Raw genomic sequence first — 275,396 nt, 5'->3', positions numbered from 1 at the left:
TTTGTATTTTGATATTACATTTTTAACAAAATGTAATCAGTTTTTTTAAATTTCTCATTAAGTATTTACTCTTGAAATTATCACTTATTGCTCATAGAAATTAAATTTCCTATCTCAGTCAGTGTTAAAATGGCCAACTTTGATGTACTTTTTCTTGTATACTGCATTTTTATAATTTTAAAGGGAAAAAAATGTAAACAAATTTTATTTGCTAGTTTTAAAAGATTTTATTTTAATCAAAATCTCTGATATCACACAACTTGCCACCCCCCTGCCCTTGTCACAATATCATAAGCCCCTCCCTAAACTCCTGGCATGACATCGTTTGTGAACAGCTACGGTTACCGATTTCTCGACAGTTTTTTTAAACATATTTTTCTCTTAATTCCTATTAATATTTTTTTATAATTTCCAGGTAATACCTTGTGGCCTATCTTATTTTTAAAAGTTACTGTGTGGCTTATACTGTAATTTCATTTTTTCGCGAGCATTCACCATAGATTTATTTCAAAGATATATTCTGAGAAAATATTCTAAAACAGCAAACAATATCAGATTGTTTGCTTTGAAAATGATATTTTTCTTATTTTTAACTATTATTTTTTTTAAAAAATAAGGCAAATTTTTTATTAACAATGCCATCTACGAATGTAAATAAATTCTGATCTGTAATTTGAGAATAATTATATCTGAACAGTATATTTGTTTCGCTATTTGCTTTATCTATATTTTCTTTGTACAGTAGAGCGCGGATTATCCGAACGTCCAATTATCCGAACTATGTCCAAATTCACTTTTTTTTAAAGTTTAGAATACTTTTTAACTTATCGACAATTTTTATAAATTTAGAAGAATAAATAATATCCACTACGTCATACATCTGAAAACCATATTTAATTTACAACCTTTTTTTAGCAGTTCACTTATAGTAGCTTACATGTATTACACAGTTAAACCAGCATACCCTTTAGCCCTCTTCAACTAAAAATTATCTTCCAAGAATACGAATTTCATTTTGACAGTCTACAATGGTTTTAATGCGGAAGAAGTTTGTGAATAGATAAGTGCTGAAGTTCTACAATTGGGGAATGGGTAATTGTCACTTATGGTTAATGATTAGTGATTACAGTGCTTGGAATCTTAAATCTTGGAATAAAATTTTTAACAGAAAAACAAATGAAACTGAAGTTTCTGAACCAGTAGATCTTCCGGATGAAAAGATGCCAGGTTATACAGCAGAAGAAATAGAAGACTGGTGTCGAGACACTGAAAACGATCCAGTATTTTAAATTATGATGAAATTTTGAATGAAAATCGGAACTCCTCAGACGAAGAAGTAGGTGATCAAGATAGTGGATTTTCTCATAAAGAAGCATGCAATTCATTAGATATTGCATTGAATTGGCTAGAACAGGGGTGGCGAACCTTTATGCACCGTGCCATTTTTTTCAAAAAATTGTTTAATGAGGTCATAGACGTGCCGTCAAATCATTTTGACTTTGTGATTATTGGGGAAATAATAATAGTACTAAATACTATCAACTCAAAACTCTTTATATACTATGAGAGAAAAAAAATTTCAATGTCTCAGTTGTTCGCGTAATTCAACTTGAAGTAACATCAGTGTGACCTCTGTTGTTGCAGATTAGATGTCAAATAATTTATATTAGGTTGTAAGATGTTAGTTTAAGCAGGACTGTTAAATTTTTTTTTCTAGTTATTTATTGTTAGCTTGTTTTGCTAATCCTTGTTTTTTATGGTTATTAATTGTTTTTTGGAATTAATTGTAAATTTTTTTGTTAATAATTGTTTTTGTTTTTTGTGAATTTCAATTTAATTGTTAATACGCTTTATAGTAAACTTTGTGATCGGCCCCGTGGCAGAAACACGGCGACACAGCGACATTGTCGCAGAAAGCGACTGAGTTCTTGCAGAAAGATTTTTTTTATTTGGGAAATAAAAATTTTTGGTTTGCCACAAACAAAAGTTCTCAAAATAATTTCTGCAGAAACAGAAGCTGTTTTACCAACAAAAAAAATCATTTTCTTCAGAAACAAAAAATTTCTGCAGAAGCAATAATGGTTCTGCAAAATTTTTTTCTTACAGAATTGTTTTTTTTTCTAGCGTACCGCGGAAGGAGAAAGCGCTCGTAATTCTCCGTTAATCTCCAACACAAACAGTTACTGGATAAAAAGGGGAGAATTTTTTTCCCCTTTATTAAGCTATATTTGGAAATTTGCCAACTTCGGCTTCTATCGCTGGCGCAGTAATTTGCTTTGTGTTTTATATGAGAACAGAGCATTTTATATTTTTTGCACTTATGTGGAAAATTTCATGCGTAAAAAGATTCTTTTTTTTAAAAAAATCATGTCTAGCGAAAAGGTTATTTGTCGCAATTGTGAAGCCACAATAGTTAAAACAAATTTGAAAACTGATTTATCAAAGGCGGCATTCTGAAAAAGAAATATGATGGAAGTCGACAACATCTAAAAATGCCTATATGCTTTGAATTAAATCGTCGATAAAAAAAATAAGGAAAAAAAAACGCAATCTAACGATATCTCACTATCTACGATTTTTTAGCATGCGAATGAAAACCAGATTGGTGAAAAATATTTACTGGTCACTTTCAAACAGGTTTCCATACGCATGCGAAAAAAATCGCATCCAATGAGTATGGCTCTAATACCGATGTTTCAGTACTGATAAAGACTATTTCGTTTCGAGATGTTGAATAGACTTGAGCATATTGAGTCGGAAACTGCTTCTGCATACTTCGTGTGGAATCAGTGCTATATATTTACACAATACAGTGCGAAATCACAAGCGCTGTGTATTTTTTTCGTTCTGAACTTAATCTGATCACGAAAAAAGTTTTATTTACCTTCTTTTTTTAAAAAAAAAAAATCTTTCAATAATCAGTACAATATTAATCGAATCTAATTAATTAGATAAAATTAATTAGATGTAGAAAAAATTGAAACAAACATTGCTTTAATTTTTTTGCTTTTAGAATTCGGTTATAGTCAATACTATTTTATTATTTTGATTACTCATTTTCAATATTAATTTTTTCACCTGATTTGTTTCTGTACCTGATATAACTACTATAGTGAAACATTAAATCATACTGTTTTAAACTGATACTTCAAATTCAGTTATCTTGTTTTATAAATTTAATCTTATTGTCCATTCTTAGCTATTTCTATAAGTTCTATCTTATTACAGGTTCTGGCTAATCTTTATTTATGCTCTAGTAAGCATTTTTGTCTGCAGATCTATACATTTATAACTTTTCGTTATTATCGAAGATTATACAAATTTATACTTAAACAATTTAAACTTATTAAGAAATGTAAACTTATATTATGAAATTACAGTTTTATTCTATGCATGTAGACTTATTTTATAAACACGAATTTCATCTATTATTATAAATTCATTACACATACATTTATAACGATAAAAATATCTTGCAGAAAGATATTGGTTCTAATTAGGTTTGTCGCAGAAAGTCAGAAAAAATTCTGCCACAGGGGTGATCGGTGGTGTGCCCAGAATATTGTGTCACAAAACATTGGTTCGCCATCCCTGGGCTAGAACGTCAAAATTATGCCAGTTCAGTTGATTTATTTAAAAAGAATAAGGGATATAGCTGCTCAAAAAAGAGCATCTTCTATGAAACTTAAGTCTTTCAGGATTTCTTTTGCAGTGGAAAATAAAGAAAAATGGGGTAAAATCAGTTAATGACAAAAAATTATAAAAAGCTGAAACATGATAAAAATAATTCAAAATGGAGAAAAAGTAAAAAAAATAAATAAAAAATATTTAAAAGTTAAAAAAAAAACTTTTAAATACGCCAGAGCTATTTTAGATAGCTCTGCCAGTCCTAAGCTTAGAAAAAGTGTTAAAGGAAGTTAATGTATAAAAAATAATCATTTAAACTAGATTTTAAACAACTGTCCAATTATCCGAACTACGTTCGGTCCCGAGCAGTTTGGATAATCAGTGCTCTGCTGTATATAATTTATTTTCAAATTGTCCTTAAAACAGAAAAAGGCCCGTTCTATTCTATACTGCGATCCAATATCTGCAGTCACTCTTATTTAAATTTATTTATCAATGTTGATAACATTGTCTTTATTTCAAAATAATTTCTTAGTTCTGACAAATATTTATTTTATTTTGTTCTTGAGGACAAACTCTGCATTACTTTTTACTAATCAAGGTGTGTTGTTGTTGAATAATTCACAGTGTCTGTGTTGATAAGTTTTTTTTTACTTTGTCAACTTTCTAATGCTCTCTTGCTTTTAAGCTAGCCTTATTTAATGGTCATTAAAGTTATAAAAATTATGTTTAATTCAGCTTAGAATATGGTTACTAGAGATTCATCCCTAACAATAAAGATTTTGTCCAATAGTAGCATTCTGATTCTGCTCTCAGGTTAAGACCGGGTATCCCCTTGATGTGTGTTTATGCTGGACCGATGAAAGCTGTAGTGCAGCAAATGAAGAAGACATCTACCTCTAAGGCTGAACAAAGGTTTTACGTGCCCTTTTCTCAAAGCACAAAAAGCCTTGTTTTTCATATATTGTAGAATTTTTTGACACTCTTCAAAATTTTAGTTTTTATTTAGATATAAAAAAAATCTGCAATTTTCCTTCTAAAAAATCAATTAATAAGCATTATATTTTTTGTAAGAAATTTTGTCCTGTGACAATTGGCTCTCTCCCTTCGAGTATGGCCTTGACCACATCACATGTAAATTACATGCATAATTTTTTAAAATTGTCTATAAAATAGAAATATTTGCTTGCTACTTTTTCAGTTCTAGTATTTCTAGGGTTAGCATGTGTACCCGGTTACATGGGGGTAAAACCGGGTTCAATATATAACAGGGGTAAAACCGGGTATATATATAACAGGTTCAATAACTAATATACATTTTTAAAACTTTTTCAGTAATTAAGTCAGATAGGTAAGGCATAAAATATAAATGAATAACTTAAAAACATTAGCGCTGAATGTGGTTTTTGAATTTGTGAAAAAGAAATTGTTTTCCAACTTTTTCTTTTCTCAAACTAATTTTTTCACATCATTTTTAAATTTATTGTTTTTTTGCATTTAAGAATAAAGGAATTTTAGAGTCTTGTGTAAACATTGCGCTTCCTCTTTTAGGTTCTTGTGCAATATTTGAATGGAACATAATTGATATTTAAAATAATGAGGAAAAAAAAACTATCTTCAGTATATAAATTTTATTATAAAAAAATCACAAATATAGTCAGGAACTTTTAAAATACATTCAAACAAAAACTAATATAAAACCATATGGTAAACCATACCATATAACAAAACTATGTAACGATTTCCTGAAACTTTATTTTGATTTTTCCCATTAACACATAAATTAAAATAACTAAATAAGCAAAGGAACAAATGGATCAATTCTTTAGTAAAACATTCAGTCATGCCTTAGCAGTAACAATGAAAATCATGCATTACAAAAAAATATCAAAATCATTTCATCGGTACACATTAATATTTTCTGGCAATAAAATATATAATTAATAAGTTTCTTAGTTTGCAATCAATTTAAAAATGATTAAACTAACTTCAATTTATTAACAGGGCTCAGATGTTGATAATAAATGCATTTTTTGTTCATTTTTTCCTTTATAAGTGTTTTTTTTTTTTGGCTTATTTCTTATTTATTTTGAATATTTTTTTATTTTATGAGCATTAACATTTTTTCTTTAAACTTAATGTAAATTTTGAATTGAATCTTATTTTAAATATCCTCTAATAACAAATTTTAATGCTGAAAATATAATGGATGCTTTCAGGTTCATTGCTTCAATTAAAATCAATGAAGACTATCTGAAAACATTTGATTATATCCAGAAATTACAGCAAAAAAGGATATTTCTTCAGAAAAAATTAATACCAAAGATTATTATATATATAAAGCTTTGTTTTGTTATGAAAGATACCTGAATAATATCCTCTGTATGTGCCTCTCTTTTTTGTGGGAAATAAGGGTGATTTGTGGGGGAGAATTGAATTTCTTCTAGCATGGATGCCACTCTTGTCTTTGGAAAAATTCAGTGGACTGAATTCCGTCCCTCAATATCTCTCAGCCTAATTTTTTGGTTAAATTTTTCAAAAAACCAATATTTCTAAAAAAAATATAACAAATATTTTTTTTCCTACTCCTTGCAAAATGATCAAGTAAGTAATAACCTCAAACTGCATTACAAAAAGCAGATTGACTGAACCACAACATCTCTGCTTGTATAAACAAAATTTGTAATTTCTGAATCTGCTTGGGACAGCAGTTTTTTCCTTGGTATTTTGAAATGCTGGTATAAGTTACATTAAGATTATTTATTAAAAAAGAAATTTATAGAGCTAGAACATCAAACATTAATGATGGAGTGAAAATAGAGATATGAATGGTTCCAAGAAAAAGTTATGGTATATTATTCAGTGATTGGTTTTAAAAATAGTACGATGATAGCTGCTTTTGTTTTGTTTGCTATAAAAAATAAACTAAGAAAATGAGGAATAATAATTTTTTTCTAGAAGACTTCAATATAAGTTATTTTGATAGAGAGATACATTTTGAAATCAGACAGTGTAAATTCTAGTAAACAACATTATAATGTTAATTGGTCAAAAAAGAAGTTCAGTCTTAAAAAAATTTTAAAATGACATGCTGAATTGAATGAAACCAATTCTGAGACAATCGGACTAATAGTTTAGAAGTTAAAAGAGATTTTTGTACAAATTTGTGTCAACTAAGTTAAGAAAAAATTTCAAAAAAATCTGATTTAAATTTTAAAAAATCTGATTTTTTTTAATACCTAGACAAAGTTAAGAGTGAAGAATTTTTATTAGTTCACGTGCATTAATTAATGCTTTCCCTAAGATAATATAAAATTTATATAAAAGTTTTTCACCCTACCTGCTCTTTTGGTTCTTGCCCTTATTGTAAAACTATTTAACTTTCAGACTAACTAGTCCTTTGAAAAAAATAATGCCTTTCTCACTCATATTGTGTTTTAAGAAAAGAGATTGTCCTTTTATAAATATGTATTATTTTAATCTGACCAAGGAATTAAAGTTTTGAACTCTGCAATGCAATTACTTTTTCTGTGAAGAACAATAAAATAGAAGCTTGTTAACGGAAATATGAATATATGAGGGTTGTCCATAAAATAAGGTTCCCAAGGAGCTGTGGACGCTGTTCGGCGGAATTTGGCAAGACTGGCGTGTAGCTTGGCTCCCTTTCTCCCAGTTCCCGCCACGGCGAGCTGTCTACAATGTTCATTCTTGTCTTGGTAGCAGTGAAAGATAGAGCTTCCATTTGTTTTTCATGCCAGGTGCGAATTACGTTCTGTGATTTTTGCACAAAAAACTTTCCTCCAGTGGACATTCATTCCCAACTATGAGAGGTGTACGCAGAAAGGTGTATGAGTATGCGCAAATGGTGCAGAGAATTCAAAGATGGACATTCCATGACGAACAACGTTCTGGCCATCCATCGTTTTAGGACGAAGCAATTGCGAAAGTGGAAGAAGCAATGCTGAAAGATCGAAGGGTGACGGTTGGGGACCTCAGTGAGATGATCCCTGATGTCAGCAAGTCCTGCATTCACAACATTTTGAGTCCGCTTAGGATATGCCAAGGTGTATCCCGAAAATGCTGACGGATGTCAACAAACAGCAAAATGTGGAAGCGGCCCGCAAATTTCTTCATGCCTACAAAACTAATGGCAAGGAATTTTTGGACTCTGCTGTTACTGGGGACGAGACTTCGGTCCACTACATGTCACCGGAAACAAAAGAACAATCCTGACAGTGGAAACATCCAGGCTCGCCGAAGAAGTTTAAGCAAATTCTGTCTGGCGGCAAAGTGGTGGGCGAGTGTCTTTTGGGACAGGAAAGGGTTGTTGTTGTGCGAATTCCTGCCTACCGGCACAACAATTAAATGTGGATTGCCACTGTCAGACATTGAAGAACCTTCGGCATGCGATTCATAACAAGAGGAGAGGCATGCTCACAAATGGAGTGCATCTCCATCAGAACAACACCCGTGTCACAACTGATCTCATCAACAGATTTAGATGGAATACTGTTACACACCCTCCTTACAGCCCAGACTTGCCCTCTTAGTGATTATCATCTCTTCCCTGAATTAAAGAAACACTTGGGAGGAACGCATTTCACAACAGATGAAGAGCTGAAAGAAGGCTATCTTCGCAGCGGTACACCGCATGCAAAAATGCATTGATTTAAACTGCGATTATGTCGAAAAATAGAGGGAAGTCTAAACTTTCCAAACATGTATTATTCAATGCCAATAAACATGTTTTTCATTGTGAAATTTGTTGGGAACTTTATTTTATGGACCAGCCTCGTAGATTGGATTTGATAAAATAAAGACTGAAAATTACCATTCCGTTTTAGCATCTTTATATATCAGTCATAAGGCAATCATTAAAAATACTTGTTCAAAATAACATATTTTTAAAAGTATTATAATATTTTAATATTATTTAAAATTAACACTATATTTGTCATAATATTCATTTAAGAAATTTATAATTTTTTGTTCAATTAATATTTGCTAAATAATTTTCAAAAGATTAAAGGTTTCTTTTAATTTATATATTGGTTAATTTTTCTTTCTAAATGTTTCAATTTATTACTATTTTAAAACAAAAAAATATATACTTTTATTAATATTTAGTAGAATTAAAGAGTAATTAAAGCTTTTTATAAACTTTTGTATGCAACTCAAAAGCTAAGCAAATGCTTTCCAAAAACAGAAAATGCCCATTTAGGTACAAGTACCCAACCCAGTCCATTTTGTTTTCCAGGAGATATCTTTATTAAAACCTTATTCTCAATGCCTTGGCTAAAGAGGCAGAATAGGCTTAATACAAAATAGTTACATTTTTAACGTTTATATTAGGGTTATTGAGAAGTTTTCCTTTACTCATGGTTGAAATGGAAAATTCAAGGTATACCCTCTCCAAAAGGATATATCCAAAGTATACCGGAAAGTTACAAAGGGTAAAGATATTGAACTCTTATTTCTTAAATAAAATATATAAAAAATGTATTTTAAAAGCTCATTTCTTTATAATAATAAAAGCTAATTAAAGTACAAATAATTATTTCATTAAATCATCACCTTGACAGTAGTTAAAGGAATCATATAATTTAAAACAAATAATTTGGGAACTTTTCAATAGTTAGGCACTCTTCTAGCATTCTGAGATAGCACAGTATTCTTAGGTTAGCATTGAATTTTTTGATAAATATTCTTCAATTCTTTTAATTCAAACAAATGAATCTAAGTAGTATTAGTTGAATCTGAGTTGAATTACATGTTTTATTTTGATCTTTTTGAAATTTCAATCAGTAACAAACTTTGTGTATCATTGGTTTAGTTTTAAATGTCAAGTTTCTAGAATATTTATATTAATAATTATTGAAATTACTACAATGCTACTAAAGGCTGACTGTGTGCAGTGCTGATCACACTGCGATAATCATGCAGTTGGTCACAAAAATGTGGAGCCTTGCCCTCCTGGCTCACTACAGGATGTTGTGGAATGCTTAACTTTACTTAATATTATCTTGTTATCAACAAAGCAGATAGACTTACAAAACTGAAATGCTGTGTGCATCTCTGATATGTAAATAGTTGAAATATGAAAATATGTTTCGCTATAAATATCTTAAAAACATCTTAAATGTGCAACTCTATGTACAGTTAGCCCAAGCTTCTTTAAGCCTCTGATGTACCACTCACGTAACGTTAAAACAAGCAAAGTGTGAACAGTTTAATAATAATTCTTTTATCAATATTTTAAATATTTCTTTCAGACTGAAAATTAAGCAAAAATAAAAAATCTTCTTCGATCTTAGAAGTTCTCCTTATTAAAATTATGATTTCAGTTTACACTCAATATTATCATTCATAAGATTTTTCCAAGCTTTGAATTTGAATTGACTTAAAAACAATCACTACATAAATAATGAGTCATTACTGTTTGAGAATTGTTACCGACTTATTTGCTTGAACATAGAAATAATTCTTTTTGAAATTATATTATTTTTTATTCGAATTCAATTTAATTATTGAGAAAGTCAGAAACCTTAAAGATCAATAAACAAAATAAAATTAACAAATGTATTCTTATTAAAACAGAAAAACAATAATCAGGGATATTTCCGTATCGTGACCAGTTGCGCCAACTACAATAGCCAAGGTGCCAAATAGATTTTAAACTTGCAAATTTAAAAAAAAACAAAACATGTAGATGTTTGCTAGGGGGTGGTTACGTTACGAGTTATACCTTTCGTGTTGGTCCTTTCTATGAAGTTTTTTTTAGTTTCTCACGGGCACTGCCCGGAAGTTGCCAAGACTTAACAATCATTCTGTCACATATCACAATACGGAACTCTCCCCCAATAATCAATAAAAGGAGACCCACACAAAAATTTAATACAACTCTTATAAATAAGTGTCATGGTGTAAAATTTAGGCTCACATTATTCCTTACTTTACTGCCACTGATAATATAGATATTTAGCATTATACTGTTAATAATTTATATTCATGGTTAATAAGAAAACTTTGTAGTGCTTCTTCAACTCTATAAGTTGAAGTTGAATTAAATACTTAAGGTTCCAAACATTCTCATTTAATTTATACAAAATTATGTACAATTTATAAAATTTATACCAATCAACGTATACCTTTATTGATTAACTTTCATTAAGTTTATTGAAAAAATCTGTAATTTTTCTCTGCTTTAATCTTTCAGATAAATCGCCTACAATAAATTTATTTATATTCTGCAAGGAATCCCAAATATTTTTAGGAATATCAGTTTGTTGCTTGAAAAAACAAGTCAAGTTTTGAGCAAGAGAAACTGCTTCAGAAAGTTTTATGGGTGACAATGAGGTTTCACAAAACTTGTGTGATAAACTAACTTCATCTGTACTATCACAATAACTCATGAATTCATGACCATTGCTGGCTGATTCACAATTCACAAGTTCATTATTATTATTATTAGATGATTCACCAGATTGTCCTTCTCCACATATCTGATCGTACAGAGGTGTTTCAATATCTTCATTTTTTAATTGTGGTAAATCTACATCAGCAACTATGTATTCCGATTCCTGTTTACTACAATTAGAACTTTTGTTATGCGCAATACACGAAACTATTTCTTCGTCTGTCATTCCAATATGTGACATATCGTATGCACTATTTTCAGGACCCCTCATAGCTTCCACAGACATATCATGTCGATCCCTAAAACGTGAAAGCCAACCGCTGCTTCCTTCGAAATTTTTGTGACCTAATAACTGCCCGAATTCACGAGCTTTCTGTTGAATTAAAGGTCCATTTACCGGCGTATTTTTTGCTCTCATTTGCTTAAACCACATGTACACAGCTTCATCGATATCTGTATACAAACTAAGACGCAATCTTTTACGATTACCGTTTAACTTATAATGTTCGTGAGACATCCTTATTTTAGATCGTTCTTTTACGATTCCGCTGGCTGTAGAGTTTGAAATACCAAACTCACGAGCTACGGCTGTTAGCCTCTTTCCAGTATCAATTCGTTCTAAAAACGTTAATTTTTCACTAAGTGTCAGTTGTTTTCGTTTTCTGATTACCTCACCCATTAGAGCACTCGCTAAAAATTATATTTTAACTTGATGTTTAAAGTTCAATAGAATATTCTTTGGAGCAGATGTTTTTCAAACAGCTAAGACAATTGTTATATTCAGAATTTATTGCATTGATTGAAAAAATTAGATAAAATACAATTTTTTTTCACCAATTAATAGAGCTTTATGATCACTACAGCAGTTTCTTGTTTGTTTGTTGATGAATAAACAGAACCAGTTACAGTGATGCTAAAATTCACTGGCTTTTTCGATTAATTTTTCAATTAATTACCTCATATAATCTACAAAACATAACAGTAGTGTTGTAGAAACGTTTTTAATTAAAATTGAATGATCAAAATATCTTTTTTCCTTCCTCTTCGATAACATTAAGTTTCTGGAGAGCGTTTTTACTGCCTTTAATTTACGCATTGAAATTCGCGCATATGTGACTAGCGCATGCGCAAGCAGTTCTTTTTATGTGTAGTTTTTAAACATCAGCTCACGCTGAAATGGAAGTTTAAGCAGTGAGAACGACCTTTTTTAAATAAAACTTATATGAGAAATATGAAATCTGGCAACTGCTTTCAGATGCGATCGATTTTCATTCGCTGATTTAACTCATTTATGTTAAGAGTACTTGTGGTAAGAAGAAGCAGTTGTTGCTGTGCAGAGTGACTTTTCTTGAGGTGTAATCTTTCGTTGGGTCACATACGTTTTTTAGCATTGTTTTTGCATATTTTACTATAAGTATAAAATAATTGCATCATCTATTATATTCTATAGTAAAATTGGAATTTGAAAATATTTTATTGAGGGTCTTTTAGTGATATTTTATGATTTACATCAAGCGTCATATCAAAATGAATGGTGACATATTTCAAAGTAAGTAATTTGTTTTTACTATTCCTTTGAAACTTAATTTTTAGAAACTATTGGTAATAGAATAAAGCTGGTTAATTGATTTTAGGATATTAATTTAAGGTTTGTAAAATATTCCGATTCATTTTAGTTTTATTCTAATTTGACAATCAGTTTTGTGAAATCAATGTTTTAATTAATTTCTTTAAAAATGATATATCGAAAACAGTTGTTCTATCTCCCCCTTAAAAGTTATAATAGCCTATTTTTACCAACGATCTTTCTATGTCAATAAATGCCTCGGAGGATAGTTGGATTGTTTTCTTTCCTCCATATTACGTGATGAAAAGCTGCCATTTTGGCCAAGCTTCTTTTTCGCTTGTATTTACGCGTATTTTGTTTTAAAACTGCTAAAGCTTTTTATTTTTCCATGTTCTTTCAGTTATATAGTACGACGCTTCTTTTAAATGTAATTTAATGAAAAATTCTTATTCGTTATAGGTTAGCGTTGTAGCTTTCATTCGTTTTCGTATCATTTGAAAGTTGTTTATGAAGATGCTAAACGGGAGTTTATTATTTCTTGTTACCTGTGCATCTTCTATTTCACATTGCAGTTTTGTGAAAAAAGCTCTGTCATCTAATATTATAAAAATAACATACCTAAGAAAAGTAGAACATCTGACACTCTGATTATCTAGCATATAAAATGAAGAACAGAACAAACATCAACAGATCATGTTGGTTGATAAGATACAATTGAACATCTTCGCTTTAGCATAATATATTTATCCTCTTAACTTTTGTAAAGCTTTAATTTCTTGAGCTTTTGTAGATTTAAATTAAACTTAATAAATTGCGTGATAGGAGTTTAATCCTTAAATTATTTTATCACTTATCAAAATTTTAAAATAACTATTGTATATGTTGGTAATTTAGCTGTATTATTGCATCTCATTTTTAACTCTTGCTGTATTCTTACATAGGTATATAACTTACTTGATCTTTCATATTTTGTTATCTTTCAAAACTAATATCGATGCTTAGAAATTATAAAGAATAAATATTTTTCTTTTCTACACTAACATTTTAATATTGTTTTTGTTGATTTATTATAAAGCATGTTTCTTTTTTCTGCTACTTCTTGTTTAAGCTATAAGAGTCCTCCCTTAATTAGTTTACTTCTTTATATTTTCTTCCTAAATATTTAGGTGTCTTCCTAATTAAGCTTCTAAGTGCAAAACTATAAAAGTTACATCTGTTTTTAGCTATCTCATATTTATCTTTTAAACACACCCTCCTTGTAATAGTTTTAGAAATTTTCTTGCATTTAAAAATACTTGTGAAAACTTCTTTATTACATATTTTGGAAATGGTTAGGTCAGGTAAATAATTATGAAAAACAATTTTTTTTGCAGCTTAATATTATCTGAATATTTATTATAAGCTGTCATCTCCATGTATGTTCTAATATGATTTAATAAATGATAGCTTCCTTTTTGAAGCTTAAATTAGTATTAAACTAAACAAACTTTTTGTTGCATATATGAATTTTAATATGATCTGTCTTGATTAACTGTAAGAGATTTATCTGTTTTTTTGCTGCCTCTTATTTTTGAATAAAAAAATACATCTAATTGTTACTTAATAGTAGTGTAAAACGTAGAATATTTTAGAACTGCTTCTTACAAGTATATCTTTTACGTGTACATGGAATTTATACATTTGTCATGAAGGCCGATTTAAATAGTATGTAATGTTGTAAAGTATATTTAAGCTTAGAATCATGAACCATGTGTTGCTACGAAGATCATATGGACAACTATTTATTTTTTTCGTTCCAGATTTATTTTAGTTTCATGGGTGTAAAATATGTCATGCATGTCTTTTCTTAGAATGAAGTTTCAAATTCTTGCTCTAATTTTACCTAATGTGTCGATTAGAAAAGGGCAATAGAAAAAAATAGTGTGCCGCAATGAATAGTTTGAAAATAACCTTTTATTTCTTTTTATTAAAATAAGTCTTCCTTCAAAATGTTTATTTCAGACTTTATTTTATCTTATTTCATTTGATAAAAAGATAAAAATATATATTTTTCACCCAGTTCACTTCATTATTTTATGCATTCATTATTTTAAGATGTTATTATCCAGCACAGTATTAGCAAGACATTCTGTGGTACTACAGTTGTTTGTAACTGTCTTGAACTATAATGAACTGTGCTTTTTTTTAAAAGTAATGGCTAACAGAAAATTGCCGCATAGGTTAATGTCACGTCTTTTACTCATTTTCCACGCAGCCTCTTTTTGTATCGGTTTACAAATTATTGGTTAATATGATTCTGAATAGGGATCAATGTAAATTTGTATTATTTTGTATTAATTCTTTAAATATTGAAATCTGTATTGATATTGTATTTTTATCCATTGAATATGTATTTTAGAAGGGGTTTTTTTTCCACCTTTTCCTTACTTTTAATATTTTTCAATTTTATCTGAAATATTGGTATTTCAATGTGCTATTTATTTAAGAGAAATAACTTAAGATTCCCTTTATGCTTATAGCTTGTTTAAATAATTGCTACATACAATATAGTGAAATAAATTTTAATAATTCATTAAGGCTATGAATATTTGATTTCATAATCATAAGAAAGAAAAAGTTGTTTTGTCTTAACTAAACTTGGTGTAAGAATTTAGTGTTTAGATGTTGATTTAATGATAAATGTAAACTAACTCTTTGGAAAACTAAAAGTTCGATTAGTTAAATAGATACGTTATAATTTGCATCACATTATCTTGTGATTATATGGGAGATTTTGAAAAGTTACCTCTTTTCAATTTCCCAAATGGAAACCTGAATATATTACTTAGTCAGTTTTTAACAGTAATATTTTATTTAAATCTTGATTTTGTGCAATTAATCCATTTTTTAATTTAAAAATATTCTGCTTTAAAATATTTCACTTAGGTAATTATGTTCTTGAATATTAAGTTTATAATTTATTTTCTTTGAAATATTTTCTTTAATTTGCTTTTTATTTACTTGTATAATTTTATCTTTTCAGATCATGATTCAACTAAGTGGATTAACAGTGCTGTAAGTAAAAAAATGAGATTAATATATATATAATATTTAATTTCTACTTTTTCATTTAATATATCCTAGTGGACTAATTTTTTTTTTAGTATGGTAATAATGTTAAATAAACATGTACTGCTATTTATCTTGCCAGAATTGAGAATTTACCTTATAATGAAAAAGTTAAAATTTAGAAGGTTATACTTATTCAAAATTAAAAATCACTTATTGATTTCAGATTGTTTAATGTTATGTGATATTTACGAAAACTTTTTTTGTGTTAAAATTTTTTATACAAATATTATTTGTATATAACCTCAATGATGCAGTTCTCAGGGGTCTGTCTAGGTTTTTCAGAGAGGTACCTATATTGTGAAAATTTAGACATAATTTGTGAAAAATTAAAAGTTATATTTTAAAATCACCACAAAAATATGCTAAAAATGTGGATTTATCGTTACTTAAGGGATACAAAAATAAAATTTTAAGAAAAAGTATTATGTGAAACTACCGTTTTTCTTAAAATTGAATTTGTGAAACTACCGTTTTTCCTGAAGTTGAATTTGTGAAGGTACCGCTAAACGGTAGTAAATTCGGCCTGGACAGACCCCTGGTTCTAGATATAATTTTGCAATTCTTGATATCATGTTAGTTAAATTTTCGATTGGCAAGAGGGGTTCTCTCAGAAAAAAAGATGTTTTTATCACACTTTTAGTTGAACTCAGTTTTTTTCTTCTTAAAATTATAAAAGTTCCGTCATGGGGAAAATGGATATTTTATTTTTGGTTAGTTTGAGCTATTGCTAAAAAGTTGTGTTTTAAATTTAATTATTACATTTCTAGTGATTCAGTCTAACTTCAAATTAAACATATAGTGCTAAATAAGCTTAAATGAAAGTTTTGATTGTCCATCAAATAAGGGCTATTGGTGATATTTATTTGAAAAACTGAATATTTAATTTTATCATCTCTAATTTGTTGCATTCAGAAAGTTTAGTTGCAGTAGGCTTGTATCAAATAATTTTTTTAATCTTTCGTGTGTTTTATTTGTAGGAGGATACTTGCAAAAATCAACAGACCAACCAATTTCTGATGTTCTGTGATGTGATTTTAAAATATGAAAAGTATAAATTACCAGCTGATGTAAGTTTTTGCTCTCTTTAAAATAATAAGAAAAGCTATTAACTTTTTTTTTAAAAAAAATCAGACTATAAAAGAAAAGAAAGAAAAAAAGGCCATTTAATTTTATCATTCTTGACTTTCCAAGATAACAGTTGATTTGTCCCTTATCCTAGCAAAAGTTTTCTTTTTAAAAATATACTCTTAAAAAAATTATTACTAGAGTTAAGAATTAGTGAAACCTTGGTTAATGTATCTTGGGTCTGAAAAATTGCCCATTTACACAAGTTGTCCTTTTATGAGAAAAGTACATGAATAAGAAAGGCTAAAGACATGAATTGCTTTTAGAATAAATATGATAAAGAAATAATTAAATAATCAATGATAACTTTTTACTTTGATTACTATTTGCCTACCATGATAACTATTACACTGATAACTTAAACTTAGCAGACCTATAATATTTACATTATAAACAGTAAAGCTGAAGAAATCGAACATAATAGTGCTGTTTTATGTTTGTCGAATTGAATGATAGAAATTTCAAGTGTCTGCGAATTTTCATACTTTTCATGGCTATTTATGCCGACTTATACTGAAGTTAATTATGCAGCACCAATATTTATATAAAATTGGTTATTTGATACTGAATAGATGCTCTAAGTGCTTCTAAAAATCTATCTCCGGTTTTATCACTCTTAATCTATGAGAGCTACAAGCACATCTAAGCATAGAGCTCTGGAACGGACCATCAGATTACTATTAGATTTACATCCCTTAACTGCCCCCTTTGTTTAATTGGGAACATTTTAATATCTCCTTAGGTAAATGTCATGTGATACATATAAAAAAGTAAGCATGGCAGTACCTACTTGTAGGTGCTAGGCCCTATATTATTAGATTTATGTTTCCATTATTTATTTATTTTACACCCATCAGGGATCAATTTCATTCCAAGAAATATTTCCAATTCCAAATAGAAATCCAATTCCATTCCTCCTTAAGCTCATGAAAAAAAGTTAAGTTCTTAAAAAAAATCTTGTAGTTATTGTAATGAGCCTTTGCAGTGTATTCATTACAGATAAAAAAAAAAAAATGGGAGAGAATTTCTCACCTTTTCTCAAATACAGGGTGAGATTTCTAAAGATTAAAACAACACTAATAGACTTGGAAAAAAATTATTTCTTTAATTATAATACATTTTTCACATCTTCTAATTGAATATTTTTGCTGCATCATGTGGAAAATGTTCTATTTCTACTTTTTCATCAGCTATTATATTTATTTGGCTGAAAAATATCCGTATTTGTTTTGTTTTGACGATTTCTACCGACATTTGTTTCATTTTTCATTTATCTGTTACGGGGTAGAAGATGTCGCCTTAGCAAGGTATTTGCCTATCTTACATTCATGCACAAAAAATGTAAATGGCTTGCATGAAGAAACCTTACCTACGATGAACACGTGGTTGCAGAGAAAGGTATTCCGTGGTTCGGGGGGTGTTCTGCTGTTCGCACCTGTTCTGAACAATACTGATAAATAGGGAAGCTAGATAACAAGAACCAATGTTCAAAATAATGAAAGATCAAAGAAGTAAAGTGAAACGGATTTTATTCAAAATGGCAAAAGACTAAATTTTTTCCAAAATTCATGCATTTTGAAATTGATTAATAGAGTGCACGAACTTCTCACATTAATAATTTTTTATTGCGAGAAAAAAAATGTGAGGTTCTCGCGCTGTAGTGAAAACCATGCTTTGTTAATAAAATAATAACCTTGTTTTTTTTTTTTTTTTTTTCTTTCTTTCTTTCATGTCTGATAAAAATAGAAATGTTGTTGTTTGTGATTATTAAACTGTTTAAATTTGATATTCATATATGCATCCAAACTTATGCATTTTATTTTTTCCTACAATTTACTCATCTGTTTTGATTTGCAAATCTTATATAATTATGTGCACCAATTATTGATACGTTACATGAGATAGGCATTGACTGTTGCTCCTGTTTTTGCATTCTGTTAATTGTTTCTTTACATTAAACAGCATTTCCATGGAGCCCTGACTGCCTCAGAGCTTTTCATGGTTGGCCCTCAAAGGATATGGTGTGTACACGTTCTGTAATTTGGTGATTCAAATACTTAATTCAAACAGTGTAAAAATACTCTAATGTGTGTTCTTACTGTCAAATGTTAAAATAGTAGTGCTTTAAAATGTTGTTGGTGAAAAGTAAGTAGTTTTGATTCTTTGGTGCATTTTTAGCAAATAGTTGGTTACATCTTTACAATGAATGACGCAGCTCTTTATCTATTTTTAATTTTAAGAAACAATATATTAGTGATATCTAAATGAATATTAATAAGTAGATGAAGGTTTTTAATGGTTTGAAAAGAAACCACTAATGAAAAATATATTAGCAGTGTCTAATGAATATTGAAATATTTCGATAGGTCAATTGTGCTATGTGGATGAAAGTTCTGAAGGAAATCACTAATGAAAAATATATTGGCGGCCTAAATTAATATCAAAATGTTTCAATAACGAGAGTGAAGAAAGATTCTTATCCTTAGCTGCATTTTTTTTTTCTTGGGGGGGGGGTCAGTTTTCAGGAAAAATTTCGATTTAGTGCTATTTAACTATGCTATGTTGATTTATTTGGCAAGTCATTAAATTTTGGATATTTCAGTGGATGAAGGTTAGAAATACATTTCTGTTTATAAACTTTGGAAAACCTCTCTTTTAACAGCATGCTAAAATGCCAAGAGTGCTGTAATAATACCAGTTTAAATTTGATTTATTGATTTCAACTATTGGAAGCTTTGAGATCAAGAAATATGGGTGAAATATAACTTCATACACAAAAAGAACTATGTATGAACTTATAACCTTCATCCACTTAAAACTTTTATAGACTTTTCAGCTCTTCGATTACAAAATTATAATATAAAGTAATGCTGATTTGCAGAAGGTATTTGATTAAGATATAAAATGTAATTACTCTGAAATAAAAATGAATTTCAAGGCATTGATATGTTTTTTTATTTCTGATATTTTTATTATTAGGAAACTACTGATGTAAAAAATTTATTCAGATTTTTTTTATATTATTAAATTGGCTTACAGGTGTTACATTTTATGTTTCATTTGCTATAAAAGAAATTATTAAAAAAGTGGTCATTGCTGATTAAACATTTTTTTTAATTAACCTGTAAAACAAAATTGATAAGGAAGCATAAAATTTATTTATTAAACAAATTAAACGAAGTACATAAATGTTATATTAATTCACTCATTATTGGTTGAAAAATTATAAAGAATTATAATTAAACTGTAAGGAATTATTCTTCATTCTTACCAATCTAAGGTGCTCACTATTGTATCTAAGGCAGTGATCGTCTTATAATTTTATAGTTCGATTTTTTTTTTATGTATTTTGATATTTATGGTTCTTCTCTTAGTTTATCATCTAAATATTGTTCGATTTTATTGTTCATATTTTTTCCCTTCCCAATTTTATTAAATTTAGATGGTAGTGCTTTATGGGTACATTGAACTATTTTTTTCGATCCTTTATAAAGAGCTGTTTATTGTATATATTTCTGTTTTTGAAGTTAATTTTCAGACTAACTTTGGAATCAGCATTTAGACGATTGCTGCTTCCATCCTACCATCACGTAATACTTGCACAAGTTAGTACAATTAAATATTTGGTGTCATAATCTATTTTAATAATAATTTTCAACTTGTACTTACATCATGTAATTGTCTTAAGTTAAGACAAAGATGTTTATATACAGTGTGTAGATAACTGATTCGTCTTCTTTTTTGTTTTTTCATTTTTACTAGAAGTATTTAATTTTTACTGATTATTTGTTTCTATTATATTTCTATATTTTACGATAATTATTCTATTGGTTAGATATTTTTTTTATATAGATTGCAATGGTAAAGCCAAAATCCTAACCTATGTATCTACATTTTTTTTTAAAAAACTAAAAAGGTCAAGTTATTTAGCTAAATAGGGTTATTCTATATATAATCTAATTGAAAAGGTTTTTATTATATATTATTATTATTTTAAGGTAAATTTTAAAGTGATCATCCACGCCCTAGTTTTTCATACTATCGAGTCTATAAATATTTTCAAATTTGATCTTTTTTTCCAAGTATTGTTAAATAAAATTTAGCTTAGAAGTCCCTCTTTTTTGTCTTCGTTTCATTATTTAATTTAATAAAATTACTATTATTTATATATACAGAAGTTTTTATTCTAATTTTGTTCAAAAATTCTGGAAATTTGTCCCTAAGGATTTGTAAATCTTAGATCTGTTTTCTTAATTTTAAAAATTGGTTGATCGCATTTTAGGAATGATCTAGAAAACCTTTTTGGGGATGCTTGGGTATTTTGAAGATTACTTTTCTCCTATTTCTTGTTTATTGCTTAATTTCTATTTCCTTTTATATTTGAGCTTTGATTTTGTTACTTTAAAAACGTCTATCGAGTTTAGCGCTGCATAGCTTAATCCGGCTTTTGTGCCTTTACACTATTTTTCATTCTCCAAATGTTTAATTAGAATTGGTTATTAACAGTTTGACATATATAAGCGACATAAACATTTTCTTGTGGGCTATATTCTTTTATATATGATTAAAACTTATAATTCTTTTGAGAAAATGAAAAGATTTGAATTGTGAGAGATCAAAGTACATGCTGCATTTAAAAAAGAAAATTGATTTTCAAAAGCAATATTTCCTGTGTATTTTTTTACATTTATAATTTGAATGCTTTTATTTTGTGACTTGTTTAGTTTTAAAAAGAAAAAAGGTTTGATTTAGTAAACATTTTATTCCAAAATTGTTGAAGAACATGCTTCTAGTATTTAAAATGGGTTAATAATGTATCTTGCTACTGTTTCAGGAGATGAATGACAGTGCCTATTCTCCTAGTGGTTCAGATGGGACTAATGATAGTTTCTCAAATGAAAGCAACAGCAGTTTTAATAGTGGCAATCTATCTAGTGATGACATGAAAAGTGAAACAGTTGGACATGGTGAGTATATTTCATAATCTTTTTAGTATAGATGTTCCGGATACCCGGATTTCATTTCTCTGTTTCTACACCGACCTGCCAAAAAAAAATTTTTACTTCTTGCCCGAACTAGGTTTTTATTCTTGTGGCATGATTTCAAGTATTTGCTCGATTTATGTGCGACTTAACTGCATTAAGAATCATTGTAAACTATTGATTCTTTTTTTCCAAGTAGTTTTGGAAATTCGGGCATTCCGTCCATTTGGGAATAATCGAGGCTGAAAGAATTCTATAGATGAGACTTCTTACTTGATCTAGGAGTTACTTTATATTTTGAGGTTTCAGATATAATCATAACATTAAGAACTCTAAAACTGTTATATGAATTTTCTGTTCAACATAATCAAAGTAGTAAGAATCGCAAAACTGAAGAGATAGTACAAATATAGATAAATCTCACTGCACACAAATCGTGTTTATTGTTATCGGGTGATTAAAAATTGAACCCTTATAGCTAGTAGTTAAATATTTTTAACATATCCTATGTTTAATCAAAGTTACTCTAATAAATGCTGGCAAAAATGTTAGTAAGTTAATTATAAAAACAGGTGTTTTTATAAAGGTGCACAATAAATTTCCTAAAAATAAACCTTCTAAGATATTTGTTTGTTAGAAAATCATACAATTTTTTTATTATAATGCATAAATGTTATAGTTTCTGCAGTCTCCAATTTACAGTCCCCATATCAGTTAGATTTTCCTGTTAATTGTAATGAGGCTTAATTATAATACAATCTTCTGTTTCTTCTAACTTGTAAATTTACTCACTATTAAATCGAAAAATGTATTGTCAATAAGGTGGTTTTGAATTTAAAACTTACTAAACTATGCAAAACTTAGTGTCAAGAGAGATAAAAGTTACATTAAAACACATATCAGACTGGTTAAATTACTGTTATTGTGTTAATTTGCTATATTCAGGGTTGCCACAGGTGACTAAAATTCAACTATTTTTGCCAACTAATTCAACTATTATTACGCAACTATTTTCAGGAAAAGGAGACTATTGTGACACTTTTCTGAGCTCCTAGGGGAAAAAATTTTTTTTTAAGTATAAATTGGGTGGAAAATCTGCACCCCACTAGATAATTTCTGAACACACTAAACTTTTTTTACTTAAAAAAATAGAAAATGTTGAAATTTTTGAATTGCAAATTTGAGTCTCCACTTTTTAATTTGTTCAATCTGTACAGACTCCATTGTAAGTTTATTTCATTTCTCGATTGCCCTTTCAATGATTATTGCTACAAAATTCTGCATGATTTAAAAATTTAAAAAAAATTTATAAGATGCTTGAATTTCGAAATTGATTAATCACTTTTCATATATATATATATAAATTAAGCTCAGTGGCGCGACAGCTCATAGAGGGTCAAGGCCTACTGTGCCCATCTCAGTTTTCTTGGGCTCTGGGGTGCCGGAGCAGATGGTCAGCCGAATGCGGAACCCCCAGTGTTTTGTTCCCAAGTATGCTTGGTACTCATTTATCAACCCACTAAAGGGATGAAGGGCTGAGTCAACCTTGTCTATATATATTTGCCGCCAACTTGACTTAATGGATCATGGTATATGTCAATTAAGTCATTAAGAAACTTTTAGTCATATTTAGGCAACTATTTCCCTAGTTTTTGGCTACTATTTTCATGTTTTAGGCTACTAAAAGCAACTATTTTGCAACCCTGTATATTGCATGAAATTTTATTCTGCGATTTTGACACATTTTCTCAATTTTGTTTTCTCTTTTCAGAGGATGATTCGTGGGACCTTATCACTTGCCCTTGTATGAAGCCTTTTGCTGGTCGTCCAATGATTGAATGTTCCATTTGTCAAAATTGGCTTCACATGTCTTGTGCCAAAGTTAGAAAAAACAACATACCTGACGACTTCATCTGTTCACTATGCAGAGAAACCAAAAGCAACAAACGGCGATCTGAAAGAATAAAGAGTGACGACAGGGGTTTTGCAATCTTGCGCTGAAGATTTGTGTTTTCTGTAAATAAACATTTTAGTCAGTTTATTTCACTTTATTTTCAAAGCTGCCATTAAAATTTTATACAAAGTTTATTTGTATAAAAACATTTGTACTTATAATTTGGAGAGTGACATGTACATTCACTTGTACTAAAATATAAAAGTGTAGATATGCATATAAATGTATAGAAGTGTATGTCACCTTCATTGTTTTAAAATGTATGTTTATTATGTGATTGGTTAAGTTACTTGAAATATGTTATGTTTTTAAAGTCTTTCTTAACTGATTATTTGGTAGCAAATAAATTTTAATAGATTTGTTTCTCGAGATTTGAGGCTGTCATATTTCTTTTATTTTAAGGTTGTGAAAAAAAATAAATCTGGTTTAATCTTGCTGGTCATGACCTTGTATTGATAATTAACTGGATTTGTTTATGATGAAACTTTCACCAGTGAAGTATGAGTAAATGTTTACTCAAAGGTTGCTTAAGTTTTTAATAGTGGTTATTTAGTATGATTTTACTTGTTTCAATTCTAATTATTAGTTTGTCAAAGAGAATTTATCTACAATACACAATATTGTGTGTTCAGTCATAACAAAGTTTTGAAATGTTTAACCTTTAGCTTATGTATGGTACAATGAGTGAACCAGAATAAGATTTCGACATGCAGAAGGTTAATTCTGAAAATTTAAATTTTTCTCAATATGAACTCAGTAATAATAATATTTGTAAGATAGCTAATTTAATTTTAAAATTTATTTGTTTTTAAAATTGTAAAATTTTTAAACTACTTAAAGTATTGGGTAGTTTTAATTCACATTTTCTAATTGAGTCTGCGTGACAGCCTCTGTTAGTTTATGTTGATTTTCATAAACTTTAAAAACAATAAATTCTTTTTTATATAACTCTCCCGGTTCATATAAATATGTATAAAATAAGTGATTTTCAAAAATTTTATTTCACCTGTTTAGTTTTGCAAATATATTTGTTTATATTGTACATATGTATATTGGATATCTGGAAAGTTTAACTATCAAAGTTACTTGCTGCCATTTTAAATGTGGATATATCAGCTACTTTTCAAATTTTAGGGTGCTAATTATGTCAAAAGTGTAACAATAAAAAAAGAAATTACATTGCTTTGATAACATTTCTTATATGCGTTGTTGATGCTATTTCCTAAAACTAAATTTTCAAGCCTTCATTTTGTACCTATTGATAAAATTTTGTTCAAAGATGTTTTTAGCTTTATCTTTGGTTGAGTTAAAAATCTACAGCAATAACTATAATTTTGTTCTTTGAAAGACTTGTTCAATTTTGTTTTAAATTTTGAAGAGAACTTTTCATTTCATGATATTGTGAATATTTTTGAAAGCGAAATAAATCAATTTGGAAATAAAATGTCATTATTTATCTTAATACTCATTGTTGCATTTTTAGATTTCATCAAATTAGTGTTAAAAACATCACCCAAATTTATCTTTCCAATATTGTTTAAATTAATTCAAACAATGATCCTTAAGACCCTCTTATCACTTTCCATATGGACTTATTCCACTTTCAGAAATAATGCACTGTTGCCCATTTTAATAATGGTTAATTAAGGTACATGATCTTTAATTATAACAATCTGGCCTAACTGTGATTTATTGATTTTAACTCGAACTTAACATGTGAGGACAGATCTTGCAAAGAAGCTGCAGTCAAATGTATGTTTTTTCAATGCAACATTATTTTATGTATGTCTTTCACGAAGTGTTGATTACTGCCCATATTTTCTGCAAGCATTATGTAACTTTTTATTCACAAAGGCTTATCACTGGGTGCATATGTATTTAGATTTTGCATAACAAAATTTAGCTTTGAGATGTTAAATACGATTTCCATAGAATTCCAATCCTATTGTTATCAAAATTGAATACAAAAATTATAAAGTATGTGATTGTTATATCTATATGATCTATTGTACTTGGAAAATGTTAACAATGTTGATGATGAAAATGTTAATTTTAACAGAAAAAATTAATTGGAATACTATGTGCATTTGATGTTGATCCTTACTTGTTTATGTGTGTGAAGACATAAAAACCACCATAAATGTTTATTCTGGCTGAGTGTTAATCCAAAGATCCAGTTTGACTGATAATATTCAGTATGCCTTTAACCAATTTAGCAAGGAGTTTTATTTTAGAAGACTAGTGCAGGGAATTAAAATTGAGCAATGACTTGCGTGCATTTCGAACTCGGGACTAGAAGCCCTCTTATAAATATTAAGAAAAATCTGGTAAAGATTGCATTATTTATTTTAAAAAATTTTTTGGTTCATCTCTAAAGAGATTTCCATAAAAATATTCTCAAAAATATATTTGTGAAAATATTTCCAAAAAATAGGATGCAATACTGGTCGAAAGCGGGGACTTTTTGGAACGAAGAGCCAGTATTGGACCAGCTTGTTTATGCAGTTTCTCTGCAAATAAACACACATTATCCAGCTAACATATGTGACTGGTTTCGGACTGTGAGGTCTCCCACCCCCTGCAATGTAGCTGTTCTGTCAATAAAAGGAAGCATACATCCAAATAATATTCTTTTTGTAATTAGGTGCAATAGCGATTTTGTTCAACATGTATACACCTGATCTCAGACTCATTAAATTGGTTAAGGGTCCTCTTCAGGAAAAGGAGATTCTGTTTCCTTGTTAATTTATAAAAAGTTGTACAAGTGCACTATCCTTATTTATCAAGTAACTAATGTTTCTTTTTATGCTTTATTTATCGATTTCCTTAATTATTTCTGATCAGATTTTAAAGTTGAGAATCTTTTTTTTTTTTCCTTCTCTGTTATTAATAGCTTTAAATGTTTGGATTTTGGACATAGACTCTTCATAAAGAAATTTTATGAAAAGTTTTTTAACCTTAAAATTTGAAAACCAGATTCAATCTACCACATTTTTGGGTAAAAATAAATTAATTTTAATTAGTTACTTAATAAATAGTGATTATTTGTTAACATCTATTAACCTGGAAGTAGAAGCCCCTTCCTGCTTAAAAGGATTGAACTAAAAGGAAAATATGGATTTGCATACATAATATCAATATTCTATTTCTAATTTTAACTTTTTGTTCAAAATGGTATTGTTTTTACAAAGAGAATGTATTTGATTTTTAAGGATTGACATTGTTATTGCTTTGCTGTAAATATATTTTGTCATTTTCATGTACGTTATGTTGTGAGTGAATCATTGAATGATGCTGTATTTCTTGCAATATTAAATGTTACTGTAAAATATTTTTGCTTCTGTTGTGCTATTTGTCTCCTAAGCAATACAGCATTATGGGTGGTATATATCCTGTTACCTAAACTAATAGTTCAAAAGTGCATTGGCCACGGCACGCTATGTGTGAAATACAGTCGCTTTTAACTGAAGTTCTAAGCTACAGTGAATGAATATAGAATGCTTCATTATGTGATACTAGTTTCCTGTCCCCCCTCCCCAACGCACGCCAAGATGTCGAAATACATAGTTTGCAAGTTTAGTCATACATTTGGGCACAAAAATCGTTCCCCACGTTCGTTGGATCTCCTAAACGAAAGTGATTTATGTTTAGGATGCATTTTTCAGATTTAAAAAAGTGGGAAAGCAGCGCATGTGACATTCAGTTTAATTTAGATTAGAGCAGGGGTGGCCAACTTGTGGCTCTCGATAAATATACCAGAGTTCCCTTTTCATTTTTGTGTTATCGTTTCTTGACGAATCGACAGATATCACAAATCTTCCGCAATTGGCAGTTCTCATACGTTTTGTTTCACCTGACTTCGTTGTTCACGAAGAATTATTAGATTTAGTAGCGCTTCAGGAGTCATCCCACGGTGTCGATCATAAAATAGCATTAGATTCCGTAAGGAAAACTTTTAATGTGGTTCTTAATAAACTTGTAATCTTTGCAACTGACGGAGCTCCGGTAGTGCTGGATAAAAGAATCGGTCTTTAAGAGATTATTCTCAAATTCCACAATTCATACCGATTCACCGAGAACATCTCGTTACAAAATATTTAAAATATAATATCAAAACAGTGTTACACATTGTAAATTACATTCGCACCAATGCAAAAAATCATCGACAATTCAAAAATCACCTTAAAGAACGAAGATCTTCCAAATTACATTAATTTCTTTTGTATTCTAAGATGGTTATGTAGCTGCAATGTATTAAATTGTTTGATCCAATAACTGCATTTCTAAAAGAAAAGGAAATAATCTATTCAGAATTAGAGGATGACTAGTTGTTACAAGACTTATAGTTTTTAACTGATGTCATGGAACATTTGCAATTGCAGGGGAAGCTTAAAATAATAACTGACCTTTCACAGTGTATATTTAGTTTCAAACTAAATTACAAGTTTTTCAAAAGCACATTGAAAATAAAACATTTTGTCATTTTCCTCGAATTAAAAAAATTCCAATATTAAACAAGAAAAACTCAACGAGTATATAGAAAAGCTAGATGGAATATTGACGGAATTCCAAAATAGATTTCAAGACTTAAAATATTTTAAATCGTCTCTTGATTTTTTTCTGAATCCATTTGAAATCAACATAAATTCATTCAAGGTGTTTTTATTTCCAATATAATTATGACCCAAAAAGCATCTGGAGAATTAGAATTAATAGAGATGCAAGAAGATCAACCTCTACAATTGAAATATAAGTCGACGTCGATTACTGAATTTTAGAAATTTGTACCGGAATCGAAGTATCCTGAATTTAAAAAGCCTGCTTGTCAAATTATTTCAATATTCGGAAAAACGTACCAGTGTGAATCATTTTATTCCATTTTAAAATTCGTGAAATCCAAACACAGATCAGTATTAACTACCCAGCATCTTGAAAGAATTACTGAGAAGTGCTGTCACCAAATTTTAAACAATTATTAAGAGAAGTAAAATAAATGCGTTTAATATTTAAATTCACTACACATATTTTGTACTTTTATTTATATGCTTTCAATAAATATAATTTCAGTAAAAAATTTAAAAAAATTCATACCCTTTTTGCCTACCTTTTAAATACGTATTTAATTGCGGCTCGCGACAAATTTTGAAAAATGGCTCGACTATCAAGGAGCTTGGCCACTCCTGGATTAAAGTAACCAATGTTTATATTGTAGAGTGCATAAAAAGAGTAAACACCTTGAATATCTTTTGATCTGACGTCTAATAATCCAAATCCACGCATTAGGATTCTAGGACAAAACCATATTTTCTACTAATAAATTTTAGTTTTTTTAATGGATTTGGATTTCTAACCCTTAATGAGAGGTAGGAACCCAATAGTTTTAACAGAAGTTACAAGTTAGTATCCTTCAGTCAGTCGTAGTAGTTTGTCTTGGGTGCCTGAGACCATCGCATCTCTTTACCCATTCACCATTCAATCTTCACCATCAATCTCATCTACCCATTCACCATTCATTAGTACTTGTGGTCTAGAAGAAAAAAATAGGAAGTTACTAAGTGGGCATATGAGCAATTCTACAAATAAACGCCAATTACGCGGCCAAAAAAAAAAAAAAAAATTTCGGGGGGCACACTATTTCTACATGACTTTTTTTTATTTTTTACATTCTAAAAAGGCAAGAAGAAATCGTGAACATGAAATTTTTTCTTTGAGACATACTCAGATATATCTGAGCCATTTATTCAGATAAAACGATTTTTACATAAATATAATATTATTATACTGTCTCTCTAAAACGTATTTATAGAGATTGTATACTATAAGATTATATTTTAGTATAAAAAACAAAAATAAAAAAATTTAATCAAAGTTCGTAAATTGAAAAAATCAGGAAAAATTTAAAATTGGTATTTTGTCATTTAACCCTTTCACTACCAATTTTTTTTCTGAGAAAAAAATGAACAAAGTAATTAAATATATCAGTTACAATGCAAATATCGATAAAATTCTAAAGAAGGGAAAAAATTACTGAATTGTCAGTGATATCAAGGAATACCAGTGGAACATGCATACATAATAATACAAAGAATATTTAGTCCATAGGGTTATTTAAAACTGCCTGCGGGACATCTATGTCCCGGTGGTAGCGAAAGGGTTAAAGTATGTCACAAAGAAAAAATTTCATGTTCAGTATTTTTTCTTGCTTTCTTAGGGTAAGTGGTAGGGTGTAAAAAAGAAAAAATTTCATGTAGAAATAGCTTGCCCCCCCCCCAAATTTTTTGTTTTGTTTGGCCGCCTAATTTGCGTTTATTTGTAGAATTGCTCATATGAGCAATTCTACAAATAAACGCCAATTTTTACACTAAAATATAATCTTATAGTATGAAATCTCTATAAATACATTTTAGGGAGACTAATAATATTATATTTATATAAAAATCGTTTTATCAGAATAAATGGCTCAGATTTATCTGAGTATGTCTCAAAGAAAAAATTTCATGTTCACGATTTTTTCTTGCCTTTTTAGGGTGTAAAAAAGAAGAAAATTCACGTGGAAATAGTGTGCCCTCCCGAAAAAAAATTTTTTTTTTCTTGGCCGCCTAATTGGCGTTTATTTGTAGAATTGCTCATATCACCGTTTTCCAGGATTTTACCATATTGCAGGGACGTCCGCTGCTCCGGATTCAACAAAATATTTTAAAAGAATGAAGAGAACTACAAACTAAAGTTGCAGGTTTTCGGTTTATTTTGACAACATTAAAAAAGTCTTAACAGTCACAAAGCTTTTAAATTCTTTAAAAGTAGTGACGAGTAAAAGCCCTATAAATCGAATTTTTCTAAACCAAGAACAAATCCTAAAAGACCCACTTGATAATGTTCGGAGTGAGTAAATACAGGGTTAGTAGCGTTAAAAGTTATTAAGGTGATTTTTTCATTGGATCTTTTTAAAAAGTTCAATTTCCAAAATGAAATATTTTTTCTTTACCCTGTCAATTTTCGCCACAAATTATACAAAAAGCGTGGTTTTTGCATTGTAATGAAAACGTTTGAGTTTCTCAACCACAATCCATTTCGGCATACCGTCGGTCCGTAGCATATGAAAGCGCCAATCATTTTACGTGTTTGATGAAGGCTTGGGCATCATTCGCTAATTACATATTTTCACCTGGATCCTCAAAGCAGTCGAGAGAATCTCTCTTTTATTAATTTAATTTAATAAAGATAAAAAATTTTAATTTTAAGATTTTTTACCTAAAGGACTGTCCACTAATTGCATAAAAATTTTTAAACTTATTTTACTTTTTATTATTCTACTATTATGCTACTTATAAAGTTTTCGGTGCTCATAGTTCATATTTGTCATTCCAAAAAACTTTAATTCATCTTTTAATGATTTTATTTTAAGAGATTCAATTATCTCAGATCTGTTAAATATGAGTGTAGGAACCATGTAATAATTTACTTCTGACAAAAAAGTTTAGCTTCAACATTAATTGTATTTACAGTTCAAATTTATTTAAAAAAAATTTAAATCATTTCATTAAAGAAATAATGAATCAAGTAACAAATTTTGATGAAAATCTATTAGGGGCATTCACTAACTTATTTTTGTAATATGAATGTATTTAATTTTTCTTTGTTTAATTTTTTTTCGAATCTTTATAAATACGGTACGATTAATGATATTAATCTTGTTAATTTTTAATTGAATATACTATTATAAATAACTTATTTAAATCTAAAAATTACACCTGATAACCTTTTTAAATAATAGTTAAAATAATTGTAATTTTGAATTAAATTTTTTTTCACGTAAATAATTAATGTTTTTAATAATTTTTAAAAAATGAGCGACTCAATATTGAAAATTATAAATTATTTTTATGGTGGTTAATATAATAAAGAACAGAAAGTTATTTTATCATGATCATGTAAAGTATTTGAAAATTTTTTTGCACTTTGTTAATATATATATGAAGAGTTTGCAACCATAAGAAGAAGAAAAATTTTATTAGTGTGTATATATCTTAATTATGTTTTTTTTTTTTTTTCGTTTTTTTTTATTAGTGCTTATTTTATGTTGAAAAATTTGGGTACGCACCCTGAAATATATGGGCTGTCCGGAGCTAGTTGCCATCTCCGATATTTTGCTTGTTTTTAAAGGCGTTATTTTACATATTAGCTTCGTTAAAAAAAAAAATAGAAGTGATTAATAATTCAAAGCATGTTGTAAAAATCTTGTTTTTTTTTTTTTTAGATGATGATACATACAGATATATCAAATTACCATTCAAAAAATAAATACATATATGAAGATCTAATTCCCTGAATTCGCCAGCACTCGATTTAATATTTCCACGTAATTTTATTTAAATAATCTATTCCTTTGATAGAAACACAGCTCAAATCTGACATTTGGCGATAAAGAATTAGTTATTACATGTTTTTTCAGCAATCATTAACATACATAAAATATGATTTACTGACAGTTTGCAATGATCATATAAATTTTCAATTTTTAAGCAAAAACTGAAGAAAACTATTTCTATATTAATTAAGGTAAGTGCTACTTACCCCGTTCTCCAGGACTGCCACATTTTGGAGGGTAATAAATATCAATTTGCTCAGTCATAAAAGACTAACATGTTTTAGAGACAATCACTTTAATAACGAAATATAACAAACAAAAAAGGATTAACAATTAAACATCTAATTATCGTACGGAGCTAAACATGCTTGTCTTTTATGACTGAGCAAATTGATATTTATTACCCTCCAAAATGTGGCAGTCCTGGAGAACGGGGTAAGTAGCACTTACCTTAATTAATATAGAAATAGTTTTCTTCAGTTTTTGCTTAAAAATTGAAATTTGGCGCCCGAACAGGGACTGCCATTAAACGGTAATAAACTATTATTGACATTTATTGACTTTTACCTGATAACGAAATGTTGCATGTTTGAAATAAGACATTAAACACCAATGTAAAGAAATTAAGATTAGCAATTAAGAATAACTATAAATTGACTCACACTTACAGAATGTCTGAAGAAGAATTGAATAAATTGAAACGGAAACGCGGCTTTGTAAGAGCTTCGGTGACAAAGATGATTACTAAAATCGAAACTGACATTCTAAAACCGGACATAAGTGTGGAAGATCTCGAAGAATCACTCGAACTTTTTGGTGAAAAAAGCGAGGAATTAAAAACTATTGATTCTCAGATTGAGGGCTTAATCAAAATCGAGGATATGGAAGAGGAATTTAACTGTATAGAAGAGTACAAAGAAAAAATAACTAAAACAAAATTTAGAACATTAAGATTTATTAAGAATTTAAACAAAGAACTTGATTTAAATAATTCCTTTCAAGAAGCTAATATTTCTCTAAATAGTCCCAATCAGAGTGACATTCAAACCATTGAAAGGGAACGCATAAAGTTACCTAAATTAACTATTCCTAAGTACTACGGAGAAATTTCTGAATGGTTAAATTTTTGGAATTGTTTCAATTCGTCAATTAATGAGAATAAGAACCTCAGTAAACTTGATAAATTCATTTATTTGAGATCATTTTTAGGAGGTCCTGCGTTTAATGTGATTGATGGTTTAGAATTAACCGCGGAACATTATGATCACGCTATTGATTTATTAAAGCAACAATTTGGCGATACAAATATTTTGATTAATGTACACATTGAAAACCTACTCCATACATGCCCATTAAAAAACTCTAATGACGTAAAAAACTTCAGGAACATTTTTAATCACATACAAAAGAACATTAGAAGTTTAGAAAGTTTATCTGTTAAAAAAGATAGCTATTCGAACATTCTAGTTCCCATTTTAACCAAATTGTTGCCCCGTGATCTACTACTAGAATTCAACAAAAGAACAAAAAATCCTCTTGTTTCTGAAATTGATGAGCTAATCGATTTTTTATCATCTCAATTAAAAGCCAGAGAAATGACTTTCTTAAATTTGAGTACTTCTGTTTCGGAAAGCAAAACACATGTTAGAATGAATCCTCACATTACTGAGAAGGAGTGTAGGCGCCAGCCATCGGCTTCTGCATTAATTAATGAGTGTTTTGAAGATCGGAAGAATGAGAAAGAGACTTGTCTATTTTGTAAATCTCATAAACATTACTCGGCTTCTTGCACGAATAATAATTTGAGTTTGGAAGAAAAAATAGACATTTGTAAGCGGTCTGGCTCTTGTTTCCGATGCTTAAATGATAAAATAAAAAAAAGACACCTTTCCTCTTCTTGTAAGGCTATCGTTAAATGTGAGATATGTTCAGGCAGACACGTTAGTATAATGTGTATGGGGAAAAGAAAAATAAATTCGATGGAAACAGGGGGGAAGGGGAATAATTCGGATCTTTCCCAAATGAAACCTGATACGGACTGTGCTTTAAGTAACTCTTCTAGTAGAGAAAAAATAATGTTGCAAACTCTCATTGTAAGTGTTTCGGGAGGTAAACAAAAACATTTGATTAGGGTGATTATTGATACTGGATCTTCTTGTAGTTATATATCGGAATTTGCAGCGCGTAAGTTAAAATTAAAGAGTCTTGGGCAGGAAACAGTTGTGCATGGATTGTTCGGGGGGTTAAAGAAAAAAGAATCACATAAAAATTACACGATTAATTTAAGTAATGTGGACAATAGTTTTACTTATACATTAAATGTACTGGAACAAAAGACAATTTGTACCCCGATTCCAAAATTGGACAATAGGGAAATTATGAAGGAATTAAAAGGGCACGGAATTTATCCTAGTGACGTAACCGTGAATGAAACTTTATGTTTATTTGATAGGAATGCTAATGAAATTCACGGATTAATAGGTGCGGATTATGCTGGAGATTTATTTACTGGAGAAATTAAAAATATAACGAATGGCCTTGTCGCGATGAATACGCATTTCGGTTGGACCTTAATGGGAAGAACTGGAGAAAGTCCTATAACGAATGAAGTGCTTTTATCACTTCATGTTACTGACTTAAATATTTGTGACTTATGGTCACTTGATTCTCTGGGAATTACGGAACCGAATATTTCTCAAACGAGATCAGAAATTGAGGAAGCCGCGAAAGATCATTTTGTTCGGTCGTTAAGAAGGGATGAAGAAGGTAGATATGAAGTGTCTCTCCCCTGGTTAGAGGTTCATCCTGAATTACCGGACAATCGAAACCTTGCCGAAAAACGGTTAAAGTCTTGCGTAAAGGCGTTACAAAAACGAAACTGTTTACATGAATATGAAAACGTCTTCAGAGATTGGGTAGCCGAAAAAATTATTGAACCCGTTGATTCAGAGGAACTGACAAAAGATAAAGGTCATTATTTACCGCATAGACCAGTATTTAAAGAGAACTCCACAACTAAAATCCGACCGGTTTTTGATGCGTCTGCTAAGGAAAGAAATTCTGTGTCACTGAACGATTGCGTTGAGAAAGGGCCGAATAATTTAGAACTGATCCCCAAACTCATTAACAGATTTCGTCAGGGGAAATTTGGGGTAATAGCGGACATTCGTCGAGCTTTCCAACAAATAAACGTTGCTCCCTCAGACAAGAAATTTCTGCGGTTCCTATGGTGGGAGGGAGGTGATCCAGGGAAACTAATTGTTTATTCACATTGTCGTGTAGTTTTCGGCGTAAATGCAAGCCCATTTTTACTCGCCGCGACTATAAATTATCATTTAGAGAATGTAGATGAAACCAAGAGAGACATAGCTTTAAAACTTAAAGATTCCATGTATGTGGACAATTGTGTTGCAAGTGTGAACACTATTGACGAGTTAAATTCTTTCATTACGGTGTCTAAAGAATTAATGGCTTCAGCACAATTTGACCTAAGGGATTGGAAACATAATCGGCCAGATGGTGATGAGATAACCTCAATTTTGAACTTGTCTGGAGATAACTATAAAGAAATCGTTTCAGTATTGGGCCTTAAATGGAATTTATACAGGGATACTTTATCTTGTGAGATAAATGAGGAAAATGAACCCATTCCGAGTAAACGAAATGTATTATCTATGTTAAGCCGAATTTTTGACCCTATTGGGTTTACAAGTCCTGTCACACTAGTTCCTAAATTAATCTTGCAGGAATGTTGGAAGGAGAAAATTAATTGGGATACAGGACTTCCGGATAATCTGAGGAATAAATTTCTAAAGTGGGCTAATGAATTAAAATATCTGAAAGTAATAGAAATCGCTAGAAAAACACCTGATCTAGATGAAAATTCTACTCTGCATGTCTTCGTAGACGCGAGCAAATCGGCTTACGCGGCTTCAATTTTTATTAGAAATGTTAAAGGAGGAATAGTTAACTGTCAACTCTTACAGGCTAAATCCAAGGTAGCACCCCTAAAATCGATAACAATTCCTAGATTAGAAATTCTCGCGTGTACCATTGGAGCCAGGCTCGCTTACACTGTAAGAGATGATTTGAATATGAAGAATGTGCAAACCTTTTTCTACACTGACTCAATGAACGCTTTATACTGGATTAAAAAGCAAGATAACTGGGCCACTTTTGTTGCTAACAGAGTCAATGAAATTCGAAAACTTACGGATCCGGAGGCTTGGCGACATATTCAAGGAAAGTATAATCCCGCAGATTTGCCCTCGCGGGGATGTAATTCTAAAGATTTATTGAAATCCCATTGGTGGGAGGGCCCCCAATGGTTAAAACTGCCATTCGAGAATTGGCCAGCTAGTGAACTTTCTCCGGATATTGAAGTAGTTCTTTCAGAAAGAAAACGAACTATATCCTCAGCCACAAATTTAACAACTAATACCTTTGAAATCTTCCAAAATGTGTCTTCCTTCAATAAAATTGTGAGAATCATGGCTTACGTCATCCGATTTTATAAAAATACTCTAAGAAATCATAGTGACAGAAAGAAGGGAAAATTGGAGGTAGAAGAGATCGAAGCATCTGAGAAGTTCGTTTTGAAAGAAATTCAAAGAGAATCTTTTAATGGAAAGATAAATTTTCGAACTGTGAAAGACAGCGATGGTCTCTTACGAGTTGAGACAAGAATAACATCGAGAAAAGACTTAGAAACTTTTAGATTCCCTATATTATTGCCTAGCAAGCATGATTTGGTGGAAAAATTAATAATGGACAAACATATTGAACTGAAACATGCCGGTGTTCAAACTTTGATGTCTCACCTCAGAGAGTCGTTTTGGATCATTAAAACCAGAAAGACAATTCGAAGCGTCGTAAGAAATTGCTTCAAGTGCAAAAGATTCTCGGTTAAGCCATTGGAAGCCGTAAGCATTCCACTCCCAGAAGATCGAGTTACAGACGCAGCTATTTTTGAAATTATAGGTGTCGACCTGTGCGGACCTCTGCTTTTAAAAGGAGATAGAAAATGCTGGGTGGTACTCTTCACTTGTGCCATCTACCGAGCGGTGCACCTCGAAGTAGTATCGTCCCTGTCAACAGATTGTTTCATCTTGGCCCTTCGCCGATTTATTGCTCGCAGAGGACACCCGTCCACTGTATACTCTGACAATGGGACAAATCTTGTGGGAACGGCAAATCTTTTGAAGAACATTAATTGGAACGAAATTGAAGACTTTGCTTCAAGGAAACGAATTTCATGGAAATTTAATCCTCCCTCTGCCCCTTGGTGGGGAGGCTTCTTCGAAAGATTAATAGGAGTTTTGAAAGGCATCCTGAGAAAGGTTCTAGGACGAGCTTGTTTGAATGAAGAAGAGTTAGCTACAGTATTATGCGACGCGGAAAGTTTAATTAATTCCCGTCCTATAACGTATCTTTCAGAAGATCCCGAAGATCTGTCAGCGCTCACGCCATCCATGTTTCTACAGGAAATTAAAGAAATTGGTGTTCCTGAACTTGACCTAATTGATTCAAAAAAATTGAACAAAAGATATTCTTATCGGTTAAAATTGCGACAAGACCTGCGAAACCGATTCAGAATTGAATATCTAGGTTTGCTTAAAGATAATTCTAAAATTAAAAGGGAGTCGTCTATCAAAGAAGGAGATCTTGTGCTAATCGGAGATTCCAACCATAAAAGAATACTCTGGCCATTGGCCAAAGTTGAAAGGACTTATCCAGGAAAGGATGGGAGAATCCGTTTAGTGGAACTTAAGACCCAATCTGGGAAACTATTAAGACCTATACAAAGACTTTTTCCGCTGGAAGTGTAACCATTTTGCTAATAATTTTATTTGTTTAGTTTTTTCAGATGGACCATATAGACTAAGAATTCTGTTTGGATTCGAAAATATTTCTTCGAATCCAAAGGTGGGAGATTGTCGAGAATTCCCACTTCTGCGCATGTTGTTTTGGTGCGCCCACAGCGCCACCAGTTGATGTTGATATCTCGATCTGAGAACAAGCATGTTAAGCTCCGTAAATAATTGAACTTTAATTGTTAATCCTTTTTTTGTTTGTGTTTTTTAATTCCGTTATTATTAAAGTGATTGTCTATAAACATCTTAGAGTCTTTTATGACTGAGAAAATTGATATTTATTACCCTCCAAAATGTGGCAGTCCTGGAGAACGGGGTAAGTAGCACTTACCTTAATTAATATAGAAATAGTTTTCTTCAGTTTTTGCTTAAAAATTGATATAAATAATTGTGTGTGTGTTTTCTTTTCTTTTTTTCTTTTCACGTTGTTTACGCATTTTCTTTTTTTTTCCCCTTTTAGTTTGACTTATAATTGTCTCATTTATAAATTTTAATATTAATGGTCTGATTGTCTCATCGAAAAAATTCTTAAGTTTTGCCTAAGTATGATTTTTTCTTTTTCTAATTGTTTTCCGTAAAAGTGCTTTTTAACGATAAGTGTTCAAGATTAATTTAAAACTTTTAAGTATTTTGTTATTTAGTAATTGGGTATACTATAGCCTACGTCACAGGTTGTGTTATTCCTACTAAATTTAACCCATGAACGGCATTTTCTACGAGCCTAACTTCAAGCCACAAATAAACAAACGAAGTGTTTGATCGTTTAAATAGCTGCTCGCCAGATTTTATTGCATTATAAAGAAAAGTAATTGATATTCGATTTTTGATTAATAATTGATTTATGTGGATAGTGGCATTTATGTGGATAGTGGCATAGAATTTAGCATTGCGTCATGGTAAATGTTATTCCTACTAAGTGGAAGTAGTTGTGTTTTTTTTTATATTATACCCAATTATCGTGATTATTCTCCAGTTGTGTAATGTAAAGAAAAAAAAAGTCTCTTAAACATCGAATTATTTATTTTATTCATTAAGCACATTTTTTTAATTAATATGTAAGTACAAATTAAACTTGTTAAATATGTTGATAAAATTTACATTAACAAAATTAAAATAAAGCAGTGCTTTTCTATAAAATATTTTTAAAATTAACAGTTTAATGACATTTGTAAGGCGAATATCAGTACCATAGAGACACACCAAGGCAGTGTTTAGGGGTCCCGAGGTACTCAGAGGAACTGGAGAATCCTACTTTCGAAAGCCACGATGACTCAGGGTATCGAACGTTGTTCGCCTTCCAAAGAAATGAACCGGGTTCGAATCCCAGGGATGGCTGGTCGAAACGAATTCTCATCCGGCTTACGCCGCCCACAGTGCTGACGTAAAATATCCTGGTAGATGGATCATGGGTCCCCTTGCTGCCAGGTTAACCGTGGGAGATGTTCGTGCTTTTCCTTTCCATGTAACGCAAATGCGGGTTAGTTCCATCAAAAAGGAAAAAAGATTTTTTTTTAAAAATTTAAAATGATGCAACGATGGGAACATAATTTGTCACTCGGTTCATGGGATAGAAAAATTATGTTTCCATACTTGCATCATTTAAAAAAAAAAAAAATTAAATCTTTTTTCATTTTGGACACCTTCAGAGGCAGAAGTGCCCATGGCCGGATTAACCATTAAGCACACTAAGCACGTGCTTAGGGCACCAGAGGATAGGGGGGCACCACAAAGCCTAACTAAATGTTCGCAGTAAATAATTTTTTTTTTTTTTTTTTGAAACATTGATAATAAATTTATTATTTTGAGCTTCCATTTTAAGAGTAGATAACAACCATTTCTAAGTACGAAATTTCACATAATAAAAGAAAAAAAAAACAAATGATGTTTTGTATCAAAAATTTTTGGTCTTATAATGAAATTAGGTAGTGAATTTCTATGCGATAAAAGCTCTATTTATTTATCCATTACAATGATTCCATAACATACTGCTACGATTCATGTTTACAGAATATTTTTCGCAGTTGTAGAAGTTAATACTCCAGAAATTTGATATTTTTATGAAAAAAAATTTGATTTACAAAATTTTGATGCAATGGTTTGATGATGTAAAAAACGTGATTTTTGATGTGAAAAAACAATCTATGTTGTGCATGTTTGCAGTTTCTGCGCATGTTTTTGTTTATACTACATAAAATATTTGCTTATACTATATTTTTAATTATATTCTCATTGCAACTGGAGAAGAAGTCATCAAATTACGTAAAGGTTGTGTTGCAAAAATTTATTTCAAAATTTACGTCAAATAATTTTTTTTATTCACTAAATTAAGAAAAAGGAGCTGTGTTTAAGTATCATTTTTCGAAATTTCTTTGTGGAGGAGAGGTTAAATTTAGGAAAAATATGACCACACACTTCGCATCACTTATAATTTTTTTTATCTATATATATCGAATAACGAAATTAGATTTTAAGATTTAAAATATATAGATACTACGTAATATGAATGCAAGCAGCTAGTTTTTGAATAAGGAAAGAATTATAGGTTCCTTAGTCCTTAGAGTCTTGTATAAATACAAATGTTATGAAAGTTGAGCACAAAAAATGTGTAAATTCTCTATGTGAACCGGATGTTCGTTGACATTGAAAAATACGTTAAGAAGAGTACCCATTAAAACTAATTTAATTTTGAAAGCAAATGTAAGAAATAAGTAGCAATAAAATAAAATTTTTAATCATTGAATTTTGTTTAGTGCAAGTAAACTATATTTTGTGCATCTTATAACGAAATTTGTAAAAATTATAATTAAGAAATAAGAAAAGTACTGAAAATTTCAAATTAAAAATAAATAGCAAATTTAAGAAAGATATTTTTATTAATTGAATTTTAAAATATGTTTAATAACTAATAAGGAAAATCCTTAATGATAATGATTATATATATATACAATATATGTGTGTAATTTCATCAACTTTTATTATGATGATAATTTGAACATGTAAATATTTTGAATATAATAATATTATTTCCGTCACTAAAAAAATTTTTAATAGTTGTGCTTAATTTTTACTTGTATCTCTTGTATCAGATTGAAATAAATAAATAATTAGTTAAGGTATTTCCATTATCCATTAATTTTTTCTTAAAATAAAAATTGGTCATTCTGCATAAACGAGTGGGAAAAATATTGTTGTTCCCTGTTATTTTATTATAAGTAATAGACTTCTGGGAAATGTGGTTCAATTTAACCTGATCTTGCTTTCTGCCTATAACAAACAATCCAGTAAAACAACAAAATCTGTATGTTGCCAGGATTCGATTCCATGAATTAAGGATAAGACAAGCGTAACCAATTGATTTACTACAGACAGAGAACATCCTTTCATCTCAGATATCTTTATAGGGGACTCATTCCCCCTTTTTTTTTTCAAAAGAAAAAAGGGTGCATATCTCAGAAAATTCAAATTGTCTTCCTTTCGAGGGGGGGGGGGGTAGATATACAAATAAATGGTGACTTATAAGATTGAAGAAAGTGGGAGGTCTAGGAAAAGAAAAGTTTCTTGATTGACATAATTTTTAACCAATAACATTATTTATGCTACAATCAGTAACTAATTTCTCGTATTTACACACCCCCGTGTATACGTGAATGCACAGAACGTGAGTGCACTGAATCCTACATGAATGCACAGAAAAAGTTTATTCTACTAAAACATTATTCTAAACTATTGCTTTTGAAAGCATGCTGTAATAGTGTAAAACTGATGTTGCTTCAGGTAGTAGCTAAATCCTTCAAATAATTTTATCAATAATTATTATTTATCGATCAATATTGATTTTGTCTAAATCAATATAAGCGAAGAGTTTAATTTTCCTATAGTATTATATTTTAATAATAAAAAATTAAACTTAAATGTAAAAATAAAATTACAATTATTAAAAATTATATAATTTTTTTTACATTTAAGCATTCTATTGCACAATAATACTCAAAAGCAATAAAAACAAATTTCAAGCTTTTGTTAAAAATACAATGTGACATGTTTTTTAAGAGGGGCTGCCGTATTATAAGTTTTAAGAAGTAATTAAATTTTTTAAATGAATGATCTTATCGAAATAAATTTCATTCTATGACGTTATAATTAAAATAGTTATTCGATTTAAAATAAAAATTTTAGGTAACAATACACAAATTTTATTTTGATTTATTTTACGAATTTGTCTTTAAATGTTGTAAAGAATATGTAAAATATTTAGTACATAAAATTTTAGTAGGCAAAGTGGATTTTACTTGGTTTAAGATAAATATTGGTTTAATAAAATTACATACATATGATTATTTACATTTATGATTATATTTTTCCAAACCTGAAATTATTTTCTATAAAACTTATGTGGTATTACGTACGCGTATGCATACAGGAATAAAAAATATCGTAACACAAAAAAAGTGAATAAATTAAAAATGATGGTCTGTTATTTTCTACTGGATATTATTTAAGTTCAGTTTTTATATTATATTCATTGTTGCTATATTTATGTTTTTGTTTTGTATTATAAAAACACGAATGTTCTGAATTTGTAAATGAAAATCTGATCATTGAATTTATAGTTATTTAAAGTATTTTGTTTATGCATTTATTTACTTATTGAGGACAGAGTGTTTATTTACTGTAACAGCTTTCTCAGACCTAAGTTTCTGCTATCACTTATGAGAATTTCAAGTACAGGTTTAATGCAGTAGTTTTAAGTGATTTCTATCATTTTTTCTAAAAGGTCATTTTTTTAATAGTCAAATTAAGATTTTATTGATAGTAATTTATTACTCTTAAGCTCCTCTGTACCTTTGACTTTGACAGGTCAACTAACTACGAGATGTCCAAAATATAGAACAAAATAGTAATAATTTTATTAGATAATTAGTTCTGTTTTCCACAGATGAAATCTAGAGTGAGTTGTTATTATGGAATAAGTTCATTTCAGATTTTTAATTCAGATTTTATAGGATCATTAAAGATAATTGTTGTATTTATAAAATTACTCATCACTATTTTCCCCCTCTTCCTATCATTATTAATATATTAGGTTTAATAAGGAAAAAGGAATAATGAAAAGCATTATTATTTGTAAAAGTTATGCTGTATTATATACAGTGCGTAAAATAAAATAAAAGTAAAAAACTTGAATAACTCTTGATTTAATGATCGGATTTTAACTTACTAGATCTCAAAGGGTTTGAGGGCCAAACTTAAAATATGTTAATTAGTTGGAGCAGAAGTTTTTTTTTTAAGTTATGAAATCCGGCAAACGTGCTTCCTCTACCTACATATATAAATGTTATTGTTGTTGAATTTGGATATTTGCTTCTCAAAATATTGATGGTATTCACAATATGGAAATTAAGATCCCAAAAGTTTTTTTAGGTTGAAAGTTTGGACTCTTTTATTCAATTGCAGGTTTCATGCATTTCGATCATTCAGAACTTTTGAAACGAATTGAAAAAATTTTGCAACTATTAATAAAATTCATTAACCTAAGAATAATTCCCTGTCAAAAATAGTTTTTTTTTTAAATTATTTATTATTAATGGTCAGAACAATTTTTAATTTAAAAATATGCAAATTTTTATATAATTTTAAAGAATATTTATTTAAATGTTAAAATATAAAATTTGAACGAAATCTGTCGAAAAGTTCTTGAGAAATTAAATGTTAAATATATAACTTTTTTAAAATTGAATAATTAAGATTTATTTGATTGATTTAGTACACATTAAATTTTGTATTTTGTCATTCAAAATGACATTTGTTTAAATTTTCAATTTAAAGTTCTTTCGACTATTCTGTTAATAAATAAAATAATATAAAATGATTAATACTTCTTAAAAATTATTTTTAGAATGAACTATTTTTAGGTAAATGAATTTTATTATTGTGAACTAAAATGTTTTAGTTGGGTTGAAAAATTCTCGACATATGGCTATTTATTTCGAGAGTCAAGAATTCGAATCAATCGAAAAAAAGGCATGCTTTTTTTAGAAAAAGTACTTGTCTGTTTTTTTAATTTAAAGTATTTTGAGTCTTAGTATATAAAAGTTCAAACTTTCGATCATAAGTTATTCGAAGTGTTTGCTTTTTTACACATTGTACATACACACAAACATAAGTTATTTTTTTAATATTAATTGAAAAGTTTTCAATTGATTCTATTTTAATTTTTTTATTTAATTTGAATAAATGCTTTTTTTTTTCAAAAAATTTTGATTTTATATTTTGAATTAACTCGAGATTTAGTACTAGATATATTTGATTTGTTGAGGAGGGGGCACCAAAATATTTTCAGTGCTTAGGGCCTCAAGAGGTCTTAATCCGGCCATGGAAGTGCCCTGCTTGCTGCGGGTCACCTTTCCGCGATAACGTGTCATGGAGTCGAGCCTCTTACCGTCCACCATTATGATTCCATCCTCCTTCGTGTGTCCACGATGCAAGTGTTGCATCGTATTGCAGCCTGCATTAGTAGAAGTCCTGCATTAGTCTACGATGCAAGTATTGCATCGTAGACTAATGCAGGACTTCTGTGCGAGTCGTAACTAATCAACGTTTTTACGACAGATATTCAAGATGTGGTTTTCAGGCACGGACAACGTAAATAAAGCAAGAGGGCAGTGATGAATTGTTGTGTTGGAGCAGACTGACTAGCGGTATTCGGTAATAGCAGGTAGGCTGGCTGTCAATCTGATTGCGGTCATTTGAACCCGATTGTCCATAACAGCCATCTCAAGTAGAGGTCATCATCAGGGGTTTCCCAACTTTTTCTTTCCCTAAATGTTCCCTAATTGTTACTTAAATACGAAAAGGAAACTTTCTAAACTTAACAATTTTCCAATTTTTTTGTAATACTTTTTTTTTAAATATTTATTTTATTTTCTCTTATGCAAAAATTGCGCATACCTCTCCAACCCCTTTTAAGTAACAATAAGCAAATCGCAAAACAATCCCCCATTGAAATATATTTGAACAGTTAGCTTTTGTAGACAGTACATGAGTTTTCTATTCTTAAATGGATGTTTTATTGCCAAACCGCAAGAAATTGTCCTCATGACGAATTGCCTTTCCGACGAGTTGCGCAATAAATTGACGCTAAATCCTTTTTATACCAAAAAGCTCTTGCAACTTTTGAACTATTTGTTTTATTGGCTTGTCTATAGTCTTATCATATTCAGTAGGATATAATACACGTGATAACATGTGACATTTTTTAGATAGCAAAATTAAATGCTTAAATAGACACAAGTACAAATTTGTACGTTTTCTACATAAAAACCTTATAATTTCTAAACTATTGGTCTGATCGTCATGGCAATGGCATCAGTCAATTAAGCGTTGTTGTTGTTTCTATTGCCATACCAGCAAGCCTGCTTGGGAGACCTAACGAATTTAAGTCAGAGGATGCGTTTCTTATTTTTCAATGGCGTCATCTATGGCCAAGAATACAATTTCAGTCACACAAACCAGTCACATCTCGTTCTGCTGGGCGGACCCGTTCATTCACAGATCGTAAGACCTGAACCAGGGAACGATCAAGCTCCAATTCAGTACCTTCAGAAGTAGCCTTCAGTACCCCCGAAAGATTTAACATGCAACAGTCACCGTTTAATACACGGGGTTTCTTCGGTCTCCAGGATTCGTGATTCGAACTCCCGTTATCACTTGATTGACCGTGAAAAAAACCATCTTAAACAATGTCTCACTTGCCGGTGTAGAAAGAATTCAATTCTACCTCTTAAATAACCCCCATTTCTCTCATAAAAGGGAAGTCGTACACTGCTGTGCAATTGAAAAAACAACGCAAATGCTTCACGATTGATTCCGAAAAAAGTGGCTTGACAACTTTTCTCCTTATAATGCTAGTCTTTATCAACGTTAAAATAGAATTTCAAACAGATAAATAAAGAAAAGATAAAATAAAGTTTTTGACGTTGAGTTTTCAGTGCAAGGAGTTTAGAAGTAATGTTGAGAATTATCGTCTGCTTAATTTTTTAACTTTGATCTACTTTATAAAATTAAGTTTCTATGGTAACGTTTTTTTTCTTCTTTTTTTCTTTCTTTAGTTTGTTCGTTCTCTTTTTGTGGAGAAGAAACAAAATGGCTTTGATTTTATATTTATTTAGTTTTGAGCATTAATACATAGTTACGCTATTTTATATCTTTGAATGTTTCGAGTTTGATTGATGAAGCTAGTATTTCATATTTTTGTAAATAGAATTGTAAAATAAATAATTTTGTATGTTGTAAGTTGTTGGAATAATCAAGATCACTGACATCATTAAGTAATTCTTATTCGAAGTGCAAAACGGAAAATGTATAATTTTTAACAACATAGCTAAGAGAAAAAAAATATTGCGTATTAATTTTTTCCAAGAAGTCTAATTTTACTGGACTATTTTAAAACGCGAGTAATTCATCTTAATTATGTATATGAAAGTAAATACTGTTAAAATATTGGGATGGCATAAGTATTTATTTTGCGCACCTATTTTTAGAAATTTGCAACTGGAATCGGTTTAAAAAATTATCTTTTACATCAATATAATTACAAGCGACTAGGGACAGGACGATTCCATAATACAAACGGACTTAGAAAATTTAGAACGAGGGAAATGAGCTCGATATCGGGAAAACGTTGCTGGTGAGCAAAATATCGCCTTATTTTAGCGCCAACATTGGAAGTCAAATTTTGGCGGGATTTTCTGGAGGAAAAAAAAATTAACTAGGGTCATCAAAAAAGAAAGAATTGATTATTAGGCTTTACAGAGAAGAGAATCAGATTTGATTTTTTTTTTTATCTTCAAGGAATGTTTTTGATGCAGAGAGGTACGTACCTCAGTACTGTTGACAATTATCGGTTGCTGTTCCAGCAATTCTGTACTTGTTGGAGGAGCGTGAGGGGGGGAGGAGATCGTGAAAAGAATTCCGTGTATAAACCGGGCTGTGGCACTTGACCTTAATAAAACATCAGTGTAGGGTATACTGGGCAAATGTATAACGGGCAGTGGCACTTAACTAGACCTTGTATATATTTCAGACATTTACCAAAAGTCTAGTCAACTAGACCTAGTATAAGTGCCACTACCCGGTATACCCTGCACTGATGTTTTTTTAAGGTCAAGTGCCATTGCCCGGTATATATTTGCCCGGCATACCCTACACTGATGCTTTTTTAAGGTCAAGTGCCATTGCCCGGTATACGCTACACTGATGTTTTTAAGGTCAAGTGCTACTGCCCGGTATATGCTACACTGATGTTTTTTTAAGGTCAAGTGCCATTGCCCGGTATACGCTACACTGATGTTTTTTTAAGGTCAAGTGCCACTGCCCGGTATATATTTGCCCAGCATACCCTACACTGATGTTTTTTTAAGGGCAAGTGCCATTGCCCGGTGTATATTTGCCCGGTATACGCTACACTGATGTTTTTTTAAGGTCAAGTGCCATTGCCCGGTATACATTTGCCCGGTATACGCTACACTGATGTTTTTTTAAGGTCAAGTGCCATTGCTCGGTATATATTTGCCCGGTATACCCTACACTGATGTTTTTTTAAGGTCAAGTGCCACTGCCCGGTATAATTCTCACATTTCATACTTTGCCTAAAAACATCCAGCATTCTATACAATGCCAGCGTTTCATACTTTGCCGGTCACATACATATATTAAGATCTAACTGACTTTAATGTAAAAAAAAAAATTTAAAAACAAAAGCAAAACGGATAACAATAATGAAAACAAAGATCAACAAATAACAGACACAAACAATAGACATTCAACAAATAACATATTTTATGCGAGTTCGAAAATGACAGCAAACGTTGCAAAAAATAAACATAAAAACAAATGCGAACGGTGACGATAAACCTTTGAAATTTAGCCAATATGCCAAGGAAGCGAACAAAAAATTCCCCAATATTCTCAGTGTAATTACCCTCTTTCCCTATTTTTACTCTTCCGACGAAACTCTAAGTTTTTAACATTATGGAATCGTCCTTCCCCTAGTCGCTTGTAATATAATTTTATATTTCTAAAATGCATCAGGATGTTTTTTAAACGATAGGGTTACAAAAAGTACGGAGTTGTTTAATCGTCATTCTAATCATTTTATCTCATACTATTAATTTGTTTTATCGTGAATAGACTTAAGAGTGTGGTAAGTACTTCGATATAAATAAATTGTATGTATATTGCATTAGTGAATGAATAAATTTTCAAATATTTTAGCGAATGTCTTAATGTTCAGAAAAACATTATGAAACAGTTCATAGTAAGGAAGCGCCTGTAATAGAATACATTCGACAACATTGTTCTGAATACTCAGTTATAACAGTCTCGCTACATCGCATTTTTTTCTATGTCAATTTTTGTAACCACGCATTTCCAGATGTGAGTCCAGGTTTAAAAACTCACTGACGAGTCAGAGCTTCCCCCCCCCTTTTATCCATATTATGAGTTTTAAACAATGTCGAGTGTCAAAGAAGCGAGTCTGTGAAAATTGATAATGTTGAGTTGTGAAACCGTGAATTCGCGAAAGCTGACTAACTGTTACCCGAAAGTGATTATAGTTGTTGCTGTTGTTTCTAGTGCTACTTGGGAAACTAAGTAAATTTAAAGCAGAGGGTGCGTTTTTTGTTTTTTAGTGACTCCATTTATAGCCAAAAATACGCTTTCAGCCACACACACGTCACAGTCCGTTTTACAGGGTGGACATATTCATACATCCATTCATCCACAGATCGTATTTTTGACCTGATCTAGAGAATGCTCAATCTCCAATTCAGTACCCCAGAGGTATTTTTATTTTATTTTCATAACCGTCGTTGAACAGCCAACACAATTCTGAGTTTACGAGTATCAATGTTCAGCTATGTAGCCTTGTAATTTTGAACCCAATCCAGAAGATAAGGGAACTCCTGGATCAAGTATTGGGAAAAATTTGCCTTTGTGGATTACTTTTTGATGGAACTACATTGCATGGAGAGAAAAACCTCCCACGGTTAACCTGACGTCAAGGAGACTCTAACCCATGATCCGTCTATCACCGAGGATATTTTACGTCAGCACTGTGGTAAGCCGGATGCAGAATTCGTATTGACCAGCCTTCGTTCTGATTCGAATTCGTTCACCTCATCGGAAGGCGAACGCTCTATCCCCTGAGCCATCACGGCTCCCCCTAGGTATTAATTTGTATGGAAATTTGGGAGACTTTGTGACCCCGACAGATTTAATGAGCACCAGTCACCATTTACCACAAGGGATCTCTCCGGCTGGCGGGATTTGAACTCCCGTTCTCACGAATACTAGCCCAATGTCCAACCAACTAGGCTATTCAGGCACTGATGATTATAGTAAATAAAAATAATAATAATAGTGTTCACTTAACTACCTAGATAATAATGTAAAAAAACTACAGAGACATTATTTGGTTTATACGTTTTGCTAAACAATTGTCTGTCATTTTTTTTCACACAAAAAATTATTTTGTTTTTAATTATAGGCTATTGAACATGAGTAGAAGAATTGAATTTTTATCTTTACCTCGCAAATCAGTAGGAGAACAGAATCCTGTGCCACCTTTAGAACATCTACAAATCAAAGACTTACCAATGTGGTCAATACTTCCCTATGACACCAAATATCCTGTGTCACAACGTCCCAAAGCATGCATGCAATTAAACACCAAGGAAATTGGGAAAACTGTACGTAACAGTTTTCTTATTCTTACTATATATGTGTAGAGTGTTCTGTATTGGTCACCCTTATTGCAAATGTTTAAAATTTTTGTGCAAATTGGAAATATATAAAAAGGCATGGTGTGCCCCTACCTCTTAGCTAATATTATAATATTGCAAGATTTGCATTTATATAAAATAATGCTTAATCAACTTTTTTTTCCAGCTTCAAACTTATTGGGATAAGATTCGAGAAAATAACTGGCTTACTTATTTAAGGAGTAAAACTCTTACAGAGCGACAACAAGCAACAAAGAAAAATAGATGCGAAAAAAGTCAGTCTAGATTTAAAAATATATGGACTAAAATTGAGCAGGATTTGATAAGTAGAGAGGAGGTAACCATGTTTTTTTAATATAAAAATCTAAATATAGCTTATGCTTTATCATTATAATAACGGATTATAAAACAGACTTAAAAAAAATAAAGAAATTGCAATAAATATACTCCCGCAAAAGTTTCGTTCTTGGTCATCAATGATTTAGTTCTCAATTTATTAGGTATACCCAGTTTGACCATGGTGGATATTAATTCATAACAATGGGATACCTACAAGTGACGTAGTGTGGGTATCTCGATCCTGATTAGTTATTGAAACGTGATATTTGCTTACGTTAGTAGCTGTTCTTTTCATTAGATTTTGAGTAAGCCAAGCCCGTTACGTATCTTCTCTTAAATGACACATTCTATATTCTTTCAGGAAAGATTTTTTAAAAATATTTCAATTATTTCATTATATATTCTTACTTAACACAAAGACAGGTATGAAGCCATGTAGAACATAAACAAACTAATTATGCATCGAAGTTACCAGGTACACAAAACAAAAATATATCACGGTTACAATAAAATACATAAACAAATATTAAATCTAAGTTAAGTAAAAGACGTAGATGAGAAAGAATTGTATTTCAACAAATATGATTAGTGATACAGCGCAGTGTTTAACTTCACGTTAATTAACATTCTAACTTATATGGAGAAGCTTAGCTCAACTTTAACACCCCATTTTGTTTAAAAATGATCTGCTGGTGCTGACGTCATGGGTCACATGTGCCATTTTTTTCTTCTTTAAAATTTGCTATTATGTGGAGAAACTTAGCTTAACTTTAAAACGCCTTTTTGCTTATAAGCACTCATCTGGCACTGACGTTATGGGTCACATGTATGGGTATCTGTGATGCTCTTGAAGTGCAAGCATCCAGTTAGTACTATCACGTGCAGATTTGATATCTATAATTAGGTGGAATGTTGCAATTGGGTATGTGCAACTCCAGAAGAAGTGAAGTGCCTATCCCCAACCACGTGATTTAAATCAGATTTAATTGGACAACGTTGTGCAGATTAATTGAACAGCGACGTCTCGCGTGCGTGTCGAACCTGGTTGGCTTCTGAATCGACAAATGCCACAATTTACCTAGGATGACGTCACATGTAGCTATTCAATTCTACTTTTCCCTTCGAAAGCCTTATTTTGTAATCTCCAACGATTCTTTCAGCAAAAGGTGATAATTTTTTAAATGAAGCACTAGAAAAGACTTTGCATTTAATATTGATGAGGTTAATTCCTCTATAATTTGAGCATAACGGCTAGCTGTTATACTATTATGATGGGCTGATTACACCCTAAGTTTTCAACTTGAAAGTATAGTTACTAACGCCATTCCATATTGTATCAAAAATATTAAATGCAGCTTCGTTAAGTTGTTGTAGTTCATTTACGTCGCACATGGGCTGCACAATGGGCTGTTGGCGACTGTCTGGGAAACATCCCTGAGGATGATCCGAAGACATGCCATCACAATTTTGATCTTCTGCAGAGGGGATGGCACCCCCGTGCCGGTAGCCCGACAACTTGCACGCGAAGTCGAGCACTTTACGGTAGAACAGTTTAACGAGGACCCACACCGCGCACCCCCGGTGCTTACGCAGACTGATCCAAGTGGTCATCCACCCGCACACTGACCGCAGCCAGATAATTTTTAAACGCAAAATTTCATTTTAAATCAAAGGCCCCAATAATGAATATGTCTGATCCATTCTAAGACTAATGAGTGTTCTCAGCCTCATAATGAATTTCATATCACCATATTTTGTGAGCAAAATTGCCCTTCTGGTATTCTTTATAAGGTCACAATTTTGCAGTTATACCTTCCCAAAAAATGTAATATAGACATATATGTAATATGTGCTTAATAAAAAAAAATTTGGCCTGGTACAGCGATACGTAGAATATTTTCTTTATTTTTAAAACATCAGCATTTCGTTTTAAGTAATTGTTTAAATTCATTATATTATCTATGCATAAATGGCGTAATTAAAAATACATGTCACTAATCTTTGGAGTATTTATTTAAAATGCTTTCGTTTTTAGGTTCCTTTTTACTCACAAGACGTCTCATCTAATGTTCCATATATACTGTCCCAAGAAATGGGTATAGAATGTAAATCGGAAGAAATAGAACCGCAGTCAAAAACGAATTCGCGGGAGATTTTATCTTCCTCTAGAAATATATTATCAACAACAACTTTGAAAAAATCAATTTCTGCCCTAGGAAAAAAATTTGATTTTAAAATCGAATTAGATGAATTTAGTAGTAATGGTGGCGAAGGGGCCATTTCTAAAGAATCAAACTCACAAAAAGCAAATGGAATCAATGCCTCTTTTTCTAATAATGATTTAGATAATAATGGTAAACGAAAAAAGAAATTTGTAAAAAGAGCTTCTTGTAGAAAGTTGAGTTGTTCCAGCATAGATACAACATTAAGGTCGATTAGAAAACATGTACAATTTACTGCAAGTCATACTGATATTCAAGATGGGGCAAAATCAAAAGGGCAGGACACAGCAAATGCAAGGAAGCAAAATGTTAAAAAGTTCACTTCTACAAAAAAACTACTCTAAAAGGAAAACATGAAAATGATAAATTATTTATTTCATCTTTACCACCACTTCAAGAGGAAAATCAAAAAAGCTTATATTCAAATTTTGGAGAATGTATAAATGATACTCAAAAATATTCTGCCTTTGCACTTAACAAGAAAGTGAGTCGAATCCTTGTAAAAGTAATGAAATTAAAACATGTAAGGAAAAAAAGACTGAGTCATTGCCAGTGCTCGAAGTTAATTTACAGTTTTCATCTTCGAGAAAACAAAATGATAAATCCTCGAAAACCTTTTTAAATAAAAATAAGAAAGATACACCGGAACTACCTACTCTCTCTAAAAACCCATTTAATTTGTCAGACGAAAATGGAGAACACGAAGTTTTAGAACAGCATGGAAATATGGTACGAGAAAAGGAGAAGTCTGAGTTTCCTCTTTTCTTTTCCCATTATTTCCAAATTCAGAGTGAAAATGATTTTCCGAAACAAAATGGCGCAAAGATAATTCAGAATCGCCATTTTCATTCATGAGCCCATATAATCCATTGAATGTAAAAGATGAATTCGGAGTTTTAGAACAAAATAAGGACATAATAGAAGAGATGAAGTTAGCAATACCATTCATTGTTAATGACTTGGGTATTTTAGAAATGAAAAGGAAGAAATGTTCGGAACAAATTGAGAAAAACGTAAATGGAGGAAAGTGAGAAATGCAATTTTTGTCTGGAGGTCTAGAACAAAATGGAGGCATTATAGAAGATAAGAAGTCCGATTTGTCATTTCTTCTTGATGACTCGTGTTTTTCAGAAATAAAAGAAAATCAATTATCAGAACAAAACCGTAAAAAGATAGATGAAGAAAAACCAAAATTGCCATTTTTACTTGAGAGTTTCAATTCTTTAAATGAAAATGAAAACTATGGAGTCATAACGAAAGATGAGAAGTCAGCAACGCCAATCTTTCTTATTAACTCCTGCATCACAGAAAGTGAAGAAAATAAATTTTTATATCAAAATGGGATAAAAATTGAAGAAAATACTGATCGGTTTTTTCCACTTTGGAGTTGCAGAATTCATTCAGAAATAATGGAGCACAAAAACTTTTAAAACAAAATTGGGATTCGGTAGAAGAGGAGAAAAATAATTCTGGCTGCCTTTTCTTTGCAACGGCTCTCATGAATCAAATTATGAAACTGAAAGATATGAAGTGTTAGAACAAAATGAGAACAAATTAGATGATTTGCGCTTTTTCTCTACTGACTTTAGGGGTTTTTCAAACAATTCTAAAATAATATCAAATGAGACTAAGCTTTTAGAAAATAATGTGATATTTAAATGGGGGAAGAAAATTCCAGATAAATCTTTGCACACTAGATCTTTGCCAAAAGAAAAATTTCTTACAGATTCATGTAAAATATCAAGCATATCAGAGAAAGCAAATAAAATTGGTGACCCATTTTTTACAAAAATTTTACTTGAAAAAAGAAATAAAATCGATTTAGAAATAAAACAATACCTTCAACCAAATTCAGTTTTCTCCACTAGAAAGACTTTAGAAATACAATGCAATAGACAGAAAAATACAAAGGGGCGATGTATTGTAAAAGAGAATGATATATTGTTTGAATTGTTAAAAATGCAAAAGTATAAGTTAGATAGAGAGCTAAATGATTACCTCTTTTCAAGGGAATGAAACTCATGGTGTTTAGAAGAAAGGAAATTAAATGATTTCACATCAATTATCAAAGCTTATGGGAAAATTCAGAAAGATATGTATTCTGCAAGAAATGAAAGTTCCAAATACTGTAACCAAGAAGTTAAGCAAGGTATACAAAGTGGCTATTTCTCTGGCTTTACATCAGAAAGTTTATTAAAAAAAGCGAAGTATAAAAATAAAAGAACAGCAGAAATATACCCTTCATTGCTAAAAAATTTTATCGCAAATACAGTTAAGAACTTTTCATTCTTCACTTGTGTTCCACAACCTAAAGTGACGGTAGATTTTACAACTTTGAACTTTAATGATACATACTCCAAATTCAAATTAGCTAATTATCTACAAATTAAACCAAACATGCATGAGTCTCATTTACTTCAACTTAAATTGAAACAGAATCATAATAGATGTAGAGATTTAATAACATTGGATTGCACAAGTTTCTACTTAATTAACACGTTCTTACTTTATTGCTCCAAGTTAAAACTTAATCCTCACTATCTACTATATAAATCAAGTATGAGTGCGAATTGTCCGACAGACGCTACGAAAATGCATGCAATAACTTATCATCGAATTGAGAAACCCAATAACAAGGAAGATGAAATTGAGCAAATTAAAATTAGTTATAAAGATAGCTTTATATTGACTCAAAGTAATTTTTCAGATGAGTCAGAAATTGTAGATTTCTCCAATGAAATTTACTGCATAAATAATATTGAGATGGCACAAAATGTCCACAAACCGAATATTGAAAGAGCACTTACTGAAATAAATAAAACTGGCATAAATCCTATTTCATCGCTTTGTATGGAATGTTCACCTTCTTTTAATATTAACAACTTCCAGGCAGTAATTTGGGTAGAGAAAATTCAGGAAATTAATCATTGCGGTTCAAACTTTTTGACACAGGAAGAGAGCAAAAGTAAGAGAACGACTGAGTATAGCATGTATACTCCATATACGATTTTTAAAATGAATGAGAATTTCCAAAAAAGTCCAGAAACTTATGTTAGAAATGTAATAACAGATTGTGAAAAATACCTGCGTGGGGATGGTCATAAAAAAATGCATGAGAATATTGCAGGAAATAATAACCGAAATAGTTATTCCTTTAATCCCAAAAAATCCATTGAATCTTCAAGCTTAGTTCCGATTAGAATCAAATCAAACAATATTTCTTGGCCACTTGTAAGGCAAACTGAGGAGTTAGAAATGGGCAAATTACTAAAGAGTAATAAAAGATTATGTACACAAAGTAAGTTTCTTTTCTTCCCAAAAAGGAAAGATGATTCACAGCAATACAACATATTCACAAATAAGTCACTGCGATATAATATGAGTCCAGATAATTCGCTGCAATGCAAGTTTTCAGACAATTTTGTGCAAATGTTTCATATAGAGAAGAACCACGTGAGCTTCTTCCCAAATTTATTGAAACCGAATCCCTTTTTTGAATCGCGCATTGATCGGCCACCGGTTAGACACATTGATTGCTTAAAAGTTTGCAAAATTCTAAACACCAGTCGCAAATATTCTAAAGATAACGTTTTTCGCTTTTCAAAAGGCAAAAATGATTCAGTGCATGATAATGCAATAAAATTTTTGTCACTGCTAACTTTTAATGGAAATAAAGCAAAAATAAGGTCTAAAATTTTGAAAATTCTAAAGAATGGTGATTTTTCTTATCCAAAACCAATGACACTCTTCATACGAAAAATAGAACTTCTGAATAAAAATAATCAAAACAAGCAAGGGACATTAGTTTTATTTCCCGATATTAACGAATTACTCAAAAAAATTAAAGCTCTTAGGTCCTATAATGAAATATTTATGAATGGCATTAATGTTTGGAGGAACTATACTGATCTATTAACAATTCAAACAAAAACAGATAAAATAGTACTTTCAAATGATGCTGAAAACGAATTGAATAGTCAAGAAAATGATACAAAAGAACAAATAATGGTATATAAGAAAATTAATAAAAATTCTAATTCATATCTCAAATTAGATTTTAATTGTATTGGAAAAGAAATGTTCAAATCAACAGGTTATAATATACATTCTGTTGAGCAATACAAACAGAACAATCACTTGAATTCAACAAAAGAACACGATATCGATACGAAAGTGGATGGAAATTATTCATATATAGATAATGATATCATAAACATTTCCTCTATTTTTGTTCACCACAAAAAGAAAATTAATTTGAATTCAACACAAGAGTACGATATAAATGAGAGAAATAGAAATGAGTTAAATATAAGTAATGATATCATAAAGTCTTCTTCTAGTTTTATTGGTGTAATTGAGAAAGAAAAAAATGAATCCAACTTAAATAATGATATCCAAGACTCCTCTCCTATTATTATTGTACACGAAGAGAAAGTTGATTCAAAATCAACACAAGAGAGCAATATATATGAGAAAAGTGAAATCACTGAGGAACCAATTGATTTACTCTGTAATTTTTTCGGTGGACTTAGTTTAACAGACACAGTAATAAAAAATAATCATGATAAAACGAAAAATAATTTCATGAAAGTAAAAGAAATTCATTCCATGACTGAATCTCAGACTCGCACGAATAAATTTAAAAACAACGTAGCTAAAAATAAGAATTCTAAAGCTTCATCTAGAAAAGCGAGGAAACGCCTTAAAGTTAAATCAAGGCTTCACACAGGAATAAAGTCTGGATCTCGTTTGAAAGTTAGATAATCAGCTTCACCACCTAAATCAGGTTTACGAAATGCTACTCAACAGAACTGTAGAACAGTATTAGGATTAAGCACAACTAATTATCACGAAAAAGCAATCCAGGAGTCTAATTTTTCAGAAAAGAAAGAACAAATGTCTTTTTCAAAAGAACCTGAAAAACATGGTTTGCCTACTGAAAAGGAAATAATAGAACAACATTCACCTCAAAGGGATGATTTTGAAATGAATCACATCATCAAGCAAAATTCTGTCTCTGAAGAACCAACTATCAACAGAGAAAGTTTACAGATCAATGATACTGAGCGAGACGAACAGCAATACTTATCCAACAATAAAGGATTTATAAAAGCTAACAAAACTCCCAAATATTTTCTTGAAGAAATCACAGCACGAAATTTGTCTGATAAAAATGATTCAGAAATAATCAAAATGCAGATGTCAGCCTTTAAAAAATCAAATGTGTATAGTGGAAGGCAGAATTTAGAGAAGTCCAATATTATGCAAGATATTATTTTAAAAGATAAAGGGCAAAATTTATCCATGAGAGTAGATTTTATAAAGACTGGCAATAAGCACGAATTTATTCCACAAGAAATTCCAAAGCAAGATTCATTGGAAGTAAAAATTATTTTCATAAATGGCACTGGGCAGCAATTTAATTTGGAAAAATCCAATTGGCAAAAATTGTTAGATGGTGAAGAAGTTAACATTGAGCAAGTTTTTTCAGAAGTCAAACAGCAAGATTTATTCAAAAACAAAAGCTTAATAAAAACTGATAAAAAGCAGGAATTTATTTTAGAAGAAATGACAGATTAAAATTTTCAGGCCAAAAGCAATGACCTTACAAAGATTGAAGGGATTGGTAAGCAAAAGATGTTCCGGTAAATGGCATTGAGCGGCAATCAATTTTTGAAAGAACTAAAAGGCAAAGATTGTTAGACAGAGAAGAATATAAAACCACTCATAATGAATGGCAGTCTGAGTCTACATGTGAAAAGTTCAACTTAAACTTTAATCAGGGTGCAGATGCTGATAAAATGGCGTCCTGCACAGTGCCGTAGCGAGCTTAACTCGCGCCCGGGGCACAATACCTTTTTAGCGCCCCCCCCCCATTCGAAATCCATCTAATATTATAAGTAAAATATACTCGCAAAGTAATAAATAAATAAAGTAGAATTAATAAAGTCATAGGCTCAAGTTAGGCATTAAATTTGAGACAAAAAATGTAGTTGAGAAAACAAGACTAGACTTTGAAATGTATATGATCATCTAGAATTAGTTCATAAGATACCTATTATTTATTTTACATATTTATAAAGAAATATTTTAAAAACACGCAGTTTTAAAACAATAAAAAAGTAAATATTTATTATCTCTAAGGAGATACATATATTTAATAATATGATTATAATACAATTATAAAACTAATTACTATGTGTAAATTTTCTGCTTTTGATGAAGCAAATTTATCAATAATATCATCAAAGTTGATCATTTCAAATTTTTCTCTTTCCACACTTAAAAATGCCAGGTCACTTAGGTGATCTTGTCCCACCGTTGATCGTAGATATATCAAAATTAATTTTAATTTGCTGAATGACCATTCGCAGCTAGCAATTGATACTGAGATAGTCAGGAGTATTTGAAGTGCCACTCTCAGGTTTGGAAAAACATCTTTTCCATACGGGATTATAAAAGTAAGAAATTCTAATGGAGTTTTAAGTTCAATTTCTTTTCTACAAAGGAGTAACATTTTACAGTCACATTCTTCGATAAAGAGTTCTATTCCATTGAAATCTGTATTATACACTGTACAAACATACAAACGATTTTTGTACAGTGCAAATATTTGGAGATAATATATGTAACCACACAGCGTAGATGCCATAAGGAAGTGCTGACAGATACAGGTCGAGTCAGCCAGCCATTAGAAAAGACGTGTCATTTCTATTATGAATATATTATTACAGTTTGATTAGTGTTCCTTTTTATTTACGAATTAACATTTATTATATTTCACTGGCACTAAATTTAAAATATTTTTTGCAGAAATAAATTATAATAAAAATAAAAATTATCCAACAATTTTTTTTGTTTTGCTGACCATTTGGCGCCCCTTTGTGAGTAGCGCCCGGGGCATGATGCCCCCCCTTGCTACGCCACTGGTCCTGCAATTCACTTTCGAAACAGACGAAGAGCTTCGTCGAAACGAGAATTAGAGATTTGGAACTGATTCTGAATAGAAATTTATGCATTTTAACTTTCAAATGATAAGTAATGAAAACGGAAAATGGTAAATTAAAAATGTAACAAAATAGTTTCAGTAGAGATAAATGAGCTGATTTTTTTCTCATTATACCCTGTTGTGAAAAAATCTGCAACATAAATTCAAATACCCTTTCAAAAAAAAATAATAATAATTTTTGTTTTTAAATAATACAATTAAAACTTGTTTGAAATTGAATTTATTATTAAGATAAGCAGTGATTCTTTTTTTAATAAATAAAAATGTTTTTACTGAATATTAGTGATCAGTTGAATTTTATTTGTTCGTGTTACTTTTTGTGAAAAATATTAAAAAAAAATTTTTTTTTTAATTAGAAATTTTATTAAACTGATATCAAAGAACGTTATTAAAGACAAGATTTGAAAGGTGCAAGTGGCTGTTATTTTACTAAGGAAAAAAAAAAGATTTTCATATTGAAACTGCGTTAAAATGCAATTGATACAAATTTAAAAAAAAACTTTCTAAAATGAAAATATGAGCTTAATTAATCAAATATTCCTTTAATTCGTTATTACAGTAAAGAATAATTTATATTTAAGTTTTTTAAGAATGCAACAATCTTTATTAATCTTTCAAAATACTCATTATCCCTCAAAAAAAAAATAAAAAACAAGTTAACTCTAAAACACTTAACAACTGTTTTTTTTTTTTATTTATTTAAAGAAGAAGTGTTTTAATTGATGTATGTTGCTTTGCTAGAATTTTATCAAATAACCAAGTGCTGATTATCCGAATTGTATGCTCAAGAATTATGCGTTTTTATACCTACTTCACAGAAAAAAAAAAAAATCTTTTTTTTTTACTTTTAGAATATCTGAGAATGGTAAAAAAAAAGGCCTCGTTTTCCCTTGGTCACCTTGAAAAAAAGGCCTCACGTTTTTCCTTACCCAGTTTCAATGCGGGAGGCAAGTATAGTTTCTAATAAGGGTACAAGTGTCTAAAATTTAAAAAAATTATTACTTTTAAACATGCCATTTGTAATATGCACCAATCCTAAGCTTGAAAAAAGCGTCATGGTAAGTTACTTATTTTCATAGTCATTTTTTAAAGTTGTCCAATTATCCGGATTTTTCGTTATCCGCTTCGGCTTTGCTCCCGATTGGTGTGAATAATCGGCGCTCTACTTCATTCTTGATCTCAAAATTAATATTCACTATTCAAAGTACCGATGATATGCAAAATTAAGGTTTAATAAACATACTTTTTGCGAATTAACTAGCTATTAAAAATTATAATATCGATAGATTTAACATTTGCGTTTCCTAAAAAAAAAAAAAAGTTGAGAAAAAATATCAGTTAGGGAAACCTTTGTGAATTTAAATAAATTGTTCCCTGAACAATGTAATTTTGTAAAAAAAGTTCTTTAACGAATATTATTCTATTTTATCAATAAAAAAAATTCTTTTGTAGGGAAAAAAAAACTTAAAATTTCGTCAACAATGTATACTGAGCACACCAAGCAATAAGTTAATCGGTGAAAACATTTATCAAACTCAATTAAGATTTTTTGACTATCTTATCTAAAAAAATTGATTATTATTTTTAACACTAGGTTTGTTTAATAATGTACCTTTGGTTTAATGTTACAATTTCATGAAGAAAAAAAATAGAAATATTTTGGAAAACTATAATTGAAAATCATATACTGTACTTAGAATACCCCCTCAAAAAAAAAAAAAAGTTATAGGAGAGACAATTTTTTAAACGTTGAAGGTACTTCTGACGATTTTTACTAATGTAAAAAAAAGTCCTAATAATTGGATCATTAAAGCGATGAATGAATTAAAAGATCTAATATGTCAATAACTTTTAATCTTCTATCGTAAAAAATAGACTGCTTTTTACGTGTTTTTCCCTTGTATGGATGGTTGACTGAATGTAAACAATAACGAGTTTCCTAAAATCTGAGGAAACTTCAGGTCAGGGCAGTGATGGGCATCATTCACGAAAATTTTATTCATGACTAAATTTATTCAGAATAAATTTATTCTGAATGATTATTCATCATTCATTATGCAAATGTATAAAAATTTTTGAATAATGATTGATGAATAAACTCATTAGTCATGACTAATTTTTCTGAATAAAATTTGAATAATCAGCAAAAAATGCAATCGATATGTCTTTGTCTATAACGAGATGCAAAACATCGTTTGCTCTTAAACGTCTTATTTTAGAAATTAAACTATAAAACTAAGACAAGTATGACTATTTATTTTTATGTTATTTTAACTTGCTCCAGCGTTGTGCTAAAAAGTAGGTTTATAACAGTTTAGTTACTTAAGTTCATTTTGAAATTTTGTTCTAAAATCTATAAAACGCAATTTTTTATAGTTTTTGAAAGCAAACGATAATATTATTTTAAATTTTTAAATAAAATTTTAATTTAAAAAATTAAACCCTTTTTTGCCATGTAACCATTTCTCAAAAGTATGCATTATGTTAGACAAAAGTAAATTTTCTCAAACATTATATAAATATACTTGAAAAGGATTAACGCTTTATTTGTAGTTGTCATAATCGTAGTCAATTAGAGTATTCCGTGCCAATTTTTGTTGACCAGTGAAATTATTCAGTTATTCTTGACTAATGAATAAAGGATACTGAATAAGGAATGATTTATTCTTTATTCAAAATATATCTGACTAATGAATAAATCTTTATTCATCATTCATTATTCAGATTTTGAATAATTATTCATCATTCTTTATTCGGAATGACAAATGCCCATCTCTGAGTCAGGGGTATCCCTCCACTTATGGTATGCTTACAAGGCAATGTGTGAACAGGCTTAATATTCTAGGAAGTTTTATAACTGTAATTTGTGTTTTAATTTACACGTGATTTTACCCTTCATAAGAGTTTCACTGCAATTTACAAATTTTCACCGCTCGTGAGCCTAAAACAAATTTAAGAAAATTAATATCATAACACGAATAAAGTGTAAGGTTTGCTATGTTTTGAGGTTGACTTATTGAACTATTTGCGACCACAACGGCGGTTCTATGGCTTGACCTTTCTCTCTCCTCAGTAGTATAGGAACGTACTACTAATATTTTGACCTTTCTTAATATTTATCGTATTTAATTATTTTTAAATTCACAAATTATTTTTAAAATTTCCACGACGTTTTCTTTTGGAACTATGTTCAATGTACTTTTCAGTTAAATATAGTTTCCAAAGTTAAAAGATTTTAAATCTATTTGAAAATTAAGACAGAAACTAAAGTATAGTTTGTTTATAAAAAAAACTCCCCTCGCCACTAAGTGTAAGGCTGTCTGTTCCTATGGAAACAAGAAATAGCGCATTTCAGCAAGGGGAGCTTCTTTTACCCCTGATCCCTTTTCTCCCACAGACCGGAGACAAACCTCTCTTAAATAATGACCCAATTACTTGAAATAGTTAAAGCTCGTAACCATAGCCACCACCACTATTCCAGACAAATGGCTAGGGGTGTACTTTACATCGACAAACTATACTTCTCCTACGACTCTCTACACTCTAATAGTAAAAGCATGATTGCAAAGTGGTGCATAGGTAGAGAGTTCTGCCCTACGCCACCCGTAGCCCATTTCGATCAACTATAGTTGTGTAAAATATCACCGTTCGATACAAACAGTGATAACGGTATAAAGTGAATCGGAAGCCTTTTTTTTTACCATACAAGAACAAGTTTTTTTCTGTTCAGTGAATCTATAGCTACAGAAAATGAGAAATATATGCATTTTTAGAATGCAGACAATTGATTTAGTTTCGTAAAATTTAAACTGTATATATATATATATACCAGAGCTTAAATCTCAAATTTTTTACATGCCCTGCTAGGCTTATAAAAAAAATTCCAATTTGTACAAAAAAATAAGCCTAAATATCTTTTTGAAAGCATATTAATAAATATAATGTATTACATTTATATAATGTATAACATTTAAAGAAACCTTTTAGCTGCCTTAACAGAAAGAAAAACAATTCAAAGATATATAAATAAAATTAAATGAACTTCAAACTTTATGCATAAAAATATCACCTGCTTTGATATTGTAGAATAGCTGTTAAGTTTAAGAGTTGGTAAAATTACATCGGACAACAATCTTGCTTTTTTATTCAATTTCTTATTATCTTTTTATGAACAGAACTTGGAGTCTACTTTTTTTAAATTAAAATAACCATGACGGAATGGATAAAAAAGAAGCAAATCTTTTTTTCATATATATATCTAGATAATTTCTTAACTGTAATCAAAATTGATGAAGTTGCTGATTAAATATTTAAGTGCTCCACCAGGTATGTAAGCATAAAACATAGCCCCCCCCCCTTGGTTCGCAATATAATTTTCGAGTCTTAATAAACACTATACAATATCAAATTAGTTTCTTTAATTTCAATTTTATACTTTTATTGACATAAAGTGATTTAAAGCAAAACACTGTTTGGGTTATACATTGATATCTTTTAACTGTTCAGAATTTGAGAACTAATTTTAACTTCTTTTTCATATAAAAAATTTAAAAAAAAAAAAATGAGAACGTAAGTTGCCTTGCATTTATATCATAGAGAATAGTTTTAAAACTTTTTGCAAAAATAAAGTCAGTTTCTTAAATAAAGACCATTATTTATTTGAAGATGAGAACACTTTAAGATACAATAAAGAAATAAAATAAATAAGAAATGAGGAATTTTAATAAAATCAATTCATTTTAAAACTTTCACAAACAAAACAATTTTGCAAATACATATGAGTACCATGAAATAAATAAAGCTTTGCTAAATATTTCCACGTTTTTTTCTAAAAAAAAGTATATATAATTCAATAAGAAAGTGTCAGAAAATAATTTTCTAACTTCATTCTCTATGCCAAACTTTTCTTTGGAATGATTATAAGGACAAAAGAAACCATATTTATATTTTTAACTTTACATTATTTCATGTTCCAGGCGATCATGAAAATACTTTCTGCACATATAAGTCTCTAACAGTCTAGCCGCTTGACCAATCAAAACAAAAATTTTATTCAGTGTTGTTTAAAAACTGAGATTAAGATGATTTAAAACAATTGTGCTCTCATTGTTATGGTAACAGAGTTCTAATTTCAAAGTTGCAACAATTCATTTTTTTCTCAGAAACAATAAGAAACTTAAAATGGAGTTCAAGGGGCATAGTCGTATTATAGGAAAGGGATAATTTGGTCTGATGGTTATATTTTATACCTTTAATTACCTTTTTATAATCATATACAGAGATTCTAATAAATAGAGATTCTATCTATTTGGATTAATGAAGCAATTAGCATCATTTCGGGGGTGTTTTGTCCCCCAACTCCTCATACAACTACACCACTGAGGATATCAGCAAGAATAGTAGCGATGCTAGACACAAAGGAAATGATCAAAATGCAATATACGATCTATTGTACTTTCGTTTTTTCTCATTGTTGGAAGAATATGTTCAGTAGATCTGAATGGCTGACAAGTTGAAAACATATAAAATACCCTTTTCTTCTTTTCTGCCTAGCACTGCCATTTTTCATACTAAAAATATACTTTTAAATTCACTTTGTTTTTTTATGTTAGGATCACATTTCAGCAAAAAAAAAGCAGGTGTTGCCAATAAAAATTGGTTCACTGTAACTGTGAGAGATTAACTGATTTAAATCATCATGATTTTGAGCGCATAACGCAGAATAAATGAAATTTGAATTTGATTGATGAAGCAGATGGGCCACTAAAAGTTCAAATACAGGGAGCATTTTTTTAAAGGCTGTATTAAATCAAATGTATTTAAATTCACAGCAAAATGGAAGTCAGACACATAAAATTTGATTACATGTAATGGAAAAACCGATAAGACCAAATAAGAAATGCCTTCCATATACAAATGGACTTATTTCCACCATTTATAAATAATGAATCTCATTTTTTTCCAGTCGTACATGACCTCTGAACACCGATACTCCACAAATTAAATGCACAAAATGGCAAAGGAGAAATGAAAAAAAAAATGAAACATATGAGTCATTGCACATGTACATAAAAACCCTCAAAAGAGCAGATAAACAATTACAACTTATCACAATATTTAATGAAAACAGTTCTTTATGTACAAAAAATTGGTGAAAAGCCTATACTGGAACAAATGTGTTGCGGAACGGCAGACGGATTCAGCTCGAGTGGACTGAAGTTCATTATTATTATTAAAAAAACTTGCTTCGGTTTAATTTCAATAAACTGTAAATTAATGAATTGGCCATGTTTCATCCATCCACCTCTTATTTATTAATCTTGATGAAACAGAGCCATAGAAATTGTAAGGAGTATAGAACTGGTACCAATTATTAATGAATAAATTCACATGGTGAATAAGGGTTTTTTAAATTAAGTTCACTGTCCTCAGGACTTGTGATTGGACGTTAGCCATGTCAGTCCTTCATATAGTCCTTCGCCAGTAGTAGCACAAGATGGTTGGACATACCAATTACGATCCCGAATACGGGTCAGGCCAAGCTTCTCTTGTATTTCATGTGGCTTCATGGCTGAAAAAAATAATAATAATAATAATTAAAGATACAATTTTCCAGCATTTAAAAACATATTTTGAATAAGTATGAACAATTAAAAATGAGACAAATTATAAGCTGCAGAGTTTTTCTTTTTTAGCTATAATACTTTAAATACCGGGTTGCCACTCAAATCGGGGGAAAAAAGATTTTCCATGTTTTCCTTGTATGTATTATACATAATATATTAAGAGAAAATACACATTCATTATGCTTTTGTGTAAGTTATATTAGGATAACACTAGTTTGGATTGCTAGAGAAACGTATAGAAATAATGTAGAGCTCAACATATAACTAATAATGCTCAATATATAGCAAATCAAATAATAACATATAACAAAAAATATAGGTTGGCATATTTAAAAGACAAAAATAAGAAATAAAATTCTCGGCATTTTCCCAGTTTGCAAGAAAAAATTCAAAATTCCCTGTATTTTCCATGCTGTTTTAGATTATTTTTAAATCCCCTGTATTTCTCAGGATTTCAGTGCTCTCCCTGCTAAGTGCAACCCTAGAAATTGACTGAAAATCATAAAGGAGACATAAAAAAAACAATGACAAATTCTTTAGGATGCATAATTTTCATTCAAAATCGCTTGAAATATATTTTTAAAACTTAAGAGCAGTATCTTTCACTACAAATAAATGATTTAAGTAAAACTAATAAAAATGACTAAAACTTATTGCAAATAATCCATTATTCAACCACGTCGTGTTTTCACAATCTGTTATCAAATATCGGATTTCACATTCATGCAATTTAAAAGCCACTAATATGATTTGTGTCCAAATGGCTTAAAAATTAAACATCAGAATTCGTATTCACTCTATTTAATATTGAAACATCAAGATTCATGTCCATGCGATTTTAAAATGGAACATCGTGATTTGTATTCACACGATTTAGAAATCAAGCATTGAGATTTATAAATCACGCATTGAGATTCATATTCACACAAATTAATAAAATCTCACATTGATATTTTTATTAAAACGTTGATAACATTCTGTGGAAAAATGCTTCCTACTAGGTCTAAAAATAACCACTAGGCAAATGGCAATTTAAAAAAAAGGAAAGAAAAGTGGTGTAGTATCAGAGGTTCGTGAGTATGGACTTATTGAATAAATACCAAGATTAAACTTAATAACATTTATTGAAAAATTAGGAAAACAAAACATAAACAAATGAGCTTAAGCCGGACAACCTTGCTCGTAGCCGGTTAGAATATTAATTACTCCTTTTAGGAAGGAGAAAACTACCAAAAGCAATGCGATGGCAGCGCCATCTCTGAATTAAAACAAATAATAGTCAAAATGATAAATTCTGGTATCACAAGTGGCAACTTAAACTAAATAAACGATCAATCACATTCTTTCTTTGCAGAAAGACTCTGGGAAGCAGAATTCTCATTCGAATGTCAAACGTCTCCATTCGAAATTTTGTTTCTTCTGAATTCATCAACATTTGATGGAAAGGTTTATGTAGACAAAGAGTTCCTTAATAATTCACATATTTCAAAGTTGTTATGATTACACTAAGTTATTTTGCTTTCCCAAATATTTTAAATAAAGTTCTTTAAAGTCAGTATGTTTAACTAAATTCAGTAATATACTTATATTATTTTTATTGTTGAATTACCTTCTTATAGTCATATTATTTTTAATATGAATACTTTTTAAGAAATATAATTTAATCCAACAAATAAAGCAAAAAAATTGCATAAAGTGGCTATTTAAAGTATTAGTCACCGACTCATTAGGTTTGACTAAAAAGCGGCTACTAAGTTATAAGAGTCTGTCGGACACTGCCCACTAACTGAAAATTTAAATTTTCAGGTCTACTACATGCACCTTTTCCTTGCTCATTAGCTATTTTTTCAATTATTTAAAATGTGTTTTTGCACATAACATTTTTGGATTTTTAATTTCAGCTTTCTTTAATCAAACTCCTCCCTTTGGTATAAATCAATACAGAATTCTAAAAAAATCCTTGATTTTTAAATTTTTTTTTGCCAAAATAAGGTGGCAATGAAAGGATTGAAACTAGTAACAAAAGTTAATCAATGTGTGCAGAAAGTGTTTTAATGGAGATTCTGTGTTTGCAGTAAGTTTTTCATTAGTCAAGTTATCTAAAGCATCAGATCAAAATTTTCTTCCCGGCTGTGGAACCAACCATAAATGATGGACCTTCATTAGAAGGAATCCCAAGAATAAATTTCATAAGCAACTGTGAACATATAAATTAATGAAAGACTCTTTTGACTTTGAAAATATGTAATGATTTCAATTTTATTGACACCCGGTGGCTGAATGGTAGTGCTTCGCGTCCGTGTGCCACGGTTCGATCCTCGGGTCGGGCAAGGTTGACTCAGCCTTTCATCCCTTCAGTGGGTTGATAAATGAGTTCCAAGCATGCTTGAGAATTAAACACTGGGGGATTCGCATTCAGCTGAACCCCTAACCGAAACATCTGCTCCTGTACCCCAGAGCTCAAGAAAACTGAGATGGGCACAGTAGGTCATGGCCCTCTATGGGCTGTTGAGCCACTGAATTTAGTTTTATATTTTATTACTTATTTTGAAAATATTTAGTAAGAAATCATGGATTAAAAAAAGTTAACTTGCTCAAAGTAGAAAAAAAAATCAAAATTCACCTAGATCAGTTTTTGCCTCAGCGAAGAAATAATTTTTTATGAGCATGAAATTGTGCTATTGTCAGTAAGATGGCAAAAAGATTGGACCAAAATGAACAATATATAATTCAATAAAATATTTATTTAAAAAAAAAATCATCTTTCATTTTCTTAAAAAAAAGAAGAAGAAAAAATTACTTTCCGAACAACCCAATAATAAGAGATTAAAAACTTATATATTCTCACAATAGATTTTACACACATTGCATAAAAATTAAATACTAAACAATTATCCCTAGCTTAACTATATAATAATTTGTTCCCTTTTTAATGGTTTTTAAAACAAATTTTATGCTGACAACAGTACAAAAAATAAAAAGTAAATCTTCCTGATATTTCAATACAGTCTAAAGCTGATGTATTATAAATTCACTAAAAGATCAAGATTAAACAATATTTCCAATCTACAATATTTCTCCTGAACAGTTATCAAATAATATGAAATTTAATAATGCACACATTATAGTTTTATACATTCTTTCCATAAGCATATGAACAATTAGTTCAACAAAATAATACAGCCCATTTATCAACTAGCAGTTTTAAATAATATCAAAAGCTTCATTATAATATAGAAAAAAACTTACCATCTGGCAGATCTTGTTTGTTCGCAAATACTAAAATAATAGCATCTCTCATTTCTCTATCATTAATTATTCTATGTAATTCTTGTTTGGCTTCATCTATCCTATCTCTGTCTGCACAGTCCACAACAAATATTAAGCCATGTGTACCAGTATAATAATGCCTCCAGAGTGGGCGGATTTTGTCTTGCCCCCCTACATCCTGCAAATTACAATACAAATACTTAAAATTAAAATAAAATGTACCATACTTTACTTTTAAGGTTAAATGTAGGGTTTAATGGTCCAACAACTAGAAGTATATTAATGCAGTAGTTCCTAATTTTTTTTCAGCTGTGGAACACTAAATCAGAGGTTCCCAATGTTTTTGACAATGAAGCCCTAAATAATTAAGCGCCTAAGGAGGAACCCCGACTTTATAATTGTATATGTATTAACCATTAAAAGACTAATTTATTAGGACCTTTTTATATTTGATAAGATGGATGAATTTTTTTCATTGTCTTATCATTAATAATCTTAAATTAGGTGAAGTCAGTCTTGGAGATATTTTGATTTGAAAAGCGAAATATGAAATACTATTGCAACTTTTTATAAATGCAATAAATTTTTTTATAAGTCTTTTTTCATAATTGTTGTTAGAAAAATTATTATTTTTTTTTGTAAAAATTTTCATTTCTCACCCTCTGACACATAACTCTCAATAAAATTTCACAAAGGCAATTGAAATGATAAGTAAATAATGGATTATTGATTGGATCTAAAAATAATTACAGATTTTAAAAATTTTCATAAAAAGAACCTTAACTCTTGGAACCTCTTTTATTCTCATTTCTTAACTCTTTCACTTAAATAAATAATGGATTATTAAGGCTCCATGGAAGACCATTTGAGGAACCGCTGGAGTAATGATATTACAGCTGAAGCAGAAAAATTTTAAAACAATCTAAGTTTGGTTCAGAACTAAGAATCATTTATGGCAATGAAAATTTTAAATGCTGTTAAGAATTTTTCTTACACTTAGTAGGCATTTATACATTATATATTAAAATAAAATAATAAAAATACTTTTATCTTTTTAAAAATTTAATTTGCAAAACAAAATTATTGTTCATTAAAAATAGTTATAGATAACTCATGAGAGTTGTATAATTTTGATGCCTATTAAACATTGCTAATTTATTAATACTTTTAAATCAATAAAGAGAGCAGGTACTTTCTTTAAGCTTTACTATATAACTTCACTTCATACTATATATACATATCAGGGGTCTGTCTAAGTTTTTTTGAGAGGTACCTATTTTGTGAAAATTAAAAGTTACACTAAACAGGGTGCGTAGCCAAATCTCTGAATCAAAAATAAGCACTTTTTAAAAACTTTTCAAGCACTTTACAAAAGTTTTCAAGTACTCAAAAATTCATATTCAATCAATGATATTATTGAAAAACAAAAACTTTTTATAAACAGTTCTAACGTTAAAAAAGAAAAATCGTAATCGAAACAATCAGTACTTTCCCACATCACCGAGTGAATTCAACTTGACCCTGAACTCAGAACAAAAGTACCCTTCCCTCTACGTCAAAAAAAGTGTTAGAAGTAAAATAAAATAAACAAGTACAAAATTAAAATAAATTAAAAAGAAAAACATTTCATAAGGATCTGATATTCTCTACCCGAATTGAAGCACTCGGGTTTCGGTTCGGTGTGCGCGCATGCGCAAGTCATAACGTGGGTACGACATGAAGTCCGCATGAATGATTATGTAGCAACACACCCCATTTTTTCGTGAAATGCATGGGATCCACCAGATATCACTGAAGGGAAAGAAAAATTATTCGGAAAAATAGCACTTTTTAAAAACGCCAGCTAAAAAAAGCACCTTTAAAAGCTTTTAAAAACGAAATCCCCCCAAAAGCACCTTTAAGTACTTTTTACAAACGCTACGCACCCTGATTAAAATATCAACACCAAAATATGTTAAAATAAGAAATTGGTTTCAAAAATTGTCGCTACAAATAAAAATCATTTATGATTGGAAATTTTCTACATTTTCCCCCCCATATATTAAAAAGTAAATTTGATATTGTGAAATTTTGAGCTTAAAATTGTATCCAAATTTAAAATTCCATTGTCCATAGTTTTAAATTTTAACTTACTGCATATAACAGTACTAGAACTAAAAGTTATTTTCATTATGAGAACATTTTCAACTAGGTCATACAGAAAAAAGTTTTACAGGGAAAAAAAATTTCATAAAAAAATAAAGGCCTGTTAGATTAAATTTATAATAATGTTTTGAATGATGTTCGAATTTTGAATTCCTATATAGTTTATAGAGAGAGAACCTCGTTGTTTCAATTAAAAAAAACTCTGGCATTTATAGTTTTTTTTATAGGGACACAAAAACAAAATTTTAAGAGGCAGAGAATCTTTGAACTTGCTTTTTTTAAAGTATTTTGTGAAACTATAATTTTTTCTAAAGTTGAATTTGTGATGGTAAAGTTAAATGGTAGTAAATTTGCCCTGCACAGACCCCTGCATATATATAAACAATAATAATGTATAACTTACAAACATTAAAACAAATATCATAAAGAGAAGTTGGAACAGATAGTACACAATAGAAAAAAAAAATTACTGACATCATCTGTTAGACTTACTGCAGTGAAAATTGTGTGCACAGTTCTAAGTTCAAGGCAGTTTGCAAATGACCAGATTTTCCAATTAGCTTATGAAATATACAAGAGTTTGCAAAAGTTCACATATTTTAGGAGCCAAGCTCAATTTTAATGAGTTAGCCTCACATGAAATGTAAAGATCAGTAACAGCCATTTGCTTTCAGGAAATAACTAACTACATAAAGAAAGAACTTTTTAGTTTAATTTTACTTAAAAAATAAATAAAGAGGTCAGAAATAGGGTACAGTGACCACTAGTAATAAAATCACTGGCTTTGAAAATTGCCACTTTTTAAAATCAAATCTGAGAGAACATGTTAAATAAAATTATCATCTGATACCAAAACATGTTAAAACTATCTTTTTTAAAAATATAATTATCATCCCTTTATACAATCAAACTTTCAGAAAGCATATGCTTAAAAAAAAGAGAAAGGTCAAATCTTTTTTTTGAATGATTATTTAGAATTTTCCCTCTTTTAAAGTTTTTAAAGACGTGTAGATCCACAAACAAAAAGAGAAATTCTACATGTATGGATTACACTTCTTGGTGAAAATTAAGAGATAATGAGGCAGTTATTTTATCAAATAAAGTTCGGGATCATACTGTATTATGATTCCAACTATGAATATAGATCAAAATTAAATTTTTACATTCATTTTAAATTCGTTAACTAACAAAATGCTTAAATAGTAAGACTTTAGTTTCATGAATAAATGTGAAATGTATTCTAATTGATCTTTGGTACTCAATTAAATGTTGAAAATAACAAATTTTTTTACAAACTCAGAAATGATTTTAAATTTAAACTTGAGTAGCTGTTTAATCAAAGTGTCAAATGTAAATCAATTTTTTAGGATAAAAATGTTTTAATTTTCAACAGATTCTAATGAGTTGATTGTTTATTTTTTTAAACTCATATCAAAATTTAAGTACCGAAAACATTAAATTCATCAAGAAAAAAAAATGTATTAATGTCTGTAACATATTAATAAATATAAATATCTAGAAACTGGAAAACACTAGCAGGAAAAAGGCTAGCCTGGAAAAAATTTCTTGAGAAGGGCAAGGCCCACCCTGGGCTGTTGAGCCATTGATGATGATGATAAATATCTAAAATAAGTTTATTTCAACATTTCATATTATTTAATCTAAGAAAATGCAAATAAAATTAAAACTTACCCAAACGTTAAACTTCACATTTTTGTAAGTGACTGTTTCTACGTTAAAGCCGACTGTTGGGATAGTAGTAACTGATTGTCCTAGCTTTAATTTGTACAGAATAGCTAGTATGAATTAAGAAAAACTATTGATCAAACAACCTTGATGTTTAATGTGTAATCAATTCAACGATTACTTAATTATTCCAATATTAACACTCCGTCGGGCGCGTCTCGAAACTTACGGCATCGGGCGCGATGTTTCTGTCAGATACATCTCTGTTTTGTGTGTTTTCTGTTAATATGTATTACCTTAAATCTCCTATTTTTACTCTTTTTAGGTCCAGGCTTTTACACCCGGACCTTTTATTAGTTTTTTATGTATATTTTTAATTTTTATTTAATTTTTATATATTTTTTAATATTTTCAATAATAATTTTTATTTACTAATCACAAACGCTATTACAAAAGTTAAATGCTGTAAAAAACATTTAATTAAACATGTTAAACTGTTGAAAAAGTATAAAAAGGACAGTTATGCACAAATAATACATAATATAAAAGTGACAAATCAATTATTATAATTGAATCCGATTCTAAATTTAAGTCAAATTTTTTCTTCCTATCTGTTTTGCCCATTTAAGTATTATTGTCCTTTCCTACATAAAAATCATCATTATTAACATCATCATCGAGTTCTGAGTCATTATAAACACTTTTACTGAAATGACAATCAACTTCACGTGTTTCTAAAATATCTTCTTCGTCAGCATCACTTTCATCAAATTCTTCAGCATTTAATTCCTTATTTCCATCACTAAATAGAATACTATGAACTAGCTCTAGGTTTTTCTGATTTTTCAAATCTAAAAAGCGTTTAGCACTCATCGTAGGAAAAAGATAAATCAAAAACGCTCAGGGAATCTCGATACTTCCATGTAGCTTCACGAGACAAACGTTATCGGGCGCGTGTATCTAACAGATACAAAATTTCAAGCAAGCTTAGAAACAGGAAATACTCCTACACCGAACTGGTCACTACTGCATTCCAAAGTAGCAGGGGGCCAGATGGACAGATACTGATAAGGTCAAGGTCGTAAGAAAATGTTTTAGGGGACAAAAGCAGAGATATTGACACGCCTGTATCTGTCAGATCAACGCGCCCGATGGAGTGATAAATAAACAAAACAAAATATAGGATGTGCTAAAACTCACATAGAATGGGAATTTTGCACTATTTGTGCGTTAAGATGTTGCAAACACAAAGAAAACGGGACAAGCAATAGTTGGAGGTTATTAAAAATTTTATGCTATACCTGCAACCCTCATTTTTTAAACTGTGTAAGATTGAGTTTATAGCAGAAGAAATATTTACAATGCTAAAGATTTTATGTGTTTTCAATTTTTATTTTTCATTCAAAAAATCAACAACACTTTTAACTGGACTAGGTATCAGCAGTATTTTAACACATTCAGCTCAAATAAATTTGAAATAAAAGAAAAACTTCATCTTTCTTTTTTCATTATCAGATGTAAATCTCATATTTTTCACTAATTAATGACAGATCAGGCTTAAGCACAGTGAAAATCCCAGATGTCTGAGCCAATAACCAATTCTTATTGATGTACGTGTATTCGTTATCTAAGCCATAAGAACCAATCTTCATTCACAGATGTGTAATTCTATGAAAGTGCAAAACTTGTCTGAACATTTTCAAAAATGTAGAAGATTTGAGTGCAGAGAGTCTATGTAAATGGAGAGATCTTCTACAAAATGCAGAAGAGTTGGCAGGCATGTAACACTATGCAGGCAAAAGAAGAAGAGAAATGCTTTAATTGTTGAATTATCCCAAGTATACTCACATTGTATATACTAATTCACGTATGCAATACACATGTAATTCAAAGAAAGTGCAAAATTTAAATGAACACTTTCAAAATATAGAAGATTTAAGACTCACTGCAGAAAGTGGGATGTAAATGGGGAGAGTTTCTGCAAAGTTTACCGGCATGTAATAGTCTATTAAAATAAATAATAATAAATAAACACTTTAATTGTCAAATTATTCCATGGTGATGTAAATATCCAGTTTTGGGGATTAGAATTGGTTACTCAATAATTGATTTACGCAATATGATGCCCCTGTTTTTGTTTTTCAGAAGTCTTATGTTTATGACAACAAGCCCAAAGCTATCTATTTCTTAAAGGAGAGCCGGGATGGCTCAGGGGATAGAGCGTTTGCCTTCCAATGAGAACCCGGTTCAAATCCCAGTTGATACTAATTCCGCATCTGGCTTGCACCGACCACATTGCTAGAAGGATCCTTGCCGTCAGGCTAACTGTGGGAAGTTCTCGTTGTCTCCCACTCCATGTAACGCAAATGAGGGTTAGTTCCATTAAAAAGTTCTCCACAAAGGCAAATTTCTCCCAACACTTGATTCAGGACTTCCCTAGTCTTTTGGATTGGGTTCAAAATTACAAGGCTACATAGTTGATCATTAGTAGTCGTAAACCCAAAAACTGGATCGGCTGTCCAGCGATGGTTATAAAATTATAAAAAATATTTCTTAAAGGGAGAAATTGAGCGCTCTTAACAACGAATCTTACAGGATGCTGAATGCTCCTAAAATAAAATTTAAATAGAAAAGACCTAATTACTTAATCTTATTTTTTCTTTTTTTAAAAAAAATCAAGACAAAAAATATGAATAAATATAACATTCTCTAAGTGGGAAACTAAACTACAGAGAAAAGTTCACATATTACAAAGTAATCAGTTTGAAAAACAAATGAAAATATTCAATTGTACAAAAGGATACTTGTTTTTCCAGCTGCATCTAAACCTAACATCAATATCCTCATCTCCTTGTTACCGAATATTTTAGATAATATTTTCCCCATCTCATTAGGCTTGTACTTTCTTCACCTAGAAAATTATTTTATATTTTGTTAACAATTTCAAAAATGAAACAAAGTGTCATTTAAACTTTTTAAGAGTCACTCTGATTTAACAAATGTATTTTTCATATAAAATCAGGCTACATGTGGTGAGGACTCTTTATGGCTTCACATACTTTCACTTAACAGTTATATGAGAAGGAAGCACATTAGTATCTATCTTGATATTCAAATTGACTTTAAGATAAGAAACTATATGGAACTGCATTAAACATAATTCTTAAAAAAAGCATGAAAATTTCAGAAAATATTTTTAACAATATGGAAAATATTATGAAAGGTAGTACATTCCCATACAACTGAGAAGAGGAGTCCAACCTAAGTCTTTTCTTTAGGTGGCATATTTGAGCATCGCAATAAGGAATCCTAGCCTAGCAGTCAAGTGTTTCTACATAATGGATCACACAGAATAAAAAAATATACATATATATATACTGTAAGAGACAATTCAAAGGTCATATATTTCAAGAAGTTCAGAGGAAGATTAATGTATCAGTATTTGCAACAAATAGGCAACCTAGTTTTGCTGACAACTAGTCAGTGGCGCATAAGAAAATTTACTAGATTTTTGAGATTTAAGTTAATGAACATTTACTTCTAAAGAACTTATTCAGGCAGAGGCAAGGTAGATTGGACATAGAGGCATGTTGAACCAGACTAAATTTTTTTAATGTTAAGTATTATACCTATAATTTTTTTTCCATTACCTTATTGCACCCCGAATATTATTTTTATACAGCAAGTTGAACTTTAACCCACAGTAAGCTTATAAACTTGAATACCTTATCTTCTAAAATTTGTTTCTTTGAGAATATATCAATATAATGAAATTATTTTACATAATAAAATCTTTAATTTAATAATTATTTCACGGTCTTTTGTGAAACCCAGAAAATGGGATACATAGGCCAACTAAAAATCAGAGTAGGTTGGACTATCAAAATAATTCAAAAAATCTTTATTTAAAGTAATATTTTATTTATTTTTTAGAGTTTTATTAAGGACATATAATTATATGTCCTTAATAAAATTATCTATATTTTTTTAAAAACTCGCTTTTCACAAGTCTACAATGAAGAATAACAAACGTTCAAGAAATAAAAACTACAAAATATTTTATTACCAGAAACTATAAAAAAGAATAAAATCATAGAAGGGGACAAATTCGAAAGATATAACTCGCAACTCACAGTTATCCGTAGGCAAACCTCTACATGCTTTTCTATAAAAGTTTAAAATCCTTTTGGCACCTTGGCAACTGTAATTGGCATAACAGTTTTCAAAGTATGAAAATAATCCCAATTTTCGACATGTGTGTTGAAGAAGGACAAGAAATTTCTGCATTTTTGATCTCAGAAATGAAATCTGAATTTTAATAGTTCTAAATTATTTATTTGTGAAAAAATGAGGACTAGAAATTATTGGATTCTTTACTAACTGCTGATATGAAAGTTAGTAAACTCTAGTTAAAATTACATTGTAGTAAATTAAAAAGTACTGATTTCTTCTAACTATAAAATGCAAAAATTTATTTTTTTGATTTTTAATATTTGAATTATAATATACTTAGTCAGTCATAATTTATAAGCAAATTATGCACTATTGTAATCATTATTTACAACAACATCATTAACATATGCTAAAAAATAAAGTTTTAAAGAGTTAAGATGTTATGAACTACCACTTATTAATGCACTGTGTATAATGCATTATTGCTGTGCTATTTAATATAATGGGATTCGACTGCATTTTAGGAAAATTTCATAGTGTGAGCATGTTATAAAGGAATTTTAACAATAAACAAAATGATTGTCATTAATAAGAAAAATTAGTAATCGCGAGTTTGCAGACGTTACTAACAACATACTGTCAATAGCATAGGTCATTTTTTAAATTTTTAGAAGCATTGAAATTGAAAATGGACATCCTTTACAACGAATAATATATTCAAACGACTTGATTGTAACTAGCCGCTAATAAATAGGCCAGTAATAAAAAATGTAGCCCTCACTACAATGCAAGCCGAATTGGTATGTAACCTTTAATAAATCAACATAATAAAACAAAAATAGGAGACATAAAAACTCAAGTTATAGATTTAGTCAAAGGGAATAAACAGTCTATAAAGAATAACTAGTGACATTTAAGCAAAACGCTACGATTTAATAATAGTTACAAAAGGAAAAAAATTAATCAATAATTTTTAAATAATATATATGCCATAGGCTTAGTGCGGCAGTTATCGAACAATAATACTGTCGATGTAATAGGAACATACAATTTGTAACGAATCGAAATAGCTGCAAAGAGATGATTTTATTTTTTTCCCATATAAGATGATGCTGCATTCCACGATACTTACTAATGGTTAAATATCAAAACCGGTGATATCAAGGCGTTGGTCAAAGGAAATTGGAAAAAGTTATAATACGATAAAAGAATAATAATCCAATGAACATGCGGTAAAATTATTTACAATTGTTGTGCACAACATTGTCGAAAAACTATGTAAGTTTTTTCATAACTTGATTTGATAAACACATTCCAACGTTGCTCTCATTGACCTCAAAAAAGTCGAATGAAAATTAAACGGAAGTAACTATACCAACAACTCGATCGAATTTCCGGCTGCACGGTATTGCCATTCTATCAACTTATAAAAATGCTAATTAAACATCTGTCTTATTTCTCTCATTTCAAGGTTAGAAAAACAAACTGGTGACTTTAAAAAAACATGAGATATCGTTAAATTGAAGCAAATAAATTTTTCTTCCAAAAAAAGTAAAAATTTAACTTTAAATTAATATAATTTGGATTAAAATCTGGCACTCATAAATTAGCTCCAAGTTCGAAATAGTATCTTTTCTGTAAAGACCCTGCCCATTTATTCAGTTTTTTGAGTTATACTTCATATAAAAACATTTTTTATAAGAAAAATCGAAACGTAACGGTTGAAAAAGTTTATACAGATTTGAACGATCCCAGCGTTCACATTTACATGTCTTCAAATTCAAATTTTGGTTTTAAAAACAAACAGTTTTTTTCCTAATTAAGTGCAAGTAAATTAAGACGGAATATTGTTCCACTTATTAGCAGTTTTGGGAGTGATATCATGTTTCATAATAGTTTTATCAATATTTAGAAGTTCTTCATCTGTTAATTAAATGTTTTTTCGTACTCAATTTTAAAAATGAAGGAGTTTTTAATTTCAATTAGTAGTTCCCTTGTCTTTCATTCATTAAAACATATATAAAATTAATTAATATACGTTAGTTCTTTTCACTTTTAAATTCATTCATTTGAATATGAATGACAAAGAGCCATACAGAGCCACCAAACTGGTAAATATTGAAAATGTATTGCTGATAATCTACATTTAATTGTAGTTTATTGGGGTATTGAATTTTTATTATAATTTATTAATCAAGTTATGAGCATTGTATTAGATATATATATATTTTGTAGCGAGTGGGGGGAGGGACTATTGAATAATAAGGAATGCGATATATTAGATGTATTTAAATTTATTTTCTGTCTGCAAATTCTCGTTTTTTTTTTGTTTTTTTTATTAACATGATTTAGGAAACATATTTTGATAAGCAACTTAATCTGATGTAATATTGCACACATACTGCTTGTCTTTTTATATATTTGATTGCTTTAGTTTTTTAAGTTTTCTTTTTTATAACAGTATTAACAATTATTATAATTTTATAACAGTATTAACAATTACATCACCTTAATCTGATGTACCTGTATACTGGAGAAATTCAACTTATCACTTTATAATCTTTTTAGTTTCTTAAGTCTGGTTTTATTAATTTCTTTATTATTAACATGATTTAAAAAAAAAAAAAAATATTGGTACTTTTCGATTAGCGCAAGGTAATTCCGCAATTTTTTAAAAACTTTTTATTTTATATAAATTTTTTAAACTTTCATTTTGTCCAGTGTTTAAAAGAATAAAAAGCAGTCAAAGAAATTAAAATTAAGAGTTTGTGGTGTATATTTTTTGCTGAGTTTTTGCTTGTGCCCGACTAAGCAATAAGTTCTCTAATATTTTGATAAGATTTATGCTTTTCTGTACCTATATCCTAGTCAAATGCAGTTTGTTACTTTTTAAATTTTATTCTTTATAGTATGGTGTCAGTTACTTAAAATGATTAGAATCTGTAATTTCCCTTACAATTTATTCGTATAATTTTTAAGAAAATCATTGATTTAAATCATTTAAAATTAAAATTAACATTTATTTGCCCTGCTTTTAAACAGATTGCGAGTAGTTACAACAAAAATTTTAAGTGGAATCTGGGTATATTTCTGTATAAGTACCTATTTATGCAAACTAGAATCATCAAGGTGCCAATGGGATTTCAGAACTTGTAAAAGTTAAAGAAAGAAATAGTATGTAGAGGTTTACTGAGGGTGGCTACAAGTTATACCCTTTGTTTTGGCTCCTTTCTGTGATGTTTTTTTTTATAGTTTCTTGCATGAAATTGCCCAGAAGTTTTATAAACTAAAAAATCATAAAATAGTTTATACATCGTTACATCATAATAATTACTTTTATGTTTTTTTTTTTTTTTTTAATTTTAAATCGTGTACTCAAATGATAAAAATATGTAAATGACAAATATTGTCTTTTTTTTCTTTTTCTTTCTTTTGTTTCTTGAATTTATACTTACTGTCAAAATGCCATTCTATAGAAGATTTTTTTTTTTTTTTTGTATTCTATGAATTTAGTGAAGTACTTTTTTCTTGTGTTGCAAATTAATATTTTTATGTGCATCTTATATTATATATTGACTATGTTTATTACATAAATTACGTTGTTTAATGTAGATAATTGTGTTGTTAATGTTGTTTAATGTAAGAGGATAGATAGTATGAAAACGATATGTTTCAGAACTTTTAAGTTATTGTTTCTGCTAATTAGTCAATTCTTTTTGGTTTTATCTTAGTTACTAATTTGTATCCTAGCATTTTTTGTCTGCAATTTATGTAATCTTTGACTCAATTCATACAGAAAAGGCATATAAGCAGTAAATCAACTGTCTTTTCTAGTAATATGTGATTCAATTAGTAATTACTTAATTATATAAATTAAGTTTCTTAAAATAATACAATAAAAATGTATAGCATTACATTTTGTTAATAATTTTCCTGTTTTTTTAATGATATTTTTTTTGCAAACTATGCAACTGTAATTTATTATTATAATTTTTTAATTATATTATTTTTAGTGGAATGAAGTTATTGCAGCTTTTAAAGCTGGGATGCCATTAAAGAGACATCGTAGACGCATGCAAAGCTATGTGGATTGTTTCACAGCTTCTGAGGCAGTAACATGGCTTCATTGTTTTCTACTGAATAATCCTAATTTCGGACCAAATGTTACAAGGTCTGTACCTCTCTTCCTAATTCGTAAACCTAGTCTATAAAACCTAGATATCATGCTCCTATGGTACCTAAAAAATTATAGTTAAAATTTACATGGACATAATTTATGTATTTTGTAATGTATGCTACAAAATTGTGTAATATATATACATCTCTATTTCAGGTAATATTAAAATAATACAATGCCTTATTTAAATTCATTTTCTATTTAAAATGCAAATTTACTGAGAAGAAAAAACTTAGATATCGATATTCAGTCTGTTTCAAGTAATATAAAAATTTTACTATTCATTATTTAAATTCATTTGCTATGTAAAATGCAAATTTACCAATGAAAAAAAAAGCTTGGTTACCAATTTTAAGCTAAGCTTAGATTACTGATTTCTTAGTTTAAACTAAAGTAGAAAGAAATTATAATTAGTTTTATTTTATCTATTCTAGATTGTTTTATTAGACTTCAGAATTTGTGTAATGGGTTTTGTTTTTTCTTTAATAGAACACAAACTATCAATTTGTTGCAAAAGTTTTTAAAGTGCCATGTAATTGAAAGTGCCATAATGAAGTCAAAGAAAAAAGAATTCCTTGACGATTCTCACATCTACAAGTAATTCAAGTTATTTTATAACTTTTTAAACAGTTTATGTGAAACATAATGTTTAAATTTACCCTCCTTTAAAGTGTGAAGTGCTGATTTAGTATTTTTTTTCTTTAGGTTCAACCCTGTTTCATTAAATCAATCCAGACCCTCAGCATTGTGCCTAATCCAATCTCCAACTGGTTGCAAAGTGAAATCTAAAAAAAATGAACTTGCCGAAATTCAGAATCTTCCAAAGTCTGTTCAGATTCAGAAAAAAAATATCCCGGAATGTCATTTAGTCGAGAGAAAAATATCTCCAAATGAGATTAAAGCAATATGGGAAAAAGTAACTCTATCGAGGTAACTTATTTAAATAGTTTTTTCTCTAACGCAAAATGAATGATTTGAATAAAATAATACAGGGTACAAAATTTAAAGAGTTGGTCTGGGAGCACTAAAGTTTGACCCAGACGACCCTTAAAATAGATTATCAGTGAACCAGCAATCAATATGAAGGGGTGGTATGCTGTTTTGATTTTAGGTTTATGTTTTGGTCTGTGTTGTTGTCGCAATTAATATATTTCATCATAATTGTGACATTTTTCACACAAGATGTAAATGGTTCTGGGAAACTGTGCTTGGGCCAGTAATACTTTTAGTAAACATAGTATTTATAAAAGATATTACTAGGCAGTGCGCATGTAATTGGTCCTTTGGAAAACTAACTGAAGACCACTTTGACTAAAAGACTCTGGACCAATCACTGGTTAATTTAACCCTTTGCTTACGGTGTACTATCTTCTACCATCACATGTGGTCCACATGTCCTACCAGCCACAAGAAAAAGGTTAAGCCAGTAACTAAACTTTCTGCAGTCCTTTCGACCAATGGCTAAATTTTCTTTACTTTTACTACTGTCTAGTCAACATCTAGAAGCGATAAGGCCACTGCACGGATTACCATAAATGAGAAATCTGATTCTTTAGTAGTCTGAAGGTAGTGAATTTTTTTTAAATTTTACTTATCTTATTTATGACACTTATCTTATTTTCTCCCAGCTGCACAGTTTATGTTTGTTACGTCGGACTACTAAATTGATCCATGCTGAGGCTTTCTTTCTTCTAAGAGGTTTTGGTCTTATACCGTAAATTTTGAAAAATTAGCCTTGCAAAGAAATTTTTTTTTTTTTAAGTGGATCTGCCGTTTTTTTAGGGCTGGGCCTATTTTAGTGACCCTGGTTGGCAGCTTTGTAATTTTTATATATTTTTGTTTATTATGTTACTAAAATTTTAACAAAAAAATTAGTGGTACTGTAGATTGGTACAAACATATTTCATTTTTTTCTTTTTTCGTTAGATTGGAAAGTCTTTTGCCTCATGTTTCTTGTAGTGAACTTCTACAAAACAAACTCATTGACGGTCATTTGCTCAAGCATAATGCATCACGTCTTAGCAAGACTGGTGTTGTCGTCCTAGTCGATAAAACAGGTTTACTTTTGTTTTCCTTTTTGCTTATCCTATATATCATTGTAAATTATTCATTTCTCTGCCTGTAATTATAAAAATGAGAGAGAGTAACTTGAAATAGTGCCAGAGGAAACATGAATACAATACAGAACTTCTTCAGAGGACGCCCTGTATGTATTCCTATGGAAGGGTTTCTGTGAATAACTTAAAGTGTGATCCCTGAAAAAGTCCTGTATTGCATTCATGTTTCTTTTGTTTTACTTAAACTTTTCTCTCCAATGCTTACAATTATATATATGTTAAATTTTGGGCTTATGTTGCTTCAGCACTTTCAAAGATTTGACTTAGATTTTGTCTTTATGTTCCATCAAATTGTCTTTTGACATGTTTTTATTTAAGAGGCCTCTCAACTGTCGACGAGGGAAAATCTAATTATTATTTTATTCCTTTTTGCTGAATTTTTACAACTAAACTAATGGTTGATGTTTCCTCTGCTCGGTGTTATTTTTTGAAGCATATTAAGTACGAGATCGTCACCCTATCAAAATTTGAGATACCAGGCTTGCAGTATTTAGATAGTATTTCGATCTTTTCTGACAAAATTGTAAAAATACAATTCTGCAATTAGCAGTTTTTGAAAGGAACTTAACTTGTAAATAGTTGTATGTTTTTAGATTTTTGATGAATATTGTTTTTGTGTAATTAATATTAAAAGAACTTTTATGTATTAGTCAAATCTGTTTTCATCAGTTTAAACTGTAATAAAATATTTTAAAAAAATCTAAAAACTGGCAATTGTGTAGTTTTAAATTACTTCTTAAAACCTCAAATTATATTATTTTACTGCTTTCAAGTTTGAAGGAAAAATTTGCAGAAGTTCTAAAAATCAAGCACTATGTCTCCTAATCTAGTAAAACAACCCCTTTATTTGCCATCTTTTATCGAGACATATTGTGCTGTCCAATAACACTAGATCATCTAAAGTTTGTTAAATACGAAAAAAAAAATATCGATAAAACGCAAATTAAAAATTTAACCTTAAATCCAAGACGGCAGGGGTAGAGGCCTTTTAAAAATAGGGTTTAATTTTTCTATCTTAAATAATAATTCTATTTTTGTAGATGACATCCCACACTGGGTAATTTCTGCCATGAAGTGTTTAGCAAATTGTAAGTTACATATATTTATTAATATATTTAAAATTATGTCTTTCCTATTTTAGTCCAAATTACAATAGACAAAATCTTTTGTAGGGCCAAATGCTAGTGGTAGTGGGAGCTGCCTGCCCAATTATCCAGGATTTGAAAAAGACGTTTTTAAAGTCGTGAGGGATTTCTTTATAAATCCTAGAATGCCTTTGCTGCCAGACTTTCTTTCATCTCTTCTAATTCAAGTGTTCTGTATGTACAATATTTCTTTTTTAAAATAAAAATCACTTCAATGTCAATCATGTTAATACATGATTTTGCATGTAGTAGATTGGAATATAATACAATAATTTACAATGCAGTGCTATCAAAAATTATAAATTTAGTATCAATCAATGATTAACCTATACTTGTGCTGTTATTATTATCACATGACAGCAAATTTGGCCTAGTGACCTTTGGTATTTTTGTGAAAAATGTTCTAGTGAGAATAAAACATGATTAATTAGCTATCACAACTTATAAACTTGAGATTCTTCCAACATATGGGGGAATTTTCACCTTTCTAAATATTTTGTCTAATTTTTTCAAAAGTTGTTCCATCTCTACAAAAAATTTTGCCAAATTGGTGATTTGTAAATGGTTGATCAAAAGATTTCTAGATAAATATTTAAAATTGCAATGAAATTTTTCAGAGATAAAAGTATAATAGAAAGTGCCACATTAAATATTTATATTTTTCTTAATATTTCTACATTATTTTATAATTTTGCTTTATTATTATTTTGTTCTCTTTAATAATAATTTTTTCTAATTTATACATAAAGCTTAACAATTTGTTGATTGTCAATGTACTCATGTCAAAAAAATTTTTTTAATAAGCATGGAAACAATTTGATTTTTTTTTTTTTTTTTGTACAAAATTATAGTTTTGCAAAATTCTTCCATGACTTGAGTTGATTGGCCTTTTCAGACTTTTTATTTTATTCCATCTTTTATGACTGGGATTATGAATGTAAAATAAATTTTAAAAAAATTTTTAATTGTAGTTTTTTATGTACTTAGCCAAAATCTTATACTAGAGATTGTAAAATTATAAATAGTGTCATCGAAAAATTATAAAATTATGTTTGAATTCTAATTGTTTACTGGCCAAATTAATGTTATTTTTATTATAAAATTTGTATATTATGAAATTTTTCTTGGCTATTTTTGCAGGTTTGGCTGAATTTTTGCTAGAAATATTTTAATGAGAATAAAGTACAGTTTCCAACTACTTGTATCTGTCATAGCTTATGAATGTAAAACAATCGTTAAAAAAAAATAAATGTAATTTTAATTTTTCTTCCATCAAAAGAGTTAAGCAAGACATATAAAGTAATTTCATAAGTGAATAAGGTACTTATCCATTTCAGGTGGTCATAAGAAATGACTCAACTCTTATTGTCAGGGTTGTGTTTTGATGTCGAAAAGCCTGTTGAAAAGTGTCAAAAACTGACTTAAACTGTTGAAATTTGACAAAAATTGCCAAAAACCTGAAGAAAAATGGGGACATTTTATTAGAAGTCAAGCTACATAACTGTTTATATCATGTACAATACTTGAATATAATCAGCACTATAATTATGATTAATAAGTAGATATTTCTATGTCTTGATTCATTGTGTCAACTACAATTGCCAACCCTGCTAATTTTGGGGATAAGGAAGAAGACGACAATTGCCAAGGGTCTAAATGGAATTTAAACTAGGAAAAAAAAAAGTTTTTTTTTTTTTTTTTGGAGGTTTGCCCTGAGCTGGCTATAAGCTTTGAGTTAGTCCTCTTATGTGATGCTTCTTGTGGGCCACTGCTTAAAAGTTGTTAAGATTTGACAATTATTTTCACTTAGATCACAATATGGAAATATTCCCATTAATACTTTATCTTAGAAAAATATAGCTGAAATTATTATAAACTGTCAACTGCTTTAAAAAAAAAACATGGTAATATTTATAATTTAAAATCATCATTATTTCATCATGTGGGGAGAGGAATTATAGACAATGTCAACCGTCATCTATGAAAAGGTACCCCGACATAGAGTCGAGTTAACATGTCTTATATACTAGTGAATTGTAGTTGTAATTTTGTAGTGGTAGATACGCTACAGATAACTAATTTATTATAACTAATTTTATCTTGCAGATGAGGTGTAACTGTTATAAATATAGTTAGTGATATTATGTTTATAACAGATTTTTTAGCTTTAGCAAATCTAAAGTGGTCGCCAATATTTACCTGATTTAAATTTGTGATTGTGTATGTGAATATTTGTTGTTAATGGTAATGTGCTTACAATAAGTAAAAAATTGAATGTCAATATTGATGGGATTTAGTTTTCATCTTATTTTCATTTCACCTTCATTAATTTCACAATACTTTTTCATGATCTGTAATTTGACAATTTTTCTTTTCCTCTTACTAGGTCATTTTGTTCCGAGAGAGTTTTACGATTATGGTGACAGCATCAAGAGCTCGTCTCAAGTTTTTGATTTGAGTCATAATTTAAAAACTTCTCACACATCATCTTCTTCCCAAGTTAAAACATCAACACCATTAAGTAACGATTCTATGTACAAGAGTCATTATTTAGATGAAATAAAAGCAGCAAGATTACTCGGTGACCCGAATGCCACAAGTCACTCGAAAAACCCGGAGAGTCCGAGTGACGGAAAACTACTTCTTGATGATCCAACTGTCATGTGGGAGTATCCAAGTGAAGTTTATTTTGAGACTGATTTTGCCACAACTCAACCAATCACGCGGGTTATTTCCAATCAATGCACCCCTCGTAGCAGAAGCAGCTCCTTTGAAAATCCTATGGGTAGTATTGAATCTGTTAGCACCATTAGTGTGTGCAGTCAGAAACCATATGTGCCAAGTGACAGTAAATTAAGTTCCAGATCACCTTTGAAAGCATGGAGCTCAAATATGTATCTTCAAGATGAGGTTAAAGACACGCCACAATGGATGAGAACTGCATCCGCATTTTCAAGGCTTAGCGTTGCTGAGTGCACTCCATTGCAACGGGAGAAAATTGCTGAATCTCTAAACTGTTCTGTATCCCAGTATCCTTCTGAGCCTGTTTATATGTGTGAAATAAATGATCTGAACACTTCAGACTTAAGTTCTAAAACTATAACTGAAAGTTCTGAAAATATTGAGTATCAAGAGGCAACATCTTCTCAGTCTTCCACTGCCATTTCATCAAGAGATTTTTCTAGTCCCACAAATCAAATCAGAATTGAGTGCAATAGTTTTGTTGAAAAATATGGAAAAACATTCATTGAAGGTGAAATTTTAAATTTCTTTTATTGTTCAGACATCTTACACAGGGTGTGTAGCGTTTTTAAAAAATGTATATTCGGTGTATTTTAAAAAATGTATATTTGGTGTATGTATTTAAAAAATGTATATTCGGTATGTTATTCAGTGTTTGTAAAAAGTGCTTAATTTTCTATCTTTTAAAATGAGATTTTCTCTTTGCAGTGTCGATTGTCGTTCTAAATTGAAGAAGATGCATGATTTTTCACGATTTTATCTGCAATATTTAACAGAAACTAATCATTTTATCTACAAATTACGTAAAGTTTTTGAAAATGTTTTTGAATTTTTGTGATTTCATGTTTATAAATTAAGAACTTTAAACGATAGATAAAAATATTTATGAGATCTTAAAAAGTACTTAAAAGGTGCTTATTTTTTGTTAAAATGTAGCTATGCATCCTGTTAAAATGTAGGTGAAATCCTAGTCTATGGTACGAGGCTTGGTGTGCAATTTTGAAAATTTTTGCCAACACCAAAATACAACAACCTCAAACTAAAGTGTTTTTATCAATTTTATTTTCAAATAAAATGAGTTTTTTTTTCGATATTTAAAATGTGATGACATGTAATACGCTCATGAATATAATAATTATTAAACCACTATGACAACTTAATTATTATCAACAATTGTCTGTATTACTTAATACATAACAATAGATTTATTCCACTTTTTCACTACCATTGTATAAAATCCAACTTGAATTTAAGTAACAAAAGCTTCTAATTTATGTATAATTTTTAAGGACCTTATATTGATAGCGATGCAAATTCACAACATAATGTTTCAGTATATCCGAAGAGAAGGAAAGATAGGTGCAAGTTTGTTATACGAAATTCAATTTTTATTAAAATCGAATCAATAATTGACGTTTAATTTTTTTAGAAGTCTTCAAAAAATATTTTTAACTTTTATCTCATTTGTATTCAGTTATATGAATTAGTTCAAAGCTAAATATAGTTGATAACTTTTTTGAATTAAAGTGAGAAATATTGATAAAATCCAAATTTAAAAAAAGAATTTCTATAAAAACAGATAAACTTGATCTAAATGAAAGCAAAAGGATTGAGTCAAATAGCTGTTTTAACATGATTATTTAACTAGCTAACATTGTCAAAAGTGAAAGCTTCAATGTCCAAAAGGGACCAAAGAATTAAAAAATGTCGATAACCAGCTTATTTTTTATAAATTTTTTTTACTCCAATTTTAATAATGTTTGAATTTTTAAAAATTAACCTCAACAATTGTTACACATACTATATGCATAGTATGAAATGCATTTTAACTTACACCTATTGATTTCATTAAAGTTTGCCATTTTTCCACAAATTCTGTCTTCTGATGTGGCCAAATAGTTTCTTCCCCATCATTATCTAATTTTGCATTTTACAAATAAATTTAATTAAGAGGATGCCATACGATGAAAGAAACATCTCAGATTTTTATTTCTTTTCATGAGGTTTCAAACTCTGATAAGAAATTTTTAAAATATCAAAATGAAAAGAAATTATGAGAAGATAACTTAAGATTACGCAATGAAAAAGTTTCTTTCCAATAATTTGTTCGCATTTAAATATTTCGAATTTTTTTTTTCAGCAATTCAAACTTCATGGCTTACTCTAAGCTTTCCTGAACTCACTTTTTCTTTCTTTTAAATTTCAAATTAGTCATAAGTGTGAGTTTGCAATGAAGAGTTTCTCCCTTGGTATGACGTCCTCTTAAAGGAATGTTTTAAAACTCTTACTCTTCATTCATTTAATCAAACTGTAGATGTTTCAAATTTTTATTTTAGTGTTTTCGTTTGTAAAAAATAAAATATACTAAAACTAAATCAAAATAATGAGTTATAATACTTAAAAAAAAATTACATTGTTTTTTATAATTACTGGACATTTTTTTAAAGTTTACTTACATTTTATTTATTACAAATCAAATTTTTATTAATTTTAATATTTTAGTTATGTTCTATGCTTTACTGTAAAACAATGTGAGCACTTCTAAGCAACATGCATGGCTTGACGGGGATTTCCTTAAAGACACATGTGGCGTGCTGTTAATAATTTATGACTATGCCACTTATACAATTAATAAATTTCACTGTTAGCTATTCATTACTTAAGTTATTAGAATTAAATGTATAGTAATTTTTTTAATTCTAATTATGTAAAGCCTTGTTTTTTTTTCTTTCAGATAATATTTATTCTGATGATTTGAAATCTTCCTTTCAACTGATTCTCCTATTTTTACCAAGTGCTAACAGAAGGCAACTTCATCTACTTTTGAGACTCATCAATAAAATTTTAAAAAATGGCCAGTTTGTTGTGGGAAGTAATGTAAATATGCGAGAATATGTAAGTATTTTCTTTCTGTTTTAAGAGATTTTGTAATAAAACCATTGGTGTAGGTATTGTACATGCAATGGTTTTTTAATAAAATTTAATTTTTTACTCAATTTTTACTGTAAATTTTTTGTTAACTATAAAATTTATTTATTTCACTCTTGTAATTTTTTTTTATGTATTGTAAATATTTTTTTTTTTGCTCCTTTAAAGTTGTTTAAAGAGTAAAAGCTTTGTGTGCATTAAAATTTTTCACTCGTGTTTTTGTTCCTTCTTTCATTTCGCCTTGACTGTAACACATATAGAGGGGAGACCTTACTTTAAAGTTCTTATTTATTGCTATAGTTCTTTCTTATATACAAGCCATTTAGCTCTGCAGAGGATCAAAATTGTGATGGGATGTCTTCGGGTCATCCTCAGGGATGCTTCTCAGACCATTGCGCAGCTCTAGCGCAGCATAAATAAAATACCTTTTATTCTGCCTTTATGTAGTTAAGTTTTTTTTTTTCTTTTGTTCCTTAACAAAAATAGTTTTTAAATTTAATGTTTGCTTCTAAATGAATCATTCTAAAAATGTTAAAAATCTTTTTCTTTTCTTTTTTTTAAACACTTTTTATCTGTTTACAATAATATTTTAAGAATAAGAAAAGCAAATTTAAAAAAAATAATCACTTAAAAATTTAGAAACCTTTATCATAATCAATGATTTAATTGCTGTTCTTTCTACTTCAGTACTTTCAAAGCAGTCATTTTTATATAAAATGTTTCTAAAAACTTTTTTCCGAAACTTTTCTAAAATAGTTCAAAAGCAGATATTTTTGCATAAGACTGCATTAGATTTGTACTCCAAGAAAAATAATAGTTTTGTTTCAAAATTAAGGAAGTAAGTTTATGATATTGATTAATTACTTATGTTGAATTAAGGAAACTCAATTTTAAACTGCAATCAATAAAAAAAAATTAAATTGCTAGTGTAATGGTTTAAAAAACCTTACACGTATGTTTAAAACTATAAAATACAAAATTGTCGCTGTACTTATAAAATCATTGAAAATTACAACTGTTTGCTGCTTTTAAACTCTGAAATGCTGCTTTAAGTTTGAAAAATACTTTAACTTCATATATATAGAAAATAAATAAAATGTGTTTTACATTTACATGAATTTCAGTATATTATACTTTGAGTAAAACCCGTAGTTCACAGCTATCCTGTCAGCTGTTTTTGAGTAATTTATTATGTAATTTGAATATTTGTTTTTATTTTATTACAGCTAATTGAAACATTTTTACCTGCCATTGTGCAATCTGATGACGTACCCGTTCTTTGTCTTTATCAAATGGTTGCATTTCTTTTAGACTATTGTGAAATTGTATTTCAACCTCCTCCTGGCTTAAAGGAAGAAGCCATTGAAATTTGCAAGCAATCTTCGGTAAGAGTATGGATTTTTTTTTAAACGATACATATAGCATGCAATATAAAATTTTGAGATATGGCATGCAATATTTTTAAAGAGAGATATAGCATGCAATATAAATTTGAGAGATATAGCATCAGGCAAGACAAGGAATGCAAGCCTATGAAGCAGGGTACACTGATTAAAATCAAATTATTTTTTTCAAGGAAGCCAACGATTTAAAAATTTCTTACCCATCTTAATATGAATAATGATTGCATTTTAATATGAATAGGGTAAATCACAATTAAAATCAAATAATTTTTTTAAGGAAACAAACAATTTGAAAATTAATATAAAACTGTTTAAAAATTTTTATTGATTTACATACATTAAAATTTAGTGTAAGTATATTTCTTTGTTAATAAGTTTCAATCAACAAAATTGTATTTTGTGTATAATAGATTACAGCACTTTTTTCGAAAAAAAATTTAAAAGAAAAAGTGAAAAAAAAATTTTTTTAATGTTTTTTTTTTATTTGTGTGTGAAGGTATTATTTGTATTCATTTTTATTGAACTGAATATGAATTTTCTTCTTCTCAAAACTATAATGGTAATGAACATCTCACCAATTCTTATATTTCAAGCACATTCTTGAAAACCACCTTCTATATTGCAATATATAATGAATCGTAATTTAGATACAAAACAAAAATGCAATTATCCAAGTACACAATAAAAAAAATTATTTAAATTCCAATTTTTATTCCAGTTGTAATTATATTTATAATATTTAACTAATTATAATTTGAAACCGGACAGTTGCACTTAACCTTAATAAAAAATCAGTGTAGGGTAAACCAGTTAATAAAAAATCAGTGAAGGGTAAACCAGGCAATGGCACTCATATCCCTTGTATAATGAGATTATTAAAAAATAATATTAATTTATTATAATGTTTGGTGGTTTATTTGGCGGAAAGAAATTTAAGCATCGTCAACGACTCTCTTTAACGGAAGATTACTAAAATAAATGTTACTATAACAAAGACATTACCACTTGCTGGGGAACTAAAAGCAGGGATAGGGACAATATACTCTACTTATCCAAAGAATGAATGGCTTCCCCAAAAATACTACTGAATCGAACATTTCAAAATGTATTCCTCCTTTTTGCATTTTATACATCTCTTGGCCCATTTTCGACCAGTTTTGATTAAAAAAAACTTGTGGCAATTAGAGTTGCTGCTGAATAAATGATAGTTGCAACAATTCAATGCAAAAAAGAAATTACGGATTCCCTTTCAGTCGCCTTAAGAATTTCAGTGTGTTGCAAAAAAAAAATTATGGAATTTTTCAGAAGTCTTTGTTTTCCAGCTTCTAAACGGGTGACAATTTTCTTCCTTCTAATGTTGGAATAACTGGAAATCAGTGTTGTAACAAACTAGTTAAAAAGTAAACTGTGTGAAATTTTGCAGTAAAATAATACTGAGGCTCCGTTTACCCCAGTGAAAAGAATAGTAAAAATTGTTATGGGGAAAAGTCATGATGCTAAATTACTTTGCAAAATTTAGAATAAAAAGTGGTGAGATTCGATTTGTAATATCTGGGCAATTCATACTAGAACTTATTGCTCTGATCCCTACATTTTAAAATTTTTTTTTTTTAAATTGACAATATTATTTTTTCATTAGTATATTTGTAACTGATTCTTTAAACTTAAATCATTTGAAATTTTTAATTTAATTAAAAAATAATTTTTTATGTGTCTTAGATTAAGATTTTGTTTTATTCTGATTAAAATGTTGTTTTGCTATGTAACAAATAAAAAATTACTAACTCTCAAAATTTTGCAATATCTTTAAGAAAATAGCAAATATTTAGAATAACTGAAATCATCAAAGAAATTGCAAAAAAATTTATCTGAATTAGTTTATAAGAGATTTTTAGCTTTCCTTTTTTTCTTTTTTTCAATTGGAAGTTGCATTAAAATATAATTATTTATTATGTGTTAAAAATAATATTCTTATTTTAAGCAGAGGAGATAAAATGAGAATTAATTATTTTCGGAAGAGGAAATAAAATCTTGTATGATGGAATTAACTTATTATTGTAACTGTTATTAGTTACAAGTTATTCAAAATAATTTTACTCTAATTTAAATTTTGAAAATGTTTCAAAATTATTAAAATTAATGAAGTACTTGAATTGAAAATATGAAGTTCTGATTAATAAAGAAGCCAAACTACAATTTCAAACAACAGTATTAAATCATAATTTGGTTATTGAATTGTTTTCAATAAAGAAATTAATTTCAATTTAAGAAATTAATAATGAAATCAAATTAAAAGTTCAATGTGTTGTGACATTTCAAAACGACATATTGAAGAGACATAGAACTTAAAAAAATAAAAATTCTGAATATGTTCATAAAAAAAATATTTTTATCAATGTATATTACAGTTTAGTTTCAAATTAATGTTTTATTTATATTGTATAAAGAATGTTTCTGCAGTTTTATGTTATTGTACAAAGTTCAGTTTTTTTTTTATTTTTATTTTTTTATAAATATTGTGACATGTTTCTTCACTAATCTGTCAATTTGGGTATCAATAATTAGTTATGATCAAGCTCAAGCTTTGATGATTAAAGCTGTATCACTCTCAAATGTTGTTAAATTTTGTGAAATATCATGTTTTATAACCAAGAAGCTTCTTTTGATGTGCAGCACATCGTTTAAAAAATTATCAAAACTTGTGAAAATCACATGATCTGGCTACTCAATCGCATCTAGTTGTGATGCATCTGAAAAACTTCGACTAATTTCTAATTTCTTCGTCTAATTTTTTTTATAATGTTATGCAGCATATTTAAACTTTTAAAGCATGTGACGCATTCACTTTTTTGCTCTCCCTGACCTTTTATCTTTAATACTTTAGTTGCACTTTACATTTAACTAATTTTCTATTAACATAATCCCTAACTAATATTCCTTTTTAAATCTTTGTTTATTTATTACTCATAGTTTATAGTAATTAAGGCTGTTCTTCAATATTATTATATGAAATAATGCTTTTTTGAGAATATTCTGCTATTTTTAAAGCTGTTATTATAAGTTTATATTAGTTATTCATGACTCATGTCGAGTGTTAGGTTAAGTCTTGTCTATTTTAAGCCAGCATCCTCTGTGCTAGATATAATTAAGAGAAAATCCATGTTTTTGTTTAAACAAAAAGCTTTTCGGGTGTTATTTTTCAATTAGTGAAAAAGTTCTCCAAAAACATTGTTCTCCTTAATAATAAAGTTTATTTTGTTTTCCGTCATAAAAATATGCAAAAAAAAAAAGAATTATTTATTGATTGTAATGATTTTCATCTGTCTAAACAAATCTTACCAGATTAGAAATATTTTTATACATTTAATCTATTTGTTTGCAGCAGCAGTTAACTGATAATTTTTTCCTCCTGCTGTATAAGTTTAAAATTATTATTTTGCTTCAAATTAAAAGCTTTTCAAGCTGTGGCTTTTTTATTTTCCTTTGCAATAGAGCTTCTAAGATCCCCATAGTGTTTTTTAAAGCTCTTTCGCCCAGAAGAAAAAAAGCCACAGTTTAAATGCCTTAAATTTTAGGCAAAGCTGTAAAATGGAACTACATGTACTGTCTTGCCATAAAAAATTATCTGGGCTTCAAATTGAACAAATGAATCAAATTTTAAATTTTTTTAGAAATTGCCAATTTGGAAAGATTTTTTAACCTAGATAAAAAAAATTCCATTTGTTGATAATTTCTATTATTTCAGATAATGTAGTGTTGAAGTAACTTTTTAAATTTAAAAAAATTAGATCCGAAATGGTTTTCCTCTTCACAAAACTGTGGCCTTTTTTCACAATGATATTTTGAACCATTTTTAGAATTAGTATTAAGTGCGCTGGCTAATGGTAGGCTAAACGCGGGGTTGCCACGCTACCTGTAAAGCAGGGAAAAGTAAAAAAAAATTTTAAATTGTCTAAGAAATTTGGGAAATTTACATTTTGGAGCTAAAAATTTGGAAATGCCACGAAGTTTAGTTTGACTTGGTGAATGCTAAGATATCCCATTTTTGTGCTAACATTTTCCACTGAGCACATTACTTGTGCAGAAGTTTTGTTTTCCCTATTTGGTATGAAAAAAAAGTTTGTTTTTGATTAAAATAAATTATCTAGTGAGATAATGTTGGGTTTTTATGTTTCCCTCTATTTTTGTTTGTGGTACTACCAGTATATACTGCTATATTACACTGAATTATTATTATTTTTTTAAATATTAAGAACAGTTTTGAAGTCTGGGAATTTTATTATTCAACTTGAGTAGCAATCTCGTAAACATGACCTAACAGTTATGAATGACCCTCAGCAACAATTTTACCTTGGCCACGGTTGGGCTCAAAATTAGCTCAATATGAGTCCTATGTGAATATGCACCGCGGAACCAATATAGGGATGTCTAGATTTTTTAATATTGGTCCTATTGTAGGTGCAATGCCTATATTGGCCAATTAAGGAATACGAAATATTGGGGGAATCTGATAATTTTATATATGGCCGATATTGGTTGTAAAGTGGCGGTAAAATATCGGGTAAATCAGACAATTCTATCTAGGGGTAATATCGGGAAAATAACGGATCTTACAACCCTTATTGAGTCAAGTTTCGTGAAAATTGGTCCAATGTGGGTTCAAGTTATTTTGCTGCTAGGAATTGTTTCAAACTCATAACAGTTATGAAAATAGTATATCATTCACAAAAAGTATTATTTCACAGGATGTCCTAGAAAAACAGCCTTAATATGCATGCAGATAAATAATGCATGATTTTGTAGAATAAACTGCTGCTCACCTCAAAAATGTCGAATGCTCGCTTTTTCAATGGTTTTCTTGGGTTCCTAACGGTTGCACTCTTCCTGCTTATGCTCTATATGCCTTCATTCCAGATAAGGTTTTCAATGGATGATACCTGTTTTCTTACTTATTGTGAAATGGTTTCCAAACAGCAGTATGAAGAACAAAAAAAGACTACATCAATGGCTGCTCTCAGGGATCTCTTGAATAATATCATGAGTGATGGAAAATTATCAGAGAGAGAGAGAAAAAGAAAACTTAAGCAAGTATGTGTTGTTGTTTTTTTCCTGATGGCTTGTAATCTATATATTTTATTTGCAAAATTGTAAAATAGAGGAAGAAAATTTTTTAGCTCATGTAATAATTGCTAATTAAAATTTTTTTAATACTTAAACATTTTTTAAATAGAACTCCTAGTTTTGTGTATATTTACTTCTTTTTCCCTCACCAGTAGAGATTATATAAAAACTAATGTAATAATAAAAATAATATTAATATAATTAACATAGAAGTTTTTATTATAGTAATAATGATAAAATTATTCACCAAAATACGAAATTTAAAATTTGCTTACTCCAGAACTAATTCAATTTGAAAAAAAAAAATATTTCTATAGATATCAGGACATGGTAAAAGACTTCAAAAAATTACCAAAAATAGCAATTTTTAAAATTATGAATTTCAAAACAAATTTATAATTTTAAAAGAAAAATGGAGATATGTGACACATTTTGGTATAAGAACAAAAAGCTGCAGAAAAATAAAAAAAATCATACTAAAGTAAATATATTTTGCTAAACTGAATAATGCAGTGTGAAAAAAAATCTAACATAAAATAGCTCATGAAATAGTGTTTTTACTATAATAATTTCATAGATTGTTCTCCAAACCTTTTTCTAGAACATGCAATATTGTTTCATAACTATTTTTGGGATATTATAGAAATGCTGAAACAGCAGCATTGGTAATAGCGCAGGAATATCAGTTACTTTTTTTATGCAGAGGGTTGATTTTTTAATTTAATTCAAAAGTCTAACTTTTTTTTTTTTTTTTTTCAGTTTAAAAACAGCCATCCTGATATCTACATGCTTCAGTTTCCAGAACGAGTTGAACACACTGCTAAACAAAAAAGTTCTTTTTTCAACAAGCTTGTCAATTTAAGAATGTAGGAAAAATGAACTTTTCCATGCAAAGATTTTACTTAGAAATTTGGAAAATATTTTTGTGTTTTATTTTTTCTCCTTAATGTGAGATCCAATATATTTGGCATGATATGATGATTGCTAAAATTTTGTCAGAAATTTTATCAAGAAAAAAGAAGAGCTATATTTTCTTATTGTAAAGTGTTTATAATATAATATTTTTATAAACTTTAGTAATTAGTGTAACGAAAGTGTTCTACTGATATTGCTTCAATATGTTTGCTTTGTGAATGTTTTTTTTTTAAATAAATTTGTATTTTACTATCAGTAAAGTTAAATTAAATTTATTTACTGATCTGTAATTTATTATATATTTACTATCTTTAATTAATTTATGTATCTCATCTTTATTTTTTCTTGTCAAGTTCTTAGAATAATATATTTACATAAACTTTTGCAATAAATATAATTAAATTATCCATATTCAATAGATGCATTTTAATATGCTAATTGTTTTGTGAACGTATTTATATTGGGAATATCTTTTTAATTCAAATTTGTATTATATTTTATGTAAAGTAAAATTTATTTGCAAACAAGTAATTTATATTAATATGTTTAAAAGTAAAAAAAAAAAAAAAAAAATCACATAAGAAGTGAATCGAATTTATGTATCACAATGTGCTCTAAATTAGTCAAAGTTTTACTAAAATCATTTTTTTAAGCTGAATTAAATGTATTACGTAAAAGTTAAATGTTTTTTTTGTTGTTGTTGTTGTTGAGAAGATAGCAAGATATTGGATATTAAAAATGATTAAATATTAAAGTCGATTATTTATTAAAGACTGTTTTTCATTCTTCCTTTTATCTCTATCAATGAAGTGCTTTTTTGTCTTGTAATGATAAATCAATTATTTGCCTTATACATTTCGCTATTAACTGGTGGTGTTCATTTATTTATTTTTATTAAGAGAACAAATGTAATGTATGATATTTTTTTACCCCTGAAATAAATTTGGAGTATTTTTGTGAAGTTACCAGAGTTTTTTATTATTATTTACAATTTGTGTTTATAATCAAACTTTTCTTTTTGTTTTGAGAATTATTGCCATATTATAAAATTTATTAATTTACAACAAAAAATGTAACTTTTTGTAAATTTGTGTTTTTTTATAAATTGTAAATAGTTAATAAAACTTGAAAGAAATTTGTATTACATTACTGGGGTCCACAGTCGTTTATTTTTGGAGGAATATATTTTTTACTTTACCTTATTTTCACAAAAGACTATTTATATGATACTGTATGACATCATTTTTTTCCATGCAATTTTTAGAGTTTAATTAAAGAATATTTATTACCTGACTTGTATATTTGTTTTTTATTTTCAGAGATTTATTTTTTTTAATAAAATAATCCCCTTTTATTATTATTTTGTTACATAGTGTTAATAAATAGTGCTCTTTAATAAGTTTCTTTAATAAGACCCCTCATTACAGCAGCATTTCATTAAAATAACCAATGCATGAAGACTCTTGCTATTTAAAAGATGTATTGTTATTTTTATGTCAATTAGAATGTCCGATGTTCATTCTAATAGGAGACCAATATTTACATAGTTGCTCTTTTCTTTCTGAAACAATCACTTCAAGAGCAATTGTTAAGAATTTTTTTTTTTCTTCGAGCTTTTGTTACAAAATGCTTAGTTTGAAAATTAGTAATTTAATGGCAAAAAAATCATTTTAGTCACTATTCCTTTTACTTTTACGCACATATAACATCAAATACATTGAATAAAGGAAGAGTTAAAAGGCACATAGATTCATATTCTAGGCGGTTGTTATCTATGGTCCAAAAATTAAAGTAAGGAAAAAATTTATTACTTTAAATTATTGACAATTAAAAATAAAAAAACACTTGAATGAAAAGAAAGGCTCATAATGTCCTGCATGAATTAATTAGGCGATTAATTAAACGATGCCTTTCTAAGCTTTGCTAATTTCTAAATGAAAGGTACTATGTCATTCATATCTTCTTGATTAAATTCTTTATTTTATATTTTTGGAAAATAATTTTCTTTTTTTTTTTAGAAGTTAAAACATGTGGTAATTACAATTCTACTTGATATTGTTCAGACTTAGCAGTTCTACAAATGCAGATATGATTGTGTTCCGGAAAAAATCCGGATTTCCGGAATTATTACTTACCGCGATCCGGAAATCCGAGGTCTAGAAGTTTCAAGAAATCATCAATCACAATTATGTCTAAAAATTCTTGTATATTTTATTTAGAAATATTCGAACTAGAATTTATACTTGGCATCTCTTTCATTTATAAATATTTTTTCTTTTAAAATAGTAAATGTGATTAGACATAAAATTAAACTTAAACATAATTATTCATTTAAATTATGCTGCATATAATTTATTTAGAATTTCATGTTTTTAAAATATCAATGACTTAAATTTATGAAGACATAAATTTTTAGAAATGTGTCATTAATGATTTTACTCTAGAAATTTTCAGGGCTTTAGAGTTGGGCTCGCAATCACCCCTGAAAATATGTGTTAACATTTAAAGACTTGACACTGAAAGAAAATTGTTGCTTTCAACGTGTTGGTTTAATATGTAATGTTACCATAAATTAATTTGTCAGTTTCTTATTTTTTTTATTGGTTAGCAAGGTTATGTCAAAATTAGTCCTGTATTTATTAGTCAATATTCAAATTTTTTTCATGTGTATAATGACCATATATTGTAACATCTATTTCTACTTGAACAACAAGGGTTGTTATTTTGAGCATTGACTGTATTATTTTTAGTATTATATTTAGCATATCATTGGATGTAGTTAATTAACTATATAGTCTATATGGGCTGCATCTAAGGTTGGGGTATACATTCCATTTGAGTAAAGGGCTATTTGCACAGCATTTTAACTAATGACTGATCCCATGTCTAACCATTTAGACATGTAGACAGCGATTACAGTAGTTTTTATATAAATATTAGAATTGAAGGCTCTAAAATCTTTTTTCCAGTCAAATCAGTAATATATTTACATGGAATTAAATATATTACTGATTTGACTTTTAAACATTATAATTAATTTATAACTGATGAATGCACAACTAATACTTTTTTTTTACTTAAGAAAATTTTGATCGAAATAAATATAAAAATTAGAAAAGGTAATTTTTTTTTCCCCATCACACAGTACAAAAAACACTGTTTTTAAATAAGTTATATCAATAAAAAAAAACTTTTTATGTTCATACAATTAAATTTTAAAAAAAATTAAATATTCTATTGAGGAAAATAAATGGAAGTTAAATACAGTACAGAACCCGTTATCCGGAAATCAAAAAACCGGAACGAAATTTGATAAATTTTCCCGTTATTTTTTTAAAAAAAAAATTTTTTCCTCATAAGATTTTAGGATTTTTCTTTCTTTTTTGAAAGATGTTTACCTTACCATTATTTCAGAAATAATAATTAGTGTATTACTTCATCTTTTTTTCTTATTTTTAAGATTATTTCCAAATATTATTTTTTTTTAGTTGGGTTTAACACTAAAAAAACGGCTTTTTGTGGCTATTCAGAAAACCGGAAAAATCAGTGATCCGGAATCGCGATAGTCCCGATCGTTCCGGATAATCGGTTCTCTACTGTACTTTAATTGGAGAAAGTGTATAGCATTCAAAATTATTTAAATTAAAACAAAAGCATTATAGCACAAATTAAAATTCAACATTTAGTAGGGAATATATTTAAACTTTGTTGGTGTTGCAGGCCATTAAGGCAAAAATGCGATTATTCTTGTTTTCTAGTGGCGCTATCTATGGACAAAAATTTGACTTCTGCCACACAAATGCGTCACATCTGCTCATAGGGCGGACCCATTCATTCATCCACAGATCGAAATTTTGACCTGAACCAGAAAATGATCAATCTTCAATATAGAACCCCCAGAAGTATAATTTGTGATTTCACCTTTTAAACATCTATATTAAATGAATTAGAATGGGTTCTATAATTCTGAAATATATATTTAAAAAAAAGAAGAAAAACTTTTGAGCCCTTTAACAATTAACGAAATAGTTAAAAATGCATGTCTTCTACTTGTCGAAATCAGTGAATTGCAACCCAGATAGCAAAGTAAGGTTTATTTTAACTCAGCAAAAATCTTTTAATGTAAACCTATATAAGTTTGTTATGCAGTTTATGTGTAAACTTTCTAACCTTAAAATTAGATCTGTGACAATCTGCTCTATTCCACGCACATTACGCTAATCCAAAACCTTGGAAAACAACCTTCTATGTAAAAACCTTAAATCAAGGTTGACTTTGGGTTTTCAAGCTGGAAAAAAATCCTTTAATAAAGCTAGTCTCAAAGTAAAAATAATCTTAAGTTTAGGTTCTTATAAGGTTTCTTTTGGCAAAGTCTTGTATGCTCAGCTAAAGTCCTAATTGTTTTGAAATTTTAATGGACAATGCAGTTTGATTCTATCGCTAGTGTAACGTCACTATGGACCTAAATGACAATAGCTTTAGAAAATAATTTTTTATCCTTTTACGATGAATGGTTTGAAACTGCGATGTTTTTGCTTTATTGAAAAAAGATTTTTAGTACAAACATTTTTGTGACAATAAAAATAAAATTCTGACACGAAATTGTCGTAAGGTTACATGCTTTCTGGGAATATCGTATTAAAATATCTGTAACTGCCATTAAAACGAGGGTAAGATCATTAGTTACTGTGAAATCGGCACAAATAAAGCGCGTCAACAAAATGGTTATAAAAATACACTATTTGATGTCAGTAAAAATGACAGTCAGTAACAATGAAATCAGTAAAAATAGATCATGTCAAATAGTGGTTATTTAAATACGCGATTCGAAACTCTCGAGTCGTAATAATGTCGTTCAAAAAAATATTAGGATTTTTAAAAACCAAGAGGATATCCACAGCAATTCTTCGATTTTCCGAAGTTTTCTTTGATTTACAATGAAATCCGCAACAAGTAAAGAGTTGTCAAAAGTAATTACTCAAATTCGTGTATCATAGTGCGGCGGCACCGCCAAATGGGCAGTAACGCTTAAGATAAGACCGCCATTTGGCGGAGGACTTGACTGTGGCAACCCTGGTATGCAGGGAGAAAAACATTTCTTCCCTCGCAGTCTGCTTTACATATGGCTTAGTGAATGTCGCTGGCAATGTGCCGTACTCTACCATTTTTGTATTTATTATTAATTAACTAATTATTATGTAACCTTCTTTAAATATTAAATTAAGCTTAAATATTATGGCTAGCTGGTGATTATACATTATTTTATTTAAAACGTATTTTCTTCTTTTTAGGCACGTTGTACCCCACGTGCCTCATTGGTGACCCTTAATTCTGTTCTCGCTTCTTCTGATTTTTTTATTCGATCTGTTATAATCTTTCTTTAAACGCAACAGCTATGCCTAATTTTTATAAAAATACATTATATAATGAAATTTAATCGCTATCCTCTGTTTATTTTCTTTCTATTTACTAATTATGTGCACATGGATACACACGAGGATTATCGTTTCATTGCGGAAATTTACAGGTATGTGATCGATTATTTTTTCCTATCTGCGATTGGTCTGTAATTGCGTTATGCTATTTCTATTTTACTATTAATATTTATTGCTTTAATTTTTGGTTATCTATGCATTATTAAAATTTCGCCTAACCTGTTTGGTTTCAATCCGACAACGGATTATTAAGCTACTTTTAAATTTCTATTATGATTCAATGATATTATTTAAAGCATTATAAATTTCACTCGACAGTAAGGCATAATTTAAGTGTTTTCGATTATCAATTTATGTTTATATTTATTAAAAAATGCCCGGATCGGAAGACCAGACAAATACCGACTCTAACGTACCGACTACAGAGTCTCAAGTGTCGCATGTTGCGGTTAAAATTCCGCCGTTGTGGAAAAATAATGTTAAACTTTGGTTTATTCAAGTAGAAAGTAATTTCGCCCTCGCTAAAATTACCAGTGATATCACTAAGTACAATCATCTCATCTCTTCGATTGATCCTGAAACGTTATCGGCTGTTTCCGACATTTTATTTAACCCTCCCGCATTAGATAAGTACGCGGCCTTAAAAGCCAGAATAATAACAGAATTTTCAGATTCAGAGCATGAACAAATCCGCAGACTAATTTCCGAACTTCATTTAGGAGATGACAAACCGTCTCACCTGCTACGAAAAATGAGAGAATTGGGAGGGAACCGTATTACAGATGAATTTCTGAAAACATTATGGCTGCAAAGATTGCCATCCGAAATGCAAGCGATATTATCTATCAGCTCCGAATCACTCGATAATTTGGCGAAAATGGCCGACAAAATTTCGGAAGTGCGCACAACCCCAAATGATCACGTGTTTGCTGTGGAGCGATCTTCTCCTGCATACCCCCCCAATCCCAACAATATTTCCTCTCCATTAGGAGAGCTTGGGGCATTACGTAGCGAAATCGCTGCTTTGAGTAAACAGGTTGAGCGACTATCTCGCGAAAAAACAAGATATCCATTTTCCAGGAATCCTATCCCTAGGGAGCGCAGTTTTTCCCGTAGCACATCTCGCAATCGAACCACTGGTTATTGTTTTTACCATGCGCGATTTAAAAACAATGCTCGAAAGTGTCGAGAACCTTGCTCTTTTCCTCGAGAATCAACGAATCAGGAAAACTTACAATAGCGACTGTCGATCAAGACTTGTTGACAGTCGCTCGCTCATGCCGTTTACATGTTTTCGATAATAAATCAAATTTAAAATTCTTAATAGATTCGGGTTCAGATGTTTCATGCATACCACCAACGTCTAAAGCTAAAAATATGAAACCTGACTCCTTACAATTATTTGCAGCGAATAACTCTAAAATTTTTACTTATGGCACAAAATTATTGCATGTAAATTTAGGACTTAGGCGACATTTTTCTTGGAAATTTCTAATCGCTGATGTACCGGTGCCCATTATAGGAGCAGACTTTTTAAGAAATTTCGATCTTTTAATCGATTTGAAACGCGGCAGACTTATTGATAATGTTACAAAATTATCCAGCACTGGTTCAATTTCTAATCGTGTCAATTACTATTCGGTAAAGCTTATTGCTGAGGATTCACCATATCTCAATATCCTTAAAGAATTTCCGGACCTATTAAAAGTGAAAGCTAATTTAAGTAATATTAAGCATAGCACGGTCCACTATATTGAGACGAATGGACCTCCCGTACACAGCAAACCACGACGATTAAGCCCTAAATTATACGAAGAGGTAAAAAAGGAATTTCAATTCATGATTGAGCAGGGTATTTGCCGACCATCAAAATCGGCGTGGTCATCACCTCTTCATGTCGTTTCAAAAAGCTCTGGTGACATACGCCCAGTAGGCGATTATCGTCAATTAAATGCTCGTACAGAGCCGGATCGTTATCCTATCCCTCATTTGCAAGATTTTAATAATACGCTGAGCGGAAGGAAAATTTATTCAAAAATCGATATCGTTCGTGCTTATCATCACATTCCGGTACACCCAGACCATATTCCGAAAACTGCGGTCTGCACACCATTCGGTCTTTTCGAATTTCCGTTTTTAAATTTTGGCCTTTGTGGTGCTGCACAAACCTTCCAAAGGTTTATGAATGAGGTTTTAGGCGACTTAAAATTTTGTTACGTGTACCTGGACGATATTTTGATATTTAGTGTAACAGATGACGAGCATAAAGCTCACTTACGTATTGTTTTTGAAAGATTAAATTCGTATGGTCTAACAATAAATGTTGCTAAATGTGTTTTTGGCGTTACCGAAATCTCTTTTTTAGGACACTTAATTAATGAAAATGGAACTAAACCCCTACCGAACAAAGTAGAGCCGATCCTTAATTTTCCACTTCCGAAAACAATTAAAGATCTTCAGAGGTTTCTAGGTTTTTTAAATTTTTACCGCAGATTTTTACCTAATGTAGCCCAAAATCAGGTACATTTAACATCTTACTTAAAGGGAGCAAAGAAAAACGATAAAACGAAGCTTGTTTTGTCAACAGCGGCGCAAGACGAATTTAAAAATTGCAAAATATTAGTTGCGAACGCAGTTCTTTTAGCTCACCCAACGAAAGACGCGCCATTAATTTTACAAGTTGACGCGTCAGATTTTGCAATAGGCGGGGCACTGTCGCAACTAGTTAACGAAAATTTACAACCCCTCGCATTTTTTTCTAGAAAACTTTCGCAAACAGAAAGAAATTACAGCGCCTATGACCGAGAGCTATTGGCCGCATACGCGGCGATTAAGCACTTTAGACATATGTTAGAAGCACGGAATTTTTCATTGCTAACCGATCATAAACCATTGACATTCGCACTCCGTCAGCGCCAGGATAAATATTCACCACGACAATCTAGACAATTAGATTTCATATCTCAGTTCACATCTGATATACGCCACATAAAAGGATCCGAGAATATTGCCGCTGATGTGCTTTCGCGAATCGAGAGTATAAGCATGCCCAGCTCTGTAGATTACGAAGGTCTCGCTAAAGCGCAGCAAACCGATTCGGAATTGAAAAATTTACTGGAAAATTCCGAAGTTTTGCAATTGAAAAAAATTACCTTACCACATTGTGATTTACCTATTTACTGCGACTTATCAACAGGTACAGCGCGTCCTTTTATATCACAACCTTTTCGCGAGAAAATATTTGTTTCTCTGCATAATTTGTCTCATCCCGGAATTCGTGCGACTTCTAATCTAATATGTTCTCGGTTTGTTTGGCCTTCCATCCGAAAAGATTGCGTGAACTGGGCTCGGCAATGTATTCCTTGCCAAAAGTCCAAGACAACGCGACACACTAAAACACCGTTAGGGAAATTTTCAGACCAGTCGCAGAGGTTCGATCACGTCCATCTCGACCTCGTTGGCCCTCTTCCTCCTTCTCAGGGTAATTACTATTGTTTAACAATGATAGATCGATATACAAGATGGCCTGAGGCGGTACCCATACCAGATATAACAGCTAATACCATAGCGCAGACTTTTTATAACCAATGGATAACGAGATTTGGATGTCCAACTGTTATTACAACAGACCAAGGACGGCAATTCGAAAGCGGACTGTTTCGTGAACTTTCACAGCTGTTGGGAATAAAGAAAATTCGAACTTCTCCCTACCACCCACAATCCAATGGACTTATTGAAGGATTTCATCGTCCGTTAAAAGCAAGCTTAAAAGCCTACGACACTGACCAATGGGCATCCGCCCTTCCAACAATATTACTGGGTTTTCGCTCGGTGTTCAAGGAGGACATTGAAGCGACAACTGCTGATCTCGTCTATGGAAAGAGCATACGCCTTCCAGGTGAATTCTTTGATCCCACTCCTGCAGAGTCTTCGCCCAAGCAACTCCTGGAGGATCTCAGACGACACTTTGCCAGCGTACGCCCGGTACCAACTTCCAGTCATGGTCAGCGAACAACGTTTATTCACCCAGGACTCAGAGTAACGTCTCATGTGTTTGTGCGTCATGACGGGGTCAGGAAACCCCTCCAAGCGCCATATGACGGACCGTTCGAAGTTCTTAAACGACATGAAAAAACTTTTGAGCTTCAGGTTAAAGGGAAAAGACAGACAATCTCGATTGACAGGCTCAAACCAGCATTTTTGGCTGAAACACCTAAAGTTTTAACAAGTTCCAGTGCTAAAATGGACAAACAAACAACCCGTTGTGGTCGGGTGGTGCAAACCCCCCGACGTTACGTCACCTTTCGCTGACACTGCAGGGGGAGTGTGCGGCGGCACCGCCAAATGGGCAGTAACGCTTAAGATAAGACCGCCATTTGGCGGAGGACTTGACTGTGGCAACCCTGGTATGCAGGGAGAAAAACATTTCTTCCCTCGCAGTCTGCTTTACATATGGCTTAGTGAATGTCGCTGGCAATGTGCCGTACTCTACCATTTTTGTATTTATTATTAATTAACTAATTATTATGTAACCTTCTTTAAATATTAAATTAAGCTTAAATATTATGGCTAGCTGGTGATTATACATTATTTTATTTAAAACGTATTTTCTTCTTTTTAGGCACGTTGTACCCCACGTGCCTCAATAGCAACTATAAGGAAATCCTTGTGATAATCGTCAAAAAAAGGGATAGAAAGATCACACTGATTTAAGATGAAATCTACGCAAATTGAGTGTGTCAAAAACTTAAACGCAAAAGTTAAAATTTCCGATTTTTTTAAAGTAATTATTTTATTTAATTATGCAAAAAAATGTAATTAAAATTTGCAATTGGTTAAATCTTTTAATGCCGGATCGGAAAAAATTAATTGGTTTTTAAGACTAACAAATAGTTAACAACATTACTTTCCGGTCCCCTAATAATTAAATCGAACTTCTTTCATTAGTTGCCAAATATGATTCACTACAGAATGAAGATTTTTTTTTCCACATTTTTCCCAAACATGCGCAGTATAAAATAACTTTAATTATTGATATCTTGCTTAGTCTTAAGCAAATTTCTCTCGAAAATTTTTGTTCAATTTCATTAAATATTTTTAAGTTAATATTGAATTAAATATTTTTTACCGACCACCCTGAATAACTTTTGACTTAATGATCGGATTTTCGCGTTTTAGGTTCAATGGTTCGAGGGAGTGACTTGAAATATGCTAATTTAGTGCAGACAATATTTTAAATTGCGACACAAAATCGTACTTTCTCTGAATAAACATGCCTTTTTTTCGATGAATTCGGATTTTTGACCAGCAAGTTATAAGGGGTAGCCGCAATCTGGAAAATTTGGTCCACATAGTTTTTCTCCATAACACAAATTTTTTTTTAAGCAAATGAAAAACTTTCGCACACAATTATAAAATTCGTTAATCCAAAGATAATTATAAAAAATAATTTTTTGTAAGTCTAAAAAATTTTGAATTAAAAGGTGTACAATTTCTTACGTCATTTTAAAATATTTAATTTTACATGACGAAATCGGAATAGAATTTGAAAAATCGAATTTTAAAGAAATCGTGTATTTAAAATTTGATTTCTCGGGAACTATTCAGCAGATTTTGTGTTTTGCCATGCGAAACTATATACTCTAAAATGACGTACAAAATTCTAGAATTCAAAATTTTTTTGACTACTATTAAATAAAACAATAAATATTTACTAAAATTTATAATTTGCATGAAATTATCTTTGAATAAAAAATTTTTTAATCGCTCAATCAGTTCTCCATATCGTGAAATATGCAAAAAGTGAACTTAGTATTAAAGGTTTCAAATTTTAGATCGCTCTCCTATGACCAAACTATTTAATTTTATATCCGTCGTTGAACAGCCGACACAATTTTGGGTTTATGACCACTAATGTTCAACTCCTTAGTCTTGTAATTTTGAACCAATCTAGAAGACAAGGAAAGTCCTGGATCAGTATCCCGCAGAGGTATTGATTTGTTATAGGAACATGAAGGACATTGCGACTCGACAGATTTAACGTACACCAGTCACCATTTACTACACAGGGAGTCTTCGGCCGGCCTGGGATCAAACTCACGAACTCTTGAACATGGGGCCAGTGCCCTACCAACCAGGCTATCCCGGCCCTGACCAAACTATTGCGGCCACCCCCTATATTTCGTGAGTCAGGAATCTGAGTCCGTTGAAGAAAGGAAAGTATTGCTTGCATATTTGAGTTCATTTCTTCGAACCGAAGATTGAGCCCTAAAACAAGAAGATCCAATCAGTAGATCTTAAGTCCGTTTCTTTTTTTGGTGCACCGTACATGGTTAGCTTTGTCTCAAAGTTCTTTATAAAATGAATTTTTTTTTTTCACATTGTATAAAGAATAGATTTTTAACTAGTACATAATAAAGCAATTGTAATTGAGCAATTTAAGTGAACAATTCAAGTCATCCTCAAGAAAACACAAATTTTTTTGTCACTCCCTCAGAGTTCTTATCTAGGCCACCACATACCTTGATATTTTTATTGGCTATGGTTAACTATAACGCAATACTCTTTAAAAAAAATGAATTTTTTTTATTCGCGATCGCAACACTCGAATACGCCATCTGGGGAGAGACCGGTTTCATGCCTTTAGCCCTTCTCCCCATCTTTTCAGTTGCATAGGAATGTACTACGATAATTTCCCTTTTCTTAATATTTTTCCTTTTCATTTAATAAAAATATTTTTTAAAATTTCTATGATACTTTTCTTTAGAACTATGTTTAATGTAGTTTTCAGTTCCATATAGTTTTTCAAGTTAAAAGATTTCAATCTATATGAAAATCAAGAGAGAAACTAACGTACTTCCTTCCTCTATGACTTTCCTCACGCTAATGGGGAAAGCATGTGAACGGTTGCCATAGGAAAAGAGTTCTGCTCTACGCCACCTGCAGCCCATTTCGATCGCCAATGCAGTACAAAAGAGTTCTTTTTAACTAGTATGAAACAAAGTAGTTCTAATTCGCGATCGCAACACTCGAATACGCCATCTGGGGAGAGACCGGTTTCATGCCTTTAGCCCTTCTCCCTTCCCTCTTTTCAGTTATATAGGAATGTACTACGATATTTTCCCTTTTTACTTAATAAAAATATTTTTAAAAATTTCCGTGATACTTTTCTTTAGAACTATGTTTAATGTAGTTTTCAGTACCATATAGTTTTTCAAGTTAAAAGATTTTAATCTATATGAAAATCAAGAGAGAAACTAACGTACTTCCTTCCTCTATGACTTTCCACACGCTAATGGGGAAAGCATGTGAAGTGTTGCCATAGGAAAAGTTTTCTGCTCTACGCCACCTGCAGCCCATTTCGATCGCCAATTTAGCAAACCACCAAAAAACCGCTCCGACAGAATTTGTTGCGTTAAATTGATTTCTCTTTTAAAAAAAAGTCATTGACTATTAATTTCTTTTAAAGAAATTATCAATTCAAAATATTTTAATATATTAATTTTTTAAGGCTTTTAAAGTCTAACTATTAGTGTTGTGTTTATAAATTTAAAACCCATTAATTAATACTTATCTAGTTATTTGGCAATAAAAAAAAATTAATACTTAGTGTGATTAATTGGAGTACATATGAAGTGACTTTTAAGCACTGAAAATTTTCAGAGAAACAGGGTTAATTTAATAAAGAAACCAACTGCCACAAAAAAAAAAGCTAAACAATTGTTGCTTTTGTAATTTGCATCTTGAAAAAAAAAAGCTTGGAACTGAATTTCTATGATTGAAATAGTTTGTGAAAAATGTTTAAAAAAATGATTTTATATTACAATCCTTTGTCAAATCAATTAGCTTACGCTTGTTAACCGTGAATAATATACATACCTGCCAACATGGGAGAAATAAAATAACGGAGATTTTACAAACTGTCCTAATTTTGGGTTTTCTTGGATCAAGTATTGGGAGAAATTTGCTTTGTGGAGGACTTTTTTTTATGGAACTAACCCACATTTGCGTCACATGGACAGGGAGACCACGAGAACTTCCCACGATTAGCTTGACAAGGTGACTCTAACCCACGGTTCGTATACGGCTGAAGATATGTCACGTCACATTGTAGTCGGGGCAAGCCGGATGTGGAATTCGTATCGACCAATCATGGCTGGGATTCAAACCTGGGTTTACCTCATTGGAAGACGAAACACTCATCTCCTGAGCCATCAAGGCTAGACTTAAACTATTAACACTCAACATACTGCAGTACTGGCAATAGCACCATCTGTTGAGGAATAAGAGAAGTATTCTGTCATCAATGGACATTTTATCCCTAATCTTTTTTTTTTTTTAAATTTCTTCAACAAATACGGAGAAATTTGAGAATATACAGGTAAACAGGAGTCTAGGCAGGTATTAACATAGTACAAATCTGGATTTAACGGTTACAATAAGTGGACAATATTCATTCATCCCTAATTATGAAAAAATTATTTCAACCTTTTTTACATACATTGTGGAATAAATAATTCACCGAAGACATTTTTATTAATTCCCTTTCCTTTAAATTATTTATTCATTTCAGTCGTCAACTCTGTTTCATTACACTACAAATATATTTATTAAATTTACTTGAGCTGTATAGAAGTAAGATAATTATAAAAGTTTACGAAAAGTATAAACAAAGAAGTATTTCATTGCAAGGAGAATGATGAAAGAATTACACTGCTAAGTCTCACAAACTGAATTTTATTACAAACATTGATCTTGTACAACACTTTTTCTTTTAAATATAACAGAAAATTAAGAAATAACAAAATAATTTAAAATACTTAATTTAATAAAGAGGTAATTAAAAACATACAGAACTGCTAGGAATATTCTGATCAGAATCAATTATTTAATTACATACTTAAGTTTTCAATTTAAATAATATTGAAATTAAAAAAAGCTTGAAAAAAATGTAAGATGGGTTAATATAAATTTAAGATAGGTACATACGAAGAAAAGTTTCACTGTATTAATACTTAAGCATAACAGACAGCTTAACTGTATACCTATTATAATGAGATAATTTACAATGAATACAAATGAATGCCTGGTAACTACAAAGTCTAGTACACAATTATATAATGAATGAAATGAGTTAAAAACATGTAGCACAAAACTAAACATAAGTTATAAAATCAAGCTTAAAATTATATTCTAAAATTGAAATATGCATATGTTGAAGATAGAATGAAAGATGCATTTTATTTTTTGCACCAGACCTTATTGGAAATGAAGGTAGAAAATATGTACAAACCATAGGAAGTGCTGGAAATTATCAATGAAAGAATTCAGGAGGTTAAATTATAAATATTAATGCGAGATAATATAACCACAAACCAAAATATAAAAAATCATAGTAACATTAATCGTTGTAATATAACAATAAAAAAGACGGACAATTTTACAATGTCGTTATTGCTGAGGAGTTAAAAAAAATCAATTTTTAATTGTTTAAATAAATGCAGAGACAGACATGGTGTAAATAGATCTAAACACACATTTAAACACTCATCCAATTTAGAAACAATGTACAGTTCCACTATTTTTAGGTAACACTCCTGATAATGATGTCAAAGATATTAACTTTTACAGCCTTGTATAAGCAACGTAAGCTTTAAAAAATGCACCAGTTTGTATCGTTACGTCAAAATGAAAATATTGTGCTTCTTAATCACATGTTCATTAAAAGTTTTTATGAATCACTATAAAGTAAATTAGGATGATTAATTTATAAGCAGTTTAAAAATCAGAATCAGATCCAAAGTCATATGCAATCGCCGCCTTTGCTCGCCCGCTTCTAGGCTGTGTGGCCTTAGGAGGTGGTGAATCATTATCATTCGCTGAAAAATCACTTCCCCCAAAATCCTCAGATTCGGAATCCATCTTCTTCTTCTTTGCTTTAGATTTAGTTGGCTTTTTTGCTCCACCTTCAGCAGCTTTTTTCTTTGGAGCAGCTTTCTTCACAGTCTCTTTCTTTTTAGCTTTAGGCTTAAAATCATCCTCAGAGCTGCTATCCTTTTTACGAGGTCGTTTCTTGGGAGCTGGTTTGGAAGATGGTTTCTCAGTCACAATCTTGAAACTGTCATTTGAATCTGATTCACTATCAGAATTTTTGTTTGCAACTATTGTAGCCTTATTAGATGGTTTATCATTGTTCACATCCCCTCCAAGGAGAGAATTAAAAAGATCATCATTGGATTTTGCATTCTGTTCAGCAGGTTTTTCTGGATAGCTATCAGAATCGCTATCCGATGGAATCGGAGAAGAAGCACCATTCAATTTCTCTTTTGGCTCTTCTTTTTTAGGAGCTGGTTTTGGCTTAGGCTGAGTCTTTTTAGGTGGAGGAGCATCAGACTCTTGATCACTATCATCTATTGGATTAAAGTTATCTTCTTCATCATCTTTCTCTTCATCACTATCAAAAGTGTATTTAGACTTAGCAGCAGCTCTACGAGGAATATCTCTCTTTTCAGGTGGAATGTAATCTTCTGCTGAAACATCAACTTCAGAAAGATCAGAGTCAACATTTGATTCTGAATCAGACCAGGGATTTTTCTTTTTACCTTTACCCTTTGAGGGGGATTTTTTCTTTTCACCAATCGATGTGAATGTCAAAGCAGTTTGCTTTAATTTCTTAGGTCCTTTCTCCTTCTTAGCTGGACTTGCATTTATTCTTTCAGATAAGGATAGCTCTTTTTCATCTTCCCCATCTTCAAGTTTTACATCAGCCAGTTTCTTTTTACGTCCTTTTTTAGCTTCACCTGGTACAGTTGGTTTCTTCTCAAATTTCTTTTTGTACTCGTCACCAAGCTCTGGAACAATTCTTTCTCCAAATGGGGATGGTTTAACTTCATCTTCTTTAGCTCTTTTCTTTCCTTGGCCTTTACCTTTAGGTTTTACAACTCCAGCTTCCTCCTCTTGTTCTTGTTTTTCAATCCTGTCAAGTTCTGCCAGAAATTCTTTGAGATCTGCTTTCCATAAATCATAGGGTGTTTTACGTTTCAAGTCTTCCAATTCCTTGACCTTTTCATCTCGCTTTTTCAAGAGTTCATCTTTCTTTTCTCTAGTTAAACTCCATAAAGTCATTCCAAGTAAATAGTCATAATCTGGTCCTGAAGTATCAACTTCTTCCTTTTCATTATCAGAATCATCAGCTTTGCTTTCATCAGTATCAACTTTTTGAGCTTCCTTCCAGGCTTTAACTGGATCCGAGTCGTAACCTCTCTCAATTAAACATTTAATCATTTCAAGCTTCTTGCGATTTTCAATAGTTAGTTTTCCTTCAATTTTTTCAAGAATGAATCTTGCCTGATTCTTAAGTTTTAATGCCTCTGCTTCCAAGACACCAACCATGTAACTTTTACGTTTCTCGTAAAGTTTAGAACGCACCTCGAAAAATTCTTTCAGAATTTCAATTGCACTCTCATATTTTTTCAAACACCCTAAATGATCAAATAAAACCATAGAACTTAAGGAAAATGTTGTGGTTAGCTTAAAAAATTTATGAAAACCTTGATTTCGAGCTTGATTAAATTTTTCTGGCGTCATACTAACAACAAATCTCACAGTTGTGTCGGTATGATATTCTTTGTAATCTGTGATTAAAGGGATAAACTTCTCCTCTTTTTTCCCTTTATCATCTTTCTTATCCTTACCATCATCTTTACCATGTAACATAGTTTCTAAAACCGATTCTTTATAAGCTTGAGTCCAAACTCTAACAGGAAGTTCAGTAATCTCTATCTTGTTATCTTCTAAAATTGCTATTTCACCACTTACAGCATAATGTTGATTGTCTATCTTTTCTATGGTGCCTCTGAAATTTTTAAACCATGGGGCGATCTCCAAGGGCTCTCCACCATCTATCATTCTCAAAATGTTTTTCACAAGATCTCTTGGATTGTAGTTATAAATCTTAGTACTCCATCCAGTACCAATACCTTCAGCTCCATTGACAAGAACCATAGGGATAATAGGTACATAATACTCAGGTTCAATTTTCAAATTATCATCATAGAGATTATTTAGGAGAGGAGTATCTAAAGCCGAAAACAAATGTTTGGTAATGGGACTCAAATTTGTGAAAATATACCTCGCGCTGGCAGCATCTTTACCGCCTTGTAGACGAGTACCAAACTGTCCAATTGGTAACAAGATATTTATGTTGTTGCTGCCAACAAAATTTTGGGCCAAACCTATGATTGTTCCTGTAAGAGCTGCTTCACCATGATGGTACGCTGAATGCTCAGCAACTGAACCAGCTAGCTGAGCCACTTTCACTTCTCGTTTATCATTTCTCTTAACACAAGTGTAAAGAACTTTACGCTGTCCTGGTTTTAAACCATCAACCATAGATGGAATAGATCGTTCATTGTCTGTGTTACTAAACAGAATCAACTCTTTGTTGACAAAGTCATTATAGGTGATCGCCTCAGTATTTTTACCATACAAATACAATTCTGGAAGGCCCAATTCACGCCTACGTTTCCTTTCTTCCATGCCATTAGTTAACCATTCCTTACGCATATCTACCATTTTCTTACTAAAAGCCAACTGGATAGCATTATCATCATCAGTGCCATTATAATGGAATCTTATACGATGACGTTTCATGTCGGAAAAATATTCCTTAGCTTCTTTAGCCGTGCTGGTACCCAAACCTTTGTAGTACTTTACTTTATACTTAGGCCAGTTTGGGGTAGCTGCTTTCCATTCTTCAAATTCTGGGATACTGTAGAAACACAGCTCTTCTTTACCTTTAGAAGCTTTAACAATAGGAGTGATGAATTCTTCAAGAAATGGCAATCTTAACAAACTAGGCCAATTATGATGAATAAAATTAATGAGCAAACCTTTTATGTGAGATCCATCTTGATCCTGATCTGTCATTACCATAAGACGACCGTAGCGCAATGTTTTTAAATCGTCAACAGTCTCATACTTTTTCTTATACTGCAACCCCATAATTTTAATGATGTTATTTATTTCAGCATTTGCCATGATTTGTTGATGAGTTGCTTCACGTACATTCAAAACTTTACCTTTCAAGGGAAAAACACCATATTTATCTCTGCCAACAACACCCAATCCGGAAACAGCTAAAGATTTAGCTGAATCTCCTTCCGTTAAAATTAAAGTACAATCAATTGAATTTCTTGTTCCTGCATCATTTGCATCTTCTAATTTAGGAATGCCTCTTAACTTAGTTTGCTTTTTTCCGCTGCATTTTTTATTGAGCTCATTTTGAGCTTTAAATCTTATCCATGACATAATGTTCTCTATGACACCACATTTCATAGCTTGGTTAATAAATTTTTCACTTAGAGCACACTTGGAGCCAAAATTCTTTTGTACTAATGTCATATTTTCTTTAGTTTGAGAATCAAATGTAGGATTTTCAATTAAACAATTAACAAAAACCCATAAGTGGGTCTTTATTTGGAAAGGTTTAGCATCTTTACCTCCTTTATTCTTTTTCTTGATAACTTCAGCAATTTTAGTTGTCAGCTGATCTGTTACATGGTCTACATGACGGCCACCTTTTGTTGTGGCTATACTATTTACAAAGCTGACTTGTTGAAAACCATGATCACTATTGGTAACAGCTACTTCCCATCGATCATTCACTACCTCATGAACAACTTTAAGAGGTTCGCCATTGTCATCCATTTTGTCTTTTAAATAAAGTTCTATATAGTCCTTGAAACCTTTCACTGGTAATCTCTTTCCATTCAAGTGTACTTTTACACCACGGGTACTGCCTACTATATCAAATGCACGTCTAGTCAGTAGGGCAATTGTGTCTTTGTCCAAAACATCCATCTTAAATTTTGGTAGATCCGGATAAAAAGATATACAGGTGAAATCAGTTCCAGAGAAGGATGTAATTTTAGGATCCTCAGTTTTAGTCATATTGTTTGTCCAGGTCTGCTTAAACTGCTTACCGTATTGCTTTGATGCCGTTTCGACAACAAACTTGGTGCTGAAGATATTACATAATTTAGCACCATAACCATTCCTACCACCGGTTACCTTTCGTTCTTCATCATTATAATTTGAAGAAGTCAACAAATGTCCAAATATCATGGTAGGTACAAACATTTTTTCATCTTTGTGTTCAACAACAGGAATACCCTGACCATTATTCCAGATGCTTATTTTATTTTTTTCAGCATCAATTTCAATTTTAATGCAATCCATATTTTTATCTCGCTGCTTATTATCGGCAGCGTTAACCAATATTTCGTCAAATATCTTATATAAACCGGGAACAAATGATATTTCTCTATTAACCATACCAACACCATCATCGTAAACCCACATAGGCTGTTTAACATGTTCTACAGATCCGATGTAAGTGTCAGGACGGAGCAAAATGTGCTCTAATTGAGTTTTCTTTTGATAAATTCGTTCAACAGAGAGTTTTTTATTACCTTTTTTAGGTTTAGGCTGCTCATCCATTTCCCAATCATCACTTAAATCGCTATTATCCGACATTATTTCCCCTTATTCTTTTGCCGGCTAAAATGATCAACAATATAATCGAACAAAAGAATGGCGTTAAGGCTTATTTTCATTTCGAACAAGCAACGATCTTTTGCATCATGTTGCCAATATAAAATATGTAATGATTCGTTTGAAATCTAAAATAATTGACTATGTTTGAAAACAATATTTGATGCATCTATAAATAAATTTTACTTTAGATTAAATTTTTGTCATCAGATTTGTGATTTTCGATTTCTGTTTATAAACTTAATTTCTATCAGGAAATTGTTTTCTCATTTTGACTGTAACCGAATTATATAAAATTATTATTTGTTGACGACCATTTTGCTGTAGTTGGTCTTTCATTTTTGATCCATCCAAGAAATTTGACTATTTTAAAGCTTAAAAATGAAAATAGATTCCAATAACGAAGAAAATATTCAGAATGAAGAAGCGGGGTTTGTATATCAAATACTTTCATAATCGTTATCTTTTATTGTTTCGGTAGTTATGATTTCTGGTTCAAAGATACGGCGTAAAAATAATAGAAATATTAAATAAGAGCGGATTTGTTGTATTTAAATCCAATACTCTCATTAACAGTACTAGAAAAAGTACATTTATTAATATGTTCTTTCTTGAAAAGTTTTTCTGTTATTTGCTTTAGGATATTTGCATTGAATTAAGTAAGCAATTTTAAGTTTAAAATTTTCAAAAATGTCCTTTTTTTTTCCGGCGATTTTTTTTTTTTTTGTGTGAAGAAAACAGAGATAATGCGATAAAATCGCATTATAAATAACAGGATAAGGGAGAAGTTTGTATATACAGTATAATCTCCTAGTTACAGTACCCAATCTAAGGGACACACCATTCTTGGGGAGTTTTCAGTATTGTGATCTGTGGCAGAATGATCGCCAAGTCTAGGTAGCTTCCGGGTAGCGGTCGGTGAGAAACTTAAAAGAACATCAAGAAAGAAACTAACTTTAGTGGTATAACTTGTAGCCACCACTGGGCAAACATCTACATGTTTTTTTTTTTTAAAAATGCAATCATATTAATTTTCATGTGGTTTTAAAATCAAACATCAAGATTCCTATTATGATGATTTTTAAATTTAATAGTGAGATTTGAATATCACACATTGAGATTTATTCTCACAAGTTAAAAAAATAAAATCTCGCATCAATGTTTTTATTGAAACGTTAATAACATTTTGGGGATAAATGCATTCTGCATACACTTTTTATCTTGTACAAATTTCAAGCGTTTATATAAATATTTAAAAAGTGTATTTGCGTATAACACTCTTAGATTTCTATCTGCCTTTTTGGTTTTTTATTACTCATCCCTGTGGTATGATTCGATGTAGAGTTTTGCAATAATTAAAATTTGCTTAAAAAAATGTGTGCAGTAAATGAAAAAACCCAATCTCCCCCGTTTTGAAAATCAAACATCCTCATTTATTGAAGAAAAAAACATGTCATGTTTGTTGATAGAATGTACATTTTTTTCTTTAACTCTGAAAAACATTAAATATCATTTGTACTTATTAAATGGCAATCTTAAAGTTAGGTCTTCATATTACTAAGAACCCTAATATGTGATAATCTAATATTTAGATCAAAATTAAGGTGTTTTTTTTCCCCCTGCATACAGTATATTTATAATATATTTTTTATTAATTACATTTTAGTTTACATGTTTTTTAAAAAAAATTTTAAATGAAATAAAATTATTTTTCTTAAGATTTCGATCGATAGAATTGCAACTTTTTGATTTTATAAATTTCTTTTATAGAAAGCTGTTTGTTGGTGGTTTGAGTTGGGAAACCTCACAAGGTAAAAAACAAGTATAATAGTTTTTATTATTTTCAGTGATGTGTTGGGTAATAAACTCGCACATTGTACCTCGAAAAAAGATCTAAATCACTTGTTGCATTCTTTTATCAGCTGCTGAAAGATAAGATTGATAAGTTTAATCTGATGGAATATAAATGAATTTTCCATTCTGTAATTTATAAATTTCCTATTTGCAGGGAATATAAATGTGTAACTCAGTTACAAAAAAAAAAGTCAATCAGTTCTAATGATCTTTGTTAAAATAACTCTTTGTGTCATTTACGCATACACCAATTTTTAGTAACTTTCATTTTTTATTTTTTTTTAACATTAACAATTAAATTGTGTTTTAATGGTTAAAATTTGGGTGTTGCAGAATAACGCAATATGTTAAGTTCATAAAATTTTTATATCCATATGTTTTTTTGCTTTTTTTAAATAATATATTTCTAAGAGTAACTTAGATTTATTCATTTAAAGTCTGCCCAAGAGAGAGGAGTGTGATTGCCCAAATACAGTAAAATCTCTTTTTAATGAACACCAGATTTTCCGACATTTCTATTTTTTGATAACCCGGTTAACTCTGGCTCAAGGTGCCTTGGCACATGTTTCATCACGACTGTTGCATTTTAAGGGTTCAACCAGTTCAACAGATTCCGTCATTAGTGGGGTTTTTTTTCTTGAAGGACTTGTGCTATTAACCTTTATATCAATGAAATTACTATTGTGATGACAAGTCTAGAAAATAAAATAAAAAACTAAAAAGAAAAATGCATTACCTTTTTCTCTTGACATTGTGTTCTTTATGGTAGAAAAATAAAACATGTGCAAAACTTCTAACCCTTAGGCTTTGGGCCTACATCTCGGGCGTTTGTGTCCAGTCTTAGGATCTCAAGTCTCCAAAGCAAATTCTTAGCCTTTTTTTAAAAATAAGTATATGAAATGGTGGTCATATACATAATTTGCATACCGCTCTTATAATTTTCCAAATCAGTGATTTTGTAGTTTAGTGTATTGAGGTCCTGCAGTGGACTGATCTTTAAGACACTGTTCCCAGCAGATCACCGAAGTCAAGCATCACTGGCAGGGGTCAGTGTGTGGGTGGTTGACCACTTGGATCAGTCCGTGTAGGAGCCGAGGGTGTGCGGTATCGGTCCTTGTTAAATTGTTCTACCCTAAAATGCAGGTCGTGTTTCCGAAGCAGGGGTGCCATCCCCTCTGCAGAGGATCAAAATAGTGATGGCATGTTTCGGATTATCTTATGGGATGTTTCCCAGACTGTCGCCAATGGCCCATTGTGCAGCTCTAGTGTGCCATAAATGAACTACAGCTACAACAAGTGCATTGAGTTTATCATATTTCCGTTTTAAAATTTTGTAATATCTGATGAACAAAAAAATAAATAATAATAATCGTTAATAGTGTGTTTGCCAAGTTAAAGTTGCTGATATAAACCATTCTTCACCCATGACCTGTGGGATAATATTCAGCCTCATAACAAAAATCCAGACTGAATTCTGTTATTTTTTTAAGCAAGCTTCAGAAACTTCTTGGCAGAAAAGGCTTCAGAAAAAATTAATAAATGACATTTGTTAAAAATGTTAAATTAGTCATTCGGTCAGTTTTAAATAAAATAGATTAATATGTTATTTTGAAATATTTGGGGAATGAAAAAGTTATTTATATAAATTTAATTTAATGGATGCGCAAATTTAAATAGTTTTTTTTTTAATATTATTGTTTTGCTATTATATATTGTTACGCTATGCTGAGTCTTAAGGCTTTTTGAATTTCTGAAGTTGGCATGTAGGCAAGCATTTTTTTAAACTTTTTATTATACAATAATTATGTTGAGTAATCATACTAATTGTTAGTTGTTTACTTAATGTACTTCAAAAGGTCTCTCGATAACCGGCAATGTAAACTTTTTGACCTGTCCCTTGTTTCATGGGTGTCGGAAGAATCAGGGTTCTACTTTACCATAAATAAAGATTGGATTGGCGTAAGAAATACTAAAAAAAAGCTAACTGTTATTCAAATGAGCAAATCTGATTACATATTGGTCCTTAGACAATAATGATTGCCTTTAACATAACTCCATAACACGAGACCTGACATCAGACACTGATGTTATAAATGTAACAGAAACCTGATTTTTCACCTCCGATTCTCCTAGCCTACTTTTAGGCAAGCTTTGTCAGGAGAAGATGATTCTTAGTCGAACTGGGAATCAGGCGCGTGATGATTAGCTCTTAGTGTTACATTGTAATTTCATCACCTATCCTTACAAGATGGAGTTCTAAGCTTCAGGAATATTGTTAATTTGACAAGCCTTTTTTCAAATTTGTGGCGTCAGAGAATGGCTTTGGGATACCTTTTTTCAGTCCTCATGCAAATAGAGTGTAAGGACCATGTACTATATGAAAAAATCATTATTGTTTCTAGGTTAAGTTATTAGTTTGCAACTCTATCAGTTTTTGTTTCCCCTTCTCTATCCTCTTTACACCAGATGGCTTCAAGTCTTTTTTTCCAGACGCCCCTGTCCTCCATTTGGTTTTGCTTTGCACAGGTCTTGGTGCATGTATCTTTGTCAAGTAAATCTCAGACTTCCTCTTTTGCATTTTACATCAGGTGCCCAAGTAAGTGCAATGTTAGCTTGGCTGTCACGTTTTTGACGAAGGATATGTCTAGCCCATCTCCATCTTCTCAAAATTTCCTCATGTGTGATAATTTTGACTTTATTGGTAGATCTTTGTTTGTAGTTTATAAAATTATTCTTATACATTTGTTCCAGTTTTTCTCTCTTGGTTTTGCAGAGGCTCCAATATTCAGCACCATACGAAGGTATGGAGCAAACAACAACTTTAAAAACATTTATTTTGTGGAAATTTTTATATTTAAAGCTCTCCAACATTTTTGAAAGCTTCTGAAACATGTTCTAGCTTTTATGATTCTTTGGTTTATACGTTATGTTTATGTTTACTGTGCAGCTTTGAGGAGAACTCCTCTAGATTAAAAGTCTGGGGCTGTCTTCTACCATGGTAATAAGTGAGAGCATGTGTTAAATAGGGGTGAAATGGAGGAAAGAAGGTGTCGTTTGGTTTAATCATGTTGACCTATGCCAAGATTAAGACAAAACTATTCACCACACACCCCTATCCGAAGTGACTTTTCCTCATAACCATAATAACCGGCACGATGCTAGGCGTGTGTCTGAAGGATTTCCCCCGAAAACTGGACGTTATGTTAGTTTTTGCTTACTCATTATGAAAAATTTGCTGAATGCTCTATTTTTAAATTAACAAAGTGATTTGAATGTAGAGTGTAACATTACTGTTTGCAAATTTTAGTAAATAAATTAATTAAAATAAGGTATCAATGAACAAAAAAAAACAGAGTTTATTCAGTAGATATTTTAAGCTAGTTTAAGACTGATTAATTTTGGTAAAATGTTTCATTTTAATTTCCTTGCTTTAAAATAATTTCACCCATAATAACTTCTGATTTGTTCCCAGATAGTTTGTTGATTAGCTAACGTAACAGCTTTTTTCCCCTTTAATTTTGTTGTTGCTCTTTTTCTTAACTGAATGTAAAGGTTAATATTTTTTTTATAGAAAAGCTTCAAGAATATTTTTCTCGCTTTGGAGAAGTAGTTGATTGTGTGGTTATGAAAAATAATGAGACTGGCAGATCTCGTGGATTTGGTTTTGTTACTTTCAAAGATGTAAGCTGCGTTGCTAAAGTGTTATCCAATGGACCACATGAAGTGGATGGCAGAACAGTGTGTTAAGCTTTATAAAAAATTTCATTTTTTGCATTTATTAAACATTCTTTATTTATTTCAACTGTCTTTTTCTTTTTTTTAAAGATTGATCCAAAAGTTTGTAGCTCAAGAGATTCTCAGCAGGTACATATTTTTCTGATTATTTTTTATTTGTATCTTATTCTATATATGAGGTTCCCAAATGTTTCTCACAACTTTAGTATACAGTGCCCGCCACCTATTATAACTCTTATCCTATCTGAGAACATTTAGATTTATTAGTAGACTGGCTTTATAAATCGTTTTGTCTACACTCGAGAACATTTCCAATGTTAAACTTCACAAATACACTAAAAGCTGAATCAATATTTTATCTAAATTTTCTTCTATTTTATTTTTACTGAATCTGCATTTGGCATCTCAATTAAGCATGAGCTGTATTTTTCAAATATGAAAGGTTTCGAAATATACTATACTTAAACTTGTCATAATGAACTATCAGTGGAGCCAAAATCTTTCAAATAATATGTTTGTGCTTAAAGTAGTTTTCAAAATGAAATATAGATGGCAGCATAAAGTCACGTGAATAGTAACTGTTAATTTTTGTTTTATGTATATGTAGTTTAGTTCTCTATGTGTTTTGTCTCAATAAAGTTGTGTAATTAAAACCGGCATGGTAAGTGATTATTTTCCCCGAAACGAAGAAACCTTTTTCAATATATTTTATCATATTGCAGCAGTATTGTTGGTAATAGCGATTGCTATAGTAGTTGATTTGCTTTATGAATTATTGACTAACCAAACATTGTCTCTCTGCAACATAATTTCTTTACAGTGAGTTTCTTCCTATAACAAAATTTTTAATTAAAACATTCAAAGTGCTCGCACTTACCATTACTAAAAATATGGGAACCCATGCTCTGTAATATTTATTCTGAACTTTAACCTTCTATCTTTTTTCTGAATTAGGGCAAGAAGGCAGGCCAATTCCCAAAAGTATTTCTGGGTGGACTACCTCCAAATTGTACGGAGACTGACCTCCGTAGTTTTTTCTCAAGATATGGAACTGTAAGTTAATTAAAATGTGTTTTTTTATACTACTTTTTTCTAATCTGTGGCATCTTTCAAGCTTAAGCTTAGCAATTAAATATAACTTTTATCCTTCCATTATTATTATAATTTTGCATTTTTATGTAATTTTTATTCCACTGCTTTCTTTTTACTCTTGTTTTATTCTCATGTAAAATGTAGGTGATCAGTGAAACAACCGTTTTGTCTTCTTTTTTTTTAACATTAAAAAAAAATTTTATCTATGATTTAAGCCAGGGGTGTCAAACTCAAAAGCTAATTTGGGCCAAATAAACAATGCTTAACTTTAGGTGGGCCGCAAAAAAATTTAATGTTCATAGAAACAAATATTTTTATTTTGAATTGTAATAAACATGTATAAAGTTAAATTATTGTTTACGTCCCGATACGTGACATTTCTTCTCTGCTGTTATCTTTTCGATTTCGGGAGAAATTTTATTGGCCGAGACTACTTTCAAAATTGACCCAATGTGAGCGTTATTAATAAGGTTTCGGACAGAGACTTATTTTCATTCATGACAGAAAATAATTGCTCTCACTGATAAGTACTTCCAAACTTTGAAGTGATTTCATACACGAATTTTCGAGTATTTTCAAACCTTGCTGGTAAATATTCGTGAAATTTAGGCACACCCACTTCACTGAATTTTGCCTTCAAATTTGAGTCACACTGAATCTCAATCACTTCCATTTGCATATAACTGGGTACTGAGTCTATATTTATTGAGAAAATCGAAGAAAACAAACAAAATTTGTCTTCCAAAGAATTAAAATCTTTAAACCTTGTTTGAAAAATTCGGTTCTAAGATACGAAATTTTTTTCTACGTATTTTTGATACGATGCAGTATCATCTAAACTAGATTTGTTCTTGTTGCACGTTGGGAAGCGCGTTAAATCTTCATTTTTCAGTTGCCTTTCCGAAAGAAATAGTTTACATTTGAATGCTTTTTTAATTATGTCAAGCATGTTAGTAATGATCTGATCCTTGCCTTGTAACAGTAAATTTAAATTGGATAAGTGTTTGGTTACATCAACCATAAAAGATAAATCTTGCAACCATATTTGATCGGAGAACAAGCTTGTATCTTAATTTATAGTTTGTAAAAACTTACATATTTTTTCTTTCAAATCCCAGAATTGATTGAGAACCATGGAGCAAGATAACCAACTTACCTCGCTATAATAGGATAAACCTGATTATGTACTATCTAATTGATAGCTTAGTGTGAAACGGACTCTATTTCAGTCAATTAGAATTTTACATTTTCGAGCGGACAATTTAAAATGATCCGTATAGCTTATAAATAAAGTATATTATAATTTTATATGCTAGTTTCGTTTCTAATTCACATTTCTATTTTATTTTTACTTTGCTTCGGATATATTGACTGGGCCACTATAATGTTCATCTCGGGCCGTATTTTGTGTTAACACTCATTAACATCAATGAGTTATGGCAATATAGCAATAAGCCACTCTTTTTTCCAAGGGTGGCATCCAACTGTTTCTTTTCCTGAGAGGTACTTTAAATTATTCAGGAATTTTCATTAGGTACAATACCATAAAACATCTTATTGTTCACTTGGAAATAATTTGAAGATGTTGCTTATCATTATATTGCCCCAAGAATGATTATATGATTAGTATAGTATATTTTTTCTTCACTGAGTAATTTCACATTTTCTGCTTGAAATGCTGAGATGTTATTGATTTTTTAGTTTCAAATAAGCTTGGATATTAATAGTGTAAAATACTATGTGCCTTTCCTTATTGTCTTTTTAAACTCTTACAGTCATTTGAATTGAGTGTTTAGCATAATTTTTTAATGTCGTGCTAAAATTATATTTTAATCGAAATTAATTTTTTTCTCTTAAATATAAATACTTCAATTATTCTCATAAATAGATATCAAGTTAGAACCATGATTTTGACCATGATTGCTTTAAAACTTAGTCTTTCTTCCACATTCTTCACTAAAAAGCTTCAAAATTTGAAACAGAAATAGTTAATATTATATTTATTTTAATCTATCTTTTTGATATTATCCTGTCTGAAAGTATATTTTAAGTTGTATTAAATTATTTTTTTAATACTTAAAAAATGATAAATTGTAATTGTATCAATTTCATAGTGTCAAGCTTTTTACAATTATTAATCAATTTTATTTATTCAATGCAGGTTATTGAAGTTGTTTTAATGTATGATCAAGAAAAAAAGAAGTCTAGAGGTATGCAGAAATTAATTTGAAAACTTTTTCTTTTTTTAATTATTAGGTTACATTTTTATTCTATGTTTCTAACAGAGCACTTTTTAAAATTAAAAATAATAATTCATTAGTTCATCAGTGCTTTAATTCATTAGTTCAAATAAATTTTGAGCTAAATTTCCCTTTTAGAATTCATATTTTACCTGATTAATGTCGTTTTAAACTGTTCTGCTAATTACATTCTGTTTAAATCTGGCTCCAGCTATTTATTTAAAAAAAAAAAAACTTTTTAAGCATTAGAGAATTGGTTAAAGTCACTTGTATATGAGCATAAATTTCCAGAAGAAATATCTTCTGCCTATATGTTAATCCATTTATTCAATGTCTTCTCTGTTAAGACTTCACTCTAAAAAATATTTGATTTGACCCAATATGCAATCAGAATTAGACATTGTTACGCAATTGATTTTTTCCATCTTTTGTTTTTATAGAAAAAAATTTTCTGACAATTAAGGCTGTATCATGGTAAAATCAAATGATTTATCCAGCAAAAGTAAAGACTACTTCTTTTACTTGGCAGAGATTTGAAAATTTTTTGGTGAAAATATTAAACTATATTTATTGATAAGCAACTTTGGGACTGCCTGTATCAATAATGATTAGGCATGGGCATTTCGAAAATGACTAACTAGGCTGTATCTTCGTAAAATCAAAAGCTATGACTACTTCTCTTCTTAACAAAGATTTTAACATTTTTCATTCAAGTTTCACCGTATTAATGATGAACTCTTGTGAATTTATGAGTTAACAACAATGGGGCTGCCTTAGGTTTAGTTCTGAAATTGACTTACATTTTTAAAATCAATTGGGGGAAAAAATAACTGAATGAGGGAATTGTATGATATGCTGCATTTTTGTAAACTGCAGAATTTAATTTTACTCAGTTGTAAAATTAGTTTCAAGGTTCATCAACAGCTGGCAGGAATTGAGAATAATTATGAAATGCTTCTGAAAAATCACCATTTTTATGTGCATTCACCATATGAATCACCATTTTCATGCTCAAATACTTCAATTGGAATAATCAGTGATAAATTTTTAAAATAACAATGTTTTTTAGTTTAATTACATCTATAATTTTAAAGTATAGTTTTTAATTTCATTTGCCGTCATCTAATTTTTAAACAGGGTTCCCACAGTCCTTAAAAGTCCTTAAAAACTGCTTAATTTTTATTTTGGAAAATAAGAGCCCTTAAAAGTACTTAATTTTGGTATAAGGTTTTTAAAAGTCTTTAATTTTTTAGCATCACTAAGGATAAGCAGAATGTTACATAAAAATTTAAATCTACTCAACTAAGAGATCCTTAGCTTTTAATAATCATTTTATTCAGTTAACATTGCAACTTAATATACTGTTTTTTAATTTTTGTTCAATTTTTGGTTTGTTTAAAATTAGTTCATGTTTTTCACCAGAATGTTTAGTAACATTATGTAAAGTTAATTCATAATAACATGTTTGGCTGGAAATATTTTTGTTAAAGTTCATCATGAAAGTTGTTATAACACGTTTCCTGTCTAGTAGCGAAATATTAAAACTTCCTGTAATAATTTTTCAATATTTTTGCCAATTTTCTTTATTTACTTTTTTTTTAGTATACATGAAAAAAATTGCAAATCTTAATTTCTGCACTTAATTTTACAATTCAATTTCAATGAAATCATTAAAAATGGAATACTAATTAGTTTCATATGTTAACTTTTATATTATAAATGATGTTAACTTTTAACAATCTGAAATTTTTTTCTTCAAAAAACCCAACCCGGGTTTGCAAAAATAGCCTGGTACTTCTTTGCCGAGCCCTGTTAATTAATACAATTATATCAGTGCGTACATTATATAATAAAATTATTTATTATTATTGTTTTTTTATTGATGTTTTTAGAAAGGTAAATGATTGGCACTGTCACTGGTGGCATAAGTCCTTAATTTTTCAAAAAGAGTGGGAACCCTGTTAAACTTGGTAAAAATAAATGATTTTGTCCAATAAGCAAGACACAACATTCTATCATCTTTTGATTCCAATGATTTTTCAAACTATCCTACCATTTTTGGGAAGATTTAATGTATATGAAATGCAAAAAAAAAAAGAAAAATTGAGAATTTAGAAAGTATATTTATGATGAGCTCAACTCTTTTGTCAGATGCAACCTTAGCTTTTCGAAACTTTTCAATCAATGAATTGCATTCAGCCACAGATATAACGATGTGTTAATCTCATAAGTTCCTTACCTCCTTAAGAGGAGGCTATGCCATGTAAGTAACTATTCGTGGCAAATTCTATTTTGAATTTTGAGAAAAGTGAGTTTAGCTTAATCTGGAGTTCAAGTGTTGTAAAAATTATTTTAAAATAATAAAATACTTTCAAATTGTTGTAGAATTATTTCCTTTCTGCTTAATGCTGAGTAATCTTGCGGTAATTTGTTTAGATTTTGATATTTCAAATTTTTTTCTTTCAGTATTTGAAACATCATGATTAACTTTAGGCTTACCTGAACTCTTTATTTTAAATTACTTATGTAGGTGGGTGAGAATTTTCCATGAAGGGTTTCTTTTGAAAAATATTTTTCAAAATATACAAAAAGTTAGGACGGAATTGGGCTGTGGTGAAGCATTTTTGCTATAATTTGAAATTATTACTTTTGCAGCATTTGAAATTTCATGGTTTACTCTTGGTTATCTTAAATTCACCTTTTTTTTTGTTTTTAAAATTTTAAATTATGGAGTTTGAAGGAAATTTTACCATGAAAAGTTTTTTTCCGCAATTAATGTGTCCTCTTAAAGTTTTTTTTCTTTCTAGTAATAATAGTTCTAATAACAAAAATTACAAAAAAAAGGTTTTCAATTCTTGATTTAGTTTACATTATTGTTTATGACTCCTGTAGATAAAGTAAACATTTATTGAAGATGCCATTTAAATTTTTTAAAAAAGAAAGAAAGAAAAAAACGTCTAGTTTATTATAGCTAAAATTGCTCATTCTTTTTTCTATGTGCTGTTTAATATTTTTATTTCTGTGTAGCTCATTTTGAATGTGTAGGTAACCACAGACCTGGAAATTTTATCTAACAATTTTAAAAGTATTTCATTTATAGCTGTACACAGTAAATAGATTGATAGGTCTTTGACTGCATCTCATTAAAATTCAGGTTACTAGTGTTCAAAAAATAAAGCAATTTGTTTGTTTTAAATTTTAGGGTGACATGCACTATCTTTTTGGCTGAATATTCTAATGATTTTATCATAGATTGGTTGTATAACTTTTACATAAAAATATATTAATATTTATGATGTAAAAAAAAGTTTTGTAGTACTCTAATAAATTAACCTTTTGATTTATACCTTATTATTAAAAATAAGATTCTAAGAAGATTTTGAAGTTAAGATTCTCAAAAGATTAGTTCATTTTGAGAATTTTATCTTAATGGAGTTGCATTAAAATGCAAAGAAAATTTCCATTAGTTTTAAAATAATTCTTATTTTCAGTTGAATATTTTGATAATGTTATTATAATAGTGTAATTAACTGTTTAATATATTTATTTTAATTAAATATTTAATTAATAATTATGATTTTCACAATTTTCTTGTATTTAAAGCATGTATTTTATGTTATTCTGTTACTTGTTTTTATGTATTCTTTTTTTAAAACTAAGCTTATTTGCATTCAAACATTTCTCACTAAAATTATTTAAGTTAATTATTGAAATGTTTAGATTTAAAATTGTAGTTCTAGTCTAATAGGTACTTCAGAATCATAGATATATTTATATTATTTTATATGTCTATTTAAATAACAAAATATGTATTATCTCGTCAAATTTGTTGAAGGGGAGAAAAAAAATGTTCTTAATAAAGTTATTTATTATTCAATCTCTGTATAGTTATTAATTTTGTTTTGGATGATTCATTTTATTTAATTTTAAACTTGTGGTTCTCTTTAAATGAATATAGAATATAATATGTCTAATTAGAATATATTTTACATTCTATAACTATATCTTTTATTGGAAGTTTTAACGGTTGTGGGGGTGACTAAAATTGACCATTTTTCTATTATTAAACAACAAATTGAGCGGTTTGTGAGTTTGAAACTTTCATATTAGTGTGTTACATTTAATCTTACTAACCATTGGAGTTCTGTGCATTAATTTAAAGAAGTTTGAGATATTTATCTGTTCTAAAAAATATAGATGTTAACTTCGTAAATAACCGATGTCAGATTAGTTTTGCCAAAATGATTAGGTAATGAAACAAATATTATAGTTGTAATTTATCTACTCTTTTAGAATTACTTTTGCAAATAAGCTTGGATTTATTGTAGTTGTACATATTTTTATCTTTGACTAGTTTCTTTATATTAGTAATTAAGTAGATACGACTTTTATCATATGGATAGGATTTGGATTTTTATCGTTCGAGACAGAAGACAGCGTGAAACAAGTATGCGCTGAGCATTTTGTGAAAATCAATGGGAAGAAGGTGGAGTTATTACCCTTTAATATTATATTTATTTATATTTTATATTTATTTGCTTTTTTATTGCAGTGAACATCTGGAAATCATTTACTTATGTTCAAGAAGACATAGTGCTTCAGTAATGGTGATATTTTAGCATTAAGTTTATTTTATACTCTATGGTTATAGCCGAAATCTAGTTTTATTTGCTGTATTTTTATTAATGGCTAGCATCTTTGCATATAAATGATTCACAAACAATATCTATAAAATATTGCATCTATTTCACAATATTTCTTTGTTTTCTGCTAATTTTTATCTAAAAAGTATAGCTATCACAAAGCTTTTTTAAAAAAAATGGTAATATTTGTGTACATTACAAATTTTAGTATATTTTTTCAACGAATAATTGAAAATTTCTCATTTTAATGTTTTTAAAATTGTAATTATGTAGCATGTTAAGTGATAAGATAGGAGTACCACATTTTCTTTCCTGAATTTTTAGAAATGTTTTACAGTTGAAAGTTTGTTTATTGAAACAAAATAATATTTTTTTTTCTAAAAAATTTTCTGCTTTTGATCTAACCTTCAAGATAAATGTAATTAGTAAAATATTAAGTACCTAATTTAATGTTTTACTAATTATGGTTCCTTTTTTGCCATTTTAGTCTGTAAAATGAGAATATTTGTCACTAAAAAATGGTATTGACTTTATAGGCTGGAGTTGTATATTTTTGATGATACCAACAGAACATTTGGTATCATTCTGCTCCTAGACATATTTTTTTGTTTTTTTTTTTTTTGTTTGGCAGTTTGGTTGCTGGATACAATATTTTTGATGTACACAAATAGTAAATTTTTTTTAAAGCTCTGGTGATTAATTTATCTTTGGTATTGTAGCTAAAAAAGTTTTTTTAGTGTTTTTATTAGCAATATAGTTATTTAGCATACAAAATGAAGAGCTTTGAATTAAAAAACTATCAAAGACTATAAATTTGTACAGTACACCGTAAAATGATCGTTATAAAATTATATCTTGTATTTAAAGATTTCATTAATTTGAAAGACTAAATTTAAATTCTTAAAATATTTTGAAAGATTTTATTTTTTGAACTCACTTATGAACTTTGATTTTTTCTCTTTAAATTAAATAACCTTGATTTAACTAAAGCAGTTATTGAATTTTTTACACGATTTAAACTATAATTTAATTTATAATGTATTTTTTTTCAATTAAATTTCTAAAATGATTAAATATTTTTTATTTACTTTTTCCATTAAGGATTTCTATTTTCTGGATTCAAACACTTTGGAATCTGAACTAATATTATTACTCTGAATGATTCTAAGTGTTAACTAAAGTAATTTTACTTTGGTTTTCAATAATGACAATATTTTCGGATTAAAAAGTGAATATTGATAATTGTGTTCAATTTGTTTGGTATCTGGTTCTTACTGGTTAGTGTTAAATTTAGAATAGCATTTAAATGCCATTATTTTAATGAAAAATACAAGTATTTTGTTACGTACTATTTGAATTAGTTTCTTAATTTTACATTCTGTTAAAACAGACTAAGATGAATATGTATTTTTATGAAGTTGTTTTTATTAAATTATGTAGTTATTAATTTGTTTTAAAAGTACAAAGTGTGATAAAAACATTTTGGAACTGAATAAAATTAAATTAGCTTGAAAGTAATAAATTTATAAGCATAATTTCAATATTTTTTATTTAATTAATAAGGACATTAGTTGTTTTCTTACACAATTTTGTGTTTAAAATTAGAAGAAAAAATACTTAAATTTTTTTTTAGTTATTTCTATTTTGTTCCAAAATTTTTATGGCATCTTGTAGAAAAGTGTCACTTTTTCCCTTATTACATATTCTGTAACTTTAGAATAAGTGTAAGAAAGAAAGTAGAGTAAGTTGTGATTGATTTTTGTAGTGTATATATTATGTTTATTTATGCACTTAGGTTACTTGTAAAGTTAGAATTATTGAAGTCTCAAGAAACCTTAAAAACCATAATAGGGAACATTAGTTTTATTTCCATTAAAGTAATTTGATAGCAATATTTTCTGAAATTATTTCGAGCTATATGCTCCAATTTTATTCAGAATAAAAAAAACATACTCCTTTGCATTTGTTAGTTGCCATACTGTAGATTAGAGATGTAAGGTTAAGGCCTTGTATAAATATAACAAAAAATTAAAAATTTTAATTTTTTTTTTCAATTAATAATAAAAATTACTGAATTGCTCTTTAAATTATATACTGTAATCAAATTCTCTTTCAAAAAAATCAGCATTCGATTATAAAAACTAAAATCTTATTTAAATGTTTGAATTTTCGATAGTTTTTCTAATTTAAATGATATTTTAAGGAATAAAAAAAAAAGCATTAGACTGTTTAAAAGAATTAACAATTTATTTTCCAAACAATTTTTTTTATTAAGAGTATACTTTTAAAAGAGTACAAAAACGTTAGTAAAGAGAATTTTTTATAATTAAAAACTGTGTTTATTAAATTAATGTTCTACACCTAAAGTCGACTATGACATTTTCTTCAACTCGAAAAGTAGAGTTATCAGTTAAAGTGATCTTTTACTGAATTCTTAAAATATAAGGGCATATCAATAAGTAATGCACATGTCAATTTTTTAAGTAAAATACTGAAATCTGGATAAAAATGATTTTTTAACTTCAACTGGCAAAAAGCAGTGATTTAAAAAGAAAGAAAAAAAGCTGTATTGGTTGCATTGATATGGATGAAAACCTGTAACATTCTGGGGATCAACAATAACAAATGTGCATTTACACCAAATTATGCATTATTTCCTGTGAGGATTATCTCCTCAGGAAGCCATGTGACTTGTCACTAAATTATTACTAGATAGGATAGATATTGTTGAAATTATCACTAGATAGCAGAAAATCTCCTGCATGGTTAGAAAATCATTGAGTAAGTCAGCTGCTGTTTATTTTAAGGTAATTTTTGTAGCCTTTATATTATGTAGATAACTCTTAGAATAGATAATTCTACTATACTAAGTATTTCTACTGTAGATAATGTATTTTCTGTAGATAATGTAGTTTTATGTTGATGATTCTACTAATATACCACTTCTTTTGCTCTTGTTCCTCTCGTGGGCATGTTTTTACAACATGTTTGTATTAGATTCTAGTCTATGTAATTATTCTGCTGAGAAATCTAGCAGAGGGATGAAGCTGTTTATATCTGTCAAACTTTTTGCTGCTCGAAATGCCGAACAATAGTAACTGGATTAGATATGGTATTAAAATTATCTTAGCCATGGTCGTGCTGTGAAATTTACGAAATTGTGGTTTGTCAGTGCTGTTTGCCATGCCCCTGTAATAAAAATAGTACTTGCCGTTTTTTCCCACCAGTCTTTTATTTTTGGTGTTGTAAAATATGTAAAAGAGACAAATGTGTTTAGTTACTGAAGTTTAATCTGAGAGACGACAACCTGTTAAAATTGATTAGGCCATGTAAGAAAACCATTAAATGTCATTGAATTTCATAAGGTGACGTCACAAAATGTCTTTGGATCTGCCTATGACACAGTTCGTGAGAAGCTAGGGTACAGGAAAAGTACATTCTCCCTAATCGCCAAAACACTTGTCTACATGCAGTGTTCTAAGAAACCAGTTTGTTACAACCTTTAACATGCATTTTAAAGTTATGCTAAGAAGAAATGAGTTTTTTTACCGCTGTTTCTTTTTGCCATTAATTTCTTTTTTCTTAAATTTGCATTATGTGCATTACTTAATGCTGTGCTCTTGTTAATTGTTGTATTAGATAAATTGAAAACATGGTAATTTTTTTCAGTGCAAAATATTTAATTTCTTATAACACTGTTTTAGGAAACGAAATTCCTTGTTATTATTTAATACTTTATTTGTGTTAATACTGTGTTTTTCAGATTGAATGTAAGCATGCTGAACCACAGGATAAAAAGAGGCCCTCACAAGGTCAAAATGCTGGCCCTTCAAATCAGTGGTGTGGTCCATCTATGGGCCCAGGATGGGGACCTGGTGCTCCAGCTCCAGGTGCACCTGGACCATGTGGACCAGCTATGGGTCCTGGTGGTCCTCCTGGACCTATGCCTGGTCCAATGGGTCCTCCAATGAATAATGGAATGTGCCCACCTGGTGGTTATCAAGGGGGGTGGGGTGCACCTCCTTATGGACCTCAAGGTCTGTAATATTTTTGCTGAAATTTAGTTTTATTTGTTACAGAGTAGACTTTCTGTTGACTACTTTATATTTTGTTTGTGTGAAAAGCTTAAGAATCTTAATGGACGATAATACTTGCAAAAGTTATAGTTAAAAAAGGTTTTTTATTTAAATCCATTTTTTTTCATGTACTAATCATGGCTATGATTGAATATATTTATAATACTGAATGCATTTTGAAAACAATGTATACTAAAGCTTTTAGCAGTTCTAAGAAAATGGTTAAAGTGATTATATAATTATTGAACCTACTCACTGGGAAATGTAAATCACAGCTTAGATTCAATTAAAGCATGAATTTAGATCAGGAACATAAAAAAATCAATTATTCTCAATTACTCTTGGCAAAGCAAGTCTTTCTTCATTAACTCAAACTACTTAAGTTTTGAAAGCATTTGTATTTTATTAAGCACAAAATAAAGTTGTATTTAAATGTGCTTAATGAATAGTAAATTATTTTTTGCACACCTAAAGTTATAATTTAAAAGTTTCACATCACTTTAATCCATATATAGTCTTTTTATGTTTTAATTTTTTTGGTAGATTAAACAATAATTTCCATACATTACCCTCTCACAGACCTGAGAATAACGATCTTAAGAACATATTTTTGAGATATCCTGATAAAACATATTTTAAACTTAAATCGATTATTTTTTTAATCAAGTCATTAAAATCATGCCAATTCTGATGCATTGTTCACAAGAACTGCCTGTGCTAATTGTAATTTTTGCCATTCTGTAAAGTTTGCTTTAAAAAAAAATAGATGTTCTACATTTAAATAAATGAAAGGAAAAAAATTAACAAGCTCCAATAGGTAATTTCTTGGGTACATTTACTTATAAATATTTAAGTAGAAAACTTCAAGTAGGAGATTTTTTAACATATTTTTTTTTGTGATGTTTCGTTTGACAAGTTTCTGTGAAACAATATTTTATCAAAAAAGCATATATGAGTAAAATAAAAACTAAACCTCATTTGCAGAACCATTCTTTGAATTTAAATGGTAAAAAGTGATTGATATTTTGCAAAGGTTAGGATTAAATAGTTTGTGAGGGACCATTTTTGCCATAAAATATTTTGTGAAGGCTCTGTTTTTACAGTAAAATATCCGTGAAAGGTCCTTTTTTACTATAAAATATTTTGTCAAGCGTTCCCAAACCTTTTTGTAAGGATGAGCCATTATAGTTATAATAGTTTGTATGATTAAATGTAATTTCAATATGTAAGAGTTTGGAGGTGAAAGTTAATGTTATTGTTAGCTCATAGTAAAACTATTTAATTTCAAATTTAACTTGTGGTCATCATTCATATGTGAATTGCCTCTCTTATTCACTTTATGAGAAATTAAATGTATGATGTATAAATAAATGTATGAAGAGCTGAAAAAGAAAAAAAGAAAGAGGGAAGGTTTTTAAAACAATCTTTGGGTTATACAGTAAATTTGAGAAAACATTTTATCTTTGATGAATAAAAATAAATTAAACTAGGTAAAAATATAATGATTAATGGAAAAAGATTTAAGTCATAAAAGTGATGTAAAAAAGAAGTAAAATATTTTTTCTACCCCCCCCCCCCAATTTTAACAATATTTTGAAATTCAAACAACTATGAATTTTTCCTTTTTTGAAAAAATATAATAGTCTTAGCCATGGACCATTTGACCCAACCCAGGACCATGCCCGTGCTCAGAGATAAACTTGTTTGGTGTAGGAATTGCAAGCTTAGGATTAAAATTATCTATAATTAACCTTACAGGGTAAAAATTTAGTAGGATAAAGGTATACTCACATGATAAAAATTATGAAAGATGCAACTCAAACTTATTGGGCATTTACTCCTGTCCACTAAGTTTTGTATATACAGTAGAGAACCAATTATCCGGGATGCTCGGGACCATCGCTATCCCGGATATCTGAATTTCCCGGTTTTCTGGATCGACCAAAAAGTGTCGTTAATCGATGTTTTATCGAACCCGAAGTACAAGGAAAAAGTGTAATGCATAAAGTAAGAGAAAAAAGAAAGGTACTCCTAACTTTAAAAAGAAAAAAAAATGGTAGAAATATAACATTTAAAAGAACAAAAAAATTTGCAAGTTTAGACAAGAAAATCAAGTTTAAAAAATACAAATTCTCATATTTATTTTTTAAAAATAATTACAATTCCTAAATTAAATAATATAAACAAAACCAATGATTAAATAACGCAATATATTTCATACCTAATAATACGGGGGAAACGATAAAATAAATGGAAAACTTATTAATCTAAATAAAAACACTTGAAAACTATCGAACCGAAACGATAATTAAAAAAGGCACTCGCATAAATAGTAAAACCCGAAACAAGGCAAAATCAACGGAATTCAAAAAAAAAAAAAAAAAAAAAAACCTAATGATAAAATTTATGAATAAAAAGAATTAATTTATTGAGTGCGAAATTTATCGCGAAAAGAAAAAAAATCAAACGTAGTGGAATCAGAAAAACAAAACTGCAATCTGCTTCATAAAATAATCCTATGTTTAAAATAATAAACAATTCTTTTATTTTATTTTTTTGTTGATAAAAACAAGATTTTTAATTACAGCAGATGTGATTCCACACCAAGAAAAACTTGTAATTGACACCGCACTTCCAAAGAATAAGAATTTATTCAAAAGAAAAAGATTTTATTTTTATTAGTCGATGTCAAATAAATATATTTTTCTGTTTTCTTTTTCTGTTCACTGATATGCATGCAATGCATTTTCCCCACCCCCCTCGTAAATCAAGCAGAAAACGAAATCAGCATGCCACACCCTTGAGTTTGATTGACGGCCTAAAGGAAAAAATAAAACATTCCTCCCTTGCCTGCCTTCAAGGTCACGGAGGAAATGACGTTTCTCTGGGTAAACGGGGAAAAAAATCTTCCCCTTCCTTACATTTTCCTCTACTCAACTTCAAGGATGATCCCATTTCCGCTTTTTTCGTTCTAGTTTAAAATGGCGGGAAATTCGAGCAAAATTTTTCCCGGTTTTCTGGTTTCCCGGTTATCTGGATACCGGATAAATGGTTCTCTACTGTAATAGGTTTTGTGTCCAAAATCATGTTTTACTGTCTTTTTTTCTTCTTTTTTTTATTGTTATGAAATTTTGTATTTCTTAATCCCCATTTGTTTATGAGATTAAAGTAAATTAAATTTAAAAACTTTTTTGAGTTACTATCCACGTTGAAATGTAATACTTTCATTTATAAATTTGGAAAACTTGTTTTGAAATTTTATTTTTAAGTAAGAGTTCATTTAAATAATATAAATCTAATATAGATTTCATTTCACTTACAATTTCTTCTTAGTTAATGAAGTGCTATCTTTGTATTCATCTTAAAAGAAATTATTAATTTTGATATTTTTAATAACTTTAGTTGACATTTTCCATATAGAGGAATTTAGATTAATATAAACTCACTTGCATGCTAATTGTTTTGCTTAAACTCACAAATATTTATCTAATTTTTTTTATTCTCTGGTATGTTAATTGTAATTTTTTTAAATTTATTTTTTTGTAGGTGGCTGGGGACCCCAACCTGGTAAATATTATTTGTGCATGTATTTATAAAATACTTTTTCAGTAGTTACAGTTTCTTTTTTTTAGCAGATCTAAAAATTTAAAATGACTACAAAGAAACCTGTGTAAGTTGACTAGACTTAGACTTGTCAACTTAGACTAGAGGTCAACTTTTAAAGGCCAATTTAATTGTCTTTCCCTATTTGGTACCTGATCATCAAGATCTGCTGAGACAGGCCAGGGGTTTGAGTCCTTTAACGTGCCTTCCACAAATTTTTCATTTCTAAAACAGTTTCTTCGTGAAATAGTTCTATAAAAACAAATTCTTCACAAAGGCCGCGGTTGAGATGGGCTGACCCGGTGAAAAGAATTGGATATCAAAGATAAATCGGAAGTCGTTATGGAGAAATCTTCAGAGGAAGGCATTGGCCCACATTGGGCTGTCTGGTTGACTATGATGATAATGATAAAACTTCTTTAAAAGCCAAAATTTGAATATTGAGGTGTTTTCCTAACAATAAGACACTTGTTTTCCTAATGCCACTGCAAATTTTTTACACGTTTGGGATAATTCACTGCACGCGGGATGTTTATGCCATATTCTTTGTTCAACCCACATTGGTCATTATTCCTCTAGCCCATTTTACATAACCATTTTTAGAACATATTGTAATGGTCATATGGATTTCATATTGCTATTTGATAGAACATTTAATATAGCTGTTTTATAGGCTTAAGAAGCAGTTCTTTCCTCTGCAAAATGTTTTAAAATAATTACAGACATGTGTAATTTTCATTTCTTACTTTTTTTATAACAAATTTTAGGTGGCTATGGTCCTGGATATAACAACTGGGGATGTGGACCTGGATATGGTCCTGGCTACAATGGTCCTTCTGGTCCTCAAGGTTATGGTCAACCAGGCTATGGTGGTTATGGTATGTTTTCAAAATTTGTAATGTCAAATCTTTAAAATTAAATGCTCCGAAAAGAGCAAAATTTTAGGAATATTAGACGGGTAGGCTTGTAATCTCTTGTTTCGAGGTATTTAAAATATATATTTTTCAATAAGTTTTCATTGTTATTCACGCCATAAAAAAATATTCTATAATTGTGTGTTTTTTTTCTGACAATTGTAATACAGTGTTGTCCTTAGGCGTTTTAGAAGGGCGGTCTCCCCCTTGCCCTTTGATTCCTATAAATGCGTACTCCTTGTTTTTTTTTAAAAAAATAAGCCGCCACCTCAGGAAAGTACTTGCCTTTTATTTTTTCAAGAAATTATTGTTTTCTTAATCATCTGTTTTAATAAAAAAGTCCACTTCTGATTTATTTAGTTATTGATAATTATTAACTTTAATTTTTAGTTTGATTGCTTAGTTTAAATAAAATTTGTCTTATGTTTTCTAGTTATACAGTTGAAATTCGCATTATATTCCGCCTCAGAGATAATCATGTCTTTTCAATAAATTTATTAGTAATTTTAAATGTTAAATTTTTTTTATTTTTAAGAAATGCCTTTTATTTAAAACTGAGCCTCTAAATGTTTATTTTCTTATAATTTTCAATTTAAGATATAAAGAAATCATTAAATTTGGTAATTAATCCTTTTTTTTTTCTTTTTTTTTTTAAGAAAAAGAAGAAAATTTGTACAGAGATTGTCATTTAGCATTCCTTTAATTATTTTTCTAAAGCTTAAAATGTTTCTGTTATTTTCATATTACATATTTTGATAAATTTTAACGGTAGTAAGTGCCCTTTCAAAATTCAAAGAGCCCTTTTCTGTGAGGAGGCACTCTGCCCTTTTTCATTCCTAGGGAGAACTCTGTGTAATATCTATAATAATTGTATGCATCAACTGTAATAATTATATGTAGCTGTTACAACCAATTGTACAGTAGTACTTTATTTATGTCGCATCAAAGCTGCACAATGGGGTATTGGCTACAGTCAGAGAAACATCCTTGAGGATGAATCAGAGGCATTGGTAGCCCAACAACTTCACTGTAGAATAGTTTAAAGAAAACCAATACTGCACACCCTAGATCCATTCACAGTCTGGTCAAAGTGGTCACACTGACCATTACCATTGATGATTGACTTTTGTGATCTACTGGGAACAGTGTCTTATGATTAGTCCACTGTGGCATTGAATCAAGCCTATTAGGGAATTCAATAAGTGTGATACACTTTTTATTTAGGTCTATTGTTGTCTATATGGCATTAACACTAAATTATCTCCAACAAATTGAAAACTTTTATTATTACAAAATGACTATAATTTAGGATAAAATTATTTGGGATTTAATTTATAAACCTGATAATTGGCAAGGAATTTGATTTTGCAACAGTTTTGCCAAGTTGACTAATTATGTTTTTAAAAGACTAAAATAATTTGGTCACTTTCTATGGAATGATTGCCTTTTTATGTTCACCATTAAAACGTTGCACTGTTAATTGTCATCTTACACAGTTTTCACCTTATTTGTTGGCAAATTTTAACAGTTTCTTTTTTCATATTGTTTCTTAGATGTAACCATATTTGCTGTTCAGCTGTAGTTTCAATAAATAAAATTTAATTTTGCTATATTTAACTAGTTTTGTTTCTTCATCGCAAGTAAAATACAGAGCGCTCTGAAATTCATCCGAAAAATTCTGAAGGTGACAGATTATTAAAAAAAAACTTTTCTATAATGCTGGAACACATTTTGAGGATACAGCAATTCTTTGAATGAAGATTCTGATTTATTGCTTAAGCTAAAAGATTTTTCAAGATATGTAGAAAATGTTGGGAATTGTTAAAACCCATGAGTTTGGTTTGTTAGGTTTATTAATATGTGGGAATATCATATTATTGCATGATGCATTTATATGGTACAGTAGAGAACCAATTATACAGGATGGTCGGGACCATCGCTATCCCGGATGTCTGAATTTCCCGATTTTCTGAATTACCCAAAAAGTATCATTTATTGATGTTTTATAGAACCCGAATTACAAGGAAAAAGTGTAACACATTTTATAGTGGGGGGGGGAAGGCACTCCTAAATCCAAAAAAAAAAAAAAATTTACCAGAAAAATAACATTTAAAAGAATAAAAAATTCTGCAAGTTTAGACAAGAAAAACAAGATTAAAAAACACGATTTTTAATTAAAGCAGATGTGATTCCACATCAAGAAAAACTTGCAAATGATACCGCACTTCCAAAAAATCAGACTTGATTCAAAAGAAAAAGATTTTATTTTTATTAAGTGATGTCAAATAGATAAATGTATTTTTCTCTTTCATCGTCTGTTCACTGATAAGCATGTGCAATGCATTTTACCCTCCCTCTCGTAAATCAAAGAGAAAACGAAATCAGCATGCCACTCCTTTCAGTTTGATTGACGGCCTAAAAGAGAAAATAAAACTTTCCTCCCCTGCCTCCTCTCGATCTAAAGATCTTCAAGGTCACAGAAGAAATTACGTTTCTCTGGGTAAGCGGGAGGGAAAAAATCTCCCCTTTCTCACATTTTCCTCTACTCAACTTCAACGATGAGTCCAATTTCAGCTTATTTTCATAATCATTCTAGTTTAAAATGGCGGGCAAACCGAGCTAAATTTCTCCCGGTTACCTGGTTACCGGATAAATGGTTCTCTACTGTATAAAGGAATGATAGTTATTTCATATTGTAATAGTGATGTATACACTTTTAAAGCTTTTGAATGTTATTTTTTTTTGTCCACTAATATTATTTTTATGAATTTGCTATTTTTATAACTGATGTATTGTGGCTGGGGATATTTTTTTAAACCTGTTCCTTTATATAATCAGGGAATATTTTTAATACTAAATAATGAAAATTAATACTAGAGAATGTTACAAATACTTAGGCAGTAAATTATATAACAGGCTTTTTTTGTCTGGTGTTATTATTACATGTTTAATTACATGAGTATTTTTCTTCTTTTTGTGAAATGTTAGGCTATGGCAATTATGGGTATGGTGGACCCATGCCCGGCCCTGGTGGTCCACCACCTCCCAATCCTCCTGCACCTGGAACTGAAAACTTTTCTGGCCCTGGAATGGGTGGTCCTCCTTCTGGGGGCCCCTCTGGGTCTGGTACATCATCAAGCTCTCAATCTGGGTCTAATCCTTCGGGTATGTTGAAAAAATGTTATTTTATTTATATTTTGTTTCAACAATTGTTCTCTGACTTAGGATTTTTGAAGCTTGCTCCAAGATTTTCTGACTTTGCCATTGAAACAAGCAGAAAAGGTTTAATTGGTTTAAATGTTAAAAGAAGAGTAGAAATATTCCATCCTTCTCTTTTTTTTGTTACAAACAAACGGATTTTTATTGAATTAATATGTTTTCGAAACAAACGTTTCATTTTTTTTAATTAAAATTGAAATTTCATATAAAATATACTTTAAGAAATTGAAAATGTGATTGGTAGCTTTTCAGCTGAACGATCAAACCAAATCCAGTAAAAATGTTCCTTAAGTTTCTAAAACTTGTGATTTTGTTATTCTTTATAATTTTTACTTAAGAAAAGGATAAAGACATCACTATAAATTGGATCTTATATGAAAAATCAGCTGTCAAAAGATTGTTTTTTAAAAGTTTCAGAAATCTTCGTAGCAGGCTCCAAATGCTTTGTGTCGCGAAACGTACCCATATTTTTCCCTTGGCTTTTTTTTATTTTATACTTCCCGCCTTTGTTCAAACTTTCAACAAAGTTGCCCCAAACTATCAAAAGAAAACGTTTTTTTTTTAATAAACAAGAAAAAAAATTATAAATAAATAAAACAAAATTTAATTTTTCAATTTTTATCTATACTTTTAAAATTCACTATTTAGGAAATGTGTTACTTAAAAAAGAAAGATAAAAATTAGGCTTGATGCTGTTTTTTGAAAGCCCTGTCGTCAAAATAATGCTTTCTCGCGAACAATGTGTTATTTTTGTAACTGCTGTGAATATTCAACAGTTGGCCCTCTATGCTATATCTGAAAATGATGCATAATGAAGTGTTAGTGATTTAATTTTTTTAATGTCTCAAAAGTCACTCCTACGCTGCATTATTTGGGCAGAATAAACGTTTGTGAAAATTAATTAGTGCCTTAGTTAGCATTTTAAATATTTTAGTTATCTATTCTGATGCCCAAATAATTTTAACTGCATGATGATATATATATATATTCATTTGGTTGTGATTAAAATATTAACAAACTGTTCCTACATAAAAAATAATTATTTATTTTATAAACAAAGAGATCTTTTTTTTTTCTGTTTGAAGAATATTGACATTTAAGGAAGTGAATGAGAGGCAACTACAAGACTTCATGATTTGGGCAAGCAGGAGGCAGAAATGAATTGTTTTAAAAAAAAATGTTTTGATTGAAATTCTATATTTTATCCCTTATATTTATTTTGATGAATTGACAGCTGTGATTTAGTGAAATCTTAACAGCTTAATTTTAGGATTTTAATTTTCTTTTTTAAGGTTAAATTAGTATTCATTGTTAAGTTTACCATTTCTTATTACTAGTTTTTTTTATCAATTACCATTGTATCTTCAACGATGAGTATATTTAGTAAATTTCCATTTATGTTATGTTTTATTGATATTTTGATATATTTTCTCATAGGAATGGGAAATTATTCTCAAGAACCATCTAACTTTGGTCCATCTAGACCAGGATATGGTCCAGGTATTTATTGTCTTTTATTTAAGCAATAAAATAATATTTCTTATGTTTTCAAAGTTTCAGTTCCTGAAGTTACATAAAAGTTTTGATTTATTTATTTCGTTTTATTTTGATTGCAGTCTTGAAAGAGCATTAGAATTTGCCTATTTTTTAAGGCTAGGAAGAAATATTTATTTCTGAACATTTTGGCTTTGAATAGATCACTAACTATTATTTGTATGTTGTAAATCTCCAAAATGCATTATACATTTTTTTTTTTTTGTTGTTGAAAATATTGGTTTTGTGATAGTTGTGTCCAAAAAATTAGTTTATATTAAGTTTTAACAGCACGTATGAGTGTTTCGTAATATATTTTATGTATAAAAATATGGCATAATTGAAAAATTTATAAAATCTATGCCATTGGTTACAGAAATCAGGGAAATTTTTGAATGGTCGCAATCAGGGCAACAGGTAGACTTAATATTAAAAAAATTCTGCCATGGATCAATTTTTTCGTTAAAAATATGAGTGCATTTTATTTATTTTTAAAAGTAGCTATGGAATTGTAACTATAGAATATGTATTTGAGGCATATTCTATAATCTGAAAATTACTTTGTTCATGCTTGATTCTTAACATTAACATTTTAGAAATTAATCTTGTAATATGCTCATCATATTTTGAGAACCACTTAAAGAAAATACTTTATCTTATTAATATCAACAGTTTTTTTTAATTGCTTCAAATTTTGAATTTTTGAAGAAGAAAAAAAAGCCATGTGGTTTTACAAATTAGACACTGTTAAAAATGCTACAGCTAGCCACTGACAAGTAGAAAAATTTCATGATTTTGCCCTATTATCTATCACATACATACACTCATACTTTTTCTCATACATTAAAAATATTGTATGAAAACTTATTGGACACTTTGTACAAATTGATACAGTATACTCTCGATATCTGGAAAAACCTTGTTATGTCAAAAAAATATTTTCCCCCTTGGCATTATCTGTCCACCCAATGTTAATTTAAATTATTATGTCAAAAAGTTTATGTCAAAAGTTTTTCAAATTTTTTTTTTTCTTTTCGAAATGGAGATTTTTTCTAGAAAAATCACAAGTTCATTATAAACCAATTCTTTTCTATTTAAGGCAAAATTTTTCTTGTCTTACTTTTAAAAATAAAATTGTCATTGTTGTGTTGTATTTAGACTTATAGTAAACTGTCATTACAGAACAAAACCCGTTATCCGGAAATCGGAAAACCAAAAAACCGGAACGAAATTTGATAAATTTTCCCGCCATTTTTTTAAAAAAAAAAAAAAAAAAAAAAAAAACAATTTCCTCATAAGATTTTAGGATTTTTTTTTCTTTTTTGAAAGATGTTTACCTTACCATCATTTTATAAATAATCATTAGTGTATTACTTCATCGTTTTTTCTTCTTTTTAAGATTATTTCCAAATACTTTTTTTTTTTTAGTTGGGTTTAACAATAAAAAAAACGGCTTTTTGTAGCGATTCAGAAAACCGGAAAAATCAGTTATCCGGAATAGCGATGGTCCCGATCGTTCCGGATAATCGGTTCCCTACTGTATTAATATTTTAAAATATATTTTTTTATTCTTTAGGACACATTAAGTTCTGAACTTGTTTTCTCAAAAACTCGCTTTCTCAAATTTTTTTTTAGCATCCCTTCAACTTTGAGATATTTAAAGTATACTGTGTTTTAAAACTATAAACTTACTTAAGACTGATTTTTCTTAATTTGTTATTTTTTTCTACCTTTTGCGCATAGGTTATGGTTCTGGTCCAAACAATTATAATTCTGGAAATTATCCCCCACAAGGGAACTACAATACTCCAGTGGGAGGTCCTGATTCCTCTCGTGGTTCTGGTCAAGGTCAAGGTTACCATCCCTATCGACGTTAAACAAAACCCATGTAGGAGCAAACCGTTTTGTATATTGACATTGTTGTGAAGTTTTTGTTTTAATACGGTTTTGGAAATCATTGTTTCATTTTTTTTCAACGCACCGTTGTTTTTTATGCAGTGTGACCTTATATATCCTCTGAGCAGGTATATGGTAATAAATTTGTAAACAATCATGAAAACCCATGCATCATTATTGAATGTAAAGAGTAATGTTTTGTTAGATCAAATCATTGTTTCCCTTCTTTTATTTTGAATCCAGATATTGTCATATTTTCATCATTGCTAATCTACAAAATTGTTAATTATATTGGCTGTCTCATGTATGGATTTTAGTTTAAATAAATAAAAAAAAACTTTGTAAAATTTTGTGTTTTGCATTTATTTAGTAAGCTTTTGCATGTCTGCCACTGACGGCTAATTTTAAGAAAAAGTGACTATTTTTTTCCCAAAATCTAGCCAAAAATACTTTTTTATCTTAGCTACTAAAATGATGAAATAAAAGCTTATAAATAAATTTAAAATAAATTTTTTATGAGTAAATATTTTAAAAAAAAATTTTTTTAGTCACCACACATGACAAGGATGATCATCATGCTTTATTTTTTTCCTACTGCAAATAAAGAAATTATTTCGCCTGTTTCAAAAAGCTACTGTTCAATATATCTTAGACTTAGAGGTTGAGCAGGTCTGACTAGCAAGGCACATCGACCAGAGGTCTATTGTACTCAAACCCTTAAATCATGATTAGCATGAAAGCCCTATAGCTGAAATAAAATTCAGCAAGTACCTTACAGGAACATCTTGTAGTTCCCAGGCATTGACGCTATGCTGCCCTCAATGCTCAATTCTTTGAGCAGAATAGACCTCACAATCACAGAGTTTGTGTCGTGATGTCTCTTCTTCAAGATGACAACCCCTACAAAGAGAATTGGATTCTTTTCCCATTATGTATAGGTGTCTTCTGAGGATGCAGTGTCCAGTCAGAAGACCAGTGATCTTCCTTAAACTGTTTCTATTAAGCTTTAAAAGCTCTTTTGTGGTATACACTAGGACAGTCACGATTTAGCTCCTTACCTTGTCTCTGACCGTCAGCAGCGCGACATTGCTCGTGGGCAATTTTGCCATAGAGCTTGAATATGGATGCCAGAAATGAGGTGGAAGAGATTCCCAGTGCAGGTTCAGGTCCCCAGAAAATTGCATTAGAGCCAGCCCGTGCCACTTCATCAGCTAGCTCATTACCACTGGTACCCAATGCAGGGATACCCTGCTATGGGTGGATAGGTCACAGAGGACCGAGAAGCATTCCCACACTAACAAAGAGGTGAATTTACACCTTGACAGTGATAGGAGAGCAGCCTGACTGTCGGAACAGATGCGGATAGTCATATTTTGATATCCCTTGTCTAAGCATATCTTGCAGGACAAGATAATGGCGTGTGAAGGCTACATAGCTTATCTTAGATGGATTGATAGATAAACCTGATTCAGAGCACCATCTAGATACTTCTAGAAGTGCATTATTCATGATATCAGAGATTGTTTTACCATGTTTACCTCTGACAACAATGACACCGTCATCAGCGTACCCGATACAGGGTATGCCAAGATCAGTTAACTGAACTAACAAGGAGTCCATTACCATACACCATAGGATAGGGGACAAAACCCCTCCCTGGGGGCACCTTGCGATTGCATGCACTTTCCTGCTTGCACCCAATAAAGAGGAACAAACATACCTAGAGGATAGCAAATTAGCTATCCACCTGGTAATTATTGAGTTTATGCCTCTGTTCCTCTCAAGAGGGACTTTATCAAACGCACCTTCAATATCAATGAATACCGTAAGAGCCACCTTATTTGTGATTGATTTCTCAAGCAGGTAGGAGACCTCGTATAGAGCAGTGTCTGTTGACTTGCCTGGTTGATAGGCAGGACAGTGGCCTATCTATGAGCACAGTGTCTCTGAAGTATCTGTCAATTAGCTTTTCTATAGCTTTCAACAGACAGGCAGTGAGGCTGATAGGTCTGAATGATTTAGCCTCAAAGTAATTTTCCTTACCTGGTTTTGGTATGAAAATCACCCTGGTATTCCTCCAAGAGTGAGATATATGCCCATACCCAAATGCTTTACAGGATCGAAAAATCCTACATAGAATAGGGGCTAGTATATTTACCCCCTGATAAGCATCATTGGTATGATGTCATCCATGCCTGGTGACTTGTAGGGCTTAAACGACTTTATGGCCCATACAACCTTCTCATAGGAGACCACCATCTTGGCGGCCTTCCTGTCATTCTTACTACAAGTAGTTGTGGGAATAATATGCAGATGTTCATTCTCCACAGGATGAGATCCAGGAAAGTGTGCTTCAATTAGTTCTCCAAGAGCCTCTTCCCCTGATTCACTGTATTTTCCGTTTGTAAGACGGATGGCATTTAAATTGCAGTTAAAGTCTTTAGTAAGAATTTTTGCTATCTTCGCGGTGGCAGAAGTATTGTTAATACCGTCGCAGAAAGTCCACCAAGAGCAACGTTTAGATGCTCTGATAGCCTTATTATAGGCAGTTAGAGTGTTTCTGTAGAACTGCCACTCTCCAGATTTCTTTGCTCTGTTAAATAACTTCCTACCTTTCTAACGTAATTTACTAAGCTCAGAGGACCACCAAGGAACTCGCCTTGGGGAGCTAGTACACGTAATATTACATGATATGAATCGAGTATGATATGTTGCACTTGGTCAACAGTCCACTCCACATCATTAACATTATTGTACTTACCTATCTTAGGTGTTGATAGAACCAGATGTTAAGAGCAGCAAATGTTCTACACCCCCCCCCCCATTTTTTTTTTAAAGTTAATAATTAATATATGAAGGGGAAAAAAATTCTTAAAAGCAGTCTTTTTTTTTTTTTTTTTTTAATGCATTTCGGTTAAAATAAATGAAATTTTTTCCTTTTCAAAAATCCTCAATCTAAATTGCCCTCTTTAGAGGTCTATTTGAATATAATTATAAAATGGAGTACAATTCTAAATTTTCATCTTATAAAAAATTTGATAATTCATCGTATTTATTAGATAAATTATTTAGATTAGATTCATCATATAAATATAAGAATAGTTTTAAAAATAAAGAATGAAAAAAGTTGTTTGTTTAAATTGTAATTATAGCAACATAATTATATAAAAATTGAACATGTTTTTATTTCTTATAGTTATATTTTCTTTTTAAAATGGCCATTTTTACTGCCATATTTGCACAACTTTTCCTACAGTAAATCATAAGTTAATAGATATAGATGTTATGAATTCTGAAGCTGAATTAAAGAAGTTTATTGGTTGCAAAGGGTGTTTGTGTTTTCTAAGCTAAATGTGTTATAATTTTTTTTAAAAAAAAAGATTTTTTGTAATATTTTACTTTGTCTTAAAAGTGTTATGAAGTTTCTATGTAATGAGCAATTTATGTACTTGACGTAAAATATTTTATTTTTCCATTTTTATTCCAACAGTATTTTTTCATTGTCAAGCAAAAGAATCTAAAAAAAAAAAATTATAATGAATTTTAGGAATAAATTATAATAAAATCATAATATTATAAAATCGTAACAAAACTCTACTGACAAAAATTAGCAGATAGTTTGAAAAAAAAGAAAAACTTTTTCATTTTTTCTTCCTTTCTTTTTTTTTTTAGAATTGTGAAAGCGCTTATCTCTATTGTAGCACACCCTCATATAAATGTCTAAGTACGCCTAATTTCGCAATTAAGTTTGACAAGATAGTTATTTTGTGCTAATTCAAATATTTAACTCGTGAGTAATTCTTTATTCTGTTAGTAGTTAGTTAAACAGAATATCATTCCTATTTTTTTTTCTTTTTTGTAGCAATAAATAACCGTTCATCTATCTTACCTTTCCTCAAAAAGTTTTACTCCATTCTCATGTACTTTTTCCAATGTAAACAATGTTTGAAATCAGTTAATTTGTTAAATTTTTTTCAATGACAATAGTTTATAAAGTAGGATTTTGACGCTGCTGTCAGCTGTCTGCAACATCCGCGATGTTTTTTTTTTAAAAAAAAACACGTTGAATTTTAAAGATAGCAATTTTTATTAACTTGTTATATTAAATTAAATGATATATTATTCCATTCATACGAGCCCTATATTCATTTCGTGTATGAAAATGAGCTTGACTATTCTGTTACATTATCCCCAGTGAAACATAACTTTATAAGAATGAACTAAACTGAACAGGGCGATACATCGCAAAATATCGATTAATTTATATCGATACTCTGACTAACCGGCCAACATAAGAAGATAACAATGTAAGGATTTAATTTTCGAAGATCCTACCTAGCCTATCACTGTTACGAGTTCGTTCTGAAGACGATGTTCATCTCCCCTAGTTACGATGAATGTTTCGTTATGCGTTGAATATTTTTTATTTATTATACTACGAAATCGCGAATTCTACAATTGGATGGATTGGTGCCAGGATGTAGAACGCCATGTATCCTGTGTAGTTTTTCACCTTTTGATTTTTACTTCAACTTAACATTTCGTTTCTTGTAGATAATTATTAGTGGGACTAGTGTAGCGTCGCGATCGTTGTGATTGCAATCTATTTATATAAAGAATGACATATCAAGAAAAGTTTCTTTGATGATTTGGTTAGTTTTTTTTTTAAATATTTTTTTATTTCAAAATTCTATATATATATAAAAAAAAACATCAAAAGTTTTAAGATTTAATTGCTCAGAAACTAATTCGAAATTTTAAAAAGGGACAGCGTTTTTTCCTTTATCTTCATAAGAATGCAAAAGTAAACATTATTATTTTATTGCGATTAATTTTTCTTAAAATGCGAAAAACCATCAATGTAAACTATTTAATTACTTCAAAAGTAATTCATAAATGACAAAAGTAAAACAAAATTACATGTCTGCAACAAAAAAAAAAGACGTAAAATAACTAATAATATTTTGAAATTAGATTTATTTCTTAAGAAATGTGTAAAATCACAACATCGAATAGTTTTTGAGTTACGACAGTGGGAGGAATGTTCGGCGAATATTTTCTAAAATAGCGACGGCGGCAGTAACTTTCTTTTTAAAATATGAGAGATAGTCAATAGATTCTTCAGTGAATTTAACTTACAATTTTATGTCGTTTACGCAGACTTTTAATCGTAGAAGTTTTTATGTATTTGAAAATTAGAATAAGTTTCTGCAGTATTTAATTAAATTTATATATATACACCGAAGAGCCATCACATTATGACCACCCTGCTAATAACATGTAGGACCACCTTTAGCCCTCAAAACTGCTAGCACCCGAAGTGGCATTAATTCCACAAGGTGCTGATAGGTAGTCTGAGGTACTGGTACTGCAATTCCCTTACATTGGGAGAGGGTAGCGTGGCAGCACGAATTTGGTTTCCCAAGTAGGATCACAAATGCTCTATTGGATTATGGTCAGGTGAATTTGGGGGCCAAGACATGACTTGAAAGTCACTGGAATGTTCCTCGAACCAATCCATGATGATTCGACCTTTATGACATGGTGCATTAACACCATCCGCCATGGTGGTAAACACCATCCCCCGCAGGAAAAACTGTGTTCAAGTAGCTTACAGACGTCAGGGATTGTTCTATGAAGATTATGGATCCTAATGTGCCCCAATAAAACATTGTTCCTGGGTGAGCCCAATGTTATAGATGGAGGGTGGTCATAATGTAATGGTTCTTCGGTGTATATATATATATATAAACTTAACTTAGTGAAACATTTACCTACATTTTACTAACCAAACTATACCTAAAGTATTCACTTTTACAATTTTTTCTTTTCCATAAAAGTAGGACAGGGTAGCTTTTGAAAATAAACTACTTGATGCCTCGCTCTTTCGTATTCGAAAACAGGAGTTCCATGACGATTGTTTGAAGGGGCTACCCAATGGGGAAAAGGGGATTAGATTTGTTAAAGAAGATATGCGAGTTATGAAATGGGTATTTTTTTCCACTGCTATTTAAAAAATTCCCTTAGTGGACTGATCTTAAAGATACAGTTCCCAATAGAACACCGAACTCGAGCATCACTTTCTGCGGTCAGTGAGTGGGTGGGTGACCACTTGGATCAGCCTGTGTAGGGACGGATGGTGCGCGGTTTCGGTCTTCGTTAAACTGTTCTACCGTTAAGTGTTCGACTTCTCTCGCAGGTCATCGGGCTACCAAGGCGGAGGAGCCATCCTCTCTGCAGAGGATCAAAATTGCGATGGCATGTCTTCGGATCTTCCTCAGGGATGTTTCCCACACCGTCGCCAATAGCCCATTGTGCATCTCTAGTGCAAGGTAAAAAAAATTACCTACCTAACTGTTTTTTAAAAATTTTAAATAAAGATATAATCAGGGTGCACAGCCAGATTTTTCAACAAAAAATAAGCACCTTTTAAGTACTTTTTAAGCACTCAAAATATATTTTTATCACTTTCCGAATAAATAAAAAAATCATAATTAGGATCTGTGCAGCAATGAAAATTCTTTTTTTCTGTCGTTGAAAGTTCTTAACTTACAAATATAAAATCAATAAAATTCTACAACATTTTCATAAGCTTTACATAATCATGATTAAATAACTAGTTTCCGATAAATATTGCAGAGAAAATTGTGAAAGTCATGCATTTTTTTGTAATTCAGAACGGCAATCGGTAAGGCAAAGAGAACAATCTTTTTTTAAAAGATAGAAAATTAAGCTCTTTTTTTAATTAAAAAAGCACCTTTAAAGGCTTTTTAAAAACGTTAATCAAAAATAAGCACCTTTAAAAACATTACGCACCCTGTATAATAGTAATTAATTTTATTTGTGTTTTTTTATATAAAAGAAAGAGAGAGAGAAAAGGAAGTTTTGAAATTATGCTGAATGGCCAAATTTAATTTGCCGAATATGTACAAGCTTTGGGAGGTCACAGTGACCTCCCACCCTGACTCTCCTGACCATTTGGGTCATAACTCAGCAAATGGAAGGGGAGAAAATGAGATGACATAAAAAAACGAGCTATATTGCTTTATTCACATTAAATTACATAAATATTGAAATATCACATTTGCATGAACATAGATTTCTTTGAAATCTTGCAATAAATAATATGGCATTAAAGAAAATCAATGGTTTCATTAGTTCTAAAAATCAGGTTTGTTATTTTTCAACATTGAAAATTAGACATAAATAAATCTTTTAATTTCTGTTTGACTACAATTCACACAATACAAATAAATAAAATATGTCACATATTTTGACAGACATTACAGAAGCGATAGTGAATATGAAGATTGTAAGTTTGTACAAAATCACACACATGTTTAGAAATGAAATTATTATACAAAACTATACATGTTGTATAAAAATTAAATTTGTTCAGATTCGGTTATTGTTTTTTTTAAAGATACAAAATTAATCTGTTTTAATTTAGAAAGAAAGTAAAATATATATATATATATTATCAGGAAAGAAAGCATAAAATCATTCATGTCTGGAAAAAAAAGGGATTGGCAATTACAATTCAGACAACGTCTCTAAATTCATTTATTATAAATATGAGAATTTAATTGTAAAAAAAATTATTGAGAATTACAAGATATCATAAGTTGTTAAACCTTTTTTGGATACCATGAATTTACCAAAATTAGTGAAATTTTTTGTTCTATAGTTAAAGTGTTTTTTTATTTTGTGTAAATTTCATTAACATTAAATCGGAAGAAAATATTAGTTTTATAAAATGTACACTTACATTCGAATGTGAATTTTAATTATTAAAGAAAATTTATTCTGTTCTCAATAAAATTTTAATTTTATAATTAAACAAAGAGTAAACTTTTTATACTTTTTCCTGTTCAGTTATTTTTTAAATACTTAAGTTTTGAATTTTTTTTTATTATTAACCTAATTTTGAACAAAATTTGTCATTTCAATTATTTTTTTCTTTTTCTTATCAATCTAATTAATCTGAGAGCTAAAAATAACTTCACATAAATGATGGAAAACTACAAATTTAGTAGATTATTTCTGCCAAATGTGTTTTTGCTAAAATATTTTACGTTATTTTCTTTCATACATTTTAATTTTTATGAATGAGCAAAAAAATGTTTTGACTCTTAAAATAAAATGTAACGTTTTAATTTATTTTAGCGAAAAATATTTGAATAATGAATTATCTTTTAAAAAAATATATAAATATCTACGAGGTAAAAATATGAAGTCGAAGATAAGGTAAAACTAACAATAATAAGAAACAATTTCTGCCGAAACCTGTATCAAATTACTTTTTATTTAAATAGTATTATAGTTGAAACTTAATGGCTACAAAATTATTATATCTAAGTAAATGGTAATGCAGAAATAAAAAAGACGAAATTATTGTTGTCACTTCTATGTTTAAGCTATTCCAAAGAATTTATTCCTTGGTTATTTGGCACGTGTATTTAATTAACGAAACAATTTTAAATCATTAACAAAAATAAAAATATGTATTCCCATCGTATTTGATTTGGATTACTTTTTCAAAGATGGAAGCTGATAGGAAAGTCTTTGAAACAAAAATTATAAATCAATAGATAGACCGAAAGATATTAGGTCACCAGACATTGAATTTGTGAGTTGGATATATCGATTATAACAGCTTATTGTTTGACAGTGGAATAATTTTGATAGAAAACATAGGTTTTTGGTTAAAAATTGTGAGAAGTTCTCTTAAGTGACGCCACTGGACTTCGCAGGTTCGTGGGCAAAACATTATGCATGGCCCTTTTAATTCTTTCTTTATGCTTACCAAATTATTTTTGACTAAATTATCGAAAAATTTTACAGGATTTATATATTTATTAATAATTAGATTTTTATTCTTAAAAAAGAGTATTTTATTATTTCATTTTATTTTTAAATTTATATTATGGATCAAGTTTTATTAATTATTTATCAGGCTTGAAACACATAAAATAGAAATGATAATTTTTCTTTGTTTAAAAGGTCGAACTTAAATATTCATCTAAAAATGATCCATTTCTAACTCTATTGCTTTTGATTTTTATGAATAGGTTTCTGAATGTGGGGCCTTTGGAAACATGAAAACCACGGGAATTAAGAGTTATGTCTAGGTGGTTACCTATGTGCATCAAACAGAAAACCAATTTTTAAATTTTAAAAATAATTTTTAAAAAAAAATCTTAAATTTTTTCAGTGTTAAAACATTTTTTAATATAACTGATGCGGGGTTCTCCTTAATATGCTCCGTGCTCAGCCTTTAAGAATACATTACAGTAGCATTATATTACTATCATTTACCCACTCTTGCAGAAAATTTCAAACACCATTTTGCTTAAATGTGGCTGAATTTAGTTGATGCAGGTATCAATTTTATTCTCTGAAACTTGGATGATTTTGAGTTTATTAGCATAAACATCAGACTTAAAGTAAATAAATTAAAAAAAACAGTGCAACAGCGTGAAATCGCATGATCTGGATGGCCAACTTTGATTGCTAAAATGGCAAATTACGCGACCAGCAAATTGAACTGTGATAAAAATATTACGAAACACGAAAAACGAAGTGTTTTGCGTAGTACTACATTCTTAATTATCCTGTACTATCACTTGTTTCTCAGCCACTTTTAACAATATGTACTATCACCTGTCATTAAGCCATTATTAATAATCCTGTACCCATGATTCTGCTCAGCGACCAACCACAAAATTTTATGAGCGTTTTATTGTGGGCCTTAGCGGAGTCAGGGATCGAACCCCGCCCCTCGGGAACGGAATACAATTGTCTAAAAATACTAATAATGTGACTCAGGCATTTTTAACAATACTGTACTATCACCTGTTACTCAGACATTTTTAATAATCCTGTATTTTCCCCTGTCATTCAGCCATTTTAACCAATTCTGTACTATCAATCAGACATTTTTAATAATCCTGTACCATCATCTATCGACAGTCAGCCATTTTTAATAATCCTGTACCGTCGGTCACTAAGCCATTATTAAAAATCCTGTACTATCACATGTCACTCAGAGATTTTTAACAATTCTGTAAAATCATTTGTTACTCAGCTATTTTTAACTATTCTGTGCTATCACCTGCCACTCAGCCATTTTTAATAATTCTGTACTATCGTCTGTCACTCAATTATTTTCAATAATCCTTTACTGTCTGTCACTCAGCCACATTTTAGTAGCATTTCATAGCACAAAAAGAGCAAAATTCAAATTTCGCGTGATTTTTTGGACATCCTTTATATTGAATTCTTTTTTTTCTTCTTTTTTTTGAAATTTGAAGGTTTTTTGCACAAAAACAGTAATTTTTTTTTAAATTTTATTTTGGAAATAGCAGGTAAAACTTTAAATGGTGCATATTATCATACAAAATTGATAAAACTCTGCAGTATTTCCTAATTAGTACTATAGAAAAATGGATTTTTAAAAATAGGAAAATAATAGATTTCCTCACGTTTTCGAATAATTTATAGTTTGAAAACCAAAGACAAATCTACATAAGTTTTATTTTACATAAAATTGGTACGCAAATTCACACTTTTTTTTCCTCTATAAGTTGAAAATATTTATTATAAAAAGTTAACTTTTGAAAAGGTGGGAAAAAATTTAAACTTATTCATAATTTCATGAAAAATTGAGTAAAATGCAGAGAATTTTCCACAGGAAATATCATTTTGAATAAAAATCCTTAATAAGTACACCAATGAAGATATAATCAAAATTGAATTATTTTTTTCATCCTAAATACCAAGAATTCGAGAGAAATTTTATTTTGTTAAGTTCTCACTACGAAGGTGCTTGTGCATCAATCGTGGTTTCGTCAACATTATAGTTTCTTGCTGCAAAATTGGACTGTCTGGTAAAACTAGATATTTGATCAATTGATTGGCGAACCTGTAAAATAAAGAAGTAGTGAAGTAACAGTATAATTTATTGATTGTTATGTTACAGAATGCATTTAAATTCGGTTTATGATAATTCTGATCATTAATATTAAGTAACAGTATAATTTCTTGAGTATCACAGATTGCAATTTAATTCGATATAAAATAATTTTGTTCATCAATGATAAGTAAAAGTATAACTTCGTAGAATGCAATTGAATTCAAGTTAGAATTTTGTTCATTGATGTTGATTTTGCACCTACTTTTGCTATAACCAAAGTTGCTAGCACTTGTTGAAGCAAGAAAAATTGTAAATTGGCACTGATGTACCATTTATAATGCACCTTTTCCCCCTTCATCACTTAGTTTTCACCTCTTAATCACTTAATCTAGCTGTATCAATTAGTGTTTATAAAAAAAATTAATTCGCTCTTGATTATTCAACTTTCATAGTCTTTTGTACCGAGCACAGGGGTTCGTTTCGATTGGAGATGAATGAAACAATCCTTAAGACTTCAAAAATCTATTAGCAGAATTTTCCCGAGAATACACCGATTTATAGCACTCTATTACAACTCAAATAACAGTGAGGTCTCAAAACACAGGCTTTGAGACCTCAGACGGTTCAAACTCACTAGAGACTCGCAAATCAGTAAATTGCTTTGGAAACCTGCGACTTTCTTGCAAATTTTCAAATAAAACTGCTTGTTTAGGGTCCGCCTGAGATAATTAGCCTCATAACACAAGAATTTTTACTAAACTACGCAAATATTTTCAAATTTGTAACTCTACGCTGATTTAACCTAGATGCGTGTGCAAACGTTTAGAAACTGCATGTAGGACGAACTGCTCGCGCATGGACGAATCACATGCATTGAGGATGCTTCATGGCAAGTTTTAAGTTCATTCAAATTTCTGCAAAATAAAAGATAAAGAGAGTGATTGCTCAATTATTTCATTCTTTGTGTTTAGCTTGTAAAAACAATACTATCGTGTCAACTACAATGCATCAATAGTATGAGTAAACATGTGCATAAGATTATAACTGTGTTCATTAGGCGGTGTACTGTCTGCTCCCTGCCAGTAGACTACAGTACTGTCGGTGACTATGTTTACGAGGTTAAACTATTTCAAGTAGGGGTATAAGATAATCATTTTTGGATAGGAAGTATCAAGTGTGCCCCTCCTTGAAATGGGTTTTGTCTTGTTATCAGAGCAATATACGGGCCAGACTCTGTGTCAGGAGTTTCTTGCTTAGAACGACGGTAGTTCTTCTTTTTTGGCCTGTACACTATAAAACATTTAGGCTTAGAGTAAGTTCCTTGAGATGTAGTCAGAGCCGGATTATACCTTTCGTAGGCCCTAGGCATAGCCGTTTTTAGACCCTCCCCTCCTTCCCCCACTCCTCCCCTCTTTTCAAAATACAGTGAATTCGCGATAACTCGAATCTGATAGGACTGACGAAAAACTTCGACATATCAGAAGTTCGACTTACCGTTAGTTTCGGTTTTGGAAATTCAAAATATTGTCGGATTATTTAATTAATGCTTATTAATCATTTTTCTGACAAGCCATTTACGATAAGACTGTTTGAAGCACTTTATGATACCCTGGTCCATCGGCTGCAACTTTGCTGTTGTGTTTGGCGGGAGAAACTGCAAGTTTACTGCTTTCAAATTAGGTTGATCACTATGTGCTGTGCATTTATCTATAAAGAGTATCACTTTTCTTTTTTTAGCGAATAATTTCCGATCCAATTTTCTTACATAGTTTTCAAATAAAACTGATGTCATCTAAAACTTTTTGTTAGACTTGTAATCCAAAGGATACGTTTTTACATTCTTGAAACATCGGGGATTTCGCTTTTTTTCCGATAACAAGTAAGGGCAATTTCTCTGTCCCAGACTCATTTCCTCCAACTAGGACAGTCAAACGTTCCTTGCTTATTTTACCCCCTGAGCAGTTTTCATCCTTAAACATCATAGTCTTATTTGGAAGACATTTATAAAATAAACCCATTTCATCAATATTGAAAACATCATTTTAACTGTATCCTTGAAGTAAATTTGGTAACGTTTTACTTAACCACTGTTCACATACTTCAAGAGGGACAGCTTTATCTTCTCCATGAAGAGTGCGAAAGACATTGTGTGTGTGTTGCAAAGGAAGGGGCAAGATATCAGCTCCTAGGTTTTTTTTCTTGCTTTAAAATATCCAAAAAAAAATCGAGTTAAAGGGAGTAAAATTCGAGTAATCGAGAATAATTAACATGAAATTGAAGATAAAAGGGTCGGGACCTCATAAAAAAATCGAGTTATAGTAATATTCGAGTTATCGTACTTCGAGTTATAGCGAATTGACTGTATATGCTAAAATTTTCTTGCATATTTTTTTTTACATTTTTATTAATATGGATTTTAATTTACAAATTTGTTTATCGATCTTTATCTGCAATACCGACATACTGCCGATATTGCAGTTGATATCGATAATACCATTATAATTAGTTCGATCGATAACTATGTAAACATTTCACGTCAACAATACAACAACAAACCAGCAAAGAAAACAGTGAAATTGATAGTGAGATTAATTACAAGAAATATTTATACTACAAATAGCTTCATAGTTTTCATGATACTACTATGATAACCAAGTGAAGGAAATTAACATTGTCAAAAGTAAATCTTTTGAAATTATTTATAAATAAATTTGCAAGGTATAAATATGTAAATAAATTTGCAATGTTTACTAATAGAAAAAAAAATGATTTAATGCTATTTTAATAAAATGTTAGTCACGTTTTTTCAAATGAGTCATTTAGCAATTGACCAATGTTTTTTATATATATTTTTCAGGATCATAAATTATAGTTTAATAATTTTTAAAGCTAAATTATTTTCGTCAACAAATTTTTTTCTCCCAGGTTTTTCGTAGGTCCTAGGCACGAGCCTAGTGTGCCTATAGGTTAATCCGGCCCTGGATGTAGTATGTTGTGTTGAAGAAAAAGTCTGGATAAAATCTTTAGTCAATTCAGGTGCGTGTAATTGTGTTAATTTTAAAGTTATATGCAATTACGAGCTTGTAAGATTAAAGTTGTAGTTAAGAATAGAAAAGGTAAAGGGTTTAGAGAGTAAAAGTTTTTACCTGCCCTAAGTCATTCAGCCTATTTTTTAGAGTTGTTGTTATCCTTAATATTTCCTTTTCTACAGCCTCTTGCTGCAATTTCAGCAACTCCAAGTAGTTGGACATCCTAGGTTTATGAAAGTATTTTCTATTAATCCTGAGGCAACATTTACAAATATGCTTTGCACAGAGCGTCACAATAGTAACTTTTAAAAAAGCAAGTTTCGTTAACGCTGCTTATCGAAGCTCTGTCATTAAGGAAAATAAAAAAAGTTTACCCATAGTTTAAGCGCCTTACACTCGAAGCAATGAGACGATTTTAAATTATATATATAATCTTACCTTGAAAAATTATCTGGGCTTTAGAACAGACAAATAATTAAAATATTTTAAAAGTTATTAAACTTTTTTAAAAATTGCCAATTTTGCGACATTTTTTCACCTAGATGAAAATTATCAAAATCACTGCCTTATTCCCAGTTTTTGAAAATTTTTATGAGCCCAAGTAATGCAGCATTGGAGTAAGTTTTTAAATATTAAAAAATTAGACCACAACCCTATTTCATTTCCGCAAAACTGTGGCTTTTCTCCATATTGGCGTTTTGCGCCATTTTCAAAATAAATATCGACAGCGCTGGCTTTAGATTGGCTAAACTGTATTAAAAGTCATGAGTAACATTCGCAAACTCAAAACAGTTTTAAAAATGGCATATTATTCGCAAAAAAGCCTCATTTCACATGGCGACGGAGCTTTCGAAAAACAGCCTTAAGTATTTAAAATTAAATAAATAAAATAAAGGTCGTTCCGTTATTACCACACTTAGGGTAACGCCATTTTGCATTTTCAGAGTTGTCAAAAGTAAAATCAAACAAACAGGACAATATGAACTTGTAAATTAATAATGAAGTGAGGGGAAAAAAGAACGTTACCGCACTCTGACGAATCAATGTTGAAGAATGCGTGATTCAAACCATAATAACCTGTTTGATTTGTAGAGTGAGACGAGCTCTTTGCTTTCGCTTACAGCTCTGTACGGTTTATTTTTGATGAAACTTGAAGATGCTTTGAACGGTCACTTTTCACTTTCCTTCAGTTTACTCCGGCAATTAAACAGATTTAAGTGCTTTTAACCTCATTAATGATTCGTCAGGGCATTTTTTCTCTCTCTTTTTTCGTCTGTTGAGTACAGTTTTTTGAAAAGTTTTGGAAAACATACAACTTAACGCATGGTAATTGCGGAACAGCCATCAAAACATTTATCATATCAAAGCAATGTAGATCATAAAATGTGGTCGAACCTTTGAGATTTTGATGTCCAGTTATCTTCTGAAAGAACTCTGTTATGATACATAGAAACTCTGTAGACTAGAATTGTTGCCAATAGGAAAAGAATCACTAATCTACGTAACAAAAAGAAACATTGACATTCAAACTAAATAATAATATCATCGTCAGGGTTTCTACGAGTTCCACAAATATTTAGTGGTGGTAGTAATTTTTTGTTAATCCAAATACGAACCTTCTTTTTAAAATATCATTTTAATGTTTAGAGAACTGACATTTCTAATACCGACGTACACTATCGATCTGGCTAAAAGCATTCAGACACCAAACTAAAGTTCGTTGTATGGTTTTTTTAATGATTTTGCTTCGGTCATGCTTTTGTGGTTTTGAATTTTTTTCTTTTTTTAGTAACCGGTGCTGAACAGCCGACCCAATTCTGAGTTAACGACTATCAATGTTCAGCTTCGAAGCTTTATAAATTTGAACTTAACCCAGAGGACAAGGGAACTTCTTTATCAAACATTGGGACAAACCAGGTATCGTGGAGGACTTTTTGATGGGAATAACTCGCATTTGCGTTACATGGAAGAGAAAATCAGGAAAACGTTCCACGGTAAATTCGACGGCAAGGAGGCTCTAGTTCATGATTCGTCTACCATTGAGGATGTTTTACGTCAGCACTGTGGTCGGTGAGAACCGGGAGCAGAATTCGTATCAACCAGTCACCACTGGGATTCGACCCTATGTTTCGAATTAACCTCTACCTGCATTGCGTTGCTAAACTCGGCTGCAAAAGTCCCACAAACAACTCTTTCTTCAATTCTGACGTCGAACTTTTTTTTTCTACGCTATACGTGTTCCTCCACTTACCACATTGCATAACTGAACTCGACTCTAAAAGTTCCAAAAACAACTTTCTCTTCAATTCTAACGCCTTTTTTTTTTCCTTTCATTTTCCACGATATTCTTAAATCTTGTTCTTCTACCTGCCACATTGTACTACTGAACTCAGCTGCAAAAGTTAAAGAAACAACTTTCTCTCTTCAATTCTGACGTCGGAGTTTACTTATTTTTTACGGTATCCTTGTTCCTCCATTTTAAAGCATTGCATTGCTGAGCTCGGCTGTAAAAGTTCCAGGAACAACTTTCTCTGCAATTCTGACGTCGGAGTTTTTATTTTTTATTGTCCACAATATTTTTAAATCTTGTTTTTTTCCCCTGCCACATTGTACTACTGACCTCGGCTGTAAAAATTTCACAAACAACTTTTAAAGTCTTTTCCGGAATGCATTACGATTCTGTTGTCGAGGGTTTTCTTACTGTTTTTGATGTTTTTACACATTATTCTTTTATCAAATGTTTTGATTTTTGAGATCGAAAACATGAATCTGTTACGGTACTCTTCGAACAAACCTCTTGCGAGCTTTTTCTTAGTTTCGAAATTTAAAAATATGATTAAAAAAAAAAGATTTAAGGATATCGTAGACATAAAATAACCCCGACTCCGGAATTGAAGAGCTTTATGAAGGAGGACTTAAAATTTCGTTTCTGAAACTTTTACAGCCGAGTAAAATAGTGAATTTCAGCAGGTGGAGGTTATTTCAAAACATATGAAATTAGCTATTAATTCCCATACTATTTTCAGAGTACTTGAAGTGATATATTTTCATGAGTTATTAGCAGGTGTGAAGTAGATGGGGTATGTGGAAGAATAGTTTCACTCCAAAATTTTTTTTGTTTATTTTTTCGAATTTTTTTTTTTTCGTTAATTGCGTAAAATTTGTTTATTTCCTTAATGTTTTGTGTGCTGCAATTTTTTGTTATTTACAAGTTGATCCAATAGCTTAAAGTTCTATGCGCAGTATCATTTATTGTTACTGTTACACTGCTGCAGGCATATTAGAAACGAAATACGAAAGCCACTCTTCAAGAATTCACATCCTCAATCACTCTTTACTATCTCAGATAACGACGTAAATTCAAAAGAATTATAATAAATATATCTCTAAGGTTTAAATGGATTAAATATGCTTATAATATTTAATTTAATAATTTGTTTGTTTTTAATAATTACAATTTTATTTTACTTCATAAACGTCGTTGAACAGCAGACCTAATTTTGAGTGTTCGACTACCGATGTTCAACTCCGTAGTCTTGTAATTTTGAACCCAAACCAGAAGGCAAGGGAGCTTCTGGATATTGGGAGAAATTGGCTTTTGGGCTGAGCTTTTTGATGAAACTAACCAGCCCTTGCGTTTCATGGGGAGAAAAAACACGAAATCCTCACTCGGTTAGCTTGAAGGCAAGGAGAATCTAACCAATGATCCGTCTAACACTGAGGATATTTTATGTCACTGTGGTCGGTACAAGCAAAGTGCGGTAATCCCATCGACAAGCCATCGCTGGGATTGGAACCCAGGGTATCTCGATGGGAGGCGAATACTCCATCACTTTACCATTTAATATTTAGCATGGATATACTCAAGGACTCAAATTTGTTTGCTTTTTTCTGGGGGGGGGGAACAAATAAAATAAACACACAATAGTTCTCAAAATATAACTCCAGAAAAAAATTCTCATTAGCTAAATATTTACAAAATGATTAAATTTTAGCTTGTTTTTAAATTGGCTAAATTTATATCGGTGAATATTAATGAAACTTTTTTTATTTCTCTCAAATATTTGAGGGGGGATTGCTTAAGATTTTTAATAATTGAGGGGTGGGGGCGAATATATCGCCTCCGTACGCCCGTGAAATTTTGTAAGAATTGTCACTTTATTTGGTATTAATATTTAGTAAATTAAATGGGTAAAACTTTACTTAAATGTAATTATAATTTACAAAACTTTATATTAAATGTAATTCGAAACAAAATTTTCGATACAACTTTCGCATTTTTTTTCTTTCAAAAATGGAGGGGAAAAAAAAGGCACATAAAACATTAGAATTTTCCACTTTTCCCTTGTAAAGCTTGCAATTATATTCTTTGTTGAAAATTAATAACAGCACTTAGTATTTCTTTTAAAAAATTATACGTAGGGATGATTACAAATGTATCATATCCGCGTTTTTTTCTCTCCACCACTTCTTGAAAATGTGTAACATTTGTAAAAACCCTCTTTCGTCTTTTTTTTTAAAAAATAATAAAAATAATTTGTTTTAAAAAATTTAAGTACACCAAAAAAATTTTTTTACTTACAAAAGTGTTGCTGCCAATAACACAAAGATTGTTTTTGTAAACCTAAAAAATGAATAAAATATAATTAGCTGAAAACGAATTATAAATTTTTTTTCGAACACTTTTTTTAAAGTTTTTCTTTATCGGAAAAGGAATTAGACTGACTCTACCTCCCAAAATATGTGTATATAGAAAACAAAAAACATTTAAATTAGAAAATATTTGGCTAATAATTGCAACAAGTACACATCTTTCGGATTCAGATATATTTATATAAAGTAAATATGAAGTTCTAGTGATTTAAAATTCTAGTATATAAAGTTCTAGTGATAGCTCAGTTTATGTTAATTTGTGTTAAAATAATGCATGTTGTTTTGTAAATTTAATTTTAAGTTATTTTCCACACCACTTCATGCTAATGATTCATACGTTCTTATGAAACGCCACTTACAAGAGAAACTAGGGAAGTGTGACTCGCCAATTTTAAAATAAACTAGTGGGATGTATGCCTTATAAGGAATAATTTTAGGGGGAAACATTCGTTTCGGCCCATAGAAGGTCCTGTGAGAGATAAAAAATAATTCAATACATAGAAAAATCGGTATTTTATTACTTCAATGCAGGCTATTAGTTATTGTAATTGTCTCATACTCCAATTAAATTTGTGGTACTTTCACGCACTATATAATGCATATTTACTGTTAAAATTGATTTCGAAAATTTTATATATCTGTAGTTCATCAGAAAAACCTGTTAGGTTAATTTAAAAAAAAAAATTGACATCTAATTGTTTTAAATTTTTCAAATTAATTGGAGTATGTGATTGCAAATCAATTAATTAATTAATAATTAATTAGCAATTTATTAATAATTAATTAATAATTAATTAGCAATTTATTAATAATTAATTAACAATTAATTAATAATTAATTAGTTTTCTGAATAATTTATTAATTATCAAATTAATTACAAATTAATCGGATTATGAGACAATTACAATAACTAATAGTATGCATTGAAGTAATAAAAAACGGATTTTTCTATATATTGAATTATTTTTTATCTCTCACAGGACCTTCTATGGGCCGAAACGAATGTTAATTAAATTATTAATCAGCAAATTAATTAATTATCCAATTAATTACAAATTAATTGGAGTATGAGACAATTACAATAACTAATAGCCTGCATTGAAGTAATGAAATACCGATTTTTCTATATATTGAATTATTTTTTATATCTCACAGGACCTTCTATGGGCCGAAACGAATATTGCCCCCTAAAATTATTCCTCATAAGGCATACATCCCACTAGTTTATCTCAAAATTGGCGAGTCACACTTCCCTAGTTTCCCTTGTTAGTTCCAACGCTCCCGAGGTGAGGCTTTTAAATTGCTGGCAAAATTACTAAAATTTGTGGAATCTTTAGATTTTAATTGCCCTCATTAATCTCTTTATAAAACATTTTGCAAAAAGCGCAGCATTTAGAGAGCATACCAATACTCCATTTTTAGAACATGTCTTTTAATCAGAAACAAAAAAAACTGGTAAATCATTTATTTCGTTTTCAACATTTATGTTGAATAAATAAGACCTGAGGTATCAACTATCTTTTTTTAATAATACCAAATTGTAGGTAATTTGGTTTTGAACTATTTGAATTTTTTTTAAAACCCGACTGGTAACTAATTGAATAAAATATTCGCATAACTTTATCCCAAATATATTCTATCACTGTTTCTTCACAAAGACGTATTATTACAAAATATTAATTATATGAGTAAATGGTTAAAAATTTAAAATAAACGCCAGCTATCTCCTCATAAACATTTCAAATAATAGCAAAAATTACCAAATACAGTTAAACCTCCTGTTATGGACACTCCTGCAAAACGGGCGCCTCTCAATACGGACATATTTTTAATTCCCCGGGAATCTTCTATGAATAAACCATTATGTACATTCTCCCCAAAGCGGACATTCCCGTAACCGGACGCGGACAGTCATTTTGATCCTGAAACCTTGTTTTTTATCTCTACAGACGGGACACTACTTTTTCTAAATAAATTGCAAGCTAAAAAAATGCAACTTTTCACCATTTTTAAAGCATGTAAATAAATATTTTTGCCTTATCCGTAACTAAAAATATTGTTAAGCTATTTCAGCACCGAAAAATCAATCTTTCTCCTGTCACGCTGCCTTATCTTTGTAAAGAAAGGAAAGAAAATGGTACTGCACTACTGAAATAATTCTGACATCGGCATCTTTTGATCTTTTCATCTGGACCACACAGGTTATGAGACCCCTCAAGTTGAAATGACTTCTCTCAATACTTCTTCCGCATTGAAAATTTCTTTAATTTTCTTATCAATTTGAAGACTGTATTTAACACAACTGGGGTAAAAAAAAGAGAACAGAAGTATAATCTTTGAGGTGTTTATATAAATGAAACATTTATTCAGACACTTGATAGCTGATCAATTGTGAATAATCATCTCCATAGGTCCTCACGACTTACAGGTATGCATTACTTTTTTTTCTGTGAATCATGGGTGGTTTATTTTCCAAGAAGGTATTAACCATGTTCCCTATCAAATGATAAGTAGGTGTAAGGGGATGTGAACCTAATAATTGAAACGGACTGAGGACAGTACGCTCCTATTTGGTATCATATGTCTAACTTGAGTATCTATGCTAATAGGAAAATTATATTTATTTTTCTGTAGCTACATCCAGAATTATGTATTTATATCAAACTTCCTTATATATTCTTTTTTATCATTCTTATTGTTTAAATAAATATTCTTGTAGATATTTACAGTATCCTTGGAGATATTATTTAATTATTTCTACATCTTTGAGAATATTCTAAAAACAATTTACGGTGTTAAATTTCGTTATTAGGGTACCCTTCCCGTAAACGGACAACTCTCATAAACGGACAAAGTTTTTGGTCCCATGATTGTCCGCTTAACGGAGGTTTCACTGTATTTGCAAGTTTTCGCATCGAATTTCGGCAAGTTTATTGTTGTTGTAGTTAATTTACGTCGCACTAGAGCTGCACAATGGGCTATTGGCGACGTTCTGGGAAGCATCCCTGAGGATAATCCGAAGACAAGCCATCACAATTTTTATCCTCTGCAGAGGGGATGGCACCCCCGCTTCGGTAGCCCAACGACCTGCACGCGAATCGGCAAGTTTAATTCTCTACATCTGTATGAAAATCTTGCGCAGAAAGCGAAGCAGTTGGTATCCCTAGAATATTATTTACGCTTTTTAAATTTTTGCAAGACCTCGTAAAGTGTTAGCCAGCTGATCATCAAAGCAAGTAGAAATTTACCTAGTTTAGCAATCACTTGTTTAATGCAAAATGTATCTATTGTATGAAAGATTTTCTAAGGTATCGAATCATTGTGGTGAATGTTTTATTATAGCTTATTTTAACGCTTTCTGGAGCAACAAATTTTAGCTGAACATTTTAGTGTGCGACTACCAATGTAGCTACTCCACAGCCTTGCAATCCAGAAGACAAGGGAACTCCTGGATCAAGTATCGGTAGAAATTCGCCATCATGAAGAAATTTTTGATGGAACTAATCCGCATTTGTGTTATATAGAGAGGAAAACCTCATACAGTTAGCCTGACTACAAGGAAACTCTAACCTAAGATCCGTCTACCACTGAGAATTTTTACGACTGCACTGTGGTCGGTGCGAGCCGGATGCAGAATTCGTATCGAGCAGCTATCGCTGTGATTCGAACCCGGTTCACCTCATTGAAAGACGAATGCTCTCAGGGGTCTGTTTAGAAGAAATTTGGGTCCGATAACGGACCCTTCACAAAATATCTTTTCATAAAAACGGACCCTTCACAAAATATTTTAACTTAAAAACGGACCCTTCACAAAATGATTTTTCTTTTAATCGGACCCTTCACAAATTTGTTTATCTTGATTATTATTTTGTTAATTGAATAAACCCTTTCCAGGGCAAAAAACAAGAAAGATGGATGTAAACGAATTAAGTTTTGTCTTCGGCAGAAGATTCTTCCATTATTCGTCCGAAATGAATAGTCTGCGTTCAGCAGTATAGGCTAAATACCAAATATTTGTATGTTGCATCTCTAATTTAGAAGCAGCAATTGTTGTTTATTTTTTAAAATTTAATTTTTTTAATTATAATTTTACAGTGTTGAGCATAATCTTGTATGTCTTTACAATTTAAAAACTTCTTGAAAAAGTTCTTTTTTGCAATAACGGACCCTAATTGCACAAATTCATAAAAGCGGACCCTGGTTGAAAGAATGTGAGTAATTTTTTCACAATTTCACGAAAAACGGACCTTTCACAAAATGTCTGGACAGACCCCTGGCTCTATTTCCTGAGCCACCACGGCTCCACGAAATAACTGTTGTCCCTTCTTAGAGGAAATGAAATTTCGTCAAAATTAAGGAAATAATTTGTCATTCTATTTTTTTTCTTCAAAAATAGATAGTCATAGAACCTAGCGTATATAACTTTTCTTGTAATCATTTTATCGTGGACACCATGTAGGTGGATCAATGCTGCCCAAACAACACAAGAAAGATAGATAGAGCAAAGAGATAAATTACACATATGTCTGAAACGGAATTCGAACCCGCGATCTTTCTGGTACGAGGCCAATGCCTTGGCCACTCTATGGCCCAGTTGGCTTGTTTCATAATTTTATTTTCAATCATGTATTCTGCTCTCTAATTTCGGTATTCTAGTTAACAGTCTCCCACAATGCACTGCGACGAGGTTCCGAGTTGAAGAAAAATTTCTGTCATTTATTTGAGAGTTCGCGTTTCGTCACAAATCAATTATTCCGTGACAAAATGATTCTCAAAATTAACGAAATTAGGAACAAGGACAGTGATTCAAGTTATGACGATTCAAGGATTGCTAAATCGTCAAAAGTAAGAGTTTTATTTCTGAGAGTGTAGTGGTAGCCTAAAAACTGTGGAACTGTAGAAGCAAATAGTTTTGCCTTTTTAACATTTCATTATACATTTGAGAATTCACGTTTTATTACAAATCACGTGATTTAGTGACGAAATAATTCTAAAAGTTAACAAAATACAGCTCAAGGATTGCTGAATCGTCAAAAGTGAGTTTTATTTCTGCGAGTGTAGTGGTTGCTAAAACACGGTGGAACTACAGAAGCAAATAGTTGTGAATTTTTAACATTTCATTACATATTTGAGAGTTCGCGTTTTGTCATAAATCAAGGAATTTCGTGACGAAGTGATTCTTAGAATTAACGAAACACAGCTCAAGGATTGCTGAATCGTTACATTTATTTTGGCAAATAAGTGTCCAGTTAAATCTTAATAAGAAATATGTAACTTAGATTTGAAAATATTTGAAATCGAAGTGAAGTTTAAAGAATTTCATGGGAATAAAAAAAATTTCTCTTACATGCATTCTGAGGTTGTTTGGACGTTCCCTTCGATCCTGGTGAAACATTCTGAGAAAGAAGATGCTGAAAATAATATTCTTTAGTTAGTGTTAAAAATCATTTTATGATCAATATGTAATTGCACTTAATTTGGAATAATTTGATAAGTCCTTGGAACATAAAATTATAATTTTAACACAGAAAATTTGACACTTAACGTAAAGTAACCTTGAACTAGAATACTTTGACCTATAAATTCCATAATTTATAGAAAGGCTCGATGTTTGCAGTATGAATATAAGTTTGAATGTTTTGCATTGTACTTAACACTTGATGCAATGTAAATTTTAACAAGAAAACTTTGCCCTATAAATTCCATATGATGCTAGTAGATTACAATTTAAATTCAAATTCTTTGCATTGCAAATTTGACGTATAACACTTCACCACAATGTGAACTATAAATAGAAAACTTAGCCCTATAACTTCGTTACTTTATATTAAGACGTGATGTTTGCAATGTAATCTTTAGCTCGAATACATTACAATGTAAATTTGATGTTTCAACAAATAATGAAATGTAAACTTAAGCAAGAATACTTTGCCCTATAAATTCCATACTCTACAATGGCGCGATGTTCACAGTGTAATCTTTAGCTTGAATACGTTGCATTGTAAATTTGATACTCAACAATTGATGCAATGTAAACTTTAACAAGAATATTTTGCCCTATAAATTCCATACTTTACACTAAGGAGCGATATTTACAGTGCAATCCTAATACGAATTCTTTGCATTGCAAATTTGATGTTTAACACTTGAAGCAATGTGAACTTTAATTAGAACTCTTTGCTCCATTAATTCCATACTTTACACAAAGGCGTGATGTTTGCAGCGTAATCTTAATTCGAATTATTTGCATTGTGAATTTGATACTTTAACACATGACGCGATGTAAACTTTAACTCGAAAGTTTTGGTTTATAAATTCCATGCTTAACACTAAGGCGTGATGTTTGCAAGGTAACCCCTAACACGAATTCATGTTACTTCAGCTAGGAAACTTTGCTTTATCAACTCTATAGTTTGCTCTAAGGCGTGATGTTCGCATTGTAAACTTTCATACGAATACTTTGCATTGTAAATTTCATGCATGTACTCGTCATAATGTCTGCAAATTTCAATTCAAATTCTTCATTCTGCTCCCAGCTCGCGCCGACCATTGGGTTAATGTAAAATATTCTCAGTGGTAAACGGACTATGGGTTAGAATTCCCTTGCCATCGGGCTAACCATGGGAGATTTTCCTCTACGTGAAACGCAAATGCGGTGTAGTTTCGCCAAAAAGGTATCTAGTGTCAACCAACGCACAAACATGGATGCCATGATTGCTCTGGTTTGTTTTAGTACTACGTAGTAGAAGAGACACATCACGACGGTTCGGGTATAAGATTGCAACTATAGGGCAGAATTAAAAAAATTGCCACTGGTCCGTAGTAACATTTTTATTAGCGGTTACTTTTTAAAATTTTTAGTTACTTTTTAAAACATTTAGCCTTTACAAAAAACTATATTTATTAAAGGAAACATAATAATAAAATGCACGCGAGATGCATTTTTAACGAGAAAAATAAAAGTGGCTATTCATTGGCAGACTATTTTTTAATCACCCTTTGTTATATTCAGTCGCCTGTGGCTGGTGGTGTCCATTAGTCTTACCCTATATTGTGCTGTCATATAAACTTGATTGTTTAAAAATACATCGGAATGAATGGATTAATCTTGCAAAGGGTAGATCAATATTTCATCCTCTCGCTGCACAAATCAATTCACTCCATGATGAATGAAAATGAAATGTCTTGATGAAATTGTCTTTATGAAATGTCTCAAATTTAAGAGGATAATTACGAGAGAAAAACATTTAGCTTAGACATAGCTATTTATAATAAATTTCTCAAATAATAAAAATTAACAGCACTAAACGGCTCATTATTTACTTTAGAATTTAAATTATAATGGTAGTTTTATAAATAAGGTAAACTATTAAATCGCCTTTTCCACACTTTGTTTAGTGGAGTTAATTTGCTCTGTGAACCATCGCCTCCTACATCAGAAAGCCTTCACACGGTATTTTATAAGTAGTCTGCGCAGACTATTTAAAAAGTGAACCAGTTGTGCGCATGGAACCAAATTTTATTTTAAAAGCAATTGATAGAAATTTATCATATATATATTTGAGAACCGAATCTGTAGTGGTTGACAAGTAAATAAGACAAACTAATAATATTCATAAATTAAAAAAAATTTTTTAGACATAAATTCGTTGCCACTTTCTTATTTTTACAAGATTTGTTTATAAAATGGCTCTTTCGTAAACTGCTTTACCTTTCCGCCTGCTGTCCCCCTGATCCCTGCTGGTTCGAGCCCAACTGTGAACTCACTTTTTCCAAATACCATCCAGTGCATAATCTCAGAGAATCCTTCGTGAATCATCGATCAGTGTATCATCGTTCTTAGTGAATCATCGATCAGTGTATCAACCATAGTTTGAAGCAGATGGAAACAGCATCAACAAAACTATAAAATCTAAACTTTCAATATAAACTCTTAATATTTATTTTATTAATTATATAAAAATTTTGCAATAAATTTGCTAATTGATTTAAAATACTCTTATTGATTTGTAATTTCAACCTATAATTTTTAATTTCTTAGGCAAAGTGTTTGAATTTTTGTATAGATACCACAATGATCCTAAACTCAATATGTTTGTAACTCAATGTATTTTATATTTCACGATGTATGGGATAGGAACCGCTGCACGGCCCAGGTACCTAGTTTTATTAAATAAAGAAAGGAAGGAAACTTGCTTTATCTTCATAGTGGTCTGATCGGACTATTTTTAAAAAACCGTGTGGAGGCGTATTATAGGAGGACTTGGGTGAACGGTACTGTTTCCAAAAAACATGAAATTCTAATATAAAAGAATAATTTGTTCAAAAATGTGTGTTTATAGAACATACTTCGTCCTTTGTTGCATTCCCAGGAGCATTTGCTAAGGGTTATCTGGTCAACGACCGATGAGGCGGCTATTTGGGGTGGTGGGCAGTGACGACGGGCCGCTTTGGCTGAGATTCGAGGGAAGATTTCAGATTTTCGGCGGGACAATCGCCGAAGAGGAAGTTCTTCCGGGCGAACAACGACTTGGGGGAGTGAGGGGGATACAGGAGGCACCACCTCGTCCGACGTTCCCGGTTCTTCCTCGCTTGGTGTTGGTTCCTCTTCCGTAGAGTCCTGGGAAAAAAAATTTATATCTATCTTGTTTATTTCGCAAATCAAATTTTTAAGATTAAGAATGGACATATTAAAAATGATTAAAATAAAGATCAATAATGAAAAGAAAGATGAATAATTAAAATATTAAATATTATTAATGAAAACAATAAATTTAACAATGGGAATCTTAAAAATTAATAACGAAAGTGCTTAAGATTAATATTGAAAATATTAAAAAATAATAATGAAAATTTTAGCAATTATGAAAGCGTTAAAAATTAATAATGAAATTATTAAAAAATAATAATTAAAATATTAAAAATTAATGATGAAAATTTTCAAGATTTATAAGGAAAATATGGAAAGAATATAAAATACTAATAAAAAAATGCCTAAAAGTAATATTAAAAATTAGTAATGGAAACATGAAAAATTAATAATGGAATTACAAAAATTAATAATGAAAATATTGTTATGAAAACTAATAATGAAAACAGTTAAAATTAATAATGGAAATGAAATAATTAATAATAAAAATTTTTAAAGTTAATAACGAAAATTTTTAAGTTCAATAATGAAAATATTAAAAATTAACAATGTGAATATATATAGTAATAAAGAATACATTGAATACTAATAAAGAAAAGCTAAAAAAATTGCTAATAACAAAATTAGTAATGGATATATTAAAAATTAATCATAAATTACATCATAAATTAAAAATATGTAATTACTTACTGGGTCAGCCGATTTAAGCCAGACATGGTGCATTAACCTATAGGTAGTGTTCCTTTGCAGCAAAGAACCAAAAACGTACTAAAATAAATAATAAAATATTAACACTGTATTATAAGATAAACACACGTACAGAATTTAAGTAAAATAGTTTTTCCATAAGTCTTACAAATTTGTAATAGTACTCCCTTTGAGGAATTTTTTTTATTTTCAAGATACCGATACAATGTTTAGAGATTTGGCAGCTTAAATTTTTCATACAGAAACATTTCCTTCAAATAATAATAATTATTGGAAGTCCCACGAGTTAAAAAAAAATATTCTGCAATTCAAATATTTAGAGAAGTTACGAGGAAAAATTCGGAGTTGTGTCAAAGAATTTAAAATTTTTATTGCGCTTTCTAAGAAATCAACTTGGCCCTATCGGAACCTCGGAAAATATTCATTCGATTTTTAATTTGTTTTCTAAAAGATTGTAGAATATTAACTGATGATTTTTAAAAGAATGAGTTGTATGTGAAGAAGTTTAAAACATTTTATTAATTCACACTAACAAGTATTTAACTTTATTCTAACAAGTTATTTGTTTTAATCTCTTGTGGAGATTGCTCATTATATTTGAGACACAGAGTTTTATGGTTAAAAATAGCTTTGTTTTTAGTATGTTTGTATCCATATTGTCCAAAAAGATTTTCGATGCTGTTTATAAACAGAGTTGCCCCTCAAATCTAGAAGAAAAAAAAATCGCTGTGCATATTATACACAATATATTAAGAGAAAATACAGAATCACTGTAATCTTGAGTGAGCTATATTAGGAAAGCTATAGTAGACTTAATTGTTGGAAAAACTTAGATAAAGAACAGCTCAACATATTTAAAACAAATAATAAAAAAGTATAGTAGAATGAAATACTATAATGAATAAAATATTATAGTTAGAGCCTTATTATCATATTTAAATCTCTCATATTAGGGGGACCGGAAAGTGTTGTCGTTTCGTTTCATCTGATATTTGTTATCAAGAATTTATTTTTAATCAATTATGTATTCAACCTCGTTAGCAACAACCTTTCAATGCCGAATCAAAAATGAATCGAAATTGATGGAAAAAAAAATGACTAGGTTTTTAAGACTAACGAATATTTAATGCGCTGAAATGACATTACTTTCCGGTCCCCCTAATAGATTGCGCTTTAAGAAGTCATAGATGAAATTCAAAAGATGTGATTTTTTTAAAAAGTGAAAATACGAAAAAAAAAATTATTTTGTATTTTCACAATTTGTAAGGAGAAACTCAAATTTCTCTATTATTTTAGATGATTTTTAAATTCCCTGTATTTTCTAGGTTTTTCCTATTCTTCCTGCGGAATAGCAATTCTATTGAACGATGACAAAATTCGTGGAAACAAGTTCGATTCATCTTAATTGTTATCCACTACCACTACTGGGAATACTTTCCTGAAAATTCTACCTTAACTGTTATTTACCTTAATTATTATCCACTACAACAATGAAGAATAATCTGAAAATTATAATCATCTTAATTGTTGTATCTAAGTAAAAATTATATAAAACTGAAGTGTAAATGTTAAAACAAATTCTCATAAGTGTATTGGATTGCTTCAATTTAATTTGAACAAATAAAAGTTTTGAAAATTTCATACCCAATTTCAAATATTTATTTCATGATATGACTACAAAAAGCATTTTTATTGATAATGAACTTTATGAAATAAAAGAAAGGCTGAGAGTATATTAATTCTTAGGTTATTATGATATCTAATTCATTATTATAATAACTATATATTACATTTATATACTACAATTTCTGTTTTTTTTTTTTCTCTAGAATTTTTATTTATTATTTTTTGCTTAATTTGTTCTATTTTCGTTTAAATTTTTTTGCTGCTCCTCACACTATTGCAGTGATATATTTTGGTTTGGCTCTATTAATACAATACTAGAAAGCACTTTAGGTGTCGTATATATATATATATATATATATATATATATATATATACGACATATATATATATATATATATATATATATATATATATATATATATATATATATATATATATATATATATATATATATATATATATATATATGTATATATATATATATATATATATATATATATATATATATATATATATATATATATATATATATATATATATATATATATATATATATATATATATATATATATATACATACTATAAATAAATACAAGAAAACACGAAGAAAGTTAAGAAAAACAATAAGTTTCATTTATTGCGCTTAAGTTGCAAGTAAACAGAACTCATTAGATAAGTTCAAAATAAAAATATAACAAAGAAAAATATAGACATAAGTAAAAAAAAAAAGGGGGGGGGGAATAATAAGTAAAAAAATAACAAACAACAGTTTAAAAAAAAAAATGGATGAACATTTATTTAAGAAACCGGGGGAAAAAGATATCTTTTCATCAGCCCACACGATTATATCCGCAAAACAGAGTGCTTTCTGATATTGTGTCAATAAAGCCAAAGCAAAATATATTAATACAATAGTGTGAGGAGCACTCAAGAAAATTTTTTTTATAAAAATTGCAACAAATAAAATAGAACACAAAAAGTAAAAATGACATGTAAAAACAGAAAATAAAATAAAAGAAAAAGAAAAAACAGTATAAAAATGGACTATAAAGCGAGTAGCGAAATCAGGTCAACTTACATGGGCCGGAAATTTTTCAAGATTGATTTAAAAATGTTTTCGCAGAAAGATGGCATATTCTATATAACATATTACATTATATTATTGTAATAATCTGCAACTCGTATTGTGATTCTTTAGCTAAGTACTGTGTTTACCCATGCATACTATAGGTTTCTTGAAAAATTAGGACTCACAATTTTCTTTAAATTCCTTTAAAATAAATCTTAATTTGTTCGTCAAATAACTAAAGGGGGACTTTCATTTTTGGTTAAGGTCAATAATAATGGTAATAATTTTAAAAGAAGAAAACCATTGATAACTACCGTCATTTAATAAACAATTTTGATATATATGCATCTTTGTTAGCTTCCACAAGAAAATAAAATAGTGGTAATCATGAATAATTTTCACTTCTCTTGAAAAAAAAGGAAAAAATATTTCTACTACTATTACTTTATATTTTCCAAGTGGTAATCATTATTATATATTTATAAAATTATTATAAATTAGTGGTAGTCATAAATTACTATGCATTTAGAGTAAATTACTATACATTTTCATTCTTTATTCTAATAATTATTATGAAGTAGTGGTAGTAATCAACTTCTTTTGAAATAAAGATAAAAAATTTGTTGCTTCGACTACTATTACTTTATTTAAGATTTTCAAAATGGTTTATAGCATAGATTCTCAACCTTTTTTACGTTGCCGCCCCCCTAAGGATCAGAAAAAATCTCAACGCCCCCCTTTGTGAAAATCCAGTTATTTAGAGCATGGGGAGGGAGGGATGTGTGTTGAATTAAAAGAGGCAACATTTTTAAGGCAAGTAATTGCAATCTATTTGTTTTAATCAAAATAATTACGGTAATGAAAAAATGAAGAGTCATTTATTCTTAATAAAATAGTTAAAAAACTTATTCTAAAAAGTAGTATCAACGAAACAATCAAGATACTATGTCAGTGGGACGATTGTGCTTGGTTCAGGGCCAGTTACTTTACATTCAGTTCAATATTTTCAATGAGGTGAAGACGCAAGTCCCCTCTTTATACAATTTTGAGTAAATTGTTTGTGACTAGATACGTCACATCACTGAATCTTCGTTCCACAAGGTAGAAGGAAAGGCTATTAAATGCTACCTTGAAGTCAAAATTCTGTAAGACGATTACTATTTCAAAGTTGAAAGTTCAAAGTTATTTCAAAGTCAAAGTTGATTCTTTAGTTGAAAGTTCACCAATTCCTTCTGAATCTGAACCTCTGCTGTTTCAATATTTACAAAAGTGTTCGTAACCCAATAAGGGACTTCCAGGGACAAAACATCATTAGAAAGTCAGAAAATTCAATGTGCAAAGACTCAAGATGATTACAATATTCTTGTGTATCATCAGAGAGAATTTCACCATTCTTTATTCCAATAAGATTGGAAATCGGCTAAACTTATTCCTATCAAAATTCTGCTTCCACAAAATGAATTCTTATAGAAAGGCAGAAATAGCTGATTTTGTAGTGATCAAATTGAGCTCGTCACCTTGAAATTGTAAATTAACACCGTTAAATTTTACAAATAAATCAGTCATGTATTCAAGAAACTCAAGCACAGAGTCGAAAATATTCCAAAGCCTATTGAGACAGGCGTTTTCGGAAAGCTAGCGAATCTCAGTGTGTCGTAGCAAGCGATAGAATTTTTCATCGTTTTTCTTGCAAAGCTCTCTGAATAATCAATCGTTGAGAGTATTACTGCGAATTTTCATCACAGCAGAGATCAACATATTGTAATGACTGATGCAAACGGTCTTTGAGATTTTTTCCTACTAAATGCTGTCTGTGAATCATGCAGTGGACAGCTAAAATATCTGGTACTTGGCCATCAATTATGGGAGAAGTTTTCTAGGTATCTTCGTCTTGGGAAGGGTACCTCCCTCTTCAAAATGGGGTTAAACCTACGATGTCAACCAACCATTGCAGTAGCTCCATCAGTGGCAACAGAAACAATATTCGAAAGAGGAATGTTTTTCTCTTTAAAATAATCTTTGACAGTATTAAAAATAGATTTACTTTCGGTATCTTCAATCAGGTTTTTTGTAAAAAGCATCTCTTGAATAATTTTTCATTCCTTCATAAATCGGAAGTACGCCAACAGTAAAGCCTCATTACTTGGCAAGGTTGGCTCATCAACTTGAAGGGAATACGTTGGACATCAAAAGTTTGCATAAGGAAACTTCAATGTCTTCAGCCATCTCATCAATCCGTTGCAACACTGTATCGTTCCGAATCCGAACTTCAAGTACGGTACGTGGCACTGTATTGACGGCACTTTTTTTATTAACCGACATTGTAGGCAGCAGTAAAATACAAACGAGGAAGGAAAATAAACTATATCTTAAAATTAATAGATAATTTACGTTGAAGAACAAATTCGCGCAAGTACTTGGTCAAATAATCAATGAAATTGAATCAAAACTGGGGAAAAAACTGAAAGGGAGCGAACGAAAACCATCATAAGAAACACGGAACAAATCAAACATTCATACTGAAAGCGCATGCACTTCAACTTTCGCCAAATGGCTTGAATAAGTCAGAAGCAAAAACAACTCACTCATGCCCTGCGATAATTCTGATTGGAGAATAGTTGTCACATAAGCTCGTTTTACTGCTGGTACAAATGGTGTATCGGGTAATTTTAATTTATTATATTAATTTAATTATTTTTCATTAATATTAATTTTTGATTTACTTTATTAAATTAATTTTAATTTAATAATTTTATTTAGAAGTTTTAAAAATGAATTTGTAAGCTCATCGCCCACCTACTGCCCAAAACATGCCTACCGCCCCCCTACTGCCCAAAACAAGTTCACCGCCCCTCAGTATATGCTCACCGCCCCTCAGTATATGTCCACCGCCCCCGTTGAGAATCAGTGGTTTATAGGAACTGGAACTAAATTGATTTTACGCGGCGCCTACACGATAAAGTGCTTATCCCCAAATGGTTAATATTTTCAAAGGGGTTAATATTATAATTATATATTTTTATAATTATTATGAAGTAGTGATAGTCACGAATTGTTTAGTTCTCCATAAATAAAAGTAAAAATGTGTTGTTTCTATAACCATTAATTCATATTTTTCAAAAATTGATAGCCCTAAATCTCATTACTCTCTATATATATTTCTCTTACACGGCGACAAAAAAAAGCCTCATTACAACTCTCCGAATGGCAACGCTAGAAAATCGACCAATGATTGCCGCTAAAAATGTCACATGCCAAATCTAGCTGAGTTGGCTCAACATATAGCGCTTTTAAAAACGGAAACTGAAATAACCTTAAGCTAGGCAGAAGTGAGTAGTCTTTTTCGATAAATCTCTATTTTAGTATTTTGTCCAAAGCGCTTTTTTTCACGAATTTATTTGACGATTTTCGATTTATATCACGAATTTATTTGTTTCATTATTGTTATTAGTTATTCATTGAAAAATGAGTCTCAGTTGTGCTGTTAAGCTTTAAAATTTTATACTATAGCACATTTCCAATAGGTTTAATGAATTACATGTCATTTATTTGAATTCAAATTTATTTTAATGACTTAGTACTTACTAAAAAGATGTACATTTTTTTTAAAAGTTGTTATATGGATTTTGCATGATTGTTTTCAATTCTTAGAATTTTGTGTATTTGCAATGTACCCAAGTTAGTAGCGAGCGAAGCGAGCTTGGTTTGCGAAGCAAACCATATAAGATTGCGTAGCAATTTTCGGGGGTTGGCGAGCGTTAGCGAGCAGGGGGCGCAGCCCACTAGTATATTCATATTTCAGTATCGTAATTTATTACTATTCGTTTTCATTATTTATTATTATTATATATTTTTATAATTATTGTAAATAATTTTTATGAATAATAATAATAAATCATACCTTAGAAATAAATCCATAAATCATGCTAACAACAAAAGAAGTAACTGTGCTCTGTGAATTTTGTTTGTTTCTATCAACCTCTTATTACATATTCTCCAACCGAATTACGTATTATTAAAAATTTATCTAGATGTGACCTTGTAGTACTTTTAATATGTGGACGTATCACAAAGAATATGAACTAAATCATATATTTAATATATTTCGTGATTGGTAGATTAGAAATAAGTCGTGTATTATGTATAATCATAAAAATTTCTCCGCTATTGATTAGTATCCCTTACCTTTCCTTCTACAGTGTAGAGTCCAACAGCGTTTGGAATGATTTTTGCCGTCCTCTCTTTTGTAACTTTTATCACATCTGTTACGGGCAGGAGAATCTATAAATTACAAAAACAAATGGAAATAGTGTGCCGCTTTATCTGGATTTAGCAGCAAAATATGAAAATATTGTGCTTTTAAATCAACGTGAGAAATTGAGCGATATGGAGTTGCTAATGATTAACAGTAGTGTAAAAAAATCTAAAACTGTACCTGGGTTTTTCGTCCAAATATGTTTGAATAAAATGCAAAGTAATTTTCTGTGATGTACAAATGGCCTTGTAATAAAATATCAGCAACTAAAGCGCACGAATAATCTAAAAAAAAAATTTAAACAATTTAATAAAATGCATTGTTTAAAATATACATGTAAGTTTCCTCCTTTAACCCTTTCATGGGCCTTTTATTTCTAGCTAAGGTAAATTAAAGTACTTTTGGAATTGAAATTGTTAAAAGAATAGTAACTGACATAAGAAAAAAAAAAAAACTCATTCAGTTTATAAAAATGCCATTTCTTTGGTGGTAAGTATATTTAACACGACCTATTAGGAACTTACTGACTTTTATTTTTTGTTATTTATAAAATAAATTTCATAAATACTTCAAACTTCAAAAGGAATTATGTATTTTATAACTTTTATACGTTTTCTGGTTATGTTACCAATTGCCGTTACCGTTAAATGGTTACCAAATTTATTCAAACCCACTTCAAGAAAGCTGAAGTTATTAATAAATGGAAACCTAAATTAAAAGTGGTAAAAAGTTTGCCATCAACTTTAAAAAGTGGTGGTAAGTATACTTACCACGGCCTTCTAAAGGGTTAAATAGGGTTCTTGTGTGCTCCAGAAGATTTTAAAAAGTGATAGTAATTCCAGGGCAACCATTTTTCTACGCTTTTTGGGAAAATTTCTTCTAGTGGTAAGCTAAATTTTGGTTTTAATAATGTAGGATTCTTTGTTTTGTAAATTTGATTTAAAGTTATTTTCACATAACTATAGGTAAATGATGCAAAAGTTCATATGAAACGCAACTTTTCGTAGGTCTTGTGGTGCGGTTTCTGAAATGTTGGCAAGATATATGTATATATAATAAATATTCTGAATATTCCAAATATTCTGAAAGCTTCACATTTTAAATGTCTACCCCTATATAAATTATTTAGGTAAAAGTCAATAGTTGTCAGCCCTCTAAATCTAGCATTGAAAAGGATATTTTGTTGTACTTGTAACTACCAGGATATTTTGTTAATTCTAAGTCTATATATCTAGATTCGAAGATGAATTGATAAATTTACTTCTGAAGTGAAAGCTTGTGCTAAATACTTTTCTACTTCCTTATAACAAAATTATTACCACTTCTTATTTTTTCCAGGTGCCGACGAATCCTTCTAAAATAGTAAATTACTTTTATTTTAATTGAAAAAAATTATGATATAAAGAACTTGTATGATTTCTTTATAGATTCAAAGCATTATCAATTTCATTTGAAGAAATAATTATTTAGAGGTGCATTAGACTTGTGATTATTTCCGGGATATTCTCAGTTTTCCTTTCTTCATTAACAAAATTAAGCAAAATATTATTAATTAAATGCCCCTTTTACTACACATTTACACTGTATGAAATGGGATAAAATTTGGACCAAAGGAGGAGGGAAAAAGCACAACAATACAGGAATTTAATATATTCACTTGAATACCTAAGCTATTTACAGAATAAATAATTTTCACGTAGAGCAATGATGACCATAGCAATGAATTCGATTTAAGAAAAATTTCGTTTATCCGAAATAGGTTCACTTCGGATAATCGAGGTTTGATCGTACTCACAATTGAGGAGATGTTCTTCGGAATTGACTCCAGGGAATCGAACATGAAATCTTCGATTGTGTGAACGAGCTAATCGTGAATGGGGTAGAGGGGATGGGGGTGTCGTCGGTGTAGTGATTGGAGCACTATTTGGCATGCTCCCCTCTCATCACTGCCCATTCAGCATCCTGAAATAAAAATTTACTTTATTAGCTTATTACAATTTCAATAATTAAATTCTGTTATAAGTGGAGCTCTATAAATTATACGAAAATATTTTTAACATTAAGCAAAAAGGATGCTACAAGAAAAAACGTTTTCTTCCTTATCTTAATTTCAGTTTTATAGCTGGAGTTGAACAGCAGACTCAATTGCACACCTTTGTAATTTTAAACCTGACTCAGAAGATAAGGGAACTCCTGAATCAAGCATTGGGGCAAACAGTAGCTTTGAGAGGCGATGGCTCAGGGGATAGAGCGTTCGCCTTCCAATGAGGCGAACCGGGTTCGAATCCCAGTCGATATGAATTCCGCATCCGGCTTACACCGACCTAACGTGAAATATCCTCAGTGGTAGACGGATCATGGGTTAGAGTCCCCTTTACGTCAGGCTAACCATGGGAGGTTTTCCACGAAGGCAAAATTCTCCCACAACTCGATCCAGGAGTTCCCTTGCCTTCTGGATTGGGTTCAAAATTACAAGGTTACGGAGTTGAACATTAGTAGTCATAAGCCCATAAAATTGGGTCGGCTGTTCAACGACGGTTATAAAAAAAAATAATAGTCTTCGTGGAGGACTTTTTGAGGGAAGTAATCCGCATTCACGTTACATGGAGAGGAAAACCACTGAGGCTATTTTACGTCGACACTGTGGTAAGTGCGAGCCGGGAGTAGAATTCGTTCCAACCGGCCACAGCTGGGATTCGAACCTGGTGACTTCATTGGGAGACAATTTTCTATCCCCTGAGTCACCATGACTCCAGAATAACAGTTTATTAAATATTACAATAAGATCCTGCTCAATTAATCTAGAATTGTCAACGATTCTTAGAATTGAAAAAAGTAGCTGAAGTTGGGCGATAAAAAACCAGTAAAGACAAGTTTACATAATAAATGGAAAGATAAAAAGAACACGAGTAAAGAACACTAAAAATACAAAAAAGTAAAAGGAAAATATAAATTAACTCCTAAAATTTTTCTATGATCAGGTTTTTTTTTTTTTTTTTTTTGAAACGATACTTTAAAGTATGTTTAGAAAAAAATTGAAGATTAGGAAAAGTTCAAATTGACTCGTCGTCGTGGTTAAAACGCAAATCATATTTATTATAAACCATATTCCTTATCAAATCATATTCATTATAAATTAATGATAGAATGAAATTTTAAATAAATGCTGCGTTGTTTTAAAGAACCAATCTAAAAACTTGTAAGGAAATTGGTTGAATAACTTATGGGGAATTGGAATTTAATTAAAGATTTACATAAACTATTATTAATTGTTATTTTTTGTTATCGTTTACTGCTCACTATCGTTTAATAAAAGATTAACTTTTATTAAATTCTAAGAATTTTAAGTAAAATAATTATTATTTCGATGAATTATTTCTTTTCATTGCACTTGATGTGTACGTCATCCGCTGAAGTGTAAAAAAAAAAAAAAAAAAAAAAACACTCCGCTCAGACCCATAAGGAATAACAACAAAACAAAACAAAAAAAATTAAAAGCATCAAAACATTCGAAATACAAAAACAATTAGAACAAAGAAACATTAAATAGAACAGTAATTCCACGAATTATAGTTTTCAATCGAATAGGGTTTCCATAATTTTTAAATGCATTGTCGGAAGAATGAATTGAAGGTTAAACAAACTTGACAGGCAAGTGAGTAGTCGGGCTAACTTATCTATCTGGTTAACCGGGCGTCGATCAATCGAGTATCGGGGGGCAGGTGTACCATACCCCTTTAGATATTCCCATTTATTGAATAGCGGCACACTTTCAAATTAATGATCATTCACCAAACTATATGAACAAAGAGAAAATAATACTTTCCAAGCTTTTTCTAGAACTACAAAAGGAAAGTGTATCTTGAATTAAACCTTTTCCAACTTTACTTGAGCAGAGAGAAAAGCTATGAATAATTCCTGAGGCTATTTTTGACATTTAAAGATTCGACACACTTCCTTCCCTAATCAAAGTGGCCAGAATCATCTCTAAATGCCAAACACTAAACAGGATCCACCCAAAAGTAGAACTTTTCGTTTCCTTTCTCCCATCCCATTAACTTGAACCACTGCCGATCAATATAATCCCCTCTTGTTGTATCTTCCGTCACACGAAAACAATTTTTACCACTTGTAGTTGATTCTCTTTTTTTTTGGAACAGAATAAACTTATAGATCACAGTAATAATCCATTAAATAATACTTTTGGAACAAAGCGTAAATAAAACCAGATGGTACCACCCCTGCTTGCTGTGCTCGACAGCCCCAGGAATTTTTTATTTTTTTTGCAGTTCCTTTGTCTTTGTTTCCCAATTCGAAATCGCTTCATTGGATACTTAGATTTTTAAAACGCACTTCAAAAAATACACAAGCTATACATTCAGAGAAACCTTTGATTCAATCATTCATATTCAGTGCGGAAATTTTTTTTTTAATGAAACGAAATACCCAGAATAACCTTTGATCTAATGATCGTATTTTCACGTACAGCCCCCCGGAATTTTTTTTTTGCAGTTCCTTTGTCACTGTTTCTCAATTCGTAATCGCTTCATTGGATACTTATTTAAGTCTAGTTAAATATTCATGATTTTTAAAACGAACTTCGAAAAATACGCGAGATATACATTCAGTGAAACCTTTGATTCAATTCTATACATACAGTGCGAAAAAAAAGAAGAAAAAAAACGAAATACCCAGAATAACTTTAGATCTAATGATCGTATTTTCACGTACAGCCCCCCGGAATTTTTTTTTTGCAGTTCCTTTGTCACTGTTTCTCAATTCGTAATCGCTTCATTGGATACTTATTTAAGTCTAGTTAAGTATTCATGATTTTTAAAACGAACTTCGAAAAATACGCAAGATATACATTCAGTGAAACCTTTGATTCAATTCTATACATACAGTGCGAAAAAAAAGAAGAAGAAGAAAACGAAATACCCTGAATAACTTTTGATCTAATGATCGTATTTTCGCGCACTAGGGTTCAATCTTAATGGTTCATAGGGGTGATCTAACATATTCTAATTAATTAGTACGGACAATAATATAAGTTTCGAAATCAGACACAAAAACCGATACTTTCTATTACGTAACGTATAAAAATGATATTTCTAATAACAATGTATTGAACATATTATGAAAACAAAAAACATTTATAAAATATTTCATGAGTTTCTTTAACCACACTTTTCAAATCAAATATAGATTAATTTAAATATAATTTTTAATAGAGAAATATGTTTCACCAATAACCATTTTCAACGTTTATAACATTTCTTTTAAGTTTTTATTTCGAATTAAATATAATTCAGCCTATTTTTATCACTTTCAGCTTATGTATACATATCAAAAACAAATTTATAGCAAGACTAGATGTAGCACAAGGACTGCAAATTTAACAGTTGGATCATAAAATCTAATTTAAGAATAATGATAAAATGATGAAAAATCTTCTCTAATTAAAATATTTGGAAAATAGTTTTTAGAGGTTATAACGTTCACATTTACTTATATAAACTTTATTTATAAAGTAAGCGTTCCGCCGAAAATATTTGATTATTTAGGGTTCCGTAGCCGAAAAAAATGGAAACTGCTGTAATACATAATCATTGAATTGCAATTCGATTTATTTCTTAATAAAGTTAATTGCACAGTCATTGCATTGCGATTGAATTTATTTTTTTGTGAAGTTAGATGCATAGTCAGAGCATTGCTATTGGATTTATTTTTCTGCAAAGTTAGCTGTATAGTCATTGCATTGCCTTTGGATTTATTTCTTAGTAAAGTTAATTGCATAGTCATTGCGATACGATTAGATTTATTTCTTAATAAAGCTAATCGCATAGTCATTGCTGTTAATATCAGTAAGGTTATTTGTATTGCTGTTAAACTTTAAGGTTCACTTCATAACCATAGAAGCAAGTAAATTTATCCAAAAATTGGTTTCTAAAATCAGGTAGAATATTAATAAGAATTTAGAAGAGCATTAACACCATATAATGTTAGAGATGTTTGAAGAATATTAATATCTAGTCGCCTTTAGCGACCAGATTGGTCACCTTTTAAAACTATCTTCTGTAGCATGGATGCCCAACTTGAAGAAGTGTTACATGCATGAAAAATATCAGTGGGAAAAAAGTAGTAATACAAACTTGCTTCTAACCGATTCGATCGAAGAAAAAAGTATAGAATTTTCAAAATAAGACTTTTTTAAAATTCAATTTCTCGCATCAACCTTTCGACCGATTTCGCTCACATTTTGATTTTTGCCATGCGAAATTGCTTTCTCTAATATGACGTAAAAAATTTTATGTCTTATAATTCAAAACTTTTTTGACCAATATTGAGACCATATATCCCAGATTGCGGCTACTCCCTCTACTTTGAGGGTCGAAAATCCGAATCCGTTGAAGATAAAAAGGTGTGTTTATTAAGAGAAAGTGCGATTTGTGTTAGAATTCGTAACGTTAATTATCGCCTGTACTATTTAATTATCATATTTGAGATCACCCCCGAGAACCATTAAGATTGAGTCCTAGAACGTGAAGATCCGATCATTAGATTAAAAGTAATTCAGGATGGTCCGTAAATTTTATTCAAATCCAAATATTCATATTATTTATATTTTATGGTAGGCATACAATAACGCTTCTGAGAAATAAATCCATATCTTGAAACACTTGTTCTACCACTTTTTTTTCTCTTTTAAAGAAAAAATTCGTTTTTTGAATAGGACGTCAGATAATAATAACAAAGGATATTAATTTTAAGAAAAAAATGTGAAAGAGAAGAAGTACCATCTAATTGAGACTTACTACCTTTAATGTATTGACTAAACGAAAACATCTCTTGGTTTCCTGTTTCGTTAATTGAACAGCTCGCCAGACACCATCAGTCAAATGAATTCAACCTTCTTGTTTAATGAGCTTCTATGTCTGATTTATCCAATTTAATTCAGAATACTAAGTTCATCTGCACTTAATGCCTTTCGAAATACACTTAAGATGTAATTTATGTATTCACTATGGGGGCTATTTACCCTGGTTGCTTCATTCACCAACTTCCATGGCGACTTTACAATCATTTTTGTGTTTTGGTTATTGAAAAGCATCCAATTAAACTATCCCAAAATGTCTCGATATAGGTCTGGTTTCAAATATTTATTTTCCGAAAAATTTATTTTTTTAAATATTTATATTTAATTAGGAAAAATGTAAACATAATAAATTTTGATCTGTGAACACTGTGTGCAACTACATCAGCAATTTTTTTAAAAAAAATAATATTATTTTTCTTTTAAATTGCTGATATATATATATATATATATATATATATATATATATATATATATATATATATATATATATATATATATATATATATATATATATATATATAAATCTTAAATGGCAACAAAAAAAAATTTTTTTCGTTGGTAATAAAGATTTGCGGCATCAAGTGTGTGAGCTGTCATAAGCATGGAAGCGTAAACATACATTTTTACAGATGGAGAGGAACTATGTCAGTGGAATAAATCAATCGATTGTCATTTGCACCATTCCTATTTGACGATTCATATTCCCATCCAAATAGAAAATATTTCTACTGGTTGCTATTTGTAACTTATTGATCATTGATGGATTACTAGAGGACAGAGAAGTGAAGTAACGTCAGCTTAGACATCTCTATTTCTGATGAAAAATTTTTTCAAGCGTGAACAACTAAAACCTGAAACAAACTGAGCTCTAAGTTGGGAAAAATTGAAAAATTCAATGCGAATAGTTTACATCGACAAAGTGTTCTATATTATGTTTTAATTATACTTTGCAACTTTACTGATTTTTAAGACAACGTAACTCGATAACTTCATGACTTTGCATTTAATTCGGTTTAAGATTTAACAGTGTACGTTACAAATGTAGTTTCAATTAAATTTAGTGATTGCTCTTATTTTTTTCTAATGAATGATAATCGTTTTTTCTGAAGACATTTTTCACTCAACATAAAAATTTGTTAAAAATAATACTAATAAAAAAATCTGCGCGCAAAATAAACTACAATACTAATAGACAGCTTGTTCATTTTTCTTATAAAAATTGAAAATTCAAAGAAATTATGGAACCCACAATTAGCAAACAAAATTTTATTTTATTTTAAAACTGGCATTGAGCTGCCGACCCATTTCTGAGTTTCCGACTATAAATGTCCAACTCTGAAGCCTTGTAACTTTGCACCCAACCCAGAAGGCAAGGGAACTCCTAGATCAAGCATTGGAGCAAGCTACCTTTCGTGGAGGACTTTTTGATGGAGCTAACCCGCATTTGGATTACATGAAAACCACGAAAACCTCCTATGGTTAGCCCAACAGCAAGGGGATTTTAAGTCATGATTCGTCTATTACTGAAGATATTTTACGTCAGCACTTTGGTTGATGCGAGCTTGGAGCAGAATTCGTATCAACCTTCTAACGATGGGATTCGAACCTGGCACACCTCATTGGGAGGCTAACACTCTATTCTCTGAGCCAACGTGGTTTAGCAAACAAAAGGGGGGATATTTAAAGGAGATGAGTATTTTATCCTGGAATTCATTTCAATTATTTGTAATGAATTTGGCGCCGCTCTAAAATTAGAGAATTCTAATTCAAATTCGAGACGTTCTTCTCTAATTTTAGCTACACCCCTGTGCAAATTAATTGAAAGAAACTTTTTTTTTTTCGTGTTTTTTAAAGAAGATGTTTTGGGGTTGTTTCTGTTACAATGGGGTTGGACCTTTGCAGCCTATTGACGGTATGATGCGTTCTGAGCAGTACATTGCTATTCTGGGTAAAAAAGTTGTTCCAGAGTTGAAGAAACGATACCCTGATGGAACAGGGATTTTTCAACAGGATTTAGCTCCTTGCCATACGTCCAAAATTGTCAAGAAATTCATGTCTGAGAATCAAATTTAGACATTGGAATGGTCAGGGAACTCAACCCTCAGGGAATATCAACCCAATTGAGAATCTCTGGGCCATATGCAAGAATCGCCTATTAAATATGAACTGTACAACTATGGAGAAGCTAATCACGGCGTTAATTCATGTGTGGTACAAGGACACAAATATTATAAATGACTGTAGGGAATCCACAATTAGTGGAATCCATGCCGAATCGTGTCCAAATGTTAATAAAGTGTCGTGGAGATCATATGTACTAAAAAATTTTGAGTTTGTATAAATTTAAATAAAATAGCATTTTCTCTTAGTTTTCCGAATTTATTGAGTTTGTTTTAATTAATTTGCACAAGGGTGTATATGTTCTTCATATAAACCGACTTTGCAATGAGCACCCAAGACTGCAAACGTATGTGTAACAGTAAATAAATTCTGTATGTGTGTATCGTAATGTATTAAATGCTTAGATTACTTAAAATAAGCATTTTAAAATTCTGCAATTGAAAAAAGATCACAAATATCTGCCTGGAGCTGATCTATCCAACTTTTCAGACGAACTTTTTGTAACTTTAAACAGGGTACATAACCAAATATTAAGAAAAAAATAAGCACCTTTTAAATACTTTTTAAGCACTCAAAAATATTTTTAACACCTATATACATTAACAAAATGCAAAATAATTTTCAGACTTTACGCGATCATGATAAAATAACTAGTTTCTGACAAAGAACTTTTTTCCTGATTAGACTAGCCACCATAAAGAGATCAAGAGATTTTTTGCTTCGATTTCATAGAGTGGAAAATGAAGCCTGAAATTGAAAATCTCTTGCAAAATGCAACTGAGTTGCACGTGAGAGTGCTAGGATCTCAGCTCAGTAGACACACATGCGAACTCGCAAATATTTCATCAAACGTGTAAAATGATTGGCGCTTTCATACGCTATGGACCGAGAGTACGCCGAAATGGATTCTGGTTGAATGAATGGTGAAAACGTTATATAGAAAAGTGTGAAAAGCACGATTTTGCAAAATAAGTGGCGAAAATCGACATGGTAAAGGAAGAAAAAAAAATATCATTTTTGAAAGGAAAAATTAAGCACTTTTTTAGAAACACCCAATGAAAAAAAGCACCTTTAAGAGCTCTTAAAAAACAAAAATCGAAAATAAGCACATTTAAGCACTTTTTAAAAACGCTACGCACCGTGTTTTAAAGGTTAAAAATGTGCATCTGAACATATATTCAGCAAGAAAAGCAAACACTGACTTTTTTTAGAAGTAATAAATCCTAGTTTGAGTCTTATACATTCCTGACTTACTGTTCAAAGAAATATTCCAAAGGATGCACCCCACTCAAGTACCGATAATGGGATGATATCACGCAAGAACATTGTTAAAACTGTATCCCTGCTTAAACACAGGAGAAAAAATGGAAATTGCTCTGAGATATCATCACTCACGTTTTTATGAGACTGATAAAATGATCCCAACATTGAATGGAAAAATAATACAAAAGCTTTTACTTTTATTTTGTATAAAACTAGCTTAATATTCGTTCTTTGCGCCAGGTGAAAAGAATCATAAATAATAAATAAATAGGTAATAATTAATGCTACGCAATTATGCACAAAATTAAAAATCATAAACCCTGACAATTTAAAAAAAAATTAAATATGTTGAAAAATTTTATTTTTTGTTGCTTTTTCTAACGGCTTTAGATTGAAAAATATTAAGTTATCAAAAAGAAGAAAAACTAAACTTAATATCAATAGGAACTGAAAATAAAGATAATATTGCGGCAGACACGTGATAATCAAGATACACCACAATCAAGTAATTTTCCCGATGATTTGCACTAAAGTAGTACATAAATTAATTTTTTTAAATCAGTTACTATTTATTTTACGTTTCTAAAATATGAACAAAACATTATGGAACGTTACTTAACTATAAACAAAACGTTAGGCGTCATTTTACCATAAACATGTCCTGCAGTGGTCTGATTGTTAAGACCGAAGTCAAGTATCACTGGCTGCGGTCAGTGTGCTGGTGGGTGACTACTTGGAATAGTCTGCGTAGAGACCGAGGGTGTGAGGTATTGGTCCTCGTTAAATTGTTCTACCGTAAAGTGCTCGACTTCGCGTGCAGGTCGTCGGGCTACGGTACCATCCCCTCTGCAGAGGATCGAAATTGCGATGGCATGTCTTCGGATCATCCTCAGGGATGTTTCCTATACCGTCGCCAATAGCCCACTGCGCAGGTCTAGTGCTACGTAAGCGAACTACAACAACAACATAACCGTAAATAAAGTAAAAACATAGTTTCAGATAGTTTTCTAACTACTTATTTATTGATATCACCTATTCTTGCCAATGCTTATCAGACTTAATTGATTAAAGATAAATAACTACTAAAAAAAAAAGAGTGCAAAAATTCGTTTTTGATTAAGCAGAGCTATAAGCAAAACATCACTGATGCTAGAATTAAAATAATTGACAAAACAGAATCGTCCGTAGTTTAATTTATAACAATGCTTTATAGCAATCGTAAGAAGAAAAAAAATTCAATTTTTCTAACACTCCTCCTCAGAGATGGGACAAGCGACTGAAAATGGTGTTTAATAAAAAGCAAAATTCTATGAAAAGAGATTAAAGTTAGCAACTTTCTCCACTATATTTCCTTCAGTTTACTATTGAAGGTAATTGCGAAGAGTTTTTTTGCTTTAAATATGAATAATTTGCTACATATGTCATGGTGTTAGTTGTGATTGAACAATTGACATTGAATGCCATGAGGGTCACCGGTGACGCCACGATTATTAGAAACACATAATTCGAGTACATTTTTAATTTTTTAATATTATTATCGTTACTAAAATGGTTTGAAAAAATTAATTCAATATAGAACACACAAAAATAGTTTTATTTATATACACAGAGATGCCAACTTGCTCCGGACAGCTAATAAATATTTTCAAGTGGTAGTTTATTAGTTGTGATTCTTGGTTTAGTAAATTCAATTTAGTAGATTTTTACCCACCACTATTTCTAAACAATTCGTAGGCTTATATAATTCACCACTTTATACAGATATGTCATGCTAAACCTTTTAAAAAACTAGCAGAATCTGTCTAATTTTTGCAAATTTAGTTTGTAGTTACTTACCGTTTGGCCAGACGCCATGTAAAATTAGCGTGGCATTCAACGTGTTAAATAAATAGAAAATGAATTGAGTTTTTAGAACTGTTTACATTTTTAGTCGCATGTGGTAACCGTGTTCCTGAACGAACTACAGGAAACTGTTGAACGATTTTTCGGATAGGGGGCTAAAACTACCTCTTACACCCCCTTTCCAAATTTCTGAACCATACCACGAAATTTTTTTCGTTTAATCATAATAGATAATTTTTCTAAATCTCTTTAAGTAATTTTTTATTTTATTTCTAGGAAATGAAGTCGACAAAAAATAGTCTCGCGATTAAAAACGATTCATAATGCCCCCTAGTTTTTGGTATCTTCAATATTTTACTCAAAAATAAGTTTTTTGAGGTGCTTATGTAGAAAAGGTATGATTGTTTAATTTATTTGTTAAACTACCATAGTAAAATAGTTGGCATAACGCGTTTATTTTTTTTCAAAATTTATTTTATGAAAAGTTTGAAAGCAAGTATTAAAGCCTTTTATATAGTTTTCCTACACTATTTTTACATTAGAAAAAATGCCTAAGCTTCGTCTTGTTTTATTCAACAACAACAATTAGGTATTTGCAGCTCGAGAAGAAGTGCAGTGATTATGCATAATCAAGTGATTTAAATCAGATTTAATTGGATTATGCTAAGCGACGTCACATGTGTGCATGTGAAACCAAAGAAAAAAGAAAAAAAAGATCTTTGATAGCGATTATAAAAAACCTCGTATCATTTAATTTTTAACTATACTGTTCTATTTTGCGCTATAAATTTTTTTATTTGGAATGAATTAAGACACATCGATGTACATTTTTTGTTGCAAGTTTATTTTACAGAAATAAATTTGTTAGAAATCCAAAATTTAGAATTCGATTTTAAGTTAATGATTTCATGTTTTTCGGCTTAATCTAATTTTTACTTGTCAATAAAGTTCAGATTCTAAACTATTGTAATTTTTATTCTCGCTGCATTAGAAACATTTTTATGTCTGAAAAACCTCAAGTGAAATTCATTAGCATTGTTACCTGACTATTTAATCTATATGGTTATTAAAAAAAACTTGTTCAATGTCATTTTAAAATAGTTTTAATTTTTTTCCAAAAGTGTGAGTAGTGGTAGTTATTTAATTTCACAAATGACATTTTCTTTAAGCAAAACATTTGTACTTAATAATAATAAATTTACCATAAAAATTTAATAAGGATATAAATTACTGGAAAAAAAATATTTCTTTAGTTTTAAATTAAAAATATGTTTATTTTAGAAATAAAAAAATTGGCTCTTTAAAAATTAGAATTTGCGCTTTAAAGGTTTAAAATTTTCATAGAAAATGCTGTTATTGTGGTTATACTGATCTTACTACTGTTCTGATAAAATTTTTATCAACTTTATTTTCTTATAAATGTATTACAGGGTAGATGAATTTCTGAAAATTTTATGAAAAGGTAAAGTATCGGTAGTATAAAGTAATTATTCGTATGTACCACTACATAATAGTTAAATTACGAATATATATATATATATATATATATATATATATATATATATATATATATATATATATATATATATATATATATATATATATATATATATATATATATATATATATATATATATATATATATATATATATATATACAGAGATGCCAACTGCTCCGGACACGCCAAAATAATTTTTTAAAAAACGGTAAATAACTACAAAGCAAATTTAGCAAATATTAGACTATTTTTGCTTGCTTTTTAAAGGGTTATTACCACAAAGTGGTGAATCATATATAAGCCTACGAATTATTTAGATAAAAATCTTTTAGCAGAATCTACTAGCTGGATAAATATCTACTAAAGTGAATTTATAAAACCAAGAATCACGATTGATAAACTACCACTTTGAAATATATATTTGCTGTCCTCTGGAGCAATCTGTGTGGAGATCTCTGTGTATATATATATATATATATATATATATATATATATATATATATATATATATATGCTACCTGTGTCTATTGAAATCAAAACTTTTTTTTTTCTAACACGATTAACAATAAGAAAATAGTTATTATGATTTATTAATGAAAAAATTCTCTTTCTTACTTTATTGGCCATAGTAAAGTGATTTATAATGAATGTTTAATTCAACAGAACTGAGCCAGTTCTATTGAATCCTTTTTTTTTACACCCACTACTTAATAGAAGCTTCTGTAATCATAAATCATTTAGTATAACTGCGTTCATCTGTGAGCTTAAGCTAAAGCCTTGTAAAATGAAAAAGAAAGGAAAGGATTAATTTTTTCCTATGTCAGGTGGTTACCATGACAACGGTGCTGTTATGCGACTGTAGGCAAAACGCTGCTCTGTCTAAAATTAAAGAGTGGCTAATTTTATTTTTCGATAAAAATGGAAAATATATGGGTGGGCCCATTTTTCTTTTTTTTTTTTATAAAATATTTATCTAAAAGCACTTGCTGCATTTTATTTTTTTGAATTTTATGCTTTATAAAAGTTAGATACAAAGGGCTTGTGGGAATATACAGATATACTACTTTTAGATTGTAAATAAATTGGGTTATTACTTAATAGATTTACGAAAGTGTTCTCTTAACCGATTTCCAGTAAATCATTTTTTAAAAAAATAAATAAAGCTATCACTTTATAACTGACTAAGAGTAAGCAACTAACCTTTACCAATGTATTGTACTCCAATAAGAGCCATTTGTTTCAAAAATATTACAAACATAGAAATGTTAAATTATTTTTTTTAATTATTATTTTTTTTTTATTTGAAGCAATACTATTCTTGAAGGAACATAGAGGTGTAGAATATTTCTTTGTTTTTACTGTTACAATCTATTGATGCTGATATCTTTTTTGAATACATTTAATATTATTTTGTAATTAAATTTTTACAATAGTGTTAGAATTAGTTTTATCTACAAAATTAGTTTTATCTACTGGTGTTCTTCCATAATGCAACCTACAGAAGAATCCCTTCCATTACAAATTTAAATTCCACTCTTCCAAAACCTGAACAATCATCAGCACAGCGAAGTCTTCCTGGCCAATCGAAACCGTGAATCTCGGATCCGGAACCGGAAACCTCGAATCCCGGCCAAACCCTGGATTTACCTTTATTGATGACCTTTTCTATTCTGTATTATTTGTTTTTCAACTTGAGCTCGTAAGCCGTGTTTGTTAATGAGAAGTCCCGCAATGGAATGGTCGTTAAGACACGGTTCCCAGCAGATCACCCAAGTCAAGCATCGCTGGCTGAGGTCAGTGTGCGGGTGGGTGACCACTTGGATCAGTCTGCGTAGGGACCGACGGTGTGTGCTGGTGTATTGGTCCTCGTTAGACTGTTCTACCGTAAAGTGCTCGACTTCGCGTGCAGTTCGATAGTAAGATTCGAAAACTGCCACGAAAAAGTGATATTATTTGATTTATATAAATTTGCTTGCTATTTGGATAACGGTTTTTTTCCATCCAAATTTAGCTGCAGTTAGAATTCAGACCAGCAAATGGTCTCTGGAAGGCAGCAAGTAAATAATGATGAAAATAAAAATAATGAGAAAAAAATGATATGTGTGGTGTACAAATATTCTTTTAATTGTAAAAGAAGACCAGCAAATGGTCCCTGAAAGGCAGCAAGTAAATAATAATAAAATAATAATAAAAAAAACTGGATATTCACAGTACAAAATGCTCAATTAAATTAAGAAAGCTAAATATTATTACTCGCATTTCAGATGAGGAAGAGAAAATTTAACGCAATTCACTGCACTTCACGTGGGCTGCATTTCTGAAAAGGTACCGATTAGAATCAACACCTCCTAGAATAATGAAGGCCTCAGCACGTATCAAATTAGTAGTCCGATGTGACGAAGTTAACTGCGCAGTTGATGAAAAATAAGAAAGATGTCATTACGTTCGGGGTACTAAGCTGCGCAGTGGTTGAAAATACGAAATATGTCATTACGTTTGGACTACTAAAGGATATTTATGGTAACCCGTGCAGAGGCCTACTCTTTTCTAGGAGGTGTTGTTAGAATGCTATTGAACCACTAAGAATAATGCTCTACTTAACAGGCATTGCAATAGTAACCATAGTTGCCGCTGCTAACGCTCAAGAAATTTTGGAGCGATAAAGCTATGAAGAAGAGGTTTACAAACAGAAAATCGAAAATAATGTCACGGGGGTGATGATTTATAGAAATTTGATTTTTTAGTAGGCTCCGCCTCCTGTTCTTTGACGCTCCTTAACCCCAATGCAAACCAAGCTCGCTTCGCTTTTTACTAAGCTGAACTTATTTGAAATATGTTCTAGCGTAGAATCTTAAGAATTTAAATCAATTATTAAAATCTTTAAATCTAGCTCCTGTTTAAAAATTAAAATTTTAAGTCAATAATAATTATTGAAATAAGAAATTTTAAATTGAAATAAATGACATACAATAAAAAAAAACTTGCGAAACAAAATAATTATTCTTTTAATAAATAATTACCATTAAAGATTCGCAACTTTGTTTTAAATGCGCAGTTATAAATTTCAGAACTTACAGCTATCACTGTAAAACTGTCGAATGACTTAACTGTTTGGAAGTCAAATTGAAATAAATGACATGCAATAAACTTTTAAAAACTAAGCATTTATTATACGCTTTAAAAAAATAAAAACATATAAAAAAAAAACACCATGACCAATACTTACTGTTTTTAACACAAAATACTTATTAATAACTTATAATAACATATACTTATTAATAACATATAACATTGATAACAATGAATAAAACTATTTTTATTCAACTTGCATTAGTACAATTAAAACATAATACGGAACACTTTGTTGATATAAACTATTCCCTTTCAATTCTCTCCATCTTATACTAAAAAAGTTCTTATACCCGAGAAAAGAGTCATTCATTCAAAAATTTGTAAGCATGTTCATGCTTACTACAACATACACATACAACCTGCGACCCGCAAACTGCTGATGAGCGGTCCGCGAAAGCTTCTTAACACAACGATTTTTTTTTTTCACAAATTAAAAAAAAAGAGTTGAAAATTTTAAATCGTACTTCTGAGTTATCACCTTTTCACTCGCTCAATTTTCACAGATTCTATAGTGAATCTATATTTTTCCTCCATAACTTTTTCCGCTGTTATTGTATGGAATTCCGCATGGCTTAAAGAAACCCAATATTTTTAATACGATATTACGATACACAAATTCCAAATTTCAGCAATCATTTTTTGACTAACTTTATTTTTACCGATTTCATCATAAATTCAACCGACGTTTAGATCGTTCTTTCGCAGTTACAACTACCTATTTCCATGCGATTTTTTAAAATCCCTTTTAAGTTTAATAAGATATTCTGACTAGTCAATCGCGTGTTTAATTAATCATTAATCACTTTTTGACGTGATTCATTTCTGCCGATTTAATCCTAATTCTCCTGTTATTATTCGGCAGTTATAACACCTTATTTTCGCAAAGATTTAACAATCTTGAAATTTTTAATACAATTATAAATCGTTTTACATTGAATCTTGAAGCTGAATCACACATTTAAATAATCACTTTTCAATGCGCTTTCTTTGTACCGATTTTATCATAAATCTGAAGGCCTTTTTTCAAATAGTTATTTCTACGTTTTCCTGCGTTATTTGTAAATCCCGTATTTTTACATTGATATTATAATGACAATTTAGTTTCAAATCGCGCATTTAAGTAATCACTTTTTAATGCATTTATTTGTGCTAATTCCATCGTGAATCCCAAGTTATTTTTCGGTTGTGAAAACATTGCATTTTAATATAGTTTTGAAAACCTTAATATTTTTATTACGATATTATGAATCTCGAAGTTGGATCGTACCATTAAATAATCCCTTTTCAACGCGGTTTTTATCGATGTATCGTAAATGTAAATGATTTTTATCCAAGTATTTCAGCTTTTCAACGTGATTTCTTCGAAAATGCCATATTTTTATTACGATATTATTAAGCACTCAAGGCTCAAATCGTCAATTTGAATAATCACTTTTTGACGCATATTATTTGCGCCGATTTCCTCTCAGTTAATTTTATATCCTTTTTTTTTTTGTTTTTTTTTTGCAATTATTTCTTTCTATTTTTGGCAGTTATTGTTTCGCATTCCGACATAGTTATTTTAAAAATTCGATATTTTTATTATGCATTCGAATTTTTATTTGCACTGATTTCATTGTAAATTTAAGTATTTTTTTAATCTACTTTTCTTTGCAATTATTTCTATGTTTTTCAGCGTGGTTTTGACGATCCCGTTATTTTAACTACTAATCTCTAGTCGTGCTTTTAAATAGTCACTACTTGATACAATTTATTTCGGTGCAATTGCATTGTAAGTCAAGGTTATTTTTTCATCTTTTTTATGGAGACGAAAGTGATTTGGTCGAATAACTGAATATTCGGCAATAAAAATCGGCCAAATTCCATATATTTGGGGCCAAATGGCAAAATTTTTAGCAGTATTTAAACCGAAATTTCAATGCTAAATATAATATTTTCTAGGAAAGCGTATTCATAAAACAACGTTAAAAATTTAGCCTATCGGAAAAGCTTTTGAAAATGCTGCCCTCGCCTGAAAAGGTTCATAAAAATTAAAGATTGCATTCGAAAGCGAAACTGAGAAAAGAAAAATCTTAAAACTCGAAAGAAAATTTTAAAGCTGTACATCTTAGTTTTCCAATTACCATATTTCCAAGAAAAAGTGAATAATAAAGTCTAACAGAAACACCTTTAAAAGTTGTTGCCTTATAATAAAAACGCCGATAAAAGCAAGAGCTTTTCTTTTCTTTTTGTTTTCTTTTGTTTAAAGAATAAGCTAAATTGAAACAAAAACAATAAACTTTCTTTACTTTTAAAATGAAAATCTATTTTAAAATTAAAATCTAATAATGAAAATTTCAATTTTTGTAATGCCGTATTTTTAGAAAACATTGCTATAAAATAAAGTTTATTATAAGCGTTTTTTAAAAAATGCTGTGTTATGATAATACGCTAATAAAAATAAAAATGAATTTAAAAAAAAAGCAGAACAATGTTCTGTTTCTAAAACAAAACTTTCATATTGAAAATTATACTTTTCTATGTTACCGGCTATCCATATTACAGTACACGAAAAAATTGACAATAAATGAAAGGCAATCTGAAATCTTCTTTTAAAATACTGCTGCGCTATAATAAAAACAGAAAAATAGCAAAAATGACACAAACGAGAAAAAAACAATCGTTCTCAATTCTTAGAACTAAAATTGTCGAAAAAATTATGAAACTGACTTGCCTGAATATACATATATTTAAAAAAAAAAAAAAAAAAAAGTATGAAAACTTGTGGTTTAGTATGAAGACGTCTAGTTTCGATTCTTCAAATTTCGTTTTTGCATTTTTCTGTCAGATGATAAATTTGCAAGCTCATGAACTTTCATTTAAACCTATTTTATTTGTACATTCTACAAATATATTACCAAGTTTACTGATAAAAAAAGTTAGAGCTTAGAGCACTAATGTTTAATTAAATATTTATATTTTTACCGTCCAAATGTCTAAGTACACGTGCGGCCCTTCGTTAATCTACCTACTGCGCGAGTGGCCCATCTCTCAAAAAGGCTGTGCATCCCTAACTTACACGCTCGATATTTTTATACTTTGTTGCCAATATGAAAAGAAATGAGGACTTTCTTTGTCGCCGTATAAGAGAAATCTATATATAAAAGATATCTGGATAAAATATTTTAATCGAATTTTGCAGGAGTTGGAATTCTTCTAATTTATAAGGACAGACCAGGAGGCGACTGGCAAAAAAATGAAATAAAAAATAACGAAAAAAAAAGATGATGCATTAGAAAAAAGAAAAGAAAACGAAAGCACACTTTACAAGTATACAATTTAATTAAGAAAATTAAATATTTTATGCGACTCCTATTCTAGATGATAAAGAAGGAAAAAAAAATTCGAGCACTTCATTTTAGTAGCATTTCCAGAAAAACGCTGATTATGAGTGACTTAGATGTAGGATGACGATTTATCAATAAGAACACGCTACTTGAAAGGCAGTGTTATAGTAACCATAGTAACATCCAAACTACTCAAGATTTCGGTGCAAGAAAAAGTGATGATGAAGAGAAAAACCGTTCGATTTGCTCCTCCAAATTCAGAAAAAAATCAAATTAAAAGTCAATAGAATTTTCTTCTATCGCTAAATCAATGGATATAAGGATTTAAATTTAATAAATATAACGATGAGCATATAAAAATTAATCGTTTAAAAAACATAATTATTCACTGGGCACAATGATTTTTTTTGGTTGCATGAAATTTTTTTAACAGATCTTAGAAACTTTCGTATCGCTGCTTTCAAATCTGCAATCGGTTTAATTCTCTAAGCTAGATTTTTTTAAAAGCATTTTTAGTCAATATTTTGTTGAAATGTACAAGTTTAAAAACAATTTAACAAGTTTTAAAAAAAATATGTATCAGAGGGTCACATCAGTTATGCGATAAACTTCTAGGAGAGTTAAGGCACATCATCTGGATTAAAACTGCATAGGAACCAGGGCCCGGAAGCACGATTCCAAACCGTAATGTTCCCAATCCTTAAGACGGGGAATATGCAACTTTTTCCCTCTTTCTCGGGAATACGAAATTCTAAGCAATGACGTCAGAATAAAATAGGTTTGTGCGCATGTACCTCTTCTGGAAAAGTCGCAGCATGTTGATATACAGCTTCGAAATGTGCGAAGCTGAAATCGCCATGCCTGAAACAACTATTTATGTCATTTTCATTAAACAAAAGAAGAGAATCTGCTAATTTCCTTGGTTGGAGTATCGACACATTAATTTAATAAAGAGTTCGTGAGTGATGCTAGGTAAGTCTAATTTTCTTAAGAGTACCGATGGTTCTTTTCGCGCCAAACTGTGAAGTTTTAACGCTTTTACTTTTGTTAGTTTTTCATTTAAAAACCTTTCACAGATAGATACTAAGTGAAATTACGTTCAATATGTAAATAAACAGTTATGATAGGTATGTTGAATTATTAAAAATATATGTTCTTAGTAGTTATAGCTTTGGCTCCGTTACGAATATTATATTAAGTTATAGAATTTTTTATTTATATTACTTTATAAATTCTTATTGAATTTGATTTGTACTGTTAATAAGTATCCTTCCATTAACAGTCATATGCATAATTCATGTCATTGAGCAGCTCTAATGCGACGTAAATAAAGTACCTAGTAATTATTAATCTCTTCTTAACAAAATATCGTGCATGACTTTAGTTTTCGGCATTATTTTTTCTAATCAGTTAATAATATAAACAATTGTATCTATTAATTTAATTTTAGTTGCATGGAGAAAATTTTTTAATAAACAATACATTTCTAGTGACAAAATATGTAACATCTTACATCAGGCACATCTTAGTTTTAAAACATCTTTCAATTTCACAATGTATAGAAATAGATAATTTAATATTTGTTGTTACTATTATTTTTTGTTTTGTTGCTACAGGAAGAATTATGGTACTTATGTATTTCAGGTGCAATAAATAAGTAACCAAATTATTTGTGGTGTTTAATTAAATGTGGATAATGGGAAACATAATAGAAAGATTGTGTTAATAGTGGTTTTCTGACTCCAAAGATTGATAATTAACAATATAATCCTTTTTAAAATTTATCGTTTCTAACAAAATATTCTTCAGTTTCCTAAGTGTCAAAAATATTTAAATTTTAATGTTATTAAAATTGTTTAAAAATCGTGATTTATCCTAAATCGGTTCCTTATAGTAAGTACCTACCTAATTAAACATAGAATTTCTAGTAAATAAAGTTTGAGTATATTTATTCGTTAAACAGATACCCCTTCCACTGGATGCTTATGGCCTCACTTTCTTTTTTTTAAATTTTCAGCTACATTTATGCAGACAGCTTTCTATTTGATGAATGAGATGATTTTTCTACTGTAGAGAGGATTCTTATCCAGAAACTAATTTTGATATCTAAATTATGGACAGTGGCTAAGCTGAACTACATATCACATGGCATCTTCAGTGAAATCACCAGTGCAATTAAGACAATGACAAAGGCTAGTAATAGATCATCAAGCAAGGTTTTAACTGATCTTCCAAGTAACCTCCCTAGACCAGCGGCTGCTACTAACTATCATTTATCATAGGTTTCATAATATTTTACAATGCTCTACATTATTTATGGACATCTTAAGTCTTTCTTTTCTTTTTGAAAAAAAGAGCTGTGATAATAGACTGTAATTTATTGTACTTAAGGATTTTCATTTCTTAATATTTTGAAATTTCTGTTACCTTTATATTTTTCAAACAATTGATATATAAAACCTGTATTCATGAAAATGTCTTTCATAAATTAAATTTTTTTGTAAAATAATCTCCATGCTTAAAATATCTTAGTATTATGCATTAAAATTTTGTGAAATATTATATTTAATCATATTTTATAAAAAATAAAAAAATTCATTGATGTCTTAATCAATTTTGTGTTAAAATAGTGGTCACATATAGTAGTAACTTAAACTAATTTCTTTGTCTGTGAAAATCATTGACTATTTTAACAATGCTCATTCGAAATTGCTGCAAAATTTATGCAAATATTTAAAAAATTAGACGAACAGTAAAGACATATTGAACACTTGTTGAATTCAGTTGCATACAACAACGAGCCAGTTGCCCAGCACATTGCAGGTTCAAGTGAATTTGTTTTGTATGCCTGTGCTTGATTGTATTTAGTTTTATATTATTTTAAAAAAAATGATCATGGATTTTACTCGTTTATTTGACATGCTGCGCTATTGATTTGAATTCTTTTTCTTAGTTGCTTGAAATTAACATAATTTGATATTCTACATAGCAAAATTTTTTCCTCGTTTTATCTGGTACATAAGTTTTTTTAAAAAACAAATAGGATTAATTTGTATTGACATGCTTTAATGCATTGAAATTCACTTAATTTGATTTTAACTGTATATAGCAAATGTTTACCTCATTTTTTTATCTTGTATAATTTTTACAAACCATCCAAATCCAAAAAATATCCATTTGATTTTTCTACTATGCCTATCAGTCAGCTTACTAAAAGGCATATAATGTATTAATTATTAGTCGAAGGGGAAAAATGCTATAGGGATAATAAATTTTTAAAATTATATTTGGCAGATCAAGTTAATTACTGCTAGTTTCTTATTTCCCTAGGTGTAGATAATTTTTTTTTTTTGGTCTGTATGCATTATTCAAGTGTTAAGTTCTATGTTTGATCTGAGTATGAGACCAGAAAAAATTCAAGTTTTCTTAATACCCTTGATTCATAAAGTTATTGTCAGGGGTGAAAGCGAGACGGAAAAGAGGAAAGGCTGGTAGTAAAACCATTTCAGTTATAGCTAGTTTTGGGGAGGAGTTTACTTATTCTTTCTTTAAATTTTTCAACAATATCTACTTTATCTTGGAAAAGAAGCAGTTTCATATATATGCCAGAATTATAAAAGAAATCTTGATAGTTACAGATATTTCATTTTTTTCGAAAAAAATGCTGGAAAGAAATGTTTTACGTACCAGGTTTTTCTCTTTTTCGTCCTGCTATATAAGGGCTTTCACCCATGGTTATTGTTTTAATTGTACTATTTTTAATTATTGATTTCAATTCAATAAGTTATTGATTATTATTTCTTCAAAGCTTTGAGGTTTAAGTAAAGTTATTTCACCTGTGCATATTACAAAATGTTTAAGTTTATTATATTGTTTATAAAATAAGAGATCTCAGATGTGCTTTGAAATCAGTCCCCATTGATAATAATTGCAATTACTAAAATATATAATAATTTATTAAATTGTTATTATTTACATAATTAATTGTTATATTTGACAGTAGCATTATTTAAACTTCATTTACAAATTCAAATTTATTCTGTTTCAAGTATTGAATAAATTTGTTAATTTTTATTTTCTGTTCTTTATGAGGATATAAGATTTTTTCTTCAGTAATATTATTAAAATTGTATTTCCAAAATTCTGTTTTCATCTAGTTTTCAATATTTATTTTAACTGCATTTTATGGTTTAGAATATTTTATGAAAAAGTATATTTACATTGTTTAGCAATTAGCTTTTTCTATAATTCTAGTATTACATGCTTTATAATAGTTTCATAATCCACAGTGGGTATTGAATATTGTTTTAGTGCTTTTGAAATAAAAATTATTTAGTTAAAAAACTAGGGTGCTTTTTTTAGATTTTTTTTTGCTATACATAACAAAGTTAATACCTGTATTTGAAATGTAACTGAAAGCTTTCTAGCATTATGTTCTTTAATATAAGAATAAAATTAAATAATTTTTAATGGGCATTTTGGTAGCTTTTTCTTGAGGGATTATAAATATTTAGTTCACTGGAATTGTTCAATTTAAGGTTATCTTTCAAGAATTGTAGTTTTTATTCTATTTAATGAATTTGTTTTAATTTATAGCTCATAATGTAAATTTCACTGTCTAAGATCGGCAAGTCCTTTTTAATAAATTTTAAACTTTGTAAGTTAGGAATTCTGCAACAATTTTTGATTAAAAATAAAACTTGACTTTAGCACAAATAAAATATGTTGAATAATAATGTTTTTTTCCTCCATGACCCTATCCTTACATTTTTTGGTCCCTGGTGATCTACAAAATAACAAGTGTTAATTTTTGATTTCTGGTGGAAAAATATATAAAATGTAAGAAAGTTTAGATGAACAAACTTTATCCTGCCTTACCGAATAGAAACTCAGTTTTCCACAGCGTTTTTTTTTTTTTTCGAACTCTACAAATCTGTTTTTTTTAAAAAAAAAAAAACAATCCATAATAGCATTCCATAATTGTTATATTCTTTTCCTCTTTTATCAATTATGCAAAAACATGAAAAGCTTTCTAAGACTTAAAAATGTAAATTGGATGCAATAAAAAAATTTTTTTTTGTGTTTAATGAAAATAAGTAACGTTTGTTAAAAGTAAATATTATAAATAAAAAATGTTTCGATTGAGTATAGATCTTGTATTTATCCTTTTTGAAACCTTTATTTTCATGTACTGTTGCTTTCATTGCATAAGTCTTAATTTAAGACCATCAGCATTAACACTTTTTTTTTTTTTTTTTTAAAAAAAACTTGATATCTTAAAAAAAAAACTGTTTAATGCCATGATTGTAGAATATTCTATTTTACTGGCTTACAACTTGCATCTTCACACGCGAAGTCACACTAGTCAAATTAATATATTTAAACCTATTCTTTTCAAAATTAACTAATTTTTTTGTTACACTTTTTTTAAACATAAAATTTGTTCACTTAATAACTTTGTGTTAATAGTATCATATTATGGATTCACAAACTTTTGTTTCTTTCCAACTTAAATTTTAATTTAAAAAACCGTAATGTTCTATAGCCATTTCCTTTCTGATGAGATAATTAAATACATAAATTAATTTCAATCCTAACCAAAAAAATCTTAATAAATACAACAAATTCTTCTAATTACAAGGAAATATTAAATCTTTTTAAATCAATCTTTTGGTTATTTTCTGCTGATATTTGGGTAGCTCTCTGCTTTAAAGTTTAAATGGTAGACTATTAGTTCCCCCCTCCCCAGATATATGAATGAGTTATTTGTTCAAAATATATTTTGAAGATTATATTTCAGCTTAGTATAAGTTTGAAGTATTATTTGAAATAAATTTTTTATTAATAATTCAACATTATGAAATATCATTCCCTCGCTCGCAACTCTTACCAGTTACAAATGCAAAAATTTTTAATGCTTTGTCGTTCAACCTTTACACCTGTAATGCTGTTACTATAAATAAAATTGGTCAAAGTTTCTGGTCTTTAAATAGGTTTCATATTGAGCAAGAAATTTGAAACTCATATTTTATATTCCCTCACTCATAATGAATGATTCAAAATATTTCAAACTTAAGTAACTATTATTTGTATAAAAACGGTGCACATGTTCTTCAAAACCAACTCAAAAACAAATATCAGTAAATTGGGACAAGTTTTTTAGTGCATAAAAATGAAAAAGCAAATTGGAAGTTTTAAAATATCCTATAGTGAGATACATATTATTTTAATTTATTTATGGGAAAAAAAAACTTCAGAAGCAACTAATGCTATTCAACACTTAATGCAAGGTTACATTCTTTTGATGCGATTATTTTATACAGATAATTAATTTTTTTAAAACGCACTAACTGTTTTTTTATTTCCCATCATGCTAATAGTTTAAGAAAATATTTTAATGTATTCACAGGAATAAACTTCATAAGCAAAAAATGTTTATTTCCACATTCCCTAACTGAATGACATTCTGAGACGCCTTTAAAAACATAAGAATCAATTACAAGTTAAAAAAGATATTCATAAGCAATTTTATTTTAAATTACTAAACCTAATTAAACTACTAATTACTTCCTAAAACAATAATTTTCACACTTAAGAAATCTCTGACATAAATCTTTATCGATGTTATCTTATCACTATTTGAAAATAGCGTATATGTACTGAGATTTACTAGTTTCAATCACAAATCTTCAGTGTTAATAGTGTAAGATTATTAATTTTGCGCAACCAAACCTATCATTTTTATCTATTGTAATACAGCTGTATTATCTCATGTGTATAATTAAGAGAAAAAGTTTTAACTAAATTACTCCAGACTAGGTTAAGCTGTAATATCCATACGCCTACATTAATATATATGAAAATTAAACCTTTCCATTTCAAATACCAAACCTAAACAATTTGTTTATTTCTGTTCATGTACTCAATAAATGAGGGAGCATTAAAGTTCCCATTCTTGCAGTCCTTGTGCTGAAATATTTAAGAAATTATTTTACTTTTTTAATCATTTATTTTATTAATGTTTTTTACTTTATTGTTTATTTTAACATGTGTTAATTTATTTTTTATAAGTTTATTTCAATGTTAACTCAATTCATTAATTAAATATTTGAGAAATGTCTCAAGATTCTATTTCATTTCTTATATGCTTGTTTGAATGTTTACTAAATTCAGTTTAACTTAAAAAACTATTGAGAAAGAAAAAAAGGTTGCAAGAAAAAAAAATCAGATTTTTTACTCATATTTATGAATACAAATGTAATTGTTAGTTGCAGCAATTGGTAAAATACCATAAAATAAATAAATGTAGGGTTTATTTAAGAATTAAAATAAAATTAGAAATCAATTAAATAAATTTTTATTTCTAAAAGCATTTGCAAAACATTTTTAGCACAAAATGGTATAAAAGACAGATATAAAAACCCTCTATAATATATACCTAGAACAAAATAACTTTGTATCTGCTGTATAATAGAAGAAAGTTCCAAAGAAAATCTCAGACTCTACACAACACTTTTTCCAAGAATCTGAAACAAAAATCGTGCACTAACTTAAATTACAGTACATTTTAAAAATAAAATCACTTTGAAAACATCATAGCAACTGAATTTTTGATGAAAAGTTTTCTACAAATTATGTATTAGATAAAACTATAGTTGGGGTTACGACAAAACCTTAAGTCAGAAGGTTAGCTTAATATCTAGACGTTTTCAATAATAAAAAGTAAATTAAATCAACAGAAAACGTGCCCAGGGATAAAAAAAAGTTTTTCAGAAATATTCTAAATATATATATGTATATACAAAGGAATTAATATAAGGAACGATTTAGAGATAGATATTTCAGATTTTAGTCTTCCATTTATGTGCATTATAAAATTACGGAAATGAAGCTTCAGAAAATGTAAAGCCTGTTTTAAATTATAGATAAACGCACAAATAAAGGGAATTCCTAAAAGCATGTCAAATCATTCCTTGGAATGTAAAAGCACATATTAAACATTCACAGCACAAGATAATTCTACTATATTTTACAATAAATTAATTTGCTGCAATATCCTTTAATTAAAAAAACAACAACATCAGTTTGCATCTTAATTATACTTTTTGCATTTGATTATATGAAAAAAAATTTTAACACACATTTCCTAAGTACAGATTACATAATTTAATGATTTTATTGGGTATACATAATTGTTTATTAGAATTAATAAATTAAAAGTAGACAAATAAATTATTCCAATAACGAACAAACAATTACAATGTGCATGCACATTTCATTAATATATGTTAATACATATAATATTATCTTCCATCTTCACTACAAAATCATCTTTGCTAGTTTATTTGTATCATAATCTGTTAACAAAATTTAGAGTACTAAAATAATTTTTACTTATACATTCTTATGGGAATATGTATAGTTTCTGATTTATATTTATTAGAGAAATAGTAAATTTTAAAGCACAACTTAATTTCATAATTTAAAAAGAAAAAAAATATTTGAAACTTAATTTTAACATATAAAATTTGCTAACTTCTCCTTGTAGGTTTAAGCTATATCTTCTTGATAAACTCTGGATAGTATTGAAATCAACAGATATCTGATTTTTCAACAACCGTCTGAAAAATCAGAGGTCTAAATACTGAAATATCAGATATCTGAAAATACTTATTGGTCGCCAAGACCATGGAACCAAGTTATAAGCTACAATATAACAACCAAGATATAAGCTACAATAATACACCTAGGTGAAAAAAATAAATATCTAGGTCATAATAATAACAATACATCCAGTAGTATACTGAAATCATTATCAATAACACAAAAAATTAAAATGATAACATTATGACGAAAACAATGATATCTTAAAAGGTGAAAAATATCATTCGGTACCAAAGATATTGACAGATGTTAAAATAACATAAATTATTAAGGTTGGAAAGCCTAGAAATTTATGATTAAATATTATATTATATATCATAAAAAAATTTTACTTTAAAGAAATCATTAGGCGTGTTAATTTAAACTAAATGAAAACTATCCAAGTAAAAAAAATATCTGAATGACAAACTTTTAATAATAAATTCTGATATTTTATAACTTGAGGGATATGCAATAATCATTTTAAATATCAATGAAAAAAAACTTATAATTTAATTACCTCTTATGACTAAAACCAACCATTGCTCCTTCCATCTCCACCTGCATCTGAAAGGTAAACAAAACAAAAAAAAAGGATTTAATGCTTATTATTGCACGCTAAATAATAATAATGCTCTTTTAAATATATATATTTTATTATAATAAACATTCTATTCTGATTATTAATAATAAAACAGTCTTCTGTTTAAATAACATAGTTCTGAACCAAAACAACTGGTTTTATCAGTTGCTGCTGAAGTAATTTTTTTGTTTTTATAACAAAACTCCCATATATATCAAAATTAATGACGTGAACAAAATTTATAAGAGCAATTTAAATTTTAATATATATAATTATTCATGTAGCCTACATTAGTGCTATATCTACAGTAACTTCTCTTCCTGTTAGTAGTTTTATCTCTTCTCTAAAGAATATAAACTTAAATTTAACAATTTGCACAACAAAATTAAGCTATCTAAAAATTTACATATTGCAATTTAAAACTTTACGTTTTGGGGACATAACAGAAAAACGTAACACCACAGCATTATTCAAACCTTTGAATACTGCATTGCAGACACGTGTAACATTTAAGCAATGAATGCAGGGAAAAACTAATGGCACACACACTATAGCGATATATATGGGGTATTAGATAAACAGTCAAAGCAAAACAATTAATTAAAACAGAAAATATATTAGAAATTTATTAGTTGTAATCACAAACAAAAGTTTAATGAAAATGATAAATTACTTACTTCACTGCATTATTAATTCACAGTTTCGCGTTCTCCAGTTTCAACGGAAAATAACAAATAATAATGGTTGTAAAGCTTTGCAGATTCCCGCCACAGCACAGCGTCACAAGACAGTACATGGCATGTTGCGCGCGCACAATTTTATTCTGACGTCATTGCTTAGAATTACGTATTCCCGAGAAAGAGGGAAAAAGTTGCATATTCCCCGTCTTAAGGATTGGGAACATTACGGTTTGGAATCGTGCGGCCCGGAACTGTCGCTGTACGCCCCAAAGGTGCTTCCTACATAATGAATTGTTCCTTTGTGTACTTCTGAACAAGCACTAGGGAAGCGCCCCTAGCAACATACGACGACTTTTCCGGGCATGGCTTCTTATGTACTTTTAAACCTGATAATGCACCCTAACTCTCGTTGTCATAATATTTAATCGGTATCATGTTATACACAACGCTTTTAAAATGGAACATTTCGACAAAAACTAGACTAAAAATGTCATTTTGAAAAAGAAAACTGCAGCTTTAAAAGCAAAACTGATACCAGATTTGAAATTACCACACTTGAATTAAGCAAGGTCAAGTATTTGCAACCAAAAATTTATTCCCCAGTAATTAATCTTAAATGTTACAAATTTTGTGGTATTGGATTTAGTTATTGTAATGCATTCGAAATATTGCTTTTTTTTTAAAGCATTTTTGTTTCAAAAAGTTGTTTATTTCAAATTCTTACAAGATACAAGTTTATTTGAAAACTACATTGAACTTTCATCAAACTATAGATAACCGAATAAACCGAACTTTTGAAAACTTTTTAAATTAAAAACACTGGAATTGAATAAGAAGAATTGTTTAGGTCAGTGTGTTGCAATGTTTTTTCATAATAAGACAATAAATGATCAAGCTTCTCTTGGTGGGTATCTCCTCCTCTGCCATATAAAGACAGAAATTTAATGAACGATATAAGAATCAAGAATTTTTGAAAGAGCAACCTACATCAAAAACATAATCATGATAAATTTTAAATATTATAAATTTTTCGGTATAGAACTCACAAGGGGTGTACGCATCTCGAAAATTCCTATTAAACAAAGTTAAGCTTAACTTTGCAAAATGATTGATTGCCCAAAGAAATCATTTTGACTGCTTTTTAATTTCAATTAGAAAAACAATGATGTATATAATGACACAATTTCTTAGAGTTTTGTATTATTTTTTTAGTGTTAATATTTAATAACAGCTTGTTATATAACTGTAAATAATATAAAAAAATATAAAAAATTAATTTTAAACAAATTTCTTTACACATTTCACAATTTTCTAGTCATTTTGACTGCTTTTGGGCAATATACTAAGTTTCAGTCTTTCTAGTGTTAAATTAAAGAGTATGTTTAAAAACTAAATTAGCCACTAGATCTGCCCCTAGGATAAAATATATCCCATTAAAGTTTTAGTTAATTTACTTTTAAATTGCAAAAACTTAATAGCTGATTAATGTTGTTACGGTTTCGTTGTCCGCCTTCTACCAGAGATATCAAAGGGTTCAAATCTCAACTTGGGATGATTGAATATTATCTCTAATTTTCTTTTCTAAAAATGATTGATAACTAGTTAATATGTTTTATTCAGTTTATAAAATAGTACAATTTGAATTTAAAATTTAAATTAAAATTTTGTAATTTTTTGAAAATTGCGAAATTAAACTAAAAAATTTAGTTTAAAAATTTTGTAATTAAAAATTTTAATTTAATTTTGTATTTTTTAAATAATCATTTTTAAATTAATACATTAAAAAAATGTTTTTTTTTAAAGTAATATATTTTAATTAAAAAATAAAAAAACTAAATGTCTTTTGATTTTTTGTTTTTATAAATTTAATTTTATTGAAAGAATTAAATTAAATTAAAAAAATAACAATTTATAAATTGAATAAAATATATTAAATTGTTATCAACCTTTTCATAAAGGAAAATTATAGTTTAAATTCCAGCTAGAATTTGACCTCCGAACCATTTCCAGCTGCAAGCAAACCCCCTATTTCAGAGGTTCCCAATTTTTTTAGGCTGCGGAACCCTAAATAATCAGCCTTCTTTCGGTGGAACCCGGACTTAATAAATGAAGTTTATTAAGAGCGTTAAACCTATAAAAGACTGTCTTTTTTTTAAATATTTAATAAGGACTAGGAAAATATTTAATTATTAATAATCTTAAATTATGTTTCATGTCCAACAATTGAATTTGCAATCCATGTGTTACATTTAATCTAGTTATGGAATTGTTTTAGGTGTATACATAAGCTGAAAAGGAATAAAATAAATCACAATATGGTGTGCCCCGAAATAAAAACTTAATATTAGTTTTTAATTATGATTTGAAAAGCGTAATGGGGAATAGTAATGCAGTATTTTATAAATGCTTGTTCTTTTTATAATTTGCTCGATATATTGTTATTAGTAGAAATATTATATTTTCTTTCAAAAATACCATTATTTCTTTGGCATTTCACTTAAAATAATTTCATAAAGGCAACCGAAAGGTTAAATAAATTATGAATTATAGGTTGGATCTAAATATAAAATGAGGTTTTAAATCTCATCACTAGTTATAAAAACTACCAACTATCGGAACTCCTTTAACTCTTTAATGGAGTCCAAGGGGAGTTCCGCGGAACACCATTTGGAAACCGCAGCCCTATCCGTTACACCACGATTTTCCATCAGCTGGAAAGTTTCTTTCAATTAAAACTAAATGAACTGAAACTGTAATGTACGTTCTCTTCAAGCATTTTGTTTCAAAAAGTTGTATATTTCAAATCTATACTAGATAAATGTTTATTTAATAACTAACATGGACTTTCATCAAACAATAGATTACAGAGAATATGAAGTGAATTTTAGAAAACATTTTCATTAAAAAGCGTTGGAATTGTGCAAAAAGCATTCATTTTACTCTTATTTTTAATTGTTCACTTATTATTGTTTTATTTATTTTATTTCTTATTTATTTTATTCATTATTTATTTTATTTTATTTATTTATTTACTTTTGTCTATAGAAATAAATGATCAAAATTTTTCTGTCGGTACCCCGACTTTATGATATTCATTAGCAGTTACGAATATATTAATTAAGGAAAGGCTACTAATTACGTCGAAAATATTTAGTAGTTTTGAATTTGTTCTTAGTATATGCATAAGATAAGAATAAATAAAATAAACGCTGTTATTTATTTTTTTTTTAAAATAAACTGTAATGAACACTGTGCACGGTTATAAGAGAAACATAATTCTATGGTGTTTAATTCGGTAATAGAATTTTGAATTGAAAAGTTTCATAAGAAATTCATTAAGGATTTGTTTTCATAAGAGCATACACTTTTTCTTTTTGAATTTATTCATTTTTTTCTTTTTTTCGCTGCAGAAAAAATATATTTTTTCAAAATTTTGAAATCTCTATTTTTATTGGCACTCTACTTAAACAATGGAAATAATCAAAATATTACGTAAATTATGTATTACTAGGAGGCTTCACCCCCTGTTCGCTGGCGCTCGCCAACCCCCAGAACTGCTTTGGCAGTTCATTTCGGATTGCTTCGCAATCCGATGCTCGCTTTGCTCGCTCATTGAATACGTTCTTAACGTCTAGCTTTTGTATACTTTTTTGAACACTGAAGTTCCGAAAACTTTTCACTGTAGAAAATTCTAAACCTGTGCATTTCAATATTAATTTGAAATTGCAAACAGTTCACATATTTTTCTTAATCACACTATTCTAAATTTCAGTTGTTGAGAAAAGTAACTGTTGTAAGTTTTGTTTTAAAGTCTTTCCCACCAGAGGGCTAAAACCATGTGTTGTAAAACAATATGAAATAGTACTGAACGCCGGATGTAAAGCATCGGCTTCGATGAAGATAATTTTGTGAGAATTGTTTTGATAATTCGGTGAAAATTCACCCGATTAGACATATGATGCTCACTACGTGCTCTTGCGCGCCGAAGCCTATCAATTAAAATATATTAGCGTTTTATATAATATAGATTAGCCTAAGGCTCCTGTACTATCAGAGCTGACCTATCAAGCAATATTGGAGCAAAAAAGTTCACAAGTTAACGTTATGTTAGTATTGTGCTTATGTTAGCTCTTTGGAGCAAAAATAGATTATGAGTCGGCCTGTCTAATTCAGGGGCTCTAGTTTAGCCATATGATGCTCACTACGTGCTCTTGCGCGCCGAAGCCTATCAATTAAAAATGAAAACTGTTGCCAACGCGAGAAAAGAAATATCATCGGTTTTATTGATACATACGTATTAGCGTTTTATATAATATAGATTGGTTGGGTATAGATATTATTACAGATTTCCAAATATCAATAAAAAGATCCAACTATAGGAGCCCCTGTGATCCTACCATGGAACCCCAGGGTTCCACGAAATACTTTACGGAAACCGCTGCTTAAGAGAATTGATTTTAATTCTTTAAACTTAATTTCTGTATTAAAGGGTAAAAATCAATTTCACGAAATACTTTGAAGCAAAATTATAACTTCATTCACAATACCAAATTAACAAATTGATTTCTCTCATTTATGACACTTATCCTATAAATTATGACACTTCTAAAATATGATTGATTATAAAAATCTAAACTTTATGCCCCAGTAAATCAAAAAATTTTGAATGATGACTATCGTGCATTTCACTTAAGTTATATTATATTTCAAGTAAACAAAATTTAATTTTATTATAATTTAAGTAAAATTAAGTTATGAAATAAAAAATTGACTGGCCTCGTTAACAACATTTATCATATTAATTACGACACTTCTAAAACAAGATTGACTAAAAAATATGAAACTCTATGTCCTATCAGATCAAAATTCATTTAATTCTGAATATCGTACATTTTACTTAAATTATTTATCATTGAGAACAAAGTTTCAGGAAACACTTTAAAGCAAAATTGTTGCAATCACGTTTAGAATAATGGAATACCAAATAATTGGTCTCAATCAAAATACTTATCATATGAATTATAATATTTCTAAAAATATGTTTCATTAAAAATATTTTAAACTTTAAAGTCTCAGTAGATCAATATCTATTTAATGATGACAACCGTACATTTTACTTAATTTATATATCATAGAGGACAAAATATCACGAAATACTTTGGAGCGAAATTATTGCAAGTACGTTTAGAATAATGGAATACCAAATAATTGGTCTCAATCAAGATGCTTATCATATGAATTTGGATTTTTCTAAAATATGTTTCATTAAAAAAATATAAAACTTAATGTCTCAGTAGTCAATATTTATTTAATGAGGACTACCGTACATTTTATTTAATTTAAATATCATTGAGAACAGAATATCATGGAATATTTTGAAGCAAAATTGTTGCAAGTAAATACCAAATAATTGATATTGATTGAATTGCAATACCAAATAATTGTCGCAATCAAGATACTTATCATATGAATTATAATATTTTTAAAAAATATTTAATTAAAAAAATATTAAACTTTATGTTCCATTATATTTATTTCATGATGACTAACTTACAATTTTACTTAATTTATATATCATAAAGGACAAAATATCACGGAATACTTGGGAGCAAAATTGTTGCATGTGCGAATCGAATAATAAAATGCCAAATAATTGGCCTCAATCAAGATACTTATCATATGAATTATAATATTTCTAAAATATGTTTGATGAATTAGGCCCAGTAGATTATAATTCATGTAATTATTACTACCTTACATTTAAATAGTGTTTTACACAGAACAAAACCAATATAAGCAAAATTAATGCTGCAAGTAAATTTAAAAAACTAATTTATAAAATTTAATGATTACATACTATGGCACACATTAAATATGTTTCAGAAACAGTTTTTACTTAAAGCTAATTTGATTAAATGTGTCAAATCTAAATTCTTACATGATTAAGATAAACTAAATAATCACAATCATACATCTAAATCAAATTAAGTACTAAAAATAATTAAGTTAATTTTTCAAAATAGTTTGAACGATAATTCTGTCAGTTATTTAGAGAAAATATCGAAAAGTCGCTGAGATAAAATTAAAGAAAATCTTACTCTTTATTAGCAAAGCTGACCGCTCTAAGGGAAGGAAGAATATCGAACGGAACAGAAGCCGCCATGACAGGCGCTGCTCGAGTGAGATCATGGAGAGCGAACGATTTCAGAAGCAGAAAGATCGTTTGGCGTCTAATATTTGAGCGCATGCTCATTCGATTAAAAAATGATTTTATTTTAAAATTTTGAAATGAGTTGATAAAGGGCGAAATTTAGTTACTTATTATTGGAATAAATTTCAAATTTTAACTTTACGCGTATAAAAAGCATAAAAATAATTTTGAAGAAGGGAAAAAGAGAGACACATTTTCGAATTTGAATTATAAAAACATGAAACATTAGTAAAAATTATGGAAATAATCAAACATTTTCTTAAGAAGAATTTTGAAAAAAAAGGGAAATATCTTTTCGAATTCGATCGAGTGATAAAAACGTCGAACATGTGCAGAACGTGTAATTATGGAAATCATAAAAAAATAAAATGGAAAGTAAAATTTTCTCAATTTTCTTGTGGGATTAAAAAAAATCATTAGATTAGAGGAGTTTATTTATTTATTTTTATCAGATCAATAACTAACATTATTTTTAACCATTTTATGATAATTAGTGGTTAACCCGGAAGTCCCTACAATATTTAAAACGGTTATTGAGTAATAATTAGAATAAAATTCATTTGTTCAATTTTGCCTGTCCTTAAGGACTGTATAAAATGCGAGAAACCTTATATCGCAAATTTTTTGTCCCCTCCATAAGTAATTTAAAATTTTAAGTATAGAAGAAGTGTGTTCAGGCAATACCTCCTAGATTGAAGAAAGCCAAAGGACGGAAAACGATGACTCATACAGTTAGGCCCAGATTTGCTGATCACTTCTGACGAAGCTTCTCTTTTTCCCTTCTGTTTCTCGACACTTTTTCGTTACTCTTCTACTAATTTTTTACTTTCTACAAATTATTATTATTATTTTTTTTGTCTAGATTAAATGTTCTTAAATTGTGTAAAAATGCTTAATATATTTATTTGTTTTCAGAAATGATTAACAATAAATCAATTCTAACAAAAATAACTGTTGTGTGAATGAAAAAAAAAATATTTTTAAGCATTAAATATCAGTTTTATTTTATAAATTGGAAAATTTTATCTAACTTTTTGTTATAAAATGTATGGATTAAAAACAAAGAAATATATTTTTAAAGGGATTTTACACATTTATTATTATTATAGTTTTGACATAAAACTAAGAAAGGGGTCTAATTTTTATAATATGATACTTACATTTTTAGTAGATGATTATTTTGGATTTTAATGATTATGTTTTGCATGTTATTAGAACTAGAGCATACGAAATAAAATAGAAATTGTTTATAAACAATGACATAAAATGAGCTTAAAAAAATTTAGAAAATCAAATGCAGTCTTCAAACAAGGTTTAGATAGTAAAAAAAAAACATATCAAAAGCATGATTATAATTTGTATTTTTTTCCTGTGGAAGTGTGATTGTTAGAAGTGATAAACTAAAATTAAAGTAAGCAACCTTAGATAACAAATATTTTATTAAATAGCAAATTCAAAAAACGATAAATAAAATGTAAACACAAATTTTACTGAAATATGTTAAAACTTTCAGTAACATTTAAAAAAGTATAATTTTTACCATCACACTGATAAACTAAAATAAAGTAAGCAACCGTAGATAACAAATATTTTATTAAATAGCAAATTCAAAAAACGATAAATAAAATGTAAACACAAATTTTACTGAAATATGTTAAAACTTTCAGTAACATTTAAAAAAGTATAATTTTTACCATCACACTGATAAACTAAAATAAAGTAAGCAACCTTAGATAACAAATATTTTATTAAATAGCAAATTCAAAAAACGATAAATAAAATGTAAACACAAATTTTACTGAAATATGTTAAACTTTCAGTAACATTTAAAAAAGTATAATTTTTACCCGTCACACTGATAAACTAAAATAAAGTAAGCAACCTTAGATAATAAATATTTTATTAAATAGCAAATTCAAAAAATGATAAATAAAATGTAAACATAAATTTTACTGATATATGTTTAACTTTCAGTAGCATTTAAAAATAATTCTAATGTCATTTAATATCTCTTTTCTAATGTCATTTTCCTTGAAATGCATCTCACATACCTATAACAAAATGAATACAATATTTAAATGTGCATTTAAAATAAATAGTACATACTATATTCATGTATGAAAAATTAATAGATTTTTGTAGAAAAATTAATAGATTTAAATTTCATAATCAAATAAATTACAATATATTATGGTCAAACAAAAATGTTTAAAGTTTGAGCAAAAATTTAATAAAATACTAAAATTATTAATATTTTTATAAAATAAAACTCTATAAAAATAACTATATATTACAATAGTTTGCGATATGATTGATAAGAACAACTTAATTATTATAAATAATTTATCCACAATTTAAAATAATTTACTCTTAGTAAAAATATAATAAAGAAGCATAATTAAATTTTTAAAAATAAGAACAAATATTACTCACTTTAGAATTCTTTGCAACTTCAAAATCTCTTGGCATGGCGGCAAGCCATTTCTTACGTATTGGGAAATCCAAAATTTAATGCTTTTGTACCATCAACTTTGTAAAATCCTCTGCAGTTTGGTACACAGCACTCATTGGCAATTATCCATAACACTAAGAATTAAATTAATGCTGACATTTACAACATTTGTTGAATAAATATAAATTTTACGAAGAACGTTGACACCAGAACACACACGGTTGTTTACAAATTCAAATCAAAAATATTCGCCAATTGGCTGAATGCCGACACAGGTTATAATACTTGAGAATATCGCCAATGGCTCGTTTGATCAGATTCGGAGTTTTTCGTAAAAATAGCTACCCTGACTGGTTTCCCTCTGGGCCTAACTCTACTACGTCATCATCGCCTATAGTAACCCGTCGTGAGGCTTGATTCCTTTCTAGGAGGTATTGGTTCAGGCAAACCTACAGTAGCCCTTGTGAAGTTACAAATTCAGAAAAGAAATTTTCAAAACATCACACTGAAAACAAATTATGAGAGTATAACTTAGAATTACGCAATGACAATATTCCTTTCCAATAATTCGCATGCATTTGGATAATTTGAATTTTTTTTAGCAATTGAACTGATGACCTACTCTTGGTTTTACTTTTCTATACTTTGAATTTTAAATTAGTTATGGAGGTGAAGTAGAATTTGCGTTGAAACATTTCACGGTATGGCTTCCTTTTTAAAAGCTTCATTGCACGATAACTAGGATTCATATATAATTGTTTATATCTACATTAGGAGGCTCCACCTCTAGCTCGCTCCACTCACCAACCCCTGTAAATTGCTTCTCATTCATCATTGCATTTTTTCCCCTTTAAAAATAAATCTTTCCCACAAAAACACAGAATATTTCGTTTCCGAAATATACAATTATTGTAACTTTTTTGTATGAACATTTTCTTAACATGTTAATCACAAAGAAATGGACGATTACATGGATTTGAAAAATAATCATCTGAACCTGAAAAAGTTTTTTTTTTAAATGTTCTACTTAAAGAACAAAGAATGTATGACTCAATACGAAAAAATAAATGAGAAGTAATTTGACTCGATAACGATTCAAATAAGGAACGGTTCTTATCATCCTACGCTAAGTTTTTTTTATATATTTTATTTTAAAAATTTCATTATAAATGTTAAGATTTATATCTGACAATATGTAATCTCTCTCTCTGTCTGACAATATCTGACAACGCGTAATCTCACTCTCTCTCGAGAAATTCAAGTGCAATTTTTTTATTATTGCTTTGTATTACCTGCAATTTTTTTTCTACACACGTTTGCAGTTTTATATTTCTAAATATTATAGTTGATGTTCTACAAAACATAATGTAAAGTTGAACACCCCATAACAGCTGCGGCATCGGCGGCCCTTACAATTTTTTAATGTAAGGATATAATAATGAAATAAAGTAGTATTTGTGCGTGCCTCTTAAAACTCCAGAAACATTTATGCTATCATCCTAAAATTTGAACAGTGGGTGAAAGCATAAGCGTATCGGGGGAGGGGGGAGAATCACGTTCCCCTACTCCCAATATTTTGCCAAAATTTAAATTTTTCCGCAATTGATTGCTTGATTAAAAAAAGCTTTTTTTTTTAAAAAATAGCGAAACAAAAATTAAGATTATTACATCCACTATTGTATTTTGGCTTGTATTTGACTCAGATGGGCTTATTCTAAAATATAATCATCTAAATATAATATAATCTGTATCAAATATATAATCTATATATATGATCTATATCAAATATAATATAATCGAAATATAATATATCATCTAAAACATAATCATCTAAATATTCTAAAATATAAGAATCATCAAAGATAAAAGGTCACTTTTAAGAAGAGAAAGAGATTTTAAATGAATGACTTAATCGTCTGCTTTATGAAGCTATTTGGGTATTTTTGTTCCATGTATGTACTAACTCGTGGGTGCTGGTAAAGGCAGCTGTTTGAAAAAGCAGGTGAAGTAAATATAGGTCTATTTTTTTTAAATGGGTCAAAGGGGTTGCTGATTACTAATTAAAACTTCGGTAAAGCACCTATTTTCTGCAATGTACTCGTCCGTAAGTTTGGTCTTTCAAAACAAGATCGTTTGTTTCATTTGAAATTTGAATTTTATCACTCGTAAGGAAATCTTTTAAAAATTTGCTTTTTTCCCCCCATTTTTAAAAAAAAAATCCATTTCGTTAAAGGTAAGTGAAATATTTTTATTCTAAGACTGCAGAATTTCTAAGACTGAGAAAACAGACAGAATTTCTATTTTTATTCTAAGACTGAGAAACTCATTACAATACCATCATTTATGCTTAAGGGAGGAAATAAAAGGGTACAATTAACTATGATTATTCATAATTCAACCTAAGCCCTCACTAATCTAGCTAAATGTTTGAATTAAAATAAAGAATTGAGTGAAAATTGTCGTGGTGTTCCTCGTAATTTCAATTTCGGCTTTTTTTTTATTGATAAGGTTTTTGTTTATACTGCATTTTTTTCTTCCTCTGGTTGTTTATTTTTAGTCTTTCAAAGTTTATATTTATTTATATAGTGCGCACCTTATATATGCAAGCATAAATTTAAAATTGTTGGGGAAATACTGTTCTGAGCACGATTCGAAAATTAAATTTCCCGACGTACCCGTGATACGCATTTATTACCCTTATAAGCCCGGCCAGTCACGTAAATATTTACCGATATCGTAAAATACTGATTAATCCCCCCTCAAATTTTGAAGAAATCCTTGGAAAAGGCGCATAAAGGGCACCAAAGGGAAAGATAATGAATAAAATCGATTATATTTGATAAGACCTAAGCATTACTGAATTTACTAATCTAAATGAGAATTCCTAAACAGAGTTTTATAATTTTTCACTTCTCTAGTTATACTTACTTTTATATAAAAAAAAGTTTATAGTTATATAATTTAAACGCACACATTTAGTGCCTTTGTTTAAGTATTTGGCTTATTTTTGAATAATTTGTAAATATCATAATTGTCATAAATGTCAGTTGTTATAATTGTTTAAAAATAAAGTAAATAATTGTCTTCTTTTTTATTACTTTCGTTTTAGAACGCCTTTCTTTTTAATTTAAAATATTTTATTTTTGAATTGTATGACTTAATATCACTACTTTTATTTAATCACTCCCTAATGTCAATGAAATTTATATAAAAATTGCTGTCTTCTTTTAAAATCGAGTTTTCTTATATCTTTGGCAAAAATTAACACTAGATTGCCCAAGGAAGTCATTTTGACTGCTTTTAAATATCAATTAGAAAAACAATGATGAATATAATGACACAATTTCGTAGAATTTTGTGACTTTTTGTACAGCCTGTAATTCTTTTATTGTTAATATTTACTAATAACTTGTTATATAACTGTAAATAATTTAAAAAACATTAAAAATTAATTTTAAACAAATTTTTTTACATATTAGTTATTCTTTCACAATCCAGTCAATTTGACTGCTTTTGGACAATATAGGTATATACTAAGTTCCAGTCTTTTTAGTGTTAAAAAATGATAATAACGTATTAAAAATAAAGTTTCTTTCGAACTATAAAATACCTTTCGTATACCTTTTCGAAACTATAAAAGTCCATAATTTCATATAAAATGCGACAACTGTATTTTCCGATCTGCTTTTCACTTCAAATCTGGACTAGCTCTAATGACAACAGAACAAGAAGTAGCAAAACAATGAATGGAATCAGAAGGACTCAAAATGTTGACCGGTCATTTTGTCAATTCTTCAAGAAGAATGATTTTAGTCTAAGTTATTATCAAAGCATTTAATAATGGCTAAAATGTATGTCTAGTGTTTAATATAAGCAAAATTAGCTTTATAACTTCTTTAAAACCTCACAATTTCTTTCGTGTGCAAACTGAAATAACTCCCTTTATTTCTTTTTTACATGATTTATTCAAATGGTTCATGTTTTTACATGATTGCGAATTTTATGCATTTTGGTAATAGTATAAATAATTGTGTTCACATATTGACTGCAATTTTAGTTATTCCTTTCGTTTAAGTTACAGAACATTTTTAGAAGTTATTTTCAACGAACTTTGCAGTAACAAATAATTTTGTTCTAAAAGTTCAATAAATATATTTTTAGATTAATTTTTATTCATTTAATTTTGTAAATATGTTTTGAAATGCTGTCATTTCTTTCGAGTAAGTATTATAAATGTAATAATATAATGTGTATATCACCTTCATTAAATGAAGAAGAAAAATTAGGATGTGATGAACATTTCTATAATTATTATAATTTCTGATACACTATTTAATTCATAATAAAATTTAAAAAAACATTTTCAAATTTATTTTGTTTTTGAAGTTTTTTTTATAAATTTATAATTGTAAAATAAAAATGTTACTGAAATCAAGAGGCAAACTATTATTATCAACATTTTTTTAATGAAAATATTAAGCAGATTCTAAAAATAAATTCTTGTTTCCCCCCCCCCCCCTATAATTTTTCATCAATGGCTTTGGACATCGAAAAGTTCTTTATACTACACATGTTAACAATTTTAAAATTACACATTTTTTCGTCAAAATTGTGGCGAACAAAAATTTTGGTCTAGCTAGTACCTCAAGAATTAAAATTTTATACCATGGGTTACATGATTATTGGCGATTGAAACGGGCTACAGGTGGCGTAGACCAAAACTCTCTACCTATGACAACACTTCGCAGGCTTTCACTATTAGCGCGTTGACACTCATAGCAGGAGGAGGCACGTTAGTTCCTGTCTTAATTTTCACATACATCGAAACCTTTTAAGTTAGGAAACTTTATGGAACTGAAAACTACATTGAACATAGTTCTGAATGAAACCGCCGTGGAAATTTTAAAAAATACTTATGATAATTAAATATGAAAATATTTGGAAAAGTGAAAATATCGTAGTACATTTCTATATAACTGAGGAGAGGAAAGGGGGAAGTTCAAGACATGGAATCGGTTTTCCTGCCAGATGGCGTATTCGGGCGTTGCGATCGCGAGTCACATCTGAAATTATATCTAAGCCACCTGATACACTAAAATTTATAACTCTGGCAATTAGGATTTCATACAGAATTCATGACAAGGAAAAATATTCGCATATCTTTTTCTCTTTATTGGGCCCAAATATTTTTTAAAGAGTTTTTTTTTTTTCATATAACAAATTGCATTAAAACGAACAGTTTACGAATCTTTAAAAAAAATTTGAAACTCGGGATTCCTTTAAAACTGCAGTTTTAAAGGAATCCCGAGTTTTTATATTAACGCCCATGATTTTATATTAAAACATGTTTTAATATAAAATCATGGGCGTTAAATTTTCTGAAAATACCATTAGATATATAAAGAGAATTTTTAAAATAGTTTTATTGAGTACAAAACATGCTATTTGCTGTTCATATTTCGAAGTAAAATTAGAGCAGACACAAAAAGCTTTACATTTTTTGAAAAGCGGTATTTTTTTTAAAACTGACTTTATATTAAAATATCGGTGCAATATTCTAATAAAATACCCATATATTTTCAAATATACATAAAGAGTGTTTCTAAAAAACCTTTTACTGTCTAAAACAGGCAAAAGTACTCTGTGTTTAACAAATAACTTCGATAAGACTAGACATGAGTAAAATGGATTGTTAAAATAGTTTTATTTAGTCCAAAATATGAATATTTCAATTAATGTATCAAAGTAACATTAATTTTTTTAAATGTGAGACTTTTTTTAAGGCTGGTTAAATATTAAAATAGAGGCCTCATATACTGTGAAAATGCCAACATATGTCTAGAAATATTGGTATGTAGGTACTTTAGTTTCGTAGCGCTAGAGCTGCATATTGGGCTATTTGCGGTGGTGTTTGAAACATTACTGAGGATGATCCGAGGTCATGCCATCACAATTTCGATCCTCTGCAGAGGGGATGGATCCACTGCTTTCGTAGCCCGACTGGCTGCGCGCGAAATCGAGCACTTTACGGTAGAACAGTTTAACGAGGATCAATACCGCGCACCCTCGGTCCCTACGCAGGCTGATCAAAGTGGTCACTCATTCTCTTACTGACCACAGTCAGTGATGCTTGACTTCGGTGTTCTACTGGGAACCGTGTCTTTACGATAAGTCCACCGCGGGGCCTTGAAATATTGAAAAAACAATAGTATAATTGATAATATTTTTTTTTACCAATATACTCAATTTCTAGTTTTTATATGTATATCGAAGCTACATTAGAATGGACACTTGGCTTGGGGAATTTTAAATTATTTTTAAAAAAACGGGATTTGTTTAACACTATTTTAACGCAATTTTTCGAAGCTCTGTCCCCAAGGAAAATAAAAAAGCCTTAGTTTAAGTGCCTTACACTTGAAGCAATGTGATGATTTTAAATTACGTATATAATCTTGCCGTTCAGAATTATATGGGCTTTAGAACAAACAAATAACTTAAATATTTTAAAAATTATTAAACTTTTTTAAAAATCGACAATTTGGCGACATTTTTCCACCTTGATGAAAATTAGCATATTATTCGCAAAAAAGCATCGTTTGTTATTACGACGGAGCCTTCAAAAAACAGCTAAACCGTCAACCATTAGTTTCGCATTCAGATACGTTAACTGACCGTCATTACCGATGCATAAATATTTGTCCTAATTGTCACCGAATTCGAGGCTAATACGCAGTCAAACATTCCGTAGTTGAAAGAGTTAAATGGAAAGTTTTCTATCTGATCGTATTTGAGTAATTCATAATATATTTTATTTAAATTGTGTTGCTGGTATCTAAATGTAAACCAGAAAATTAAACCGCAATGGGGAGACTAGTACCTTTAATGGATTTTAACTTTTTTTTTCAGTGCAGAAAGTAGGGTTTCAAATAATTTAAAACTTTTGTTGAAAATATAAATACATTTGGAAATACGTTGTCGAAATACGTTTGCCTGATAATCTCAAATATTTGTATGAATTCTGTTATGCACATCAGAAAAATTTTTAATGTCAAGAAAACTGGTCCAAGCTTTGCGATCAGCGCACATTTTGAGTTCTTTTCTATTTTTATTTTTTTTTTATTTTTTAACTTAATAGTTCATTGTATTTGGATGCTTATGCTATCAACATTTTATTTTAAGGTAACCTGCATAAACTACAATAAATAGAATTAATTATAAATGTAATACAAATTTTTTATTGAAATATTTCAAAAATTTATGGCGTTTTAAAGAATATAAATTTTTTCATATGTTCCAGAGTAACCAAGTCAACAGGGAATGATGACCATTATGTATGAGCTTGGTGAACCCTTTAATCTTGTCTACAGCACATCAATTCTACACTTGGTGTGATGGTATGAGTTGCCATCACATAAGACACACGATCACCCCTAATATTGAGCCACCTTGCCATGACAGCCCAGCGGTATGCTCGTGACGTATTTAGCCTCATGTATTGCCTTTAAAGGCAGGGCTCTCTGGAGCCAGTTTTCAGCAAACAATGCTCGGTCACTCATTGTAATACTGTCACAGGAATAAATCCGCCACATTACCACATTTTCCTGGCCTGCTTGATTCCCAAGCTTGTCACCGAACAAGCATATCTGGGACCACTTGAAACGATTTAGCTCTGTTTGTACAGCAGTCATGGAGCGAAATGCCGTACAACATCAAAAGGGGCTTACATGCCTCAATCCTCGACCGTATCGTAACCAACATTCGTCCTAGAGGTGGCCCAAGAGAATACTAAAACTTTCATTCATTTGTAATTAAATATATTATATGTTTCTAAATTTATTACTTAATTATTTTATGACAAAAATCAGAAAATTATTAATGTTAAAACGTCATGTTGTAGAAATGAAATATTTTATAATAAGCTTTATTACTTAACAATTTAAATTTGAAATACCAAAGGAATCAAGATGTTCATGGCACTAGCGTATGATATCGAATGCTAGAGAAAGTGATGATAGATTGACGCCATTGGTCTGGGATAGGCATTCAAACTTTTTTCGGCACATGCGTCAAGAGCTGTAACTTTTGATATAGTGCTGCCCTCTATAAATGGGGGATATTTTGTTTCTTTTTGTGGCAATGAATTTGTGTTTTTCTTTTCTTTTTTTTTTATTTCACCCTGCTCAGTTTGGCAACATTAAGATGTACAATGTTGCACCGCGAAATGATATTTGTTGCACAAGTCGAAAAGAATCGCAAAATAATATTATTTGTCATTGATTATTTTATTTCTTAATCTGTATAACTATATTTGATGTATTTATTTATGACAACATGAAATGCGTTTGCTATTAGTTTTGTTCTCTGTTGTGTTTTCGAGATTGAATCAATTGCTGCAACAATGTTGTAATAGAATAAATAAACATGGTTTGGGGTTTATGCTTTAGAGACTTATTGCCCAAATTGTACTTATTCTGATTAATCATAATTTATTTCATGTTCTGAAGTTCGCTTAACGTATTTAAAAGCATGGTTAGTATTTTTGCAATTTATATTTATGGTACATATAATTCGTTCCACAAATTGTCATGTATTAAAAATTTAGTTTCTTGCATTTTTTCTTCAGTTTAAATTTCTACTTCAGGTTTTATGTTTTCATTTTTCTTGTCAAATTATATTTTTATGGAAAAAGGGGCAAATTATCTTGCTTGACAGTTAATATGTTTTGTTTTTATCTTTTTTCGGTATCCTGAATATCGTTTTTTATTCACTTACTTTATTTATCAATTGAAAAATGCATAAAGCTTGGAGGATCATGATTTTTATTCATTGTCTTTTTATAAAAATGTTTTACCATACTTTATACCGATTTTTTAAAACAAATTAATAGATTAGGCTGTGTGATCTAAATTAAAATTTTTTTTATTGTTTATGTAAATAAGTTTTAAATTTGGTGGTTCCATATCAGTACCTGCTTGGGCCAAATGAAATGACTCATTTGCTTAACAGCTATGAGATACCTTAGACTTTTTGTGTAATTTCTAAACGTTAGAATAATTTTTAACATTTGTGCATCATTTTATGGTTTATTGGATTGCCAATGTACACGTATATATAAAAATAGAAATTTATAAATGTCCTATCTTATTCTTACTAGATTTAGATAAAATGGAAAATTTTCTGCAAACACAAAATCTCAATTCAAACAATTTCTGTGAGCAATTTATTGACTCTTGTAACTCGTGTCTTCCTTTCGTCAACCTAATTTTGACAAAATTTATTTAAAAATCATCAATTGTCTTAAAACTTCATATTGATTATTGTACGTACCAGCATATATTTCTTTAAATTTAGTAATTTTCTGATGATAGTTATTGATTTACCTTGTTTTACCTTATATTGGGCTATCTTTATATATTTAAAATCTAAGTCAAAGTCACTTTAAATAAATAATTATATTTATTAAAATTTAATAAATATTTTTATAAAATTCTCTGTCTATTAATTTTTTGATGCCTGATAGTCAGCTTCAAGTTCATCCAATTTTAAAAAAAAGTATTTAATAGGTAATACTGTAATAAATTTTCGTGATATTTACAAATTTCCTGCAAATAACGTTCTTGTGTATTATGCATAGGATCTGAGTCTTATTGCAAACAATTTTAAATCATACCATGAAACAATGCACCAAGAAAAAAGAGGCATTCAGGTATTTATAATCATTAATTTTATTTATGAAAATCATAATTGCTGGCTGAATTTAGAAATAGTTAGGAAATTGAAGCATTTTAAAGACTTGCAGGATTGCTTCATTAAAATTAAATCTATCTTAATAATACGAGAAAATAACTTGCTATCTTATAAATATATTCAGAGTTTAAGTAAGGGCTATTATATATAAAGTAAATTGAAAAATATCTTATAAATGAAACTGCATTTTTCTCATTGTGTTTTTTCTTTTTGGAGTGTGCACTCCCTTACATCGAATATGTTGCTGGGGTGTTATTTACACCACTAGTAAATAATTGTAATGTTTTCTTGCTGTGTAAACTAGTTTCATTTGAATTTTCATTTATTTTTTAATGATTTGAGTTGATCGATATTTTCAGACTTTTTTTTGTTCCGTTCCGCTTTCATGCCTGGTTTAACTTCGAATGAATTTTTAAAAGAAAACAATTAAACCCATATTGGCTTGTCAGGGTGTATTCGCCGAAACCTGATATTATTTTGATGCGCTTATATGTATGGAAATTTGTCCATTTACTTCTATGCAGGATAGTGATAATTGAATTACGGGTGTACCCCTGAATTCCTTTTTAATAATGAAGTTATAATTCAATGAAATTTTGAAACTTTAGCTGAATCATGTTAACGAGACGTTTACATGCAGTAACGAATCAAGCTATATTAAGATACAGTTGCTTTTTTATAACAAACACATTTATTTAAAAACTATAGCTACATAAATGACAAAATTAATGTACCCGTAAAAACTCCCTGATGTTCCATAAAAGTATTGTGCCCTTTAATTTTAATTTATCTTGTTATGTTTTTTAAATTTTTTTCTTCATGGTTTTGTAAGCCAGATATTTTTTAATATTTTTAGAATTTATAATACATTGACTCCTTTGGTTTGGTGAATTTTTCGCCATTTTTAATATTTCGAACTGTGCCGAAACCCGCTAATATCACGATTCTTATTCAGACAATTTTAATATCAAACATTGATTTTTGTATTTATCTGATTAAAAAGTTACGAGTTGCGATTTTTATTCACTCAATTTAAAAATCGTGCATTGTGATTTCTATTCACATTATTTAAAAATCAGGTTTTTAAGTTTGTCCCCATTATGATTTTATTTTTTCAGTTTCTCATGTTCCATTGCACAGGGTTCTAGTCTGATCCAGAATTCTAAAAAATGGACTATTAAAATAATTTGCTTAAGATTTAATGCAGCATATCAGTGTCATTTAATTTTTTTCTATTATATATATGAATTGTTTTATATTTTAGAACTCTGAAGTTGTAGTAGTAAAGATTGAAGTTGGCCATAAAGCTGTTTTGAAACCTAAAGAAACTCCTGATGGCCACACTCATGATTGGACGGTCTTTGTTCGGGGTGCGGAAGACAATAAGATAGAACACTTTGTTGAAAAAGTTATATTTTCTCTTCATCCGAGCTTCCCAAAACCTAAAAGAGGTAATTAGTTGCGATACATCATTTTTGAATTTTTTATTTTAAGATACACTTTTTAAACTTTACTTTTTTTAAATCTAAGTTAATCCCAAAACATCAGTTTTGCAGTGTTAGAATTTTACTTTAAAAGTGTTCAATTTTTATTCTCAACCATGCTTAAAGAGACATAGTAAAATGCTATTAATTGTCTCATTAAGTCTCACATTTCATAATTTGCATGCTTTACATTACTATTGTTTTATCTTAAAATTTACAAGGATAACATAGATGTCAATTCTTTTTTCTTTTCTTTCAGAGACTCTTTAAATGTTTAGCTTTCTTTGTTACTCTTCCTACATCTACCAAAAATTTCCATAAAAAGAAAGATATATATTAATATATCTGTAATGTATATCAGAGTTTTACCTAGGAATAAAAAAAATCAGGGTGCTTCTTCACAGAAAAGGCACTTTGAGTTTTGGAAAGGCACTCACTTAACACCGTAAAAATTTATCAAAATGTGTAATATTATGTAATAACTGAATTTGCACTCAATAATTTTTAAGTTACCGTCTTATACTGTTTTATGTGCATATTTCCAAAAATAATTTTCACTCATTATCAATCTTGTTACCCTTTTTTCTATCGCTGCCTATTTTATTCTATAGTTATGGATTTTTATTAAGGTTTTACCCTTAGTTTTCCACAACACGGAACTCATTTGCTCGTAAATTCTACAATTAGTATGATCATGAGACCTAAGGCATTATTTTATAACCACATCCTATCTTTCAAATTTATTTTTTGAAGAAGTTGTTTTTTGAATAGTTATTTTTCTAATAATTAACAGGAGTAAATGTAACAGCAGTTGTCTAATTTTGTTTTGTAATATTCATGTGATGAACTGAAAAACATTCATCTGATATTCATTTGAAAAACATTAATAAAACACAAATAATGTTGAAGAAATGGACTTATGTTTTCAGTTTTATAAGCAAGAACCTTTCATAATCTCTAAAGAGAAAATTTATGTTTAGATAAGTTCATTCTGGTTATGTTCGATAGTTAAATTTTACAGCTTAAAAACAATTTCCTTTTATGATTTTTTCCCCCCACCTTTTTTGGCAGTTTAACACCTTTAGATAGGTTATAAAAGTTCTTTTACTTCATTATCAACGTCCCTCTTATCGTTAAATTTCCTATTTAAAGAAAGACAAGGCTGTGCTTTTCCCAGAAAATTTTATCAAGTGTGATTCAGTTACATGACTTTGGTATTATTTATTCTCTAAATGTTTATATTAGGAAGTTGGTTCTAATAATTACTATTGCAAGGGTTCACACCAACAATGAAAATTTATTGGTCAGACAGGACCACTTAAGTATTTATTTAGTGATCCAAAATCTTAATATAGCAGACAAACTAGAAGGGAAGAGGACGAACTTTAAAATTGCATTATTCATGTTATTTTATGTAAACAAAATTATTAATAGTGATTTATAACACCTTAAAACTAATTAGATCAAATAGTGGTTGAATATTCATTATATCTCTAGTATTTAATTAGAATAAACTAGTAGATTTAAAATTTTCTGTATATTTAATAGCTGAATAAAAAGTGTATGATTTTTAGCTGTAGTTATTTTTATGTGGTTGCATATTTGGGCTGTTCCATAATTTTTTTATTTATTTTGGATTCATTGTACACATATATATTTCTCTTGTGTGGCACCAAAAATATGGATATTTTTATATCTGAATTGACAATACTGAAGTTATCTAAAGTAATTCGTTTTGTTAGGTTGTCTAGTTTAAGTAGCATTGAATAAATAGTTATACATTAACTATTTGTTTAGATTCATTTGGTCAGGGAGTCTTATGTGATAGTTTAAAATAGTTGTTATTTATTAAATATTTATTTAGAATAATTTTGTGTGAAAATAAAAGCTTAGTTACGAAGTAATTCTTTAAATTTTTTTTAATATTTCCTAAAATGGCCTTTCTAAGACGTTTTTCTATTGTTTCTATAAGTTTTTTTTGCCTACTATGCTAAAATGTCCTTAACTCATACTTATGGTAGTGTGATTTAATGGCTGCTGGATAAATTTCAAATTATTACTGAAATTCAATACATACATATAATGGACAATATAGCGGAGATTTCTTGAAAATAGTTGAAATTGAAATCAAAGTACTTTACGGGCAAAACTGCAGGGAGCAGCTAGTTATGAGTAATCTAGATTTAACAAATACAGTTTTAGTTCTAATGAATTTATTAAAATTACTTACTCTATATTGAAGAAAAGTTAAGACTCGATTGTAAGGAATTAAAAGTGTATTATTATTCTTGAACGAACTTTTAAATATCTATCCTCTTTTATTTTCTTTCAAAATGGTTTTTATATCTTGTCTAATATATTTTGTATATTGCATTTTTTAAAATCATATCAGTGATTAATAGTAAAAAAAAAATATTGATTTTACAGTTGTAAAAGAACCACCTTTTGCAGTCTCAGAAACTGGATATGGTAGTTTTACTATGCCTATAGATGTATACTTCAAGTCGAATGAAGAACCTAAGAAAGTACGATTTAACTATGACTTGTATGTGAAAGTAGGCTCAACTTTTTCCAATATTCGCTTGGAAAAAATGACTTTTAAAAATCCTGCACAGGAATTAAGAGAAAAACTTTTGAAAGCTGGCGGGGTAAGTTTGATCTATTAAACTTCTAACGAATATGAAAATTGTTTTTACTTAGTTTTCATTACTATTTGAAGATGCTGGAAGTATCGATGAAAACACTCTAGTTTGTAAATACCAAACATTCTTAAATAATTGGTTTATGAATATAATTAAAACATTTGGGTCATTCCTTTTAAATTATTATTTTTAAGACAAAATTATTTGCCTTAAAGACCCAAATTTTACTTACATTTAGAGTGATTAGCTTTTTTTACTAAGAATAAAATTTCTTTTAACTATTTCATCATTAAATCATTGTGTTAATAAACACAATGATTTTCATTCTCATAAGTTTATTTTAAATTAGTCATTTTATCATTCATATTTTTGTTCCCAATATTATATTTTGCAACTACATTTTGTCATAAAACAGTTTACTAAATTATTTCCAGAAATATATTAAGTACAAAACTTCAATCAGGCTTTAAAATTATTTAAAATGTTTATTATGCCAAACAGGACTGTTATTGTTTATATTTCTCTGATTCATACTTAGGTTGTGAAGCTATGTTCTTGATTTAGACTGATTGTTTTAACAATTTAAACTTGTTGAATTTGTTATGGGTTTTCATACATAGTTAGTTAGAGCATAATAGAATTAGTTAATTAGGAAAATTAAAAGTTGCTTTTAGTTATAAATTCTTTTTGGGAGCCTCAGCATTTATTCGTTAAACATACTTTTATCAAATCCATATAAATTATATGTATTTATGATTTTTGTTGTTAATTTTAGAAGCATTGTATTCCTTTATTACATTTCATTTTGTAAAAATGCTTATTAATTTGTTTAACTCTGAGATGCAGAGACCCATGATGTAAGAAATGTATTTCCTGTTTAACATAATTTGATTCAGATTTGGTATAATCAAAGTGTTAAGAGATCAATTTTATATATTCTGTTTATATCTTTTATTTCATGTAATTCATACCACTCTGTAATTATCTTCTTATCTTGGCCTTAGAAATTTTTTTTATAATTTACAGAATTTATAAAATTGTTAATTACTGTATCTTTTTTATTCATATTTCTTTTGATAATAATTTTAAAAAAAAATTAACTGGTTATTATTTTATTAAATTGCCAATTGGTTATACTAATAATATTTTACTTTATTGTGTTTCAAAAACATATGATGTATTTTTAAAAGAATAAAATTTGAAAGAATTATTTTAATGTGAACACCCAATCTTTCATATAATCAAGTAGAAAGATAAATTTTAACTTTGTTTTCTTTGTAAATTTGTAGTGAAATGCATCATATGTTATAACAGAGGTGATAATTTTTTTAAAAACTTTTTTAAGTAACTGAGATAAGTATTTCATGACCTATCTTCATAGTCATTGTAAGCGATGCATTTTAGGGTGTAAATTTTCAAAAACTTCTATTATATATTTAAGTCTTAAATATATTTCTGAAAAAATATTTTACTATTTATTGTTATTTTATCAATAATTATAAGTTAAATATCTCTTCTTGGAGTGGCCAGAACTTGATGGGGGGGGGGGGGGGAAATTAATCATAATAAATAGCAAATGAAATGTCTTCAGATAGATTCAAACTTTATATTTTTTAATTGTTTATTTTTATAAGGAATTTCACTTAATCTCATGTGTCATACCATATTGGTTTGATTATTATTTTCTGTTCGTTCGAAATATTTAATTTTTACTTTTCTGATTTTAATCATAGTTGTATCACTATCTCTTCTCCGTTGTGTGGATATCACAAACATTAAATTCTAGTTCTATATTGTGAAGTATTTTATAGATTACATATTATTTTCAATGAAATCCTATGAATTAGGTATTAAGACTAGTTAATTTCTTGCATTTTTTTATGCTTTTAAAATATATATTTTAGCAATTTTGTATTGTGACAATCTCTCTAACAGTATTTTATATACCTGACTAAGTGGATTTAACCAAATATTATTACACTTTCTTAATTAGTGGAACAGTCTGCAAAAAACTCAAATAATTTTTACTCGATTGCATTTTCTTTTACTCGATTGCAAAAAGAATTATAAAAACAAGCTTATTGAATTAGGGATATTAAATTTTATGAAAATATCTTTGACATTTAGATTTTTCAAACTCTTCCCTACATTTGAAGGATTAATGATTGAATGTATGTTGAATTGGTTATTAGTAAATCCAATCTGCAAAAATAAGAAAAAATCTGTTGCAAAACAATTAGCTTTTCTGTGTAGCTTTAATTTTTGCTAGTTTATTAATTAATTTTAGTTTATTCAAAGACAATAAATTTTTTAATTGTTTCTCATATATATATAAATTTTATTTGAGAAAGAGATAGAAGCATTTTCTATAAAAAAAATTGATTTAGTTAATTGACATGTTGTACATGAAAAATTTTGGAGAAATGAAAGAAAGGAGAGCTTAATTTCATCTTCCTATTGGCTTTTTTAAAGTTTTTTTTTAATGAAACCTTTATTCTGTACTTGATCTTAGTTATACTTTCTTGGATGTATTTGATATCCTTTTATTTGATGTACTTTCAAGATTTTTTATTAATATTTTTATTAAAAAAAGAAGGCATATATATCTGCTTTATTCTATAGAAGAATTATCGATAGAATAAAGAAAAACTTTTTTTTATTTGCTATGGCAACATATGAATTGAGAATTTTTAAACTTTACGTATTACAAAGCAAATACTTAGACGCAAATAATTATTATGGTTTAAAGTACAGTTTTAATTTATATATTTATTGTTATAAAATGGAAGAGGGAGTTTAATTGTTATAGTTTTATTAATTACCGAAATCATAGAGGTGAAGTAGCTATAATTCTATTACAAAATATTAATTTATTACAAATTATAACAAAATATTAATAATAAGAAGAAAAAAATTATTTATTTTCATTTGTCAACAATTTGTTTAAAATAAAATGATTGTTACTGTTGGTAGATTATTAAGTAACCAATTATTGATTTATAAGAAATTAAATAATGTGTCCTGTGTATTGGAGTAAATAATGTGTTTATTAAAATCACATTCATTCTGAGAACATTTGATTTTATAAGGCAGCTGATTCTATAAACCTGTTTTTTGACATTTGCTGAATGTCCTGGTTTTTCACATCTATTAATGATAAAGTTTGTTTGGCAAAATTATTTGCTATCAGCTGTGCTGTTCAGCATTGCCTTGCCTTTAGCAATCACATCAATCACCAAAGAGAAAATATATTCACTTAGTCAACACAAATCTGTGCATTTCCAATACCATATAGTAATTATTGCAAGAACAGACAATATATTAATACAACTAATAAAAGAACATAAAGGAAAAGCTAATGAAGTAGGTCTAGAGATTAATGAAATCAGAATGAAATTTATGATTATGTCAAAGTTAGAAAAGACAAATGCAAGATCTGAAACTTGATGATTAAATTTTTAGGGGTATAAGTACCTTTATTTATCTTGTTAACGAAATAAACAATATATATAAAAGTAATGACTGTTTTAATAAACAGATTTAAAATGGAAATGTAGCAGTATTTGCAAATAATAAGAATTCTCTGTAGGAATAAAGAAAAGGCAAGGCGCTTCCTCATAGTTATGAAACCATTTATGAAAATAACTCATGAAGATAAAGTACAACCATGGAATGGAAAAATTAATTAAATGGAAAAATATAAGATTTATCAAAGCTAATAAAATACAGTAGATATGATATGACAAATAAATGAAGGAATCAGGCATGCCTAAGAAAATCTGAAAAGTAAAATTTTAATAAGGAAAGACTAAAGTTGAGATAATTGGATAAAGCTGAGGTAGAAGTGAAAAAAAAAATGAAAATAAAACTTGCGAAAACGAATCTGTTAAGAGAGTGACGTGAAATTCTATTGCAGAGAAAGCCAATGTTCACCTAGGGCTGTAGAGCTAGAAAAGAAGAAAAAGATTGAAGATAGTTACTTGAATATTGGTGGGCATTTCATAACTTTTCATACACAGTCTTTATTTGTTGCTCACGCACTGTTTTGTAATGTTTTAATTTTTGCCCTTCAATTTCCCGAAGAAGTCTATTCCACACTTGTTAATTTGTTCTTTTTGCTCATAGAGCGCTTAATGGAATTTATTTATAAGCTTTCAAAGCTTGAAGAAATAGACGGAGAAAGCCAATTTTTTAAATTCATTTTGTACATATACCCTACAAAAATTTGTTTTTACAAATTAACCATCATTTTATAAAATGATGTAATGTTTTTATATTGTAATAATTAAGCTTTTGCATATTTGATTTTAAAGCGGCTGATTTTATAATTTAGTGATTTTATTAGTGGCTTTCATTGTAATTTTGAAAGCTTCATCTTTACTGTTATGAATGATACTATGTCCGTTCTCTTTCTTTTAAAGTATATTGGTGTAACAATTATTTTCTATAGTGTTTTTTGAAGGTCTAGATATTTCTAACCTACGAATATTTAGAAAATTTACGTTTTATTCAATGCATATTTAGTTAAGCATATTTCAAATAATAAAATTCAATGAGATAAAGAATAAAATATTTGAATAAACTCAATATTTGAAATGTACTGCTTAAACAATACAGGAAAATATCCTTTTCTTAATCATTTTTATATTATTATTTCAGCTGCATTAAAAGTTTTCTTGACGTTTTGTAAAAGTGTTTATAAATATCTAAAAATTAGCTGTCGCTGTTCAATAGCAATAAATAATTTATAATGAATTAAATAAAGGTTTGCTAAGCTTCACATAAAAATTAACTGATAATAAAAACAATTTCTTGAGTAGTTATAGTCAGTGTTACAATTAAAAACTGAAAATTGGTTTTAGAAATAAATTTGTGCTCTTAAATTCAAACTTTATAATTACTTAATGCAGACCAATTTTGCGCATAGTTTGGAATATTAGTTTATTTAAATATGTTATTTTGTAATTTTCTTTAATATTATTGGACAAAGAAAGAGTTAATGTTATATTTATTATTTTAGACTAAAATTTTATTAAAAAAATGTGGTCGATAATCATGCTTTAATGAAATAAAATCAACAGCCGGTATATAAAGTTAAAGTTTATAGTGATGATTTTTTTCTGCCTTTTCAATTTAATGAAATCATAAAACTACCTTTTCCAAAAAAGTTTTTTTTTCAGGAATTTGGAGGGAAAAAAAATAATTTTTCACACTTTTTCTTACCTATGTAAAAACATGGTTTAAATTACACTTGCATGACTTAAAATCATTCATCAGATTCGTATTTACGTAATTTAAAATTTCATATTGCTATTCTTCTTCGCACAATTTAAAATTCTCATTATATTCTGTATTTGTGAGATTTAAAATTACATATTGTCATTTATATTCACATGATTTAAAGACAAAGCATAAATATTTGAGTTCACGCACGTTAAAAAATTGCAGCTTGTCCATACATATTGATTCATATTCACAAGATTAAAAAATCATAACCAAAATCTTTGAAGTAATTAAAATAGTAAATACACAGTATGATTTAGATGTGAGTGCAATGCTATATTATATCGTTATTGAAATTTTAAATGTATTTCTTTCGAAATGTATTTTATTTACTTCAACTTTTCAACAGTTTTTTTTTCATTTATTTATTCAATTATGTTGTAATGATTAATTTGTAGTAGTTTTCATTTATTGTGTTTTAAATGTAACAAAAAGCAAAAAAGTTCAATAATATTTAGCTTTTGTTTTGTGTTTTTTTTTAATCTATTTGTTATGAAAAAAATATTTCTTACTTTGTTAAAACAATTACTTTTTCATAACACGGAAATAAGAATTGAAATGAAAATTTTTATTATTCTTTGAAGTGTAAGATAAATATTTAATTTTTGTAAATAGGGCAAGAAGTGTGAGGCATTAGAGTTTTTAGTTTAAGTTTTGAACATTTTGATAGGTAAAATTGAGATCCCTGTATGGGTTAAAAATGTTAATAATTAAGCAGTTTTTTTGAAGATATAAAACTAGTTATTGATGTACCAGATGTTCTGCTGTTCTATTTGATGATTCTTAAATTAACTGCAGGGTAGAGTATAGAAATTTTAGCATATATATATATATATGTATATAAATGTTGTATATTATTTCATTATATATTGCATATTTATAAAATATATAATCAAAATACATATACATTGTATAATATTAAAGAATTTTCTGCGAAGGTCGTTAGTGTATGTTATGCATATCTGATGCTAGGCATCTTACTTTGTAAAATATGTGCCTTAACATCTTTTTTGATTGCATATTAATGAAAACATGTGAATGTGCTTATTATTAACCTGTCAAAAAAGATGACATTAACAACATTACACTTGCATTCTACATCACTTATTTAAGCATACATAAGAATTTTTAAAAATTATAAATTAAGAAATATTACATATTTACATATTAATCGTGAGAAAGCATTGATGGAGTTTCAGAGTATTATTATTTACAAAGATGTAATACTATCAAAATGAACGATTATCTGAAAGTATACTTTCATATTATTTTTTATATGTAGCAATCAGGTTAAACTTTTTTTTATATAAAAATATTAAATATGTGTGTCGCGGAGGAAAAAAGAAAAACAAAAGAATGTGCAAACTTTGTTCAAAATTTTTGGGTCTTATCAAATGTAATGTTCTCTTTTTTCTCTCTCCCTTTCCGTATCCGTTTGTTCTCCTGATCTTGCAGCTTGACAATTTTTATTAAAATTTTAGGGACTATCAACACTTTGCAGACACGACACCGGTGTTCCTTTTATATATATATATATATTTTTTTCTGATGTTCTAATTACTAACAAAAATATATTTTGGTATCTTTCTAATTAGAAAAAACAGTCTAATAGCTATTAAGATATAAAATTCTAGAAAAGTAGTTTGAAAATAATTTTTTTCAAAATGTAAAAATAGTTATCAATGATTGATTTTGTAAATTAGAAACATATCAGTAATTTATTACTGTTTTCGTAGATCTAAATAAATAAAACTAAACTAAACTCAGCGGCTCGACAGCCCTAGAGGTCCAAGGCCTACTGTGCCCATCTCAGCTTTCTTGACCTTGTGCTCTGGGGTGTAGGAGCAAATGTTCCGGTCAGGTGGTCAGCCGAACGCAGAACCCCCGGTGTTTAATTCCGAAGCATGCTTGGTACTCATTTATCGACCCACTGAAGGGATGAAAGGCTGAGTCAACCTTCCCCGGTCCGAGGATCGAACCAGGGACCTGTGGCACGACAGCACATAGCGCTACCGCTCAGCCGCCGGGCGTCGTCTAAATAAATACAAATTTGAAAAATTGTCATTCAGAAGTCAGCTTTTTTTTTTTTGTGGACAGTTTTACCTTTAACATAGAAAAAGACACTGGGGTCTTATGTTGTATTTTATAACCGTAATTTATTAAATGCTAAATATATTTTTCACTTATTTTGTTCTAAATTAATTTATCTATGAGTATTCTTGGTTGAAATTTTGCAAATAATATTGTTCAAAGGTTAATATTAGGGATTTCTACAAAAGTCGATTACTCACCTAAATAATTGATTTAATTCTTATCAATGGATTTTTCTTTAACTGTTGTAAAATTCGATAAAGCTATAGTGAATTCTAATTCTGTTGTTAATCAATTCTTTTCACCTTGTTGATTAATTTAAGTTTTTAAATTTTCAGTATTCTTTATTTAATATATATGCATCAAATCAGTGACATGAATATTTTTTTGTTGTTGTCATATCTCAAATTTGAGATTGTGGTTTTGGTTGAAAGAACTTGAAAACGCAGCAGTGCAAAAAATTTGTATCTTCATTAAAAAATTTCTTTTTCCTAATCGCTTTGTTTAAAAATACGTATTAAAGTTTTATTTATGAAAGCGTCCTTCCTTTTATTTTTTGTTTTGCTATCTTTTGTTACAAATGTTTTGCTATCTTAAAATTTCTTTCTTATTTTGTAGTTTATTTTATATGAACTCAAGTGTGTTAGACTTGTCAAAAACGGAAGCATTATTACATGGTGGCCATAGAACAGGAAAATCATAGAGGATAAAGAAATTTCAAGGAATTTTATCAATCTGAAAATATCAGGGAAATTATATCAGGGTTAGGTAATTTAGTTAAAATACCTCAAAAGGCAGGGAAAATGAATTTATTTGGGTTGGAGGTGTTCGAAAGTTTCGCACTTTTTATATTGCTTTTTTAATACTTATAATTTTTAAAAAATATTATTTTCAACATTAATAGTTAGTAAATCTTTTTTTGTAATATATTTTATGTTAGAGAATAAAAATGTGTTTATATTGTTTTTTTATTGACACTGACGAGTGAAATGTATGAGCTTTGTGCGTTCAGTTTGGCGCACAACACTTGCATTGCTAATTACATTATTCTTTAACACTTGTGATATCGATTTCTTTGAGCAATTAAATTATCCTGTTAAAAGGCTCATTCCTTTCTTCCATCTTTCAAAAAAATTTTTTATTTTATTTATATGACTGCAATTTTTGTTTTCAATTATTCCGTTACCTCACTTAACATTTCAAAATTGCTCTTATGTTATAGCAATTCCCATACCCAATTTTTAACTCATCCATTACCCAACTAGAACCCTGTGATTCTCGGGGAAACTTTTAGAGGTCTTTATGCTATAATTCTTTGTTTGGGCAAAGATCTTCCTAGAAATAAATAAGTGCCATGTGCGTTTCAGAAACAATGGTACTTTTAGTTCATATAGCTAAATATATTAATATACTCAAATTAAAAAATTTCAATTAAATATGAGTAATGATATTTAATGTTAATTCGGACTAAAAATAATTTGCAGTAGTCCTGGTTTCTACTACTGATAGATAATGCTATTTCTTTTCTTAAAATAGAAAAAAAAAACGGAAAATTAGCTTTCCTAAATAAAAAGAGAACACAATTTTTATATAAAGAAAAGGCAAAGAGGGTGCTATTCATTATTACTGTGAAATGTCAGGCAGGTGATTCTTTCCGTCAGGCTAACCGTGGGAAGTTTTTATGATTTTCATCTCCATTTAACGTAAATGCTCCATTTTCCATCAAAAAAGTCCTCCACGAAGACTAATTTTTCCCAATACTTGATTTAGAAGTTCCCTTGTCTTCCGGTTAGAGTTCAAAATTACAAGGTTACGAAGCTGAACATTTGTAGTCGCTAACTCAAAATTGGGTCGGTTGTTCAACGACGGTTATGGAGTAAAATAGGTTATTAAATTCTTTTAACGCACCCAATTCCCCGTGGTTTCCTTTTTCCGATCATTTATCCGTAGTTTTTTTTAGCCATTTCCGCGAGGTTAATCAAAATCGGATATATACTTGAGTATGGAAAGCGATTTTCGATAAGTTATTTATTTATTTATTTTTTTGACGTGAGGATTCCATCGTAAGTCTAAGTCGTTTTCCGATTGTTTTTTCTTCTGTTACTGCTACATGTTTTTCCGAATTCGAGTATTTTTAAAACTGTAATATTTGGACACGCGAATTATGAATTTGAGTCATCACTTTTCGTTTCGAGTCCAAGCTCTTTCCCAATTATTTTTAGGTTTTACCTATGTGTTTTTTTTTCTTTTCCAAATATCGATATTTGTTGCGATGTTATTACGACTTTCGAAATTTGCATTTAGTAATCTTTGATGCACTCGTTTTGCAATGATTCTATCGAAAATCAACTTCGATCGTTTCTCAGTAGCTATTAATCCTTTTTCTCGGCCATTTCCACGTCGTCTTTCTAATTCCGATATTTTTTTTATATGATATTACTCACTTCGTAAATCCACGTCGTTCCCGATTATTTTTTGGCAGTTGGCAGTTATTCGGGAGTTGAGTATCGTTTTTTGGCAATTGTAGTTATTTTTTTGTGTTATTTCATTTCAACCTAGTTTTTGAAATGTTTCGAATGATATTTTAAATGCAATATTATTGTGATAATCAACATTTTCAAAGAACAAAAAAAAATCGCCTATTATTAATTTTTATTGTTAATTATTTCATAGTGTCTTAAATTTACCCGAAACCTGTTTTGTTGTAAAACTACCGAAAAGGCTTAAATATACTGAAAGTTTTACATAGTTACTACTGAATATCAGTTAAAGTATCTGTGATTCTGTATATTGCCACAACAATCTACGCGGTCTTCTAATAATCTTAGGGAGAAAGTGATTTATAAAGATTTAACAACAACAACAACAACAAAAAAAAAAGCATCCAAAGGGACAGAAAAGAATTAGGAAATTTTGCTACTGGTCAATAACAGCATTTTCTACAGTTTTTTTTAAAAAACTAATCCTTTTTTTCAAAAAAAAAAAAAAAATGATATTAATGATGCATTTTTTTTAAACCGTGGTAAGCTCGATAAGATTTATTTCTAAAATAAAGAAAATTTTTAAGAAACAAAGTAATAAATAGTCGTGGAATAACGTAATTTTCATAATTTATTAAACATAATAAAATTTACTTGACGTGTATTTTCCACGAAAAAAGCGATTGCCAGTTAGTGGAGACAGTTAGGCCATTTCCACGTAACCTTTCCCTATAACCTGAGATACAGGGTGACAATTATTGAACTGTATGACAGCATGTATAAGCGTATATCGCTTGTGATGGCCTGCTATGCTTGCAATAACAGCCCGATTGCGGCGCAAAGCAAATTTGCGACCGAGTACAAGCTGAAGACAACCAGTCCAAGTGTGCTAACAATCAAGAATTTGATTCTCAAGTTTGAGCTCTAGGATACCCAGAGGCCACTAAAATGGGACAAGCTTGGCCGCAATATTCTCCGGATCTGAACACATGGGACTAATTTTTGTGGGACTATATAGGACAATGCATACATAAATAACCCCGAAACCATTGCTGAGCAAAAAACTGCCATTCAGGAGGTCTTCGTGATCATCGATATTCCGGCGCTTTAGTGGGTCATGCAGAATTTTGCTAATTGTCTATGCCACATCATAGCCAATGATGGCAGTCATATCGAACAAGTTATAACCCAAATTCAAATATCTGTAGTGGTACTGACGTAAAATGTTCTCAGTGGTAGACGGATCATAGGTTGGAGTCCACTTGCGTCAGGCTAATTGGGTTGTCCGTGGGATGTTTTGTGGTTTTCCTCTCCTTGTAATGCAAATGCAGGTTAGTTCCATCAAAAAGTCTTCCACGAAGGTGAATTTCTCCCAATACTTGATCCAGGAGTTCCTTTGTCTTCTGTATTGGGTTCAAAGTTTCAATTGCTGCGGAGTTGAACATGGGTTGTCATAAAATCCGAAATCGGATCGTTGTTCAACGACGGTTATAAAATAAAATATCTCGTGTGACGTTTACATGTCGAGTAAAGTTTATTCTTTCAGTATTTTTTAAACAATTAACGTTTTATTTCATATCGTTCAATATATAATTATCACCCTGTGTGTGTATATATATATATATATATATGTATATATATCCTTGCCGAGGAATGTATCAATGTTATCAGTAAGTAAAAAGCAAATTTTATAGATTTAAAAAGAACTATGGAATTATATACCATCGGAAAAATCTAAACACATAATTTAAGTTCATTTTTATTTAAATATATGTGTAAATCATTCTATGGTAAAAAAATTAATCTTCTGTTCTTCATGAGATATTTAACCTAAGCCAAATATTGACCTTAATGAAAAATAATTTCAGAATAACATAATGCTGATAGAAATTAATTCTCAGTGAAGCCCACTCAATTAGAATGAATGCACTCCATTGATATATGGTCATTATCATTTATTATTACGTCTATGATTAGTCCCGTGTTTCATTATTTCGTTTATGTCGAAATGTTTTGTTAAAGGAGAGTATATTAATAGTTAATAATACTCTATTAATAATTATGATTTTAAACCGAATGCAAAATTGCCGGTTGTAAAATTTGATCTAATAAATATTAATCTATTGTTTAAAAAAATTAGGCTAAATCAGATGGCATTTCTGAACTCCCTTGTAGATGGGGGAAAAATACTTTAAGTAGTTGAACGTTTCGTTGTAATTTAAGCTAAGAATGGGAATTTTTTCTGTCTTGAGTACCTTTTTGCGTGAGTATAAATCAAAGGAATAAAGAAGAAAGTTTTCATTTGCGTTTTTTAAAACTTAGCGAATCGAATAATTTAAAATTATTGTTATTTCGTTGTAAGTTCGCAAAATTCTCATCTGTGCATTATTCTTCATGTCTTTGGAAACCCAGACTTTCTATTAAAGAAAATAAAATTGTAAACGAATGATTCCTTTTTTTCGGATTCTTTTACTACCAATGTTCGTCTTAAAAGGCGCATTATAATAGCTTTATACAACTTTTTAATATTTTAATAACTTTTTATAATTAATCGATAAGTTAGTGATGATAAAAAATAATTAAATTGTCTATAATCTGCAACAGAAGAAAAACTCATTCGTTTATGTTAATTTTTTTTAGAATCAAATGGTTATCTAAGTTTTTCGTTCACTAGTATCAGTCCCGTAGCTCAGTCAGAGGTAAGCAGGTGCGGCTTAGTTTCCACCTTCTATCAGTGCTATTTGTACCTCTAGATTTTCAAAAAAATAAATTTCAGCAAAATAAAGTTAATATTTATGCTAGTTAATTTAGTTTTTTATGTTATACATATTTAATTATATATTTTTACTAATACTATTTTATAAACAAATCTAAATCAAAAAGTTATAGATTTAAAAACTATTTGACCCACCTGACTAGAAATTCTGTTTTTTTTTAAATTTTTTTTTTTTATATATTTTTATTTATTATTCTCATCATTATTATTTATTATTCTCATCTGTAATCTTTAGCATTCGGTCGAACAAATTTCGAAAAACCACGACGAAGTGTTAATGCTTCATTTAAATTTCTTTTTAATGTAATTTTTTTTTTACAACGTTCGTGTTATGCGGATGGAATTTTCTTTCAAAATCCGATCATTTTTCGAGAACCTACTCAAATCTCTACTAAAGCTGTGCGACTGATGATTATAGAAATTTGCTCCGTTATTCGGCATTATTTTTATATTTTAACCATTTTTGAACAGCTGGCCCAAATTTGGGTTTACGACTACTAGTGTTCAACTCTGTAGCCTTGTAATTTAACCCAATCCAGAAGACAAGGTGTCTGCTGGATCAAGTATTGGGAGAAATTTACCTACGTGGAGGACTTTTTTGATGGGACTAACCCGCATTTGCGTTACGTAGAGAGGAAGACCAAGAGAACCTCCCACGGTTAGCCTGACGGCAAGGGGATTCATTCTAACCCTGATCCGTCTACCACTGAGGATATTTCACGTCAGCACTGTGGTCGGTGCAAGCCGGATGCGGAATTCGTATCGACCAGTCATAGTTGAAATTTGAACCCAGTTCACCTCCTTGGAAGGCGAACACTCTATCCCCTGAGCCATCGCGGCTCGTTATTAGGCATTAGTTCATATCGTTTCCTGATAGCTATACTTAGAATTTATTACCGTATGATCTCCTCACTTAAATTTATAGTACATCGAAATTTTAAGCACTTTCTTACTAGCTAATTACATTTTCATTGAAGCTCTGTTATGACTGACAGTACAGATTTAAATCGTTTTCTGATCACTACAACCACTACTACACCTTTCCTGGCCACTATTTACCATATTACCGGAAAGGAAAAGAAAATTTACGGCCATTTTCCAAGTACTTAAATTTTAATTACGATCCTGTGCCAGTTTTCATTACTTGTTAGTTGCAACTGTCGTTTTACAGCGCAAGGGGGGGGGGGGAGAATACCGCCAATTGAAAGCTTGATAACTTCTCGACATGAGCTAGATCCGAAAATAAAAAGTAAATAATGGAAAATTAACTGTTTTGTCGAATTTTAGACCATAAAGTTAAAAAAATAATTTTACTTTTTGTCAGACCTATAAGGAAAATCATAAGGCAAGCCACTTGCATAATATTCTTTTGGGTCAAAATTTAATTTCATTAACAATTAAAACTCATTCATCCGAATTCAAAATTTTATGAATTGACATAATGTTAGCAATCAGGAATCTCGAAAATAAATACTCTTTTAGTGATTATATATTACGATAATAGTTTGAAATATATCGTCAAATTCTTCTTGTGACCCTGCGTTTAATATATTAGGAGAAAACTTGGTTTAATTTTACGAAATTAAAATGTATTGTATTTATAGTTCAGTTTGTATGCTTTTACAAAGCTATTGTCAATGTTAGGATAATTATGGAAAATTAATCGCTTGTTAATCGGAGTTTTGAATTACAATAAAAAATGTGGATTTTATTTCATGAAAAATAAAACAAGTCGATTTTATTTGACTAACAAATCGATTTCATTGGAAATATTGAATTTTATTGCACAAACAAATTAAACAAGTGGATTTTATTTCATGAGCAACATGTGAAGAAGAAAGCTAGGAATATTTCCTATAATATGTAAAAAGTGCTAAATATTAAAAATTTTAATTTTTATTCAATAATTAAACTTATTAAAACATAATTTAGCTTAATTAATTGGGGTTAATTAAAAAAAATTTCCATCACAATTATAAATTAATTGTCCTCTATGCATCGCATTTTCTATCATTATTTTGAATTAGGCTCTCAGTGGTTATTATCTTCCATTATTACCGAAAATTCTCTGTCATTTGAAAGTGATGTTTCTTGCGTTTGTCGTATTTAGTATTTTAAAAAAAAAATAATAATTAATCTCTTCTTTTAAATCCGCTTGATAAAATGTAGTTTTAATAATGTGTCTTATATTGCTTTTAAAAAAATTATGTTTAAATGCTTTATTGTTGCAATGATGTAGTTTTTTTTTTTTTTTTCTATTTGTATAATTAACTGCTACCGTATTTTATCTGTAGTGTGGTTTTTTTTATTTTTTAATGAAGTACTTTTTATTATTATTTATATTTTAAGAGAGGAAAAAGGAAACGTTTACTTATTCAATTATGTTACTTTCTTTTGTATTTTTAAAAAAAAAAAATATCTTTGTTATGATTTAGATCGATAAATTCGACTTTTTGTAAAAACGCAGAAAATTGTTTACTTTGCAAGAAGTCGGATATAATAGGCTCGTGTGTTCACACTTATTGTTACATTTTTTAATGTAGGCTTGTTAGTTCTTTATTGCGTTGCCTAGTGACAAATTTATTTGTTGTGTTTTGTCTATAGAGCTATCTGGAAATCATAAACGTTCTTCAGTAGTTTCTTTTTATTGCTGACGAGGCATTGGTGTTAAATTTTTTAAAAAATATAAAAATTAGCTTTTTCGATGTATATTATCGCTTTTACCTTCATCTGATTTAAAGTTCTTTCTTGCATAAATTTTCGTTTTATTATTTTTTTTCCTTAAAGTATAATAATTTAAAAAAATTTTTCTTAAATTAAATATCGTTCACTTCTTATCTGATATTAAGTTTTTATCTATTTATTTATTGTATTGAATGCAAAAATTGCTGTCGTGTTAATTATGAAGTTAAAAATTTAAGAACTATTAAGAAAAGAATTTATAAAATATTATAAATTGAGGTTTTATTATTGAACTAAATAATTTAAGAATCGAATCCTTAAAGTAACATTTAAAAGTATATATGTGTACATAAATAATTTTAATTTCGCTTTCTACTTATCTGATATTGAGCTTTTATTTATTTTATTGAATATCAAAAAATATTTCGTTATTTTTAAAGTTCACTTAAGGAATATTAGAATAAATATTTAAATAACACAAAAAAAATAATAAATAAATAATACCATAATTTTTTAAATCTTTTTTACCTTCATTTATTATTTTCAATTTGTTTAAGTCGTTTTAGGTTTCACCATTTTTGAAGTTAAAAACGTAGGACTTAATACAAATTATTCATTCCATAAAATCAGGTGTTTTATTGGTGCTAATGTAAATAAAAATATTAGCTTCTATAAAAATGAGAACATTAATTTTTTCGAATTCGAAATCGTCTGGTCTTGCGCAAATTAATGTGTGTGGCTTATTTTTGTGTTAATTTTTTCTCTTCATTTTACACAATTTCTGTGTAAACTGTGAATATCTCGGAAGGCTATGCAAGTTTTTATTATAGTTTTAGTTCTTTTTATATTATTATCGCCGGTTTTTATTAAGTTCCGTCCAGTTGCAAGCATAAAAGTAAAATCAATTTTAATAAGGCATGAAGATGAAGGTAAGTAGAAGATTTTATATTTTGATTGCTTAGAACTTTTTTGCTGGTATCTTATTTTAGACTGAGTGTTTATTCTACTGTGTGAAAAATTGGATACCTTAATAACTTCTGACTTAGTGATCAGATTGTCCTTTGTATCCTTTCCATAGATATGCTAATTAATTAGTGCTAACGATTTAAGTTACGGAATCAAGACACAAAAAGTATTTTCTCTTAAAAAACAATCTTTTTTTTTCTCGCCAAATTTGAATTTTTGAGCCTCAACATATTAGCAATATTGTAATTATGCTGCAAATATGAAATGTTGTGTTTATGCTGCAATTTAGAAAATATGGTCTCAGTAGTTAAGTTGAGGAAACTCGTTTAAAGATATTAATTTCCCTTTTTGCTTAATTTTCTAGAACTGATGTATAAATAATTATTATATATTAAAATTGTGGGCATTTATTATATATATATATATATATATATATATATATATATATATATATATATATATATATATATATATATATATAAATAAATAAATAATATATATAAATAATATATATTAGAAAGCACTCTTTTTTTTACGAATATAAACGTGTGGGCTGATAAAAAGATAGAATCTTTTATTTTCCGGATTTTTAAAAAAATTTTATCCTTTTTTTTTCTTCCGGATTATTTGTCCCCCCCCCCCCAGCTGATTAAAAAAAAAATTACTACCTGTTCAGAACTCATGAACCTTCCCAGAATATTTAAATAGTATTATCTAGGTATATCTGAATTTAAAAAAAAAATTGCAAGAAAAAAAATAAATCGGTAAAATAAAACGGCTAAATCGATTTTTAATAGTTAATTTGCGAAAAAAGTCACAATTTTAAATTCTTTTTCTTCGTAAACAATTTTGATTCTGTTTAAATATTGAATTTTTTTTTTTTTTTTTAGATTTACGTTAAAATTCAAAACAATTTTTGTAAGTATTAAAATAATTTAAAGAAAAATAATTATAGATTTTAAAACAATTTATTTTCTTACATGGAACAAGTTTTGCGATTGTATAAAAAGTTTTGAAGATAGTATAACTGAAAGTGAAGTTAACATTAAAGGGTCCTACTTTCTCCCGCAAAAGCTATGAATAGCCCAGCGGTTAGAGCTTCGGGCCGGAGTTCGATCCTCAAAGCTGTACGTGCGATATACGTACTCCTAAAATCTGTGGAATCGAATGTTTTGTGGTCGGTCCCTGAGCCAAGGAATATAGAAATAAGTGCAGTTCACCAACTACGTAACTAACGCAGGGAACTGCTCGGTATGGTATACTGTACCAGAAAAAAAAAAGAAGAAAAAACTTACTGGGTGAGCAACACACTCAGATTTAGCAGAGCATCCTAAGTACTAAAATTCAGCGCATGCGCATAAGAAGCAAATTTACTCTCGGGATCTAAGTCACCTGAACTGGTTGTCGGTTATTTACGTTTATTATGCACTACCTCCCGCCGAACGTGCTATCTTAGAACATGCTGGAGGATATAATCAAGAAGGATGATATAAATGAATTCTTAAAGAAATCTCTCAACGAATACTACAGTACTGTTGATAACTAGTGCAAAACTGCATCAACAGGCCAACAGAAAACATTCCTTTTCCTCCCCAACCCTAGCAATAGTTAGGGGGAGAGCTGCTACTGTGCCCCTACATGATGCTTTTCCTTTTATATTTCGGGATTGTACTAACTGATAGTGGACCGGTTTACATTTCGTCTATGGAAGCTAGCTTTCTTCTCCTTTGTACATGCTTTGGCTGAGCTGTAACATAGTACAGGCATGTGAAGAACATTTCCTTCCCTTTCAGATATATGTCTAAATTATTGAAGAAAAAGAAATATTTATTCAGAGAGATTTTATTTTTGTATCTGATTTGGTAATTTAAATTGGAGCGTGCACAAATCGAATTTTTGGGGTTAGATATTCGGGCCTTTTAAAATCCGATAATTTGATCAAAAGTTATTTAGAGAAATTCGGTTATTTATTTTGCACACTTGACGACTGAATTTTCGGCATATGTTATAAATTATAAATTTCCGAGAAAGGGACTATAAAATACAATGTGTAAATCATATAGTTTTATGGCGTTGAAATTGTATTATTTAGAAAGCGCGTCAGGTTGCAGATTTTCTTCTGCTAATTGTAACTCAGTAAAAAAAATCGCGAATTTATGACGTAAATATTTCAAAATTATTGGAAATTACTTGAAACGTTTTTTTTTTTTTTTTTTAATAAATATTCGATGTAGCTTGCTGTAATTTTACAATACATGTTTTCAATCCAGAATAAGGTTTAATAAAAAAAAGTGTCAATTTTGTTATGAATTTTCAATATGTCATTGCATTTTATAACAATTCATTGAATGGTAGGCCCGCGCTCGCTTTTCATATTTACCATATGAGATGGGAAAAAGTAAAATTCATTATATTGCTTTTGTTAAACAGTAAAAATAAAACTATTTTTCATTGTAATAGCGTTTCATAATCCCAACTATCGATAATACGACAAAAAATAAATCACGATATTTTAGTGGATTAATATTCCATCTTTGCAGCACGATGTTAAAAACTTATTTCAGTTAAATGCAATTAAATTTTCTGAAATTATCTATTGGCAATATTTTACTTAAATTATAAATATTTATGAAGCATTGCCGTTTAAAAATCTATTAAAATGCATAATTTTTTTTTCTAATGAAATCAAACGTTTCTCTATGAAAACAATTTTAATATTTACGTTCCAAATTCATATGTTCGTTCCAAAACGTTCCAAAATAATTTCTTGGACTACATTTGTTTTTAAAAGTTTTATGATTAAAAGTTGGTGTTATTATTTAAATTTTTTTTCTAAATTTATTAAAAAGTTCTAAAAAATTTTTATTTAAAAGTTCTAAGAATTTTTTTCCTAAAAGTAATTTTTAAAATTTTTTTGCCTTGTGCTCTCCTATTTTAAATATTTAAAATCTTAATTTTTTTTCATCATTATTTTTCTTTTGTTTATTTTTCAAGATAGTTAATAACATTAAACATTTAAATAAGTAAATTTAATATTTACCTTGCCAGCATGAGAAAATGTCCGCTTCTTATCTGTATGATTCATTTCGATTAAGTTTTTTAAAATATAAAAATTTAATGTTTGCAAAACTTAATTTTTGAAATATAAAGTAAAATCCCTGAAATATTTTAATTTCATCTTTTTAATTTTATTACTTATAAATTATTTATTACAATTCACATTCGAGGAAGAAAAAATTATCATCAATGAATTGTAAACATCAGATGTCCTCATATCGATTGAGAATCTAAAAATGCACTCGTGAAGGTGCCGTAAGAAAATTTGATGTAAACAAATTTCTTCTCTCCCCCGCAATTTCCAGTATCCTATCCCCAAACCTTTTCTATAGCAACAGCATTGAGCTCAGCCCACTTGCTGTCCTATCTTCGCTTTAGCCAATCAACGAACTCCCAGCTAATATCAAAACAAAAATAGAGCATATAATACGGGACAATTGCCGGCTGGTTTTCCTGACTGTTTATTTCCTAGTTTCTAAACGAGTAGGTTGTCGTTTGGTTAGTGAAGTAGCTAACATCAAAGGGGGAAAAACTACAAATTAGATATTTATGTTTGTTTAAAATCGTCTGCTGATAAATGAGTTTTTTATCTAAAATTTGTTTTATAATTATCGTCTGACTTTTTAGATATTAAGATTTTTAATTCAAAATATAAACCATGCCGTTCGCATATAGCTGGTTGAACGCTGGTCGAGCCGGCGGCCTTCAGCACAATGTGGGTCCTTCCCGATTCTTGCGTGATGTGGCTACACTGATTGATTTGGTGAATAAATAAAAAATTATTCGCTGTTTTCTTTTTCCCGTTTTATTTTTCCTATTCCCGTTTTATTTTTTTATTAACAATTTTAATTGCTTTATAATTTTTCCAGTCTTCCCCCCCTCTTTTTTGTCGAGTGCATGTTAAAATTTAATAAATGTCCTTTTATTTTCGCATTTCGTAACCTATTTTGTTGGGGCATGTTTCTCATTGAATTAATTTGACTACAAAAATAGTTATGCATCGTGCTATTTGCTTATTCTCATTGTTTTCAGAGAGCTTATAATTTGAATTGACCTTCCTATTTCTTTTCTTTCTTGTGATCATGTGATTTTATCTTGGAAATTTTTTTCCACGTTTCTGTAAACTTTGAACGTTTAAGTTAATTTAAAAAATATTAATAATTGTTATTTGTTTCAAATAAATTAATATTTTACCTTAATTTTAAATGTGATTTTATCATTAAGAAAGGTTAGATTTTTTTTTAAAAATTAGTAACAGGGCGGCCAATTACTACGCTCTTCGCAAAATATTTCATAGAGTGGTAGGCAATTAAACTCTAAAGCTTTCAAAATTTTCGATGTTGTGTACTAACTGTTCACTGAAAAAGAAAAGAAAAAAAAAAAAAGAGGGGGGAGAGCTAGGAGGAGCAACAATTTTTTCCATGATTTAAATAATTTAAACATGTTTAATGTTATCTTACTACTTTTCTGCTATTTTTTTTTTTCAAATGTAAAATTGCTAACGTAAAAATTATTACTAACGTAATAAACGTTATCTATTTTATCCGTTGCCATACGTTCTTTTTTTTACTCTCTTACTCTTGTTTATCGCGGATATAGGAGTGTCATTTTCGCCGGAACTAACGATTTCAGCAGTAAATGAATATAAAAAGATTATTTTTATTTGAGTCGTTTCACTTTTAAAATTTCCCGTGAGCCATACTTTGTTATTTTAAAAAATAAATTTAGCATATATCGATTTCGAAATATGACGGTAAATTTCAGTTTTTATTTTTTATTAAGTTTTGCTTGCTATGTACACTAAATTGATTTATAGTGTAATACTTTATTTTATACTGTTCTAAAACGGGCTTATGTTAGGAAAAATGACTTTTTTTAAATAGCGTATTAAAATAAAACGTGATGAAGAATTCATGTGTACACAAGAAAATTTTTAAATTTTTTTTATTTATTTAATTTAAATTTTTTTTCACCATTTTATTTCCTTGATGCTGTGATATAATAGAGCTTTGAAATAAAACATGTGGTGAAAAATTCTGAAATGAACAAGAAAAATACATATATTTTTTTCTTTTATTTAATTTGGAACTATTTATTTTTTTCATTATTTGTATTTTGAAACTTCCAATTTCTTTTTACTCTGTATTGGAATTTAAGATACTCATTTCTAAATAATTACTTTTTCAAGAATTCGAAAAGCAAAACAACGGTGATATCGCATCTTTACTCGTTTTCCCCTCCTCCTTCTGCTCCAGATATTACAATCGTCAGTTATACTTTTTTAAAAAAATAGAGGATGTAGCAAAAAAACCTTGCTCGGCCGCCACTGACCATTTGTCAGACTTGTAAAATTTAAATTAGCATGCGGGTCGCCGCAAAACTAGTCCATAATATGAAACATTTACGAATATTAACAGGTTTAGATCATTGTTACCTGCTCTTCGTTCTTTTAGAATATTACTTCCCCCCTTCTTATTTGAAATTATAAACCGGATTATCGTTTTCGTCGGTCGCAACTCTTTCGGAATGTGCGCGAGTTGGCAAATGACTAGACTAGAAATCAGGCCGTATTCCACGTGGAGAAACCATATGGTTGGCTTTCCGTCAGAGCAGTATTCGAACTCCCCTTTTTAGCAACTTCCCCGCGAGCTGTGAGATATATAACGCAATGTAATGTCCGAATAAAATATTTTTGTGAGTGCTTGCTTCTTAGGATGACTTGGAATTTTAAGCTGATGTCTTGACCCTGATTTAGTTTTCTACCAGACGATCGTGATGCCTTTCCTTTCCTTCGAATCTTCCTTTCCGTATGTATTTGACCGAATTTTCTAAGTATTTTTTTTATCGTCTGCAGTTTTTCCTCTTAGAATTTTGCTGACTCTTAACAATTTTTTAGGTAAAAGCGATTCTTTCTAGACTTCTTTAGTAGTGGTAGGGCTGCTTTATTTATGTATTTAAAAACTTTTTCATTAGTATTGTTACTAAGATTTGTAATTTTTAAAATTATTAATTTAAAATTCCCTATTTCCTAAACATATGTATTCTTTCAATGGTTGTTGCATTTGATGAATTTAACTGTATATATTGTGCAATTTAATAATACTTAAATCTTTATGAAGTAAAATATGTATATTTATGTTATGTGAGGAAAAAAAAGAATTAAGAGGGAAAATTTTTCATTTTTCTTTTGAATTATTTCAATTCTAAATGTATAATTTCTAATCAATTAATTAAAAATATTGTATTGATAATATGTATTTATATAAATAGGATTTTTTTTAAATTAATGTCATTAACTTTTATGATACATGCATAGCTTTATTATAACTAGTGTTTTTTTTTTCTTTTTTAAACTTGCTGTAATTAAATTTTTTATTATTATATACTATTAGTTATTCTTTCACAATGCTGTCATTTTGACTGCTTTTGGGCAATATAGGTATTTCAGTTAAGAATGTAAGCTTTCATCATTGAATTTTCATTTTTCTTTTGAATCATTTCAATTCTAAATGTGTAATTTCTAATTAATTAAAAATAATGTATTTACAATATGTATTTATATAAATAGGATTTTTTAAAAATTAATGTCATTTGTTTAAGATACATGCATAGCTTTGTTCTTTTTTTTAAATTTTTTTATTTATTTTTATTTTTTTTTAAATTTGCTGTGATTAAAAATTTTTTTTTTTTAAAGATTGTAAGCTTTCACCATTGAAGTCACCCAATTTATAGCTATATAATTAATGACAGATTATTGTTATTTAATCTTAAATGACATCTGTAATGAATTCATGTTAAAAGATCTATTTTGATTATGCAAATGAAGTTAAATTTATTACTTGCAATATAATTTTTATAACTTAAAACAAAGATGCTTTGCTCTCAAATAATATTGATTTGTTTTGAATGGTTAAATCCAAATTTTATTTGGTTAGAACCACAACTGTATCTACTTATATTAAAGAAAGTGTACTACCAAAATAAGATTTATAATTTAATCTCTACATATAAATCATTAGTTTATTGATCCAAAATTGTATTTAATTTTTATCTTTTTAGCAAACACTCTTTCAAAATATTTTTAAAAAATTGATTAGTTTTATGTCGTAAAAAGTTTTGATAATTAACTTTTGATAGAAATATACTATGTTTTTAGTTTATTTGGGTCATTGATTTAGGTAGCAACCTTTGCATAGTGTTTTTTTTAAAAAAAAATTTTTTTTACCCAAACTATTTTGTTTTTGAACGCAACTAGAATTGGTGAACAGTACCTGTGCTGACTTCCACAGCTGCCTGAGTACAATTTCAATTTTGCAACTGTCATAAATTGTGATTATTTATATAAAAATTAATGATGGAAATATTATATTATTCATGCACAGTAGATTTGTTGAAATGAAGGAGTGATTGTTCATAACGCCAGAAATACATCAATGTTTTTTTTTGAAAATTAATAAAAAAAAAAAAAATTGTGTTTTTTTTCTCATTAAGTATACCAATTTGTGTTGATTTAAAATAATCCATGCATTGAAATGGTTATAGAGAATATATAAGAGCACATAAAAAATTTGTAATATTAATTATTTTTTAAAGGTAACAAGCTTCACTAGTTCCGACAGTGAAAGTGCATTTTCGCACACCCAAGACAGTAACAATTCACAGGATGCTGAAGAACTCCCTGTTTCTACACATCCAAAAAGCATTGCTTCCAAAAAACCTAGGCCTGTTCTCCCAACAAAGGTAGAATTATTTTAATTTTTACTTTATCAATTATTATACAATATTTACTTTGTCAATATTTTTTAAGTATTGAAATGATTTAGATTGTTTTTAATACAAATCAATATTTTATATTTAACTGCTGCTTGTTGTGTTTAATGTTAGATTTTTCTTCATCTAAATTTACTCATTCTAGATATCTAAGTGTAAGGAACTAATAATTTTAAGTTTATGTATACCAATGTCCAGATGCAAATACAGTATTATGCATCTGGATTTAGAATGTCAACAATCAAATTTTTAAAATTTTAATGCTGAATTGATTTTTTTAAAGAAATTGTTAAAAAAAATTATCAAAAATGTGTGAATTCATTTTGTTCCATTAAGTAACGACTATTTTAGACTTCAACTAATATCTGTTAATATTTAATATTATTTAATATTTTCAAAATTTTTGTTGAAATTTTTAATTTGGGACTTAAATTGGATTCACATTTAATACTTACAGAGCAGGAGTTGTATCATAAAGATATAAAGAATAACAAAATACTTGTGCATATATTTTTTATTTCTGAACATCTATTAAAAATATTAAAATGTAAGCAGTTATAATGAAACTAATTAAAATTTTCAATTATTTACAATTTCAATAGTTTTGTATTTTTTCATTGTATATTTTATATTCAGCTGTCTAGATCTAATGGTATTTCAGCCCACACAATTTTAATTTTTTCAACTGTCAAGTTCAATATTCAACCCTCATCTTCTCCTGTACATATCTGTAAAATTAAATGAATAAAACGAGCTTACATTAAAAATACTATTATAACTTAGAAAAAACAAATCATGCATAAATTTTTGAATAAATGTAGCAAAATCACACAAGTCAATACTATTCTTAATACAATTTAAAGTCCTGACGAGTTCATATATTTAATATTTTATAAAGTCCTAAAATAATATCACCACATTGAATAATATCACCAAAAAATTTTATTGCGATAGAAAGCTGAGAACTGAAGAACAAAGATTAATCATAAAATGGCATTCTTAAATGAAATATCAACAACTAAATAGTTTTCTAGGCAATGTCGAACTTCAAATTGCCTACTAGTAATGATTGCCAATCCTATCCAGGTATTCCGTTGTCATCTGGTTTAGGTTCAAAATTACAATAACAGGGACTTCATAATCAAAAAATTAAAATTACAAGGAATTAAAAAATGCAGGGAAAGTCATATTACAGTCATATCCGTTTCAATGCTATAAGTAAATATTATTAGTGAGACTTTAAAGTCCATTCCGTGCATGAAAAGTACTTTTTTTGTTTTACCTTTATCTCAATAATTTCATTTTGCTGTTATTAGTTAGAGTTTTTTTAAAAATATTTTTTGTATAATTCTGATTATTAATTTTATATTTAAATACCTGTTTAACATTATCTGTCTATTGCGTACATACCATATTGTACCCATGCAACAACTAATTATAGACTGGCTATAGTAAGTACAATGCAAATTTAATAGTGCAGCACCTGAATAATTAATAAAAATAATAATTTTGTGACAACTTAGTTTTCCCTACACTGTCAAATGTTTAATTTGTTATCAACTTAAAGCACATTTACAGTTTAAAATATATTTTATTAGTTTAATGAATGTATGTAGTATTAATTATACCACGTAACTAACATATAAAAAAAGTCTTTCTAGCTATGGGTATTTTTTTTTTTGAGTTTATAATTTCTACCCAGATAATGAAAGTAGGGCATAAAAGAAAAAATTCCGGGCAAACTTAATTACTTATCAGAGCTCATTCTAGGCAGGGTAAACAGGGTGCAGCACCCTGATGCCCTTTTAATCAAAAGAATCCACCCTTTTGCCCCTAAAGTAAATTAGTGCCCTGATATAATAGACTCCATACCCTTTTTGCCCTTTCTTTCCTCAACCCTTCTTTATTTTCCCCCAAACTCTACAATGGATTTCTTAAACTTTTGTTATTTTCAACTCTTTTTACTTAGTTTGTCTTTGCTGTCAATACATAGATTTATATGGGAAAGGAAAAATAGCCATCACACCCCGTTGTTGCACTTGTCTTTGAAAGTTTGCAGTTACTTCCACTATCATTAAATCATAATTATTATTAATCATTTTAATTAGTAATTTAAAACTACAGACACTTAAAAACATACATTATTTTATTAATATATGCATGCATTTTAAATAAATTACTAAGCTAATTAGCTCATTAACTCAATATATATGTTGATTCATTAATAAAAATTAGAAATTAATATGATTGCTTTGCTACTTTTAGAAAAGTAAAAAAAAAATTTCTTTTACTAATTTACAATGTTTTTTAATAGAACGTGTAAAGCCCATAGAAAGAAATTATTGTCTTTTTTGAATAATAATGCCCCTTTTTTAAACTTTTGCACCCTGCCCTTTTTTCTGCCTAGAATGAGCTTTGCTTACTTCAAATATTTATTTATTTATTTTCAAATTTTTTTATTTTTATTATTTGACAATTTTTTTAATATTTCAGTCTGATAAATTACCAGCAGTGAAACATGTAAAATGTATTTCTATAAATTTCATTATTATCAAGAACTTTTAAATATCATGCATTAATCTTTATCTTTCACTTTCTTTCTTTCATGCATTAATGTTGATTTAATTATAAAATTACTTTATAGGAAAAGAAGAAGAAAAAGAAGGAATTCTCAAAGGTCCCGCATGTATGATATCCCACAGTTGATTCAATTCTTTACTTTAATACATTTCCTTCTTTCTAATGTCTTGTTTAATTAACGCATATATTTGGAAATGTATTTTATTTAAGTAATGTGACATTTGAGAATGTATTCAATGTTTATCTCAAATTTGTTACACCTTCACGAGGAGTCACTTTATAATGATTTTGGGCCATTATTTCCCATTATCGAAAGTGACCCCTTCAGAGCATTTTGATCTTCAAAAGAAGATTTATTTTGTTTTATACAAGACCTCCAATTAAGTTAGAAAATCAGGTGTTAATTTTAAAGCTGGCTCATAAAAACTTCTCATCTTTGTTGGGAAGCCTAGACAGGGCCAGTGCCGTTTCTCTAAACTAGGTATCTTTAGCCGTGGCGTGTCAGCAAAAATCTGTCGCCTTGTTAATCGGTTCCATGCTTGAAGATTTGAGAAAGTGATCACTGTGAAAACTAAAGGTTATTGGGATTAACTTTGGTTGATTTGTGAAGAGTTTCTTTGCATCTTCTGATTAAAATTGACGGATTTAAAACTCAGAGAAAATGAAAAATCTGTAAGAACCTGGATAATTTGAAAATTAATGAATTTTTTTAAAAAATTTTCGAAGAAATTTTTAGTGAAAAAGTTGTAACTTTTCTTCCTGAAAACCCATCTTACAGTTATTTGTCCTTCTCATTATCATTTCACATTCCTTTGTTAATTTAACAAAACAAATTATTCTCTACAGTTGACAGTGGAATTTCACGTGAGAAAAAAACTTTTATTGCAATAAAATTTATTTAACTGTAATGTATCAATAATTTTTTTAAGAGGCAATTCTATCTTAATGTAGATCTTCATTTTTCAAAATTAACTTTCAAAACAAGAAATAAAAAAAGGAAAAGGATTTTTTTTTAATCCCTTTAAACACGCTATTCTGAAACTGCTTCTTTCCTTATAGAAAAGCAAATCAACATAAACTCAAATCTAAAATGTAGTGACCAAAATTTTTAGTGTTTCAAATTCTAATTGAATCAATATAGTTCTAATTTAATCAAATTGATTAATTAATTCAATTTTAATAGTAAATTCATGCATAATTTTATTAATCTTATATACTTACATAAATTAAGTAGCTTATACATTTAAAATTGTGCTAATTTAAATTACATAAACGCTAATAGTATATATTTCTGTGCTATTAGATAGTGCTGATAGCTAGTTTGGAAAGTTGGCACATCTGACAATATTTGAGTATGGCATAAAAAAGCATAATAAATTTTTTTTTAAGGACCCTCCAAAGCCACCACCTGTCAAACCTGCTTCTCCAGCTCCTGCATCTAAATCTGCTTCTAGTCAGCCAATTCCAGAAGTTTTTGGAGGCCAGATAAAATCCAAAAATTCACCCGATACAAAATCAAAGGTAATTAATTTATGTATGATGAACTTGAAAATTAATATATTTAGCAATAAGTGTGAAAAATTTTAATTAAAAAAATTTGTGCTTATATTTATACAGGGTTATTCATAATTCCCTCTGGGGTTTCGAAGCGTTATAGTAAAAAAACGAAGACGAATATAGCAAAAAAGAACATATGAAACATTTCTCTCAGTTTTGTCTACTCCACTTAAGCTCAATTGTTATAAGTCTTTTTTGTTTCTTATATTGTTTTTTTTTATTTAAATTTTTAATTATCACTTCATGAATGGTGGGCTTTTTTTGTTGTTTCTAATGCCACTTGCCAAATACCAGCTAGCCTACTTATTGAAACCAAGCAAATTTAAGCCAGAGAGTGCATTTCTTGTGCCATCTATGGCAAAGAATACAACTTGAGTCACGCACACATCTCAACCTCTTTTAAAGGACGGACCCATTCATACCTCCATTCATTCATTCATCCACAGATTATAATTTAAACCTGAACCAGGGGACAATCAATCTCCAATTCAGTATCTCCAGAGGTATTGATTTATTATAGGAATTTGGAGGACTCTGTGACCTGACAGATGTAACTTTCACCACTCACCATTTACTATATGGGGCGTCTTCCGCTGGCAAAGATTGAACTTTGCGACCTCTTGGACATGGGTTCAACTCCCTATCATCCAGATTATCCTGGCCTTGTTTTGTTAAATATAAGTGCATGTAGATTGTGTTGGTTTTTGTATGAGATTTGCAATGAGTTCTTCCTTTTTTAGGAGCCGACAAAACCTACAGTATCTAAAATACAGTCTTCTACTGTGCCTAAGCCTATAGCTAGTCATTCTTTTACCGACATATTTGGTGCTCCGATTAGGGCGAAAAGCTCTCCAGACCCTGGTGGGAAAACGAAGGTACGTTTTTAGTATTTTTTTCCAGCTCGTGTGCTAACCATCATTTTCGCAGTTTTTCTACCACTTTTTTTTTACTGCATTTTATCTTTTTTAACTTTGAATCAAGATTTCCAGTTCTAATGTTTTTAAAACGATAACAGTTTGACATGCGAATTTCAAATGATCACTTTTTTTCTCGTCTAATTCAGACTATTCCGTCATAAATCCTAGCTGTTTTCCAATATTTTTTTTTAAAGTTGATTTAGAAGTTTTTCAAATTTCGAAATTTTGTACGACATTATTTCATTATGAGTAATCACTTTTTTGTAATTACTTTCGACACTCTGTTGCAATGATTCGACTGCAAATCAACATTGTTTTTGTACTATTTTAGCTGCTTTTAATTGTTTTTTGGCCATTATTATGCCATCTTTCAATTTCTGATAAATTTTTTTTATTTGATCACATTAAATACAAGACTTTTGAATTTAAGTAATTACACCATTTCATTGTGAATCACTTGAACACAATTGCTGCTGAAAAAGCTTAAAAACTAAGACAATTTGCATGATTTCTTCTGAAAAGTCTAACCAGGGGTTAGTCTCTGAACATATTAATTTATTAAAGTTATTAATTTTTGTGGTATAAATAAGAAGCTTGAAAATGAATACAATTAATCAGTTTGGAATATTTAAGTACAGCTTAAGAATAGTGAGGAACATTTTCTTTTTGGTAACTTCTTTTAGTAGTTTTGACTGATTGTAGCATGCCAGTCTAATTCAGTTTTAGCTGTATTTGGTGTTCATTTTCCAAAATACTGCAGGGTTCATATTTGTTCTTATATCCCTTATATGAAATATTTTATTCTTATTTGTCCGGATTTTTAGCTTTTTGTTCTGACTTTTGTGTGTACAGGTACAGAATTTTTTTTAAAAATAATCGATTTAAAGATTAAAAAGATTTAGATTATTGATGCAAGATATTTTTATTTTTAAAAGTGCTTAAGAAAAATCTGCTAGATTCGATAGATCAGACAAGAAACTAGTGTTCTAATTACATGCATGATTCAGGCATATAGCCTTGCCCGACACGTTCATTGTTTCAAAATTTACGAGAATTTAGTCTTTTATGAGAAAGACAATCAAAAATTTTATAGTTTCCAAATTATTCATTCGTCTCTTTCGTCTGATTTTAATAATGATTAATTCCAATCAAGAATTGAGTAGTTTTATAATATAACTTTTGAATAGTGAATCAAGGGATCATCCACTAAATTACTTTTCTTCAGATAAGTAAAACATCACATTCACTTCAAGATGATTGAAACCTTATTCTGAAATTATTTTAACTTCAATTAATTGAGTTTTAAGCTTGATAACAATTTATATATTAATATGAGGGAATCTTTAATAGATTCTGGTAAGTTTTATTAACGCAACAGTACTAACAAATTTTCTACATATTATTTTCAAATTATTATGCTTTGTTCATTGCTCCATTAATTAAATCATACTGGAAACTGTTAAAACTTTTTGTTCTAAGCCAGTGTTTTCCTTAAGCGTTTTTAGAAGGGCAATCTGCCCCGTGTGCCTTTTGATCCCTATAAATGCACCATCCTTGCCCTTTTTGTGAAAATAAGCCATCATCCTTTAAAAGCACTTGCCTTTTTATTTTTGAGAAAAAGGTTCTCTTAACTGCCTGTTTTAATGAAAAGTCCACTTCTGATTTATTTAGTGACTGATAATTATTTAACTTTAATTTTAATTTGATTCCTTTATTTTAATAGAATTTTTCTTATGTTGCCTAGTTATATAGTTAAAATTTGCAGGATATTCAGTTCCAGAGATATTCATCTTTTATTTGAGTGGTGGATATTGATGAATTTCTTTAGTGATTTTAAATTTTATCGTTATTTTTTTTAAATAAATACCTTTTATTTAGAAATATGCCTTTAAATGTTTATTTTCTCATAGTTTTCAGTTTAAAATATAAAGAAAAACCTTTAAGTCAGTTGTTCATTAATCTTTTTTTAGCTTACTTTTTTTGAAGAAAATTTATACACAGAGAAAGTCTTTTAGCTTGTCTTTATTTTTTAAAGCTTAAAATTTTTCTGTTATTTTGATAATGAGTGAGAATTACTTTGAACTATACATCAAAAATATTATAAGAAGATAATTTAAAAATTGAATATCAAATTAAGTTGTTACTTAATATGATATATTTTGATAATTTTTAACAATGTTAAATGAGTGCCTTTTTCTGTGAGGAAACACCCTGCCCTTTTTTATTCTTAGGGAGAACTCTGTCTAAGCAACGTAATTCTGAATTTAAAAAATAGTATATTTTGTTATTCTTTTTGTAGTGAAATTCACCATTATTATACTTAAGTAGAGCTAATTACACTTATATTAGTTAGTAATTTACTCTTTTTAAAAGTAGTTTGGTACAAACTACTGTTCAGTACTGTAACAAAATACGGTTTCAAAAAATGTCCTAATTTTCATCCGAATTTTTTTCTTTTGCCCTTTGTAAGGTCTATTTATTTTCTGGCTTTCATCATTTGTCCGTTTCCAAATAGTCGGAGAACGTCACATCATCAATTATATTTCCATTCTTTATTATGTAATTCATTGTTCCTTTCCAACTAATGTTCCAACTAATTCTACAGCTTCAATTTTATATATATATATATATATATATATATATATATATATATATATATATATATATATATATATATATATATATATATATATATATATATATATATATATATATATATATATATATAAATCAGGCGAAAGGTTTTAAACAAAAAATTGCATTTTTCTTCAAAAACCAAAAGCGTATGTGCAAGAAAATGTCCGAAAATTAAAGAGATTAAGGTCTAAAAATTTGGTTATTGGAAGAAAATCATTTAATGGAGAATATTTTGAATGTTATATAGCATTTCAGGAAAAAGTTTTGTTAGAGAAGTGAATTCATTATAGGGAGAATTTGCTAGCAAAATTTTTTAAGCATTTATGTTACTAAGTTAATTTAGACACTTTTCTTTCGTTTTAATACACCAAGACACTACAATATTTTTTATTAGTCTGTTGCGAAAGGGGTTGATTTGCATTTTACATATTCATGATGTATGCCTGGGCATTTAAATTTATGAGATAAAAAAATTCAGAACTTGTTTTATTCATGATAGCTTAGAAATCTTCTAATCTTCTCCATAATTTAATTAAAGTATATGAATTTTAGATGGAATTGCTTAAACAAACTTAGTTTTTATTTTTTAAATAAGGTGTTGCACTAATTTTATATTGAAATACACAATAAAGTAAAACTTTTTCAGGGTTAGTAGCATTTTTAAAAAGTGCTTAAAGGTGCTTATTTTTGATTTACGTTTTTCAAAAGTCCTCATAGATGCTTTTTTTTTTTTTTTTTTTTTTTTTTTTTTTTTTTTTTTTTTGATTCGGGGGTTTTAAAAAGTGCTTAATTTTCTATCTTTTAAAAAGAGATTTTTTCTTTGCCTTATCTATTTTTATTTTAAATTACAAAAAATTCATGATTTTCCACAATTTCTTCTGCAATATTTATCAGAAACTTGTTATTTTATCATGATTATGTAAAGTTTTTGAGTTTTATTGATTTTATTTATGTTTATAAATTAAGAACTTTAAACAATAGAAAAAAAAAATTTTATAACTTCACAGATACTAATTATGATTTTTTTTTTTTGGAAAGTGATTAAAAATATTTTTTGAGTGCTTAAAAAGCACTTAAAAGGTGCTTATTTTTTATTGAAAAATCTGGCCATGCTCCCTGTTTTTCTAGTGTCTTAGCTATTTAATAAATTTATTAGATTTTTTAATAATCATTTTATCACATTTATGCAGGGTTCTCTGTATGTGCTCCAAAATATATGCTTCCATGGCTGATATAAGCATTTTCATTAGCAACTGAAACAAAAAGTTAATTATAAACTAAAAAAATTTGTTATTATTTATTTTTGTGAAAATTTGTTATGCTTAATTATATTACTAGTTTCAAAACAGCTCTTTTGAAACTAAATACATTTGCATATCTTCTCTCAATTAAATTTATAATAAGTAAGCCATTCAGCAGTTGCAACAGATCTGTTGTATAGCAATTCTAAGGTTAAAAAAAATTTCTCACTAAAATTTACAAAATTAATTGTAAAATTATGTTTAATTGTTTAAACTATTTTTCACCACTGTCCATTTTAGTGTACATTTTTGCTGCATGCATTCTATTGCAATTTGTTTAAACTAAGTATTTTTTTTTTTATTAAACTTTTAGGGAACTAGCAGCTCTAGTCAGTCCAAGAGTAAATCCAGTACGGTAACTACCAATTCATTCAGTAAAGAAAAAAGCTCATCTAAAGATTCTCATCATTTACCAAAAGAAAAGTCTCATTCAGTTAAAAAGTCCCCATCATCTAAAGAAAGCCACCGTTCATCTAAAGATATTCATCATTCTTCTAAAGATTCTCATTCCGTACCTAAAGAAACTAGCTCACTTTCTAAAGACCATTCCACTAAAGATACTCTTGATTCCTCTCAAAAGGAGCGTCCTCCTAAATTGAAGGAACATAAATCTTCCAAAAAGTCTCACTCTTCTAAAGATGGGCACCAGTCTTCAAAAATAAAGCACCATTCTAAAGAATCTCGTCATTCTCCTAAACAGCCTCACCAAAGTAAACGAGATCATCACATTTCTCCTAAAGATACTCAAGCTCCTAGTGATTTACCATTACTACCTAAAGAGAGTAATTCTGTTGCAAAAGAATCCCATCGTGTGTTAAAGGACCCACAACCTAGCACTAAAGAAACACTATCTGTGAAAGATTCGGAAAATTCAAAAGAAAGCATTTCTGGTGTCAAAGAGCCTTATCCATCTACAAAAGAAATTTCTAAACCTATTAAAAAAGAACCTCACCCTGTTATTAAAAAAGAACATTCAACCATTAAAGACCAACATCAAATCAAGAAAGAGCCTCAGGCTTCTTCCAAAGATGTTCATTCTTCAAAAAAATCAAATCGTCCTCCAAAAGATGCTCATAGTTCTGTGAAAGACTCAAAGCGGAGTCATAAAGACAAAGATCGCCCTCCCAAAGTATCTCATGTTCCTAAAGAGCCTGAAACTCCCATCAAAGAACCTGAGTGCCCTCCCAAAGAACATATTAAGAAAGAAAGCCATCGGCCGCCTAAAAAGTCTCATCATAAAGAGAAACATTCAAATGACTCAGTTTCTCATAAGGAGCATCAAAAAGATCACAGTGCTTCGAAGGAAGTAATTCGTTTGTCTAAAGAAGAACCTTTGCCTAAAGAAATCCCTCACGCTAAAGAGCTGCATGAGACTCCTAAAGTAACACACTCTTCAAATAAAGTGCACCATCATTCCTCAAAAGAATCTCACAAAGAGAATCGCCATAAACATAAGGACCCACATGTATTCAAACAACCTCGTGTACCTGATGTGCCGCAACCAAATAGAGAAAGCTCACAAATAAAAGAGATCCATCATGCCAAACATATCCATCCCTCAAAAGAAGCAATACGAAGCTTTAAAGAGCCTCCTCCAGTTCCAAAAGAAACTCACCACACTGAATCCAAAGATGTAAAAGTTATTAAACAGCCAAAACCAGTGAAAGAGCCCAAACCAGTGAAAAGAGCTGCTCCTGAACCACCCAAAATTCACCAACCTCCCTTAAAGAAAAGAAAACCTATATCTTCCTCTTCTGGAAGCGAAGATGAGGAACCAGCTTTTACGCAGTTGAGATTGCCTAATGCTAAAGAGAAAATTGAGAAACATAAGTTTAAATCATTCAGCCCTCTGCCAGTGGAAGAAGAAAAACCAAAGCACAAAGGTAACGTAACCCCGATTGATAGAGAATCTCCCAGGCATCCTACTCCGAGTCCACCCGAGGTTGCACCATCATCTGTCTCAAGTAATGAGGATTCAGGTTCGGAATCGGATGATTCGAAGAGAAGCAGTAATGTCCGTGCGCAATATAGTAGTCCTGCATCTAGTATATCTGAAACTTCACTTGATGGAAATCCACCTTTTGCAATTGACGAGTTGGAAAGCAATGTTATATCACCATTAAGTAGTGATTCTGAACCATCTCCAAAGCCTCCTAAGAGGAAAATTGTGAGCAGTGATTCAGAGGATCTGGATGAATCTCCTTCTCCGAAATCACAAAGAAGTAAAGTAGCTACTAGTGATTCAGAGGAGTCTGTTTCTCCCAAACAAATTGAAGAAAAGTCCTCCAGTAGTGATTCTGACTCTGATGCTAACAGCGCGGAATCCAATTCTGAGCCTGAAGCAGAAGAGGAGGAGGAAGAAATGCAAGTTAACTCGGAATCAGAATCCGAGTCTGACTCTGATTCAAATAAAAGTCCAAAATCAGAACCTGAATCTGCATCTTCTCCAGAAGTACCACATAGGCTTGAGCAAAGTCATTACTATCACAAACAGAAATCCAAGAACCATTTTCAAGGGAATGGAAGCGTTAGTAATGATGCTCATGAAAATTACTATTCCGATGAAGAAAACAGCCCTCTGTACTATCCCCCGAGAGAAAATAGCCGCTATCCCCCGAAAGATGACTATTTTGATACCAATGACTTGTTTAAAATGCAGAGAATAATTATGACTACCGACGATCGGCAACTTCTGCAGAATGTTGTGGATATTGTGGAGGTAACTGGTAAATTTCACGTCTCTAGTACAACAGTTGAATTTGATCTTTGCAATCTGGACACTACGACTTTAAAGCGTTTGAAGTACTATTTATTATGAGCCTGTGATATGTCTCATCATCATTCTTGTTTATATATTCATATATAGTGAGATGACATCCCCCCCCCTTTTCATCCATGTCATTTTTGAAATGGAGTAGCTAGTGATAAGATGTGGCAAGTGCAATCCATGGAACTGCTCCTTTTTCATTTTGATGAAGATTGTTATCACAAAACAAAATGACCTAATTATTTATAGTATTTTTAATTAGTGAGAAAATATTTTATTTGTAAGCATGTTAAAATTTGTTATTATATAGATATAATAAATAAATGTTATTTATTATATACATATAATAAATATAATGTTGACTGTCATTATATTTGTTGAAAATCATGAATATTACGTTCTCTGATTTTTTGTGTTCATAATTTATTAGGGACATTATAAAGCATATTGAAGAATTAATATATTTTGCTGTAACTCTTAACTTTTGTGTAATATTTATAAAAGCAAATTTTATGTTACGTTTGTAGAAGAATAGAATTATATGTCAAATATTTTGTTCTGTTTTCTTGTTATTGTGAATTATAATATACCCCTCTTTTGAAAATTCAAATACTTATACTGTAAATGCACCTTTATTTTTATTGTATGTAAAAAAAAAAAATTTCTTTCTAGCCGTTGGTCTTAGACTAATCTGTGTTAAAGATTTTGCTGAACTTAAAAAAAAAAAAAAAAAAAGCTCATGGGTTTTTGCAAAGTTGCAATTTCATTATACATCAAGGGGTGATTGTATTCTGGCTGTACCAGAATACAGCCAGAATGGAATATACTACATGGAATTCAGGGGTTTTCGTATTATTCTTCTGGGTATAAAAATTAAGAGCAAGGCATATGACTTCATTGGGAATATTGCGGTATCTCATTTCTCAGGAATTTTAGTTCTTGGATTCTTTCTAATCAAAAACTTAAAAATCTGGCAAAATTTTAATGGGATTCCACAATCTAAAAAGTAAATTTTGAAACTTTTGTTAAATCTGAATAGTAAAAAGTTTTTTGTGGCATACCAGATTTTGGAGATTGTGAGGATTTTTGCAATTTCTATTTACATGATTTTAATATCAAGCGTTGATTTCCGTATTTAATTTAAAAGTTACACGTTGCGATTCGTATTCGCATAGTTTAAGATTCATACTCAAGCGGTTCAAAATCCAGCATTGCGATTTTAATTCACACATTAGATTTCGTAATTCGAGTTTACTAGAGTTTAAAATTCAATATCGCAATTGTATTCACACTTTTTAAAAAATATTATATAGCGATTTGTATTCATGCTTTTGTAATAATTGATTTTCGTATTAATACATGATTTAAAAGCTACATTACAATTCATATTCACACTATTCTAAAATGGAATATTGTGATTCATATTCACCCGATTTTAAAATCCAATATCGCGACTCTTCTAAGAACTAAGGTTTTTCTTAAATAAGGTGTGATATTCTTCAGTGGTAGGTAATTTAATCATAAATCTTATTTCAGGAAATTATGTTAGGCACGAAACATTATGGTGTATAAATTGGTATCGTGATATTGATTTTTTGCACATTAAAGTTTCAGAGTTTTTCACTTCAATCACCCCTGATTGCATTTGCGTGCAACTCATATTCCTTTACCTCAGTGCTTTATAATTTACTAAAAGAACTCTAAAAAATTCGTACTTGCCACAAGGAATAATACTGTGCTTCCAATTTTTGCTGCTGCCAACTTTTTTTTTTTCAATTAGTCAGTTGTATTCTCCAGAAATTTTTTTTTATTCTTTTGTCATTTTACTGTATGTGCCAGTTAAGCATTTTTTATTGATATTTCATTGCTTATATTGTTGCTAATTATGTGTTTTTTAAAGTATTGTATGATTTTGGAAAATACCTCCTAAATTCTGAAAAGCTATTGTTAATGTGTATTGTATATTATATTTTTGATGTTTCTCCCTTTTTTACTGAAAAGCTTATTAGTAGATCAGTTTTTTGAAAACAATAACCTTCCCATGTTCAAAAACATTGTTCAGTTTTGTGAAGTATTTATTTATACTTCCATTTCTTCAATAAGTTATCAATTATAGCAATCAATATTATCAATATAAGCAATAAGTAGCTAACAATTGATATAAAAATTAAGCTCTCTAAAAGGAAATAAGATATGAAGTGTGCACCTTTATTGAAGGTAGTCCATTAAATTGCAATATAGGAAGCATTTGTAGGAGAGCAAGCTAGAAGTGTCCCAAATTTGGGTTAGGATCTGCAAAGTATGATTACAAAGGTTACTTAAGTGCAAATATGTTACTTAGTGTTCTGATTTCTAAATATATCCAGTGTCAGGGCTTTCTTTGAAAAGTGAATTCTCAAATTAAATACATAGCTGCCAACTCTACTGGATTTTCCAGTAGACTACTGGATTTTACTAGTTTCTCCTGGTCTACTGGTTTAGTAAAAATTCTCCTGATTTTTGTACATTTTAGAAAATTGATTAAGTTTCCTTAAAAAATTCCTATATTTCAAAAGGGAATAAAATTTTTGTGCAGATTATTGCTTGAATATTTAAATAAGTGTCACTGATAGTGAAGCGATCCTCATTTATAAAATTCAGTTTACTAACTGAATGAATTAAATGCCTAATTCTATTCAAAATTATGAATAAACATAAGACATAACATATTATGTGAAATCATAACTGGAAAATATTGCAGTTTTTCTATTTCAAAGAGTATAAAAATCCCTGAAATTCTATATGTGTAAAATATTTAGTATATTTTGCAGCAACTATCATGAAATTTATATTATTTTTTGAAATCTACTGGATTTTTTCCTTTCCGTGTTAGCAGCTATGTAAATAAGATCAGTTGCAGTAGTTTAATCATAAATTTCTGTGTTTGATTGCTTGTAGCATGCAAATTTTAATCTGTAATATATATTGTGCTCAAAATTATATATTTTTAATTGTTATTGGGTACTTTCTTTAAACCCTTTTTTGGCAAATCCAAAAAAAAAAAAAAAAAACCCAACTTTTTTGTTGTTGTTTTTGATGCTATTGCTCTCTTTGAAGTAAGTTTTTGTCCTATTTTAGGATTTTACAAAATTAAACTATTTCGAAATATAAAAAAAGGGAAAATAATACTTTCATTTTTATATTTTATCTAAAAAGAATATAGAAAATAAAGTTATAGTTAAAATACATGTTAGGAAGAGCTAATGACTTTTTGAAATATTAATTTAATATAAATTTTTAATAAGAAAAACTAATTCATTTATTTTTACAGTGCAAATTTTTTGTTATTTATTCCCTATGTTAGAGAAAATTGGGAATAAGTCAACACAAATGTTTTTTAACCCTATGTATAAATATGTTATGCTTATTTTATTTCTTAAGTTGCTTATTCCTTTGAAAAGCAATTCCTCATTCTTTCTAAAAAAAAAATTTCTGCAACTAGAAAGCAATAATTTCTCCTTGTATGCAAAACTACTTATTTTTCAATGTTTCATCTATATAATGTAAATGTTCATGAAAAAAAGGGATGTGTTGGCATTTGAGTATAATTCAAAATTTATTGCAATGCTTACATAAAAAAAAATAATAATAAAATCACAAATTTTAAATAGGGATTTCTTTAAAAAATATTTTATGTCATTTATTTCCTTAAAATTCCAATAACAGGTAAGTTTATTTAATATAAAGATATCTTATAAAGTGGTGTAGTGTTGTTGATCAGTGCTAAGAATGAGTTTTTAATTTATTTAAGTACTTTTTTTGTGTCATTTGAATACATTCATTAAAAATAATTTCATTTTGTGGAGCATTTTTTATTTACATTGTACATAGCATCCAGTGCCATTATGTTATGAATTGTATATTGTACTATCAGTATTCTGAAAAAGAATTTTTTTAAAGCTATGAAATGTAGAGTTAGCTTGCATACTTTTGCAGTTTTCAAATTTGATAGTTTTTGAATGTTTGAGAGAAAATAAAAAGTAATTTTTAGTAAGGATGTTTTATAATTATAAATAACCCTTTGTTTTGAGATTTTGAGTAAGTTAATGTGTATAAGTATGAACTTTTTTCTAACAATTGTAAAAACATTCTTGTAATATGGATGAATTATTTACTTTTGACTGTTTTACTTGTTCTACTTAACTGTTGAAATTAGTTGCAAAATTGAATTGTTCTCTTTTTAAAATAAAAACCTATGCTCATAAATTTGTAAAAAATAAAAAAATTCTTAAAACTTTGTATGGCTCTTTATAAATACAGAATTTTCCTTATCTTATTTCCTCCCCTCGATTAAAAATTTTAATTCAAGCAGCGTCATGTGTCGGCACCTAAATCTAGGTTTTCCTCTTTTTCTTTTTTCACTAGTAGCCTAAGTAATGTCATCAGATGTTTTGCACAGTGTTCTTTACTGACCGTTCTTATTTGATATGTCATGAATGAACTATGAAGTGACCTGATAGGACACTGGTAATCTTGCAACTGTTTCTTCTAAGGTGCTTCAATAAAAGAGGAGGTACTCTTAGCTCATTTACTAAAAGATGTTAGAATTCTGAATAGGTTTATATGTATTTTCTTGAATCTCAAAAAAATCATAAAAAAAAGTTTACACGTTATGGGTCTCTTACATATTTAAGCTAGGGAAGGTATTATCGAAATGAGAAGCATCACTACTGAGGAGAGTGGGACTGAAGTCATTAGAACCCACTTGATTGCCTGATAAAACATGGTGGTGTTTCTAATAATCGACTTTAAACTTTTTTTTTTTGTGAAAGTCAAGGGGTTAAGCTGCTCTAGAATTAAGGGTGATCATTTGTTTTCTCTTTACATTATTTAGTGTGGCCTCAAAATTTATAACTTTTATAGAACTAACGTTTTATGAGCAGAGGAAAAGATATCGATGTAGTACTCAAATTTCGAGGTACTGTGGTGTGCAGTCTAGGTAGCTTAAAAAGCGTTTTTATCAAAGTTACATTTTTCTAGTTTTTTTTTTTTTTTTTTTTTTTAATAAAAAGAACGCGCCATTTCCCAAAAATCTCTATTCACGAACTTTTGCAGCTATTCGTAAATATAATTAAATAGAAAATTGTAATTTTCCACTTTAATTTAAAAATTGTTAATTTTTTAAAGAAATTCTTCACTGAAGATATGTAGTGCGCAATAAAAAAAACTTAAATAACTTTTGATCCAATGATTGTATTTTCACGTACTAGTTCTTGATTTTAATGATTTGGGGGTAGGGCAAACCTTAAAATTTAATAACTAGTGCAGACGATATTTTAACAAAGAATGTAGAAAGTAGGACTCCAAGCTTGACTAATATTTAACTAACGCAGGGGCACTGCGCTGCGCTATACCCAGAAAACAACTTACTGGGTGAGCAACATTCTCAGATTTAGCAGAGCATCATGTGTACTAAGATCCAGGGTACGTCACCTGTAAATCGGTTGTTGGACAACTCTACATATACGGTT

At 29.5% G+C, this 275,396-nt stretch overlaps 11 protein-coding genes and 3 long non-coding RNA genes across 20 annotated transcripts; 8 read left to right on the top strand and 6 right to left on the bottom strand.

The window, feature by feature from the left end:
• Positions 1-9,428: 9,428 nt before the first annotated feature.
• LOC147804315 (uncharacterized) lies at positions 9,429-12,105 on the bottom strand. The gene has a single exon (XM_087152298.1). The coding sequence runs from the start codon at positions 11,721-11,723 to the stop codon at positions 10,785-10,787; it is 939 nt and encodes a 312-aa protein (XP_087008424.1). The 5' UTR covers positions 11,724-12,105; the 3' UTR covers positions 9,429-10,784.
• A 209-nt stretch (positions 12,106-12,314) lies between these two features.
• On the top strand, positions 12,315-27,114 carry LOC107455164 (uncharacterized). The gene is made up of 5 exons (XM_016072636.4): positions 12,315-12,593; positions 15,634-15,665; positions 16,700-16,789; positions 21,682-21,814; positions 23,601-27,114. Exons 1-5 carry the CDS (start codon positions 12,545-12,547, stop codon positions 23,828-23,830), a joined length of 534 nt encoding a protein of 177 aa, XP_015928122.1. The 5' UTR covers positions 12,315-12,544; the 3' UTR covers positions 23,831-27,114.
• Positions 27,115-32,822: 5,708 nt separating this feature from the next.
• Positions 32,823-37,979, top strand: LOC147804314 (uncharacterized). The gene is made up of 2 exons (XM_087151520.1): positions 32,823-33,061; positions 34,604-37,979. Exons 1-2 carry the CDS (start codon positions 32,823-32,825, stop codon positions 37,977-37,979), a joined length of 3,615 nt encoding a protein of 1,204 aa, XP_087007646.1.
• A 26,028-nt stretch (positions 37,980-64,007) lies between these two features.
• Positions 64,008-78,681, bottom strand: LOC107455165 (ADP-ribosylation factor 6). Of its 2 annotated transcripts, none has more exons than XM_016072637.4 (5): positions 78,407-78,681; positions 75,906-76,012; positions 73,108-73,211; positions 69,250-69,448; positions 64,008-65,945 (listed from the first exon to the last, which is right to left on the bottom strand). In XM_016072637.4, the coding sequence occupies exons 2-5, from the start codon at positions 75,985-75,987 to the stop codon at positions 65,803-65,805; spliced, it is 528 nt and encodes a 175-aa protein (XP_015928123.1). In that variant the 5' UTR covers positions 75,988-76,012; positions 78,407-78,681; the 3' UTR covers positions 64,008-65,802. The 2 variants fall into 2 exon arrangements, with proteins under 2 accessions (XP_015928123.1, XP_042905384.1); XM_043049450.3 differs by lacking the exon at positions 78,407-78,681 and adding an exon at positions 78,323-78,402.
• A 268-nt stretch (positions 78,682-78,949) lies between these two features.
• On the top strand, positions 78,950-98,783 carry LOC107455166 (DEP domain-containing protein 1A). 2 transcript variants are annotated; one of them, XM_043049449.3, is made up of 12 exons: positions 78,950-79,385; positions 81,288-81,445; positions 81,941-82,048; positions 82,157-82,381; positions 83,378-83,508; positions 84,609-84,656; positions 84,741-84,887; positions 87,100-87,966; positions 90,190-90,350; positions 91,610-91,768; positions 96,761-96,874; positions 97,667-98,783. In XM_043049449.3, exons 1-12 carry the CDS (start codon positions 79,350-79,352, stop codon positions 97,775-97,777), a joined length of 2,265 nt encoding a protein of 754 aa, XP_042905383.2. In that variant the 5' UTR covers positions 78,950-79,349; the 3' UTR covers positions 97,778-98,783. The 2 variants fall into 2 exon arrangements, with proteins under 2 accessions (XP_042905383.2, XP_042905382.2); XM_043049448.3 differs by having other exon boundaries at positions 96,701-96,874.
• Positions 98,784-103,630: 4,847 nt separating this feature from the next.
• LOC147804313 (uncharacterized) lies at positions 103,631-104,497 on the top strand. The gene has a single exon (XM_087151519.1). The coding sequence runs from the start codon at positions 103,631-103,633 to the stop codon at positions 104,495-104,497; it is 867 nt and encodes a 288-aa protein (XP_087007645.1).
• Positions 104,498-104,634: 137 nt separating this feature from the next.
• LOC107444497 (uncharacterized) lies at positions 104,635-107,568 on the top strand. Its single transcript, XM_043054937.2, has one exon. It carries the CDS (start codon positions 104,635-104,637, stop codon positions 107,566-107,568), a length of 2,934 nt encoding a protein of 977 aa, XP_042910871.2.
• Positions 107,569-111,977: 4,409 nt separating this feature from the next.
• On the bottom strand, positions 111,978-117,792 carry Top2 (DNA topoisomerase 2). Its single transcript, XM_016072632.4, has one exon. It carries the CDS (start codon positions 117,790-117,792, stop codon positions 113,035-113,037), a length of 4,758 nt encoding a protein of 1,585 aa, XP_015928118.2. The 3' UTR covers positions 111,978-113,034.
• Positions 117,793-118,027: 235 nt separating this feature from the next.
• Positions 118,028-146,962, top strand: LOC107455162 (uncharacterized). 2 transcript variants are annotated; one of them, XM_016072633.4, is made up of 13 exons: positions 118,028-118,241; positions 119,581-119,621; positions 123,236-123,402; positions 123,490-123,528; positions 124,354-124,452; positions 126,653-126,701; positions 131,135-131,217; positions 135,138-135,411; positions 138,997-139,017; positions 139,821-139,931; positions 142,956-143,132; positions 144,624-144,686; positions 146,463-146,962. In XM_016072633.4, the coding sequence occupies exons 1-13, from the start codon at positions 118,192-118,194 to the stop codon at positions 146,594-146,596; spliced, it is 1,308 nt and encodes a 435-aa protein (XP_015928119.3). In that variant the 5' UTR covers positions 118,028-118,191; the 3' UTR covers positions 146,597-146,962. The 2 variants fall into 2 exon arrangements, with proteins under 2 accessions (XP_015928119.3, XP_015928120.3); XM_016072634.4 differs by lacking the exon at positions 138,997-139,017 and having other exon boundaries at positions 118,087-118,241.
• A 6,679-nt stretch (positions 146,963-153,641) lies between these two features.
• On the bottom strand, positions 153,642-217,718 carry LOC107455167 (uncharacterized). Its single transcript, XM_016072642.4, has 11 exons — positions 217,585-217,718; positions 183,316-183,482; positions 181,701-181,804; positions 181,451-181,546; positions 174,553-174,630; positions 173,562-173,832; positions 170,560-170,623; positions 165,142-165,183; positions 161,955-162,056; positions 160,677-160,782; positions 153,642-157,539 (listed from the first exon to the last, which is right to left on the bottom strand). Exons 2-11 carry the CDS (start codon positions 183,449-183,451, stop codon positions 157,432-157,434), a joined length of 1,107 nt encoding a protein of 368 aa, XP_015928128.1. The 5' UTR covers positions 183,452-183,482; positions 217,585-217,718; the 3' UTR covers positions 153,642-157,431.
• On the top strand, positions 202,250-206,495 carry LOC147804312 (uncharacterized). The gene is made up of 2 exons (XR_015429399.1): positions 202,250-202,552; positions 203,598-206,495. It is a non-coding gene; the product is annotated as an uncharacterized LOC147804312 (long non-coding RNA).
• Positions 208,922-211,643, bottom strand: LOC147804311 (uncharacterized). Of its 2 annotated transcripts, XR_015429397.1 has the most exons (4): positions 211,235-211,476; positions 211,096-211,149; positions 210,744-210,790; positions 208,922-209,106 (listed from the first exon to the last, which is right to left on the bottom strand). It is a non-coding gene; the product is annotated as an uncharacterized LOC147804311 (long non-coding RNA). The 2 variants fall into 2 exon arrangements; XR_015429398.1 differs by lacking the exons at positions 211,096-211,149; positions 211,235-211,476 and adding an exon at positions 211,484-211,643.
• A 1,400-nt stretch (positions 217,719-219,118) lies between the features above and the next one.
• On the bottom strand, positions 219,119-220,399 carry LOC147804310 (uncharacterized). The gene is made up of 2 exons (XR_015429396.1): positions 220,131-220,399; positions 219,119-219,748 (listed from the first exon to the last, which is right to left on the bottom strand). It is a non-coding gene; the product is annotated as an uncharacterized LOC147804310 (long non-coding RNA).
• Positions 220,400-228,293: 7,894 nt separating this feature from the next.
• Positions 228,294-270,117, top strand: ear (ENL/AF9-related super elongation complex transcription factor). Of its 3 annotated transcripts, XM_043049452.3 has the most exons (8): positions 228,294-228,678; positions 231,161-231,347; positions 233,808-234,028; positions 257,951-258,097; positions 260,772-260,813; positions 262,097-262,228; positions 263,005-263,139; positions 267,433-270,117. In XM_043049452.3, the coding sequence occupies exons 1-8, from the start codon at positions 228,676-228,678 to the stop codon at positions 269,935-269,937; spliced, it is 3,372 nt and encodes a 1,123-aa protein (XP_042905386.2). In that variant the 5' UTR covers positions 228,294-228,675; the 3' UTR covers positions 269,938-270,117. The 3 variants fall into 3 exon arrangements, with proteins under 3 accessions (XP_042905386.2, XP_042905387.2, XP_042905388.2); XM_043049453.3 differs by lacking the exon at positions 260,772-260,813; XM_043049454.3 differs by lacking the exon at positions 263,005-263,139.
• Positions 270,118-275,396: the final 5,279 nt, after the last annotated feature.

Source organism: Parasteatoda tepidariorum, chromosome 9, assembly GCF_982258835.1.
Source record: "Parasteatoda tepidariorum strain Cologne lab strain chromosome 9, Ptep-v5.0, whole genome shotgun sequence".
Classification (NCBI taxonomy): Eukaryota; Metazoa; Arthropoda; class Arachnida; order Araneae; family Theridiidae; genus Parasteatoda; species Parasteatoda tepidariorum.
The sequence above is the reverse complement of the archived record's forward strand: the minus strand, read 5'-3'. Positions and strand labels throughout refer to the sequence as shown.

What these genes read in the sequence shown, in the direction of transcription:
- LOC147804315 (XM_087152298.1), bottom strand. Translation starts at nt 11,723, where the DNA reads ATGGGTGAGGTAATCAGAAAACGAAAACAACTGACACTTAGTGAAAAA.
- LOC107455164 (XM_016072636.4), top strand. Translation starts at nt 12,545, where the DNA reads ATGATTTACATCAAGCGTCATATCAAAATGAATGGTGACATATTTCAA. An exon ending in CTAAGTGGATTAACAGTGCT is followed by an intron (nt 15,666 to 16,699) that starts GTAAGTAAAAAA and finishes TTTTATTTGTAG; the next exon opens with GAGGATACTTGCAAAAATCA. An exon ending in AAGTGAAACAGTTGGACATG is followed by an intron (nt 21,815 to 23,600) that starts GTGAGTATATTT and finishes TTCTCTTTTCAG; the next exon opens with AGGATGATTCGTGGGACCTT.
- LOC147804314 (XM_087151520.1), top strand. Translation starts at nt 32,823, where the DNA reads ATGTCTGAAGAAGAATTGAATAAATTGAAACGGAAACGCGGCTTTGTA. An exon ending in GAATTTAACTGTATAGAAGA is followed by an intron (nt 33,062 to 34,603) that starts GTACAAAGAAAA and finishes TTTATTTGATAG; the next exon opens with GAATGCTAATGAAATTCACG.
- LOC107455165 (XM_016072637.4), bottom strand. Translation starts at nt 75,987, where the DNA reads ATGGGGAAAATATTATCTAAAATATTCGGTAACAAGGAGATGAGGATA. An exon ending in AGATGCAGCTGGAAAAACAA is followed by an intron (nt 73,212 to 75,905) that starts GTATCCTTTTGT and finishes AATTCATACTAG; the next exon opens with CTATTCTGTACAAATTAAAG. An exon ending in CAAACAAGATCTGCCAGATG is followed by an intron (nt 65,946 to 69,249) that starts GTAAGTTTTTTT and finishes TATTTTTTTCAG; the next exon opens with CCATGAAGCCACATGAAATA.
- LOC107455166 (XM_043049448.3), top strand. Translation starts at nt 79,350, where the DNA reads ATGAATGACAAAGAGCCATACAGAGCCACCAAACTG. An exon ending in CATACAGAGCCACCAAACTG is followed by an intron (nt 79,386 to 81,287) that starts GTAAATATTGAA and finishes TATTATTTTTAG; the next exon opens with TGGAATGAAGTTATTGCAGC. An exon ending in CGTCCTAGTCGATAAAACAG is followed by an intron (nt 83,509 to 84,608) that starts GTTTACTTTTGT and finishes CTATTTTTGTAG; the next exon opens with ATGACATCCCACACTGGGTA.
- LOC147804313 (XM_087151519.1), top strand. Translation starts at nt 103,631, where the DNA reads ATGCCCGGATCGGAAGACCAGACAAATACCGACTCTAACGTACCGACT.
- LOC107444497 (XM_043054937.2), top strand. Translation starts at nt 104,635, where the DNA reads ATGAAACCTGACTCCTTACAATTATTTGCAGCGAATAACTCTAAAATT.
- Top2 (XM_016072632.4), bottom strand. Translation starts at nt 117,792, where the DNA reads ATGTCGGATAATAGCGATTTAAGTGATGATTGGGAAATGGATGAGCAG.
- LOC107455162 (XM_016072633.4), top strand. Translation starts at nt 118,192, where the DNA reads ATGAAAATAGATTCCAATAACGAAGAAAATATTCAGAATGAAGAAGCG. An exon ending in ATGAAGTGGATGGCAGAACA is followed by an intron (nt 123,403 to 123,489) that starts GTGTGTTAAGCT and finishes TTTTTTTTAAAG; the next exon opens with ATTGATCCAAAAGTTTGTAG. An exon ending in ACCAGGCTATGGTGGTTATG is followed by an intron (nt 139,932 to 142,955) that starts GTATGTTTTCAA and finishes GTGAAATGTTAG; the next exon opens with GCTATGGCAATTATGGGTAT.
- LOC107455167 (XM_016072642.4), bottom strand. Translation starts at nt 183,451, where the DNA reads ATGCCAAATAGTGCTCCAATCACTACACCGACGACACCCCCATCCCCT. An exon ending in TATTTGGACGAAAAACCCAG is followed by an intron (nt 181,547 to 181,700) that starts GTACAGTTTTAG and finishes TGTAATTTATAG; the next exon opens with ATTCTCCTGCCCGTAACAGA. An exon ending in GGCTTAAATCGGCTGACCCA is followed by an intron (nt 173,833 to 174,552) that starts GTAAGTAATTAC and finishes TTTTTTTCCCAG; the next exon opens with GACTCTACGGAAGAGGAACC.
- ear (XM_043049452.3), top strand. An exon ending in AACTTTTGAAAGCTGGCGGG is followed by an intron (nt 234,029 to 257,950) that starts GTAAGTTTGATC and finishes TATTTTTTAAAG; the next exon opens with GTAACAAGCTTCACTAGTTC. An exon ending in CACCCGATACAAAATCAAAG is followed by an intron (nt 262,229 to 263,004) that starts GTAATTAATTTA and finishes TTCCTTTTTTAG; the next exon opens with GAGCCGACAAAACCTACAGT.